The sequence below is a fragment of the Erinaceus europaeus genome, chromosome 7, assembly GCF_950295315.1.
Source record: "Erinaceus europaeus chromosome 7, mEriEur2.1, whole genome shotgun sequence".
In the NCBI taxonomy this organism is placed as follows: Eukaryota; Metazoa; Chordata; class Mammalia; order Eulipotyphla; family Erinaceidae; genus Erinaceus; species Erinaceus europaeus.
Window position 1 is genome coordinate 68,016,826 of NC_080168.1, and position 288,358 is coordinate 68,305,183.

At 43.1% G+C, this 288,358-nt stretch overlaps 3 protein-coding genes, 2 long non-coding RNA genes, 5 other non-coding genes and 1 pseudogene across 17 annotated transcripts; 1 reads left to right on the forward strand and 10 right to left on the reverse strand.

The window, feature by feature from the left end:
- Positions 1 to 6,216: 6,216 nt before the first annotated feature.
- MTRF1 (mitochondrial translation release factor 1) lies at positions 6,217 to 109,314 on the reverse strand. 7 transcript variants are annotated; one of them, XM_060194700.1, is made up of 12 exons: positions 47,177 to 47,416; positions 46,555 to 46,748; positions 41,754 to 41,869; positions 41,447 to 41,669; positions 34,996 to 35,087; positions 32,690 to 32,771; positions 31,234 to 31,341; positions 27,771 to 27,943; positions 15,957 to 16,074; positions 12,692 to 12,828; positions 8,766 to 8,864; positions 6,217 to 6,355 (listed from the first exon to the last, which is right to left on the reverse strand). In XM_060194700.1, exons 3-12 carry the CDS (start codon positions 41,859 to 41,861, stop codon positions 6,242 to 6,244), a joined length of 1,254 nt encoding a protein of 417 aa, XP_060050683.1. In that variant the 5' UTR covers positions 41,862 to 41,869; positions 46,555 to 46,748; positions 47,177 to 47,416; the 3' UTR covers positions 6,217 to 6,241. The 7 variants fall into 7 exon arrangements, with proteins under 7 accessions (XP_060050683.1, XP_060050681.1, XP_060050682.1 ...); XM_060194698.1 differs by lacking the exon at positions 47,177 to 47,416 and adding an exon at positions 109,209 to 109,314 and having other exon boundaries at positions 41,447 to 41,869; XM_060194699.1 differs by lacking the exon at positions 47,177 to 47,416 and adding an exon at positions 51,077 to 52,469 and having other exon boundaries at positions 41,447 to 41,869.
- LOC132539613 (U6 spliceosomal RNA) lies at positions 14,743 to 14,849 on the reverse strand. The gene has a single exon (XR_009550951.1). It is a non-coding gene; the product is annotated as a U6 spliceosomal RNA (small nuclear RNA).
- LOC132539346 (uncharacterized) lies at positions 84,356 to 96,098 on the reverse strand. The gene is made up of 7 exons (XM_060193511.1): positions 95,971 to 96,098; positions 94,823 to 94,984; positions 93,817 to 93,966; positions 93,503 to 93,544; positions 92,687 to 92,771; positions 86,428 to 86,518; positions 84,356 to 84,702 (listed from the first exon to the last, which is right to left on the reverse strand). Exons 1-7 carry the CDS (start codon positions 96,096 to 96,098, stop codon positions 84,356 to 84,358), a joined length of 1,005 nt encoding a protein of 334 aa, XP_060049494.1.
- On the reverse strand, positions 107,329 to 107,435 carry LOC132539607 (U6 spliceosomal RNA). Its single transcript, XR_009550947.1, has one exon. It is a non-coding gene; the product is annotated as a U6 spliceosomal RNA (small nuclear RNA).
- A 12,534-nt stretch (positions 109,315 to 121,848) lies between the features above and the next one.
- Positions 121,849 to 121,955, reverse strand: LOC132539615 (U6 spliceosomal RNA). Its single transcript, XR_009550953.1, has one exon. It is a non-coding gene; the product is annotated as a U6 spliceosomal RNA (small nuclear RNA).
- A 4,344-nt stretch (positions 121,956 to 126,299) lies between these two features.
- Positions 126,300 to 174,928, reverse strand: LOC132539442 (uncharacterized). 2 transcript variants are annotated; one of them, XR_009550731.1, is made up of 6 exons: positions 174,049 to 174,928; positions 172,000 to 172,331; positions 170,063 to 170,126; positions 165,924 to 166,061; positions 130,849 to 131,279; positions 126,300 to 126,420 (listed from the first exon to the last, which is right to left on the reverse strand). XR_009550731.1 is itself a non-coding variant. In XM_060194709.1 (5 exons), the coding sequence occupies exons 1-5, from the start codon at positions 174,221 to 174,223 to the stop codon at positions 131,113 to 131,115; spliced, it is 876 nt and encodes a 291-aa protein (XP_060050692.1). In that variant the 5' UTR covers positions 174,224 to 174,928; the 3' UTR covers positions 129,686 to 131,112. The 2 variants fall into 2 exon arrangements, 1 of the variants encoding a protein (XP_060050692.1); XM_060194709.1 differs by lacking the exon at positions 126,300 to 126,420 and having other exon boundaries at positions 129,686 to 131,279.
- A 4,922-nt stretch (positions 174,929 to 179,850) lies between these two features.
- LOC132539287 (uncharacterized) lies at positions 179,851 to 181,935 on the reverse strand. The gene is made up of 3 exons (XR_009550546.1): positions 180,978 to 181,935; positions 180,664 to 180,705; positions 179,851 to 179,931 (listed from the first exon to the last, which is right to left on the reverse strand). It is a non-coding gene; the product is annotated as an uncharacterized LOC132539287 (long non-coding RNA).
- An 11,448-nt stretch (positions 181,936 to 193,383) lies between these two features.
- Positions 193,384 to 193,490, reverse strand: LOC132539608 (U6 spliceosomal RNA). Its single transcript, XR_009550948.1, has one exon. It is a non-coding gene; the product is annotated as a U6 spliceosomal RNA (small nuclear RNA).
- A 38,214-nt stretch (positions 193,491 to 231,704) lies between these two features.
- Positions 231,705 to 264,935, reverse strand: LOC132539443 (uncharacterized). The gene is made up of 3 exons (XR_009550732.1): positions 264,897 to 264,935; positions 258,766 to 258,856; positions 231,705 to 232,304 (listed from the first exon to the last, which is right to left on the reverse strand). It is a non-coding gene; the product is annotated as an uncharacterized LOC132539443 (long non-coding RNA).
- On the reverse strand, positions 243,575 to 243,680 carry LOC132539616 (U6 spliceosomal RNA). Its single transcript, XR_009550954.1, has one exon. It is a non-coding gene; the product is annotated as a U6 spliceosomal RNA (small nuclear RNA).
- On the forward strand, positions 252,553 to 255,940 carry LOC103123057 (ubiquitin-conjugating enzyme E2 N-like; annotated as a pseudogene).
- Positions 264,936 to 288,358: the final 23,423 nt, after the last annotated feature.

The following is a 288,358-nucleotide window of genomic DNA, read 5'->3' on the forward strand; positions in this document are numbered from 1 at the left end:
CTCAGATCAGCCATGAGTTTCTGGTCATCTCTCACCCGCCTGTGAAGCCAGCCTGGCAAAAATGACATATGGCGCACCAACGTGGGACCTGCCCTGCCCATTCCCCAGATAAGTGAAGACTTTGGCTACCTATCCACTATGGGCTGCTTTTCTGCTTGTGAAGAGGTTTCCAAAGGCCTCTGCCCTTTCTTCATGACACTGTTTCTCTGTTTCTGTAATATTTTGCTCTGGGCCACACTCTGGTTTCCGCCTGCCAGCAGGAGCTGGCTCGCTGCTGCATGGGATCTAACTACTTTTTTCTATGTGATTTGGTCTCTAAATGCCTCCATTTTGTCTGTAAAATGGGCTGAACATGTCACCCTTCACAAAGTGCTGTGGCAGGAGCTGACATTGGTGCTTTCTGGAAAATGCAACTCAGTGTCTCTATAGGGCCTCTTAAGGAGAGGAGGCAAGAAGTAACAGAGGAGAGGTCGGGTGTGCATTGCCAGCCTTAGTCCCTTCTCCTGATCTCTGCAGACAGGCTCCTGGTGCTGCCAACTAGAAAGGGAGCCCTATGCATGGGGCTTTGAGAGTGCCTCATCTCATTCTCCAGTGGCCTCTCAGAAAGAAATGACAGGCCTCCAACCAATCCCTCCTTCTTCCTGAGCCAGAAGTAGCTCTGGTATGAGAAGCCTTGTGAAAGGAAGAAAACTCAATACCCAGTGCCTGAAAATTTACCACATTCCCTTTTGTTTTCTGAAATGTGTTTTAAGGCATGGGAAGAAATCACATTGATGGATGGATTTAAAGACTGGAACCTTCTTTTCAACACTCCTGATGACCTTCTTGTATCATACTTACTCCCACATAATACATGGGAATGAAGTGAAATGTACAACAGAAGACCATTTTTATTCTCTGATTTACACAGGATTTCCAATAACGTCTATAAAGTTTCCTCTTTGAGACCCACTCCCTTTGAGAACCAGTTATCCCAAGAAGCATCTGAGCCTGTTATATTATGAGCAGGGAAAGGGTTGCAAAGGTAGTGGCCTCCTGATATTACCATTTACTCTGTGAAGCTTGGGGTGAGTCATGCCCTCTTCTTGGGCCTCTGCTTCAACATCTGAAAAGCAAATTGTTGCAAACTCTGTGAGTTTGCAAGAGGTCACCTGCAAGTGAGTGAGGCTGGATCTCCTAGAGGTGTGGTTGTTCAATGGGTACAGAGGACACAATCTGGACATTCACTCCAACTATCCACCATTCCACCTGCATCACTGCATTGGACTTCATGCATTTCCATCAACTCCCTTCCCTTGGGTCATCTAGATGGCACAGGTGCTACCTCATTACACTGTGATCTTGAACAGTTCATCTTCCCAAACTAAGTTTCCTCACCTAGAACAACTCTCACATCATTGGGTAGTTGGAGGGATATGGAGATTGGGTGGTGGGAATTGTGTGGAGTTGTACCCCTCCTACACTATGGTTTTGTTAATTTATCCTTTCTTAAATAAATAAAATAAAATAAAATGACATGTCTTCATAACAAGTTTTTCTCTTTGTGTATTGAAGACCATGTTTATGTGTGTGTTTGAAGTTTGGTAAACATTAACTTTAAGGTTAAAAATGTAACTTTAAGGCTACATTCTTACCAAGCAAAGTTAAATGAAAAGGGTTTTCAACATAATTCTCATAAAGGTAAAATTAACTTAAAGTCTGAGGTAAAAATTAGTTAAAAATCACTATTATTAACTAAGTTGGTCTAAAAAACTTGTGCACACCTATGGTGTGTCTCCATCTTGAATGGGTGTAACGAAATGTTAAATAAGATGTTATTGATATGTAAAGCTCTCAAATACCTTCTCAATCAGGAACGTTACATTGCACAATGGTTATGCTAATGATTTTATGTCTGACGCAGTTTTTCCATGGTTCTTCTGTTTACCTTTCCACATTTTATTGTTTAAACTTTAAACAACCTTAAAATCATACTACAAAAGACTTCCAACAATTGTAATAGAGTTATCAATTGTGGTAAACTTCTAACCTGCTTCAAGTTTTGTTTCATAAGTAAGTGAATTGCAGCTGTCAAGTTCTCTACAGAAAAGCGAAATTCCAGTGGCTGACCTTCCTCATGCAACAGTTCATCCCCTTGGCATTTCTCCTGTAGACATCTGCTGTGGACTGGCACTTCTATCAAGACTCACTGTTACACCTCTTGGACACTTTGCACAAAACTAGCAGCTTCCCTTTATGCTGCTGGGTTTCTCAAAGACTGACAGCAGCCTGCTGCCTTGGGACTCTATAGGAAATACCCCTTTCCTCCTAGCTAGGTAATGCCCACAGAGGCAGGAAACGCCCATCAAGGCAAGAAAAGCCCACAGAGGCAAGAAACGGCCCCCTCAGGGCTTCCCTTGGCAGCACACTGGCTCTTGTTGCTCGGTTACTTGTTGCTCCAAGTTTGTGCCAGTTTTTTTTTTTAAATGCCTGTACGATATAGGTTTCTGTTCACCCCACACTCCAGATACTATGGTCAATTAGTTAAAAAGAAAAGGGGGAATTGTTGGTATGCTTCTAGTTCTGCTTCTGGGATCTAGTTCTGCTTGTTACATTGTTTGACATTGTGGTCTATTTACACGGTCTTTTCTGTTACATTGGTTTGGTCTCACTCCTCCACCTCTGGGAGATTTGGTTTAGCCCTTGCTAGTTTCGCGCTTCTCCCTTCTCCCCGCCCCCATCCTACATACTTCCTGAGTTACTGATGCTGCCGCTGAAGGAGAAAGATGGGAGGAACACATTGTGTGGTGATTAGGTGTTGGACTGTTTGCCCGCTGGTGAATAAAGATTAAACTGCATTCTCAGCTCAGCCACGAATTTCTGGTCATCTGTTACCCACCCGTGAAGGCAGCCTGGCAAAAATGACACCCACCACCAGTTCTCTATATCTCATCCCCTCCCCTGATACCCTTTCTATTCTTTATCCCTCTGGGAGTATGGACCCAAGGTCATTTTGGGTTGCAGAAGGTGGAAGGTCTGGCTTCTGTGTTTGCTTCCCCGCTGAACATGGGTGTTGACTGGTCGATCCATACTCCCAACCTGCCTCTCTCGTACCCTAGTAGGGTAGATCTCTGGGGAAGCGGAGATCCAGGACACACTGATAGGGTCATCTGTCCAGGGAAGTCTGGTAGGGATCCTGCTGGCATCTGGATCCTGGTGGCTGAAAAGAGAGTTAACATACAAAGCCAAACAAATTGTTGAACAGTCATGAACCTAAAGGCTGGAATAGTGCAGATAAATGGCTGGGGGGTACTCACTGCAGAGTATTATGTACTTTTGCTTTCAGGTATATATTTTTTCCTAGGTTATAGATACATGTGAACATATTCTCTATCTCAGGGGACCTGGTCTATATCTAGGTTTTGGGACTTTGTTAGGAAGTGAACCACCTGGAGAGTAATTAGAGAATACTATGAAAGGAACGGTCTCACCTGAGTAATGAAGCTGTGGTTGTCATTCCACACCTGAAGTCTGTGAACACAGTCTGAAGTGAAGCATGCTGAGGTGACACTCGTTGCATTGATTAGGTTGTGATCGGCGGATGCAATATTCTTTGATATGAATTGAGAGAAGCATGAAGGAAAGTTTGCCCCACCCTAAGGTTCCAGGACTGGGGGAAATATAGGCTCTATAGTGGAAATGTGAGGTTCCTGCTGTCTTAGGGTTCAAGAAGACAATGGATAGTTATTGTTATCATCACATTATTTGGTAATTGGGTTAACTTTGAAACATCCCTTTGTTAGGATTCGCTGTACAATAATCAACATCTTGTATATAGCTGTGCCTCTGTTCTCCCTTGTCTAGGCTTTTGAGAGTCAACATATCAAAGACTCAGCCTATGTATTAAAAAGACTCAGTCTGTGTTTTAAAAACTTTAAGACAATTTTTCCCCTCTCATATTAGTGATTTATATGACTACCATTTAATAGGAGTGTACATAGACACTGTTCTCACCACCAAAAGACTGTGTCCTCTCCCACCCATCCACCCCTGACCCCCGGGAAGCTGAATGTCCACCCTCCCCCTCATTACAGGGTTTTACTTTGGTGCCCTACTCTAGATTTAGTCAGATCCTGCTTTTAGTTTCCCTTTCTGTTCTTCTTTCTCAACTTCTGTTGATGAGTGAAATCATCCCATACTCATCTTTATCTTTCTGACTTAGCTCACTTAAGTCCTTCTAGCTCCATCCAAGATGGTTCAGAGAAGGTGGGTTCATTGTTCTTAATAGCTGCGTAGTATTCCATTGTGTATATATACCACAGATTTCTCAATAACTAATCTGTTGTTGGGCACCTGGGCTGCTTCCTGGTTTTAGCTATTACGAATTGTGCTGCTATTAACATAGGTGTACACATATCTTTTTGGTTGGGTGTTATGGAATCCTTGCGGTGTATATCCAGGAGAGGAAATACTGGGTCATATGGAAGGTCCATGTCTAGCCTTGTGAGAGTTCTCCAGACAGCTCTCCACAGAGGCTGGACCAATTTACATTCCCACCAGCAGTGCAGAAGGGTTCCTCTGTCTCCACAGCCTCTCCAGCATTTGTAGCTGCTGTCCTGTTTGATGTATGCCATACTCACAGGAGTGAGGCGGTATCGCCATGTTGTCTTTATTTGCATCTCTCTGACAATCAGTGACCTGGAGCAGTTTTTCATATGTTTGCCTTTTGGATCTCCTCTGAAGTGAATGTTTTGTTCATATCCTCTGCCCATTTTTGGACGGGATCACTTGCTTTTTTGGTGCTAAGTTTGCTGAGCTCTTTGTATATTTTAGTGATTAGTCTCGTCTAATGTATGGCATGTGAAGATCTCGCATTCTGTGAGAGGTCTCTTTGTTTTATAGTTTCTTTGGCTGTGCAGAAGCTTCCAGATTCTTTAGCTAGTGGCATATAGTTGTTTATAGGTTTGCTTAATTTTTTTGATTTCTGTGGTGTCTGTTGTGCTATCTCCTCTATCATTTACAATTCTATATCTCTGTGTCTTTTAGCCCACCCCCCCTTTCTCTAGTGAGTCTAAGGGCTTGACAATTTTTGTGTAATTATTCAAAGAACCAACATTTGGCTTCATTGATCTTTTGTATGGTTCTCTTATTTTCCATGCTGTTTATTTCAGCTCTAATTTTTGCCATTTCAGTACCTCTGGATGCTTTAGGGTTCCTTTGCTCTTCTTCTAAGTCTTTAAGGCATGCAGTATAGTCCTTTACTTGAGCTTTTTCTTGTTCTGTAATGAGTGCTAGTATAGCTATGAGTTTCCCTCTAAGTACTGCTTTAGCTGTGTACCAAATATGTTGGTAGCCCATGTCTTCATTTTCATTTGTTTCTAGAAACATTTGAATTTCTTGCTTGAGTTCCTCTTTGACCCAGTGGTTACACAGCAGTATGTTGTTGAGTTTCCAAATTTTGTGATTTTTAGTAATTTTCTGTTTGGTGTTTAGTGTTAGCTTTACTCCACTGTGGTCTGAGAAGATGCTTGGGATGATTTTAGTGCTCTTGAATTTGTTGATACTGTCTTTGTAGCCTAACACGTGGTCTATCCTGAAGGATGTGCTCTGTGGATTTGAAAAGAATGTGTATTCCAGTTTCTTGGGGTAAAGAACTCTGAGCTGGAAGGTGACTCATCCAGTGAGCATCCAGGTTACCAGGTTTGAAACTTCAGCCACCATGAGTGCCTGCAGGGTGGAAGCTTCTAGAGCAGTGATACTGTCTCCCTTACTTTCTATTTCACTTTATCTGTCACCCTCTATCAAAAAGAAAGAAAACAACAACAAAAAGTGCTGGGAGCAGTGAAGTCATGTAGACACCGAGCTCCAGTGATAACCCTGATGGCTGTGTATTTTAAGTTATGTTTCAAAAGCTTTCAAAGATTTCCATAACATCACAAGACAATTCTGGGCCTGGAATAGAGCTCAGTGTAGAGAGCATGCTTTGCCCAAAACTGCCTCCAAAACAAACAAACAACCCCCCCCCCAAAAAAAAAGCAAAATAAAAAAGCAGACTATTCCCTTGTGTCAATCTATTCTTTTTTTACTTTTTAGATTTATTTTGCTTTAAGAGAGAAAACCAGAATAAGGGACCAGAGCAATGCTCCTGAATATGAGGTGCTGACCCATTTCCCTGACCCCTTGGTCTGCTTCTTAACAAAGATCCATTTCACATATTGGATAGATAACAAACATTACCATAATGTCAATAATGAGTCATCATTCATTTGGCAGATTTAAAGTTTTCTTCCAAAAATGCAGTAATGGCTTCTTCATCTGCTGATTGGAGCAGCTTCTGAATTAGTTGATCCAGGCACTTCTCCCCACATAAAAAATCCTAGAATAAAAGAGAACTATGACACAAATCCAATTGCTGGGAGTAAAGGAGAAACCAAGAAAAGAGTTAAGTGTATACTCATTTTGCTTCTTTAAAGACATGAGTTCATATCAAAAAAGGATTGTTATTAATGTAGTTACCCAATATAGCAAATAGTCACTAAAGTGGGACTCTCAGTGTACTGGCTTTTAATATAAATAGAGCAAGCTCACATTGCTATGAGGAGCACTGGGGACAACGGGGGAGCTCCATGGATGGTAGAGTGGTACTGTGGTCTCTTTCCTCTTTCTGCTTTTCCCTCTGTGCCCCCAAGTATCAACAGAATAAGAAAATTGACTAGGAGAGGGTTGCTGAGTGGTGAGATCATATAGGTGAGAGACCCCTAAGCCACACAGAAGTAAGTAAATAGGTGAGTATCCAGAGAATAGGCTAGTAGGCAGCTGGCGGGCAGATATACACTTCACTACAAGCACCAAGGGACTCTCTGGCTGGAGGAATGATATTCTTGTGTTTTCCCACTGTTTTTCCTTCTCTATTTACCTCTGTATTTATTCAATCAGGATACAGAGTGGAAAATAATAGGGTGGGTGGGGTGCTCAGTAGTATTGTACATGTGTAAGGTCCTTGGTTAATTCCTCAGTTCAGCACAATAAATAAATAGATAATGCAAACAATATTCTTCATAAGAATGCAGCTGTCTCAGGGAAAAGCCAGCTTATTGGGGACCCTGAGACTTATAATGTCTGATCACTTATGTGATCCATTTCTTTCTTACTGGCAGGTATGTAGTAAAAGCAGTTATGTTAGAAACTCTTTGTCATTTTTGTAGTTCTGTTTCCAGCTTCCTCAGTGTTTTGACCACATCAGGGTAAACTCAGGGCCCTTTAGGCTAAAAGTAAGCCTGTTTTATTTGATACCCCTGAATTATGCCTACATCCTTGGCATAAGGTTAGAATTTGAAAAGTAAACAGATATTCTGATATAATCACTAAAATGGAGATAACAAGTCTGATATAGAACAGTTTAGAGACAAGTGACATCATTCTATTGTGTATGCCCTTAAGATGTTTATAGTTGACATAGCTACATGCATACACAGCCAGTATGTCAGGAAAAGAGCTGCCAGTGCAGAATCTATTTTATTTTTTTGTCTCCAGGGTTATTGCTGGGCTCAGTGCCTACACTACGAATCCATTGCTCCTGGAGGCTATTTTTTCCCTTTTGTTGCCCTAGTTGTTTATCATTGTTGTTACTGCTGTCATTGTTGTTGGATAGGACAAAGAGAAATGGAGAGAGGAGGGGAAGACAGAGACAGGGAGAGAAAGACAGACACCTGCAGACCTGCTTCACTGCCTGTGAAGTGACCCCCCTGGAGGTGGGGAGCTGGGGGCTAGAACCAGGATCCTTGCTTGGGTCCTTCTGCTTTGAGCCATGTGCGCTTAAACAGAGCAGAATCTTGTTGTAAGAGGTACACCATGTGCTAGACTTTTGAGAATGAAGTCTTAAATTCATTCCCCAGCACTGAATATACAGAACGATGCTGGGCTGTGGTGTACCTGGTTATGCACATATATAACTATGTGCAAAGTTTTGGGTTCAAGGTCCTGCTCTACACCTACAAGAGGGACACTTCACAAGCAGTGAAGCAGGTCTTTCTCCCTCTTTCTCAATTTCTCTTTCTGATTCAATCAAATAGAAAGAAAAAAAGTAAATCTAACAAAACAAAACAATGTGTCTAAATGGCCATGCTAAATTATTGCTAGGCCATTAAATTTTTTCAATTTTTTATATCTATTTATTTTCCCTTTTCTTGCCCTTGCTTTTTATTATTGTTGTAGCAATTATTTTCTAATTGATGTTGTCATTGTTAGATAGGACAGAGAGAAATGAAGAAAGGAGGGGAAGACAAAGGCGGGGGAGAGAAAGATAGACATCTGTAGAACTGCTTCACCACTAGTGAAGTGACTCCCCTGCAGGTGGGGAGCTGGGAGTTCAAACCGGGATCGTTACACTGGTCCTTGCGCTTTGCACTAACCCACTGTGCCACCGCTCAACTCCTGAAACATAAATCTTTAAAAATAAACAAACAAAACTAAAAACAGAAGTGAGGAAAAAGCACAAACTGGAGCTCACTTGGTAGAGCACAAGTCTTGCTTTTGTTGCCCTTGCTTTTCATTGTTGTTGTTATTGATGCTGTAGTTGTTAGATAAGACAGAGAGAAATGGAGAGAGGAAGGGAAGACAAAGAGGGAGAGAGAAAGATAAGACACCTGCAGACCTGCTTCACCTCCTGTGAATCAACCCCCTACAAGTGGGAAGATAGGGGCTCCAACCCATTGTGCTACCACCCGGCCCTGAAATTTGATTTCTAAATAAATCAAAGACACATTAAGCACATCCAGTAATATTACCTTAATATCTCGGACTTCATATCCTACCCTGTGGTCAGTGACTCTATTCTGGGTGAAATTGTAGGTCCGAATTCTTTCTGACTGGGCTCTTGTTCCAACCTGTGCAGTGACAGAAAGGAATTCACATTTTAACATAATCACTATCTTTACTAAAATGGAAAAGGCACTCGTTAATTTTTTTCTAAGAATTTGTATTTATGAAGGTCAGACACATACAATTGACAAGGAGCAACAGTAGAAGGAACTTAATTGTTTAATACTCTTGTTGCGTAAACACTGGCATAAGTATCCCGGTTCGAGCCCCGGGTTCAAGGCCCCAGCTCCCCACCTGCAGGGGAGTCCCTTCAAAAGCGGTGAAACAGGTCTGCAGGTGTCTATCTTTCTCTCTTCTCTGTCTTCCCCTCCTCTCTCCATTTCTCTCTGTCTTATCAACAACAATGACATCAATAACAAGAACAACAATAATTACAACAATAAAAAATAAATAAAGACTCTTGTTATCTCAGGTTTACTTACAGAGTAAGAGTGTTTTTTTTTGCCTCCTACACTACAACTCCACTCCTCCTAAAGGCCATCTCCCCCTTTTGTTGCCTTTTTTCTTTATCATTGCTGCTGGATAGGACAGAGAAATTGAGGGTAGGGGGGAGACAAAGAGTGGTAGAGAAAGACAGACACCTGCAGACCTGCTTCACCACTTGTGAAATGACATCCCTGCAGGTGGGGAGCTCAAACCAGGATCCCAACACCCATCCTTGAGCTTTGTGCCATGTGCGCTTAAGATGCTGCTCTACCACCTGGCCTCCAAGAGTGCTTCTTCAGTAGTTCAAATTCCAATCAAAGCCAAATTATCAGTGGTCTGGGAGGAAGAGGCAGAGTGGATAAAGTACAGGATTCTCAGGTATGTGGTCCCCAGTTCAATCCCCAGTGATCCTCCCTGCTTGTATCTCTCTCATTAATGAATAAATAAGATCTTTAGAACAAAACAAAACTATCTCTGAAGATGGGTAGGTTCCATCATAGAAGAAATTAGAGCTTCTAAATTTTAGGTCCTGAGTCCAATCCCAAGCACTGCATACGCTAGTGCTGCTTCTGTGCCCCTCTACCCCTTCTGTAGTTCATGAAATAAAAATAATTAAAAAACTATATTTTTACCCATATCAATCCTTTCTCCAGCAAGTTTACAAATGTGTTAACTCAAACTTCTTTCTCAAGCTGTATCTATTCAGCATTTGTACTTTAAATGTCTAATGAAAAAATTGGTTTAAAGGTAATTTTTATGGATTTTTTTATGGAAATTAAGATACTTTCAAGTTTTAAAATAAAAACTATTATTACAAAAATTTATTATAATGCCCTGTGCGTTCAGAAATAAATAGCTCTGCAAAAACCATACTGTAGTAATTTCTACTGATAGAGTCTAAGGACAAAGGGCAGTAAGAATTTTTCCCCATACTACCCTTTTCTATATTTCCTAGATTTTGAATTACATATGTATGTGGTGTTATTCAAATATGTAAGTTCTACTAAAGTGTATGTACCATTTAAATAAGCAAAGTATGTATACTCTTGTTCTCTTCAGATTGTATAAATCTTTTGCCTCTTAAGTAACCAAAGTATCATAATATTTTAAATTATAAAAAAATAAAGGCGGCCACTGTCTGGGAGGTTGTGCAGTGGATAAAGCTTTGAGGTTCTTATGTGTGAGGTCTCAAGTTTGATCTCTGGCATTGGATGTGTCAGAGTGATGCTGTGGTTCTCCTTCTTCCTCTCCCCTATTTCTCTCACTAATAAATAAATCTTTTTTTTTTTTCTTAAAGTAAAGCCTGAGTGGGGTTGAAAGAGAATGTGGAAGCCCATTTGCAGTAAACCTTGTAGCATTTTAGGAAAAATGGGTTGCATAGCAGTAAGCATTAGAATAACTGTCACTAGACACATTTATTTAGATATCTTAGTTTCCCCCTAGTTTTGTTCTTTCCACTTTCCTTACCCTTCTTTTAGCCTGCAGTACTGTAAGTGACAGTGCAAATGATATATTAATCCCTGGTCTGCGATGGTCTCAGATTGCAGAGGAGCATCAGTAGGTAGACTTGAAGCTAGGAATTTGCATTTCCAAACCACTACTTCTTAGCAAACCCCTTCTGGCACAGACACAGAGAGCCTAAACATTCAAGTTATTTCTTATTCACAACAGAGTATATTTTCTCTATGTCCTGAGATATTTTTACTTGGTCAAGAATAATGAAAAAATATTTTTAATATAAAGTAACCTTTTACAATTTTTTTTTTCTTTTTACTTGGTAAGAGAGAAAGAAATGGAGATGGAAAGGGGAGATGAGAGTGGAAAAAGAAAGTGAGTCACATTAAGATGCTGTTTCACTGCTTGTGAAGCTTCCCCCTGCAAGTGGGGATCAGGGACTTGAGCCCTGATCCTCTCACACTATAACATGTGCACTCACAAAGTGACCTTTAAAAAATATTAATATATTGATGTATTTTAGTGCACCTGTTTCATACTCACATAATTCTACTGTTACCAATAGATGCTTTCTCTTTTTAAATTAAAATGAAAAAATGGGGTCTAGGATGTGATGAAACCAGTGGAGTGCACATGTTACAATGCACAAGGACTAAGGTTCAAGCCCAAGATCCAACCATCTGAGGAGAAGCTTCACAAGTGGTGAGGCAAGCTGCAGGTGTCTCTCTGTGTCTTCCCCTCTACATCTTCTGTTCCCTCTCAATTTGTATCCAGAAAATAATAAATGAATAAAATATACAGGGGGCCAGCAGCGGTGTATCTGGTTAAGCACACAAATTACAGTGCATAAGGAACCAGGTTCAAGCCCTTGGTCCCCAGCTGCAGGGGGAAGGGGAAGCTTCACAAGTGGTAAAGCAAGGCTGTAGGTGTTTCTTTGTATCTCTCCTTTTCTATCTCCTCCTCCTCTCCTAATTTCTGTCTCTGTCCAATAATAAATAAATATATTAATATATATAAAGGAAAATTGACTTTAAAAATTGAAAAATGAAATAGAAGAAGTGGGAGAAAGAGCATGTAAGAAACATCACAGTACCTGCCATCATGCCTGGTGCTCCCATGTTGTGTTAGGGCTCAACACCAGGTCTGCAAGCATGGTGATGTGATGTGCACTCTACTGGGGGAGCAAGCTCTGGACCCCTTCGTTTATTTATTTTTATGGATAGAGCACCACTCAGAACTTCTGTATGCTGGGGATCAAACTTGGGGCCTGATGCATGTGCAGTATGCAATTTACCACTAAGCTACCTCTCAGTTCAATGCTTATGATTTTGAGATAGAGACCTAGGCACAGCTCTACCATCCATGGAACTTCGCTTGCTGTGTCTGTGTTATTGTTCAGTGGTGCCAGGAATCAAGCCCAGGGACTGCCACATGTAAGGCATGTGCAGAGTGACTCTTCGAACAGTTAAGTGATTCTACTAAATAAATATTATCTGTGGTGTCCTGAGAGGTGGTACAGGGAATAAGACATTGGACTCTCAAGCATGAAGTTCTCAGTTTAATCTCTGGCATTGCATAGGTCACAGTGATGCTCTGGTTCTTCCCTCACTCCTTCTCATTAATAAATCTTTTTTTTCCTTTCCCTTTTGTTGCCCTTGTTTTATTGTTGTTGTGGTTATTATTATTATTGTTATTTATGTCATTGTTGTTGGATAGGACAGAGAGAAATCGAGAGAGGAGGGAAAAATAGAGAGGGGGAGAGAAAGATAGGACATCTGCAGACCTGCTTCACCACTTATGAAGAGACAACCTGCAGGTGGGGAGCCAGGGGCTCAACCCAGGATCCTTACACCAGTCCTTGTGATTTGCACCATCTACGCTTAACCTGCTGTACTACCACCTGACCCCCACCTTTCTTTCTTTCTTTTTTTTTTAAATGTATATATATTACCTGCAGTCTTCTGGCATTTTGCTGTTGACACCTGTCTTTCTCAATAATCTTCTGGTAAAGCCTAGCTTGAAGCACACGCAGAGCGATTTCTTTGTTTTTTATCTGGGAGCGTTCTTGCTGGCATTCAACTACAAGCCCTGGAAAATTATGAAGATCAGAGACAGATGGGAGTTCCCACAAGGCAAACTAAAACAGAACCAAGATGTTTAAGACAAGGAAACGTAAATCAGGAAATTATTACAAAAGGTTAAGAACATTTTAGATTTAACAGGCTTTAGAAATGATATCTAAGGGAGTCAGACGGTAGTGCAGTGGGCTAAGCGCATATGGCACAAAGAACAAGGACCAGTTAGGATCCTGGTTCGAGCCCCGGGCTCCCCACCTGCAGGGGAGTCACTCACAGGCAGTGAAGCAGGTCTGCAGGTGTCTATCTGTCTCTTCCTCTCTATCTCCCCTTTCTCTCATAATTTCTCTCTGTCTCTATCCAATAACAACAACAAAAAAAGAAATTATACATAAATTGCTATATGGAAAACGGAATTTTTATACATGTACAAACAATTGTATTTACTGTGGAATGTAAAATATTAATTCCCCAATAAAGAAATTAAAGAAGAAAAAAAAGAAATGGTACCTAGCTTAAGATGATAATAACTGTAGACTCACCTGCAAAAAGGAAGCTTCACAAGCGGCTAAGCAGTGCTGTAGGTGTCTTTCTCTCTACCTCCCCCTACCATCTGTTTCTCTGTCTTTATTCAATAAACATGTAAAGTAAAATAAATCTTGAAAAAATACTTGTAATTGGATGCTCTGATACTGATATCTTGAGGTGTTTCCTATGTGAAGGCTGAATGTAGCAACACCTATGGATGACGATGATTCTTTCCCCAAGTTCTGCCTCCCCATTCCATCCCAGCATATTCATTTACTTTCAAAGATCAACATACAGCAGGGTATTGTGACCCAAATGTAGATACACACATTGTCTGGCTCAAGGAGAACTAAGTCAGCTTGACCCACTTCAATCATAAATACAGAGATGTTGAAAATAACTTTATATAGAGAGACTAATGCAAAGAAGCTACTCAGTGATGCATTGGATCGACCTTCCCGTGGTGCATCCCATGAGTACCCATTCATTGGGGAAATTGACGATCCTTCCTAGCCGACTGAATCCACATGGATCCCAGTCACTTTCAAAGCCATTAACTGGCTATGGAAGAAGGGCAAATGCTAGAAGAAGAAGTGTCTTAATAAAAAGACTGTAGTGACTATTCTCCTCTTTGCCTTGGTTCTAAATTTGTTGATTCTGGATTTTAAATGGGCCTGGCCTACTGTTGAGTCCAGTTACCAGCCTAAATCTAGGTGCAGGTTGTCTGTTTCTTAAAAAGAAAACATAACATAAGTTTCTTAAAAGCATAAGATAACATAACATAACATAACATAACATAACATAACATAACATAACATAACATAACATAACATAACATTTTTACCCATGAGAGAGAATGAGAGGATCATTCTGGTATATGCAATGCCAGGGATCAAACTCAGGACCAGAAGGGAGTAAAGCACATACATTATATAGCATGTGGCTGGGGGTCTGATCCTCCACACTGCAAGTGAACACCACAGGCAGGCAATGGGAGGGACTCCGTGCATAGAGGAGCAGTGCTTTGCAAAAGCCAATCTGCAGCCCTGGAGGCTGGCACAGTGGTTAGAGTTTTGGACTCAAGCATGAGGTCCTGAATTCTACCTCCAGCATCACATGTTCCAGACTGATGCTATAGTGTTTCTCCTCTCTCTCTATCCTCCCTTTCTCCCTCACTGATTAATAAATCTTTTAAAAGAGCTCCAGCATATGTAGAACCAGAGTTTAGACAGACCTAGGATCCCACACATGCAAATCCAGACCTCTTGACACTGAACCACCTCCCAGCTGGCTCTTCAAAAGATTATAATTATTAAAAAAAACTTTTAAAAGAACTGGCTCTTTAAAAGATTATAATTATTTATATGTGTGTACATATATTATATAATCTTTTTTTTTAAGAAATATGGTACGCTTCATTAATTTGTGTGTAATCCTTGAGCTGGGGCCATGCTAATCTTCTCTGTATCATGCCAATTTTAGTATATGTGCTACCGAAGCTAGAACTATATTATAATCTTATTTAAAAAGTGTTAAAAGAGGGAGACAGTTGGAGTTGGGTGGTGGCACAGCTGGTTAAGTGCACATGGTGCAAAGCGCAAGGACTGGCAGAAAGATCGCGGTTTGAGCCCCTGGCTCCTCACCTGCAGGGGAGTCCCTTCACAGGTGGTGAAGCAGGTCTGCAGGTGTCTGTCTTTCTCTCCCCCTCTCTGTCTTCCCCTCCTCTCGCCATTTCTCTCTGTCCTATCCAACAACAATCACATTAATAAGCACAACAATGTTAAGCAACAAGGGCAACAACAAGGAAAAATAAATAAATATTAAAAAGAATGGAAAAAAAAGAGAGGGAGACAGTGAGACCTTGGTGACAAGAACAACAAAAAAATGAAATAACCTATTTATACTCTAGAATTGCAGAATGGCTAGGGCAATGGATCTCTAGGCATTAAGTCCTGAATTCGATCCCCAGCATTGCATGACATAGTCATGCTCTGCTTCTCTTTTTTGTACTAACAAATAACATTTTTTCCCTTTTTATTACATTTTTAAATTTAAAATAACATTTAATTTTTTTTCTTTATTGGGGAATGAATGTTTTACATTCAACAGTAAATACAATAGTTTGTACACACATAACATTTCCCAGTATTCATATAACTATACAACTCCCACTAGGTCCTCTATCATCCTTTTTGGACCTGTACTCTTCCCCCCCCCCCACCCCAGAAACTTTTACTTTGGTGCAATATAATAAATAACATCTTAAAATAATTCATTTGTTTATTTATTATGAAAGAACAAAAGACGAAGAAAAGAGGAAGACTACAGTACTGCTTAACTCTGACATAAGATGGTACTGAGGGTTGAAGTTGTGACCTCTTACAAAAATTAATAAAAATGGGAGACCCACAAAACCATCCACAGGTATAGTATGCCTGCTTTATTATGCACAGGATCCAGGTTGAAGTCTCACCCACACAGAACTGGAGGACGATTTTGTGCTGAAAAAAAAAATCAGCTTGGACAGTGAAGCCCTGATGGAGACAATAAATACAAACGAGAAAAAAAATCTTTTAATTAAGTAAATAGCACAAGGCAAAGGAACTTGCTCACCTGTGGGGACATGCACAAGCCTGACTGCGCTGTCTGTAGTGTTCACATGCTGTCCTCCAGCTCCTTTGGCTCGAAATGTGTCCACTCGCAGATCGTTAGGGTCCACTTTCACATCTACCTGGGAAAAAAGGCTCAGTGTATGTACATGACACATTTCAATCCCAAACCTATTCTAAGCATTTTCAAATAAACTAATGTTTTCTATTAAGATATGTCACAGCCATTAAATTAAGAGGTGAAATCACTTGTACCAAGGGACCATATTGGAAAAGGGGTTTTGACACATGTAATACTATGTAATCTTCTTGAACTATTGAATAGGCCTTAAATGAGGGAGGTGTTTTTTTGTTTTACCAGAACACTGCTCAGTTCAGGCTTCTGGTAGTGGTAGTGGGGACTGCACTGGGGACCTAGGAGCTTCAGGCATGAAAGATTTTTTGCATAACCACTAACAATTTTATCTCCCCAATCCAAAGCATTGGATTTCTTTCTTTCGTTCTTTTATTTATAAAAAGGAAACACTGAAAAAACCATAGGATAAGAGGGGTACAACTCCATACAATTCCCACCACCAGATCTCCATATCTCATCCCCTCCCGATAGTTTTCCTTAAAGAATAGCTTAAAATAGCTTTCTTATTCTTTAACCCTCTGGGAGTATGGAGCCAAGGTCATTGTGGATACAGAAGGTGGAAGGTCTGGCTTTTGTAATTGCTTCCCCACTGAACATGGGCGTTGACAGGCTGATCCATACTCCCAGCCTGTCTCATTCTTTCCCTAGTAGGGTAGGGCTCTGGGGGAGCAGAGCTCCAGGACAACCTGGTGGCTGAAAAGAGAATTAACATACAAAGCCAAACAAATTGTTGAACCATCATGTATCTAAAGGCTGCAATAGTGCAGATGAAGAATTGGGGGGGGGAGGGCTCCTCCATATTGTAGATAGCTAGTAGGCATATTTTAGTTATATTCAAAAGGGCCTGTGGCTATACTAGTTATTAGTTTTTTCCCCCGACCCTGAAATATGCGGGTGGACCCAAGTTATTGTCTGGGGAGATGATGTCATGGCTGGAAAAGGAACAGAAAACTGGATTAGAGAAGAGAGTAGCTCCCTAATATGGGAGTGTGGTATAGATATTATTGACTGTAAACCCCATCAATTTGATTTGGTCTGGGGCCCATATTCAGCTTAGGAGCCGATGTGACCTCTGCATCCCTGTAGATCTGAGCTCACATTCTGTGGTCATGACATTCCAAGCTGCCCCAATATATCGACCCATCTTCCTCAGGTGTAGCATAGAGTATGTTGTCCATCCTCCCTTTGGAGGAAGGAACATTCTCTTCCATTGTTGATCCAAGTTGAGGGTAAGGTCCTATGGCAGGACCAAAAAGGGGTCTATTTTGTTATTCCTGATAGAGATGAACAATAACAATGGAGAGAGGGATTTATTTGAGGTCTAGGCCCATCATGTCTGTTTGGGAATCTCAGAACTCCCCAAATAGGGCCCTAGAGGATGGGGTGGCCTGATAGTGACTAAAGAGTCATCATTAAAGTACGCCAGTCTCTTGCCCTTATTCAGCAAACTTTTAGTTTTCTGAAGGAGGCGCTAGGATTGAGGAGGTGCACTGGAAGAGGTGAAGGCCAGAGTCCCCAGGCTTCCAGTCTTGTCACCCACCTAGAGGACTTCTGAAACAATCACAAGTGGGAAGAAGAAAAGATTTTATTCAATACTAAAAGTAGAGCTTGTCCCTTATATAAAGTGCAGAAATGTAGAGCTGTCATTACCCTCTGTGGCATCATGCAGGAGGCCACTTGTGCATATTTCCCAGTATCTACTTTTATTAGTATTCATGCTCAGCATGGACCTGAACAGAACAGAACATTATTTTATCTCATTTTATCTCATTTTTAGATAGAGACAGAGCAGACAGAGGGAGAGAATGAAATGAAGACACCACAGCACCCAAAGAGACCACTCACTAAAAGGAGAATATCTTCACATGCCATACATCATACAAAAGGTTAATAACTAAAATATACTAAGAACACACCAAATTTAGCAACAAAAAAGCAAATGATCCCTTACAAAAATGGACAGAGGATATGAACAGAATATTCATTACAGAAGAGATACAAAAGGCTAACAAACACATGAAAAATTGTTCCAGGTCACTGAATGTCTCAGAAATGCAAATAAAGACAACACTGAGATACCACCTCATCCCTGGGAGAATGTCATACATCAAAAATAACAGCAGCAACAAATGCTGGAGAGGTTTTAGGGACAAAGAAACCCTTTTGCACTGCTGGTGGGAATATAAATTGGTCCAACCAGTGTGGAGAGCAGTCTGGGGGAACTTCACAAGGCTAGACATGGACCTTCCATATAAGCCAGTCATTCCTCTCCTAGGGATATATCCCAAGGACTCCATAACACTCAACCAAAAAGATACGTGTACACCTATGTTCATAGCAGTACAATTTATAATAGTTAAAACCTGGAAACAACCCAGGTGCCCAACAACAGATGAGTGGCTGAGAAACTGTGGTATATTTATATAATGGAACACTACATAGCTATTAAGAACAATGAACCCACCTTCTCGGACCCATTTTGTCGGGAGCTAGAAGGAATTATGTAAAGTGAGGTAAGTCAGAAAGACTAATATGTAACGATCCCATTCATAAACAGAAGTTGAGAAAGAAGAACAGAAAGGGAAACTCAAAGCAGAATCTGACTGAATTGGGAGTATGGCACCCAAATAAAATCTCTGGATGGAGGGGGAGGCTTTACCACTGTTAATACTTTTCTAATAATGACTGGTTGTTTGAAATATTAAATCTCCTAGAAGCCTAGACCAGGGAGAACAGAAGCAATTGGTGGTGTTCTATTACTATAAGATACAAATATATGTAAATAGCATAAAAGGACATAAATTATGGTGAGGTCTTGTATGCCACAGCAATTCTTAACAATGGGATTTTCAAAATGAACCCAAATGCCAAATAATTTGGGTATAGCTTTAACTAATTATTGTCTTCTTAAACCCTGAGACAGCAGGAACCTTCCCCTTTCTCTATAAAGCCATTATTTCTCCCAGTCCTGAAACCTTTAGGGTGAGACTCTCTTTTCTGCATGCTTCTCCCAATGAATATCAAGTGATAGTGCACCTGCTGATACCAACTCAATCAATGCAACCAGTACCACCTCAGCATGTTTCACTTCAGACTGCATCCATGTTGTGTAACATAATTGGCTGGAGATGGCGCCAGCCTGATGGAACTTGCAAGTGGCCAGAAGTATGGCCTTCTCTGCCTAAGTGCAAGTAGTGACTGGATGCTGGCAGAGGAGGGTATGGAGTGCCTGGCGCTGTACTCGGGACAGAGAGATGGCGTGGAGGATGGCTCTATTCCAAGACTTGGACGTATGTGAATTGTAACCTTGCTTATTACCTTTCTCATGATCTGGCCAACTCTTACCCCTGATTTCCTGGCACTTTCTGTGGGACATGATGACTCCAGCTAAGGCTTCCCAGGACTGTTCAGACTTCAACAATGAATGTGGGGGCTGAACTTCTGGTAACTGATTCACGCACTTTCTCAGCCTAGCCTGTTCCCAACCCCAGCTGGTAACTGCTTATTTTGTAGTACTTAAGATATTTGTTCTTTACCCCTTCATTGCCCTAATAAAGACTTGAGTTGTTTAAACCTGCTCCCAGTGCTCCACAATCAGTTTCTTATGCGCCATGCCGTAGCAAGTCCATTTGTTTTAGTTATAATATGTCCAGAGGTGTCAGGCACAGAATGTCAGTTCCTTGGCCTCATTTCTCGGGTAAGACTTTTCCTTTCTCATAGACTCCACTCTCTCAACTTGACAGATCATCAAGGAAAATAATTAATGAAGAAACAAGGGAAATTAATGAAGAGAGAGATAAACTAGAACTACTGGACATTTTCAGGGACATTCACCCTAGGAAATTAGAATACATTCTATTCCAGTCTACACAGGACATTCTCAATGATACATTAGGCCACAAACACAGTGTCAATAAATTCAAGAGCAAAAAAAAAAAATTCAAGAACACTGAAATCTTCCCAATCATATTCTCATATCACAGTAGAAATAAATTAACATTTACCAAGAAAAAAATAATTAGTACAAGTCCCAAAATATGGAAAATCAACAGCACTACATAACAACTATTACATCAAACAGGAAATTAAAGAAGAATTAGAATGTTCAAAGAGACCAGTGAAAATGAAGACATGGAGGCAGGGGTAAAAAGCAGCAGCAGCTGTGTTTCTCTTCTCTCCTCTCCTCTTCTGGGTCAACTAATAATACAAAGGAGACCACCTGGGACCACAACAAGACAGGACTATAACGACTTTGGGAACCCACCAAGTCACCAGTGAGTACAAACACGTGTGGCTCGTGGACAGATAGGAGCCTAAGGAGAGATTGAGCAGCTTGTAACAGTCCAGAAGTTTACCAGTTGAGGCACCACCTCCACTCTATTTTACCAACAAAAAGACTGCTTATGGGAGGAGAGGACTCCACTAAGACTCACCAAATCCAACTGTGAGTCTCCATTGCTACTGCCCTCAAGAGGCTGGAACAGCAGGGGAAGGCCCTGTATTGACATCAGGGAACAGGGAACTGACCTGGAAACTCAGGAGAAGATCTACACCTTGGTGGCCTAACAGTTAGGTTATATAGTGGGAACCTTTCTATGTTGTTCTCCTGTTGAGAACATGGTGAATAATTGCCTCAGAATCTACAGACTATAAACAGGACTTGTTTAGAAACTCATAGGGTCTAGCAGTGCTACCCGGCTTGGCAGAGGAGCTGAATTGAGCCTGCAGCTTTGGATCCTTGGGGTGTGAGAGTCTCTTTCCATAAGCACTGAATCATATCTCCCCCACCCTGATTTCTCTCTTGGTCAGGAGTCACTGATTAAGCTAAGAAGCCTACTTATAGTTTAAAAGCTCTCAGGCTCCCATAGCCTACAGGGAAGGAAAAGCACAAAAGAGGCTTTAACAATCACTGTGCTCCAACTCTGGGACTGAAATAATATTGAAACAACTGTCAATTTCCACAACTGTGAACTCTTTAAGTACCTTACTTAGATGCAAGTCAATCCAGGCAAGAGTGATCAGTAACGTGAAAAGTACTGAGACATGGGCCTCATAACATAACAAGAATGGTTAAACCAACAAGAAGAAATATTAGAGAAATAAACCAGGACAAAAGTCCAGCTAAAAGCCCTCCAATGGTATATGAGAATAATGAGGTCAACATACAAATGCTAGTTAAGGAAATAGTCACAGAAGTGAGTAAAGAGTTTGACTAAATTGTCATCAGAAATGTGGAAACAACAAATAAGACTCTGGAAGAAAACACTAATTATCAGGGAGTCCAGTGATAGCACTGCAGCTTTTGCACTAAGTGCAAAGACTGGCGTAAGGAACCCGGTTCAAGCCCTGGCTCCCCACCTGCAGAGGAGTTGCTTCACAGGCAGTGAAGCAGGTCTGCAGGTGTCTATCTTTCTTTCCCCCTCTGTCTTCCCCTTCTCTATCGAATACTCTCTATCCCATCTAACAATGACAGCAACAATAATAATCACACAACAATAAAGCAACAAGAGCAACCAAAGGGAAAATCAATGAATATAAAGAAAAAGAAAACACTAAATATCTCAAGGTTATTAGAGAACTGAAATCTGAAATAGATGTGCTAAGAACACAACTAGCTGAACAAGCTAAAACAGTTAAGGACAGGATAATAAAATAGATGAACTACAGAAAATAGTAGAGGGGAGAGAGAATAGAACAAATGAGGCTGAAAACAGAATTAGTAAGATCAAGGACAAACTAGAGAAAACTAAAAAAGAAGTAAGAGATCTCAAAAAGAGATTAAGAGGTACTGAAAACAACAACAGAGATACATGGGATGACTTCAAGAGATAATATATGCATTATTGGCTTAACAGAGCAGAAAGAGAGGGAGGGGAAGAAAGCATTCTAGAGGACATAATAGCTGAAAACTTCACTAGTCTAGACAATATAAAAGACATAAAGGTTCAAGAAGCCCAGAGGGTCCCAAACAGAATTAACCCAAACTTAAAAGATACCAAGACACATTATATTTTGAAAGGAAAGGAATTAGGATAAAGAAAGGATGCTGAAGGCTGCAAGAAAATTCCTCAAGAGAGTGGAGTTTGTATAAGGCAAATCTCCAGCCAACATCATACTCAATGTTGAAAAACTAGAAGCATTTCCCTTCACATCAGGTACTAGACAGGGCTACCCACTATCACCATTACTGTTGAAAGTTCTTGCCATAGCAATCAGGCAAGAACAAGGAATTAAAGGCATACAGATTGGAAGAGAAGAAGTCAAACTCTCCCTATTTGCAGATGACATGATAATATAATATACAAAGAAAAACCTAAAGAATCCAGCAAGAAGCTTTTGGAAATCATCAGGCAATACAGTAAGGGGTCAGGCTACAAAATTAACACTCAAAAGTCAGGGGCATTCCTCTATGCAAACACTAAGTTAGAAGAAGATGAAATCCAGAAATCACTTTCTTTTGCTAAGAAACAATAAACCATAAAATATCTAGGAATAAACCTAACCAAAGAAGTGAAAGACGTATACTGAAAATTATGAGTTACTACTCAAGGAAATTGAAAAAGACACAAAGAAGGAGAATGATATTCCGTGTTCAGGTGTTGGAAGAATTAACACCATTAAAATGAATATATTACCCAGAGCCATGTACAAATTGAATGCTATCCCCATCAAGATCCCAAGCACACTTTTTAGGAGAATACAACAAATGCTACACATGTTTATCTGGAACCAGAAAAGACCTAGAATTGCCAAAAACATCTTGAGAAGAAAGAACAGAACTGGAGGCATCACACTCCCAGATCTCAAATTCTATGATAGGGCCGTTGTCATCAAAACTACTTGGTACTGGAACATGAATAGACACACTGACCAGTGGAACAGAACTGAGAGCCCAGAAGTAAGCCCCAACACCTATGGACATCTAATCTTTGACAAAGGTACCCAGACTATCAAATGGGGAAAGCAGTCTCTTCAACAAATAGTGTTGGAAAAAATGGGTTGGAACATGCAGAAGGATGAAAGTGAACCACTATATTTCACCAAATACAAAAGTGAATTCCAAGTGGATCAGGGACTTGGATATTAGACCAGAAACTATCAGATACTTAGAGGAAAATTTTGGCAGAACTTTTTTTTTAAATTTATTTTTTATTTAAGAAAGGATAAATTAACAAAACCATAGGGTAGGAGGAGTACAACTCCACACAATTCCCACCACCCAATCTCCATATCCCATCCCCTCCCCTGATAGCTTTCCCATTCTCTATCCCTCTATCATGGACCCAGGGTCGTTGTGGGTTGCAGAAGGTGGAAGGTCTGGCTTCTGTAATTGCTTCCCCACTGAACATGGACGTTGACTGGTCAGTCCATACTCCCAGTGGCAGAACTCTTTTCTGCATAAATACTAAAGACATCTTCAATGATGTCTTTGAATCCATTTACTAACAAGACTAAGGCAAGTAGAAACCTATGGGACTACAGCAAATTAAAAAGCTTCTGCACAGCAAAAGAACCCAATACCCAAACAGAGAGACCCATCACAGAATGAGAGAAGATCTTTACATGCCATACATCAGACAAGAGTTTAATAGCGAAAATATATAAAGAGCCTGCCAAACTCAAGAACAAGAAATCAAATAACTCTATCCAAAAATGGGGAGAGGACATGGACAGAATATTCACTACCTAAGAGATCCAAAAGGCTGAGAAACACATGATAAATGTTCCAAGTCTTTGTCAGAGAAATGCAAATAAAGAGAACAATGAGATTATCACTTCACTCCTGTGAGAATATCATACATCAGAAAAATTAGCAGCGGTACCAGGTGGTGGTGGACCTGGTTAAGTGCACATATTACAGTGCACAAGGACCCGGGTTCAAGCCCCTGGTCCCCACCTGCAGGGGGAAAGCTTCATGAGTGGTGAAGTAGGGCTGCAGGTATCTGTCTCTCCCTCTCTATCTTTCATTCCCTTCTCAATTTCTGTCTCTAATAAATAAGTAAAATTTAAAAACAAAAAAAAAGAAAAGAAAAGGTAGCAGCAACAAATGCTGGAGAGATTGTGGGGACAAAGGAACCCTCCTGCACTGCTGTTAGGAATTTAGATTGGTCCAACCTCTGTGGAGAGCAGTCTGGAGAACTGTCAGAAATGGAGGCTAGAAATGGACCTACCCTGGGGGCTGGGCAGCAGGTTAAGCGCACTTAATGCAAGACTTAAGGACCAGCGCAAGTTTCCTTGTTTGAACTCCCAGCTCCCCACTTGCAAGGGGGTCTTTTCACAGGTGGTGAAGTAGGTCTGCAGGTGTCTGTCTTTCTCTCCCCCCTCTGTCTTCCCTTCTTCTCTCCATTTCTCTCTGTCCTATCCAACAACAACGACAGAAATAATAATAACGACGATAAACAACAAGAGCAACAAAAGGGAAAAAAAACCCTCCAGGAGCAGTGGATTTGTAGTGCAGGAATTGAGCCCCAGCGATAACCCTGGAGGCAAAAAAAAAAAAAAAAAGAAAGAAAGAAAGAAAGAAAGAAAAATTAAAAAAGTAAGAGAAAAAAAATTGGACCTACCCTATGATCCTGAAATTCCTCTCTTGGGGATATATCCTAAGGAACACAACACACCCATCCAAAAAGATCTGTGTATACCTATGTTCATAGCAGCACAATTTGTAATAACCAAAACCTGGAAGCAACCCAGGTGTACAACAACAGGTGAGTGGCTGAGCAAGTTGTGGTATATATATCACAATGGAATACTACTCAACTCTTAAAAATGAATATGGAATGATCTCACTCCCAGGCAGAAGATGAAAAACAAGATCAGAAAAGAAAACACAAGTAGAACCTGAACTGGAGTTGGTGTATTGCAGCAAAGGGGTATGTGTGTGTGTGTGTGGGGGGGGGGATTTAGGTCCTGGAATAGGATGACAGAGGACCTATTGGGGGTTGTATTGTTATGTGGAAAGCTGAGATATGTTATGCATGTACTAACTATTGTATTTACTGTTGACTGTAAAATATTAATTCCACAATAAAGAAATAAAAAAGCGCTAAAAAAAAAAAAGGAAGAAAAGAAAACGAAAAAAGAAAATGAAGACACAAGCTATCAAAATATTTTGGATACAATAAAGGAGGGAAGTTCATAGCCATACAAGCACATATTGGGAAACACAAAAAAGCTCAAGTAAACAACCTTACTATACACTTAAAGACTTAGAAGAAGGGAAGCAAAGAAACCCTAAAGCAAGAGAAAAACTGAAATCACTAAGGCAGAGGTAAGTAGCAATGAAACTAAGAGAACCATACAAAAGATCAATGAAACTAAATGTTGGTTCTTCAAAAGAGTAAACAAAATTGACAAACCATAGACACACTCATTAAAATATAAATAAATATAAATAAATAGAATTGTAAAGGAAAGAAGAAATGTCACAACAGACACCACAGAAATCCAAAGTATGAAGCAAGGCTTCCATGAATAATTACATGCCATCAAGTTAGAGAACCGGAAATAAATGAATAAGTCTTAGATACATACAAACTTCCAAAATTAAACAGAGTTAATAGAAAATATGAACAGGCCAATCACAGCCAAAGTAATTGAAACAGTTATCAAGAACCTTACGAATAGCAAAAGTCCTGGACAGGGTGATTTTACAAAAGAATTCTACAAAACTTTCAGGAAACAGTTAATACCTCTACTTTGAAAGCTCTTTCAAAAGATTTAAGACACCTTCTATGAAGCCAGCATCACCCTGATACCAAAAGCAGATAGGGAAACAAAAAAAAGACAACTACAGACCACTATCTCTGATCAATACAGATGCTGAAAGTACTAAACAAAATTCTAGCCAACAAGATATAGCAGTATATTAAGAAGATTGTTCATCATGACCAAGTGAGATTTATCCCAGGAATGCAAGGCTGGTTCAATATAGGTGAATTAATTAATGTGATTTACTACATCAATAACATCATGCATGTTTGACCAGAAACTATCAGATACTTAGAGGAAAATATTAGCAGAACTCTTTTCCATATAAATTTTAAAGACACCTTCAACAAAATGAATCCAATTACAAAGAAGACTAAGACAAGTATAAACCAATGGGACATCAAATTAAAAAGTTTCTGCACAGCAAAAGAAACCACCACCCAAACAAAGAAAATTCCCACAGAGTAGGAGAAGATCTTTACATGCCAAACATCAGAGAAGAGGCTAACAGCCTATATAGATAATAAGAGCTCACCAAATGCAACAATAAGAAAACAAACACCACCCCAAAATGAGGAAACAATATGAATAGAATATTCACTAAAGAGATCCAAAAGGCCAACATACATGTGAAAAATTGCTCCAGCTCACTGATTATCAGAGAAATGCAAATAAAGAAGAGCTACCACTTCATTTCTTTGAGAATGTCATACATCAGAAAAGAAAGCAGCAACAAATGCTAGAGAGGTTGTGGGGACAAAGGAAGCCTACTGTACTGCTGGTGGGAATGTAAATGGGTCCAAGCTCTGTGGAGAGCAGTCTGGAGAACTCTCAGAAGGCTAGAAGTGAACCTACCCTATGACCCTACAATTCCTCTCCTGGGGCCATATCCTAAGGAAGCAAACACACCCATCCCCCCAAAATTTGTTTATATCTATGTTCATAGCAGCACAGCTTCTAGTAGCCCAAATATAGAAGCAATCCAGGTACCGAACATCAGATGATTGTCTGAGAAAGTTGTGATATATGGGTATATACACAATGGAGTACTACTCAGCTATTAAAAATGATGAATTCACCTTTTGCACCTCATCTTGGATGAAGCTTGAAGGAATCATCTTAAGTGAGATATGCCAGAAAAAGAATGGTGAATATAGGTTGATCCCACTCACAGAAGTTGTAAAATAAAACAGAGAGGAAAACAGGACCAAGTGGTGGTGTACCTAGTTGAGCATACATGTTATAGTGTACATGAACCCAGATTCGAGCCCCCAGTTCCAACCTGCAAGAAGACAGCTTTCCAAGTGGTGAAGCAGTGTTGCAGGTGTCTCTTAGTCTCTATCCTTCTCTGTATCCCCTTTCCCTCTCAATTTCTGGATGTCCATCCAATAAATAAATACAGATAATAGAATATTTTTTAAAAAGGAAAACAGAAAGCAGATCTTGAACTGGAATTGGTGTTTTGCGCCAGTGTAAAAAGAGTCAGGTCCAAGAACATGATGTCAGAGGAGGAGCTAGAGGGGGTTGAATTGTTATGTGGAAAACAGAAATGTTACACATGTATAAACTACTGTATTTTACTATCAACTGTAAACCTCAATAAAGGCAAAAAAAAAAAAAAAAGAAAAGAGAATATGGAGTTGCCCTTGTGGTTTGGGAGGTGGCATAGTGGAGAAAGGCTAGACTCAAACATGAGCTCTCAAGTTCAGTCCCTCACAGAGTGATGCTCTGGAATCCATCCTTCCTTCCTGCCCTTTCTCTCTTCATTCCTACCTCTCTCTCTCTCTCCATTTCCCCTCTCATTAAAAAATTTCTAAGTACATCTTTAGAAATAAAAGCAAGTGATCTTATGTTTATGTCAAAACAAAATAGGGAAAAAGAATTAAGGACTTCTCGTGAGAGACTAATTTGAGAATCACAGATGTTCTCCACTGAAATGGTGAGTCCCCCGTGCCTCCTGGTGAGATTTACCTCATCTGGCTGGGGAAGGACAATGACTGACATTGTCCCTGTGTGAATCCTCTGCATCCGTGAGGACAGGCCCACCTCTGGGATACGCTGTACTCGATGGATCCCACCTTCATACTTCAAATGCTTGTAGACGTTGTTGCCTGAAATCCGGGCAGCTGCATGGTGCAGCCCACCTGCAGAAAGTGCCCAGAAATAGTTAGGAATTCTGTTTTGAACACGATCAGAATCCAAAGGCCTGTATGTGATGAGAACAGAAAATAGAAACAAAAATATTTTTTTCCAGTGACCGGGGAGGTGGTGTAGGGACAAATTGTTAGACTCTCAAGTATGAGTCCTAGGTTCCATTCCTGGCATTGCTTGTGCCAGAGTGATGCTTTGGTTCTCTCTTTCCTCCTCACTCTTACAAATAAATCTTTTAAGAAACATTATATTCTCAATGTTGGTTTATCCAAATATTAAGCATCCATATATATGGGAAACAGAAGAACAGAAACTGCCTTTTCTCCCTTCCTACCTTTCTTCTGATTTCCTTCTTCCTTCCTTCTTTCCAACTAGAGCCCTGCTCAGATATGGTTTATGGTAGTTAACAGGGGACTGAACCGGGGACCTTGGAGCCTCAGGCATGAGACTGTTTGCATAACCTTTATGCTATCTATCTCCCCATCCAAGAACAGATTTTTTTTATTGTGTTCTTTGTTGTTGTTGCCCTTTTTTTGTTCCTAAATTTTCTGAAATAAGTTTTATTTACAACAATAATAATGAAGTAGAGGGGCTAGGCAGTTGAACACATGTTACTGTGCACAAGGACTCGGAGTTCAAGTCCTTGGTCCCCACCTACAGGAAAGAAAGCTTCATGACTGGTGGAGCAATGCTTCTCTCTTTCTCTCTCTCTCTTTCTCCCTCTCCCTCTCCCTCCCTACTCCCTGTCAATTTTGCTCTGCACTATTAAATAAAATAATATTAGAGTGAGGGAGACAGCCCAGGAGGGCATGTGGGTACACCTGGGAGCCACTCCCTGGCCTTCTCCACTACTATTGCCACCTGGCCCTGCTTTCCCCAGACTCTCATTGCTTAGCCCTCTCTGCACCAGGTGCTTCAACATCCTTCTATGCCCTGTGATCACACTCATCCACTTCAACTGCCCCATCATATGTTCTATCACCTGTCTAGTAGTTGCTGTCTAGTAGGGCAACAAAAGGGAAAAAATAAGTATTAAAAAGTTTTTTAAAAATATTTTCTGCTATATCTTGCAGGCACACTATCAAGGTGAGCTATCTTGCAGCTGCCAACCCCTTTTAACATATATTTATTGGGCCAGAAAAATAACTCATTTTTATAGCTCACCTGCTTTGCTATGAGTATGGCCCAGGTGTTAGCCTGGACCCCATCACATTAAAGGAAGCTCTCTTTCTGCCTCTCTATAATTCCTTTAAAAATTATTTATGAGAGAAAGAAAACCAGAGCATCATTCTGGCATATGCAGTACCAGGGGTTGAACTCAATACCTCATGCTTCAGAGTTCAGTACTTTATCCTGCTTTACCTCCTGGGCTACATGGCCCAACTTTTGTTTTATATTATTATTATTATTATTAGTAGTAGTAGTAGTAGTAGTAGTAGTAGTAGTAGTAGTAATATTTAAACCAGAGTACTGCTCAGCTCTGGCTTATGGTAGTGCAGGGGACTGAACCTACAAACTTTTAAAATTTTTAAAGACTTATTTTACTGGGGCTGGTAGTGGCCTACCTTATTGAATGCACACATTACAGTATGCAAGGACCTCACTTCAAGCTCCCAGACCCCACCTACAGGGGGAAAGTTTCACAAGAGGTGAAGCAGAGCTGCAGGTGTCTCTGTCTCTCTCCCTCTCTATATCCTCCTTCCCTCTCAATTCCTCTCTGTCTTTATCAAAAATAAATAAATAAATGATTTATTTTTACATGATTCAAGAGTGAGAGACATAAATGTTATTACTCTGGCATTTATAAAACTTGGGACCTATAACTTATAGGAAAAATAATTGATTTTTTTTGTGTTCCCATAAATATTGACTATAGCTTTAGTCACTTGGTTTAGCTGATTGTAAAACATATATGATAGCTCTTTAAAGTAAAAACCCTAATATCTGTGATTTGCGTAATAAACAGCAATGATTTCAAAGCAACACTCTCTCTAATACAGACATTCCTTCCAAAGGCCTCCCTTCTACACTCTTCTCATAGTTAAGAACTGCTGGGACCAGTTGCTGTCATACCCACTGGAACACACATGTTATCATGTACAAACCTGGTCCTAGTTCCTGTCTACAGGTAGGAAGCTTCATGAGTGGTGAAGCAGTGCTGCAGGTGCCTCTCTTTCTCCCTCTTTATCTCTTTTACTTTTCATTTTGTCTCTGTCAATAAATAAAGAAACATAAAATATATATATTTTTTAAATGAAGAGCTCTGCTACAGTGGTCTGGAAGGTAGTACTGGACTCTGAGGCATGAGGTCTTGAGTTCAATGCCCGAGGTCACATATTGTTGGGGTCTCTGGCGGGGTGATCTCCAGGGAAAGGTAACGGACCAGTTCTTTCTCGCTCGCGACAGTGGATGACACAAAGTAAAAGACACCAGGGATACCTGAAGCATGCTCAGATCTCAGATCTTGTTTATTAGCAGGTGGACATGAGTTAAATAGAAAACCAAACAAAGGGAATTATTGAAATATGTCAGAAATTACAGGTTTCTGAAAGATCAGCTTGCCCTTATGGTAGGGGGCTGGTATGACAGGAATTGATGAGATACAAGACAGTTATTCTCCATGACGTAAGCAACTTAATTATCCAAAGGTATCTGAGAGAAGCATAGGTGTTAAACCAGTAGGGTGAGACAGAAAGAAGATGGATATCGAAAAGCCATATAATTTGGAATTTCTCTTGTCTGGGGTCTGAGGTGTATGATGGATTGTGTGATAAGGTGTGTTCTTCTGTGATCAGAAAGTAAGGTGACTTTGAGTAAGTGAATCTTAAAGTAGACGGCCATGTGGCTTGCAGTTAATGGGGAGAAGTACTGGGGTTTCTGTGGGCCTGAGAGTCAAGAAGGAAAGAACTACGTCTGAGCTTCTCTCCTTTGCTCACCTCGGTTGAGAGAGACTAACCAAGAGGGTTCTTCTCAGACATCCATCCAAGGATGGGGGTAGTCCTCCCTAAGCTCTATCAGGTGTACACATAGTCCCAACAACATATGCCAGAGCAATGCTCTGTCTCTCTCTACTTCTCCCTCACTTTCCCTTCCTCCCATTAATTAAAAAATCTTAATAAGAAAAAAATGTGACTACAGTAAGTCATTATGGCTGATGGCTGTGCATCACTATTTACCAGACTCCAAAAAGAGTGTTTTTCAATGGTTCCAATAGTTCTAAGCAAGATCATAGGTAAAATGATTTTCAGTATCATTGATGGACAAAACCATTAAACATGCCTACCATATTCAGCTGGTGCATAATTGACAAGTTCAAATTTCCAGTGTTTATAATTTGAATAATTCTGGTACATGTTGAATATCTCCCGAGTAAACTGCTGGCAGATATCACCTAAAGGAAAATAAAGAAAATATTTAGATAGCATATACTTCCCCTGCTTCTTTCTCCTCTTTCTGCTCCTCTTCCATCCTCCTTTTTTTTTTATCTCCTACTTATTATTATTATTTTTTTTTTACATAGAAACAGAAAGGAAGAGGAAGGAGGGAGGAAAGGAGGGAGAATACACAGAAGCTCACAACACCAAAGTTCCTTCAATGTGATGGGGGCTGGGCTTGAGCCTGGGTTGCTCACATAACAAAGCAGTGCACTATCCAGGTGACATATTTTGCTGGCCCTAGACAGCTTAAATTCTGAGAGCCATCCCTGGAAATTAAAGCCCTTAGATAATGAGGAGTAACTATTTCAGTGGGAAACACATTTAACAGATTTTTAGTGATATTGTATCAATACTGACCTCTCTCAACTTCTCTCTCAGAAAATAAATATATCCTTTAAAAAAAATGTTATAGTGCATCAAGGCTAAACTGAAGTCAATTTTTTTTTTTTTTTAAGATTTATCTTATTTACTACAGGAGAGAGAGAAGGGGGGCAGGAGAGAATACCAGAGTATGGTGCTCTCTGGTACATATAATGCTGGGGACTGAACAAAAGCTAGAAAGTCCAGTGTCCTACCCATTGTGCCACCTCACAGGCTACCAAAATGTGTCTTTTAAGAAATTTATTTAAAAAATAAAAAATAACAATAAGACCATAGGATAAGAGGGATACAATTGGGAAATTGGATGGCAGCACAGCGGGTTAAGCACACGTGGTGCAAACCTCAAGGACCAGCGTAAGGATCCCACTTTGAGCCCTGGCTACCCACCTGCTGGGGAGTCGCTTCACAAGCGGTGAAGCAGGTCTGCAGGTGTCTATCTTTCTCTCCCCTTCCTCTCTCCATTTCTCTCTGTCCTATCCAACAACGACAACATCAAGAACAACAATAACTACAATAAAACAACAAGGGCAACAAAAGGGAAAAAATAAATAAATCTTTAAAAAAAGAGAGAGGGACACAATTCCACATAATTCCCACCATCAGAGTTCCATATCCCATCCCATTCCTTGAAAGCTTTCCTATTCTATCTCTCTGGGAGCACAGACCCAGGATCATTATGGGGTACAGAACGTGTAATGTCTGGCTTCTCCACTGAACAAGGGCACTGGCAGGTCAATGCATACTCCCAATCTATTTCTATCTTTCCTTAGTAGGGCAGGGCTGTGGAGAGGAAGAGTTTCAGGATACACAGGTGAGGTCATCTGCCCAGGGAAGTCAGGTTGGCGTCATGGTATCATCTGCAACTTGGTGTCTAAAAAATGTAAGTGTATTTTAAGATCATGTATAATAAGATTATCTTACCTCCAGTGGTTCTCCCAGATGTCACCTCTAAAATAACATCATTTTTGTCATGTTTTTCCTTTGGTATTAGATTCTGGGAGAGCTGCAAAAGGAAAAATATCAGCTTTAGTTTATGTATATTCTATATTATGCTATTATGAACTGACTTAGATAAAAGACCCATAAATACTGAAAAATTAGTAGTCAACATAATAATATAGCATTGAAGTGAAGTCTGAATAATGGTTTTAAAATACTATAATGGGGGGAAGCTATAATAGGCCTAGTTAGGTCTAAAATAAATGATTGACTAATGTTAACAATGAAGTTAGTTGTCAAATGAATGTCAATCTGTTAACCAGCACATCCCCTCTAGCACATTCGGTGCTGGGGCTTGAAATCAGGACCAATGTTTGAGAATCCAGTGCATTATTTACTGTGTTGCCTCCCAGAACACTACTAGATAATCTTAATTTCTAAAACGTGGAAGTTCAAAAGTCTTTTTTTAAAAAAGCATTTATTTATTTATTCATGAGAAAGATAGGAGAAAGATCAAACTCAGGACATCATACTTGAGAGTCTAGTACCTTAGCCACTGGGCCACCTCCTGGACCACCAGATCAGTCTTAAGTGTGTCCCAGTTTGTCTTCTTTGGATTCTGCCTCTTATTAGTTCTAAACAATAGCTTTTTGTTCAAGTTTCCTAATCCCAGATTTCTTGAAGTTTGTTAGGAGTTCTATTGATTTTACCTAACCCTTCCCTGTTTACCTAACCCTTCCCAGTCCCCACCTGCAAGGAGCTTTGTGAGTGAAGCTGTGCTGCAGATGTCTCTCTGTCTCTCTCCCTCTCTACCACCCCTTTTCTTTTTGATTTCTGGCTGTCTCTATGCAATAAATAAAGATTAAAAGGGTGAAGGGTAGATAGCATAATGGTTATGCAATCACTCTAATGCCTGAGGCTCCAATGTCCCAGGTTCAATCCCCTGCCCAACTATAAGCCAGAGATGAACAGTACTCTGGTAAAAATTAAATAAATAAAAAGGCAAATTCACCACTGAAAATATAATAAATATATTTTTTTAATTTTTTTTAAATGCATTTATCTGTAACTCTGATATTTGACTCCTTCCCTGAAGGGTTTGGGGTTTGTGCATAAAGTGACCTAAGAATAAACAAATATTTCTTGGGGCATCAAAGAAGTGCATATTCAGAGAAGACTATCATAATTAAGGCCAACACATCCTTGATGTCTCCCCTACCTTGAAAGTAATTTGTACCTTCATAATTGTTCCTGAAGTATGTTCAATTAAAAATATCTTTGATCTTCTTGTTCCTTTACATGTGGTTTTATCCATAAAATCTTTGCTGGAGTTCTGATCAGTGACACACCTGATAGTCTCCCATCTTGAGGTATCTGGGAACATCCCTCCAGACTTCCTCAGACTAGCTATATGGATGGGTGGGATCTCAGGGTCCTGGCATATGACTAAAGTTCTCCATCTGAGTAGTAGCCATTGCTTCTTGCATTTAATAAGCAAAGTAAAGCTTTGAAAGTCTGTGTTTGCATGGGACTACCTAGTTCCATTCCAGATGGCACATATTCTAACAAAATTACAGATATTTAATACAGGCAAGGGCCTACATGTACCTAGTATAAGCAAGGGACAATTATATACCTCAAAATAAAAGTGCTTAATAGCCCTTTATGATTAGACTTAGATAGCATAAGCCTGGTATTCTAGTAGAATGTCCTAAAGAAGGCATCATAAATTCTCTAATCACATATTTGTTATTTAGGCTTATACACGCTCCTCTCATACCCCTTACTTCGTTTCTCTCAATCACTCACTCTTTCTACTCAATTAATTCAAAAAGAATTTAAGTAAGATATATTCTTCCATCTTTTTAAATCTCTTCTGAAAGAGCATCAGCATTATTGTTACCCTTAGGTTAATTTTAGAAGAGACACTATACAACTGGTCAAGAGATACACTGGCAAAAACTATATATCAAGTAAAGGACAAGTACTGTTCTATGACAAACTTTATTAGAATCATTAAACAAGGGGGCGAGTAGATAGCATAATAGTTATGCAATCACTCTCATGCCTGAGTCTCTAATGTCTCAAGTTCAACCCCCCCCCCATACCGCATCGCATATTCCAGAGCGGTACTCTCTGGTTCTCTCTCCCTCTCCTCCTCACTAATAAATATGTACATACATTTTAGTGGTGTTTGGAAAGTATTTTAAACACCAAAGTATAGTCTATCAAGTATGGTATTATTTTATAGTAACACAATTGAGTTTAGTTCACCTCTCAACACATACCTCATTGTATAACATGCTAATTTTTTGAATGATTGTTTCCTTTTCTTCTACAGCAAGTTCTTGTAACTGCTTTTCATCTTCTTTATTCAGACCTACAAACCATCAACAGAAATAATGGTAAAAGCTTTAAAATACAAAATGACTTTTAAAAAGCTGCCTAGTTATATAGAAGTACTTTTAAAGTGTTTACTTGATATGAACATATCAAGATTTTTAAATTTGAAGAGTGCTTACAACTTCTCTTAGGAAAAAAAGGAGATTGTAGACATGCTAGATTATTCATAGTGTGCTAAGAAATGTTTGCTATTCGGGGTGGAGTCAAGATGATGGCTTGAGGACAACACCTGGCATACTCCCCAGTAAAGAAGCTGCTTTAAACCTGGGAATTCCAAGTGACAGTAGGATTTCCAGGCCAGGAGGAAACTATACAACAAGGGACAAAGAGGAATCACAGGCATATAACCAATCTATAAACTGGCGATGGGCCACTAAAAAGGACAGAGGAAACCTGGAGCTGGCCCTGTGAATTTTTATCTTTTCCTCTGCACCACCTTCCACCCCACCCCCCACCAACCATCACTTCAGAGGTGGCTTATTCTGCTAAGGTACCAGCTACAAAGAGGCTCTCCTGTAGAGTTAAGCTCATTAAGCCAGATTCCATATTCACTGGGGAGTCATTTGAAGGAAAATGGAATTTACTCACTGGACTACAGAAAGCCACTTTTTCTTTTTTTGAAGGGGGCAGGAGCTTTCTGCTTGGTTGATTTCCATGACCAATCCCTGACTCTGCTGGTGCTGTACATATTAAGGGTGGGTTGTATGGGAATAGTTTGATTTTGCTTAGTTTACTTATCTATTTTCTTTCTTTCCTCTATCTCTGGAGTTTCTATTTGATAGTTAATTTCTGTAATAGTCTTTGTTTAGAAGGGGGGGCAAGTTTTGTATAGGTTAATCTGCAGACTGTTAAGATTTTTTTTCCTTGATGTTTTGCTTGTTTTCCTTTCTCTCTGGATTGACCACAATCAGCTGCTATTATTGTTGCATTAACTGATGACTGGCTGTGCTCTCAATCTTGGAAGGAACATGTATTTTTGTTGTTGTTGTTGCCCTTGTTGTTTTTATGTTTGTGTTTTTATTGTTGAATCAGGTGGGATTCCTGTAGATAGCATATGGTTGGGTTGTATTTTCTGATCCATCCTGTTATTCTGACTGTTAATGGGTAAATATAAGCCATTGACATGTATTGATATTAAGGGTTTAAGTGCCATCATTCAACACTTTTTAAAAATGTTTTAATTATTTATTTTTAATATTTATTCCTTTTTGATGCCTTTGCTTTTTTATTGTTGTATTTATTATTGTTGTTGTCATTGCTGGATAGGACAGAGAGAAATGGAGAGAGGAGGGGAAGACAGAGAAAGGGAGAGAAAGATAGACACCTGCAGACCTGCTTCACCACTTATGAAGTGACTCCCCTGCAGGTGGGGAGCCGGGGCTCAAACCGGGATCCTTATGCTGGTCATTGTTCTTTGCACCACCTGCGCTTAACCTGATGCACTACAGCCCAACTCCCTATTCAACACTTATTTGAGTGTTCTGATATATGGCACGTGTTTGTTTTTGAGGGGTGTTGTTGTTAATGTGTACTGGAGGCCTTTTACAACCTCTTTCTGGGTAGGTTTGATGATAGTTGCCTCCTTTAACTGCTGATTGCCTGAGGTTTTTATCCCTCTGTCTAGTCTGCATGACAGTCTAGCAGGTTATACTATTTTTGGTTGAATCCCTCTTTCATTGAGAGTTCTGTAGATATCCTGCCATTCTCTTCTGGCTTTTAGAATTTGAGAGAAGTTTGCTGATAGTCTAAAGGGTTTTCCTCTATATTTGAATTTTTGTTTCTCTCTTACAACCTTCAGGATCCTTTTTTTATCCTTATTTCTTCCCATTGTAACTATGATGTATCTTGGTGCCTTCAGGTCTGGGTTCATTCTGTTTAGGACTCTCTGGGATTCTTGTACCTTAATATCCTTTTTGTTGTTTATTATGGGAAAGTTTTCTTCTATTGTTTCTTCTTGGATGCTATCTTCCCCTATCTGTCTTGCTCTGGTAGGCCAATTATGTGTGTGTTGCCTTTTTTGAGGTCATCCAATATGTCTCTCTTATTGTTTTCGGTGGCTCCCTATCTCTTTTAGCTCTTTTAATTCTTAGTTTTCACTAATCCTTGGTCTGGCTAATTCTGTTTTCTGCTACTATTATTTTGCTTTCCCTTCCCTCAGCTTCTTTCTTCAGTTAACCCCCTTTTTTTTTTTTTTAAACCTTGCTCAGTTACAGCATTAGCTTGTTCTGCTAGTTGGACTTTTAGCTCAGCTATTTCAGCTTTCAGTTCTCTAATTACCTTGCGATAGCTCATGTTTTCTTTCAGGGTCTCAATGGTTATTTCCCTATTTCTGTATAAGTACCGCACGCTAACCCATTGTGTCACTGGAACTCCAATTTCCCTATTACTGATGGTATTTTCCTCAAAAGCTTTTCTCATTCATGTGTTTAATGCATCATTTAATGTTTGGATATTTTCTTCTATTTTGGTTGCTTCTAGCTTACTTGGAGTTTGTTCTGGGCTCCTGTCGATTTACTGCTGTAGCTGATTTATTTGTTTTTGATTTAACCATTTTTGGGGGGTGTGTTTTGTGGTTTTGTGTCGTGGATATTCATTCATTCTGTTTTTTGAGGAAAAGCCACAAGAATCCAAAGTCCTCTCACAAATGAAATCACAAACCTCAGCATAAACAACATCAACAAAAGTGTATATTAGTGCTATTCAAACAAAACCAGTAAGCCAAGCAAAATTCTTCCTCAAAAAAAAAAAAAAAAAGAATAGACAATCACAAAAACCAGCTATCAAGCATAAATTTAAGAGAGAGTGGGAAAGAAGAGGAAAAAAAAATATACAGGGGCGGGCAGTAGTGCAGCAGATTAAAAGCACATGGCGCAAGGACAGTGGAAGGATCCTGGTTAGAGCCCTTGGCTCCCTACCTGCAGGGGAGTCACTTCACAGGTGGTAAAGCAGGTCTGCAAGTGTCTATCCTTCTCTCCCCATCTCTGTCTTCCCCTCCTCTCTCAATTTCTCTCTGTCCTATCCAACAACAAGGACAACAATAATAGTAACTACAACACTAATAAAAACAACAAGGGCAACAAAAGGGGAAAAATGGCCTCCAGTAGATTCGTAGTGCAGGCACCGAGCCCCAATGAGGAGCCATCTAAATACATCAAACACATTGAAAGAAATACAGAGAATACATCTATAGTAACACAGTGGCAGTAGGAGACTTCAACACACCACTCTCACACTTAAAACGATCATCTAGGCAGAGAATGAACAAAGAAACAAGAGAATTAATTGAAGAGAGAGACAGACTAGACCTTCTGGATATTTTTAGAGTTATTTACTCCAAAAACTAGGAATTCATTTTCTTTCTGAATCCACACAGGACATCCTCAAGGACAGACCATATCCTTAGGACACAAAGACAGTATCAACAAACTCAAGAGCATTGAAATCATCCAAGCACCTTCCCAGACCACAGTGGAATTAAACTAACACTTAACAACAAACAGAAAATCAGTAAAAGTCACAAAATATGGACACTAAACAACACACTGCTTAACACACTGAGGAACTCAAGGAAGAAATTCAAAGGTTCCTAGAAACAAATGAAAACGAAGGCACAAGATATCAAAATTTTAGGACACGGGGTTGGGCAGTGGCGCAGCAGGTTAAGCTCAAGTGGCGCAAGGACCAACTTAGGGATCCCGGTTTGGGCCACAGGCTCTCCACCTGTAGAGGTGGAGATGCAGGTTTGCAGATGGCTTTCTCTCCCTCTCTCTGTCTTCCCCTCCTCTCTCAGTTTCTCTCTGTCCTATACAACAAAGAAAGAAAACAATGGTAATAACTGCAACAACGGGGCAACGGGGGGGGGGGGGGGGGGGGCAGATGGCCTCCGGGAGCAATGAATTCATGGTGCAGGCACTGACCCCAGCAATAACCCTAGAGGCAAAAAAATTTAGGCACTACTTTTAAATTTTAAAGCACTACTTTGAGGGAAACTCATAGCCATACAAGCACATATCAGGGAACCAAAAAATAAATAAATAAAATAAGCTCCAGTAAACAACCTGACAACATGATTTAAAGACTGAGAAAAAGAAGAGAAAGAAGCACTAAAGCAACCAGAAACAGCTAAACTTAAGGCAGAAATAAGAGAGCCAAACAAAAGATCAGTGAAGCCAAATGTTGGTTCTTTGAAAAATTAAACAGCCTGACTCACAAAAAAAAGAGAAAAGACTCAAATAAATAGAATTGTAAATGATAGGGAAGACATCATGACAACCACCACAGATATTCAAAAATTCATGTGAAGCTTATATAAACAACTATATGCCAACAACCTATAGAGAACCTGAAAGAATTCCTATAAACATATACCCTTCCAAAACTGAACCAGGAAAAACCTAAATGGACCAGTCACAGACAAAGAAATCAAAACACTTATTAAAAATCTTCCCAACAACAAAAGTCCAGGACCATATAGCTTTACAAAACCTTCAGGAAACAGTTAATAGCTATATTTTTAAAGCTCTCCCAAAAGTCTGAAGACAAAGGAGTACTACCTTCCACCTTCTATGAAGTCAACATCACCCTGATATCAAAAGCAGATAGGGACACAACAAAAAGGAAAACTACATACCAATATCTCTGATGAACATAGACGCTAAAATATTAAACAAGATTCTGGCCCACCAGATACCACAGTATATTAAAAAGACTGTTCATTATGACCAAGTGGGATTTATCCCAGGAATGCAAAGCTGGTTCAATAAGTAATTTTTTTCTATTGTTTTAAATCATATTTATTTATTTATTTTCCTTTTTTGTTGCCCTTGATTCTATCGTTGTTGTGGTTATCATTATTGTTGTTATTGATGTTGTTGCTGCTACATAGGACAGAGAGAAATGGAGAAAGGAGGGAAGACAGAGAGGGGGCGAGAAAGAGAGATACCTGAAGACCTGCTTCACCACTTGTGAAGCAACCCCCCTACATGTGGGGAGCCCAGGGCTCGAACTGGGATCCTTCTGCTGGTCCTCGATTTTCCGCACCACCTTAGCCCACTGTGCTACAGCTTGACCCCCAATACAGGTAAATTAATCATTGTGATTCACCATATCAATTAAAGCAAAACCACAGCCACATGATTATCTCAACAAATGCAGAGAAAAGTTTTGACGAAATCCAACATCCTTTCATGATCAAAACGCTACAAAAAATGGGGATAGAAAATTCCTAAAGATAGTGGAGTCTATATATAGCAAACCTACATTCAACATCATATTTAATGGGGAAAGATGAAAGCATCCCACCTCAGATCAGGCACTAGACAGGGCAGTCCATTATCACCATTACTCTTCAACATAGTATTGGAAATTATCTCACAGCAATCAGTGAACAGAACAGAATCAAAGGAATACGTTGGAAAGGAAGAAGTCAAACTCTCCCTATTTGCAGATAACATGATAGTATTCATAGAAAAAAACAAAGAATCCAGCAGAAACCTCCTGGAAATTATTAGGCAACATAGCAAGGTGTCAGGCTATAAAATTAACATACAAAAATCAGTGACATTCCTTTATACAAATACTAAATCAGAAGAAGATATCCAGAAATGACTCCCATTCACTATAGCAGCAAAAGTAAATAAAATATCTAAGAATAAACCTAACCAAAGAAGTGAAAGACTTGTATAGGATACAGAGAAGTGGATATCCCATGCTCATGGACTGAATTAACACCATCAAAATTAATATTCTACCCAGAGACATACACAAATTTAATGTGATATCCATCAAGGTTCCACCAAAATTAAGAGAACAAAAATTGCAATCACTTATCTGGAACCAGAAAACACCTAAAATCCCAAAATAATCTTGAGAAAAAGAAACAGAAATGGAAGCATCACACTCCAAGATATCAAACTATATTGTAAGGCCATCATCATCAAAACAGCCTGGCACTGGAACAAAAATAGATATACATACCAATGGAACAGAATTGACAGCCTGGCACTGGAACAAAAATAGATATACATACCAATGGAACAGAATTGAAAGAACAGTAATAAACCCCCAAACCTACAGACATCTAATTTTTGATAAGGGGGACCCAAACCATTAAATAGAGGAAGGAGGGTCTCTTCAACAAATGGTGTTTAGAAAACTGGATTGAATGTGCAAAAGAATAAAACTGAACCACTTTATCTCACCAGAAAAAAAGTCAACTCCAAATGTATTAAGGACCTGGATGTTAGAAACTATCAAATACTTAGAGGAAACTATTGCTGGAAATCTTTCATTGATTGCAAAGCTGTTCAGTTTAGAAAAACAACACATTTCATTTACCTGCACACATTGAGTCTAGCTCCTCTATGGCTCGCTCAGCCTCTTGGATTTCCTGGAAGATGGCTACCAGTGGTGCCAACTGGGCATGCCTCCGCTTCACAGACCTCCAGTCCCCTTCATGCACAGAAGCATTCTGCAAGCACTGATCCAAAGTCTGATACTCCTTGTTCATGTTCCCCATGTACTTCTGTAGTGCCTTCTGCCTCCAAAGCATCCTGGTATCCTGATGACACTGTCTCTTGAGCCAAATCTTACCTAACAGATGACGAATATTATTCCCATTGTGTCTGAAAACACATGCCCTCACATCATAATGTGTCTGTACAAGCAGATGAGAATGGAGGTAGATGTGGATCTGGTGGTGACCAACAAGAGACAGGTTTCTGAACAAGCAAATGTACAGGTGATGGCTCATCTCAGCACCTGAAATACAATAAATGCATTCAGAAATTAAAAAATATATATATAAGAAAAAAGTCACCACTGCATATATAATAAAGCTGAAGAAAATTAAAGAACTTAGTTCACTGCCCCAAGACAGCTCTAAATACAGTTCTCACATTTCAGGACACTCCCCACCCCAATAATTCTTTCAAACTTTTGAATTATTTTCTCTTTGTCAGCATTATTATTGAAACTCACACATATGATACTGCTCCCTAAAGACTATTCTTTTTTTTTTTTTAAGAGTTACTTATTTACTAATGAGATAAAGAACTAGAGCATCACTTTGGCACATGGCATATCAAGAATTGAACTCTGAACCTCAAACTTGAGAATACAATGCTTTATCCACTGTGCTCCTATTTTATTTTCAGACATCTCCTGGGAGAAGCAAGACACCATAGCACTGCACTATTTATGAAGATTCTCTCTGCCTGTCATCACTCCCATGAAAGTGTTCCTATGGGGTTACCAGGGATTTAACACAGATCCTCGTGCATGGTGAAGTGTGCACTCTACCCAGTGACTTAGCACTTGGCCTCCTAAATATAACATATGTAAATAAAGACAGCACTGTTTATTCTACCCACCCAATATATTTGATTAACTAACATGAAAAAATAGCAAAATTAATAATCAATGGTCCAGGTTAAATTAGTGATTTTCCATGGTGAGGTCAAGTATGGTATGGTAAATACCAACCATAATACTTTCCTTTGCTTTTAATATTTTATTTATTAATGAGAATGATAGGAGGAGAGAGAGAAAGAAACAGACACCACACCAGCACATATGCTGCCGGTGGTTGAACTCAGGACCTCATGCTTCAGAGTTCAGTGCCTTATCCATTGAGCCATCTCCCAGATCACCCATGGTATTTTTCTATCAACTAAGCTCCCAGGTAACTTTGTTAAAATAATAACAATTATCTATTGCCTTCTTAAACTCTAAGACTGCAAAGTACCTTCCCCATTCTCATTCAAATCTGTATTTCTACCAAACCTGGAGCCATGCCACATTATGCTACCACTGCCTTTCCACTTAGGATTGTATCCAGAGAGACCAACCTACAGAATGTCAACCTTCCAACTCCAAATCTGCCACCACGTTGCAAATACTACTATGGTTCCCTCCTGATTTCCCTCGGCAAACAACCCAACTAGGTGTCCATGTCTGGTGGAGAAGCAATTACAGAAGCCAGAATTCCCACCTTCTGAACCCCATAAATAATTTTGATTCATACTCTCAGAGGGGAAGAAATGTTAGGAGAAGATAACCAGAGGGCTCTGGACTCCAATTCCACCAGGACCCAGAGAGAGAGAAGAGGAAAAAAAGAAGGACATTTGAAAGTAGTGATAGGTGTAGGTGTGAGTTAGAAAGGAAGAAAACGCAGGGCCACAGGAAAAATAGGTAAATGTATGTAAATGCAGGTAGTTATAGAAATAATAGTTGGGAGTTGGGCAGTAGCGCAGAGGGGTAAGCACATGTGGTGCAAAGTCCAAGGACTGACATAGGATCCCGGTTCAAGCCCCCGGCTCTCGAGCTGCAGGGGAGTCGCTTCACAAGCATGTCTGCAGGTGTCTTCTCTCCCCGTCTTCCCCTCCTCTCTCCATTTCTATCTGTCCTATCCAACAACAACAACAATAACAAATACAACAATAAAACAAGGGCAACAAAAAGGAATATTTAAAAAAATTTTTTTAAAAATTACAAATTAAAAGCAAATGACCCCATCCAAAAATGGGCAGAGGATATGAACAAAACATTCACCTCAGAGGAGATCCAAAGGCTAACAAACACATGAAAAACTGCTCTAGGTCACTGATTGTCAGAGAAATGCAAATTAAGACAACACTAAGATACCACCTCACTCCTGTAAGAATGGCATACATCAAAAAGGACAGCAGCAACAAATGCTGGAGAGGCTGTGGGGACAGAGGAACCCTTTTACATTGCTGGTGGGAATGTAAATTGGTACAGCCTCTGTGGAGAGCAGTCTGGAAAGCTCTCAGAAGGCTAGACATGGACCTTCCATATAATCTAGTAATTCCTCTCCTGGGGTTATACCCCAAGGACTCCATAACAACCAACCAAAAAGAGGTGTGTACTCCTATGTTCACAGCAGCACAATTCATAATAGCTAAAACCTGGAAGCAGCCCAGGTGCCCAACAACAGATGAGTGGCTGAGAAAGCTGTGGTATATATACACAATGGAATACTATGCAGCTATCAAGAACAATGAACCCACCTTCTCTGACCCATTTTGGACAGAGCTAGAAGGAATTATGTTAAGTGAGCTTAAGTCAGAAAGATCAAGATGAGTATGGGATGATCCCACTCATCAACAGAAGTTGAGTAAGAAGATCTGAAAGGGAAACTAAAAGCAGGACCTGACTAAATTGTAAGTAGGGCACCAAAGTAAAAACCCTGTGGTGAAGGGTAGACATGCAGCTTCCTGGGCCAGTGAGGGGTGGGAGGGGGTGGGAGGGATGGGTCACAGTCTTTTGGTGGTGGGAATGGTGTTTATGTACACTCCTAGTAAAATACAGTCATATAAATCACTAGTTAATTAATATGAGGGGGGAAATTAATTGTATGTCTCGAAGTTTTTTAAAACACAGACTAAGTCTTTTTAATATATAGGCTGTGTATTTGATATGCAGACTCTCTCAAAAGCCTAGACCAAGTAGATCAGAAGCAACCAATAGCACAGCTAATATACAAGATACTGGGTACTGTACAGCAAACCCTAACAAAAGGACTTTTCAAAGTTAACCCAATTACCAAATAATGTGATGATTACATTAACTATCCATTGTCTTTTTGAACCCTAAGACAGCAGGAACCTCACATCTCCACAAATAGAGCCTCTACTCCCCCCAGTCCTGGAACCCTTGGATAGGGCCCACTTTCCCGTATGCGTCTCCCAATCCATATCAAATAATATTGCATCTGCTGATCACAACCTAACCAACACAACGATTGCCACCTCAACATGCTTCACTTCAGACTGTGTCCAGAGACTTCACGTGTGGAATGACAACCCTTCAGCTTCATTACTCGGGTGAGACCTTTCCTTTCATAGTATACTCTAATTCCATCTCAGGTGGTTCACTTTTTAACAAAGTCCCAAAACCTAGATATACATCAGTTTTGTGAGAGAGAGCATATGTTCACACGTATCCATAAACTACTGCAAAATATATACCTGAAAGCAGAAGTACACTAGAGTTTGCAGTGAGCATCGCCCTAACACTTCCTCTCCACTATTCCAAGCTTTGGGTCCATGATTGCTCAACAATTTGTCTGGCTTTGTATGTTAACTCTCTTTTCAGTCACCAGGTTCCAGATGTCATCAGGATGCTGGCCAGGCTTCCCTGGACTGAAGACCCCACCAATGTGTCCTGGAGTTCTGCTTCCCCAAAGACACACCCTACTAGGGAAAGAGAGAGGCAGACTGGGAGTATGGACCGACCAGTCAATGCCCATGTTCAGCGGGGAAGCAATTACAGAAGCCAGACCTTCCACCTTCTACAACCCACAATGACCCTGGGTCCATGCTCCCAGAGGGATAGAGAGTGGGAAAGCTATCAGGGGAGTGGGTGGGATATGGAGATTGGGTGGTGGGAATTGTGTGGAGTTGTACCCCCCCACCCTATGGTTTTGTTAATTTATCCTTTCTTAAATAAAAAAAAAAAAAATTACAAGTTAGATAAAATGGCCGTGTATAATACTATTTATTCTCCCCCAACCCCAACAGAGATGATCAAGAGTTAACAAAGGTTCATAATAGTTTTATCCAATTAGAAAGGGGGGTGGGAGGGGATATGTGTTCTAAGAAAAACACTTCGCCTGTTACATCCTGAGGTTTAAAGCTGAAGCAAAGGGTACAATGGATCAGAATCAGCCTTTATTAAAGTTTGCTGCTTCTACTGTGTGAGGTGCAATAGTATATTATTTCACTTTATCACAATCAGCCTGTGCCGGTATTCTCGCAAGTAATAAAATACACAGAATGACCTCCAAAAATATTCAAGCCTGCATAATTTTACTAGTGAATTTCGTGTCTTCTTTCTTACTAGAGCAGTACTCAGTTCTAGCTGATGGTGGTGACAGGGACTGAACCTGGGAACTAGGAGCCTCAAGCTAAGAAAATCTTATACATAACTATTCTACTATCTCCCAGGTCCTTAATAAAGTTTAACATTTTTAATAGTATCTGGAAAAGGCTGTAGAAGAATGCACCAGTAGTTACCAGAAATGCCAATCAGAAGTGAGTCCAGGGAGTCGGGCTGTAGCACAGCGGGTTAAGCACAGGTGGCGCAAAGCACAAGGACCAGCATAAGGATCCCGGTTAGAACCCCGGCTCCCCACCTGCAGGGGAGTCGCTTCACAGGCGGTGAAGCAGGTCTGCAGGTGTCTATCTTTCTCTCCTTCTCTCTGTCTTCCCCTCCTCTCTCCATTTCTCTCTGTCCTATCCAACAACGACAACAACAACAATAAAACAACAAGGGCAACAAAAGGGAATAAAATAAATTAAAAAATTAAATAATTAAATAAAATAAATTAAATTAAAAAAAGAAGTGAGTCCATTTAAAAAACCTGTCAAATAAAAGAATGGCAAGTAGATTTTTGTTAGAACACTTCCAAGTAAAATTCCTACCTTAGCACAGCAGGAACCTCAATGTAAATGGAGTGGAGTTGTAAAACGAAGATGCTGGGCTCCCGGGGTTCTTATACCCCGAAACCCACCTCAGGAGAGTCACTGTAACTTCTGGGGACAGTGCTCAGCCTGGACACAGTCAGAAGTGACTTTGCAGGAAAAGCTCAGCTCAGGCAGCGATGCAGGAAGACCACCTGCAAACAGAAAAGGATGTTAAGATGGGGATACAGGGGCAAGGTGGTGGCGTACCTGGTTAAGTGCACATGTTACAATGCGCAAGGACCCAGGTTCTAGTCCCTGGTCCCCACTTGCAGGGGGGAAAGCTTCACAAGTGGTGAATCAGGGTTGCAGGTGTCTGTCTCTCTCCCTATCTCCTCCTTCCCTCTCAATTTCTGGCTGTCTCTATCGAATTAATTGAAGATAATTAAAAAATTTAAAGAAAAATTTTTTTAAAAAGATGGGGAGGCAGAGGGGCTGGGGTGGCGCCTCTGGCTGAGTGCACAAATTACCATGCTTAAGGGATGGAATTTGGGGACTGGGTGGGAGCGCAGCGGGTTAAGCATACATGGAGCAAAGTGCAAGAACCAGCATAAGGGCTGGAGTTCAAAACCCGGGCCCCCACCTGCAAGGGGAAGTTTCATTGCAGGAAGTACGGTGGGTGTCTTGCTCTCCCCTTCCCTCTTGATTTCTGTCCTACTATGAAAGAAAGAAAGAAAGAAAGAAAGAAAGAAAGAAAGAAAGAAAGAAAGAAAGAAAGAAAGAGAGAGAGAAAGAAAGAAAAAGAAAGGAAGGAAGAAAGAAAGAAAAAAAGAAAGAAAGAAAGAAAGAAAGAAAGAAAGAAAGAAAGAAAGAAAGAAAGAAAGAAAGAAAGAAAGAAAGAAAGAAACCGTCTGGAAAGAGAGATTAAGGGAGAGTATGAAGGAAAGATCACCAGGACTTGAACTGCTCGGAGCTGAGAAACTGGAGCTACACGCGACAAGGCGCGCTAGATTAGCGTCACTTCCGGGCGCGCCTCTTCGTTACTTCTGGATGCAGTTTCCTAGGGCTCTGGCTCCGCCCCGACTCCCACTTCACCGGAGGCGGCGACTCTGACCCCGCTGAGACCAGCAGCTGCTCTACAGAAGAGAAGCAGGTATCTTAGAATCAGGAGCCCGCCTGAGGAAGTCTGGATCCTGGAGCTGCTGTGCAGGTAGAGGGCAAAATGACAGAAACTACAACTCTGGAGACTCCCAGGAACTCTGGGGACTGTAGTTCATCCACGCAGGCGCCTTTCCCTCAGGCTTCTCCAAGCTTCCTGGTCCCCACACCCTTCACCTCCACCTGCTCCCAAGGTCAGGGGTGAAGCTTGCTCATCAGTTTTGGGCAAACCCAAGAGATTATTTATTTATCAATTAACAAAGCACTGCTCAGTTCTGCTTTATGGTGGTGCCGGGGATGGAATCTGAGATCATGTGCTTCAAATGGGAAAGTCTTTTTGCATTAACATCATGCTGTGTCTCTCCCCAGCTCTAAATTCTGATTGAGAGACTGAGAATTGGGGAGTGCGGGGGAGTATAAGTTAGAGTTGAGCAGTGCTCTGGCAAAACAAACAAAAACACACCAATAATCACTGTATATGTAGACCAGAAGGTGGGGCAGTTAAAAAGAGCATTGGACCCTCAAGCATGACATTTTGAATTTGATCCCTGGTATTGTGTGCGCTGAAATGATGCTCTGGCTCTTTCTTTGCCTTTTTTTTTTTTCTCTTTTCACTAATTCATAAACAAATCCTTAAAAACCAAGTCACAATAAATCCCACACAAATAAAATTATTTGTCTACAAAATACAGCTAGCACCAAGCTTTTTCCTCTTACTTTATTCAGTTAGCCTTTATTATTTATTGTATAATAACACAGACCTTTGTATATGTTCAATATCACCCCATTGTATTGACTTCCTAAGATACCTTTAAAAAAATTTTTAGTCTGGGGCCGAAGAACTACCACCTTCTTCACCCCATAAAAATCTTTGGTCCATACTTCCAGAGGGATAGAGATTAGGGAACTTTCCAGTGGATCAGATGGGATACAGAACTCTGGTGGTGGAAATTGTATGGAATTGTACCCCTCATATCCCACAATCTTCTTGATCATTATTAAATCACTAATTAAAAAAAATTTAGGCTGTTAGAAACCTTGAAAATATCCATTTTTTTTCCTCTGGAATACTGAATTAATAGTGATTTATAAAATTGTAAATTAGTAAGAGTACAGTTTTATACCACCTCTCACCCCAACCCCCTATACAGTCAACCTAAAGGCCCCCCTACCCCCCACCAGAGTCCTTTACTTGGGTGCAATACACCAAACTTTGTCCAGATACTGCATTTTTCCCCTTCTCTTTATTTCAGTGTTGGATTTATGGAAATTATCTAACTTGAAGGAAAAAAGAAACATGTATGCAGGCTTGTTAAATTTTGCCTCTCTGTTCTGGTGAACTTCTCTGAAACATGTGACTGGAAACTCAAGAGTTTAGGAACCTCTGAGATCATCTAATCTGAGAGTTTTTAGACTATGCTCTATAGTATTCACAGATACTGTGAATAAATTTAGTCTTTTATCTATTCCATCATTCCGCACTTCCATCTGAGCATCTCCTTTCCCTTTGTGCATGATGTCATTGTATGTATTATACATGCTATTGAATAAAAACAATTCTACTGATGCTTAAAGATTTCAATCTAACATTAGAATCTAACAGGAAAAAATGCAACCTACTTATGTTTGTTTTGACTTTCTTTTTAAAAAAATTTTATTATCTTTATATATTTATAGGATAGAGACAGTCTGAAATTGAGAAGGGAGGAAGTGATAGAGAGGGATAGAGACAGAGACACCTGCAACACTGCTTCACCACTCACAAAACTTTCCATATGCAGGTGGGGACTGGGGGCTCAAACCTGGGTCTTAGAGCTTTGTAACATGTGCTCAACCAGCTGTGCCACCACTTGCCCATTTTTATTTTCTTTTTTAACCATACTTTGCTTTAAAAATATACATATTGAATTCAAAATTTGATACATAATTTATTACTGTGCCACCTCCTAACTCAAATTTTATTTTTTGTGAGAACTGAGTAAAGCATAGGCTTGAGCCCTGGACACCATATAGGAGCTACCACAGTTCCAGGAAAACTAGTTGCACCAACAGCACACCCCTCAATACATCTTTTTAAAAATGAAATTACTGCTGGTGGGTGGGAGTGCACTTGATAAAGCATATACATTACCATGTGTGAGGTCCTGGGTTTGAGCCCCATCTCCCCATTGGGGTGGATACTTCATGAGTGATGAGGCAGGTCTGCAGATGTCTGTCTCTCTCCCTCTTTCTCTCTCTTTCCATTTTCAATTTCTCTGTCCTGTCAAAAATAGAAATAAAAATTAAATGAAAAAATGGCCAAAGAGAGCACTGGATTCATAATGCCAGCACTGATCCCCAGTGATAACCCTGGTGACAACTGAAAGAAAAGAAGAGAAAAAAGAAAGAGAAAGGATGGAAGGAAGAAAAAAGAAAGGAAGGAAGAAAACTAGGGCTGGGGAGACGAAGAGATTTGCTTTCTTCTCTGTGACTCAGGAAGCAGTCATTTCACTCCTTGAAATCTCAATTTCCTCTTTAGTAAAGTTTCCATTTTCCCTGCCCTGGATCTCAAAAGACCCTGAAACCTGTGGAGGCTTCAATGGGCTGAGAGATGAGACCTGCCCCCTGGCCACAACCAGGAGGCCACCCCAGCTCTGCTGTATGTGGGGTTGCTTCTGTCGCAGATAACAGCATTCTTCCACCAACCAGACAGCCGGCCACTCAGTTTCATGCTGTTTCATGGGAGACTATAGGAAACCGAGTTCATGGTTCTTTTCATTATGTTTCTGGGGTGAAGCCTTGCTGGTTTCACTTAAAGTGCAATTTGTCAAGGCTAGGTGGGCAGCAATGGTTCAGCAGGGGGGATTGTCCAGAGAGTGCTGCGGAAGTAGGTGGCTGTGCCGTGGGTCACTAACCTCTCTGGAAATTGAGGGTTTCTGCCTCCTGGTCACTCATGCTTTGCTACCTTTTCCACCCTGGACCTCAAGATTTCAGCCTCTGGGACTAACTGGCTGAGTGACCCTGCCTGTGGGACCGTTGCAGTTCCAGTTTCCTCCCTGTCTGTCCTATCCAACAATGACGACAACAATAATAACTACAATAATAAAAAGGGCAACAAAAGGGAATAAATATTTTTTTAAAAAAGGAAACACTGACAAAAACCATAGGATAAGAGAAGTACAACTCCACAAAATTCCCACCACCAGAACTCCTTATCCCATCCCATCCCCATTAGCTTTCCTGTTTATTATTATTTTTTCTATTTATTTATTCTCCCTTTCATTGCCCTTGTTTTTTATTGTTGTAGCTATTATTGTTTTGTTATTGATGTCATCATTGTTAGACAGGACAGAGAGAAATGGAAAGAGGAGGGGAAGACAGAGAGGGGGAGAGACAGTTAAGACACCTGCAGATTTGCTGATCACCACCTGTGAAGTGACTCCACTGCAGGTGGGGAGCTGGGGGCTCAAACCAGGATCCTTAGGCTGGTCCTTGCACTTGACACCACACGCACTTAACCTGCTGCGCTACTGCCAGACTCATTATGGGGTGCAGAAGGTGGAAGGTATGGCTTCTGTAAGTGCTTCGCCACTGAACATGGGCGTTGACTGGTTGATCCATACTCCCAGCCCATCTCTTTCTTTCCCTAGTGGGGCAGGGCTCTGGGGAAGCAGAGCTCCAGGACACATTGGTGGGGTCATCTGCCCAGGGAAGTCTGTTTGGCATCATGGTAGCATCTGGAACCTGGTGACTGAAAAAGAGTTAACATACAAAGCCAAACAAATTGTTGACTAATCATGAAACTAAAGGTTGTAATATTGCAGATGAAGATTTGGGGGGTCTCTGTTTTGTAGATACTTAGTAGGCCTATTTTAGTTATATTCCAAAGGGCCCATGGCTATACTAGTTTTTTTTTTTTTTTTTTTTTCCTCTGAGCCTGACATCTATTATGCAGGTGGACCTAAGTTATTGTCTGGGGAGATGATGTCATGGCTCGAAAAAGGGCTAGAAAGCTGGATCATGGAAGAGAGTAGCTCCCAAACATGGGAAAGGTCTGTGAATACTGTTGACTGTAAACCCCATCCATTAGATCTAGGGCATGCTTGTCTCAATTCGTACCAAATTACATTGCATCTCCTAATCCCAACCTAATCAATGCAACCAGTACCACCTTGGTATGCTTCACTTCGGACTGTGTCCAGAGATATGAGGAATGAAGTGTCAACACATCAGCCTCATTACTCGGGTGAGACCTTTCCTTTCTCAGGATTGTTTTTTAAAATTTCGTTATTGAGGGTTTAATGTATTACAGTTGACAGTAAAATACAATAGTTTCTACATGCATAACATTTTCCAGTTTTCCACATAACAATACAACCCCAACTCCCCCCCCCCCAGGGAGAAATTGACCAAGATTTCCACCATCAGGTGAACCCAGTCATGTCTATTTTTCAAGATGTCTTGATTGCATAGGAGAGTTGCACTGAAGAGAGAAACCAGAGCATCACATCCACACATGCATGACCTGGGGAATCAAACCCAGAACCCCCAGCATGTGAGCCTGATCCTATGGGCCATTTGCTCTGCCACATTCAGGAGAATGTAAAAAAGCAATTCTCTGCCAGGGAGGCCTGAGCAAAACCTCCACAAAGACCCAGTATGGAGTACCACCACCAAGCCTCTGCACTATGCAGGCCTCCTGCAGGGGGTTTTCCAAGCCAGGCAGAGGCTCAGAAATCCAGCCTGGTCCTCACAAGAGAGGGGGAGGGGATGCAGAGACCAGCAGCTGCCCCCACACACACCTGCCCAAATCCCCTGGAGAAGGCATCTGGGTCTGCCCCTCACTGGAAGTCAAGACCAGTCTGCTTTCTCCAAGAAGCCAGTGCTCATTTCCACCTCCAGCTCCAAGCCACAGAGGAGGGAAACGCAGAGCTGGACGGGGTGAGGGGGGCTTGGATGGGGGAACCAAACCCACACACAGCCCCCACCCCACCCAAGAGAGGCCGCGGGTGAAAGTGTCAGGAGCTGGGGGGAAAGGCTAGGCTGGCCTGGCCGCTCTGTGCAGGAAGAGTGACCTCTGTAGGCCCTGGGCTGCTGCAGGCGGCTCCTAGCAAGGCTCCTGCCTGGCTCCGCCCAGCTCCTAGCGCGGGTTCTGCCTGTTTCCAAGGGCAGCTCTTGCCTGGCTCCTGGCGTGGCTCCTGCCAGGTTCCTACCCAGCTCCAAGATCGGCTCCTACCTGGCTCTGCCCTGGCTCCTAGCGCACCTCCCACCCGCCAGCGCCCTTGCAGTCCCATTGTGCGCACAGGCTGACCGCAGTCCCCTCCAGGACTGTCCCGGCAGACATAGAGCCCCAGGCGCCCCCCGCGCACCCCCCACCGAGCACCGAGCCCAGCCAGGCCCAGGCCACCGGGAAGGGGTGGCGGTGTGGGTGGAAGGGGGCGCTCAGAGTGGCCTCCCCGGACCAGCAGGTTGCAAAGTGCCAGACCCTCAGCCCAGACCGGATCCACAGCCCGGGCGCGCTGCTGGGCACGGGTTCGAGCCAGCGGGCTGGGGCACCCCTCTGAAATGCAGGTCTCTTCCGAGAGAGAGAGACAGAGAGACAGAGAGACAGAGAGGGACAGAGGAAACACTCCAGTTCTAGAAGTGCGAGGGGACCCCCAACCTGGACCCACACCCCACGCCCCAGCATTCACCCTAGTCTGAGAGCCCGTCTCTCCATGTTGCCCCAGGCCAAACTCGGGGTTCACGATTCCGAACAGCCGCCCCTGAGGACCTCGTCGTGGGCCACACCGAGAGGAAGGACAGCGGGCGCACATTTTGGGTGGGCGGGCGTGCGGAAAGTTCTCCAGGCCTGGCCGCTCCGGAAGCCCCCGCAGGCCGTTGGGTTCCGGGGTCCCCTCTTGCCCGGGTGCAGAGGTGTGGAGGGTTGGGGTGGGCGGGGGGCACAATGCCCGACCTCCAGCTGCGCGTGCGGGTCCTCACCCTGGGGGCGCTCGGAGCCACCAGCACGGACACGCTGGGCGAGTCCCGGGGACCGAGGACCCCTCTCCCGGCAGGGAGGGAAGGAAAGGCCGGCCGTCCCCAGGGTCGCCGCCCCCCCCCCCGCCCCCCCCCCCCCCCCCCCGCTCATGTTCGCGGAAGCCGAAAGCAGCGGGATCTGGGGGCGCACAGCCACTCTTCCAGGGTGTCCCTGCGGGGGATTCGGGGTCTGGGTGCTCGCGCACACCTCTCAGATCGCCACTGCCAGGGGTGCGCACGGCCGCGACACTGAGGAGCGCCCCGCCAATAGGCGCCCGGCCAAGGCCACTGGATCCTGGGGGTGCGGGTGGGGGTGGGGGGCGCGCAGCCACCTCTCCGGGGTGCGCCAGGCCTGGGGCGCGGGGTCTGGGAGCGCCCGGCCACTTTCTCTCTCAGCCAGGGGCGCGGGCGCGGCCCCTCTGTGGCTGCACCCCGACTTCGCCCCTCCCCCAACCCAGCACTTTCCGGGCGACACCCGAGCCGCAGTGGGCGCGGCCCGGGGACCACTTACTTGGAAATGGAGGAATCCCAGCAGATGGGCTCCAGCACGATGGACCTGGCCACGGCTGTCCGGCACAGCACAGTTGCGAATCCCCAGCAGTACTTCTACGGCGGGGGCCCCTCTTCACGGCCATGGCCAGGCGCTCGGGGCGCGGGGGTCGGGGCCCCAGCGCTGGGGCCTCTGGGTGAGGCGCGACAGGGTGCGGGGTTGGCCAGGCCTCTGGGCGCTGGCCGAGGGGCTCCAAGACTGCGCCAGACGCAGCTGGGACGGTCAATCCCTGCGGCTCCAGGGTGTCGGGCGGGGGGTCCAGGGGGGTCCGGGTGGGCACGGGCACTACAGAACCAGGGGCGCAAGCGACCGCGGGGAGGCGCGGGGTCCCATGTCCCACCAGGGTCCCATGTCCAGTGCAGGGTTCCGAGTTCCGGTTGGCTGCGAAGGAGGCGGGGGGCGGGCCATTGTGTGAGGGCTCTGGCGCTACATGGCTTCTGCTCCCAGCCTGAATCCCCTCCAAGGAGTCCCCAAAGATACTATTTTTTAAATTAAAACAATGTTATCACCACTTTGCTATATTTTAATGCACATAGTAAAACTGTAGGATAAAATGACTAAACGCGCATGACAAAGTTGTGTCTTGACAAGCAAGCAGAGCTGCACATGTCTTTCTCTCTCCATTATCTCCCCTCGTATGAATTGCCTTGTTCTATCAAATCAAAATTTAATTGTAAATATAAATTCCTTAAAAATAATTTAAAGGGAGTCCGGCGATAGCACAGCAGGTTAAGCGCACATGGTGCAAAGTGCAAGGACCTGTATAAGGATCCTAGTTCTAGCCCCCGGCTCCCCACCTGCAGGGGAGTCGCTTCACAAGCAGTGAAGCAGGTCTGCAGGTGTCTTTCTCTCCCCCTCCTCTCTCCATTTCTCTGTTCTATCCAATAACAACACCAATAACAACAGTAACTACAATAATAAAGCAACAAGGGCAACAAAGGGAATAAATGAATATTAAAAATTTGATAGTAAAAAAATGGAGAAAATCTCCTTAAGAAAAAAAATTATCAAAAATAGTAATATCTCCAAATCATAAGTTAGATGTAGCTCCTATAGGACTGAGAAGAAAGCCTAGAGAAAGAAATCATCCAGGAAAGTATCTACATGGCCATGCACAACACCAAGCTTCCAGGTCTGGCAACATATGGGAGATGCTAGGTCCCAGTGCAAGCTTCAGAGCAAAGCTCTCTCCCTCTCAGTGTCTTCGCATCTGAAAACAAGAAAAGTGACCAAAGGCCCGAGAGCTACAATGGCTAGAACATTCAGCTGAAATCCCTAATGTGCCAAGTTTGATGCACCCTGTCACATGTGCCAGACTGATTCTCTAGTTCTCTCTCTCTCTTTCTTGTACAAACACACTCATACTCTTTACCCCACTCCACGAACCCCTCTCATTTATATGCAGACATTTCAAAGAGTCTAAGAGCAGTGAACAGACATATATGAGGCCCCAGTTCCTCCACATGCACACAGAATACCATGCATAACATTTTGGTTTCAAGCCGAGGGTCAGAAGATGGCTCACAGTGTAAAGTCCACATCATACAATGTGTGAGGTTACAGCACAGAGCCACATCCCCCTCACACATGGACACACAGCAGCCTCTGTGTCAAGAAGCCTCAAGATTTCAGGAGCAGTTGATGTTGTCTGTTACTCTCTTACCGCCCTCCTTCCCACTTCACTGTCACACACCTCTATAAAATAAAGACAATCCAGAAGGGGCATTTATAATCATGTAGGCACAGGGCCAGTGTGGTTACCCTGATGAATAATTTAAATGAAGCAAGCAAGCACACACAATGTAGGTATTAGAAATGAAAGCACAAGTTCCGTCTTTCAATCCTTGGAATCATATTCACATGGAATGTGCTGGAATGATGCTCTGGCTCTCTCCTCCCCTTAGTCACTTAGTAAATAAACACACCTTACAAAATAAGAAAATCCTTCTGCTCTTCTGTATGTGCTCTGCCTTTTATCTCTCTCTCTCTTAACTTTTCTAGTATCCTCACTCTCCCCATATATGTATGTGTGTGCTCTGTTCTTTCTCCCCCCTATATGTGTCACATACACGCTAAAATAAGAACGTCTCAAGCAATAAATTCATGTGAAAGATAAACCTTGCTGCAATGAAATGCCTGTCAGTGTAGTTTCATATGATGTGTGAAGGTAGCAGCAGGTCATACTCCAAGATATGGCTCACAGCATAAGGAGTATAAGCTACAGACCATTTTTATTGTGCTTTGCCTGGTAATGCTTCATAACTGGCTACCCAAACCCCAGCAAGCTCCTCCCATTTGCCATTGTAGCTTCATTTAGGTGATTTCTTAGGAGCTTGAGGATGTTACTCATTGAAGAAGCTCATAATTTTTCAGTTGCTTGGTGTTTGACTCCTACCCACTGCTACAGCACACACATCCACTTTCAAAGCCACTGTCACCTATTAGTAAGCAGGATAAAAATATAAATCACAACTATAGCACAGACCATATCCATGTTCTAATAATAGCCATTACACCTCATGTCAACAGCATCTAGAAGGAATCCACATGCCTCTAACTAAACCTCTAAATCTACCTCTTCAGCTCTTACCCTGTAACGATGGCAAAATGAAGCCCTAACAATTTAAACAAATTAAAATTCCAATTTAAACAAATTAAAATTCCAATCCAGTAAAACCACATGCAATACATCATGAAATGATTTAAGACAACAAATCCATATCCCTTCTGTATTAATCCCACAAAGTTTAACATTAAAACAATATTGATGGGCTTATGCACCAAAAGGAAGTACCTTTCCTCCACAAAGGTAAAAAAAAAAAAGTGTTCAATATATATAAAAACAAGCAATGTATTGAAAGACATTCATTGTGAACAAGAAATATATTGATAGCAACATGATGTGGAAAAAATATAAAGCACATTCCAAGGCCACTTTAAGGTCTAATAGCTGTACAAAGAGGTCGATGCACTAAGACACCCCAAGTAGCAAAGGCTTAGGTCTGAGATATCAGGCTCATTCCTGCAGCCAGGAGCAAGCATGCTGACATCCCAGGTGGTAAAAAAGCTCAGGTGGGCAGTGTGCTGCTTTGTCATGTGTGTGATCCAGGTTTGGCCAGGTCCCCACCATATTGGAGAAGTCCTGGCTGCTGAGGTCTCTTTCACTATGAATCTCCAGCTCTAAATAATAATTCTGGGGCCAGGTGGTGGTGCACCTGGGTAACTGCACAGGTTCCCATGCACAAGGACCTAAGCTCATAACCCCACACCCCACCTGCAAGGGGGCAAGCTTCATGATTGGTAAATCAGATCTTCAGATGTCTCTCTCCATCTCTTTCTTCCCTCTCAATTCCTGGCTGTCTCTATCCAATAAATAAATGAGAATTTTTTTAATATTTATTTATTCCCTTTTGTTGCCCTTGTTTTATTGTTGTAGTTGTTGGATAGGACAGAGAGAAATGGAGAGAGATGGGGAAGACAGAGATGGGGAGAGAAAGACACCTGCAGACCTGCTTCACAGCTTGTGAAGTGACTCCCCTGAAGGTGGGGAGCCAGTGGTCAAACTGGGATCCTAATGCCAGTCCTTGTTGTTAAAATTTCGGAGGCTCTTGCCGGGCTGGCTTGCTTCATGGCGGGTAACATAGACGCGGAGACAACGGCTGGGCAGGGAAGCTGTATTTCTTTATTCAGGAACAACGATTCACAAACTAAGACAAACTAATCACCAAACAGAACTCCTCGGCTGTCTCTTTGCGGCGGCACAAGCACTCCCTCTTACTCTGTAACTCGGGAACTCTCCAACTCTGGAACTCTGGAACTCTAGTACTGGGGAACCCTCTGAAACTCTGGCACTCTGGAATTCTGGCGGGTTTCCTAGGGGCGGGGCCAAGCGGGCGGCGAAATTAACAGGACTGATGCAATTCTCTTGGCGGGGGAGAACTAGAACCCAATGTAAAGCATACAACAAGTCCTTGCACTTTGAACCATGTGCACTTAACCCACTGCACTACCGCCCTATTCCTCCAAGATAATATTTTTTGGGGGGATGGGCCAACCATTTTATTTTGGCAAAAACATCATGCTTGGAAAAAAATTGCTCAGGCTGAAATGCTAATTAAAAATGGAAGCTAGGTTTTTGTTCTGAGTTAAAAAGGGAAAAAACAATAAAATAGCTACACCATCTGAACAGTTACAAGTCAACCAAGCTTCTCTCAGTAGACAGACAGACACACACATCTCACCAGGTAGCTGATGAAAACCATCTGTCCAGGTAGAGAGAGAGTGGGGTTTCCCCCTTCCTACAGAAACTCCCTGAGTGGCCAGCAGGGTGAGTGAAAGATCTTGGTTGTACAGGGTGGAATCTGACAAAGGACCCAGGCTCCTCTGTCCTCCCTCCACCTATCCAAAGAACTCAGCCCTCAGAAAACCAGTCCTAGGAGCTATAGCTGAATCCCCCACACACCCTGTGTCCTAGGTTCCTGGAATGGTGTTCTGGAAGCCCTGGACCTTCTTGCCATCTCTCTTGGCTGCCAGGAACTTTTCCCCAGAAAGGAACTGAGTAAAGGAGTCAACTGCCCCCCCACTTCCACCCCAGATGCCTTCCTGAAGTTTCTCTCCTCTTCAAATTAGAAAGGGAAAGAAAAGAGAAGAGAAAACAAAAGTAGAAAAAAAAAAAGATTTCACAGCCTTTTTCTCAGGGAGATAACTGCCTGATTCCAGTCTGAGGAGCAACCCAGATTCTATTGGGTAAGCTTTCTTCTTTTTTTTCCCCTTAGAGAGAAATTAACCAAGTCTTCCACCATCAGGTGAACCCAGTCATGTCTATTTTTTAAGATGTTTTGATTTCATAGGAGAGTTGCACTGGAGAGAGAAACCAGAGCATCACATCCACACATGCAGGACCAGGGGAATCAAACCCGGAACCCCTGGCATGTGAGCCTGATCCTATGGGCCATTTGCTCTGCCACATTCAGGAGAATGTAAAAAAGCAATTCTCTGCCAGGGAGGCCTGAGCAAAACCTCCACAAAGACCCAGTATGGAGTACCACCACCAAGCCTCTGCACTATGCAGGCCTCCTGCAGGGGGTTTTCCAAGCCAGGCAAAGGCTCAGAAACCCAGCCTGGTCCTCACAAGAGAGGGGGAGGGGATGCAGAGACCAGCAGCCTTCCCCCACCACCACCACCCCACCTGCCCAACTCCCCTGGAGAAGCATCTGGGTCTGACCCCTCGCTGGAAGTCAAGACCAGTCTGCTTTCTCCAAGAAGCCAGGGCTCACTTCCACCTCCAGCTCCAAACTGCAGAGAAGGGAAATGCAGAGCTGGACTGGGTGAGGGGAGCTTGGATGGGGGAACCAAACCCACACACAGCCCCCACCCCACCCAAGAGAGGCCGCCGCGGGTGGGTGAAAGTGTCAGGAGCTGAGGGAAAAGGCTGGGCAGGCCTGGCCACTCCAGGTCCTGCCTGTTTCCAAGGGCAGCTCTTGCCTGGCTCCTGGCGTGGCTCCTGCCGGGTTCCTACCCAGCTCCAAGATCGGCTCCTCCCTGGCTCTGCCTGGACTCTTAATGCAGCTCCCACCCGCCAGTGCCCAGGCCGCCCATTGTGAGTGCAGGCTGACCACAGTCCCCCTCAGGACAGTCTCTGCAGACCCCAGGCACACACCCCGCCTACCCCCCACGGCACACGGAGCCCACCCAGGCCCAGGCCACCAGGAAAGGGTGGGGGTGGGGGGAGCTGGGAGTGGCCTCCCAGGACCAGCAGGTTGCAAAGTGCCAGACCCTCAGCCCAGACCAGATCCACAGCCCAGGCGTGTGGCTAGGCAAGGGTGAGCCAGCCGGCACCGCTTTGAAATGCTGTGGCAGGGCGTTCTTGGTGTGCGGGGGTCGGCTCCCCAAGCGCTAGGGCCTCTGTGTGCGATGAGATGCGTCACAATGCCGCGTGGGGGCAATGGGGCCTCAGGGCGCGGGCCTCGGGGCTCCTTGGCGCTGCGCCAGATGTAGCTGGGAGGAAGGGAAAAAGAGAAGGGAAGACTGGGAGAGAAAGACACCTGCCAACCTGCTTCACCACCTGTGAAGCCAGGCCCCTGCAGGTGGGGAGCAGTGGGTTAGAACCAGTATCCTTATGCTGTGCCACGTGCACTAAACCCGCTGCGCTACCACTGAAGTCCCTTTTTAAAGTTTTTTATTTATAAAAAGGAAACTTTGAGTATACCATAGGATAAGAGGGGTACAACTCCACACAATTCCCACCACCAGAACTCTGTATCCCATTCCCTCCCCTGATAGCTTTCTTATTCTTTAACCCTGGGAGTATGGCCCCAAGGTCATTGTGGGATGCAGAAGGTGGAAGGTCTGGCTTCTGTAATTGCTTCCCCACTGAACATGGGCATTGACTGGTTGATCCATACAGGGAGTATTCCCAGCCTGTCTCTCCCTTTCCCTAGTGGGGAAGGACTCTGGGGAAGCAGAGCTCCAGGACACATTGGTGGGGTTGTCTGTCCAGGGAAGTCTGGTCAGCATCATACTAGCATCTGGAACCTGGTGGTTGAAAAGAGTTAACATACAAAGCCAATCAAATTGTTGACCAATCATGGACCTAAAGGCTGGAATAGTGCAAATGAAGAGTTGAGGGGATTCTTAAGAAATTCTTTAATAATTTTATAATAGGCACGGGTGGTGGTGATCTCAGTTGAGCATGCACATAACCATGACTAAGGACCCAGGTTCAAGGCCCCAGTGCCTACCTGTACATTCTGCACATCATAATGTCCCTGAGTCCATACTCCCAGAGGGATAAAGAATAGGAAAGCTATCTGGAGGGGATGGCATGCGGAGTTCTGGTGGTGGGAATTGTACCCCTCTTATCCTATGGCCTTGTCAATGTTTCCATTTTATAAATAAAACTTTAAAAAAGAATAGCATATATATAGAGTTGTATGCAAAAAAATCAGTGGGAGCTTCTTTAAAAGACAAAAAAAACAAGGGGGCAGGTGGTGGTGCACCTGGTTAAGTGCATACATCATAGTGCACAAGGACCTGGGTTCAAGCCCCTGGGTTTTCCTGCAGGTGGAAAACTTCACAAGTGGTGAAATATAGCTACAGGTGTCTCTATCTCTTTCCCTTTCTATAGGATCCTCCCTTCTCAATTTCTCTGTTTCTATCCAATCAATCAGTCAATCCATATACATAGATAATTAAAAAAAAAACAAATAGGCATCACATGCAGAGAAACTCCCCTCTCCCTCTGAGCTGAGGGGGGACATTTGCAGAACTTCTTCTGGCCTAAACAAAGTGCTGGGTGAAGATTTTGCCTCTGATTTTGTATTTCCTCTCACCTATAAAGGAATGCAAATGGGAGGGTGGGGTAGATGAAGGTGCACTGGGTTTAGTGCATATAGTATAAAAACACAAAGACCCATGCAAGGATCTTGGTTGGAGGCCCTGGCTCCTCACCTGCAGAGGGACACTTCACAAGCAGAGAAACAGGTCTCTAAACCTCTCTATATACCCCTCCCCTCTCAGTTTCTCTCTGTCTTAGCTAAAAAAAAAAAAAAAAAAAAATTAAATGGCTGCCAGGACCAGTGGATTCATAGTGCTGGCCCTGAAACCTGGTGATAAGTCCAAAAGCAAAAAGAGAAAGAAAGAAAAGAAAAATAAAGAAAGAAAATCCAAGAGAAAAAAGGGGGGAGTCAGGCAGTGGTATACTTGGTTAAACACACAACAATGCACAGGAACCTGGGTTCAAGCCCCTGATCCTCCCTGCAGGAGGAAAGCTTCAAAAGTGACTAAGCAGGGCTGCAGGTGTCTCTATGTCTTTCCCTCCCTCTCTCTCCCCCTTCCATCTCAAGTTCTGGCTTTCTCTATCCAATAAATATAGTTTAAAAAGAAAAGAAAATTAAAGAAAGGAAAAAGTTAAGCTACTGGAAACAAGGCTTTCCAGAGGCAGTTTGTTTCCACTCATGTGCTCAGTAACAGGGGACCTCAAAAAAAAGCTTTGTTATTTCAAATGCCAATTTGATGTAGACTTCTATCATGTAAATTTATTTTTCTATTATTATCTTTATTTATTTAATGGATAGAAACAGCCAGAAATTGAGAGGGAAGGTGGGTGATAGGGAGAGAGACAGAGACACCTGCTACATGGCTTCACCACTCAAAAAGATTTTCCCTTGCAGATGGGGGCCAGGGGCTTGAACTTGGATCCTTGTGCACTGTAACATGTGTGCTCAACCAGGTGTACCACAATCAGGACCCCAGGACTATTTAAAATAGTATCTTTCCAAAAAGCAATTAGCAATCACACTCCAGGGAGACTGTTCTGGCATCAGGAGACACTTATAAATACCCCCACACACACACGCGCGTGCACACACACACAGAGAGAGGCTCCAGGGGTCAGAGGAAGCCAGTCTGACCTGGGAGTGAAGTGGGCAGGACATACACGTGGCCCTGGGTCCTTCCACCTCAGTGGGCCCCCTCCCCTCCTCTGTTCAGCCTTCTCAGTTCCGATGACAGATTTACAAGCAAGATAAGGGAACCAAGACAAGAAGGAAAGGAAGATAATAGAATATTAACAGGAGTTGGGCCGTATAGTGCAGCAGGTTAAGCACATGTGGCGCAAAGCACAAGGACTGGCCTAAGGATCCCGGTTCGAGCCCCCAGCTCCCCACCTGCAGGGGAGTTGCTTCACAATCGGTGAAGCAGGTCTACAGGTGTCTGCCTTTTTCTCCCCCCCTCTATCTTCCCCTCCTCTCTCCATTTCTCTCTGTCCTATCCAACAGTGATGACATCAACAACAATAATAACTACAACAATAAAACAATAAGGACAACAAAAGGGAATAAATAAATACTTTTTTAAAATAGAATATTAACATTTGGTTGGAACTATGTGTCACAATTCTGATTCTATAATTAACAGGAATTCACAACAGAATGACACCCACAGGAGACAAAGGGCATGCTATATAAAGTCTTTCACTAGAGTAGGATTAGAGCTTTCAATGAGCAGACTTTACATATCTCTATATATCAAATAAATCAGTTTTACTCAGTTCAAGGGCCAGAGCCCAGGGCTGGTGGAGGGTGTGTGCCCCGTTTCACAGGGTCCTCATATAGCCCCTGCGCCACAGGGGAGCACCAGGCAACCGGGTCAATTCAGTTCCTGTGCTGCCCCTCTCGGTCTCTATCTAGAGGAAAAGAGTTAGAAAGGTGGCACAGGAGCCATGAAGTCACCCATATGTGAGGCTCTGGTGTTGCATTAAATGAACCATTACCACGGTTCTCACATTAACTTTGCCGAGTCGCCTGTAGAATGGTATTATATCAAGTTTTTGAATCAGTAGAATTGAGGGCAATGTGTTGTAAAAGGCATCCAATGAAAAATCTGTGTCAAGTCAAAAGATAAGGAGTTGAATTAAGGCGTTTATTCTTTGCAAAAGGGCATGCAGCCAACAGTGGCCCTCAGGCAGCAGCGATCCTCCTCTCACTCTTCTCCCATCTTTTAAAAAAAATTTTTATATATGTATTTATTTTCCCTTTTGTTGCCCTTGTTGTTTTTCATTGTTGTTGTAGTCATTATTGTTGTTGTTGTTGTTGTTGTTGGATAGTACAGAGAGAGGCAGACTGGGAGTATGGACCGACCAGTCAACGCCCATGTTCAGCGGGGAAGCAATTACAGAAGACAGACCTTCTACCTTCTACCTTCTGCAACCCTCAATGACCCTGTGTCCATGCTCTCAGAGGGATAGAGAATGGGAAAGCTATCAGGGGAGGGGGTGGGTTATGGAGATTGGGTGGTGGGAATTGTGTGGAGTTTTTCATTTCAGGTATGACAAGAAGACAGCCTGCATATTCCTATCCGGGATAGTGACACCTCCAGAAAGGCTCAGTGATGGACCATCTCTGGCCTCTCTAATAGGATCCAGAGAGCCCCCTACCTACAACCTGCTCTGCTGATAAGGGCTCAGGGCTCCACTCAGCACCTTGCTGGGGGCTCCCCCGGCAAATCTGCAATCAGTGAGGCCACCAGGGTGTCTGCTGGAATGCCTACAGCCAGCTTCCCCTTTGTAGAACTGACTTTTTCTTTTCCCTGTTAGTTTATGATATCCAACTGACAACAATTATTCTCTTAATCCTTTGCAGGATTTTGAGTTAGTCCTCAGTCCTGCCATCTATGTGAAAACTTGCTGGTGGAAGACATGAAGCCCTCTGACTAACACAGTTCTTTTAAACTTTTTGTCTAGTGGGGTCACAATGAAAAATGTCAACATTCCACATCCAGCTCATTTCATTTGAGTCATCTTCCCTTATCCCTTCTTACATCCTGGTTTGAAGGTCTTTTCACAGAAATCTCTTATTCCTTTCACTGTATGTATGTAGTTATAGAGTCTTCTACTGTATTTTCTTGTTGATTGTATTGCTATAATAAATATCACTCCCTGACTCTGTGCCTTATATGACCCCTCTCTTTGCTCAGGGCTCAGATGAAACCTTGGTGGGCTCCACTGGGCAGCTCTGCATTAGCTGAGGTCCCATGTGTCTGCAGGCAGCTAGCAGCTCAATTGGATCTACTTTCTGTGTGTTGCCTGTTCCCCAAGCCTCCACAGGGTGGCACCTAGCTTCTTCAGTGCCAGAAGAAGGGTTCCCATACCATGGCCAGACATCACTGAGGTCTCTGCCTGCTTCCCATTTGTCCATGTTCCATGGGCCAGAGCAAGGACATGGCTGAGTCTGCAGTCAGCCAGGAGGAGAGTGTAGCAGAGAGTAAAGATGGCGCATTTCCGACTTCTGCATGGCTGATACTGTGATCAGCACATTTCACTGCAAAGTTCAAGGTGACATCTGTACTACCATAGGGCCTCAGCTACTAGCCTTTTACTCCTTAGCCCAGCACTTCCCAGACAGTTGCCAAGTGTGGGGACAAATGGTCATGGAATAGCCACTCATTATGCTGACACTGGCATCTGTGCACCACGTGCAGGTCAGAAGATCACAGGTCAAAACTGGCATCCTGGGGAAATGAAGGTCACTTTCTAACCTGACTGCCCTTTCTCTTTTTAGGAAAACTTAGTACTACACTGCCTACTAAGAACTTTAGAAAATATAACACCCAACGTCCTTTCAAAGAGAAGTGACATTTTTAAACAAGCAAGTCCACATTTTCCAAAATAAAAAGCACAAATTTTCTAAAATATCAGAGTATGCTTTTGTCAAAATTAAAAAAAATGAAAATCTTTGTACACTATGACCACACCTGAAAATTATAAAAGTTTAAGGTCAAGAGACGGGCAGTAGCACGGCGGGTAAAGCATAGGTGGCACTAAGCAGAAGGACCAGGGTAAGGATCCCAATTAGAGCCACCAGCTCCCCACCTGCAGGGGAATTGATTCACAAGTAGTGAAGCAGGTCTGCAGATGTCTATCTTCCCTTCCCATCTCTGTCTTCCCCTCCTCTCTCCATTTCTCTCTATCCTATCCAACAACGTCAACAACAATAATAACTACAATAACTAAACAAGGGCAATAAGGGGAATAAATAAATTTTAAAAAGTTTAAACTCTCTAAAAGGCAACACAAAAAATAGTAACAGGGAGTTGGGCAGTAGCACAACGGGTTAAGGGCACATGTTGTGAAATGCAAGGACTGGCATAAGGACCCTGGTTCTATACCCCAGATCCTCACCTGCAGTGGAGTCACCTCACAGGTGGTGAAGCAAGTCTGCAGGTGTCTTTCTGTCCCCCTCTGTCTTCCCCTCCTCTCTCCTTTTCTCTCTATCCTATCTAACAATGACGACAACAACAATAAAAACAATAAGGGCAAAAAAAGGGAAATAAATATATAAATACAATTTTAAAAATGCACCATAAAAATATTTTATTTAAACAAAGATGGAAACAATGATTTCAGTCAGTTCCAAATGACTGAGCACGGGAGTTTTCTTTTATATTTTTCAATAGTGACCCACATTTTTTGATACTACTTATAAATACAATCAACATTATTATAGTTTCTTTTGCACCTTCCTGATAGTAACTGAACAAGTGTTATATTTTTATGTATTTATTGACTACCTGTACTCTTTCTGTACCATATTCATAATATTTGGAAAACTCTAAAGGCCCATGTGTCATTTACTTCTTGATGTTTCATTGTTAATTTATGGCTTCTGCTCATTAGCTATAGGACTCTATCATCATTATCAGCTGTCTTAATTTAATTTAATTTTTATTTATTTTATTCATATACAATAAATATATTATTTATGTTATTTTTATTATTAGCTACAGGACTCTAACATCATCATCAGCTGTGTTTATTTTATTTATTCATTTTGAATGTATGTAAAGACAAAGATGAAGAACTGAGGTGCTGTTCTACTATTTCTAGAACTGTTCTACTATTTCTAGAACTTTCCCCCCTCCCCACCTCGCAGGTGGGGACTGGAGTTGGAACCCGGGTCACCAACACGGCAACTTAAGTGCTCTACTGGGTGACACACAAACTGCCCACTTTTCTCAGTTTTTAAGAACTTCCCATAGTTTTGAATACTCAGATTGTCTCCAGGCATGTCACTCATCTGACTTCCTTATCTTCCACTGTCCCTGCTGGGGAGCCAGCATAATGGTTCTGTATGTCAAAGGCTTCCATGCCTGAGGCTCTGAAGTCCCAGGATCAATTTTCAGCTCCACTATAACCTGAAGCTGAGCAGTGCTCTGATTTTTCTCTTTTTGTATCTCTCTCATTAAAAATATAAAAAATTGGGAGTCAGGTGGTAGCACATCGGGCTAAGTACACGTGGTGCAAAGCACAAGGACCTGCATCTGGATCCTGGTTCGAGCCCCCAGCTCCCCACCTGCAGGGGGTTTGCTTCACAGGCGGTGAATCAGGTCTGCAGGTGTCTATCTTTCTCCCCCCACTCTGTCTTCCCCTCCTCTCTCCATTTTTCTCTGTTCTGTCCAACAACGACTACATCAGTAATAACTACAGCAATAAAACAACAAGGGCACAAAAGGGAATAAAGAAATATTTTAAAAATCTTTTAAAAATATATAAAAATACAGATTTTTTATTGTCCGGGCAGTGACACACCTGGTTGAGTGCACGTTACAGCAGACAATGACCCAGTTTCAAACCTCTGATCTCTGCCTGAGGTGGAGAAAGCTTCAAGAGTGGTGAAGCAGGGCTGCAGGTACCTCTCTGTCTCTCAGCTTCACCACCTCCCCCTCCCTTCTAAATTTCTCTCTGCCCTGTCCAATAATAATCTGTTAAAAACATATATATGTACTTTAATTTCTTATATTTAATTGTATGCTAGTCCCAAGACATACGCACAGCTAAGTTTATATAGCTATATATTTGGTAAGTCAAAATATGGTTGCAACCTAAACACAGACAACTAGATAACCATGTCAGAATGGGCATGGCTGGTGATGCACACAGCTGAGACTGCTCTTACCATACACAGAGACCTGGGTAAAAGCCCCTGCTCCCCAGCAGCAGGGAGGATGTTTAATGAGTGGTGAAGTAGGTTTAAAAGTCCCTCTCTCTCTTTTTTCTTTTTTTAATTTAATCCCCCCAGGGTAATTGCTGGGGATCAGTGCCTATACTACAAATCCACTGCTCCTGGAGGCTATTTTTTCCTTTTGTTGCCCTTGTTGTTTATCTTTGTTGTAGTTATTATTGATTGTTATTTCTGTCATTGTTGTTGGACAGGACAGAGAGAAATTGAGAGGAGGGGAAGACAGAGGGGGAAGAAAAAGATAAGACACCTGCAGACCTGCTTCATCTCCTTGTAAAGTGATCCCTCTACAGGTGGGGAGTATGAGGCCCCAGCATGGATTCCTACACTGGTCCATGAACTTCCTGCCATGTGTTCTTAACCCACTACACAGTCCCCCTCCTTTTTTTCTTCCCACTTGCCTCTTAATTTCCTCTGTGTTCTAACACATAAAACAGAAAAAAAAGACCATTACTCATACTACCACACCAGTGATAAACTTGTTGGTAATAATAATAATAATAATTTCAGGTATATACTTAATAGGAAAATATTTTGTAATTTAAAAAAGATAATACCATGTCCTTTTGGACAAGGAATATAGAAAATTGAAACAAATGAACTTGGAAAAAAGTGAAAGAAACAGCAGCAGCCAAGCTGATCTCTAAGATTTTGTGAAAACTATGGTGGTTCCTCTTGTGAACAGCAGTACAGAAATTTGGCAATGGGATTGGTGTGGAATTATGTCTGTGAATCTTATAATCTTATAAAACATTACTAAATCCCTAATAAAAATCTTAAAAAAGATATTTAGTTATAACTGTCATTTTCCCCCGTTATGCCTCTGATCTTTTAAAAACAGTTTTATCAGTTTTAACTCAGGAAGACTAAGTGCCATTGCAAAGCAGAATAAATATAAACCTGTAAGTTATAAAAATAAAAACAACAAAAAATAACTACATATCATACTCAATCAGAAAATCCCTTGGGAAGGAAAAAAGACATGCACAGAGCCAGAGCGCTTTTTATACTAATATAATCTCTTTTTATACTAATATAAAAACACAAAAGAGAAGTGAGAAAAGTTGTTTGTGGCTACTGGTGATTTAACAACTGCATAGCATGGGACACAACTTAGGCTCTGAGAGAGGAAAGAAAGCACACGTCTTCTGCCCACCAGAAGTTCACAATTCAGGGGTAAGCAAGCATAATGTTAGCAACAACCAAGTGATTCAAAAGAGTTAGTGATGGGCTTCAAACCAATGAAAGTCATGATGCTGACAGTACAATGGAGAGAAGAATTCTAGTGGGTCTGAAAAGAGAAGAGGACCAAGCCTCCTTTAAAGAACACTTAGACTTTGATCAAAGCATAATAAAGGGAGGAAAAGCACAGGTGTCACAATGAGTTCCATGAAGCTTTCTTGGCACAGTAAACTGACCTCCACACCCAGCTTCAGCTCACAACACCTGCATGGCATCACTCAGGGCTGCTCCTGGCTCCTTCAGGTCCAGGCACCAAACCTTGGTGCTACAGATCCATTTTGCAAACACAACTGCAGCAACTGGGAGGCAGCATAGTGGTTATACAAAAGGTTTTCATGCCAGAGGCTCTGGAGTCCCAGTGGAACCTCTGGCACCACCACAAGCAGAGCTTGGAAGTGCTCTAGTTGTTTGTTTTAAAAGCAGAATTACTATAACCCAGGAGGGAGCTCAGAATTCAGAAAACAGGACCTGCAAGCAGAGGATCCTTAATTTGGTCCCAGCACTGAATGTGCCAGAATGATGCTCTGGTCTCTTGAGAAGAATTTGACACAAAGAAGTCACTGTTCCAGCAGGTGTAGAGAGCATAATGGTTCTGCAAAAGGACTCTCATACCTGAAACTCCAAAGTCCCAGGCTCAACGCCTCACACCACCATAAGCCAGAATTGAGCAGTGCTCTGGTAAAATAAACAAACAGATACAGAGAGACAGAGAGAAAGAGGGAAAAATAATAAAGAAAGAAAACAGAAGGTATAATAGAGAAAAGCAATGTCCAAGTTCTGGAAAACTGAATTTTCACTAACTTGCAAAGAGCAGCTATGCCTGTGACTGGCATCTAAAGTCAACCTATCCTCAATTCAAGACACTGTTTTGCAAATTCTACCTGTTAAAAACAATTTAAAATAATGAGGAAAATGAACACTTTAACACAGAATGTTCACCAAGTAGAGCAGGCTGCCCAGAATTGGGCCCTGTCCTACATGGGAAGAGAATGGACCAGGTTAAGTTTCAATGCAGTCAGTACTCCATCTGTCTCTCTTCACCTCTCTTGTCCCTCTGTCTGAATAAAAAAGCAGCTTAGAAGTGGTGAAATCAAACATACGCAAGGTCCTAGGTCAACATGGTGAGTAATGCTTGAAGTATAAATGCAGTTCAATTCCACTTAACTAGAGAGGGACATTCACTGATGGAATGAACAACCATAAACGTAAATAAAGCCCTTACACTTCAGGATTATGCAGTACATAAAACAATATAAATGTTTCTTACAACACTGAGTTCCTTAGTGTAAACTTCTCACACAACTATGTGTATATGTATATATACAGATACACATTTCCTTACATTCTGAGATTCATTCTTAATCATGGATGGTTTTTGTATTGTTATAGCATTTGAATATTTCCTATGACTAATAGCACTAAGTTAATACTTGAAATTGTTGGAGCTAAAAAATTCTAGCAGAGACACCAGATGTACTGCAAAACCTTTCTAGAAGGGATTTCAGAAGAGTTTTAATCCTTAGTGTGTTAGGCTGTTCATAATACAGACTAAATGGAGTGTTCCCATGTGTACCTGGAATGGTATTCTCAACTTTAGGAGAAAGGAAACAATAGTAATTGACTCCCTGGCCTACGTTGGAAAAAGTTGTCACCCACTAGATGATGAGACAATGACCGTCAGAGTAATTGAATTCCAGCCAAAGCCAAATGGGCAAAATCTAAAACACATGAGGTATCTGTAAAATTAAGAACAACAGATTTGGGGAAATAAAAATAAATGACTGATTGGCTATTACTATGCACTATATACTGATCTAAAAACTGTATTCTACATAACTTCAGTTTAATCCTAACAATACATAAGTAAGCCACCTGAATTAGGAAAGTGACTTCTGTCCATAAAATCTAGTTTAAATTAAGGACAGTAGAACTTCTTTGTGTGGAAAACTAGAGTTTAGTGCTTAGACCCCAGAGTCTGCAGATGGGGTGTAGAGGGTTCAGTGGACTTTGGAAGATAAGGTGTTGCAACACATTTTGAAAAAGTGAAGACGTCAATTTCTGAAACACTGGTTTATGAATCTACTTGAACTCAAAACAGCCTATTGTTAATTTTCAAAATAACTTTGTTGGTTTTTTTTAATTCTACTTGGGAAAGAAGGATTTAATAATAGTAGTTATTATGTGGGCACAACTTCTCTTCTTCCCTAACAGGTACCTGCACACTGACCCCACAGCCATCTTAGCCTTTCTGCCACCCAGGGGCATTGTGTCTCTAGCACCCACTTTGCCTCTTTCTGTGTCCAGCCCCCCCAAGGCCTGGTCTTGATGCAACAGGCCAGGACCAGTCTAAATGTCACCATGTAATTTCACTGGCTTATATTCCTAATTTTTTTTTAAATGAACGGTGAGTGCATTAAAAAATATTTATTTTTTTATTCCCTTGTAATGCACTTATTCTTTTATTGTTGTAGTTAATATTGATGCTGTTGGATATGACAGAGATAAATGGAGAGAGGAGGGGAAGACTGAGGGGGGAGAGAAAGATAGACAACTGCAGAATTGCTTCACTGCCTGTGAAGAGACTCCCCAGCAAGTGGGGAGCCCGGGGATTGAACCTCTTCCTTATTTCTTAAGTTCCATCTGTAAGAGAGATCACCAAGTACTCATCATTCTCCTTCCAGCTGATGGTACTAAACAGGACCACCTGAAGTTCCATCCAGCAGGAGGCAAGGGTATGATTTCTCCATCTTCAATGGGTGAGTAGACTTCACTTTTGTATATGGACCACAACCATCTGAAACACTCCTCTGTTAACCTTCGGGGTTGCTCCGGTAGTTGGACCCACCTGTGCACAGATCACTTTGGAGACCTATTTGTCTCCTTTTGCATGGCTGTGTTTTTTAATTCCTCTGCTTATTTCCATTCTGTGTGTGCCTAAGTTGGGTGTGTGTGTGTGTGTGTGTGTGTGTGTGTGTGTGTGTGTGTGTGTGTGTTTATTTCCCACAGCTAGAAGGAATTCCTGTCTCAAGTTACCTGACACCCACATTTCATTTAAATGCTTCTAATGTAACATTGGCTCTGAGTGGCCCGCTATGGGCTCCCAATGTGGGAAAGGGCCCCCAGTCCCTCTGTGACACTGTGTATGTCTGTCTGCAATCACTAGGCCAGCACTGTGACCTGGTCTCTCTTTGGTGGGAATCAGTCGGATTCCTCCCTTTGAAATAAAATGGGCCAGATAGTTCCTTAGTTCTCTTTTCTTTTGTTTTCTTTTCACTTTCCTTCTCTTCCCTCCTCCATTTCTCCATTTCTCTCTCTCTCTCTCTCTGTCTCTCTTTCTCTCTATCTCTTTGTAAACTGCCACATGTTTATGCCCAGAAAGCCCCTCATCAATACCCTTTGCTACCTTGTGTGAGTTGAGTAGCTGTTGCAAAGTTACCAGTCACCAGCAGACTCTCGCAAGTGTTCTACAAGACTGGTCACCAGAAGCAATGCAGACTGGTTACCTATAGTGACTTCTCAACTGAAATTGAACAGCCAAGGTTTTAACACAATGGCTCCCTTAATATTCTATGATGTCTGAACTTGATCCACTGTGGGAGCCTGGCCTTGTTGGTTCTAGCTACAGCCTGAGCCTTTTGGGAACAGGAGGTGATGAACACCTTGCTGCTTTCAGAAATTCCAGAAGGGACCAGGGTGAATCTGGGATAACAGAGAGCACATCTTCCCCAGCATGAAGGCCAAGTACAAAGCCTGGGCCCCTTTACAAGGGGAAGTGTGAGGATTTATGATATGTATACATTACACTCTCTTTCACTCTATGTGTTGCAGTCTCACATATTGAAGACAAAAAAAAAAGAAACTGAAAAAATATTTCAACCTGGGATGCAGGAGACTTGCATGCAAAAAGCACCAGCAATAACCTAGGTGGCAAAAAAAATGCATAGAACTTAGAGATGATTATAGTGAAGACCTCAAAAAAATGGGGAGAATACAGCCTTGTGTAAAATAAAAAAGTGTGTTTAGATCTGTTGATTGTGGCATTATATATGGTTATACAGAGTCAGGAAAATGCAAATACAAATCCTAGCAGAATGAACATGGGAATTGTTCCCATCTACAAAGAACTTCTATGCATAAACAGAGCTTATATTTCACCATGGACTCTCAAAGCACAGGTAATACAAGGATACAGTGTGACACCGGGGGCCCAAAGACAGCTCACTCAGGAGTTGTCTACTCTGCCATGTGCACAGCCCAGGTCTGAGACCCCAGTCCAGCCCAGGGAGTGTTGTGGCTCTTGAGGAAGGGTCTGTGCTGTGAGCCTCTCCCTCTCTCCAGCTCTGACCTCTCTGTGTCTGTCTGCAAAAGCTGATCTGGAGAGGAGAACCAAAGAATAATAAAATTGTTGAATATAGAAATAAAATGTGAGTTATATCCAAGATTCCATCACCAAGTGAAAAGAGTTGAGAAAGGTGTTAACCACACCCTGCACAGCCCTGTGGATTCCAGTGGGTGTCTTTAATAACAGTAGAGGTGGACGCTAATAACAAGAAATGAGTACTGGCTAACATTCAGCCGCGGGGATTCATCCCCTGTGCAGGTTGTCAAGTTAAACAATCAAGACAAGGAACACACAGGGGGTGGTTTAACTCATAAAATGTTCAAAGCCAGGGGATGACAGAGTACCATGAGCAAACATGGCTGCCTGCCCCCTGTTCCTACCTGTACCAATAAGACTTATGAGTGGTGAAGATCTGCTGCAGTGTCCATCTCTCTCTTCTTCTCTGCCTACCTCTTCCCTCTCAATTTCTGTCCTATTAAATAAAAGTTTTTTTAAAAATGGTACAAAGAAGGCCACAGGAGTTGGGGATTCCTTGTGCAAGCACTGAAGCCCCACTGCTAACTCTGCAGGTATGGTAGTAAGACAATCCAAAAGCAGACAACATCAGATAATGGCAGGAGCACATGCTTAGGCATTATGATTTTAATGGCAGTAGGATCATAGAGTCACCACAGTGGTGACATTGCAAGAGAAAATGATCATTGGGCTGAGACATATGCGGACTTCTCAGATTTGTGCGACTTCAGCATTTGTGACCTGGATGACGGTTTGTGAGATTTAATTTCATCTCTATCAATCAGATTGTGTATTTCTATAACATGTTCTTTCTTCTCCAGTGCTATGATACAGCATGATTAGATGTTGATAACTGTGATAGGAATGAGCTCACCCAGAAGACTGATTATGTCTTGATAGTAAGATAAAAGTTGTTTTTAATTGGGAGCTAGAGTTTTACTTACTTATTTATTCCCTTTTGTTGCCCTTCTTTTATTGTTGTAGTTATTGTTGTTGTTACTGATATCATCATTGTTGGACAGGACAGAGAGAAACGGAGAGAGGAGGGGGAAGACAGAGGGGGTGAGAAAGATTGACACCTGCAGACCTGTTTAACCGCCTGTGAAGCAACTCATCTACAGGTGGAGAGCCAGGGGCTCCAACAGGAATCCTTACTGCTTTGCACCACAAGCATTTAACCCACTGCACTACTGCCCAGCTCCCCACCCCTTTTTTTAATGAAAGAGAAAAACAGATGGAGCCCAGCCTGTGACACAGTTCTGGGTTTCGGTGGTGTTAAATCTAGGCGCTCTTGGGTTCAGCCCTGATATCTGGAGCACATACCACTGTGCAAACCCTCTTACCCAATAGCTGTTTTTCTTCTTCTTTAAATTTAACACCCTGAGTCAGGCGGTAGAGCAGCTGGTTAAGCACACGTGGTGCAAAGCGCAAGGATAGGCATAAGGATCTGGGTTTGAGCCCCTGGCTCCCCACCTGCAGGGGAGTCACTCCACAGGCAGGGAAGCAGGTATGCAGATGTGTTTCTCTCACCTTCTCTGTCTTCCCCTCCTCTCTCCATTTCTCTCTGTCCTATATAACAATGGCAACATCAATAACAACAATAATAACTACAACAACAATTAAAACAAGGGCAAAAGGAAAATAAACAAATAAAAAATTAACACCCAAGACATGCTGCCACCTAGTGTATATGAGTCAGCAGCAAATAAAATAATCAGCTAAGGGCTGAGTAAATTGTAGTCTATGTAAACAATGGAATACTATTCAGCTATTAAAAATAGTGATTTCGGGGGTCGGGCGGTGGAGCAGTGGGTTAAGCGCATGTGGCGCAAAGTGCAGGGACCAGCGTAAGGATCCTGGTTCGAGCACCCGGATCCCCACCTGCAGGGGAGTCGCTTCATGGGCGGTGAAGCAAGTCTGCAGGTGTCTATCTTTCTCTCCCCTTCTCCGTTTTCCCCTCCTCTCTCCATTTCTCTATGTCCTATCCAACAACGAATTGCATCAACAAGGGCAATAATAGCCACAACGAAGCTACAACAAGGGCAACAAAAGGGGGAAAAAATGGCCTCCAGGAGAGGTGGATTCATGGTGCAGGCACCGAGTCCAGCAATAACCCTGGAGGAGGAAAAAAAATAGTGATTTCACCTTCTTCACCTCATCCTGCATGCAGCTTTAAGGAATCATGTAAAGTAAGAGAAGTCAGAAAGAGAAGGATGAATATGGGATGATCTCACTCACAGGCAGAAGTTGAAAAACAAGATCAGAAGGGAAAACATTAAGCAGAACTTGGACTGGAGTTGGTGTATTTCACCAAAGTAAAAGACTCTGGGCAGGGTGTGGGTTCTGGTCCTAGAATATGATAGCAGAGGAGGACCTAGTGGGGGTTGAATTGTTCTGTAGAAAACTGGAAAATGTTACGCATGTAGAAAAGCTTGTGTTTTGCTGTCAACTGTGAACCATTCATTACCCAATAAAGAATTTTTTAAAAAGTAGTCCTCTAAGGTATAGAGCTACAAAGTATTTATTATACTAATATATATGCTATCAGATACTATGAATAATATATGTAATATACTATTTAAGGGTAGAAGAACTATCTGGGAGAGATGCAGGAGGTCATAGTGATGACCTTTTTTACAAGGATGCTTTGTAAATAATCTATCACATCCATTACCTGCACCTTCTGGTGGAAGATGGTTCGGTGCATGTTAAAAGTGTATAGGGACAGGCTGGGGGTGGCCCTGTCCCCACAGACACGCAGAGTCTCAGTCTCCTCTGAGGCATGGAGGGCCAGCAAGGCCAATGCTCTGGGAACCTTGGGAGCCCCATGGATGTGGGGGGAGCACCAGCAGATATCTTCTCTGCTATATAGAGTAGAGAAGATGTTCTCCTTGTACCGCCAATGCAACGCCATCTTAGCGCCCTGGTAAGGGGAGCACTTGATAATGTGGGGTGGTGCGGGCCAGGTGGCTGCTCCAACTGCAGAGACTCCTGTGAAAGAGACAATCCGTGAATTTGATGCAAAGGATGTGGAACAGAGGAAGTGAGAGGATGGAGACATTTCAGAGAGGGATGCTACAGAGAGCTCACTTTCTAAGGAGCCACTTTAGAAAGGCAAAATATAGACAGAACATATTCTGAACAGCTCAGGGGGTTCCAGTGTATCAACAGGGATAGCTTTTAAGTGAGCTGACTGAGGCATTCTGGTTTCCCTGATTTTTGCTAATTTGAAGTTTTTAAACTAGAACTTGTTATTCAGCTTTCGTAGAAAGAAGAATCACTTCATCCAGAGTTCTGCATTCCTTGATGAAGAATTCTCTCTTTCTGCAAAACTCTGTATATGTGTGTGTGTGTGTGTGTGTGTGTTTCCCCTCTCTCTCACTTCCGTCTCTATCCAGTAAACATATAATATATATATATTAGAGGGCTTGGCAGTAGCACACCTGGTTAAGTAAACACAGTACAGTACCCAAGTATCTGAGTGCAAACACCCATTTTCCACTTGCAAGGGGATCCTTCAGGAGCAGTCAAACAGGTCTGCAGGTGTCTTTCTCTCTCCCTCTCAAGCTGCACCTCAGCTCTCAATTTTTCTCTTCCAATCAAACAAGACAAAATGGAGGAATGGGTACCAGAGTTATGGGTTCCTCGTTCAGGCTCTTAGCTGCAGCAATAACCCTAATGGCAAAAGAAAGAAAGAAAGAAAGAAAGAAAGAAAGAAAGAAAGAAAGAAAGAAAGAAAGAAAGAAGGAAAGAAAGAAAAGAAAAGGGGAAAAAAAGAGCAGAAAATGGCTTCCAGGAGTGGTGGATTTATATTGCAGGGACTGAGCCACAGTGACAACCTGACATAATATATAAGTTTTATATATAAAACTATATATTATGATTCCTCCAAACAAAATATATACAAGAGTTCGTTTCATCTTTTCTGAGTGAAATGCATACCAATTCAACATTTTCCTCTATAGTAGTAATATCAACGGTAAAACATTTTAGAATGGAAGGCAGAAAACATCAAGAAGGAACCCCACACACACACACACACCCTGCCTTCCTACGCACAGACATTCATATCAAGCTACACCTGGGAATTGTGGGAGTGAGGTTGCTTGTGGTGGGATAGAGAGCTCCATTCTACCTGGAACTCCAAGATCACTTCACTCCAAGCTCTGCAAAGAGTCTAATTCATTCCAGTAACTCAGTACAGGCATCATCAGACCCAGCACTCCCAGTGGGGGTGAGCCAGGCAGCCAGGGCATCAGTTCCTGGGAATGTGGGATATGGGACAAGCCCTGGGATGGAGAAGGTGTGTTCCCAGGTCCTGGAAGGTCCTGGTCTAGTAACAGTCACAGTGCACACAGACAGAGTCCTGTGTGGGAGAAGCTCCAGAGACACAGAGAAGGAGCCACTGCCTACCTATAGCCACTGAAAAATAAGCGCCCTCCCTAGCAGTGAGCCAAGTCTGATTTCACAACAGGAAGTATCCCCAGGTTGGATGGTGGGTGGGTCTTGGGCCCTGCCTGTACCATCCCTCACCCCCTGCAGGTGGCTTTAAATGTCAGGAGCCACATCAGGAGGGCAGTCATGGGCACAGAGGGGACACCTGCAGGATGGCTGTGGTTCACCAGTGCTTCCTCCTAGTTCCACTCAGTGTCTGGGCCTGAGGACACACTGACCTGGGGTCTCCTCAGAGGTCTGCTCCAGATCATAGGGCTCTGTGATGATGAAGACAGAAGTGGAGTCTTGTGGTCTCTGGGACAGCAGCTCAGTGGTTGGCAGCTCACCCATTTCCTGTCCACAGTCTTGCTGGTGCCCTACAGGGAGGACAGTCAACATGCAGACTCAGGCTGATGAATGGTCCCCATCAGGCCAACTCACCCCAGCTAGTGCCCACATGGTGCCCGTGGTCCTCCTTCTGGGTCTCAGGATGGAGCCACTGTGTCTGTGGGAGCATCACTGCACTCAGGCAGGGAGACCCTACAGAAAGCAGGTGCCCAGGCACAGAAAGTGCTGAGTCAGTTGGGAGCAGGCTTCCCAGGTTCCCTTGCTTAGAATGCAGACATCCCTTGGTACAGAGTACAATGGGGACTTTTTATTCCATGATGTCTTGGGTTACATTGCACTGGGCTGGCCTTTTTTCCAGTAGTGGAGGGAGATAGATCAAAAATAACAACAAGGGGCCAGGTGGTGGGGCACCAGGCTGAGTGTACACATGACCACATACAAGGATCTGGGTTTGAGCCCCAACTCCCAACATGCTGGGGATAGTTTCTAGTGTGAGGAAACACACTGCAGGTGTCTATCATTCTCTCTTCTGTCTTTCCCCTCCAATTTCTCTCTATCAAATAAAACAGAAGAAAAAAACAAAAGGAAAATGATTTGACAGGACCAGTGAATTCATAGTGCCAGTAACCAGCTCCAATGAATTACAGAATAGCAGAGAGAGAGAGACGGAGAGGGAGAGACAGAAAGGCAGTAACACAGCACTGACACTTATTTCCATCATGTGATGAGGACTGAGCTTGAACCTGGATCTGGCACAGGAAAAGCAGGCGATTATCCAGTGTGAGGGCTCTTCTGCTGGGCCCATTAGTAACTTCTGCTAGGATCCTGTCTGAGAACACTCCTGCTCATTCATGCCCAATACCATTGAGATCTTTATTTCTCTGGCAGATTATTTGACAATTCTGACTCTAAATGTGCCCTCTTTAGATAACACTTGATTTACTTTTTTTAATTAAGGGAAGAGATATTGAGAGGAGGGGGGGTAGAGAGATAGACAGGAGCCTGTAGCTCTGCTTCACTGTTCATCAAGATTCCCAGTTTCAGGTGGGGGCAGGGGACTTGAACCTGGAGGCTTGTGCACTGTAATCTGTGCGCTCTAACAGATATGCCACCACCTGTGCTCTGACATTGTCCTTCTAAACTGTGCCTTTACAGAGGTCTGTGATGGCTGCTGTGATTAAATAACTGCAATGGATTGTGTGGAATTGCTCTGCTCACTATACTGACACATGAGGTCAGTCTAATAGACTTTAAATGTTTCTTTTTTAGTATTTACTTAACTGCTATGGCCTTTTGACCCACTAGTTCCAGAATATCTTTTCTTTTGAATCCTTTAAAAAGAGACGAGGTGGCTGGGTGGTAGTGCAGCAGGTTAAGCGCACATGGTGTGAAGCTCTAGGAATGGCCTAAGGGTCCCTGTTCCAGCCCCTGGCTCCGTAAGTGGAGAAGCAGGTCTGTAGGTGTCTGTATTTCTCTGCCCTCTCTCTCCTCCTCTCCTCTCTCAATTTCTCTGTCTTGTCTAACAACAATGAGAGCAATAACAAAAACAATTCTAATAACAATAAAGAATAAGGGCAACAAAAGGGGATAATAGCCTCCAGGAGCACTGGATTAATAGTGCAGGCACCGAGCCCCAGCAACAACCCTGGAGGTAGAGAGAGAGACACACAGGTTGAGAGATAGAGATCCAGGCTCACTGCACCCCTCCACTGCTCATGAAGTCTCCCCTCTGTGCTGTTTCAGCTGATCTGATGTGCATCAGTGGTGTGAACCCGGGGCTTCCTACACAATAAAATGAACTTTGCTGTGGGAGCTCTGTGCCAGTCCTAGAATGTCCTTCTCCTCTGTCAGGGCTACTCAGGAAACTCAGGCACCTTGCTCTATGCTCCCATCCTGCTGCTCCTCCCAGCCCACGGAGTCACCAAAGAGAAGACTCAGGGGACTGAAAACCCAGAAGGCAAGTACAAAGCCAGAGCCTACACATGGAGTAACTGTGCATAAAACAGTGGCTAGTACTTCATGCTTAGGATTGCTTCCCCTTGCCCTTCCCAAATTAGAGAAAGACAGTTTGCTGTAATGTGGATTTGAGTTTCAAAAATAAGGTTCATTTCCTTTTATTTCTTTTTCTAAAATGTTTTTTTAATGATTTTTAAAGAATATTTATTTATTTCTGTTTTGATTCCCTTGTTGTTTTTATTGTTGTTGTAGTCATTGTTGTTGATGTATTCATTGGTAGATAGGACAGAGAAATGGAGAGAGGAGGGGAAGACAAAGAGGGGGAGAGAAAGATAGATACCTGTAGACCTGCTTCACCACCTAAGAAGTGGCTCCCCTGCAGGTGGGAAGGATCATTTCTTAATACAAGAGAAAGAGGGAGAGAAGAGGAGGAAAGGAGGAACAGGGTGTCACTCTGGATGGGCACTGAGGATGCTGCACTAAGCAGCTCACAGTCGCCTGACAGTGCTCTGGACACTAGCTCGCAGTCTGGGAAATGGAGCAAATTTCTGAGGTATAGAGAGCACAGTCTCCTTCCAGTCTGATCTGTTTGAGAATTTAACTTGGACTGTAACTGCACATCACTAAGAGGACTGGGAACTCAGTCTGAGAAACACCAAGTGCTGTGGTCAGCATGTGAATACTGGAGCCTGGACACAAGCCTCTCACTATGGTAAGACGCTGAGGACATTCTGCCATGGAGCCGGAGTTCAAAAATACTTCTGTGTGGGCTCACAGGTGTGACCTCATTTGAAAGGAGTTTCAGAAATACAAGGGGCTCATTTGTAAGGAAATACACTAGCAGAATCCCATACTGAAAATAAAAAGGTGTGAGGAAAAGAGAGTCTAAACTGTATTTCTTTCAACATATTGAGAGAAAGAAATGATTAGTGAAATAAATGAATAAATAAATTAACAGATTTTTCCTTTTCCTGTTTTTTTTTTTTTTTTTTTTTTGCCTCCAGGGTTATTTATTGCTGGGGCTCAATAAAATTCCATTTTTCATGGTGTCCTATTTTTTCATTTTATTGGATAATACAGAAATTGAGAGGGGAGTGCGAGGGAGATAGACACACACTTACAGACCTGCTTCAACTCTTGTGAAGTGACCTGCCTGAACGTGGGGAATGGGGTTTGAACCTGGATCATTGTATGGACCCTTGTGCTGAGTACTATGTGTGCTTAACGGGTGCACAACCAGTCCCTTCAACATGTATATATATATTTAAAATTTTTATTATATTTATTTATTTATTTATGGGATAGAGACAGCCCAAAATTGAGGGGGAAGGGGGTGATAGGGAGGGAGACACCTGCAACACAGCTTCACCACTCATGAAGCTTCCCCCCTATAGGTCAGGACCAGGGGCTTGAACCTGTGTCCTTTAGCATTGTAACATGTGCTCTCAACCAGGTGCATCACCACCCAGCCTCTCCCTCAAAACATTTTTTTCAAGACAGCACTTCTTGACGAAAAAAAAAAAATAGAACAATTCACCTCCCTGGCTAGAAACACCATCAAGCATGGTTAGAGGCACAGGCCTGAGGTTTTTTTTTTTTTTTTTTTTTTTTTTTTTTTTTTTTTGGCTAAGAACATGCAGCTGAAAATGTGGAAAGGGGATGAAAAAGACACTGGGAACAGGTGAATTTGGGACAGGGGTATTGATGCCTTTACATTGTACAATGGCTGTTTTTTATTTTCATTATTTTAATAAAGCATTTTACCTAAAACAAATTATACTGTGATGACAAAACAAATAGAAAGACCCAGCAACTATATTGTTCCACAGATGTACAAATTAATAGCTCCTTCAATGTATTAAAGAAAATTTTTAGGAAGACAGGTCTGAGTTTGTGCCACAGTTTTGGGCTGGTCAGGATGGATGAAATGTGTGAAGACAATTAAGCTTAATACTAAGCAGCTGCTATTTTTTTTATTAAATTTTTTTATATTTATTTATTCCCTTTTGTTGCCCTTGTTGTTTTGTTGTTGTAGTTATTAATGTTGTTGTCGTTGTTGGATAGGACAGAGAGAAATGGAGAGAGGAGGGGAAGACAGAGAGGGGAGAGAAAGATAGACACCTGCAGACCTGCTTCACCACTTGTGAAGGCGACTCCCCTGCAGGTGGGGAGCCGGGGTTCGAACCGGGATCCTTATGCCGGTCCTTGTGCTTTGCGCCACCTGCGCTTAACCCGCTGCGTTACAGCCCGACTCCCACAGCTGCTATTAAGAGAGTTTTGATCTGCTTTTTTAAATCCAACCATCCCAACTTAGAATATCTTGACACTCACGCATCACTGTGTCTGGGGTCTCATTATCCTTAGAAGTCAGACACATCTCATGTTGTGCAAGAACCTTGAATTAAGAAAAAAAAACTGGGGTTACAACCCACCTTTCACAGGGTCTACTTGAAGAAAACTTGTCTTTAGCTTTCCTAAGATTCACAAAAAATGAATCAAGTAAAAATATAAATTCTCTTAGCTCCACAGACTTGACTATGGTTTGAGAGCAAACATTGTTGATTTCAGTAACTCTGACTGAGTGCGCATAAGAACAATATATGTTTAAAACACTAATGCCAACACTTGTATTTCTTCTTGCACAGTGACTATTTCCTTGTAAATGAGAAATATATATTCTAGCAAATTCATCTCTTTGTAAATCAAGTTTAAATACAGATCATAGTTTCAAATACTTTCTTGCAAGGAAATGTTTTTATCCACATAGTAGTTAAAGTGCTCCTTAATGTAGGGGGGAGGAGTAAACACCTTGAAAGTGTGAACAACTTTTAAGAGTAGAGAGCAACTCTCAAATGATCAAAAATTCATGTTAACTAGGCAAAAAGCAGAGGTAGGTAGCAATTACTAGGCAGAGGGTCCCTGGACAGGCAGGGAGTAGGGACGAGGACGTCTCCTTGGATGCAGAGAGGGCAGAGAGTTTAGGGGATCATCCCAGCCAGATGGGTGCTGGGTATGCTGTCCCTCTGTCTCTCTGTTCCTACCTCTATCTCTGTCTCCATATATTAAAAATCTGGAATTTCATTAAAAATATTTAAAAAGTGAAATATAGCTCTGAACATGACCTAAAGAAATGCTTTCCTGAAAAGACTGATCAAAGTATAATTCTGGGTCGATATGAGAAATATTCTCATTATTAGCAAGATACGACGAAGTCATTAATGGCAAATACCAGGGGCTGGGCGGTACACAGCGGGTAAATCACACATGGTTCAACGTATTAGGACGGGCATAAAGATCCCAGTTTGAGCCCCCAGCTCCTCATCTGGGAGTGGGGGTCGCTTCACAAGCAGTGAAGCAGGTCTGCAGGTTTCTTTCCCTGTCCCTCTCTGTCTTCCTGTCCTCTCACGGTATCTCACTGTCCTATCCAACAACAACAACAGTTATAACAACAATAACAATAACAACAAGGGCAACAAAATGTAAAAAACAGCCTCCAGAAGCAGTGGATTCAGAGTGTTGGCACGGAGCCCCAATGTTAACTTTGGAGGCAAAAGAAAAGACAAATACCCATAGGGTATACATGACCTTCAGAGACAAGTACATACTCAGTGCATATAGAAAGGGAAAAGAGAGAAATTGGGTGGCAGCACAGCGGGTTAAGCGCCCATGGAGCAAAGCACAAGGTTTGGGGTAATGATCCCAGTTCGAGCCCCTGGATTTCCACCTGTAGAGGAGTTGCTTCACAAGCAGTGAAGCAGGTCTGTAGGTGTCTACCTTTCTCTCCCCTCTCTGTCTTTCCCTCTGCTCTCCATATCTCTCTGTCCTATCCAACAACAATGATATCAGTAACAACAACAATAATAACTACAACAATAAAACAAGAGTAACAAAATGGAATAAATGAATAAATAAATTTTAAAAAAGAGAGTGAAAAAGGGAGCCAGGCAGTAGCGCACCACATTAAGCCACGTGGCACAAAGCACAAGCACCTGCTGAAGGATCCCAGTTCGAGCCTCCAGCTCCCTGTCTGTAGGGGAGTCCCTGCACAGGCGGTGAAGAAGATCTCCAGGTGTCCATCTTTCTCTCCCCGTCTGTCTTCCCCTCCTCTCTCTATTTCTATCTGTCCTGTCTAACAATGACAATATCAATACTAATAACTACAATAACAATAAAAAATCAAGGGCAACAAAAGGAAAACATCAAAAATTAATAAAAACCAAAGGGAAAAGAATGAAATGCCCAACAGCATATGGCTAGCAGGTGTCTCTAGGGGATACTGACACATATTATGGGGCCAGTCACTCCAGTGAAGATGTTGTAACTGGAACAACGCAGGACCGTGCTGCTGCTATCCTGTGGTCTACTGCAGGCTCCCCGGCCCCTATGGACCCGCACAGATGGGGGGCACTGAGCTGAGCTCAGGGCCAGCATCGATGGGCCCCGCAGTATCACCGGAGCCACGCGCATCTGCATGAACAGGGACTGCTGCCAGGTGGCTTCTTGCTGATACATGATGGAGAAGGAGTGCTCATCCAACAGGGTTCCCAGGGGCTGGGAGTTCCTGGTGATGCCCCGGAATCCCATCTTGGAGCCTCTCCCATCAGCAAGGACACCTGTAAATAAGACATTGAGCTTTGGGAGGAGCAGAGGAGGAGTTCCCTGGTTGCTTAGTAGAGTATTGGAGAACAGAGGACTGCTAAATACAAGGCCTGGGGCAGGTCCACTTCCTACTGAGGCTCAGTAGGACAGACAGGAAGGGACAGCAAACACCTATTTAATACAGCAGGGGATTCTCCTACATCACCATGGGAATGTTTGTTTATAGATGACTTGATACATGCATCCTGGTTTTCCTACCGGAGATCCATTAGAAGACTTCTAAAATGGAACCCAAATATAGTCCCTTGCAAAGGCTTTTAGCAAGAATGCTCTATTCCTTGATGGAATAGAGCCTTTGTGTAATCTTGCAGTAGTGACTCCAGGACACAGACAGACAGAAAAGGAGTCTCATCCCGAGAAGGACTGTCAGGCTCAGCTCTCCTGTTAATCACAGATAGATATGCCCTGGTGGAGACTCTGTATTTCTGTGACTGATCACAATACATGGTCTATTTTATTTTAGACAGGCAGATGGACATGATTAAAGAAGTTAACTTAATGCAACTTCATCTTTCTCCATCTGTTAAGGCCAAGATTCAAGTACAGTTTCCTCAGGTTTCAGTGAAGGAAGAATATTATTCACAACAACAACAACAACAACAACAACAACAAAAGGTGAACTAGATATTTATAAAGTAAGAGTCATCCTGCTAAAAGGTATATTATGCGATTTTCATTCTTGGTGCAAAATCCTTCTACTTAAGATAGAGACAGAAAAACAGAGGAGAAAAGAGACAGAAAAGTAGACAGGGAGGGGGAGAGAGAGAGAGAGATAGTACCAAAGCTTTTTTCAACATGGAGGGTCTGGGCTTGAGGTTTCGTCATACAAAAGCAATGCAGTGCACTAAGACAGTCTTTTGCCCTTCCTCTGATGCAAATCTCATCAAATCATATTTTTTCTGTAGTAGGAATATTAGAAGCATAACATGTAAGCATGGGAGAATAGGAAGCTGGATAATTAAAAAAAAAATTAAGCCCTGACCATCAACTTCCAGTCAGTATGTGGGAAGTAAGTTAGAGTGGGGTGAGGTCAGAGCCACATTCTAGCCTAGTCAAGGCCACTTCAGCCCAGGCTCTGCTCAGATTCCCTTTCACCCCCCAATACTCTCTCTGCATCAGAGTCCCCACTACAAGTATGGATTGACAGGCCTGGCAGTACATCTGCTCCCAGGGTGGCCAGGATACTGGACACATACTTGAGGTGGGGAAGGCCTCTTCCCAGGTCCTAAAGGTCCTGCTCTGAGAGAACAATGCACCTACAGAGAAGCTCATGGAGACAGACTCTGGGCATCCGGAATAGGAGCCACTGTCAACATAGACAGGTGAGGACCTCCAGCCTGTGGGCAACATGAGACCCAAGGAGTCATTTTATTTGGGAATCAGAGTCGGCACATAGCATTCAGTGCTCATGTTCAAGTTGATAATTTTGTAGGGCCTGCAAATTATCTCTTAAATATCCATGTCAACCCTGGCAGAAAAAGGGTTGCCCACCCTGACCTAGAGCAATTCACAAACTAAAATAACTTTCTAGAAATGACTGGGGGTGAGTACTGGGTCCCTGCCTGTAGCCTTCCCTGAACCCTCCCAACCCCCACAGTGCGAATGGTCCTCAGTGTCATGATCCTGCTTCAGAAAGGGAGACAGCCCAGAGGAGGCACTTTCAGAGGGTTGGTGCTCACCTCTCCCCTTCTGGCTCCTTCTCTGCTGCCTGGGATTAGGGACCAGCTGCCTTGAGGTCTCTGAAGTCATCTGCTCCAGGTGGAAGGTCTCCTTGAGGGTAGGAAAAGACCACGAAATGGTGAGTCCAGGTAAAGCACTTGAGGGGATTCTGAATGACCCTTTTACATTTACCATTTTTTTCTAGGTTACATTTACCTCAGTAAATCATAAGAGACAGTGACCTATGAAAACACTGAAACCACCATTTGTAAGGATGACGATTAATTGGAGGAAATTGTTGTTTATGCTGAGGATTTTTTTTTTGCCCCCAAGGTTATTGCTGGACTTGGTGCCTGCACTATGAATTCATTGTTCCTGGAGGCCATTTTGCCCATTGATGTAGTTGTTATAGTGGCTGTTTTTAAATAGGACAGAGAGAAATCCAGAGAGGAGGGGAATCCAGAGGGGGAGAGTAAGACAGACAGATACCTATAGACCTGCTTCACTGCCTGTGAAGGGAGTCCCCTGCAGGTGGGGAGCCTGCAGCTCAAACCTGGATCCTTAACCTGGTCCTTGTGCTTCATACCATGTTCGCTTAACCTGCTGTGCTACCGCTTGGCCCCCAGGAATGATGTTTTGCAAGACTGTAGTCATCTGATGGGTTCACATTTGTATCTCCCTAAACTATATGTAGAAACTCTCACTCTCAGCCATCCATATGGTATCTCACTTGAACACAGGGCTTTGGGCCTTTCCCCTGCTTTTGGAAAATTTATTTGATTCTTGTAGGAGTTTCCAGTTAGTAAACATCAGCCCCTTTATTTGAAAATATATATTATTCAATAGAGGGAAATTGAGAGGGGAGGGGAGATAGAGAAGGAGAGAGCCACAGACATTAGCAGCCCTGCTTCACCACTCCTAAAGCTTGAACAGGGGCTTGAACCTGTGTCCTTGTGCACTGTAATGGGTGTGCTTAACCAGGTACACCGCCACCTGGCCCTCAAACTCACTTCCTTACAAGAAGTTATGATGATTGATATCAAGAAGAGCCAGATCAACATTATGGAATTTAATAAACAACATTATTTCTATATTTAGGCTGTAGAGTCACTAAGAATTCCTTTTGCTTTCTATGCATTTACAGTTTCACATAAAAATAAATGTCTGTACTTTCCCTAGTAAACCCACTGTAGAGAATGGAGGTGGTATACCCAGTAGAGTGCAAATGTTAGCAAGAGCAAGGACCTGGGTTCAGCTCCCTGCTCTGGGGAAGCTTCAAGGGCTATAAAGTAGTGCTACAGATGTCTGGCTCTCTTCCTCTTCACTTTTCTTACCTTTCAATTTTTCTCTATTTTTATAAAAATAAAACAATTAAAACAGTCTGAGAAAAGTGATCCACATTTTGATTATATACTTTCTCTCACATGTAAATTCTCAATACTGTATTTTCTACATCCCATTCTGTGTGGTAATCTGATTACCCTCTTAAAAGTAAACACTTGAGACTTCAGGAGGTGGGGCTACAAGCAGCAGCAGATGTGCCCCTCTCCCTCTCCCTCCCCCTCCCCCTGTTGTTCTCCCTCTCCCTCTCCTCTCCTGGATCTAGGAATACTGAAGGAGACCACCTGGGACCATAACAGGACAGGACTAGAATGACTTCAGGAACCCACCAGATCATCAATGAGTGCAAACAGGTGTGGGCTGGTGGACAAAAAGGAGCCTAGGGAGAGATTGGGTGGCTGGTAAGAGTCAGGCAGTTTATCAGTTGAGACACCAACTTCAGTCTGTTTCACCAACAAGGGGACCACTGAGGGGAGGAGAGAACTCCCCTGGGACTCACCAAGTGCAACTCTGAGTCTCCATTGCTACTGCCCTCAGAGTCTGGAGCAGCAGCATGGAGGCCATGTGCTGACACCAGGGGTCAGAGAACTAAGCAAGAAACTCAGGAGAAGATCTATATCTCGGTGGCATAGCAGTGGGGCATCAGCAAATTCCAGCGACTGAACTCATCCCAAGCATCTCCTCAGAGGACAGAGGAATTAAAATAACACTTAACAATCAACAAAGATTACTAAGAGTCCCAAAATGTGGGAGCTCAACAGTACACACCTTAACAACTACTGGGTCAAAGAGGAAATAAAAGAAGAAATCAAAATGTCTCAGGAGTTCAGTGAAAATGAAGACACAAGCTATGAAAATATTTGGGACACAGCTAAGGCAGTACTGAGGGGGAAGTTCATAGCCATAGAAGCACACATTAGGAAACAAGAAAAAGCACAAATAAGCAGCCTGACTGCACACCCTAAAGACCTAGTAGAAGAAAAAAAGAACCCTAAGGCAACTAGAAGGACAGAAATCACTAAAGTTAGGGCAGAAATCAGTAACATTGAAAATAAGAAAACCATACAAAAGATCAATTAAAGTAAATGTTGGTTTTTCCAAAGAGTGAACAAAATCGACAATCTTTAGCCAGACTCACAAAACAAAAAAGGGAGAAGACCCAAATAAATTGGATAGTCAATGAAACAGGAGATATCACAACAGACACTGCAGAAATTCAACATATCATGTGAGGCTTCTGTGAACAACTGCCGGATAGCCTGAGGGTACTTCTTCCCGAGCTAGTGCTCTCTGGGTTGGAGAGAACTCAACTGGAGCTGATCTAGGCTGCTGTGTGGGAGAGGGATCAGGAACTCCTGCTGCACCAACTTCCGCAGGAGATACACTCTGGAACTCTCGGAGCCGGAAAGTAATTTCCAAGTGTCTTTAATCAGAAGAGCAGCTGTTTTTATACTCTCCAAGTAGGGTGGAAACAGGATGTGATATAGAGAGGGTGGAGAGAAAAGTGACTGGTGAAAATCAGAGTGTGACAAAGAAGGGATCAGTGTGTGACAAGGAGGGGGTGGAGCAGGAGAGAATCCTATCATAGAACCACCAATGCCCTGGAGTGCTTTATGTAAAAGTGATTTATGTAAATAGACCAAAGCTTTGGATCAGTAAAATCCCTATATAGGCATATGGTTAAGCAGAAGCCAGGGGGAGATGGCAACTACCCAACAAACAACTATATGCCACCAAGCTAGAGAACCTGGAAGAAATGGATGATTTCCTAGATACCTACCAACTTCCAAAACTAAGTAAAGAGGAAGTGGATAACATGAACAGGCCCATCACAGCTAATGAAATTGAAACAGTTATCAAAAATCTTCCCAAAAATAAAAGTCCTGGACCAGATGATTTTACAAATGAATTCTACAAAACTTTCAAAGATGAACTTATAGCTCTACCTTTAAATGTCTTCCAGAAGATTGAAGACACTGGAATACTCCCTTCCAGCTTCTATGAAGCAAACATCACTTTGATCCCAAAAGCAGACAGGGACACAACCAAAAAATAAAATTACAGACCAATATCTCTGATGAACATAGATGCTAAAGTATTGAACAAAATTCTAGCCAACTGGCTACAGCAGTAGATTAAAAAGATTGTTCATCATGACCAAGTGGGGTTTATCCCAGGCATGCAAGGTTGGGTTAATATACGTAAATCAGTCGGTGGGATCCACCACATCAATAAAAGCAAGACCAAAAACCACATGATCATATCAATAGATGCAGAGAAAGCCTTTGACAAAATGCAACATCCCTTTATGATCAAAACACTACAAAAAATGGGAATAGATGGAAAATTCCTGAAGATAGTGGAGTCTCTATAGAGTAAACCTACAGCCAACATCATACTCAATGGTGAAAAACTGGAAGCATTTCCCCTCAGATCAGGTACTAGACAGGGCTGCCCACTATCACCATTACGATACAAGATAGTGTTGGAAGTTCCTGCCACAGCAATCAGGCAGAAGAGCAAGGAATTAAAGGCATACAGCTTGGAAGAAAAGAAATCAAACTCGGTGTTCTCTGATCACATCTTCTGGAAACGGTTCCAGATGCCACCAGGATGCTGGCCAGACTTCCCTGGATTGAAGACCCCACCAATGTGTCCTGGAGCTCAGCTTCTCCAGAGACACACCTTACTAGGGAAAGAGAGAGACAGACTGGGAGTATGAACCGACCAGACAACGTCCATGTTCAGCAGGGAAGCAATTACAGTAGCCAGACCTTCTACCTTCTGCAAACCCCAATGACCCTGGGTCCATGCTCCCAGAGGGCTAGAGAATGGGAAAGCTATCATGGGAGGGGTTGGGTTATGGGGATTGGGTGGTGGGAATTGTGTAGAGTTGTACCCCTCCTACCTTATGTTTTAGTTCATTAATCCTTTCTTAAATAAAAAATAAAAAAAAAGAAAAGAAGAAAAGAAGTCAAACTCTCCCTAATTGCAGATGACATGATAATCTACATAGAAAACCTAATGAATCCATCAACTATGTTTTGGATATCATCAGGCAATACAGTAAGGTGTCAGGCTACAAAATTAACACTCAAAAGTCAGTGGCATTCCTCTATGCAAACACTAACTTAGAAGAAGTTGAAATTCAGAAATCAACTCCTTTTACTATAGCAACAAAAACTGTAAAATATCTAAGAATAAACCTAACCAAAGAAGTGAAAGACTTGTATACTGAAAATTGTAAGTCACTACTCAAGGAAATTGCAAAAGACACAAAGAAGTGGAAAGATATTCCATGTTCATGGGTTGGAAGAATTAACACCATTAAAATGAATATACTACCCAGAGCCATATACAAACTTAATGCTATTCCTATCAATATCACAAAGACATTTTTTAGGAGAAAAGAACAAATGCTACAAATGTAGCATCTGGAACCAGAAAAGAACTAGAATTGCCAAAACAATCTTGAGAAGAACAGAACCGGAGGCATCACATTCCCAGATCTCAAATTGTATTATAGGGCCCTTGTCATCAAAACTGCTAGGTACTGGAACATGAATAGACACACTAACCAGTGGAATAGAACTGAGAGCCCAGAAGTAATCCCCCTCGCCTATGGACAATTAATCTTTGACAAAGGTGCCAGACTATTAAATGGGGAAAGCAAAGACTATTCAACAAATGGTGTTGGAAACAATGAGTTGAAACATGCAAAAGAATGAAACTGAATCACTATATTTCACCAAATACAAAAGTAAATTGCAGGTGGATGAAGGACTTGGATGTTAGACCAGAAACTAAAAGATACTTAGAGGAAAATATTGGCAGAACTCATTTCCGCATAAATTTTAAAGACATCTTCAATGAAACGAATCCAATTAAAAAGAAGACTAAAGCAAGTATAAACCTATGAGACTACATCAAATTAAAAAGCTTCTGCACAGCTAAAGAAACTACTACCCAAACCAAGAGACACCTGACAGAATGGGAGAAGATCTTTACATGCCATACCTCAACAAGAGGCTAATAACCAAAATATATAAAGAACTTGCAAATCTAAACAGCAAGAAAACAAATAACCCCTTCCAAAAATGAGGGGACGACATGGACAGAATATTCACCACAGAAGAGATCCAAAAGGCCTAGAAACAGGAAAAAAATGCTCCAAGTCTCTGATTGTCAGAGAAATGCAAGTAAAGACAACAATGAGATACCACTTCACTCCTCTAAGAATGTCATAGGTCAGAAAAGGCAATAGCAGCAAATGCTGGAGAAGCCGTGGGGTCAAAGGAACCCTCCTACACTGCTGGTGGGAATGTCAACTGGTCCAGCTTCTATGGAAAACAGTCTGGAGAACTCTCAGAAGGCTAGAAATGGACCTACCCTATGATCCTTCAATTCTTCTCATGGGGATATATCCTAAGGAACCCAACACACCCATCCAAAATGATCTGTGTATACATAAGTTCTTGGCAGCACAATTTGTAATAGCCAAAATCAATAACAGATGAGTGGCTGAGAAAGTAGTGGTATATATATGAATATAACTCCGTTATAAAAATGGTGACTTTACCATTTTCAGCCGATCTTGCACGATCTTGGATGGACCTTGAAAAATTCATGTTAAGTGAAATAAGTCAGAAACAGAAGGATGAATATGGGATGATCTCACTGTCAGGCAGGAGTTGAAAACAAGATCAGAAAGGAAAACACAGGTAGCACCTGAACTGGGATTGGCATATTGCACCAAAATAAAAGACTCTGGGGTGGGTGGGTGGAGAGAATCTAAGAAAGATGACAGAGGACCTAGTAGGGGTTGTATTGTTATATGGAACACTGGAAAATGTTAATGCATGTACAAACGATTGTATTTACTATTGAATGTAGAACATTAATTCCCCAATAAAGAAATTAAAAAAAAAAAACACTTACGCATGCCCCATCCTCCCTCTGTACAGGAAGGGTGTCCTGGGGAGTCATTCCAGGCTGGTCCCTGTCGTTAGCAAGAACCATGCAGCTAATCAAATCCAACAGGGACCCAAAAGAGAGGAGAAAGGATGAGCTGTTAGTCTGTTTTTCCCCCAAGTCAGTATTTGTTGCTACTATGTTTAATATCCTGTGCTACTTTTCAAAACAAATGAACATTCTTATGAAGTCAAGTCTAAATCTGGGGAAAGTAAGGAGTTTTATTTCAGGCAAGTGAGAGGAGCCCTGGAAAGTATGACATGGTCTGTGAGACTGGAGCTCTGGATCTGCAACTTCTCACAGATGAGAACCCATGGCCTAGGGCTCTGTGGAGGGAGGGAAGGAAACTTGTTTTGAGAATCATGCAAAGGGGAAACCTGGGCCTATTGATTCACCCAACAACAGTGTGTATGGGGGGGGTGTGCAGGATTAAGGGTGATGGTTTATGGTCTAGTTCTCACTTGGGTAAAATTTCCCATCTCACCATGATAAGTGTCTACAGTTTATGGAATTTCAATTCACCTTTTGAAAATAGATGTTGTCTCCAATCACAAGTTAAAAGGAAGAGAAAATAAAGAGTGCTGACCACAAGTCCCTCAGAAATCAATAATGGAGTATGATACATATGTGAAGGAGGGACCAACACCTGCCTGAGTGGCAGGTGGCTCTAAACCAGAACTCACCACCATGGGGCAGGGCAGGAGAGAGGGCCACACTGCTGTGCTGAGATCTGCATTATTTCATTACACATGAAAGATAGAAAATATGTACTGGCAAACATACCTCTCCAGACAGGAATGCCACTCCTGCTTTTGCTGAACAGACCTGCAGTGCAAGAAATTGGGAAGAAATAAGTTCAACTCCACAGAACACTGATATCCATATTTCCTGTCTCTGTCTGCTGGGCCTCCCGTGCATGATTACACTGTCCCAGTTGACCCATGATTTCTTTTGTTTTTCCCTTTTAACGTTCAGAAGAGAACGAGAGAGAAAAACAAAGACTTCATGCTTGAGCAATTGGCTTTACAAACAACAAGATGAAAATGTTTTAGATGTAAAAGTCATGACCACATGGAAAACCAAGATGGAGGTCTTACGAGAAAGTGACCACGAAGCTGTTCCTGGCCCAGCCTAGAACCAGTGACCTCCAGTCTCTGCTGGTGGCTCTCCTGGACCTCTCCAAGTAGGCAGACACCCACAGGCTACGCAGGGGCACCGAGTGCTTGATGGTGAAGTTGCTTTCAAACCTGGAGGGACAGCAAGAAGACCTCTGTCACTCTGCCCTGTACTCTCAGCCGAGCCCATGAAGACCTGCTCCTGCAGCTGTCCTCATCTGGCAGCTCAGCAAGGGTGGGGAGAGGGGCCTGAGCACTGTGTGTGCTGACTGACCCTGGAGACAACTCACCAAAGGCAGGAAGCAGCTAGCCCTCAGAGCTGAGGCTCCAGTGTGGCCGCACTCTGTACTTCAGTGTTTACAAATGCCACTCAGCAAACAATGAGTGTCCTTTCCTGTTGCTGAAATTCTGATACTTATATTTTGTTACATTTAATTGTATATACTATATAATTAAACCTCACACATTAATAGAAATCATGCACTTTTTAGTTCAGACCTTCTAGTTTATTTCAGGCCTTCATACAAAAGAACACAATTGGAAAAAAATTCAATTCCTTTTCATAAAGGAATTTAAAAAATATTTCCATTTATTTTTTTCAAGAATTTATTTAGGATGAGAGGAATAGATCACCAGGTAGCCTAATTTAAAAATCCATTTGGTGACTGATGAGAGAGACAGAGATAGAATGACACATGACACAAGCATATGCAGTGCCACAGAACAGACCTGAGATTTGTACTGCTGAGTTGTTTCTACCCAGTGCCAGAAACTTCTCCAGTCACAGTGTCACTCTCCTTCTCGCCCCCCCATGTATGTACTTTTTTTTTTTTTGCACTGCTGGGGCCTTGCACATGCATAACGTAACCACTATAGCCAACTAGCCCAGGAGGTGGCACCAGGAGGCAGCATTCAGTGCTGCTTTGGCCCACATGGCCTGCACTGTCCCCACCCCCAGGTCATATATGGAGATGGAGCATCTACATACTTTGAGCTAGAGATGAGCAAGACGTTGGCGTATAGGTGCAGCTGTCGCGCCTGCCTCCTGCGGCCCCTTTTGACCGTGGCTGTGGTGGCCAGCAGCAGCCTGCCACAGGGTCCCTCCCAAGCATCCTCTCCTTCAGAAGCAGCTGTGTCCTCAGAAGATCCTCTGGAACACATCAACCACAGCCACTCAGGGCTCAAATAGACAGCAGGTTTGCATGCTTAACATCCTCAGTGACAAGACAAGCTAGTCATTTATTTTAATCCCCCAAAGAGAAACCCAGACTTCCAGTCAGGAGTCCCTGGGTTATAGAAAGCCCGTGTGAGAGATGAGGTTGCTTGGGGACTGATGGAGATGGGAGCAGTTTGAAGTGAGGACATTGGGCCTCGCCATCTTAGACGTGAGGGAGAGAGGAAGCAGCTAGGCCGCTCAGAGCTGCTAGGAAGAAAAAAAGCAAATAGACAAAGGGAGAGAGAAATAAAAAAATGTCCAACACAACAAGCAGGTTCTCTGGGAACTATAAGAGGCTACATTAAATGGCATGTAGAGCTGTGGAGAGGTGAGGGCAATGTGGCTGCAGGAGAGTCTAAAAATTTAGGTAACAGGAATCTGGAAAACTGACTCCAATCTTGTCTAAAGTGATTAATACATTTTGGGAAAAAATTATCAGAATCAGCAAATAATACTAAAAAGATCCAAATATCTCTAACTGCAAGGAAGTGGCTAGATAATACTGAACTATGGGTGGACTTCACTAGGACTGTCCAGTCTTAACAGCTATGATAATTCAATAGAACATGAAAGTTCTGGACAAACATGGCAGATTATTTTACTCATTTCATTATTTATACAGAAAACCCTCCCATGGACCCTGAGAAGTGTCTGCCTAAGAAGGTCTAACCTGCTTTCTCATATTCCACAGGACTGAGTGCCAGGAACAGGACTCTCTCTTCATGAAACCAGAGCTGAAGACCAACAGAGTCCTTTCCCATGTTTCAGAGGGAATGAAGCAGACCACTTCCCATCACTGCCCTGCTCCCCTGACAACCATACCCAGCACAGGGAGAGCCTACCTCAAGCAGGTGAGCCAGCCAAGGCACCCTGAAAGCCTGGAGGGCTTTCGGGTGGAAGCAGACATCCTTCACTCTTACTCCTTGACTTTGAAGAGAAAGTAAGAGTACAATACCCCGAGTACTGCCAACTTCGTCCGCAAGTCTGAAAATTCTGCAGTAGCCTTGGCCACTGGAGCTGTGATGTCACATTCTAAGGCTCTTGACATCACTGACACACTGCTGAACTGCCTCCTGGGGCCAGCAGTGCCCCCAGCTGTTGATCTTTAAAGACTAGTATTTCAGTTACGAGATGAAGGCAGCCTCACATGCAGGTGTAAGAAAGGACTTTTAGCTCTACTGACCCAGTGGTAGTACTTGCCTAGATTATAGTATCATGGTCAGGATGTTCACAAGGACAGAGTCAGACAAATATATTCATCTGCTCATGTTCCCTTTAAATTCATCTAGGCTTTTTTCCCACCTCTATCACTACTTTCAAATTTCAAAAATGTTTTACTGAATTCCTCCTTCATCTCTTTTCTTTCTTTTTTCCCCCCTCATTTAGGAGTACAGTTTCTCACTGCTCCCATTACCAAAGGTCTGCATCCCCACCTCACCCCCCTGGTAACCATTATAGTTCTCCCACATTCTTAGATAAAGCTGCACATCTTTTTTTTTTCACATTTGTGTGTTTAATTCTCTACATTTTGAATGTGAGTGAAACCATTCTGTCGCTGTCCCTTACCTCCTTACTGTCCCATAACTTTATGTCCCATAACTTTTTTATCCAGTCATCTGTCGAAGGGCATTTGGGCTGTTTCCAAATGGGGGCTATGTAGTAGCTAAACTGGAGAAATGTGGGCTGTGTTTTTCCTAGTTGTTCAGGAAGCTTGAGGAACGCCTGTCTTTTATTTACCACTAGACACACAACCACCTCAACATTCTGCCTCTGCCAGGTATCATTAATAGTTCTGGATGAGACCTAGGTTTGCAGGACTGTATGTTTCAGACATGTCCATGCAGCTTCCAAGGAATGTTTTCAGCCCTGTCCAGGTCCTGGACCCCAAGGTGCTAATGACTGTCCACCACAAGTGGCTACTAATGATTTCTTATCTGCATCTACATATTGGCCTACATATTTAAGTTATTTTCCTGAGGAAATGAAATAGTGTCCTATAGTGAGAACTAAAAAAAAAAAGAAAAAGAAAAAAGGCCCAATTCTTATGCGACCAACTTTTGAATGGGGAACAGAAATTCAACAGAAGAGACCACCAATCACAGTGTGATTCTAGACTCCTGGAAATATTACCCAGAAAAAAAACAAAGAGGGAAGTGAGGGAGTAAAGGTGGAACGTGAAACCTGACTGACACTGTGGAGAGGACAAACAAGGAAGCCTCCTTGGAAGAGCTCATTTGAAAGGAGACTTATTATTATTTTTTTTTAGAGCACTGCTCAGCTCTGGCTTATGGTGGTGGCAGAATTTGAACCTAGGACTCTGGCGCCTCTGACATGAATGTCATTTGCATAAGCATTATGGTCTCTCCCTGGCTCTTGATTTATGTTAATCATTGCAGGGAATAATCCTGGCCCTGTCATCTGCACAGTGCCACTGAGTGGCCCCAATGCCCAACTGTATAATATTAAAATAATTTTTCAGAGAGAGAGAGAAAGAGAGAGCAATGGAGAAAGAGAGACCTAGTCATCATAGCATCTGCAACATCCATGAAGGCACTGAGGCCATGTATGGTGCTGATGCTCCAATGCAGGGACTCAAACACGGGAGGCATGCACTCTAACAGCTGAGCTATCTCCAGTCACCAAAATGTAATAAACACACTTTGAATTCATCTAAAATACCACTGTGAATAACTGCAGGATAATATAAAATTGGGGGGGATTACAATTCTCACTGGCATTTTTAGCTAAAATTAGTTGAAGACCTGTTTCTAGACATCAACATTGTTAAAAATATTGTATTTATTCATTCCTTTTTGTTGCCCTTCTTTTGTTTTTTTTTTCTTTGTTAGTTTGTTTCTGCTATTATTGTTGTTCTTACTGATGTGCTCATTGTTGGATAGGACAGAGAGAAATGGAGAGAGGAGGGGAAAAAAGAGAGTGGGAGAGAGACATAGGCACCTGCAGACCTGCTTCATTGCTTGTGAAGCGACTCCACTGCAAGAGGGGAGTCGGGGTTTGAACCGGGATCCCTACTCCAGCCCTTGTGCTTTGCACCACCGGTGAGTGACCACCTGTGCTACCGCCAGACTCCCTGACATCAACATGTTTATGTCCACAGTGTCAGTGAGACAATCCCCCCTCTCTCTCATTTAGACATGGGTCAAAGTCAGTCATATCAGTTCCTGTTTTCAAAGGAAAAATGGAAAGACTCTAAGTTACAGAACAGCCTGACATGTGCTTCCAAAGAACATGAGCTGCTTAGAAGGGTCCCCAGAACAGCAATCCACACACTGTTACTGTGGTGCCGATCTCTGCATCTAGGCTTCCTCAGCAGCCCACACACCACCACTGGCAATGCTCTTTCTTATTCTTATCTTCACATTCTCTGAGCACGCTCTTGACAAACCAGACATGTGTGGTCACTCACAGGACTAACCAAGGCTGCTTCTCAAAATTGATGTCAATGTCCCTGGAGCCCCACGGTGGTCCCTCTAAATGTGCAGCACAGGGAGTTTCACCTGGAGCTATTCAGCACTGAGATCAGCCCCCCAGAGGAAGACCATCCTATGACAGAACAGAATCTCTGGGGTCTAAAAACTCCTCAGTTGGTGCCCACCTGCAGCCAGACTTCATGTCTGCACACTGATGTGCTAAGAACGCTATGCTCTGAATGAAACTGTGCCTCCTCACTTCAATAATAGTAACTCACTGAGCTTCCTTCAGAAGTATGTTTAAATTCCAATATGCAGTTCATTCCAGTGGAAGAGAACTTCTAACAACTGGTGGGAAAATGCAAGTGCATCTACATTTATCTGGATGCTGAATCCCAAGCCCCAGACTGTTCAGTTATTTTCCTAACGTGTTCAGTCCTGGCTATGCTGTGTCATGTTCATAGTTGCGCAAGACCTGTAGGACTCCAAAGTCAGAAGCTAACACAGTAAGAATCAAAAGGTTTGGGCTGTGTGTGTCCATGTCCACATCACTGCCCCTGGCAAGTGTGGTGAGAGGGCTCAGGGCAAAGGCCAGGGCTTAGGTGCTGGCTCACCTGATAGAGAGCACATGTTACCATAGTAGAGGACCTGGGTTCAAGTCCTTGGTGGTCCCCTCCTCAAAGGGGAAGAACTCAGAAGCAGATGAATAGTGCTGCATGTGATCGAATTTTCTCTTTATTTTTCATAGAGAAAATGAAAGAGGAAAGACAGACATACAGAAAGGGAGAGAGACACCTGCTGCTCTGCTTAACTGCTCTGTGAAGCCTCCTTTCCCCTGGGTTGAGGGCCTAGGTCTTGAACCTGGGTCCTTGTACATTATTGTAGCTGTGCTCTATAGTGTGTGCCACCGTCTCCCCCATCCATCTGCGTGCTCCATCAAAAGAAAAATGGGAAAAAGAAGAAGATAAAGCATGGCCTCTAGGAATGGTGGAGTTGGGCAGGTGTGGAGCCCCAGGTCTGGTGGGACAAAATGAAGCACAGAGTAAAGGCCGTCTCACATTAAACATTTCAGTGAACGTTCAAAGGTTCATTGTTCACCTCACTGTTGCCTTCCATCTTTTGCTGTTTGTCTGTTTTCCTTTTGCCATCATCTTAATGGGGGCTTCCAGGTTTATGGGACAGAGTTGACATATGGGCACAATCCCAACCGCTGTCTCTTAACCTCTAGAGACACTCGGGTCTCCTGCCCTCAGACAGCAGGAGCGCCTTTGAAGAAGCTTCTGGAAGCTCCAGGTGGGAAGCAGTGACGTCAAGGACATGGCCATGTGGCTGAAGTCTAAGACTCCCTGAGCGCACCCATTCTATCTCCAGCAAGACTGAGATTCCCCTGTGCACTGTGACTCCTGGTGGACTCAAGGTGTGGTCTCCAAAGTGGGGGTCCTGGTGCCTCCTCAGAGCAGAAGTGCAGACCCATGTGGACCCAGGAAATCAGGCAGGAGCTGGAGTGGAAGCAGGAGCAGGACACAGAAGCTCAGGGCATAGAGAGAGCAGGGAGGAGTATTTCCTGGATGAGTCATGGTGTTGAGGGAGAGAAGGCACCACCCAGAAAGGGGAGTGGTTACAGCTGTAACTTTTGGCTATAAAAGTAGTGAACCTTTGGAGTTTCTTCCCTTTCTTTGATTCCTTTCCATTGCCTTATTGCTGTGGAGAGAACTTCCAATACTATGTTGAAGAGTTATGGTGATAATGGACAGCCCAGTCTAGTCCCTGATCTGAACGGGAATGTTTTCAATTTCTGTCCATTCAGTATGATGTTGGCTGTAGGTTTGCTATATATGAATTCCACTATCTTGACAAATTCCCCATCTACTCCTGTTTTTTGTAGAGTTTTGAGCATGACTGGGTGTTGGATTTTATCAAAGGCTTTCTCTCCATCTATTGATAATCATGTGGTTTTTGGTTTTGCTTTTATTAATGTGGTGAATGGTGTTGATTGACTTATGCATATTGAACTAGGCTTGAATTCCAGGAGTAAATCCCACCCTGTTGTGATGAACAATCATTTTGTTATACTGCTGTATCTGGTTGACTAGGATCTTGTTCAATGATTTAGCATCTATGTTCATCAGAGATATTCTCTTGAGCTTTCCTTTTTTTGTTGTGTCCCCATCTGCTTTTGGAGTAGGGTGATGCTGGCTCACAGAAGGTGGAAGGATATGTTCCTGTTTCTTCGATCTTTCAGAAGAGCTTTAAAAGTATAGGTATTAACTATATCCTAAAGGTTTTGTAGAATTCATTTGTAAACCATTTGGTCCTGGACTTTTGTTGTTGGGAAGCTCTAATAACTGTTTTGATTTCTTTGTCTGTAACTGATGAATTTAAGTTTTGTAGTTCTTCCTTGTTCAGTTTTGGAAGGGTGTATGTTTCTAGGAATATTCTGTTTTTCTGGATTCTTTTTTAAAATTTATTATTTATTTATTCATTCATTTCACCAGAGCACTGTTCAGCTCTGACTAATGGTGGTACGGGGGATTGAACCTGGGAATTTAAAGCCTCAGGCATGAGAGTCTGTTTGCATAACCATTATGCTACCTCTACCCTCAGTCCTTCTTCCAGATTTTTTTGCTAGTGGCATGTAGTTGTTTGTAGAACGTTCGCTTAATTTTTTTGGATTTCTGTGGTGTCTTGTTGGGCTTAACTTTGCGAGTGGGAGACAGATGACCAGGGACTCATGGCTGAGTTGTACATAATATCTCTTTATTTATGCAGAATGTAGCACAATCTAAACCATCTAAATACTAAACTAAACTACCTGTCCATATATATATATATATATATATATATATATATATATATATATATATATACTGGCCAAGTAGGATGTAAACAGGATATGACATAGAAAGGGTGAGGCAAAAAAGATATTGGTGGAGATTAGGGTGTACTAGGAGAGGGAGTGGAGCAAAAAGACATCATGAACCAGTGGGGATTAAACCAATGCCCTGGAGACAGGATGGTGCTTAGTTAACAGTGGTTATGTAAATAGAATACAGTGCTAATCAGGGGGGGATTAAACCAATGAAACAGAAGGTGTTTTTAGAAGCAGAATTAGAAGCATACCAACAATTCCCCCTTACTTTTTAACTAATGGCCATAGTATCAGGAGTGTGGGGTGAACAGAAACCTATATGGCACAGGAATTTTCAAAAGAACTGGCACATGACATGGAGGAACAAAATAGGAGAGAAGCAAGAACCAGTGTGATGCCAAGGGGAGGACTGGGGAGGGGGCGTTTCCTGAATCAAAGGGCAGTGCCGAGCAGGCGAAAGGGCATTTCTTGCCTCTTGTGGCATCTGTTGCCTCAAAGGGTGTTTCCTGCCTCTGTGGGCATCTCGTGCCTCAAAGGGTGTTTCCTGCCTCTGTGGGCATAAACTAGTAAGGAGGGTGGTATCTCCTCTATTATTTACAGTTCTATATATTTGTATCCTCTATCCCACCCCCCTTTTTCTAGTAAGTCTGACTAAGGGTTTGACAATTTTGAGAACTTGTTTGGAGGTTCAAGCAGGGGAGCGCAGCTATTTGTATACCCTCGACCGAAGACCGGTCCATCTCTATTTGGGGAAGGCTGTCCTCTTCGAAGGAGTGATGCACGTGGAGCGGTGAGGGAGGTGAGGGAGGAGGGGACACCTGCCCAGCCAGCCAGATAGGCTGAATCAACCCTGGCAATCAATGGGATGACAGATGTCACAGCCAGATTGTCCTCACATCCAAGTGTTTGACAATTTTAATTTTTCACAGAACCAACATTTTGCTTCACTAATCTTTTGTATGGTTTCTTATTTTCCATGTTGTTTAATTCAGCTCAAATTTTTGCCATTTCAGTCCCTCTGGATGCTTTAGGGTTCCTTTGTTCTTCTTCTTCTAAGTCTTTAAGGCGTGCAGTAAAGTTGTTTACTTCAGCTTTTTCTTGTTCTGTAATGAGTGCTAGTATAGCTATGAGTTTCCCAGTAAGTATTGCTTTAGCTGTGCACCAAATATTTTGGTAGCCTGTGTCTTCATTTTCATTTGTTTCTAGAAACATTTGAATTTCTTGCTTGAGTTCCTCTTTGATCCAGTGGTTATTCAGCAGTATGTTGCTGAGTTTCCAAATTTTGTGATTTTTAAGTAATTTTCTGTTTGTTGTTGAGTGTTAGCTTTAATCCACTGTGGTTTGAGAAGATGCTTGGGATGATTTTCGTGCTCTTGAATTTGTTGATACTGTCTTTGTGGCCTAACATGTGGTCTATCCTGGAGGATGTACTGTGTGGATTTGAAGAGAATGTGTATTCCACTTTCTTGGGGTGAAGAACTCTGAATATGTCCAGGAGGCCTAGTCAGTGCATCTCTTTGATCAATTCTCATTTCTTTACTGTTTCTCTACTTAGTTGATTTAAGTGTGAGAGTGGGGTGTTGAAGTGTCTTACTATTACTGTTATTACCATTGATGTATTTTTATACCTCTTTCTGTGATGTATTTAGATGGGCCCTCATTGGGTGCTTAGATGTTAATAATTGTTAAATCTTTTTGGTTGATTGATTCTCTGATCATTATGAAATGACTGTGACTATCTTTTATTACCTTATTTAATTTAAACTTTACTGTGTCAGAGATTATAATGATAGTTCCTGCCTTTTTTGTAGCCCATTAGCCTGTATGATAGTTTTCTATCCTTTCACTTTAAGTCTGTGTTTGTTTTGTTGTGTCAGGTGTGATTCTTGTGAGCCACATATGGTTGGGTTGTTTTTTCTGATCCATCTTCCCACTCTGTGCCTTTTAATGGAGGTATTTAAGCCATCAACATTTATTGATATTATGGATTTAAGATTTTGCAGTGCCATTATTCAACAATTTTTTATTTGCTGCTGCTACCTTTTCTGATGTATAACATCTTCTCCTGAGTTTCCTGGTTAGTTCTCTGTCCCCTGGTGTCAGCACGGGGCCTCCCCACCACTGCTCCAGTTTCTGAGGGCAGTAACAATGGAGTCTCACAGTTGTATTTGGTGAGTCTTAGGGGAGTCCTCTCCTCCCTTCAGCTGTCTTTTGGTAGTTGAAACAGACTGGAGGTGGTATCTCAACTGGTAAAATACTGGACTGTGATCAGCCACTTCATCTCTCCCTAGGCTCCTCTCTCTGTCCACAAGCCACACGGGTTTGCACTCAACAGTGATTTGGTGGGTTCCTGAAGTCCTTCTAGCCCTGTGTTGTTGTAGTCCAAGATGGTCTCTTTTGGTATTCATAGTTGACCTGGGAGAGGGGAGGAGAGCAGAAGAGAGGAGAGCAGAAGAGAGGTGAGGTGAGGTGAGGTGAGGTGAGGTGAGGTGAGGTGAGGAGAGGAGAGGAGAGGAGAAAACACTGCTGCTGCTGCTCCATAGCCACAAATCCCTGCCTACTTCTTTCAATTCATACCAAATGATACTGCATCTGCTGATCCCAACCTAATCAATGCAACCAGCACCATCTCAGCTTGCTTCACTTTGGACTGTGTCCAGAGGCAACAAGTGTGAAATGTCAACCCTTCAGCATCATTACCCTGGTGAGACCTTTCCTTTCTCATAGGATTCTCTAATTCCATTTAATGTGGTGCACTTCCTAACAAAGTCCCAGAACCTAGGTATAGACCAGGTCCTATGATATAGGGCATATGTACACATCTCCATAAATTAGGGCAAAATGTATACCTGAACGCAAAAGTACACAATAGTTTGCAGTGAGTCAATAAATGAAACAAGCAAGTAGAAAGACCTAAAAAGACACCATAAAGTACCTAATGAAACAGTTTCTACTTAGACCTAGATACCCTCCTCACCTACTTCCTATTACATTTCCCTCAGTCACTCCAAAATTAACCTTATCAAAGTAAGGACTACAAAAGCTGAATAAGGCCAGGAGACTGGTATACTTTAATGATGACTTTCTAGTCACTATCAGTCCATCCCATCACCTGAAGCCCTGTTGGTGGCAATTGTGAAATTGTACCCCTCTTATCCTATGGTCTTGTCAGTGTTTCCATTTTATAAAATAAATAAAGAGAATCGCAGAGCTTTAAGTCTAGAGCTGCTTGGGAAGACACTGCTTGTCACTCCTTTGAGAGCGGGCTTTCCCAAGCCTCTCTTGCTGGATGGAGTGGCACTTGGATGTTCATTTGGCAATGTCACCTGAACTGCGGGCTCCCAACCACGCTGCCATCTGAGTAGTAGCCCTGTCAGTGGGTAGCGAGGTGCCACACAGTGTAGACACTGCCCTCCCAAGCCAATTCACTCATCTAGTGGAGCTCTGTTCTCAGGCCTAGTGAGGAAAGGGGAGGTGCTTTATCGCCCTTAAGTGAGCAGGCACAAACATCTGCAGGTGGAGAGCCAGAGGCTCAACCCAGGATCCTTACACCAGCCCCTGTGATTTGCACCACCTGCGCTTAACCTGTTGCACTACCACCTGACCCCCTACCTTTCTTTCTTTTTTTTTAAATGTATATATATTACCTGCAGTCTGCTGGCATTTTGCTGTTGACACCTGTCTTTCTCAATATTCTGGTAAAGCCTAGCTCAAAGCACACACAGGGCGATTTCTTTGTTTTTTATCTGGGAGCCTTCTTGCTGGCATTTAACTACAAGCCCTGGAAAATTACCAAAATCAGAGACAGATGGGAGTTCCCACAAGGCAAACTAAAACAGAACCAAGATGTTTAAGACAAGGAAACATGAATCAGGAAATTATTACAAAAGGTTAAGAACATTTTATATTTAACATGCTTTAGAAATGATACCTAAGGGAGTTAGACGGTAGCTCGGTGGGCTAAGCACACATGGCACAAAGAGCAAGGACCGGTTAGGATCCTGGTTTGAGCCCGTGGCTCCCACCTGCAGGGGAGTTGCTTCACAGGTAGTAAAGCAGGTCTGCAAGTGCCTCTCTGTCTCTCTTCCTCTCTATCTCCCTCTTCTCTCTCAATTTCTCTCTGTCTCTATCCAATAACAAAAAAAAGAAAGAAAGAAAGAAAAGAAATGATACATAGATTGCTATATGGAAAACTGGGAATTCTTATGCATCTACAAACAATTGTATTTACTGTGGAATGTAAAACATTAGTTCCCCAATAAAGCAATTAAAAAGAGAAAGAGAGAAAGAAAGAAATGATACCTAGCTTAAGATGGTAATAACTGTAGACTCACCTACAAAGAAGGAAGCTTCAGAAGCGGTTAAGCTGTGCTGCAGGTGTCTTTCTCTCTACCTCCCCCTACCATCTCAGTTTCTCTGTCTTTATTCAATAAACATGTAAAGTAAAATAAATCTTGAAAAAATACTTGTAAATGGTTGCTCTGATACTGATATCTTGAGGTGTTTCCTATGTGAAGGCTGAATGTAGCAACACCTATGGATGACCATGATTCTTTCTCCAAGTTCTGCCTCCCCATCCCATCCCAGCACATTCATTTACTTTCAAAGATCAACATACAGCAGGGTATTGTGACCCAAATGTAGATACACACATTGTCTGGCTCAGGGAGAACTAAGTCAGCTTGACCCACTTCAATCATAAATAGAGATGTTGAAAATAACTTTAGAGACCAGTGCAAACAAGCTACCCAGTGTCTTAATAAAAAGACAGTAGTGACTGTTCTCTCCTTTGCCTTGGTTCTAAATTTGTTGATTCTGGATTTTAAATGGGCCTGGCCTACTGTTGAGTCCAGTTACCATCCTAAATCTAGGTGCAGGTTGTCTGTTTCTTAAAAAGAAAACACAACATGTTTCTTACAAACATAACATAACATAAATAACACACATAACATAACTTTTTTATTCATGAGAGAGAATGAGAGCAACATTCTGGTACATGCAATGCCAGGAATCAAACTGAGAATCAGAAGGCGGCTCAGGGGGTAAAGCACATGCTTTATATAGCATGTGGCTGGGGGTCTGATCCTCGACACTGCAAGTGAACACCACAGGCAGGCAATGGAGGGACTCTGTGCATAGAGGAGCAGGGCTTTGCATGTCTCTCTCTCTTAAAGGATACAGGATGGAGACTGGCAGGGAGGCTTCTCAGCTGTCCCATGCCGGTTCAAGGTTCTGGGTGGGATTGATCCCCAGACACAATATTTGAGAAAAAAAATTTAAAAAGTCTTTGTATTACTTAAAAGATGTACAATTAAGAGAACAATACTACCATGATTTTATTTTTTTTAAATATTTATTTTATTTATTTATTCCCTTTTGTTGCCCTTGTTGTTTTATTGTTGTAGTTATTATACTTGCTGTCATTGTTGGATAGGACAGAGAGAAATGGAGAGAGGAGGGGAAGACAGAGAGGAGGAGAGAAAGACAGACACCTGCAGACCTGCTTCACCTCCTGTGAAGTGACTCCCCTGCAGGTGGGGAGCCGGGGTTCGAACCGGGATCCTTATGCTGGTCGTTGTGCTTTGCGCCACCTGCGCTTAACCCGCTGCGCTACAGCCCGACTCCCCATGATTTTATTTTTTAAAAAGCCAATCTGCAGCCCTTGAGGCTGGCACAGTGATTGGAGTTCTGAACTCAAGCATGAGGTCCTAAATTCTACCTCCAGCAACAGTTGTTCCAGATGCTATAGTGTTTCTCCTCTCTCTCCCTCTCTCTCTCTCATCCCTTTCTCCCTCACTGATTAATAAATCTTTTAAAAGAGCTCCAGCATATGTAGAACAAAAGTTCAGACAGACCTAGGATCCCATATATGCAAATCCAGACCTCTTTCCACTGAACCACCTCCCAGCTTGCATTAACTGGCTCTTTAAAAGATTATAATTATTTATATGTGTGTACATATATTTTATATTTTTAAAAAAAATATGGTAGGATTCATGAATTTGTGTGTAATCCTTGAGCAGGGGCCATGCTAATCTTCTCTGTATCATGCCAATTTTAGTATATGTGCTACCAAAGCTAGGACTATATTATAATCTTATTTATAAAGTGTTAAGAGATGGAGATATTTGGATTCGGGTGGTGGCACAGCCAGTTAAGCACACATGGTACAAAGCTCAGGGACAGGCCCCTGTCTTTCCAACTGCAGGGGAGTCCTTTCACAGGTGTTGAAGCAGGTCTGCAGGTGTCTTTCTTTCTCTCCCCCTCTCTGTCTTCCCCTCCTCTCTCCATTTCTCTCTGTCCTATCCAACAACAACGACATTAATAGCCACAACAATGTTAAGCAACAAGGTCAACAAACAGGAAAATAAAAAATAAAAAAAAGAGTAGAAAAGAAAAAAAACGAGAGGGAGACAATGAGACCTTGGTGACAACAACAACAAAAATAAAATAACCTACTTATACTCTACAATTGCAGAATGGCTAGGGCAATAAATCTGTAGGCATTAAGTCCTGAATTCAATCCCTAGCATTGCATGTGCCATAGTCATGCTCTGCTTCTCTTTTTTGTATTAATAAGTAACATTTTTTTTCCTTTTTTAAATTTCCTTTTTTTTAAAAAACCGCGGTTCCTGCCCGGTTCCTACCCAGCTCCAAGATTGGCTCCTGCCTGGCTCTGCCCAGCTCCTAGTGCAGCTCCCACCTGCCAGTGCCCTGGCCTCCCCGTTGTGCCCTCAGTCAGACTGCAGTCCCTCCAGGACTGTCCCCACAGACACAAGTGCTCCAGGCGATCCCCACCCACTCCCCACTGCACACTGAGCCCAGCCAGGCCCAGGCCTCCTGGAAGGGATCAGGGGTGGGAGCGGGCTCAGAGTGGCCTTCCAGGACCAGCAGGTTGCAAAATGCCAGACCCTCAGCCCAGACCAGATCCACAGCCTGGGTGCACGGTTCGGCAAGGGTTCCAGCCAGCCGGTCAGGGGCACCGCTCTGAAATCCATGTCTATTCCGAGAGAGAGAGACAGAGACAGAGACAGAGACAGAAAAAACACTTCAGTTCTAGAAGTGCGAGGGGACCCCCAACCTGGACCCACACCCAGTGCCCCAGCCTTCACCCTAGTCTGGGAGCCCGGCTCGCCATGTTGCCCCAGGCCAAACTCGAGGTTCATGATTCCAAACAGACGTCCCCCAGGGACCTCGTCGTGGGCCACACCGAGAAGAAGGACAGAGGGCTCTATTTCAGATGGGCTGCTGCGCGGAAAGTTCTCTGGGCCTGGTCGCTCCGGAAGCCAAGGCAGGCCGGTGGGTCTGGGTCCCCTCCTGCCTGGGCGGTTGGGGTGGGCAGGAGGCGCACTGCCCGGCTTCCAGCTGCGCAGGCGGGTCCTCCCCCTCGGGGCGCTTGGAGCTGCCGGCATGGACACGCTGGGCGAGGCCTTGGGACCCAAGGACCCCTCTCCTGGCAGGAAGGAAAGGGAAGGCCAGCCACCTGGACTCTCTGGCTTGGTCCCCGTGCTCTTGCTCACTGAAGCCGAAAACAGCGGGATCTGGAGGCGCGCAGCCACCCTTCCAGGGTGTCCCTGCAGGTTCGGGGTCTAGGGGCTTGTGCACATCTCTCAGGGTGCACCCCTGCCAGTGCGCATGGCCGATTTCCCGGGGAGCGCCCTGCCCAAGGCCGCTGGGTCCTGGGGGTTGGGGAGGCTCACAGCCCCCTCTCCAGGTGCACCTGGCCTGGGGTACTGGGTCTGGGGTCGCTGGCCACTCTGTGGCTGACCCCGACTTCGCCCCTCCCCCCACCCAGCACCTTCATGGGCGGGCGCAATACCCAAGCCATCCAGGGCGCTGGGCCCCAGGGGCCACTTACTTGGAACTGGAAGAATCCCAGTAGATGGGCTCAAGCACGATGGACCTGGCCAAGGCGGTCCAGCACAGCACCGTCGTGAATCCCCAGCAGTACTTACACGCGGGGGGGGGGGGCTCCGCAGGGTTGTGACCAGGCCCTTCCCAGCGCTGGGGCCTATGGGTGCAACGCACGTGACATGACGCAATGCAGCGTGGGGGCGACGGGGCCTCAGGGCGCGGGCTGGATGGACCCAACTGGGACAAATGGAATAAAAGAAGAAGGGAAGACAGGGGGAGAGAAAGATAGACACCTGCAGACCTGCTTCACTGCTCTGGGGAAGTGGGGCTCCAGACACACTTGTGGAGTCGTCTGTCCAGGGAAGTCTGGTCAGCATCATGCTAGCATCTGGAACCTAGTGGCTGAAAAGAGTTTACATACAAAGCCAAACAAATTGTTGACCAATCATGGACTTAAAGGCTGGAATAGTACAGATGAAGAGTTGAGAGGATACTTAAGAAATTCTTTGATAATTTTAAAATAGGCACAGGTGATGGTGATCTCAGTTGAGCATGCACATAACCATGACTAAGGACCCAGGTTCAAGGCCTAGTGCCTACCTGCTAGGGGGTGGGGGAAAGCTTGACAAGCAAGCAGAGCTGCACATGTCTTTCTCTCTCTCTCCATTATCTCCCCTCCTTGTATGAATTGTCTAGTTCTATCAAATAAAAATTAAATTGCAAATATAAATTCCTTAAAAATAATCTCTGTCTTCCCCTCCTCTCTCCATTTCTCTCTGTCCTATCCAACTACAAGGACATCAATAACAACAATAATAACTACAACAATAAAACAATAAGGGCAACAAAAGGGAAAATAAATATTTTAAAGATTAAAAAATAATAATTTAGAAATATTTTTATTATCTTTATTTATTGGATAGTAACAGCAGAAATCAAAAGGGAAAGGGGAAGTAGGGAGCAGATGGAGAGAGACCTGCAGCACTGCTTCACCATTCACAAAGCTTTTCCTCTGCAGGTGTGGTGGGGACTCAAATCCAAAATAAATTTTAAGACTCTAACTCAACTCATTTTGTGTTGATGGTGTTAGGGTTTAGAGACAGACTTAAGTTTGAATAAAATCTAGAGACAGGATGTAAAGTTCAAAATTTCAGAGCCATAAAAAGAAATAGGGCTTTTCCCAGACCCACCCCTGCTACCTGCAGGATGAGACTGGCTGAGAGGAGGACAAAGCAGTAGGAATATAATATCCCTTTGGAATATATATCCCTTTGGAATAGAACTAAAATAGGCCTACTAGCTATCTTCAAAATGGAGACCCCAAATCTTCATCTGCAATATTCCAGCCTTTAAGGTTCATGATTGGTCAACAGTTTGTTTGGCTTTATATGTTAACTCTTTTTTCAGCCACCAGGTTTCAGATGCTACCAAGATGCCTACCAGACTTCCCTGGACAGACCACTCCACCAGTGTGTCTGGAGCCCCACTTCCCCAGAGCTCTGTGCCACTAGGGAAAGAGAAAGACAGGCTGAGAGTCTGGATCCACCTGTAAACACCCATGTTCAGCATGGAAGCAGTTACAGAAGCCAGACCTTCTACATTCTGCACATCATAATGTCCCTGAGTCTATACTCCCAGAGGAATAACGAATAGGAAAGCTATCGGGAGGGGATGGCACGTGGAGTTCTGGTGGCAGGAATTGTACCCCATTTATCCTATGGCCTTGTTAATGTTTCCATTTTATAAATAAAATTTTTAAAAAGAATAGCATATATAGAGAGTTGTATGCAAAAAAATCAGTGGGACCTTCTTTAAAAGACAAAAAAAACAAGGGGGCAGGTGGTGGTGCACCTGGTTAAGTGCATACATCATAGTGCACAAGGACTTGGGTTCAAGCCCCTGGGCCCCCACCTGCAGGTGGAAAACTTCACAAGTGGTGAAATATAGCTACAGGTGTCTCCATCTCTTTCCCTTTCTATATGCTCCTCCCTTCTCAATTTCTCTGTTTCTATCCAATCAATCAGTCAATCCATACATAGATAATTAAAAAACAACAGGCATCGCATGCAGAGAAACTCCCCTCTCCCTCTGAGCTGAGGGGGGACATTTGCAGAGTTCTTCTGGCCTAAACAAAGTGCTGGGTGAAGTTTTGCCTCTGATTTTGTATTTCCTCTCACCTATAAAGGAATGCAAATGGGAGGGTGGGGTAGGTGGGGGTGCACTGGGTTTAGTGCACATAGTATAAAAGCACAGACTCACGCATGGATCTTGGTTGGAGGCCCTGGCTCCTCACCTGCAGAGGAACACTTCACAATCCGAGAAACAGGTCTCTATCCCTCTCTATGTACCCCTCCCCTCTCAGTTTCTCTCAGTCTTAGCCTAAAATAAATAAAGACATGGAAGCACTTGTTCTCAAAAGAAATCTGAGCCCAGGGGCCAGGCGGTATTGCAGCAGGTTAACTGCACATGGCAGCACAAGGATCCTGGCTTGAGCCCCAGCCTGCTGCTCCCCACATGCAGGGAGGGGTCGCTTCACTAGGGGTGAAGCAGGTCTGCCAGTCTCTGTCTTCCTCTCCCCCCTCTCTCTCTTCCACCTCCTCTCTCAATTTCTCTTTGTCCTATCCAACAACAGCGATGCAACAATGGCAACAAAGTGGGAAAAATGGCCTCCAGGAGCAGTGGATTTGTAGTGCAGGCACCCAGCCCCATAGATAACCCTGGAGGCAAACAATCTTGTTTTTCAACTTTGGCCTGAGAGTGAGATCATCCCATATTCATCCTTCAGTTTCTGACTTATTTCACTCAACATGATTTTTTCAAGGTCCATCCAAGATCGGTTGAAAATGGTGAAGTCACCATTTTTTACAGCTGAGTAGTATTCCATTGTGTATATATACCACAACTTGCTCAGCCACTCATCTGTTGTTGGACACCTGGGTTGCTTCCAGGTTTTGGCTATTACAAATTGTGCTGCCAAGAACATATGTGTACACAGATCTTTTTGGATGGATGTGTTGGGTTCCTTAGGATATATGTAGAAAACACATATATCTACATATATGTGTTTTCTACATATCTACATATGTAGATATGTAGAAAACACAAGTCGAACCTGAAATGGAATTGGAGTATTACACCAAAGTAAAAGACTCTGGGGTGGGTGGGTTGGTGGGGAGAATACAGGTCCATGAAAGATGATGAATGACATAGTGGGGGTTGTATTGTTAAATGGGAATCTGGGGAATGTTATGCATGTACAAACTATTGTATTTACTGTTGAATGTAAAGCATTAATTCCCCAATAAAGAAATAAATTATTTAAAAAAAAAGGTATCTGAGCCCCATGTTTTTAGCTGCACTACTTACAGTAGCCAAACAGGAAAGCAAACTAATAGCCAATAACAGATCATTGAATAAGAAGTTATGGGAATAGGTATTAATCATTCCTTGAAAGTTCTCTAGAATTAAATGAATCTGTTTTTAATGGAAACGATGAATAGTGTTGCTTACAGTCATTAATGTAGGGACACAAGCAGAGTGATTTCTTCTGGTCGACTGGGTTATCAAGCAAACTTACCAACATTGAGCACCGATGTCTAATAGTGAAATCTGACCTAATAGTGAAAATATCTAACAGTGAAATCGGGTATCAACTGCTTTTTTCTTTTTTTTTCCTTTAGTTTTTAAAATTTATTTTCCCTTTTTATTGCCCTTGTTCTAGTTGTTGTTATTGATGTCATCATTGTTGGATAGGATAGAGAGTAATGCAGAGAGGAGGGGAAGACAGAGAGTGGCAGAGAAAGATACACACCTGCAGACCTGCTTCAAATCTTGTGAAGGGACTCCCCTGCAGGTGGAACTGGGGAGGGTGTGTGTGTGTCAAAGCAGGATCCTTATGCAGGTCCTTGTGCTTCATGCCACCTGTACTTAACCCACTGCACTATACCACCCAACTCCCATCCATTGTTTTCTTCCAATCCTCTTTTATGGTTAAAGTCATGAGTAACTCCAAATAAACACTGGGACACATAGCTTTTTAGTATATTCTTGTGAGAGTTTGCTCCCTACCTTGTGGTTCATTACTCAATTTCTCTCTGGTAGTACACAAATGGGCAGAGCAGTAGAGAAATAACTGCATTTGTATGTATAGATAGAGACATGTAGAAATAGGGAACGTTAAATCAATACTATGTAGTTATTTATCTACTAGGAAAACGTATTTCAGAGACTTTATCTCTTGTACTTTCGATAACTTCTTGAACTAAAATTTTAGACACTTCTGCTTTACTCTAAGGAACCTGAGGATCAGCAGAATTGCTGTGACTTGAACTACAGCTCTTTCCCATCTGCATTTTTCCTCCTTATTTTCATGAAGGTTATGGAAGCTTTACTGTTGGTTACCAAAGAAAGAACATGCAGAGAAAAAGTTGATCAACTGTGAGAGATGGCTAGGTCTTCTCTTCAAAAGAACACAAACAGAACAACTGTTTAGTACAAACATTCTTTTATAAATTGTTATCTATGACCACCTGTGGCCAGTAGTTTTGTATTCTTTAGGTCAGCTGCCTGCAGTGCCTCCCCATCCTCCAGCAGAGACCCTCATTCTCCCTTCCTCCTTTCCTTCTTTAGACAATGGGGAGACTGTGAGCTCTGAAGCCCAGCCCAGGGGTGGAGGAGACAGCTCTGCTTCAGGTATAAAAGATGGGAGAAGGCTGAGGGGGACATGCTGCTGCCTGAAGGCCACTGTTGGTGGCATGCCCTTTTGCAAAAGAACAAATAAATGCCTTGCTTCAATTCCTTATTTTTTTACCTTGACAAGTATTTTTAATTGGACATCATTTCCAACACTAGGAACCCAGGGATGCTGATGGCTCACCCCACTCCTGCCACCTAACAATGTCCCAATGGTTCTTTCTCTCTGATTTTAAAGTCTACTGAGAAATTGAGAGGAAGGGGAGAGAGAGAGAGATGTGGAAAGAGACCCCCACAGACCTGCCTCACCTCACAACAAAGAATTATTATGGTTATTCTGGGAAATGGCATAATTCAGAAATAGGATTGACTCATTGCTCAGAATCCTTCAAACAAGATGCCAGAATCAGAGATGGGTGAGCTTATAGCAGTAGCGGAGTGGACTCTGTCTATGTCTCTATCTCCCTGTGCCTCTTTCCCCTTCCTTCACTCTCCCTTCCCACTATCTCTAGAATTTATAGTTGATGGCTGATTTTTGTAATAGTCTATTCTTGCCTTTCCATTTTTCTTTCTATTTTTCTCTTCTTTTCATTAATGTCTGTTGTTGTTTTTACGGTTGTGGTGTTGTCTGGCTAACTGATTTTGATTGAACTGCATCAATCTCTGCTTCAGCTGCTATTGTACACTCTGGGGTTTGCGACTTCACCTGAGAAAAGACTCTAGTGTGGCCTTATACTCACACAAACAACAACTTAAGAATGACAGGACAGAAAACTATAAACCACATTAATGAAAAATAAAGAAGGTTAAATTGAGAGCAAATAAAACTGCTAGAACAATGAATCAGGACAAGACCCCAGAACAAAGTCCAGATAAATCAGAAGTAATTATATATAAGTATGCAAACACTAATAGATCTGATGATCACAGAAAAAAAGACAACTATGGAGGACAGGGCTATCAGAAATAGGGAAACAACAGAGGAGACCCTCAAGGAAAATACCAGCTACCTCAAGGTAATTAGAGAACTGAAAGCTGAAAGAACTGAGGTAAAAGGCCAACTAGCAGAACAAGTTACTGAACTGAAGAAGGAAGGTGAAGGAAGGGAACGAAGATTAACAGAAGCAGAAAACAGAATTAGCCAGACAGAAGATGAGCTAGAGAAAAGTAAGAAGGATGTAAAAGAGCTAAAAAGGAGATTGAGAGACACTGAAAACAGTAACAGAGACATATGGGATGATCTCAAGAGAAGTAAAATTTCATAATTGGCCGGCCAGAGGAAGAAAGAGAGGAAGGGGAAGAAAACATCCTAGAGGAAATAATAGAGAAAAACTTCCTAGCTCTCAACAACAGAAAGGACATTAAGATTACAGAGGCCAGGAGAGTCCCAAACAGGATCAACCCAGACCTGAAGACACCATGACATATCATAGTTACAATGAAACAAAGTAAGGATAAAGAAAGAATCCTGTGTGCTGAGCAGCTGCACAGACAGTTAAGTGCACATAACCTGAAGGACAAGGACAAGCATAAGGATCTGGGTATGCGCCCCTACAGGGAGTTGCTTCACAGATGGTAAAACAGGTCTGCAGGTGTCTATCTGTTCTCCCACTCTATCTTCCCCTCCTCTCACCATTTCTGGCTGTCCTATCCAACAAAAATACTACTAACAACAATAATGATAATATTGCATTTGCCAATCCCAACCTAATCAATGTAACGAGTACTACCTCAGCATGCTTCACTTCAGACTGTGTCAAGAGACTTCAGGTGTGGAATGACAACCTTCAGCTTATTACTCGGGTGAGGCCTTTCCTTCCATAGTATTCTCTAATTCCATCCCAGGAGGTTCACTCCCAACACCTAGATATAGGCCAGGTCCCATGAGATAGAGCATATGTTCACATGCATCCATAAACTAGGACAAAATATATACCTGAAAGCATATGTACACAATAGTCTTCAGTGAGTCAGTATAAAGTTCCTAATGAAATAGTATCTAATTAGACTTAGATACCCTCCTCACCTCCTTCCTATTACAGTTCTCTCACTCACTCCAAAGCTAACCTTAACAAAGCAAGGACTGCAAACCTGAAAAGGACAAGAGGCTGGCGTACGTTAATGATGACTCTTTCCTCACTATCAGGCCACCCTATCAGCTGGGGCCCTATTCGCAGAGTCCTGAGATTCCCAAACAGACATGATGGGCCTAGACCTCAAATAATTCCCTCTCTCCATTGTTACCGGTCATCTCTATAAAAAACAACCCTATATGGGCCCCCAGAGGACCTTGTCCTCAGCTAGGATCAACAATGGTAGAGAATGTCCCATCCTCCAAAGGGAGGATGGACAACATAAGCTATGCTACACCTAAGGAAGATGGGTCCTGATATTGAGGCAGCTTGGAATGCTCCTACTCATGACCACAGCCTGTGAGCTCAGATCTACAGGGATGCAGAATTCACATAGATCCTAAGTTGAATATTGGTCCCAGTCCATATCAAATTGATAGGGTTTATAGTCAACAATATTTATATCCCTTTCCCATAATAGGGAGCTACTCTCTTCCCTGATCCAGCTTTCTGTCCCTTTTCCAGCCATGACATCACCTCCCCAGACAATACTGGGATCCACTTGCATATCAGATTTCAGGCTCAGAGGAAAAATAAAAAACAAACTAGTATAGCTACAGGACCTTTGAAATATAACTAAAATATGCCTACTAGCTATCTCCAAAATGGAGGGTCCCCCTCCCCAACACGCCATCTGCACTATTCCAGCCTTTAGGTCCATGATTGTCAACAATTTGTTTGGCTTTGTATTTTAATTCTCTTTTCAGCCACCAGGTTCCAGATGTCAGCATGATGCTGACCAGACTTCCCTGGACAGACAACCCCACCAATGTGTCCTGGATCTCTGCTTCCCCAGAGCTCCACCCCACTAGGGAAAGAGAGAAGCAGGCTGGGAGTATAGATCGACCATTCAATGCCTATGTTCAGTGGGGAAGCAATTACAGAAGACAGACCTTCCACCTTCTGCATCCCACAGTGACCTTCGGTCCATACTCCCAGAGGAATAAGGAATAGGAAAGCTGTCAGGGGAGGGGATGGGATATGGAGTACTGGTGGTAGGAAATGTGTGGAGTTGTAACTCTCTTATCCTATGGTTTTGTTAATGTTACTTTTTAAATAAATTAAATTAAGAAGGTGAAGAAATTTAAAAAATTTTTTTGAAAATTACCTCCCTGCAGTTATCTCTTTTTTTTTTTGGCTTCCAGGGTAACTTCTAGGTCTCAGTGCCTACACTACAAATCCCCACTGTGGATGTGCCGAGGTGAGAAAGGAGTAAGAGGCCCAGAGGTAGTGTGAGCACTAACTACTGTGCCAGGACTGTGGCACTGCTCACCCTTTCACCATGAAATTTAAACAATATATTGCATGGCCCGGCTGTCACACACAAAGTGCATACACTATAGTGCCTAAGGATACCAGCGAGTAAGCCCCGTGACCTTGCCTGCAGGGGGGAAAGCTTCACAGGTACTAAAGCAGGGCTATGGGGGTCTCTGTCTCCCTCTTCTCAATTTCCTTCTCTAGAAAAACAAATATTAAATAACAAAATAAGCACTAAGGTGCAGAGCTTACCCTGCAGTCCTTAGAGGCTGGCTTCTGGTAATTGAAATATGGGAATAGGAGAAGGTGATTCCAGGGTTTAGAACAAGCCTTTCCAAGTATAACTGACTTCGAGAGAAAGAATTCCATAACACTTTGGAGGATTGAGTTAATGGGATGACAGAAAGGCAGGAAGATAACTGAAGGGAAGGTTAGAATATCCCCAGTAGTCACAAGCAAGGTCCCATCAGTGTAAATCAATCTGAGAAAGTCCAGAAAGACCTTTGAAGAATAGACTCTGTGGAGTTGTAGACCTCAAAAATATTGTAATTCTATCTCTTTGAGTAAAAAACAGTTAAGAAACCCGTGATTTTTCTACTTAGCTTTCACGGATAGAGGCCTACCTACCAGTTTAGAGAAACAAATACATGAGCAATACACTGGGTGTTTTGAAAGGAGGCGCTGGTGATCTGTTTATATATCCTCTGTGCAGCTCCACTTTCAGGCCAGTATCTGAAGAGAGAAAATCCTGCAGGCAAAGAGCTGCAAGGAGGTGGCAGGTGCCTGCACTGCTAGTGACAGAGAACCACTAGCTCTAGGAGATTTGATTTCACTTTGTTTAAAGCCCCCTCATGGCTACCTCTACAGAGTATTATTTAAGTTAGTTTTTGTTTGTTTGCTTGCTTTTTTGTTGTTTTTGTTTTGAACAGAGCAATGATCAGCCATGGCTTACTGGGAATTAAACTTGGGGCCTCATGTATCTTGGGACTGAATGTTTGGAGCTTTAATTCTAGGACCATCTCCCCAGCCCAACACACTCTCTATTCTTTTGAAATTACCTTCTGAATATTTCTGAATGAATCCTGTTATGGCTGGATTTTATACCACAGCCTCTGTTCAGATGCTTAAATATCTATGTTCAGCTAAACCCATCCATGTCGTTTTCTCCGGGGCTGGCTTCATGGGCAGGTCACAGATGACCAGAAACTCGTGGCTGAGCTGAGAACGCAGTTTAATCTTTATTCACGAGCGGGCAAACAATGTAATCACCACACCATGTGCCCTCCATCTTTCTCCTCCCGGCAGCAGAGAGGAACTCAGGAAGTACATAGGGTAGGGGGCTATGGACTTGTCCTTCATAATTAAATGATAAAAAGGAAGAAATATATAACATTGTGATTCACAGCTACAACATCCTTCTTATCTTACACACCTTCCAATGGCCTCAAGCTCCCTGAATTACAGTTCATTTATAAAACTCTGTTTTCCAGTTTTAAGCACTTACTTAAGGAGAAAGACATCCTTTGGCAAAGCATCACTCATCTCTCACACAAGCCATGCTGGTCCAGAAGACAAGATCTCACACATCCAAGTTCAGTGTCACAAAGGCAAACCTAGGGTTCTTCCTGCTGAGTTACTTTTCAGGCACAAAGACAACCCCACCATAACCTCCTATCAGCTGACCCCTTCACACTGTACTAGGGTGTCAGTTGTCTCTTCTCACACCATCCAGTTTCATGTTGTGCTGCCTCTGCATCTGCTGCCTGTGACTTCTGAAGGATAGTTCTTGCTCAACTGCCCAAATCCATCTCAGTCCTCAACCATCCAGTTCAGTCTTCCTGTCGCCAAAAAGAAACCTGCTGCCAGCAGCTTCTTTCCTCAAGAACTAATCCTTCTACTTTTCACAACACCTCAGTCAGTGCCCATCTGCCACACAGCTGAGCAGCTTCTTCCCCTAGCAGACTGAGGTCCTGCATTCCTGGGGTCACCTCTGGCAAAACACCAGTCCCTGCAGGGTTCCAGCAGGTTCACTAAACTCAATGGTCACAGGCAGGAATACTTAGAGGAGACAGCATTGAATGGTGGTGCAGTGAATAAGACATTGGACTCTAAAGCATGAATTCTGAGTCTTATCTCTGGCATTCCATAGGTCACAGTGATGCTCTGGTTCTTCCCTCACACCTTCTCATTAATAAATAAATCATTTTTTCCTTTCCATTTTGTTGCCCTTGTTTTATCATTATTATGTTTATTATTATTATTGTTATTGATGTCATTGTGGATAGGACAGAGAGATATAGAGAGAGGAGGGGAGGACAGAGGGGGGAGAGAAAGATAAGACATCTGCAAACCTGCTTCACCACTTATGAAGAGACAACCTGCAGGTGGGGAGCCAGGGGCTCAACCCAGGTTCCTTACACCAGTCCTTGTGATTTGCACCACCTGCACTCAAACTGCTGCACTACCACCTGACCCCCACCTTTCTTTCTGTCTTTCTTTTATTTAAATGTATATATATTACCTGCAGTCTTCTGGCATTTTGCTGTTGACACCTGTCTTTCTCTATAATCTTCTGGTAAAGCCTACCTCGAAGCACATGCAGAGCGATTTCTTTGGTTTTTATCTGGGAGCGTTCTTGCTGGCATTCAACTACAAGCCCTGGAAAATTATCAAGACCAAAGACAGATGGGAGTTCCCACAAGGCAAACTAAAACAGAACCAAGATGTTTAAGACAAGGAAACATGAATCAGGAAATTACTACAAAAGGTTAAGAACATTTTAGATTTAACAGGCGTTAGAAATGATACCTAAGGGAACCAGACAGTAGCACAGTGGGCTAATCCCACATGGCACAAAGAGCAAGGACCATTTAGTATCCTAGTTCAAGCTCCCGCTCCCCACCTGCAGGGGTGTCCCTTCACAGGTAGTAAAGCAGGTCTGCAGGTGTCTCTCTGTCTCCTTTCATCTCTACCTCCCCCTTCTCTCCCAATTTCTCTTTGTCGCTATCCAATAACAAAAAAAAAAAAAAAGAAGAAAGAAAGAAAAGAAATGATACATAGATTGCTATATGGAAAATGGGGAATTGTTATGCAAGTACCAACTATTATGTTTACTGTGGAATGTAAAGCATTAATTCCCCAATAAAGAAATTAAAAAGAAAAAGAAAGAAATAAAGAAAGAAAGGAAGAAATGATACCTAGCTTAAGATGGTAATAACTGTAGACTCACCTGCAAAGACGGAAGCTTCACAAGCAGTTAAGCTGTGCTGCAGGTGTCTTTCTCTCTACCTCCCCCTACCATCTCAGTTTCTCTGTCTTTATTCAATAAACATGTAAAGTAAAATAAATCATGAAAACATACTTGTAAATGGTTGCTCTGATACTGATATCTTGAGGTGTTTCCTATGTGAAGGCAGAATATAGCAACATCTATGGATGACCATGATTCTTTCTCCAAGTTCTGCCTCCCAATCCCATCCCAGCACATTCATTTACTTTCAAAGATCAACCTATAGCAGTGTATTGTGACCCAAATGTAGATACACATGTTGTCTGGCTCAAGGAGAACTAAGTAAGCTTGACCCACTTCAATCATAAATACAGAGATGTTGAAAATAACTTTATATATAGAGACCAATGCAAAGAAGCTACCCAGTGTCTTCAAAAAAAGATTGTAGTGACTGTTCTCTCCTTTGCTGTGGTTCTAAATTTGTTGATACTGGATTTTAAATGGGCCTGGCCTACTGCTGAGTCCAGTTACCAGCCTAAATTTAGGTGCAGGTTGTCTGTTTCTTAAAAAGAAAACACAACATAACATACGTTAATTAAAAACATAACATAAATAACATACATAACTTTTTTATTCATGAGAGAGAATGAGAGCATCATTCTGGTACATGCAATGCCAGAAATCAAACTGAGGATCCAGAAGGTGGCTCAGGGGGTAAAGCACATGCTTTATATAGCACGTGGCTGGGGGTCTGATCCTCAACACTGCAAGTGAACACCACAGGCAGGCAATGGGAGGGACTCCGTGCAGAGAGGAGCAGGGCTTTTCATGTCTCCCTCTCTTAAAGGATACAGAATGGAGACTGGCAGGGAGGTTTCTCAGCTGTCCCATGCAGGTGCAAGGTTCTGGGTGGGATTGAGCCCCAGGCACAATATTTGAGAAAAGTATTTAAAAGTTTTTGTATTACTTAAAAGATGTACAGTTAAGAGAACAATATTACCATGATTTTATTCAAAAAAGCCAATCTGCAGCCCTGGAGGCTGGCACAGTGGTTGAAGTTTTGGACTCAAGCATGAGGTCCTGAATTCTACCTCCAGCATCACATGTTCCAGACTGATGCTATAGTGGTTTTCCTCTCTCTCTCCTCCCTTTCTCCCTCACTGATTAATAAATCTTTTAAAAGAGCTTCAGCATATGTAGAACCAGAGTTCAGACAGACCTGGGATCCCACACATACAAATCAACTTAGCCACCTGCCAGCTTGCATTAACTGGCTCTTTAAAGATTATAATTATTTATATCTGTGTACATATATTTTATAATACTTTTTTTGAAAAAATATGGTATGCCTCATGACTCTCTGTGTAATCCTTGAGCAGGGGCCATGCTAATCTTTTCTGTATCATGCCAATTTTAGTATATGTGCTACCAAGGCTAGGACTATTTTATAATCTTATTTAAAAAGTGTTAAGAGGGCTACCCACTCTTTTTGGCTGGCGGCTCCACGGGCCCTCGTGCCTGTTTACCTGTCACCGCCACCACATTCTGCCCCGGTAGTGGTGGTGGTTGGGCGCTCACATAGGGCCTCCTTGGGCATATATGAATTTCCTGCAACCTTCCAACTCTGCTCTGTCTGGATCCCGACGGCCTCTCCTCCTTTGGATGAGAATCTCCACGCCCCTGCAGCTGGGCTCAGCCTCTCTCCCCTTTGCTCTCAGCCCGCCTTCCTCCTCCAGCTGATCATCTCTGGCTACCTCTGGCCTCTGTCATTTCTGCAGCCCTGACTGTGTTTACCCTTTGGAAAAGACAGGGTGACTAGGCATCCCCGCTCTCGCCTTCCCCCTCTTTCTTCCAGCTCCTCTCTGCGCCTCTGCCTCACATGCATGCCTCCCTCTTCTTCCTTTCTGGCAAACGGAGGCTCCTTGGCAGATGCTTTTATCCGGTCTTTTCATGGGAACCGGTCTTCTTGCTACTGGCACCAGCAATGCCTTAGCCTCCACCCAAAGGCTAACTTTGTCTCCAGATTCACTACCCACGTGTCTCACGGGTACCCAAAGCTCAGGGTGTGCCCACACACTCATTAAGCTGCAAACTCATTTATTTACTGTTCTATTTGTTTATAGAACTAAAGCACCACCCAGACACATGTGATGTGAGGGAACAAGTCGAAACTCATGTCACCTTACCTGCTTGAGTCACCTTCTGGGCCATTATGTGCTTTTTTTTTTTTTTTCTTTTTCCCCTGCCTCCAGGGTTATCGCTAGGGCTTGGTGCCTGCATTATTTATTTATTAATTTAATTAAATTTTTTTTTTTGGTGCTGGGGACAGAACCGGGAACTTTGGAGCCTCAGGTATGAGTGTTTCTTTGCATAACCAATATACTATCTATCCCTGCCCCACGCTTATTTATATATGGGGAGGAAGGACTGAGTAAACAGCATAATAGTTATGCAAAAATACTTTAATGGGGCCGGGTGGTAGCTCACCTGGTTGAGCGCACATGTTACAATGTGCAAGGACCCAGGTTCGAGCTCCTTGTCCCCACCTGCAGGGGGAAAACTTGATAGGTGGTGAAGCAGGGCTGCAGGTGTCTCTCTCCCTATTTCTCCTCCCCTCTTGATTTCTGATTTTCTCTATCCAACAAATAAATAAAGATAATTAAAGAAAAAAATACTTTCATGCCTGAGGTATCAGGATCAGTCCGTATTCTCACCGTAAATCAGAGCTAATCTGATCAGATTCCCTAGTCTTTCTCTGTATCTTTCACTCTGCTTCCCTTTTATGGAGGAAAAAAAATGGGCAAAAACTTTTCATGACTTTCCACCACAAGCCAGAGCTGAACTATGCTCTTGTTAAAAAAAAAAAAGTAAAACAAGTGGGCAGGCATCTCGAGAAAACAGAAATAGCAAGCAAGCTTTAACGTTTTAATAGTTGTTATAGTTTAAAGAGAGGGAAAGAACTCTCGAGGTGTACTATCGCCCTCATGTGGTTCAGTGGTGAAAACACATGAGATTCTCGGGCCTGGGAAGATTTGGAGGATTCAAAAGATTGACAAAATGCTACTTTTAAAAAATATATATTTACTCATTCCCTTTTGTTGCCATTGTTGTTTTATTGTTGTAGTTATTATTGTTGTTGTTATTGATGTTGTCCTTGTTGGATAGGACACAGAGAAATGGAGAGAGGAGGGGAAGACAGAGGAGGGAGAGAAAGACACCTGCAGACCTGCTTTTCCACTTGTGATGCGACTCCCCTGCAGGTGGAGAGCTGGGGGATCGAACCAGGATCTTTAAGCTGGTCCTTGCACTTGGTGCCACCTGCACTTAACCTGCTGCGCTACAGCCTGACTCCCCAAAATGCTACTTTTACAGGTGTCCTTCTTAGCTAACCAGGTTTCCTATGGGTCTGGGCTGTTACATGTGGAGAAAAAAAGCATTTAATCATGTATATGTATGTGTGTGTGTGTGTGTGTGTGTGTGTGTGTGTGCATATGTATATATATGGAATAGGACAACAGAAGAGAGGGAGAACCAAAGCATCCATTCATCCATTCAGCACATGAAATGCTGGGGCTCAGTCTGCCACAGCTGCCCAGCCCCATGCCCCAGGTCCCAGGGGACAGAATCCTACTGGGTTGAGGGCATTGTCAGTGCCAATTCAGGACCCTCCAGAGAAGCGAAGTCAGGCATGCATGAGATGCCGGCACATCAGAAAAAATAAAATCTTTAAAGTGAGATGGTCATACCCATAAGGCACAGAGGCTGGCTCAGGGGCAGGCAGAGTTTAGGGACCAGGAGTGGAGAAGTGTTTGTGTGTGTAGGAGAAGGAGGAAAAGCTAGAAAAAAAAAGTGTTAAGAGATGGAGACAGTAGGAGTCAGGCAGTGGCACAGCGGGTTAAAGCGCACATGGCGCAAAGCTCACGGACCGGCGGAAAGATCCCAGTTCGAGCCCCTGGCTCCCCACCTGCAGGGGAGTCCCTTCACAGGTGGTGAAGCAGGTCTGCCGGTGTCTATCTTTCCCTCCCCATCTCTGTCTTCCCCTCCTCTCTCCATTTCTCTCCGTCCTATCCAACAACAACGACATTAATAACCACAACAATGTTAAGCAACAAGGGCAACAAAAAGGAAAAATAAATAAAAATTAAAAGAGTGGAAAAGAATAGAAAAGAAAAAAAGGGGGGGCAATGAGACCTTGGTGACAACAACAACAACAAAAATAAAATAACCTATTTATACTTTAGAATTGCAGATTGGCTAGGGCAATGGATCTGTAGGCATTAAGTCCTGAATTCAATCCCCAGATTTGCATGTCCAATAGTCATGCTCTGCTTCTCTTTTTTGTATTAATAAGTAACAATGTTTTTCCTTTTTGTAATTTCTTTTTTAAAAAAAACAGCGGTTCCTGCCCGTTTCCTACCCAGCTCCAAGATTGGCTCCTGCCGGGCTCTGCAGGGCTCTGAGTGCAGCTCCCACCTGCCAGCACCCTGGCCGCCCCATGTGTGCGCAGGCAGACTGCAGTCTCCCCAGGACTGTCCCCGCAGACACAAGAACCCCAGGCGACCCCTGCCCTGCCAGGCCCAGGCCTCCTGGATGAGGGGGTTTGGGGTGGGCGCTAGGAGTGGCCTCCCAGGACCAGCAGGTTGCAAAGTGCCAGACCCTCAGCCCAGACCCAATCCACAGCCCGGGCCCAGGGCTCAACAAGGGTTGGAGCCAGCAGGCCTGGGGCACCGCTCTGAAATGCATGTCTCTTCCGAGAGAGACAGAGGCAGAGAAAACACTGCAGATCTAGTAGTGCGAGGAGACCCCCAACCTGGACCCGCACCCCGCGCCCCAGCCTCCTTCACCCTAGTCTGGGAGCTTGGCTCGCCATGTTGCCCCAGGCCAAACTCGAAGTTCAGGATTCCAAACAGCAGTCCCCCAGGACCTCGTCAAGGGCCACACACCAAGAGGAAGGACAGCGGGCGCACATTTCGGGTGGGCGGGCGCGCGAAAAGTTCTCTGGGCCTGGCTGCTCCGGAAGCCATGGCAGGCTGGTGGGTTCTGGGGTCCCCTCCTGCCCAGGTGGTTGGGGTGGGCGGGAGGCACACTGCCCGGCCTCCAGCTGTAAGGGAGAGTCCTCACCCTCTGGGCTCTGGGAGCCTCCAGCAGGGACAAGCTTGCCACGGACAAGGGACCCGAGTACACCTCTCCCTGCAAGAAGGAAAGGGAAGGCCAGCCGCACCAACTCTCTGGCAGGGTCCCTGAGTTCGCGCTCCAGGAAGCCGAAAGCAGCGGGATCTGGGGGCACGCAGACACCGTTCCAGGGTGTCCCTACCGGGGGTGCGGGGTCTGGGGGCTCGCAGACACCTCCCCTGGGTGCGCCCCTGCCAGGGGTGCGCATGGCCGCGATCCCCGGGAGCACCCTGCTCAAGGCCTCTGGCTCCTGGGGGCTGGGGGGGGGGGCGCAGCCACCTCTCCGGGATGCGCCTGGCCCGGGGTACGAGTCCGGGGGCGCTGGCCCCTCTGTGGCTGCACCCCGACATACCCCCTCCCCCCACCCAGCACCTTCCCAGGCAGCGCGACACCCCAGCCTTCGAGGGCACGGGAACCAGGGGCCACTTACTTGGAATTGGAGGAATCTCACTAGATGGGCTCAAGCACGATGGACCTGACCACTGGCTGCTTTCTGGCACAGCACCTTCAGGAATCCCCAGCAGTACTTCCACACGGGGGGCCTCCGCACAGTCCTGGCTGGGCGCTCAGGGCGCGGGGTCGGGCGCCAGCGCTGGGGCCTATGGGTGAGACGTGACGCGAAGTGACTCAATGCGGCGTGGGGCTGACGCGAAGCGATGCTACGCAATGCAACATGGGGCGACAGGGCCTCAGGGTGCGGGCCGCAGGGCTCCATGGCGCTGCTGTGGATGCAGCTGGGACAAAGGGAAGAAGAGAAGAAGGGAAGACGGGGAGAGAAAGATAGACACCTGCGGACCTGCTTCACCTGCAGGTGGGGAGCTGGTGGCTCAAACCAGGATCCTTATGCTGAGCCACGTGCACTAAACCCGCTGGGCTACCTCCGAACTCCCTTTTAAAAATTTTTATTTATAAAAAGGAAAGTCGGGGGGGGGGGTCGGGCGGTGGCACAGTGGGTTAAGCGCATGTGGCGCAAAGCGCAGGGACCAGCGTAAGGATCCCAGTTCGAGCCTCCGGCTCCCCAACTGCAGGGGAGTCGCTTCACAAATGGTGAAGCAGGTCTGCAGGTGTCTTTCTCTGCCCCCTCTGTCTTCCCCTCCTTTCTCCATTTCTGTCTGTCTGCCCAGGGACCCAACGACCCCCTCTCCAGGCAGGAAGGAAAGGGAAGGCCGGCCGCACCAACTCTCTGGCAGGGTCCCTGAGCTCGTGCTCCAGGAAGCCAAAAGCAGCAGGATCTGGGGGCGCAGCCACCCTTCCAGGGTGTCCCTGCGGGGGTGCGGGGTCTGGGGGCTCGCGGACACCTCCCCTGGGAGCGCCCCACTCAAGGCCGCTGGGTCCTGGTGGTTGGGGGGCGCGCAGCCACCTCTCCAGGGTGCGCCTAACCCAGGGCTTGGGGTCCAGGGGCGCTGGCCCCTCTGCGGCTGCACCCCAACTACGCCCTTCCCCCCACCCAGCACCTTCCCAGGCAGCGCGACAACCCAGCCTTCAAGGGCCTGGGAACCGGGGCCACTTACTTGGAATTGGAGGAATCTCACTAGATGGGCTCAAGCACGATGGACCTGGCCACTGGCTGCTGTCTGGCACAGCATCTTCGGGAGTCCCCAGCAGTACTTCCACACGGGGGGCCTCCACACAGTCCTGACGGGGCGCTCAGGGCGCTGGGTCCAGCGCCAGCGTTGGGACCTATGGGTGAGACGTGACGGGACTCTACTCAATGCAGCATGGGGGCGACCGGGCCTCAGGGCTCCATGGAGCTGTTGTGGATGCAGCTGGGACAAAGGGAAGAAGAGAAGAAGGGAAGACAGGGGGAGAGAAAGACACCCGCAGACCTGCTTCACCGCCTGTGAAGCCAGGCCCCTTCAGGCTCGAACCAGGATCCTTATACTGTGCCACCTGCGCTAAACCCGCTGTGCTAACTCCAAACTCCCTTTTTAAATTTTTTTATTTATAAAAAGGAAACACTGAGTAAACCATAGGATAAGAGGGGTACTACTCCGCACAATTCCCACCACCAGAACACTGTATCCCATCCCCTACCCTGATAGCTTTCTTATTCTTTAACCCTGGGAGTATGGACCCAAGGTCATTGTGGGATGCAGAAGATGGAAGGTCTGGCTTCTGCAATTGCATCCAGGCTGAACATGGGCGTTGACTGGTTGATCCATACTCCCAGCCTGTCTCTCCCTTTCCCTAGTGGGGAAGGGCTCTGGGGAAGCAGAGCTCCAGGACACACTGCTGGGATTGTCTGTCCAGGGAAGTTTGGTCAGCATCATGCTAGCATCTGGAACCTGGTGGTTGACAAGAGTTAACACACAAAGCCAAACAAATTGTTGACCAATCATGGACCTAAAGGCTGGAATAGTGCAGATGAAAAGTTGACAGGATTCTTAAGAAATTCTTTAATAATTTTATAATAGGCACAGGTGGTGGTCATCTCAGTTGAGCATGCACATAACCATGACTAAGGACCCAGGTTCAAGGCCCCAGTGCCTACCTGCTAGGGGGTGGGGGAAAGCCTGACAAGCAAGCAGAGCTGCACATGTGTTTGTCTCTCTCATCATCTCCCTTCCTTGTATAAATTGCCTTGTTCTATCAAATCAAAATTAAATTGTAAATATAAATTCCTTAAAAATAATCTAAAGGAAGTCAGGCGGTAGCACAGTAGGTTAAGTACTCTGTCTCTCAACCTGCAGGGGGTTTGCTTCACAAGTAGTGAAGCAGGTCTCCAGGTGTCTATCTTTCCCTCCCCCTCTCTGTCTTCCCCTCCTCTCTCCATTTCTCTCTGTCCTATCCAACTACAAGGACATCAATAACAACAATAATAACTACAACAATAAGACAACAAGGGCAAGAAAAGGGAAAATAAATATTTTAAAAATAAAAAATAAAAATATTTTATTATCTTTATTTATTGGACAGTAACAGCAGAAATAAAAAGGGAAAGGGGAAGTAGAGAGGGAGAAGAGAGAAAGAGAAACCTGCAGCACTGCTTCACCATTCACAAAGCTTTTCCTCTGCAGGTGTGGTGGGGACTCAAATCCAAAATAAATTTTAAGACTTTAACTCAACTCATTTTGTTTTGATGGTGTTAGTGTTTAGAGAAAGACTTAAGTTTGAATAAAATCTAGAGACAGGATGTAAAGTTCAAAATCTCAGAGCCAGAAAAAGAAATAGGGCTTTTCCCAGACCCACCCCTGCTACCTGCAGGATGAGACTGCCTGAGAGGAGGACAAAGCAGTAGGAAAATAATATCCCTTTGGAATATATATCCCTTGCAATATAATATCCTTTTGGAATATATATCCCTTTGGAATATAATATCCCATTGGAATATATATCCCTTTGGAATAGAACTAAAATAGGCCTACTAGCTATCTTCAAAATGGAGACCCCAAATCTTCATCTGCAATATTCCAGCCTTTAGGTTCATGATTGGTCAACAATTTGTCTGGCTTTATATGTTAACTCTTTTTTCAGACACCAGGTTTCAGATGCTACCAAGATGCTTACCAGACTTCCCTGGACAGACGATTCCACCAATGTGTCCTGGAGCCCCACTTCCCCAGAACTCTGCCCCACTAGGGAAAGAGAAAGACAGGCTGAGAGTATGGATCCACCCGTAAACATCCATGTTCAGCATGGAAGCAGTTACAGAATCCAGACCTTCTACATTCTGCACACCATAATGTCCCTAAGTCCATACTCCCAGAAGGATAAAGAATAGGAAAGAAGTCAGAAATAATAAGTCATAAACAGAAGGATGAATATGGGATGATCTCACTCTCAGGCAGAAGTTGAAAAACAAGATCAGAAAAGAAAACACAAGTAGAACATGAAATGGAATTGGCGTATCAAACCAAAGTAAAAGACTCTGGGGTGGGTGGGTGGGTGGGGAGAATACAGGTCCAAGAAGGATTCAGAGGACCTAGTGGGGGTTGTATTATTATATGGGTAACTGAGGAATGTTTTGCATGTACAAACTATTGTACTTATTGTTGAATGTGTAACATTAATTCCCCAATAAAAAAAAGAAATAATAATAATATAAAAGAAGAAAAAATGTTTGCCATTATACTTTCAGTTATAAGCAAAAAGTATCATTACACTAAAGAACAGTTAGAATCATTAAAATTTTCAATTAATAAGTATGTCCTCTTGTATGAAAAAAAATAATCTTAACCCCCAAAAGGTTATGATTTAAATGTCTGTAAGTAATTACAGAAACTGGTAATTAATCAACACATTGAGAAAGGAGGTGCCTAAATAAATATCAACCCAAATAAGTTAAGTTTTGAAATTAATTGGGATTTTCTCTACTTATGTATATATGGCAAACATCAGTAGGAGATAGCATATGGTTAAGTAAGACTTTCATGCCTGAAGTTCCTTGGCCCCAGGTTCAATCCCTGGCATCACCACAAACGAGAGCACCACTGTCCTAGAATAAAAAAGCAAACTATTGTTCTAGAACTCTGTCGTTTACAATCAAATAAAAGTGCTTTGTGTTCTATTTACCGAAGTATAAAATCCAACGTCATGTAATTTCTTGATATTGATACAACCACAAAATGCTAAAGTCTATGATAAAGCCTATTTTCACTACCACATGAGGTATAAAAATTACAAAATATGGCGCTCTTGTTAAAGGAGAAGGGGAGGAGGTTAAGGACCAGAACAGAGCACAGGGGGATTGTGGAGAAAGCATATTGGATATACAAAAAGACATCCATACCTGAGGCTCCAAGATCCTAGGCTCAAACCCCAACATCACAAACCAGAGCTAACCAGTGTGCATGCTCTCTCACTAAATAATTATTTAAAAAGAGAAAACTGAGGAGGGTAACCATATTGAAGGAGACTGAAGACAATGAGGTCAGAGTGCTTTGGGGGAGCTGATTGAACAATGCCTAGATTATTTAAACCCTCTAACTGGTACCACTGTAGGTGGTGACATGTAGGACCAAGCTCAACAAACGTCTGTACAATAAACCCAAGCATTACAAAACCTTGGACTCTAGTGATAGATTTCTAGTAGTTGGAATACTTAAAACAATTAAGAGTTGAGTCCTGTCTTTTCCAAGTATACAGCTTATGACTTATCAGGTCCTTAAAAGACTGAATCCAGCAAAGCTGTTCAGTTTAGAAAACCAACACATTTCATTTACCTGCACACATCGAGGCTAGCTCCTCTATAGCTCACTCAGCCTCTTGGATTTCCTGGAAGATGGCTACCAGTAGTGCCAACTGGGCATGCCTCCACTTCACAGACCTCCAGTCCCCTTCATGCACAGAAGGATGCTGCAAGCACTGATCCAGAGTCTGGTGATGCATGAACTCCTTGTTCATGTCCCCTATGTACTTCTGTAGTGCCTTCTGCCTCGAAAGCATCCTAGTATCCTTATAACAATGTCTCTTGGGCCAAATCTTACCTAACAGATGACAATATTATTCCCATTGTGTCTGAAAACACACGCCCTCACATCATAATGTGTCTGTACAAGCAAATGAGAACAGAGGTTGATGTGGATGTGGTGGTGACCAACAAGAGACAAGTTTCTGAACAAGCAAATGAACAGGTGATGACTCATCTCAGCACCTGAAATACAATAAATGCACTTGAAATTAAAAAGAAAAAAACAAGAAAAAAATTCAGCACAGCATATATAATAAAGCTGAAGAAAATTAAAGAACTTAGTTCACTGCCCCAAGACAGCTCTAAATACAGTTCCCAGTTTCCAGAACACCCATACTGTTGGGTAATTGTGCAGATACCCTCAGGGTATCACCCATTCCCGCTAGAGCTGAAACCATAACTTCCCAGAATGCCTTGTTTTTTCCACCCCCATTTTTCTAGCCAATCCCGTAAGGACTTTCCAGTTACTGAATTTCTCCCATAAAAGCCCTCACACTTCCTCCCTTCTCTCTCTTGCCTTTTCCCTCACTTCAGCAACCGACTCAGAGAAGGGTTGCTGCACATAGCAGTAGGCGGCCATCTTGCTAGCTCCATGTGGCCCGAAGTGCTGTGCTCTCACCCAACTCTGAGGCGTCTGCCTGAATAAATATTTGTGTTCCCTCTCTCTCCTGCAACATAAACCAACACCCCACCCCAATAATTCTTTCAAACTTTTAAACTGTTTTCTTTTTGTCGGGTTATTGTGGAAAGTCACACCTGTATGATACTGCTCCCTGAAGACTATTCTTTCTTTCTTTCTTTTTTAAGATTTACTTATTTATTAATCAAATAAAGAACTAGAGCATCACTTTGGCAATTGGCATGTCAAGAATTGAACTCGACCTCAAAAGTTGACAGTCCAATGCTTTACATACTGTACTCCTATTCTATGTTTAGACATCTCCTAAGAGAGGTAAGACACCATAACACTGCACTATTTGTGAAGATTCTCTCTGCCTGTCACCACCCCCATGCAAGTGTTCCTATGGGGATACCAGGGCTTGAACACAGGTCCTCATGCATGGTGAAGTGTACACTCTACCCAGTTACTTAGCACCTGCCCCCCTTAATATAAAACATTTAAATAAATAAAGACAGCATTGTTTCCTCTACCCATCCAATATATTTGATTAACTAACATGAAAAATAGCAGCAAAATTAATAATCAATGTTACAGGTTAAATTAGTGATTTTTCCATGGTGAGGTTAAATATGGCATCGGATTTCCTATCCATGGTATTTTTCTTTTCTCTTTTTTAAATATTTTATTTATTAATGAGAATGATAAGAGGAGGAGAGAGGGAAAGAACCAGACATCACACTGGTACTCGCGCTGTCACCGGGGGTTGAACTCAGGACCTCATGCTTGAGATGAGTGCTTTATCCATTAAGCCACCTCCCAAATCACCCATGGTATTTTTCTAACTAAACTCCTAAGTAACTCTGTTATAATATTATTATTGTTATTATTATTATTATAATTATCTATTGCTTTCTTAAACTGTAAGACTGGAAAGTACCTACCCCATTCTCATTAAATCTGTATTTCTCCCAGTCCTGGAACCTTTGGGATTTTGCTTGTTATTTTTTGATGCCTCTCCTCTAGATCTCCTAGTCTGCTATACTGCGTTTGCAGACTTCAACTAAATCAATGCCACCAATGCCAGTGCCACCATGCCACATAATGCCACCACTGCCTTTTCACTTAGGATTGTATCCAGAGAGACCAAGCTATAGATGTCAACCTTCCAACTCCAATAATCTGCCACCAAGTTGCAAATGCTACTATGGTTCCATCCTGATTTCCCTGGGCAAACAACCCAGCCAGGTGTCCATGTCTGGTGGAGAAGCAATTACAGAAGCCAGAATTCCCACCTTCTGCACCCCATAAGTAATTTTGATTCATACTCTCAGAGGGGAAGAAATGTTAGGAGAAGATAACCAGAGGGCTCTGGACTCCAATTCCACCAGGACCCAGAGAGAGAGAAGAGGAAAAAAAGAAGAACATTTGAAAGTAGTGATAGGTGTAGGTGTGAGTTAGAAAGGAGAAAAGGCAGGGCCACAGGAAAAATAGGTAAATGTATGTAAATGCAGGTAGTTATAGAAATAATAGTTGGGAGTCAGGCGGTAGTGCAGTGGGTTAAGTGCATGTGTTGCAAAGTGGAAGGACTGGCATAAGGATCCCAGTTCGAGCCTCCAGTTCGCCACCTGCAGGGGAGTCGATTCACAAGTGGGGAAGCAAGTCTGCAGGTGTCTTTCTCTCCCCGTCTTCCCCCTCTCCATTTCTCTCTTTCCTAACCAACAACAACAATAACAACTACAAAAATAGAACAAACGCAACAAAAGGGATTCAATAAATATTAAAAAATTATTTTAAAAAATTAATGTTAGATATAATGGCTGTGGGTAGTACTATTTGTTCTCCCCCAACACCAACACAGATGATCAAGAGTTAACAAAGGTACATAATAGTTTTATCCAATTAGAAAGGGGATGGGGGTGGGATATGTGTTCTAAGAAAAGCACTCTGCCTATTACATCCTGAGGTTTAAAGCTGGAGCAAAGGGCACAATGGATCAGAATCAGCCTTTATGAAAGTCTGTTGCTTCTACTGTGTGAGGTGCAATAGTATATTATTTCACTTTATCACTATCAGCCTGTGCCGGCATTCTTGCAAGTAATAAAATACACAGAATGACCTCCAAAAATATTCAAACCTGCATAATTTTACTAGTGAATTTCATGTTTTCTTTCTCCCCAGCACAGTGCTCAGTTCCAGCCGATGGTGGTGACAGGGATGGAACCTGGGAACTAGAAGCCTCAGGCTAAGAAAATCTTATACATAACTATTCTATCTCCCAGACCATAGTGAAATTTAACATTTTAAATAGTATTTGGAAAAGGCTGTAGAAGAATGCACCAGTAGTTACCAGAAATGACAATCAGCAGTGAGTCCTTTTGAAAAAAATGGTCAGAATAAAAGAATGGTAAATAGATTTTTGTTAGAACACTTCCAGGTAAAATTCCTACCTCAGCACAGCAGGAACCTCAATGTAACTGGAGTGGAGTTGGAAAAGCAAGATGCTGAGCTCCTGGGGTTGTTATACCCAGAAACCCACCTCAGGAGAGTCACTGTGACCCCTGGGGACAGTGCTCATCCTGGACACAGTCAGAAGTGACGTCGCAGGAAAAGCTCCACTCAGGCGGCGATGCAGGAAGACCACCTGCAGACAGAAAAGGATGTTAAGATGGGGAGACAGGGGCCATGCGGTGGCGCACCTGATTGACCTCACATGTTACAATGTGCAAGGACCAAGGTTTGAGTCCCTGGTCCACACTTGCAGGGGGAAGCTTCTCAAGTGTTGAATCAGGGCTGCAGGTGTCTGTCCCTCTCCCTGTCTTCTCCTTCCCTCTCAATGTCTGGCTGTCTCTGTCCAATAAGTAAATAAAGGTAATTTTAAAAAATTAAAAGGAAAAATATTAAAAAAAGAGATGTGGAGGCAGAGGAGGCAGGGGTAGTGTCCCTGCCTGAGTGCACACATCACCATGCTTAAGGGCTGTAGTTCAGGGACTGGGTAGAGCGCAGCAGTTTAAAAGTACATGGCACAAAGAGCAAGGACGAGCGTAAGGGCTGGAGTTCAAAACCTGGGCCCCCACCTGCAAGAGGAAGCTTCACTGCAGGAAGTACAGAGGGTGTCTTGCTCTCCCCTTCCCTCTCGATTTCTCTCTGTCCTACTAAAAAAAACAACCTCTATAAAGAGAGCACAATGGAGAGTACCGCATGAAAGATCACCAGGACTTGAACTACTCAGAGCTGTGAAACCAGACCTAGAGGCGACAAGGCACACTAGACTAGAGTCACTTGCCAGTGTGCCTCTTTGACACTTCCAGATGTAGTTTCCTAGGGTTCAGGGCTCCGCCCTGGCTACCACTTCCTCAGAGGCACTTCTGATCCCATTGCGACCAGCAGCCACTGAAAAGAAGAGAAGCAGAGATCTCAGAGTCAGGAGCCCGCCTGAGGGAGCCTGGATCCTGAGGCTGTTGTACAGGTAGACGGCAAAGTGACAGAAACTATAGCTCTGGAACTTGGATCAACAATGGTACAGAATGTTCCATCCTCCTAAGGGATAGTGGAAGATAGTGAAAACTATATATAGCAAACCTACAGCCAACATCATACTCAATGGACAGAAGCTAAAAGCATTCCCCCTCAGATCAGGGGCTAAACAGGGCTGTCCACCTACTCTTCAAAATAGTATTGAAAGCTCTTGCCATAGAAATCAGGCAAGAGAAAGAAATCAAAGGAATACAGATTGGAAGGGAAGAAGTCAAGCTCTCACTATTTGCAGATGATATGATAGCATACATAGAAAAACCTAAAGAATCCAGCAGGAAACTACTGGAAGTTATTAGGCAATATAGCAAGGTTCAGGTTACAAAATCAATGTACAAAAATCAGTGGCGTTTCTTTATGCAAACACTAAGTCTCAAGAAGAAGACATCCAGAAATCACTCCCATTTACTGTTTCAGCAAAATCAATCAAATACCTAGGAATAAAGCTGACCAAAGAAGTGAAAGACTTGTATACTGAAAACTATGAGTCGCTACTCAAGGAAATAGAAACTGATACCAAGAAATGGAAAGATATCCCATGCTCATGGATTGGAAGAATAAATATCATCAAAATGAATATTCTCCCCAGAGCCATATACAAATTTAATGCAATACCCATCAAAGTTCCACCAAGCTTCTTTAAGAGAATAGAAAAACACTACAATCATTTATCTGGAACCTGAAAACACCTAGAATTGCCAAAACCATCTTGAGGAAAAGAAACAGAAATGGAGGCATCACACTCCCAGACCTTAAACTATATTATAAAGCCATCATCATCAAAACAGCATGGTACTGGAACAAAAATAGGCACACAGACCAATGGAACAAAATTGAAAGCCCAGAAATAAATCCCCACACCTATGGACATCTAATCTTTGGTAAGGAGGTGCAAAGGATTAAATGGATGAAGGACACTCTCTTCAATAAATGGTGCTGGGATAATAAATGTTACAACTGGGTTGTAACATGCAGAAGAATGGAATTGAACCACTTTATCTCACCAGAAGCAAAAATCAACTCCAAATGGATCAAAGACCTGGATGTCAGACCAGAATCAATCAAATACTTAGAGGAAAACATTGGTAAAACACTTTCCCACCTACACCTCAAGGACATCTTTGATGAATCAAACCCAATTGCAAGAAGACTAAAGCAGAAACAAACCAATGGGACTATATCAAATTGAAAAGCTTCTGCACATCCAAAGAAACTATTAAACAAATAAAGAGACCCCTCAAAGAATGGGAGAAGACCTTCACATGCCATACATCAGACAAGAAACTAATCACCAAAACATATAAAGAGCTCAGCAAACTTAGCACCAATATAGCAAATGACCCCATCCACAAATGGGCAGAGGATATGAACAAAACATTCACCTCAGAGGATCCAAAAGGCTAACAAACATATGAAAAACTGCTCTAGGTCACTGATTGTCAGAGAAATGGAAATTAAGACAACACTAAGATACCACCTCACTCCTGTAAGAATGGCATACATCAAAAAGGACAGCAGCAACAAATGCTGGAGAGGCTGTGGGGACAGAGGAACCCTTTTGCATTGCTGGTGGGAATGTAAATTGGTACAGCCTCTGTGGAGAGAAGTCTGGAAAACTCTCACAAGGCTAGACATGCACCTTGCATATGATCCAGTAATTCCTCTCCTGGGATTATACCCCAAGGACTCCATAACACCCAACCAAAAAGAGGTGTGTACTCCTATTTTCATAGCAGCACAATACATATTAGCTAAAACCTAGAAGCAACCCAGGTGCCCAACAACAGATGAGTGGCTGAGAAAGCTGTGGTATATGTACACAATGGAATACTATGCAGCGGTCAAGAACAATAAACCCACCTTCTCTGACCCATCTTGGACAGAGCTAGAATGAATTATGTTAAGTGAGCTAGGTCCGAAAGCGAAAGATGAGTATGGGATGATTCCACTCATCAACAGAAGTTGAGTAAGAAGATCTGAAAGGGAAACTAAAATTGGACCTGACTAAATTGTAAGTAGGGCACCAAAGTAAAAACCCTGTGGTGAGGGGTAGCCATGCAGCTTCCTAGGCCAGTGGGGGGTGGGAGTGTGTAGGAGGGATGGGTCACAGTCTTTTGGTAGTGGGAATGGTGTTTATGTACACTCCTAGTAATGTGTAGTCATATAAATCACTAGTTAATATGAGAGGGGGAAAGTTAATTGTATGTCTCAAAGTTTTTAAAACACAGACTGAGTCTTTTTAATATATAGGCTGTGTATTTGAATGCAGACTCTCTCAAAAGCCTAGACCAAGTAGATCATAAGCAACCAATAGCACAGCTATATACAAGATACTGGGTACTGTACAGCAAATACTAACAAAAGGATTTTTCAAAGTTAACCCAATTACCAAATAATGTGATGTTAACATTAACTATCCATTGTCTTTTTGAACCCTAAAACAGCAGGAACCTCACATCTCCACTATAGAGCCTCTACCCCCCCCCCCCAGTCCTGATACCTTTGGATAGGGCCCACTTTCCCGTATGCCTCTCCCAATCTGTATCAAATTATATTGCATCTGCTGATCGCAACCTAATCAACACAATGATTGCCACCTCAACATGCTTCACCTCAGACTGTGTCCAGAGACTTCACGTGTGGAATGACAACCCTTCAGCTTCATTACTCGGGTGAGACCTTATCTTTCATAGTATTCTTTAATTCCATCTAAGGTGGTTCACTTTCTAACAAAGTCCCAAAACCTAGATATACACCAGTTTCGGTGAGAGAGAGCTTATGTGCACACGTATCCATAAACTACTGCAAAATATATACCTAAAAGCAGAAGTACTCTAGAGTTTGCAGTGAGTACCCCCCTTACACTTCCTCTTCTCTATTCTAAGCTTTGGGTCCATGATTGCTCAACAATTTGTTTGGCTTTGTTTGTTAACCCTCTTTTCAGTCACCAGGTTCCAGATGCCATCAGGATGCCAGCCAGGTTTCCCTGGACTAAGACCCCACCAATGTGTCCTGGAGCTCTGCTTTCCCAGAGACGCACCCTACTAGGGAAAGAGAGAGGCAGACTTGGAGTATGGACTGTCCAGTCAACACCTATGTCTGCAACCCACAACAACTGTGGGTCCATGCTCCCAGAGGGATAGAGAGTGGGAAAGCTATCAGGGGAGGGGGTGGGATATGGAGATTGAGTGGTGGGAATTGTGTGGAGTTGTACCCCTCCTACCCTATGGATTTGTTAATTTATCCTTTCTTAAATAAAAAAAAGAAAAGAAAAAGCAAAGGAAAAAAATTAACTAGTCATATCAATTACTTTGACACTAAATGCACACCTAAATGACACCTAATGCACACAAAAAAAATCATGGGTGTCTAGAATTTAAATAATAGTACCATGTAAAAATGATAATGTACACTACATACCTTTACTTCCTGGAGAAACTGAAATAACCCTTTTTAGTGAATCTAATACATTGTCTGTGTAATGACTTGTAATATTACTTGTTTCTAAATGTATAGAGATTGTTCATGTAGTACACACAAAAGTGTTTTATATAGAGGGATATAAGTTGATCTGTAAGTTTTTGTACATATGTTTTCATTCATTTATATTATTACTATCTTAGTATATATTGAGGAAGACTGAGAGCCTAAGGGAAGGAAGAAGAGAGTGGCAAGAAAAAGGAGAGAAAATCCTGGAAGACCAACCTAAAAGGAAGACTCAAAGTGTTTACAGTGATGCTGGATCTGTGTTGATGGATGGATAGGGAATGTTTTAGATTTCTCTAGTGTCTCAGGCAATCCAGGATGTGACACAGTGAGTGTCTGGATTAGGCATGGAGTCTATTCTGAGACTGGGAGGTGGTAGGATTGGGATTCCCATTAGAAAGAAACTCTAATTCATCCCACAGTGTCTCACCATCCATATCTGCCTCAGAGCCAGGTTATGTTGAAAGAAGACAGGGATGTTTTTGAGCAGTATTTTTAAATTTCTATTTATTTATTTATTTTAAAAAGGAGATGTTAACAAAATTGTAGGATAGGAGAGGTACAACTTCACACAATTCCTACCACCAGATCTCTATATCCCATCCCCTCCCCTTAAGGAAGATAGGAATGTGTATTAGCAGTTTTTAAAAAATTTCGTAGGAGCATTTCCTCCATATCATTCTAATACTCTCCCATCAATAATTATATATTGAAAAAAATGTATTGGCTTGCTTTGTAGTATGACGAGACTAGGATGACTAATTAAATAAAATTTTTATTATGACTTTTTTTTTTTTTTTTTACTACCAGGATTATTGCTGGGACTCTTGCCTGCATGATGACACCATTGCTCTCCACAGTCAATTTTTCCTTTTCTAATTTTCCACACCAGAGAGATATAGAGATGGGGTGAGAAGGATAAAGGCAGACATCAGCACCACTGCTCCCCCACTTGGGAGGTGTTCTCCTCTCCCTCCCCCACACCCAGGAATAGGGTCCAGGGACTTAAAACAAGGTCCTGCCCCTGGCGCCTGTGTGTGCACAACCAGGTGCACCACTGCCAGGCCTTGGTGACTCTTGCAACAGATAGTGTCCATTCAAAAGGCAGAAGCCAGACAACAGTATGTGACAAGACTCAGTGCCCTCTCTGCTTTCTGTCTTTGCTCATAGAGCTGTCTTTGGAGGTAGGACTGTATGTCAAGGGACAGGGCGTTCTTTCTATAGGCATTCTCCCTGTGAAAGATGAATAACACAATATATCTGGATTCCACCTACGAAATCTTAAATCCTGTTAGAAGTAGAGAAGTCAAATCTCATACATCAGCCCATGCACAAACATTTCCATGGTGAGGTACATCATTCTCCTGGACTTTAGACTGATTGGACTTTCTTCCTTCTCTCCTTCTATAATGCTCTCAACTAGAAAGTGGGCCTGGTGGCCACCTGGCTCTCCACCTCCTCTCAGCACACAGAGTGGCCACTGGAGCTCATCATTACACACACTGCTATGGCACAGGTCTATTTGCTCGGGGAGGGTGGGTTATCCCTGGCCCTTCTACAATCTGTCCTCAGACACCATCCATCACAGCTTCGTGGTGGCAGTGGACCAGAACAGTGACATAATCACCACCATCAATGATATGGAAACTTAGCTGCAAGCACTCCACCATATACCACACGCCCATGGCCCCACTTGGCCAAATCTACTCCTCCTCAGTGCCTTGAGCTCACCCCTGAATCTGTGATGGCCTCTGGGGACAGGGCCGCCCCAAACTGCTCCTGTACAATAGCTATTATCCAGGAGACCCCCATCTTCCCTGAGAATATAGTGGTGGAGGACATAAGCTGTTTCATTCTGGTTCTAGAGAAGTTGAAGGCCACCAGCACATCCTTAACCTTCGACTGTCTACCTTCAAATGTGGGGGACATTCAGATAAGATGTCCTAGAGTTTAGGATTGCTGTCTAAGCCAGTACCTGAAAGACTGTTTCCTGTAAGCTAGCTGACTATTTCTCACACATAACTGTAAAAATGCAGAGCCACAGGGCAGCCAGTGTTCCTGGACATTAACTGTCTTTTTGTTTTTTTAATATTTACTTATACCCTTTTGTTGCCCTTCTTTTATTGTTGTAGTTATTACTGTTGTTGCTGTTGATGACCTTGTTGTTGGATAGGACAGAAAGAAATGGAGAGAGGAGAAGAAGACAGAGGGGGGAGAGAAAGATAGACACCTGCAGACCTGCTTCACCAATTGTGAAGTGACTCCCCTGTAGGTGGGGAGCCGGAGGCTCGAACCAGGATCCTTAAGCCAGTCCTTGTACTTCCTGCAATGTGTGCTTAACCTGCTGCACTATTGCCCAACTCCAGACTCCCAGATATTTACTGTCTTAACCTTTTATATGTTCCTTGGGCATGAAAACATGTGCTCTCATCAGGGTGAGCCAACACCCAGCACCCCTGTGGAGTTTCTCTGTGGTTGGCTATCAGGAGCTGACCACCCCCTGGGGATCAATCTTGAAACTTGAGGCCAGAAAAGCTACCTCCTGCTGCATCCTTTCCCTCTTTCTCATCTGCAGAATCTCCTTTGCAGACAGAACTATGTAAAGAAAAATGAATGTTCCAATCATGGCCCCAAATGTATGAGACAAGTTATTACTCAATGGCTATATGAATGACATATTAATATGTAAAAGAGCCCTTACTGGTGTTTCTCTATCCTGTAGAGTAAAAAGCTGTGCATTTAATCGCTTCATTATGGGGCTGGCGGTAGTGCACCCAGATAAGCACACACAGTACATGATCAAGGGCCCAGCTTCCAGTTCCTGCTCATCCCTGCAGCAAGGAGGCTTCACAAGTGGAGTAGCAGGTCTGTAGGTCTCTCTCTCCTTCTATCCATATATATATATATATATATATATATATATTATATTCCTCCGCCCTTCTCTTCTGAATTTCTTTCTGTCCTATCCAACAAAATAGGGAAGAAGTAAAAAAAAAAAAAAGGTAAAAAATGGCAACCAGGAGTAGTGGATTCCTAGTGCCTGCAATGAGCCCCCAGAGGTTATAACCTGGACACAAAGAAGAGAATTGACCCCAAATGTCCTAAGGAAACTCAAACTATTATTGTGGTAGTTAATGCTGGACACATAAAAAGTGTTGTGTAGGGAGTCAGGCGAGAGCACACTGGGTTAAGCTCATGTGGCACAAAGCTCAAGGACTGGCTAAGGATCCCAGTTCAAGCCCCAGCTCCTCACTGCTGGAGACACTTCACAGGCTGTGAAACAGGTCTGCAGGTGTCTATCTTTCTTCTCCCCTCTCTGTCTTCCTCTCCTCTATACATTTCTCTCTGTACTATCTAACAACAACAACATCAATAACAACAATAATAATAACTACAACAACAATAAAAAACAAGTGCAAGAGAAAATAAATAAATATAAAAAAAAATTTTTGTAAATTTAGATCCAGATGCATCTCTAAAGTATGGAATGGAATCATTCCAATGTTCTGAAAAGCATAATCCATAGAAAAAATCATTTTACAAAATATTGCGGACTGCCTCCAGTTGACAGTTAATATCAATCTACATGTATGTTGAATTTCTGATTCTTATTAAACATTATGCACTGTTATAAGTTGATCATTCACAATTAAAATATGTGAATGGATCTATTGGAAGAATCTCCTAAGTACTTGAAGAAAACTGTGAGTTTTGTTCATTTTGCTGCCCTGTGTAGAGGATGAGTGCCCTCAGGTGGCTGAATTCCAAAACTGCAGCTAAAGCAAATCTGCCTGAACCTTTTAGAGGTGAAGTTACAATGAGTCTGACAGACAAGGGAAGTGAATGACATCATGGCCACCTGACTGTGCTTTACCTGTGTGCCAGCAGCATGAGGGAAATCTAGTATATGGGATCCATTGCCTCCTTAATCTTTTTATCATTCCTTATGGCAAAGACTAACATCTGTCTCATTTTTCCTGGATTGAGTGAGGAAAAGCATTGTTCAAGCATGACATCATTAGTATGAACGTCATATTTTCCTTCAAATAGTTTATAAGACCTTAAGGGAAGGTAAGAAAGAAAGAAAAGTCTGAGGAACCACTCAGCCTGGTCATGCACTCAGACCATGCAGCAGGACAGTGAGAACAGGCTTGTCCCCACCTCTCTCCCACACAAGCAGACACAGACACAAACACACTGTCTGGTGCTCATCCTACAGAGCTGTTTAAGACAAGAAGTGGTGGAAGGCTGTGGTGCACCTGGCTCAGAACATTAGTTACAAGCTGCTGGGCTCAAGACACGTGTCCCCCCTAGAATGGAAGAGCTTAACAAGCAGTTGAAGCAGTGCTATAGGTTTCTCTCCACTCTCCCTCCATCTCCTTCACTCTACTTTTTCTGTAGCTGTCCAGTGAACTATGAATAAAATAATAAAAAAAAGAAGTGAAAGACTTTCATGTGTGAGGATCTGGGGTCCTTTCCAGGTTCAATCCCACTGCCAAAGGCCAGAGCTGAGCAGGGCTCTTATCTTTCTCATTAAGAGAAATAACTTAATTAATAAAAGATAAAACACACCAAGAAGCTAAGACATCTATTCTAGGCTACATCAAGTCCTCCAATGGTTTCTCGAATGTGTGTCTTTTACACTAGAGTTGAAGGACATCAAAGAATGTCCACAACTCATTTGCCAATGGATTCATTCTTTCAAAAATGGTTTTATGAGGATAACATTGCCTTGTTTGTGTATGTACACACACACACACAAACACACACACACACACACTAATGCTCCTGGAAATACTGTGTCTGTGACAGCATCCATGTGAATATCCTACTGTGATATTTACTCTGTTTAGAATTATAAAATTAGATGACCACTGCATGAGATAGGGGCTAGGCTTGTAGCATCTCTATTATTTCCAATAAAAGCCTGGAAGTCTATAGTCATCTCAAAAGGAAAAGATTAAAAGACTCAAAGCTATAGGTGCAACTGGCTTTAGAGGGGCACTCTGTCAGCTGTCAGTTATGATGCTGACCTTTGACCACTGACATCACAGCCCAGGGGCCCAGGCTATAGCAGAATCTTCAGTCTTGGAGACTGAGCTGAACAGTGCACACAGTGCTGTGTCCAGCTCTCTCTTTCGTGTCAAGGAGTGAAGAGTCGAGGATGTCTGCATCTACCAGAAAGTCTTTGAGGCTTTCAGCATGTCTGCGCTGGCTGCCCTGCTTAAGGTAGAGTCTGTTCACATGCCCTGTATGACCAGCAGAGGAGGAGGAGGGTGGTCCCAGGAGGTGCTCTGTGTGATTCCCACTGACAGAATCCTCAGCTTCAGCCTGGTCTCATCAACAGTTACTTGTGCTCATGAGATTCCCTTCTGCTGATGCCAGAGAGCAGGCATGACCCATTAGCATCAGAGTCTTGTGGGCTTACTCAGGGCACAGCCAAGGAATACCTAAGTACTTCCTTGAGTTGAGAAACATTTGAATGTTTGGTTTATTCTCAGCTGATCATGGGATTCCTGGCCCCCTCAACCCCAAAGTGATGACTGACTTAAAGAAGATTAGAGTCAGTTTTCCAGAATCCTGTTATCTAAGTGTCTATGTTAACCCGAGAACAAAATGGAATGACTTCTTCACACTCTTGGATCTATGCAATCTGACCCCTATAGGTCACACACAGATCTGTTTAAAATTACTTTTATGAGAGAGGAAGAGTGAGAATAAAAAAGAGGAGAAAAGTAGAAAGAGGAAAGAAGGGGAGAGGAATGGGTAGGGAAAGAAGCAGAGTCACAGAGGCTAAAACTGGGGGTTGATTATGCTCCGACAATGCTCTAGACACTGTGCTGCCTTCAGGCCTAGGCCCAGTGTCCCTGAGTTGGTTCTATGAAACATTTCTCATCCTCTCTCCTTTGACCTCTTAGTGTCCCCTTACATTTTTTTATCCTTATATTTTGAAGTGTTAATTCACTACAGTGTGATTTGCTGACACAGGGTGTCTGCACAATACTCTCACCCCAACTCAGGTCCTCTCCCAGCACCAAGCACCAGGGCCCCAATACCCTCACTCCCCCTCACTCCCTCTCAGTGTCTCCTTTCTACCAGGTCCTTAGACTCTGCTACTTCCTTGTCCCCTGACACTGAAATGACAGGCCCTGTGCCCTGTCCTTTAAGCAGCCCTCCATTACCACCAGCCCTGAGTGACCTCAACTCTCACAGGAGCTCTGTCTAGCTCAAGACTCCTTAATTGGGCTGCTGAGCCCTTCTGGGGCACTGAGACTCCTCTGTAATGCTCTGTGAGTGCTGACATCAACATGAGCCCTTGTGTCCCACCTGCCAGTGACAAACTGCCCTGTGGGTCTGCTGTGTTGCAGCTCTTCTATGGAGGAGGGTAGTCTGGAAGAGAACATCCTAGTGTTGCATTATGGCCATATCCAGTTCATGGGCACTGGCAAATTCCAGAAGGGTCGGAGGTGGCAGAAAAGGCAACTGATCTTACGTGCTGCTCATCTCCAACACAAAGTAGGTACCTGCCCCCTCGGGAGTTCCTGTAATGCACCAAAGTAAAAGACTCTGGGGTGGAGGAGTGAGGGGTGGGGGGAGTACAGACCCTGGAAAAGGATGACAGAGGACCTAGTGGGGGTTGTATTGTTATGTGGAAAACTCTCAGGGAAAACTGAGAAATGTTATGCATGTACAAACTATTGTAGTTACTGTCGACTGTAAAACATTAATTCCCCAATAAAAAAATTAAAGAAAGAAACACATCCACCATCTCATCTCCTCAGGAGAAACCCAGCTGCTCCCAGATCTCTGGGATACAAGCTAACAGCGCTGTGCTCTATTTCCTCTCCAGGTACAAGAGTCACTTACAAATCAAGTACTTGGCACCCCTGATGGACATGTGGGTGGAAACCAACATGAGGAAAGCCACGAGAGCCCGCACATCACTGGTCTTGGGATGAACTGACCGCAGCTTCATGGTCTCTTTTCAGTAAGACTGCAGGCAGGCCCTGCCTGTCTCCTCACGACTCTGAGGGGGAGCACAGCTCCATCTGGGGGTCTATTAGCCACAGGTGCTCTGACCCCCACAAGGACAGCTCTGAGCTCTCCATTGGCTCCCAATGGCTCTGATACAGGCAAACACATGTAGCTGATAAGCCCCTTGCAGGTGGTGACCAAGGGCTTGAACCCGGGTCCTTGTGCATGGTAGCATGTGCAGTGAACCACCAGCACCACCAACTGGCCCTAAACCCAATTTCTCCTCCATTTAGAAGATTTCCCTGCAACCCAGCAAACTGTCAAAGAGCAGGACCCCTCAGCACCCAGGGACCAGGACAGGCCCCCTGGATCACACAGTCCCACCAATAACAATCAGTGATGCTGTTTACACAACCCAGCACTCATAATATGTTTGTGTGAATGTGCATTTTAATTTTTTTCTCCCCTTCTCTTGGATTTCAGATCAGTTGAGAAGATGGAGCAATGGTACAATGAGCTTTCTGAGTATGTCCTTATTTCATGTATTTCAAATCTTCAAGTTCTCAGAATGTAGAGTCCTAGCAGTCAATGTCCCTCCCTCTTGTCCTCCTTCTCTTCACACTGTGATGGGAGCTAACATCACCCTGCACCATGTATTAAATGGCCCTGACTTAAGGGCAGGTTTCTCCATGGGCTGGCTCTCAAAGCAAATAAACCTGCCAGAGCTACAGCCCAAGGAGGTTCTGGCCTGGACTCCAGGCAGGCCTGGAGGATGCGATGTTCAGCCCTGGTCTCAGAGACCTGACACCACAGACATGTTTTCTGGGATCTGTCTCATTTTTCAGAAATACATTTGCATGTTGTTGTTCTCATTACATCTTGCACATATCTTCAAAAACTTGATATCTTGAAAAAGCATTGAAAAATGTTGAAATGATTAGCCAAAATGCAAGTTCATTTGATAATAGTCCAACAGCTCATTTCTCCTTCTCTCTTTTGGGTCACCGTGGAATCCATTAAAAAAATTTATACCGCCATTCTCAACTACCTGGATATCAACCAAAAGGAGGCAGAATGCACCTGTGTGAGTGTTTCTAAGGCTAGAACTTACATCCCAAGTTCTTGCTTTACACAGAAAGTGGTCTAGAGATAAGGGAAGAATTCAGCACATACTACCCAGAAGGATGCATTTTCCTATTTACACACACATATCTATAGACACAAAAAAGGGAACCGATACTGTATGCAACCCTCACTTGCATATACAGAGTTTGCATTGCTCCCTGTGGATTATTTCCTCCTAGAATGGGTGACTCTACTAATTAAAGAAAAAATAACAACCTCACTTTTCTTTATGCTACTGGACCAAAAGCAAGCTAGGAGGGACCAGGCAGTGGTGTACCTGGTAGAGTGCACATGTTACCATGCAAGAGGACCTGGGTTCAAGTCCCTGAGTCCTACTTGGCGCAGGGGAGCTTCATGAGTGGTGAGGCAGTACTGCAGGTGTCTCTCTCTTTCTCTGCCCCTTTCTCCCCCTCTATCAAAGAAAACAAAAAAAGAACAATGGCAACCAGAAGCTGTGGAGTCATGAGGCAGCCACCAAGCCCTTCTAGAAAAAAAAAAAGATCTATTCATATCATTTGTTTTATGGAATTGCAGTACAATAGATTTTTACCATGGAGAACTAAGACATTCTCTTAACCATATTTTCAGTAGTGACTGAATAATGGTTAATAAGCTTATCCAACTATAGGGGTAGAGTTCCATGCTCGCCCCACTCCAAAGCCCTGTGTCTCCTCTAAGAGATAATTTCATAGTTCTCACAAACCTTGAGATACATTTGTGCACCATCTGGGGGGAGGGACTGGAGCCGATTATGCTTAATGAATTGAGGAGGTGAGAGCTATGAGGTGGTTTCACACATTTATAGAATATAAATAACTGAGTCATGTGAACTTGAACGAAGTAATTCTGAGTATCTTCGCCAATTTGGAAATGTACTTGTTTCATTAAGTTAGAATCTTTCAGTCATGTGACCTCGGATATCTTTTCTTTCCCATCTTAAATCTTTTCCCATTTTCAGATATGGGACACCATCTAATTCCCTTGGAGTTTGTTTGTGTTTGTTTTACTATTTTTACTATGGATAGATACAGAAAGAAACTGAGAGGGGAGGGGAGATAGAGAAGGAAAGAGACAGAGTCACCTACAGCACTGCTTAACCACTCATGAAGCTATCCCCCTACAGGTGGGGCCCCCAGCTAGAACATGAGTCCTTGTCCATGATAATGTGTGCACTTAACTAGGTGTACTGCCTTGCCTGGCCCTGAGGAGGGTTCCTTCTTTCTTTCTTTCTTTCTTTCTTTCTTTCTTTCTTTCTTTCTTTCTTTCTTTTCCCAGAGCACTGCTCAGCTTTGCCTTATAGTTTATGGGGGGAGGGGTGGTTGACCTGGGATTTGGAGCCTCAGGCATGACAGTCTCTTTCCATAACCATTATGCTTGGAGATCCCACTATGCTATTCTCATAAGATCCCACTTACAGATATACTAGACCTAGGGATACTGTCTGCATGTCCCTTGTACACTGTGTGCTCTTTTTACAATTCTTTACTGCATTAGAATGGAATCATTTTTAATGACTTATCACAAACCAATTCCTCCTTAATTTCTCATCTTCATTATCAGCTTAGTATGTCAATAAGAAGGCTTTCTGAAGGGTAGTGGCACCCAATCCCGGGTTCTTGCACTTGGTAAGGTGTGTGCCTAACCAGCTGCAACACCCCTAGCCCTCTCTTTTTTTCTTATTTCTTCTTTTGCATAATTTGAACATCTGCATCATGTCAGGGTTGGCCTTCACTCTGCAGCATTGATGCCAGTTTCCGGCTTCAACATATACCAGGCAATTCTTCTCCTCTAGTGGAGTGGGGGATACATTTTTTAAAAAGTATTTGATTAGATAGATGACATTTTAAATTACAAATTACTTACTCAACTGAGAACTACCTGTGTGCATTATCCTGAGACTAGAGAGCAAGAAGGAAGAAATTCAAATAACCTTGTCAACACACTGCTAATCATACACTGAAAATCCAGGTACTAACTAAAATCTGCAGTGGCAACTCTAAATCACAGTCACCCCCAAGAGTCAAGTAGCTTTGATACTGGATACAGGGCTCTCTCTCTCTCTCTCTCTCTCTCTTCCTTTCTCTCTCTTTCTCCCACCCTCTCTCTTTCTCTCTCTCTCTCTGGGTAAACAGAGCTGGTGGAAAATGTGTTCTTCCACTGCTCACTCCAAAGGCTTATTGTGACCCTGACTTCTTTCTCTCCCAGGAGTCTGAGGAACCTGATCAGGGGTCTGTGAGTTCCAGGATGGAAGAAACCAAAGAGTCACCTGCAGGTGAGTGTCAGGGCAGTCTAAGAAGAGACTGACTGGAGTGAGACATTAACTGTAAAGGCTCAGGGAAAATGGTTTCCAGCTTAGCTTCAATACCTTCTGACAGGGAAAAGAGCAGGCAAAAGGCCTCCGTGCACTCAGCAGACACTGACCAACACACTGCTCTGTAACAGGCTCTAATGACAGTCCTTGCGTCTCTACTTCTCTGTGGCAGACAGGGCTGCTATATAAAGCTTCTCCTCATAAGGAATTCATTGCATTCCAGGCACAGGAATGTATGAGACCATCTTCCTCTTTATTTTGTCAACTCTTTTCTTGGGCACATGCTAGGGCAGGGTCTCCTGTCAGATTCATGGACACAGAGACACAGAGACACAGCCTTCTTTGCACAGAAGGTCCAGGAGAAGGCCCATGTGTCATCTTCTACAGTGAGGTGGGTCTCTTCATGGTCAGCCTGGACCTAGATTGCAGTTTCTCTACATGTAGGTGTCAAACATCTGCATAAACATGAAGGGTCAAATGCCAGCCACTGAGGGGCTTCCACTAGAAGTAGATGACTACCACAGCCTCGCATGTGGAGACCAGCAGGGTTCCTGTACATGCCTCCTCCCACGTGATATTTCCTTTCTGAAACAAACTCATGACACTGAAAGTCAATCCCAAGGTGGGGGCAGGATTGGCAGGGACCCAGTAGCCCCACAGAAAACCATGCACATCTCCAAGGAAGCCACAGCTCCCTTGCCATGCTCTAGCTACATCCTGTGGTCACGATGGCTCATCACAACCATTTCAGCCTGAACCTATGTTTGGATTTCTCTCCATACAGACAGTGAATATCACCATGAATATGGAATGGCTCCACTACAGGTGACTGAGGAGCAGTCACAGGAACAGGAAATCACTGGCTTGGCTTCCAGTTGCCAGGAGTCCTTCCTTTTGGAGCAGCTATTTGAGGACACTCCAGGTTAGTTCCTCCTCAAGCACAGACCCCAGGTCAGGGCCAGCAGAGGAGAGGGAAACTGACCACTCTGATGCAAGTTCCACCTCTCTGGACATTTTTCCCCTCTTGAAAACAAGCTCATGACACTGAAAACCAGCCTCACTGGGGAAATGGGACCAGAATACACACCAGAACTAATAGTGACGCAGCATGATAACTTCTACTTCCAAGTTTCTAGAAACCTCTTAAGTTCTGCAATATAAAGCCAAGGGCAGATATAAACTTTCATATTCAATCAAACGTAGGGAGTCCAGGTCTCCTTTCACAAATCCTCAAATATTTTCCTGCCTATATGCAGGAATCATCTCCTACACTTATAACTGGGTTTGCTAACTCCATCTGTTCCTCTACAAAGGTTTCAGTTAGAAAGTGGACGCTCGACCTTTTGGTTTTCCATGTCCTTCAACCTCTCACAGCCTCTGCTCTGCTCCCTAGGGCTCCTACTTTGTCCATTGCTAATCCCACTACTATGTTCACAGGTCTCTGCACTGGGGGTGACTCTACCTGTTCCCTGGGCAGCTCCGTTGACATGGGCCACCACAAGAGCATCTTGGTGGCTTTGGACCAGAGGGATGACACTGACACCACCCTCCATGATGTGGAAAGTATCAGGCAGAGCTCCGTGTTCAACAGTCTGCACGGGGCCCCCTCATGGCTGCCTCTGCTGGACCTCACTGCCTCTGAGCTAACTCCTGAATACCTGATGGGTTGTAGGGACAGGGCCACCCACAAGCTGTCACTCTACAACTATGCCCTGAGCCACCCCATCATCCCCGTGAACCTGGCAGTGGAGGACATCATGGACTGTGTCTATGTGCTCCTCCAGAAGGAGAAGGCCACCAGCACTCAGTTCTCCTGCATCATGGCCATGCTGTGCACCAGCAACCACACATTGCTTAAAAAGGAAGACAGGGAGGAGTGAGGCCCTCCATTTGGTTCCCTGTTCCTGCTAGAGGTAGGTGCCTCCTTCTTTACTGATGCTAGCGGTACAAAGGTGACCGGTCACTAGGACACACCTCATCTACAACGTGAGTCTGGGTGAGCCTAGGCCATGTGACATTAATTGGAGCAACTAGTCTGTGTGAGACAAAGGTTTCTGGCTGATTAAAACAGGACAAGAGAATCACATCCCAACAATGGTAGGACTTTACTCATTCTCCTGGTGACACACAGTCTAGGTGGAGGCTGCAGAATTTGGCTGTGTTGACAGGAAATGTTGAGTAGGTTTTAATCTATTTAACTCTTTTGATAATAATTCACTTTAACTAATTGCTAGAGATACAAATTAAGATGGTAGGGAGAGACAGTGGGGAAGAAATTAAGAGATACCGACAGCTTTGCTTTTCAGCTCCTGAAGCTTCCCCCCTGCAGGTGGGGATAGGGGCAAATACCTAGGTCCTTGTTCACTGTGGCATGTGTGCTCACCAGGTGGGCACCACTTAGCCCTTTCACGTATTTATCTCCATGGAGAAATTCTTTCTTTGGCTTAACTTATTTCTTCAGGAATCAAGAGGAAGCTAGTATATGACAATGTGATTTAACTAAGACAGCTCTCTGTTTTTCATTTCAGGCATGACAAGAAGACAGCCTGCATATTCCTATCCGGGAGAGTGACACCTCCAGAAAGGCTCAGTGATGGACCATTGTCGTATGCTTTACTTTGGTTTGTTCTAGCCCTCCCCCGCCAAGAGAATTGGATCAGTCCAGTTAATTTCACGGGCCCGTTTGGCCCCGCCCGAAGGAACCCCGAGAGAGGGTTCCTGAGTCCGAGAGTTCCTGAGTTCCTGAGTTCGAGAGTTTCAGGGTTACAGAGTAAGAGAGAGTTCCAGTGTGCCAGACTTTCAGAGGGTTCCCCAGTACAAGAGTTCCAGAGTGAGAGAGTAAGAGAGTTCCTAAGTTCGAGAGTGCCAGAGTTTTCAGGGGGTTCCCCAGTCCGAGAGTTCCTGAGTTCCTGAGTTCGAGAGTAAGGGAGAGAGTTCCTGAGTTCGAGAGTTTGAGAAGGTTCCCCAGTACAAGAGTTCCAGAGTTCCAGAGTTGGAGAGTTCCTGAGTTCGAGAGTAAAAGAAAGAGTGCTTGCGCCGCCGCAAAGAGACAGCAGAGTTCTGTTTGGTGATTAGTTTGTCTTAGTTTATGAATCGTTCCTGAATAAAGAAATACAGCTGCCCTGCCCAGCCGTTGTCTCCGCGTCTCTGTTACCCGCCGTGAACCTACTCGGCCAGCAAGAGCTTACGAATTTTAACAACAGACCATATCAGTCCTCTCTAATGGGATTCAGAGAGCCCCCTACCTACAACCTGCTCTGCTGATAAGGGCTCAGGGCTCCACTCAGAACCTTGCTGGGGGCTCCCCTGGCAAATCTGCAATCACTGAGGCCACCTGGGTGTCCGCTGGAATGCCTACAGCCAGCTTCCCCTTTGTAGAACTGACCCTTTCTTTTCCCTGTTAGTTTATGATATCCAACTGACAACAATTATTCTCTTAATCCTTTGCAGGATTTTGAGTTAGTCCTCAGTCCTGCCATCTATGTGAAAACTTCCTGGTGGAAGACATGAAGCCCTCTGACTAACGTAGTTCTTTTAAACTTTTTGTTTAATGGGGCCACAATGAAAAATGTCAACATTCCACATCCAGTTCATTTCATTTGAGGCATCTTCCCTGATCCCTTCTTACATCCTGGTTTGAAGGTCTTTTCACAGAAATCTCTCTCTTATTCCTTTCACTGTATGTATGTAGTTATAGAGTCTTTTACTGTATTTTCTTGTTGATTCTATTGCTATAATAAATATCACTCCTTGACTCTGTGCCTTATATGACCCCTCTCTTTTCTCACGGCTCAGATGAAACCTTGGTGGGCTCCACTGGGCAGCTCTGCATTAGCTGAGGTCCCATGTGTCTGCAGGCAGCTAGCAGCTCAATTGGATCTACTTTCTGTGTGTTGCCTGTTCCCCAAGCCTCCACAGGGTGGCACCTAGCTTCTTCAGTGCCAGAAGAAGGGCTCCCATACCATGGCCAGACAATCACTGAGGTCTCTGCCTGCTTCCCATTTGTCCATGTTCCATGGGTCAGAGCAAGAACATAGCTGAGTCTGCAGTCAGCCAGGAGGAGACAGTAGCAGAGAGTAAAGATGGCGCATTTCCGACTTCTGCATGGCTGATACTGTGATCAGCACATTTCATGGCAAAGTTCAAGGTGACATCTGTACTAACATAGGGACTCAGCTACTAGCCTTTTATTCCTTAGCCCAGCACTTCCCAGACAGTTTCCAAGTGTGGGGACAAATGGTCATGTAATAGCCACTCATTATGCTGACACTGGCATCTGTGCACCACGTGCAGGTCAGAAGGTCACAGGTCAAAACTGGCATCCTGGGGAAATGAAGGTCACTGTCCAACCTGACTGCCCTTTCTCTTTTTAGGAAAACTTAGTAATACACTGCCTACTAAGAACTTTAGAAAATATAACACCCAACGTTCTTTCAAAGAGAAGTGACATTTTTAAACAAGCAAGTCCACATTTTCCAAAATAAAAAGCACAAATTTTCTAATATATCAGAGTCTGCTTTTGTCAAAATTAAAAAAAAAATGAAAATCTTTGTACACTACGACCACACCTGAAAATTATAAAAGTTTAAAGTCAAGAGACGGGCAGTAGCACGGCGGGTAAAGCATAGGTGGCACTAAGCAGAAGGACCAGGGTAAGGATTCCAATTAGAGCCACCAGCTCCCCACCTGCAGGGGAATCGATTCACAAGTAGTGAAGCAGGTCTGCAGGTGTCTATCTTCCCTTCCCGTCTCTGTCTTCCCCTCCTCTCTCCATTTCTCTCTATCCTATCCAACAACGTCAACAACAAAAATAACTACAATAACTAAACAAGGGCAATAGGGGGAATAAATAAATTTTAAAAAGTTTAAACTCTCTAAAAGGCAGTAAAAAAATAGTAACAGGGAGTTGGGCAGTAGCGCAATGGGTTAAGGGCACATGTTGTGAAATGCAAGGACTGGCATAAGGACCCTGGTTCTATACCCCAGATCCTCACCTGCAGTGGAGTCACCTCACAGGTGGTGAAGCAAGTCTGCAGGTGTCTTTCTGTCCCCCTCTCTGTCTTCCCCTCCTCTCTCTGTCTTCCCTTCCTCTCTCCTTTTTCTCTCTATCCTATCTAATAATGAGGACAACAATAATTACAACAATAAACACAATAAGGGCAACAAAAGGGATATAAATATGTAAATAAAATTTTTTAAATGCACCATAAAATATATTTTTAAACAAACATGGAAACAATTATTTCAGTCAGTTCCAGTCACTGAGCATGGGAGTTTTCTTTTATATTTTTCAATAGTGACCCACATTTTTTGATGCTGCTTATGAATACAATCAACATTATTATAGTTTCTTTTGCACCTTCCTGATAGTATCTGAACAGGTGTAATATTTTTATGTATTTATTGACTACCTGTACTCTTTCTGTACCCTATTCATAATACTTGAAATCCTCTAAAGGCCAACGTGTCATTTTCTTCTTGATGTTTCATTGTTGTTGTTAAAGCCATGGCTTCTGCTCATTAGCTATAGGACTCTATCATCATTATCAGCTGTCTTCATTTAATTTAATTTTTATTTTATTCATATACAATAAATATATTATTTATGTTATTTTTATTATTAACTACAGGACTCTAACATCATCATCAGCTGTCTTTATTTTATTTATTCATTTTGATTGTATGTAGAGACAAAGATAAAGAATCGAGGTGCAGAAGTGTTCTACTATTTCTAAAACTTCCCCCCCTCCCCACCTTGTGGGTGGGGACTGGAGTTGGAACCTGGGTCACCAACACGGCAACTTAAGTGCTCTACTGGGTGACACACAAACTGCCCACTTTTCTCAATTTTTAAGAACTTCCCATAGTCTTGAATACTCAGATTGTCTCCAGGCATGTCACTCATCTGACTTCCTTATCTTCTACTGTCCCTGCTGGGGAGCCAGCATAATGGTTCCGTATTTCAAAGGCTTCCATTCCTGAGGTTCTGAAGTCCCAGGATCAATTTTCAGCTTCACCATAACCCAGAGCTGAGCAGTGCTCTGATCTTTCTCTTTTTGTATCTCTCTCATTAAAAATATAAAAATTGGGAGTCGGGTGGTAGCATCTCGGGCTAAGTGCACGTGGCGCAAAGCACAAGGACCTGCATCTGGATACCGGTTTGAGCCCCGGCTCCCCACCTGCAGGGGGTTTGCTTCACAGGCGGTGAAGCAGGTCTGCAGGTGTCTATCTTTTTCCCCCTACTCTATCTTCCCCTCCTCTCTCCATTTCTCTCTGTTCTGTCCAACAACGACTACATCAGTAATACTACAGCAATAAAACAACAAGGGCAACAAAAAGGAATATATAATTTTAATAAAAATCTTTAAAAAACATATAAAAATATAGATTTTTTTTAGGGTCCAGGCAGTGACACACCTGGTTGAGCGCACATGTTACAGCACACAATGACCCAGTTTCAAGCCTCTGATCTCCGCCTAAGGTGGAGAAAGCTTCAAGAGTGCTGAAGCAGGGCTGCAGGTACTTCTCTGTCTCTCACCTTCACCACCTGCCCCTCCCTTCTAAATTTCTCTCTGCCCTGTCCAATAATAATCTGTTAAAAACATATATATGTACTTTAATTTCTAATATTTAATTGTATGCTAGTCCCAAGACATATGCACAGCTAAGTTTATATAGCTATATATTTGGTAAGTCAAAATATGGTTGCAACCTAAACACAGACAACTAGATAACCATGTCAGAATGGGCATGGCTGGTGATGCACACAGCTGAGACTGCTCTTATCATACACAGAGACCTGGGTAAAAGCCCCTGCTCCCCAGCAGCAGGGAGGATGTTTAATGAGTGGTGAAGTAGGTTTAAAAGTCCCTCTCTCTCTTTTTTCCTTTTTTTTTAATTTAATCCCCCCCCAGAGTAATTGCTGGGGCTCAGTGCCTATACCACAAATCCACTGCTCCTGGAGGCTATTTTTTCCTTTTGTTGCCCTTGTTGTTTATCTTTGTTGTAGTTATTATTGATTGTTATTTCTGTCATTGTTGTTGGACAGGACAGAGAGAAATTGAGAGGAGGGGAAGACAGAGGGGGGAGAAAAAGATAAGACACCTTCAGACCTGCTTCATCTCCTTGTAAAGTGACCCGTCTGCAGGTGGGGAGTATGTGGCTCCAACATGGATTCCTACACTGGTCCATGAACTTCCTGCCATGTACTCTTAACCCACTACACAGTCCCCCTCCCTTTTTTCTTGCCACTTGCCTCTTAATTTCCTCTGTGTTCTAACACATAAAACAGAAAAAGATGACCATTACTCATACTACCACACCAGTGATAAACTTGTTGGTAATAATAATAATAATAATTATTATTATTATTATTTCAGGTATATACTTAATAGTAAAATATTTTGTAATTTAAAAAAGATAATACCATGTCCTTTTGGACAAGGAATATAGAAAATTGAAACAAATGAACTTGGAAAAAAGTGAAAGAAACAGCAGCAGCCAAGCTGACTTCTAAGATTTTGTGAAAACTATGGTGGTTCCTCTTGTGAACAGCAGTACAGAAATTTGGCAATGGGATTGGTGTGGAATTACAGCTGTGCATCTTATAATCCTATAAAACATTACTAAATCCCTAATAAAATATTTTAAGAAGATATTTAGTTATAACTGTCATATTCCGCCTTTATGCCTCTGATCTTTTAAAAACAGTTTTAGCAGTTTTAACTCAGGAAGAATAAGTGCCATTGCAAAGCAGAATAAATATAAACCTGTAAGTTATAAAAATAAAAACAACAAAAAATAACTACATATCATACTCAATCAGCAAATTCCTTGGGAAGGAAAAAAGACATGCACAGAGCCAGAGCAATCTCTATTTATACTAATATAAAAACACAAAAGAGAAGTGAGAAAAGTTGTTTGTGGCCACTGGTGATTTAACAACTGCATAGCATGGGACACAACTTAGGCTCTGAGAGAGGAAAGAAAGCACACGTCTTCTGCCCACCAGAAGTTCACAATTCAGGGGTAAGCAAGCATAATGTTAGCAACATCCAAGCAGCAGTGATTCTAACGAGTTAGTGATGGGCTTCAAACCAATGAAAGTCATGATGCTGACAGTACAATGGAGAAAAAAATTCTAGTGGGTCTGAAAAGTGAAGAGCACCAAGCCTCCTTTAAAGAACACTTAGACTTTGATCAAAGCATAATAAAGGGAGGAAAAGCACAGGTGTCATAAAGAGTTCCATGAAGCTTTCTTGGCACAGTAAACTGACCTCCAAACCCAGCTTCAGCTCACAACACCTGCATGGCACCACTCAGGGCTGGGGCTGCTCCTGGCTCCTTCAGGTCCCTGCAACAAACCTTGGTGCTACAAGTCCATTTTGCAAACACAACTGCAGCGACTGGGAGGCAGCATAGTGGTTATACAAAAGTTTTTCATGCGTAAGGCTCTGGAGTCCCAGTGGAACCTCTGGCACCACCACAAGCAGAGCTTGGAAGTGCTCTGGTTGTTTGTTTTTAAAAGCAGAATTACTATAACCCAGGAGGGAGCTCAGAATTCAGAAAACAGGACCTGCAAGCATAGGATCCTTAATTTGATCCCAGCACTGAATGTACCAGAATGATGCTCTGGTATGTTCTCTTGAGAAGAATTTGATACAAAGAAGTCACTGTTCCAGCAGGTGTTGAGAGCATAATGGTTCTGCAAAAGGACTCTCATACCTGACACTCCAAATTCCCAGGCTCAACGCCTCACACCACCATAAGCCAGAATTGAGCAGTGCTCTGGTAAAATAAATAAACACATAAATACAGAGAGACAGAGACAAAGAGGGAAAAATAATAAAGAAAACAGAAGTTCTAATAGAGAAAAGCAATGTCCAAGTTCTGGAAAACTGAATTTTCACTAACTTGCAAAGAGTACCTATGCCTGTAACTGGCATCTTAAGTCAACCTATCCTCATTCCAAGACACTGTTTTGCAAATGCTACCTGTGAAAAACAGTTTAAAATGTGGAAAATGAACACTTTAACACAGATAGTTCACCAAGTAGAGCAGGCTGCCCAGAATTGGGCCCTGGCCTACATGGGAAGAGAATGGACCAGAAGTTTCAATGCAGTCACTACTCCATCTGTCTCTCTTCACCTCTCTTGTCCCTCTGTCTGAATGAAAAAGCAGCCTAGAAGAGGTGCAATTCATCATATGCAAGGCCCTAGGTCCACATGGTCAATAATGCTTGAAGTATAAATGCAGTTCAATTCCACTTAGAGAGGGACATTCACTGTTGGAATGAACAACCATGAAAGTAAATAAAGCCCTTACACTTCAGGATTATGCAGTACATAAAACAATACAAACATTTCTTACAACACTGAGTTCCTTAGTGTAAACTTCTCACACAACTATGTGCATATGTATATATACAGATACACATTTCCTTACATGCTGAGATTCATTCTTAATCAAGAATGGTTTTTGTATTGCTATAGCATTTGAATACTTCCTATGACTAATAGCGCTAAGTTAATACTTGAAATTGTTGGAGCTAAAAAATTCTAGCAGAGACACCAGATGTACTGCAAAACCTTTCTAGAAGGGATTTCAGAAGAGTTTTAATCCTTAGTGTGTTAGGCTGTTCATAATACAGACTAAATGGAGTGTTCCCATGTGTGCCTGGAATGGTATTCTCAACTTTAGGAGAAAGGAAACAATAGTACTTGACTCCCTGGCCTACATTGGAAAAAGTTGTGACCCACTAGATGATGAGACAAGGACCGGCAGAGTAATTGAATTCCAGCCACAGCCAAATGGGCAAAATCTAAAACACATGAGGTATTTGTAAAATTAAGAACAATAGATTTGGGGAAATAAAAATAAATGACTGATTGGCTATTACTATGTTCTATATACTGATCTAAAAACTGTATTCTACAGAACTTCAGTTTAATCCTAACAATATATAAGTTAGTGAGCCACCTGAATTAGGAAAGTGACTTCTGTCCATAAAATCTAGTTTAAATCAAGGACAGCAGAACTTCTTTGTGTGGAAAACTAGAGTTTAGTGCTTAGACCCCAGAGTCTGCAGATGGGGTGCAGAGGGTTCAGTGGACTTTGGAAGATACAGTGTTGCAACACATTTTGAAAAAGTGAAGACGTCAATTTCTGAAACACTGGTTTATGAATCTACCTGAACTCAAAAAAGCGTATTGAAATTTTCAAAATGACTTTCAATTTTTTTTTGTTCTACTTGGGAAAGAATGTTTTAATAATAGTAGTTATGTGGGCACAACTTCTCTCCTTCCCTAACAGGCACCAGCACACTGACCCCCACAGCCATCTTAGCCTTTCTGCCACCCAGGGGCATTGTGTCTCTAGCACCCACTCTGACTCCTCCTGCGCCCAGCCCCTCCAAGGCCTGGTCTTGATGCAACAGGCCAGGACCAGTCTAAATGTCACAATGTAATTTCACTGGCTTTTCTTCCTAATTTTTTTTAAATGAAGGGTGAGGGCATTAAAAAATTATTTATTTATTCCCTTGTAATTCCCTTGTTGTTTTATTGTTGTAGTTAATATTGATGTTGTTTGGATATTACAGAGAGAAATGGAGAGAGGAGGGGAAGACTGAGAGGGGGGAAGAAAGACAGACACCTGCAGAATTGCTTCACTACCTGTGAAGAGACTCCCCTGCAGATGGGGAGCCAGGGTCTTGAACCTCTTCCTTATTTCTTAAGTTCCATCTGTAAGAGAGATCATCAAGTACTCATCATTCTCCTTCTAGCTGATGGTACTAAACAGGACCACCTGAAGTTCCATACAGCAGGAGGCAAGGGGATGATTTCTCCATCTTCAATGGGTGAGTAGACTTCACTTTTGTATATGGACCACAACCATCTGAAACACTCCTCTGTTAACCTTCGGGGTTGCTGCGGTAGTTGGACCCACCTATGCACAGATCACTTTGGAGCCCTATTTGTCTCCTTTTGCATGACTGTGTTTTTTAATTCCTCTGCTTATTTCCATTCTGTGTGTGCCTAATTGGACGCACACGCGCATGTGCGTGTGCGTGTGCGTGTGCGTGTGTGTGTGTGTGTGTGTGTGTGTGTGTGTATTTTCCACAGCTAGAAGGCATTCCTGTCTCAAGTTACCAGACACCAACATTTCATTTAAATGCTTCTAATGTAACATTGGCTCTGAGTGGCCCGCTATGAGCTCCCAATGTGGGAAAGGGCCCCCAGTCCCTCTGTGACACTGTGTATGTCTGTCTGCAATCACTAGGCCAGCACTGCGACCTGGTCTCTCTTTGGTGGGAATCAGTTGGATTCCTCCCTTTGAAATAAAATGGGCCAGATAGTTCCTTAGTTCTCATTTCTTTTGTTTTCTTTTCACTTTCCTTCTCTTCCCTCCTCCATTTCTCCATTTCTCTCTCTCTCTCTCTCTTTCTCTCTATCTCTTTGTAAACTGCCACATGTTTATGCTCAGAAAGCCCCTCATCAATACCCTTTGCTACCTTGTGTGATTTGAGTAACTGTTGCAAAGTTACCAGTCACCAGCAGACTCTCACAAGTGTTCTACAAGACTGGTCAGCACAGGCAATGCAGACTGGTTACCTATAGTGACTTCTCAACTGAAATTGAACAGCCAAGGTTTTAACACAATGGCTCCCTTAATATTCTATGAGTTCTGAACTTGGTCCACTGTTGGAGCCTGGCCTTGTTGGTCCTCTAGCTATAGCCTGAACCTTTGGGAACAGGAGGTGATGAACACCTTGCTGCTTTCAGATATTCCAAAAGGGACCAGGGTGAATCTGGGATAACAGAGAGCACATCTTCTCCAGCATGAAAACCAAGTAGAAATCTCTGTGCCCCTTTACAAGGGGAAGTGTGAGGATTTATGATATGTATACACTTGACTCTCTTTCACTCTATGTGTTGCAGTCTCACATATTGCATACGAAAAAAAAAAGAAACTGAAAATATATTTCAACCTGGGATGCAAGAGACTTGCATGCAAAAAGCACCAGCAATAACCTAGGTAGCAAAAAATGCATAGAACTTAGAGACGATTATAGTGAAGACTTCAAAAAAATGGGGAGAAAACAGCCTTGTGTAAAATAAAAAAGTGTGTTTAGATCTGTTGATTGTGGCATTATATATGGTTATACAGAGTCAGAAAAATGCAAATGCAAATCCTAGCAGAATGAACATGGGAATTGTTCCCATCTACAAAGAACTTCTATGCATAAACAGAGCTTATATTTCACCATGGACTCTCACAGCAGAGGTAATATAAGGATACAGTGTGACACCGGGGGCCCAAAGACAGCTCACTCAGGAGCTGTCTACTCTGCCATGTACACAGCCCAGGTCTGAGCCCCCAGTCCAGCCCAGGGAGCGCTGTGGCTCCTGAGGAAGGGTCTGTGCTGTGAGCCTCTCCCTCTCTCTACAGCTCTGTCTTCTCTCTGTCTGTCTGCAAACACTGATCTGGAGAGGAGAACCAAAGAATAATAAAATTGTTGAATATGGAAATAAAATGTAAGTTATATCCAAGATTCCATCACCACGTGAAAAGAGTTGAGAAAGGTGTTAACCACACCCTGCACAGCCCTGTGGATTCCAGTGAGTGTCTTTAGTAACAGTAGAAGTACACGCTAATAACAAGAAATGAGTACTGGCTAACATTCAGCCACAGAGATTCATCCCCTGTACAGGTTGTCAAGTTAAACAATCAAGACAAGGAACAAATAGGGGGTGGTTTAACTCATAAAATGTTCAAAGCCAGGGGCTGACAGAGTACCATGAGAAAACATGGCTGCCAGCCCCCTGTCCTTACCTGTACCAATAAGACTTATGAGTGGTGAAGATCTGCTGCAGTGTCCATCTCTCTCTTCTTCTCTGCCTACCTCTTCCCTCTCAATTTCTGTCCTATTAAATACATTTTTTTAATGGTACACAGAAGGCCACAGGAGTTGGGGATTCCTTGTGCAAGCACTAAGCCCCACTGCTAACTCTGCAGGTATGATGTCCAAAAGCAGACATCATCAGATAATGTCAGGAGCACATGCTTAGGCATTATGATTTTAATGGCAGTAGGATCACAGAGTCACCACAGTGGTGACATTGCAAGAGAAAATGATCACTGGGCTGAGACATAAGGGGACTTCTCAGATTTGGGCAACTTCAGCATTTGTGACCTGGATGACGGTTTGTGAGATTTAATTTCATCTCTACCAATCAGATTGTGTATTTCTGTAACATGTTCTTTCTTCTCCAATGCTATGATATAGCATGATTAGATGTTGATAACTGTGATAGAATTGAGCTCACCCAGAAGACTGATTATGTCTTGATAGTAAGATAAAAGTTGTTTTTAATTGGGAACTAGAGTTTTATTTACTTAATTATTTATTCCCTTTTGTTGCCCTTGTTTTATTGTTGTAGTTATTGTTGTTGTTACTGATATCATCGTTGTCGGATAGGACAGAGAGAAATGGAGAGAAGAGGGGGAAGACAGAGAAGGGGTGAGAAAGACTGACACCTGCAGACCTGTTTCACCATCTGTGAAGTGACTCACCTGCAGGTGGAGAGCCAGGGGCTCCAACAGGAATCCTTACTGCTTTGCGCCACAAGCGTTTAACCCACTGCACTACGGGCCAGCTCCCCCCCTTTTTTTAATGAAAGAGAAAAACGGATGGAGCCCAGTCTGTGACACAGTTCTGGGTTTTGGTAGTGTTAAATCTAGGTGCTCTTGGGTTCAGCCCTGATATCTGGAGCACCTACCACTGTGCAAAACCTCTTACCCAATAGTTGGTTTTCTTCTTCTTTAAATTTAACACACTGAGTCAGGTAGTAGAGCAGCGGGTTAAGCACATGTGGCACAAAGTGCAAGGATAGGCGTAAGAATCTGGGTTCGAGCCCCTGGCTCCCCACCTGCAGGGGAGTCACTCCACAGGCAGGGAAACAGGTCTGCAGATGTCTTTCTCTCACCTTCTCTGTCTTCCCCTCCTCTCTCCATTTCTCTCTGTCCTATCTAACAATGGCAACATCAATAACAACAATAACTACAACAACAATAAAAACAAGGGCAACAAAAACGAAAATAAATAAACAAATAAAAAATTAACACCCAAGACACACTGCCACCTATGTGTATATGAGTCAGCAGCAAATAAAATAATCAGCTAAGGGCTGAGTAAATTGTAGTCTATGTAAACAATGGAATACTATTCAGATATTAAAAATAGTGATTTCAACTTCTTCACCCCATCCTGCATGCAGCTTTAAGGAATCATGTAAAGTAAGAGAAGTCAGAAAGAGAAGGATGAATATGGGATGATCTCACTCACAGGCAGAAGTTGAAAAACAAGATCAGAAGGGAAAACATTAAGCAGAACTTGGACTGGGGTTGGTGTATTACACCAAAGTAAAAGACTCTGGGCAGGGTGTGGGTCCAGGTCCTAGAATGTGATAGCAGAGGAGGACCTAGTGGGGGTTGAATTGTTCTGTAGAAAGCTGGGAAATGTTACGCATGTAGAAAAGCTTGTGCTTTGCTGTCAACTGTGAACCATTCATTACCCAATAAAGAATTTTTTAAAAAGTAGTCCTCTAAGGTATAGAGCTACAAAGTATTTATTATACTAATATATATGCTATCAGATACTATGAATAATATATGTAATATACTATTTAAGGGTAGAAGAACTATCTGGGGGAGATGCAGGAGGTCATAGTGATGACCTTTTTTACAAGGATGCTTTGTAAATAATCTATCACATCCATTACCTGCACCTTCTGGTGGAAGATGGTTCGGTGCATGTTAAAAGTGTATAGGGACAGGCTGGGGGTGGCCCTGTCCCCACAGATACGCAGAGTCTCAGTCTCCTCTGAGGCATGGAGGGCCAGCAAGGCTAATGCTCTGGGAACCTTGGGAGCCCCATGGATGTGGGGGGAGTACCCGCAGATATCTTCTCTGCTATATAGAGTAGAGAAGATGTTCTTGTACCGCCAATGCAACGCCATCTTAGCGCCCTGGTAAGGGGAGCACTTGATAATGTGGGGTGGTGCGGGCCCGGTAGCTGCTCCACCTTCAGAGACTCCTGTGAAAGAGACAATCTGTGAATTTGATGCAATGGATGTGGAACAGAGGAAATCGGAGGATGGAGACATTTTAGAGAGGGGTGCTACAGAGAGCTCACTTTCTAAGGAGCCACTTTAGAAAGGCAAAATAGAGACAGAACATATTCTGAACAGCGCATGGGGTTCCAGTGTATCAACAGGGATAGCTTTTAAGTGAGCTGACTTAGGCATCCTGGTTTCCCTGATTTTTGCTAATTTGAAGTTTTCAAACTAGAACTTGTTATTCAGCTTTTGTAGAAAGAAGAATCACTTCATCTAGAGTTCTGCATTCCTTGATGAAGAATTCTCTCTTTCTGCAAAACTCTGTATATCTGTGTGTGTGTGTGTGTGTGTGTTTCCCCTCTCTCTTACTTCCTTGTCTCTATTCAGTAAACATATTATTTATATATATATATATATATATATATATATATATATATATATATATATATTTGAGGGCTTGGCAGTAGCACACCTGGTTAAGTAAACACAGTACAATACACAAGGATCTGAGTGCAAATACCCATTCTCCACTTGCAAGGGGATCCTTCAGGAGCAAACAGGTCTGCAGGTGTCTATCTTTCTCTCTCCCTCTCAATCTGCACCTTACCTTTCAATTATTCTCTTCCAATCAAATAAGACAAAATGTAAATAAATGGAGGAATGGGTTACCAGAGTTATGGGTTCCTAGTTCAGGCACTTATCTGCAGCAATAACCCTAATGGCAATAAAAAGAAAGAAAGATGGACAGAAAGAAAAGGGGAAAAAAAAGAGCAGAAAATGGCTTCCAGGAGTAGTGGATTCATATTGCAGGGACTGAGCCACAGTGTTAACCTGACATAATCTGTAAGTTTTATATATAAAACTATATATTATGATTCCTCCTAACAAATTATATACAAGTGTTTGTTTAATCTTTTCTGCGTGAAATGCATACCAATTCAACATTTTCCTCTATAGTAGTAATATCAATGGTAAAATATTTTAGAATGGAAGGCAGAAAACATCAAGAAGGAACCCCCCACACACACCCCCTGCCTTCCTACGCATAGACATTCATATCAAGCTACACCTGGGAATTGTGGGAGTGAGGTTACTTGTGGTGGGATGGAAAGCTCCATTCTACCTGGAACTCCAAGATCACTTCACTCCAAGCTCTGCAAAGAGTCTAATTCATTCCAGTAACTCAGTACAGGCATCATCAGACCCAGCACTCCCAGTGGGGGTGATCCAGGCAGCCAGGCCATCAGTTCCTGGGAATGTGCGATATGGGACAAGCCCTGGGATGGAGAAGGTGTGTTCCCAGGTCCTGGAAGGTCCTGGTCTAGTAAGAGTCACAGTGCACACAGACAGAGTCCTGTGTGGGAGAAGCTCCAGAGACACAGAGAAGGAGCCACTGCCTACCTATAGCCACTGAAAAATAAGCGCCTTCCCTAGCAGTGAGCAGGGTCTGATTTCACAACAGGAAGTATCCCCAGGTTGGATGGTGGGTGGGTCTTGGGCCCTGCCTGTACCATCCCTCACCCCCTGCAGGTGGCTTTCAATGTCAGGAGCCACTTCAGGAGGGCAGTCATGGGCACAGAGGGGACACCTGCAGGATGGCTGGGGTTCACCAGTGCTCCCTCCTAGTTCCACTCAGTGTCTGGGCCTGAGGACACACTGACCTGGGGTCTCCTCAGAGGTCTGCTCCAGATCATAGGGCTCTGTGATGATGAAGACAGAAGTGGAGTCTTGTGGTCTCTGGGACAGCAGCTCAGTGGTTGGCAGCTCACCCATTTCCTGTCCACAGTCTTGTTGGTGCCCTACAGGGAGGACAGTCAACATGCAGACTCAGGCTGATGAATGGTCCCCATCAGGCCAACTCACCTTGAGCTAGTGCCCACATGGTGCCCGTGGTCCTCCTTCTGGGTCTCAGGATGGAGCCAATGTGTCTGTGGGAGCATCCCTGCACTCAGGCAGGGAGACCCTACAGAAAGCAGGTGCCCAGGCACAGAAAGTGCTGAGTCATTTGGGAGCAGGCTTCCCAGGTTCCCTTGCTTAGAATGCAGACATCCCTTGGTACAGAGTGCAATGGGGACTTTGTATTCCATGATGTCTTGGGTTACATTGCACTGGGCTGGCCTTCTTTCCAGTAGAGGAGGGAGATAGATCAAAAATAACAACAAGGGGCCAGGTGGTGGGGCACCAGGCTGAGTGTACACATGACCACATACAAGGATCTGGGTTTGAGCCCGAGCTCCCAACATGCTGGGGATAGTTTCTAGTGTGAGGAAACACACTGCAGGCGTCTATCATTCTCTCTTCTGTCTTTCCCCTCCAATTTCTCTCTATCAAATAAAATAGAAGAAAAAAAACACAAAAGGAAAATGACTTGACAGGACCAGTGAATTCATAGTGCCAGTAACCAGCTCCAATGAATTACAGAATAGCAGAGAGAGAGAGACGGAGAGGGAGAGACAGAAAGGCAGTAACACAGCACTGACACTTATTTCCATCATGTGATGAGGACTGAGCTTGAACCTGGATCTGGCACAGGAAAAGCAGGCGATTATCCAGTGTGAGGGCTCTTCTGCTGGGCCCATTACTAACTTCTGCTAGGATCCTGTCTGAGAACACTCCTGCTCATTCATGCCCAATACCATTGAGATCTTTATTTCTCTGGCAGATTATTTGTCAATTCTGACTCTAATTGTGCCCTCTTTAGAAAACACTTGATTTATTTTTTTTTTTTAGTAAAGATAAGAGATATTGAGAGGAGAGGGGGGGTAGAGAGATAGACCGGAGCCTGTAGCTCTGCTTCACTGTTCATCAAGATTCCCTGTTGCAGGTGGGGGCTGGGGACTTGAACCTGGATGCTTGTGCACTGTAATCTGTGCGCTCTAACCGATATGCCACAACCTGTGCCCTGACATTGCCCTTCTAAACTGTGCCTTTACAGAGGTCTGTTAAGGAGTCAAACAAATGAAGGTAGGAACACTGATGGCGGCTGTGATTAAATAACTGCAATAGATTGTGTGGAATTGCTCTGCTCATTATACTGACATATGAGGTCAGCCTAATAAACTTTAAATGTTTCTTTTTATTAGTTACTTAACTGCTATGGTCTTGTGACCCACTAGTTCAAGAAGATCTTTTCTTTTGAATCCTTTAAAAAGAGACAAGGTGGCTGGATGGTAGTGCAGCAGGTTAAGCACACATGGTGTGAAGCTCTAGGACTGGCCTAAGGGTCCCTGTTCCAGCCCCTGGCGCCATAAGTGGAGAATCAGGTCTGTAGGTGTCTGTATTTCTCTGCCCTCTCTCTCCTCCTCTCCTCTCTCAATTTCTCTGTCTTGTCCAACAACAATGACAGCAATAACAAAAACAATTCTAATAACAATAAAGAACAAGGGCAACAATAGGGGGAAAATAGCCTCCAGGAGCAGTGGATTAATAGTGCAGGCACAGAGCCCCAGCAACAACCCTGGAGGCAGAGAGACACACAGGTTGAGAGATAGAGATCCAGGCTCACTGCACCCCTCCACTGCTCATGAAGTCTCCCCTCTGTGCTGTGTGAGCTGAGCTGATGTGCATCAGTGGTGTGAACCAGGGGATTCCTACACAATAAAATGAACTTTGCTGTGGGAGCTCTGTGCCAGTCCTAGAATGTCCTTCTCCTCTGTCAGGGCTACTCAGGAAACTCAGGCACCTTGCTCTATGCTCCCATCCCACAGCTCCTCCCAGCCCACCAAGTCACCAAAGAGAGGACTCAGGGGACTGAAAACCCAGAAGGCAAGTACAAAGCCAGAGCCTACACAGGGAGTAACTGTGCATAAAAACAGTGGCTAGTACTTCATGCTTAGGATTGCTTTCCCTTGCCCTTCCCAAATAAGAGAAAGACAGTTTGCTGTGGTGTGGATTTGAGTTTCAAAAATAAGGTTCATTTCTTTTGATTTCTTTTTCTAAAATGTTTTTTTTAAGATTTTTAAAGAATATTTATTTATTTCTGTTTTGATTCCCTTGTTGTTTTTATTGTTGTTGTAGTTACTGTTGTTGATGTCTTCATTGGTAGTTAGGACAGAGAAATGGAGAGAGGAGGGGAACACAAAGAGGGGGAGAGAAAGATAAGATACCTGCAGACCTGCTTCACCACCTAAGAAGTGGCTCCCCTGCAGGTGGGAAGGATCATTTCTTAATACAAGAGAAAGAGGGAGAGAAGAGGAGGAAAGGAGGAGCAGAGTGTCACTCTGGATGGGCACTGAGGATGCTGCACTAAGCAGCTCACAGTCGCCTGACAGTGCTCTGGACACTAGCTCGCAGTCTGGGAAATGGAGCAAATTTCTGAGGTAAAGAGAGCAAAGTCTCCTTCCACTCTGATCTGTTTGAGAATTTAACTTGGACTGTGACTGCACATCACTAAGAGGGCTGGGAACTCAGTCTGAGAAACACCAAGTGCTGTGGTCAGCATGTGAACACTGGAGCCTGGATACAAGCCTCTCACTATGGTAAGACTCTGAGGACATTCTGCCATGGAGCCGGAGTTCAAAAATACTTCTGTGTAGACTCACAGGTGTGACCTCATTTGAAAGGAGTCTCAGAAATATAAGGGGCTCGTTTTTAAGGAAATACACTAGCAGAATCCCATACTGAAAATAAAAAGGTGTGAGGAAAAGAGAGTCTAAAATGTATTTCTTTCAACATATAGAGAGAAAGAAATGATTAGTGAAATAAATGAATAAATAAATTAACAGATTTCTCCTTTTCCTGTTTTTTTTTTTTTTTTTGCCTCCAGGGTTATTTATTGCTGGGGCTCAATAAGATTCCATTTTTCATGGTGTCCTATTTTTTTCATTTTATTGGATAGTACAGAAATTGAGAGGGGAGTGCGAGGGAGATAGATACACACTTACAGACCTGCTTCAGCTCTTGTGAAGTGACTTGCCTGAATGTGAGGAATGGGGTTTGAACCTGGATCATTGTATGGAACCTTATGCTGAGTACTATGTGTGCTTAACCGGGTGCACAGCCAGTACCTTCAACATGTATATATATATACTTAAAATTTTTATTATATTTATTTATTTATGGGATAGAGACAGCCCCAAATTGAGGGGGTAGGGGGTGATAGGGAGGGAGACACCTGCAACACAGCTTCACCACTCATGAAGCTTCCCCCCTATAGGTCAGGACCAGGGGCTTGAACCTGTGTCCTTTAGCATTATAACATGTGCTCTCAACCAGGTGCATCACCACCCAGCCTCTCCCTCAAAACATTTTTTTCAAGACAGCACTTCCTGACGAAAAAAAAAAAAAAATAGAAGAATTCACCTCCCTGGCTAGAAACACCATCAAGCATGGTTAGAGGCACAGGCCTGAGGTTTTTTTTTTTTTTTTTTTTTTTTTTTTTTTTTTTTTTTTTGGCTAAGAACATGCAGCTGAAAATGTGGAAAGGGGATGAAAAAGACACTGGGAACAGGTGAATTTGGGACAGGGGTATTGATGCCTTTACATTGTACAATGGCTGTTTTTATTTTCATTATTTTAATAAAGCATTTTACCTAAAACAAATTACACTGTGATGACAAAACAAATAGAAAGACCCAGAAACTATATTTTTCCACAGATGTACAAATTAATAGCTCCTTCAATGTATTAAAGAAAACTTTTAGGAAGACAGGTCTGAGTTTTGTGCCACAGTTTTGGGCTGGTCAGTATGGATGAAATGTGTGAAGACAATTAAGCTTAATACTAAACAGCTGCTATTAATAGAGTTTTGATCTGCTTTTTTAAATCAAACCATCACAACTTAAAATATTTTGACACTCACCCATCACTGTGTCTGGCGTCTCATTTTCCTTAGAAGTCAGACACATCTCATGCTGTGCAAGAACCTTGAATTAAGAAAAAAACTGGGGTTACAACCCACCTTTCACAGGATCTACTTGAAGAAAACTTGTCTTTAGCTTTCCTAAGATTCACAAAAAATGAATCAAGTAAAAATATAAATTCTCTTAGCTCCACAGACTTGACTATGGTTTGAGAGCAAACATTGTTGATTTCAGTAACTCTTTGACTGAGTGCATAAGAACAATATATGTTTAAAACACTAATGCCAACACTTGTATTTCTTCTTGCACAGTGACTATTTCCTTGTAAATGAGAAATATATATTCTAGCAAATTCATCTCTTTGTAAATCAAGTTTAAATACAGATCATAGTTTCAAATACTTCCTTGCAAGGAAATGTATTTTTCCACATAGCAGTTAAAGTGCTCCTTAATGTAGGGGGGAGGAGTAAACACCTTGAAAGTGTGAACAACTTTCAAGAGTAGAGAGCAACTCTCAAATGATCAAAAATTCATGTTAACTAGGCAAAAAGCAGAGGTAGGTAGCAATTACTAGGCAGAGGGTCCCTGGACAGGCAGGGAGTAGGGACGAGGACGTCTCCTTGGATGCAGAGAGGGCAGAGAGTTTAGGGGATCATCCCAGCCAGATGGGTGCTGGGTATGCTGTCTCTCTGTTCCTACCTCTATCTCTGTCTCCATATATTAAAAATCTGGAATTTCATTAAAAATATTTAAAAAGTGAAATATAGCTCTGAACATGACCTAAAGAAATGCTTTCCTGAAAAGACTGATCAAAGTATAATTCTGGGTCTATATGAGAAATATTCTCATTATTAGCAAGATACACCGAAGTCATTAAAGGCAAATACCAGGGGCTGGGCGGTACGCACCGGGTAAAGCACACATGGTTCAAAGTACTAGGACCGGCATAAAGATCCCAGTTTGAGCCCCCAGCTCCTCACCTGGGGGGGGGGGGCATCGCTTCACAAGCAGTGAAGCAGGTATGCAGGTGTCTATCTTTTTCTGCCCCTCTCTGTCTTCCTGTCCTCTCACAGTTTCTCACTGCCTATCCAACAACAACAACAGTTATAACAACAATAACAACAAGGGCAACAAAATGTCAAAAACAGCCTCCAGGAGCAGTGGATTCGTAGTGTTGGCACGGAGCCCCATTGATAACTTTGGAGGCAAAAGAAAAGACAAAAACCCATAGGGTATACATGACCTTCAGACACAAGTACATACTCAGTGCATATAGAAAGGGAAAAGAGAGAAATTGGGTGGCAGCACAGCGGGTTAAGCGCCCATGGAGCAAAGCACAAGGTTTGGGGTAATGATCCCGGTTCGAGGCCCTGGATTTCCACCTGTAGAGGAGTTGCTTCACAAGCAGTGAAGCAGGTCTGTAGGTGTCTACCTTTCTCTCCCCTCTCTGTCTTTCCCTCTGCTCTCCATATCTCTCTGTCCTATCCAACAACAATGATATCAGTAACAACAATAATAACTACAACAATAAAACAAGAGTAACAAAATGGAATAAATGAATAAATAAATTTTAAAAAAGAGAGTGAAAAAGGGAGCCAGGCAGTAGCGCACCACATTAAGCCACGTGGCACAAAGCACAAGCACCTGCTGAAGGATCCCAGTTCGAGCCTCCAGCTCCCTGTCTGTAGGGGAGTCCCTGCACAGGTGGTGAAGAAGATCTCCAGGTGTCCATCTTTCTCTCCCCGTCTGTCTTCCCCTCCTCTCTCTATTTCTATCTGTCCTGTCTAACAATGACAATATCAATACTAATAACTACAATAACAATAAAAAATCAAGGGCAACAAAAGGAAAACATCAAAAATTAATAAAAACCAAAGGGAAAAGAATGAAATGCCCAACAGCATATGGCTAGCAGGTGTCTCTAGGGGATACTGACACATATTATGGGGCCAGTCACTCCAGTGAAGATGCTGTAACTGGAACAATGCAGGACCGTGCTGCTGCTATCCTGTGGTCTACTGCAGGCTCCCCGGCCCCTAGGGACCCGCACAGATGGGGGGCACTGAGCTGAGCTCAGGGCCAGCATGGATGGGCCCCGCAGTATCACCGGAGCCACGCGCATCTGCATGAACAGGGACTGCTGCCAGGTGGCTTCTTGCTGATACATGAAGGAGAAGGTCTGCTCATCCAACAGGGTTCCCAGGGGCTGGGAGTTCCTGGTGATGCCCCGGAATCCCATCCAGGAGCCTCTCCCATCAGCAATGACACCTGTAAACAAGACATTGAGCTTTGGGAGGAGCAGAGGAGGAGTTACCTGGCTGCTTAGTAGAGGCTTGGAGAATGGAGGACAGCTAAATACAAGGCCTGGGGCAGGTCCACTTTCTACTGAGGCTCAGTAGGACAGACAGGAGGGGACAGCAAACTCCTATTTAATACAGTAGGGATTCTCCTACATCACCATGGGAATGTTTATTTATAGATGAGTTGATACATGCATCCCAGTTTTCCTACCCAAAATCCATTAGAAGACTTCTAAAATGGAGCCCAAATATAGTCCCTTGCAAAGGCTTTCAGCAAGAATGCTCTATTCCTTGATGGAATAGAGCCTTTGTGCAATCTTGCAGTAGTGACTCCAGGACACAGACAGACAGAAAAGGAGTCTCACCCCGAGAAGGACTGTCAGGCTTAGCTCTCCTGTTAATCACAGATAGATATGCCCTGGTGGAGACTGTATTTCTGTGACTGATCACAATAGATGGTCTATTTTATTTTAGACAGGCAGATGGACATGATTAAAGAAGTTAACTTAACGCAACGTCATCTTTCTCCATCTGTTAAGGCCAAGATTCAAGTACAGTTTCCTCAGGTTTCAGTGAAGGAAGAATATTACTTACAACAACAACAACAACAACAGAAAGGTGAACTAGATATTTATAAAGTAAGAGTCATCCTGCTAAAAGGTATTTTATGCGATTTCATTCTTGGTGCAAAATCCTTCTTCTTAAGATAGAGACAGAAAAACAGAGGAGCAAAGAGACAGACAAGTAGACAGGGAGGGGGAGAGAGAGAGAGAGAGAGATAGTACCAAAGCTTTTTTCAACATGGAGGGTCTGGGCTTGAGGTTTCGTCATACAAAAGCAATGCAGTGCACTAAGACAGTCTTTTGCCCTTCCTCTGATGCAAATCTTATCAAATCATATTTTTTCTGTAGTTGGAATATTAGAATCATAACATGTAAGCATGGGAGAATAGGAAGTTGGATAATTAAAAAAAAAATTAAGCCCTGACCATCAACTTCCAGTCAGTATGTGGGAAGTAAGTTAGAGTGGGGTGAGGTCAGAGCCACATTCTAGCCTAGTCAAGGCCACTTCAGCCCAGGCTCTGCTCAAAGTCCCTTTCACCCCCCAATACTCTCTGTGCATCAGAGTCCCCACTACAAGTACGGATTGACAGGCCTGGCAGTACATCTGCTCCTGGGGGGGCCAGGATACTGGACACACACTGGGGTGGGGAAGGCCTCTTTCCAGGTCCTAAAGGTCCTGCTCTGAGAGAACAATGCACCTACAGAGAAGCTCATGCAGGACAGGCTCTGGGCATCCGGAATAGGAGCCACTCTCAACATAGACAGGTGAGGACCTCCAGCCTGTGGGCAACATGAGACCCAAGGAGTCATTTTATTTGGGATTCAAAGTTGGCACATAGCATCCAGTGCTCATGTTCAAGTTGATAATTTTGTAGGGCCTGCAAATTATCTCTTAAATATCCATGTCAACCCTGGCAGAAAAAGGGTTGCCCACCCTGACCTAGAGCAATTCACAAACTAAAATAACTTTCTAGAAATGACTGGGGGTGAGTACTGAGTCCCTGCCTGTAGCCTTCCATGAACCCTCCCAACCCCCACAGTGCGAATGGTCCTCAGTGTCATGATCCTGCTCCAGAAAGGGAGACAGCCCAGAGAAGGCACTTTCAGAAGGTTGGGGCTCACCTCTCCCCTGCTGGCTCCTTCTCTGCTGCTTGGGATTGGAGACCCGCTGCCTTGAGGTCTCTGAAGTCATCTGCTCCAGATGGACAGGCTCCTTGAGGGTGGGAAAAGACCATGAAATGGTGAGTCCAGGTAAAGCACCTGAGGGGATTCTCAGTGATGCTTTTACATTTACCATTTTTTTCTAGGTTACATTTACCTCAGTAAATCATAATGGACAGTGACCTATGAAAACACTGAAACCACCATTCATAAGAATGACAATTAATTGGAGGAAATTGTTGTTTATGCTGAGGATTTTTTTTTTTTTTTGCCCCCAAGGTTATTGCTGGACTTGGTGCCTGCACTATGAATTCATTGTTCCTGGAGGCCATTTTGCCCATTGATGTAGTTGTTATAGTGGCTGTTTTTAAATAGGACAGAGAGAAATCCAGAGAGGAAGGGAATCCAGAGGGGGAAAGAAAGAAAGAGAGATACCGGTAGACCTGCTTCACTGCCTGTGAAGGGAGTCCCCTGCAGGTGGGGAGCCTGCAGCTCAAACCTGGATCCTTAACCTGGTCCTTGTGCTTCATACCATGTGCGCTTAACCTGCTGTGCTACCGCTTGGCCCCCAGGAATGATGTTTTGCAAGACTGTAGTCATCTGATGGGTTCACATTCATATCTCCCTAAACTCTATGTAGAAACTCTCACCCTCAGCCATCCATATGCTATCTCCCTTGAACACAGGGCTTTGGGGCTTTCCCCTGCTTTTGAAAATTTATTTGATTCTTGTAGGAGTTTCCAGTTAGTAAACATCAGCCCCTTTATTTGAAAATATATATTATTCAATAGAGACAGAGGGAAATTGAGAGGGGAGGGGAGATAGAGAAGGAGAGAGCCAGAGACATTAGAAGCCCTGCTTCTCCACTCCTAAAGCTTGAACAGGGGCTTTAACCTCTGTCCTTGTGCACTGTAATGGGTGTGCTTAACCAGGTAAACCGCCACCTGGCCCTCAAACTCACTTGCTTACAAGAAGCTATGATGACTGATATCAGGAAGAGCCTGATCAACATTATGGAATTTAATAAACAACATTATTTCTATATTTAGGCTGTAGAGTCACTAAGAATTCCTTTTGCTTTCTATGCATTCACAGATTAATATAAAAATCAATATCTGTACTTTCCCTAGTAAACCAACTGCACAGCATGGAGGTGGTATACACAGTAGAGTGCAAATGTTAGCAAGAGCAAGGACCTGGGTTCAGCTCCCTGCTCTGGGGAAGCTTCAAGGGCTATAAAGTAGTGCTACAGATGTCTGACTCTCTTCCTCTTCACTTTTCTTACCTTTCAATTTTTCTCTATTTTTATAAAAATAAAACAAAACAGTCTGAGTAAAGCAATACACATTTTGATTATATACTTTCTCTTACATGTAAATTCTCAATACTGTATTTTCTACATCCCATTCTGTGCAGTAATCTGATTACCATCTTAAAGTAAACACTTGAGACTTCAGGAGGTGGGGCTACAAGCAGCAGCAGATGTGCCCCTCTCCCTCTCCCTCCTCCTCCCCCTCCAGCTCTTGTTCTCCCTCTCCCTCTCCTCTCCTGGATCAACTAGGAATACTAAAGGAGACCACCTGGGACCATAACAGGACAGGACTAGAATGACTTCAGGAACCCACCAGATCATCAATGAGTGCAAACAGGTGTGGGCTGGTGGACAGAAAGGAGCCTAGGGAGAGATTGGGTGGCTGGTAACAGTCAGGCAGTTTATCAGTTGGGGCACCACCTCCAGTCTGTTTCACCAACAAGGGGACAACTGAGGGGAGGAGAGAACTCCCCTGGGACTCACCAAGTGCAACTCTGAGTCTCCATTGCTACTGCCCTCAGAGTCTGGAGCAGCAGCATGGAGGCCCTGGGATGACACTAGGGGTCAGAGAACTAAGCAGGAAACTCAGAAGAAGATCTATATATACCTCGGTGGCATAGCGGTGGGGCATCAGCAAATTCAAGAGACTGAACTCATCCCAAGCATCTCCTCAGAGGACAGTGGAATTAAACTAACACTTAACAATCAACAAAGATTACTAAGAGTCCCAAAATGTGGGAGCTCAACAGTATACACCTTAACAACTACTGGGTCAAAGAGGAAATAAAAGAAGAAATCAAAATGTCTCAGGAGTTCAGTGAAAATGAAGACACAAGCTATGAAAATATTTGGGACACAGTTAAGGCAGTACTAAGGGGGAAGTTCATTGCCATAGAAGCACACATTAGGAAACAAGAAAAAGCACAAATAAGCAGCCTGATTGCACATCTTAAAGACCTAGTAGAAGAAAAAAAGAACCCTAAGGCAACTAGAAGGACAGAAATCACTAAAGTTAGGGCAGAAATCAGTAACATTGAAAATAAGAAAACCATACAAAAGATCAATTAGAGTAAATGTTGGTTTTTCCAAAGAGTGAAGAAAATCGACAATCTTTAGCCAGACTCACAAAATAAAAAAGGGAGAAGACCCAAATAAATTGGATAGTCAATGAAACAGGAGATATCACAACAGACACTGCAGAAATTCAACATATCATGTGAGGCTTCTGTGAACAACTATATGCCACCAAGCTAGAGAACCTGGAAGAAATGGATGATTTCCTAGATACCTACCAACTTCCAAAACTAAGTAAAGAGGAAGTGGATAACATGAACAGGCCCATCACAGCTAATGAAATTGAAACAGTTATCAAAAATCTTCCCAAAAATAAAAGTCCTGGACCAGATGATTTTACAAATGAATTCTACAAAACTTTCAAAGATGAACTTATAGCTCTACCTTTAAATGTCTTCCAGAAGATTGAAGACACTGGAATACTCCCTTCCAGCTTCTATGAAGCAAACATCACTTTGATCCCAAAAGCAGACAGGGACACAACCAAAAAATAAAATTACAGACCAATATCTCTGATGAACATAGATGCTAAAGTATTGAACAAAATTCTAGCCAACTGGCTACAGCAGTAGATTAAAAAGATTGTTCATCATGACCAAGTGGGGTTTATCCCAGGCATGCAAGGTTGGTTTAATATACGTAAATCAGTCGGTGGGATCCACCACATCAATAAAAGCAAGACCAAAAACCACATGATCATATCAATAGATGCAGAGAAAGCCTTTGACAAAATGCAACATCCCTTTATGATCAAAACACTACAAAAAATGGGAATAGATGGAAAATTCCTGAAGATAGTGGAGTCTCTATAGAGTAAACCTACAGCCAACATCATACTCAATGGTGAAAAACTGGAAGCATTTCCCCTCAGATCAGGTACTAGACAGGGCTGCCCACTATCACCATTACGATACAAGATAGTGTTGGAAGTTCCTGCCATAGCAATCAGGCAGAAGCAAGGAATTAAAGGCATACAGATTGGAAGAAAAGAAGTCAAACTCGGTGTTCTCTGATCACATCTTCTGGAAACGGTTCCAGATGCCACCAGGATGCTGGCCAGGCTTCCCTGGATTGAAGACCCCACCAATGTGTCCTGGAGCTCAGCTTCCCCAGAGACACACCTTACTAGGGAAAGAGAGAGACAGACTGGGAGTATGGACCGACCAGTCAACGCCCATGTTCAGCGGGGAAGCAATTACAGTAGCCAGACCTTCTACCTTCTGCAAACCCCAATGACCCTGGGTCCATGCTCCCAGAGGGCTAGAGAATGGGAAAGCTATCATGGGAGGGGTTGGGTTATGGGGGTTGGGTGGTGGGAATTGTGTGGAGTTGTACCACTCCTACCTTATGTTTTTGTTCATTAATCCTTTCTTAAATAAAAAATAAAAAAAAGAAAAGAAGAAAAGAAGTCAAACTCTCCCTAATTGCAGATGACATGATAATCTACATAGAAAACCTAATGAATCCATCAACTATGTTTTGGATATCATCAGGCAATACAGTAAGGTGTCAGGCTACAAAATTAACACTCAAAAGTCAGTGGCATTCCTCTATGCAAACACTAACTTAGAAGAAGTTGAAATTCAGAAATCAACTCCTTTTACTATAGCAACAAAAACTGTAAAATATCTAAGAATAAACCTAACCAAAGAAGTGAAAGACTTGTATACTGAAAATTATAAGTCACTACTCAAGGAAATTGCAAAAGACACAAAGAAGTGGAAAGATATTCCATGTTCATGGGTTGGAAGAATTAACACCATTAAAATGAATATACTACCCAGAGCCATATACAAACTTAATGCTATTCCTATCAATATCACAAAGACATTTTTTAGGAGAACAGAACAAATGCTACAAATGTAGCATCTGGAACCAGAAAAGAACTAGAATTGCCAAAACAATCTTGAGAAGAACAGAACCGGAGGCATCACACTCCCAGATCTCAAATTGTATTATAGGGCCCTTGTCATCAAAACTGCTAGGTACTGGAACATGAATAGACACACTAACCAGTGGAATAGAACTGAGAGCCCAGAAGTAATCCCCCTCGCCTATGGACAATTAATCTTTGACAAAGGTGCCAGACTACTAAATGGGGAAAGCAAAGACTATTCAACAAATGGTGTTGGAAACAATGAGTTGAAACATGCAGAAGAATGAAACTGAATCACTATATTTCACCAAATACAAAAGTAAATTCCAGGTGGATGAAGGACTTGGATGTTAGACCAGAAACTAAAAGATACTTAGAGGAAAATATTGGCAGAACTCATTTCCGCATAAATTTTAAAGACATCTTCAATGAAACGAATCCAATTAAAAAGAAGACTAAAGAAAGTATAAACCTATGGGACTACATCAAATTAAAAAGCTTCTGCACAGCTAAAGAAACTACTACCCAAACCAAGAGACACCTGACAGAATGGGAGAAGATCTTTACATGCCATACCTCAGACAAGAGGCTAATAACCAAAATATATAAAGAACTTGCAAATCTAAACAGCAAGAAAACAAATAACCCCTTCCAAAAATGAGGGGATGACATGGACAGAATATTCACCACAGAAGAGATCCAAAAGGCCTAGAAACACATGAAAAAAATGCTCCAAGTCTCTGATTGTCAGAGAAATGCAAGTAAAGACAACAATGAGATACCACTTCACTCCTCTAAGAATGTCATACATGAGAAAAGGCAACAGCAACAAATGCTGAAGAGGCTGTGGGGTCAAAGGAACCCTCCTACACTGCTGGTGGGAATGTCAACTGGTCCAGTTTCTATGGAGAACAGTCTGGAGAACTCTCAGAAGGCTAGAAATGGACCTACCCTATGATCCTTCAATTCTTCTCATGGGCATATATCCTAAGGAACGCAACACACCCATCCAAAATGATCTGTGTATACATAAGTTCTTGGCAGCACAATTTGTAATAGCCAAAATCAACAACAGATGAGTGGCTGAGAAAGTAGTGGTATATGAATATAACTCCATTATAAAAATGGTGACTTTACCATTTTCAGCCGATCTTGCGCGATCTTGGATGGACCTTGAAAAATTCATGTTAAGTGAAATAAGTCAGAAACAGAAGGATGAATATGGGATGATCTCACTGTCAGGCAGGAGTTGAAAAACAAGATCAGAAAGGAAAACACAGGTAGCACCTGAACTGGGATTGGTATATTGCACCAAAATAAAAGACTCTGGGGTGGGTGGGTGGAGAGAATCTAAGAAAGATGACAGAGGACCTAGTAGGGGTTGTATTGTTATATGGAACACTGGAAAATGTTAATGCATGTACAAACGATTGTATTTACTATTGAATGTAGAACATTAATTCCCCAATAAGGAAATTAAAAAAAAAAAACACTTACGCATGCCCCATCCTCCCTCTGTACAGGAAGGATGTCCTGGGGAGTCATTCCAGGCTGGTCCCTGTCGTTAGCAAGAACCATGCAGCTAATCAAATCCAACAGGGACCCAAAAGAGAGGAGAAAGGATGAGCTGTTAGTCTGTTTTTCCCCCAAGTCAGTATTTGTTGCTACTATGTTTAATATCCTGTGCTACTTTTCAAAACAAATGAACATTCTTATGAAGTCAAGTCTAAATCTGGGGAAAGTAAGGAGTTTTATTTCAGGCAAGTGAGAGGAGCCCTGCAAAAGTATGACATGGTCTGTGAGACTGGAGCTCTGGATCTGCAACTTCTCACAGCTGAGAACCCATGGCCTAGGGCTCTGTGGAGGGAGGGAAGGAAACTTGTTTTGAGAATCATGCAAAGGGGAAACCTGGGCCTATTGATTCACCCAACAACAGTGTGTATGGGGGGTGTGTGCAGGATTAAGGGTGATGGTTTATGGTCTAGTTCTCACTTGGGTAAAATTTCCCATCTCACCATGATAAGTGTCTACAGTTTATGGAATTTCAATTCACCTTTTGAAAATAGATGTTGTCTCCAATCACAAGTTAAAAGGAAGAGAAAATAAAGAGTGCTGACCACAAGTCCCTCAGAAATCAATAATGGAGTATGATACATATGTGAAGGAGGGACCAACACCTGCCTGAGTGGCAGGTGGCTCTAAACCAGAACTCACCACCCTGGGGCAGGGCAGGAGAGAGGGCCACACTGCTGTGCTGAGATCTGCATTATTTCATTACACATGAAAGATAGAAAATATGTACTGGCAAACATACCTCTCCAGACAGGAATGCCACTCCTGCTTTTGCTGAACAGACCTGCAGTGCAAGAAATTGGGAAGAAATAAGTTCAACTCCACAGAACACTGATATCCATATTTCCTGTCTCTGTCTGCTGGGCCTCCTGTGCATGATTACACTGTCCCAGATGACCCATGATTTCTTTTGTTTTTCCCTTTTAACATTCAGAAGAGAACGAGAGAGAAAAACAAAGACTTCATGCTTGAGCAATTGGCTTTACAAACAACAAGATGAAAATGTTTTAGATGTAAAAGTCATGACCACATGGAAAACCAAGATGGAGGTCTTACGAGAAAGTGACCACGAAGCTGTTCCTGGGCCAGCCTAGAACCAGTGACCTCCGGTCTCTGCTGGTGGCTCTCCGGGACCTCTCCAAGTAGGCAGACACCCACAGGCTACGCAGGGGCACCGAGTGCTTGATGGCGAAGTTGCTTTCAAACCTGGAGGGACAGCAAGAAGACCTCTGTCACTCTGCCCTGTACTCTCAGCCGAGCCCATGAAGACCTGCTCCTGCAGCTGTCCTCATCTGGCAGCTCAGCAAGGGTGGGGAGAGGGGCCTGAGCACTGTGTGTGCTGACTGACCCTGGAGACATCTCACCAAAGGCAGGAAGCAGCTAGCCCTCAGAGCTGAGGCTCCAGTGTGGCCGCACTCTGTACTTCAGTGTTTACAAATGCCACTCAGCGAACAGTGAGTGTCCTTTCCTGTTGCTGAAATTCTGATACTTATATTTTGTTACATTTAATTGTATATACTATATAATTAAACCTCACACATTAATAGAAATCATGCACTTTTTAGTTCAGACCTTCTAGTTTATTTCAGGCCTTCATACAAAAGAACACAATTGGAAAAAAATTCAATTCCTTTTCATAAAGGAATTTAAAAAAATATTTCCATTTATTTTTTCAAGAATTTATTTAGGATGAGAGGAATAGATCACCAGGTAGCCTAATTTAAAAATCCATTTGGTGACTGATGAGAGAGACAGAGATAGAATGACACATGACACAAGCATATGCAGTGCCACAGAACAGACCTGAGATTTGTACTGCTGAGTTGTTTCTACCCAGTGCCAGAAACTTCTCCAGTCACAGTGTCACTCTCCTTCTCCCCCCCCCCATGTATGTACTTTTTTTTTTTTGCACTGCTGGGGCCTTGCACATGCATAACGTAACCACTATAGCCAACCAGCCCAGGAGGTGGCACCAGGAGGCAGCATTCAGTGCTGCTTTGGCCCACATGGCCTGCACTGTCCCCACCCCCAGGTGATACATGGAGATGGAGCATCTACATACTTTGAGCTAGAGATTAGCAAGACGTTGGCATATAGGTGCAGCTGTCGCGACTGCCTCCTGTGGCCCCTTTTGACCGTGGCTGTGGTGGCCAGCAGCAGCCTGCCACAGGGTCCCTCCCAAGCATCCTCTCCTTCAGAAGCAGCTGTGTCCTCAGAAGATCCTCTGGAACACATCAACCACAGCCACTCAGGGCTCAAGTAGACAGCAGGTTTGCATGCTTAACATCCTTAGTGACATGACAGGCTAGTCATTTATTTTAATCCCCCAAAGAGAAACCCAGACTTCCAGTCAGGAGTCCCTGGGTTATAGAAAGCCCCTGTGAGAGATGAGGTTGCTCGGGGACTGATGGAGATGGGAGCAGTTTGAAGTGAGGACACTGGGCCTCGCCATCTTAGACTTGAGGGAGAGAGGAAGCAGCTAGGCCGCTCAGAGCTGCTAGGAAGAAAAAAAGCAAATAGACAAAGGGAGAGAGAAATAAAAAAATGTCCAACACAACAAGCAGGTTCTCTGGGAACTATAAGAGGCTACATTAAATGGCATGTAGAGCTGTGGAGAGGTGAGGGCAATGTGGCTGCAGGAGAGTCTAAAAATTTAGGTAACAGGAATCTGGAAAACTGACTCCAATCTTGTCTAAAGTGATTAATACATTTCGGGGAAAAATTATCAGAATCAGCAAATAATACTAAAAAGATCCAAATATCTCTAACTGCAAGGAAGTGGCTAGATAATACTGAACTATGGGTGGACTTCACTAGGACTGTCCAGTCTTAACAGCTATGACAACTCAATTCAATAGAACATGAAAGTTCTGGACAAACATGGCAGATTATTTTACTCATTTCATTATTTATACAGAAAACCCTCCCATGGACCCTGAGAAGTGTCTGCCTAAGAAGGTCTAACCTTTATCTCATATTCTGCAGGACTGAGTGCCAGGAACGGGACTCTCTCTTCATGAAACCAGAGCTGAAGACCAACAGAGTCCTTTCCCATGTTTCAGAGGGAATGAAGCAGAGCACTTCCCATCACTGCCCTGCTCCCCTGACAACCATACCCAGCACAGGGAGAGCCTACCTCAAGCAGGAGAGCCAGCCAAGGCACCCTGAAAGCCTGGAGGGCTTTCGGGTGGAAGCAGACATCCTTCACTCTTACTCCTTGACTTTGAAGAGAAAGTAAGAGTACAATACCCCGAGTACTGCCAACTTCGTCCGCAAGTCTGAAAATTCTGCAGTAGCCTTGGCCACTGGAGCTGTGATGTCACATTCTAAGGCTCTTGACATCACTGACACACTGCTGAACTGCCTTCTGGGGCCAGCAGTCCCCCCAGCTGTTGATCTTTAAAGACTAGTATTTCAGTTACGAGATGAAGGCAGCCTCACATGCAGGTTTAAGAAAGGACTTTTAGCTCTACTGACCCAGTGGTAGTACTTGCCTAGATTATAGTATCATGATCAGGATGTTCACAAGGACAGAGTCAGACAAATATATTTATCTGCTCATGTTCCCTTTAAATTCATCTAGGCTTTTTTCCCACCTCTATCACTACTTTCAAATTTCAAAAATGTTTTACTGAATTCCTCCTTCATCTCTTTTCTTTCTTTTTTCCCCCTCATTTAGGAGTACAGTTTCTCACTGCTCCCATTACCAAAGGTCTGCCTCCCCACCTCACCCCCCTGGTAACCATTATAGTTCTCCCACATTCTTAGATAAAGCTGCACATCTTTTTTTTTCACATTTGTGTGTTTAATTCTCTACATTCTGAATGTGAGTGAAACCATTCTGTCGCTGTCCCTTACCTCCTTACTGTCCCATAACTTTATGTCCCATAACTTTTTTATCCAGTCATCTGTCGAAGGGCATTTGGGCTGTTTCCAAATGGGGGCTATGTAGTAGTTAAACTGGAGAAATGTGGGCTGTGGTTTTCCTAGTTGTTCAGGAAGCTTGAGGAACGCCTGTCTTTTATTTACCACTAGACACACAACCACCTCAACATTCTGCCTCTGCCAGGTATCATTAATAGTTCTGGATGAGACCTAGGTTTGCAGGACTGTATGTTTCAGACATGTCCATGCAGCTTCCAAGGAAAGTTTTCAGCCCTGTCCAGGTCCTGGACCACAAGGTGCTAATGACTGTCCACCACAAGTGGCTACTAATGATTTCTTATCTGCATCTACATATTGGCCTACATATTTAAGTTATTTTCCTGAGGAAATGAAATAGTGTCCTATAGTGAGAACTAAAAAAAAAAGAAAAAGAAAAAAGGCCCAATTCTTATGCGACCAACTTTTGAATGGGGAACAGAAATTCAACAGAAGAGACCACCAATCACAGTGTGATTCTAGACTCCTGGAAATATTACCCAGAAAAAAACAAAGAGGGAAGTGAGGGAGTAAAGGTGGAACGTGAAACCTGACTGACACTGTGGAGAGGACAAACAAGGAAGCCTCCTTGGAAGAGCTCATTTGAAAGGAGACTTATTATTATTTTTTTTTAGAGCACTGCTCAGCTCTGGCTTATGGTGGTGGCAGAATTTGAACCTAGGACTCTGGCACCTCTGACATGAATGTCATTTGCATAAGCATTATGGTCTCTCCCTGGCTCTTGATTTATGTTAATCATTGCAGGGAATAATCCTGGCCCTGTCATCTGCACAGTGCCACTGAGTGGCCCCAATGCCCAACTGTATAATATTAAAATAATTTTTCAGAGAGAGAGAGAGAGAGCAGTGGAGAGAGACCTAGTCATCATAGCATCTGCAACATCCATGAAGGCACTGAGGCCATGTATGGTGCTGATGCTCCAATGCAGGGACTCAAACACGGGAGGCATGCACTCTAACAGCTGAGCTATCTCCAGTCACCAAAATGTAATAAACACACTTTGAATTCATCTAAAATACCACTGTGAATAACTGCAGGATAATATAAAATGGGGGGGGATTACAATTCTCACTGGCATTTTTAGCTAAAATTAGTTGAAGACCTGTTTCTAGACATCAACATTGTTAAAAATATTGTATTTATTCATTCCTTTTTGTTGCCCTTCTTTTGTTTTTTTTTCTTTGTTAGTTTGTTTCGGCTATTATTGTTGTTCTTATTGATGTGGTCATTGTTGGATAGGACAGAGAGAAATGGAGAGAGGAGGGGAAAAAAGAGAGTGGGAGAGAGACATAGGCACCTGCAGACCTGCTTCATTGCTTGTGAAGCGACTCCACTGCAAGAGGGGAGTCGGGGTTTGAACCGGGATCCCTACTCCAGCCCTTGTGCTTTGCACCACCGGTGAGTGACCACCTGTGCTACCGCCAGACTCCCTGACATCAACATGTTTATGTCCACAGTGTCAGTGAGACAAGCCCCCACTCCCTCATTTAGACATGGGTCAAAGTCAGTCATATCAGTTCCTGTTTTTAAAGGAAAAATGGAAAGACTCTAAGTTACAGAACAGCCTGACATGTGCTTCCAAAGAACATGAGCTGCTTAGAAGGGTCCCCAGAACAGCAATCCACACACTGTTACTGTGGTGCCGATCTCTGCATCTAGGCTTCCTCAGCAGCCCACACACCACCACTGGCAACGCTCTGTCTTCTTATCTTCACATTCTCTGAGCACGCTCTTGACAAACCAGACATGTGTGGTCACTCACAGGACTAACCAAGGCTGCTTCTCAAAATTGATGTCAATGTCCCTGGAGCCCCACGGTGGTCCCTCCAAATGTGCAGCACAGGGAGTTTCACCTGGAGCTATTCAGCACTGAGATCAGCCCCCCAGAGGAAGTCCATCCTATGACAGAACAGAATCTCTGGGGTCTAAAAACTCCTCAGTTGGTGCCCACCTGCAGCCAGACTTCATGTCTGCACACTGATGTGCTAAGAACGCTGTGCTCTGAATGAAACTGTGCCTCCTCACTTCAATAATAGTAACTCACTGAACTTCCTTCAGAAGTATGTTTAAATTCCAATATGCAGTTCATTCCAGTGGTAGAGAACTTCTAACAACTGGTGGGAAAATGCAAGTGCATCTACATTTATCTGGATGCTGAATCCCAAGCCCCAGAATGTTCAGTTATTTTCCTAATGTGTTCAGTCCTGGCTATGCTGTGTCATGTTCATAGTTGCGCAAGACCTGTAGGACTCCAAAGTCAGAAGCTAACACAGTAAGAATCAAAAGGTTTGGGCTGTGTGTGTCCATGTCCACATCACTGCCCCTGGCAAGTGTGATGAGAGGGCTCAGGGCAAAGGCCAGGGCTTAGGTGCTGGCTCACCTGATAGAGAGCACATGTTACCATAGTAGAGGACCTGGGTTCAAGTCCCTGGTGGTCCCCTCCTCAAGGGGGAAGAACTCAGAAGCAGATGAATAGTGCTGCATGTGATCGATTTTTCTCTTTATTTTTAATAGAGAAAATGAAAGAGGAAAGACAGACATACAGAAAGGGAGAGAGACACCTGCTGCTCTGCTTAACTGCTCTGTGAAGCCTCCTTTCCCCTGGGTTGAGGGCCTAGGTCTTGAACCTGGGTCCTTGTACATTATTGTAGCTGTGCTCTATAGTGTGTGCCACCGTCTCCCCCATCCATCTGGGTGCTCCATCAAAAGAAAAATGGGAAAAAGAAGAAGATAAAGCATGGCCTCTAGGATGGTGGAGTTGGGCAGGTGTGGAGCCCCAGGTCTGGTGGGACAAAATGAAGCACAGAGTAAAGGCCGTCTCACATTAAACATTTCAGTGAACGTTCAAAGGTTCATTGTTCACCTCACTGTTGCCTTCCATCTTTTGCTGTTTGTCTGTTTTCCTTTTGCCATCATCTTAATGGGGGCTTCCAGGTTTATGGGACAGAGTTGACATATGGGCACAATCCCAACCGCTGTCTCTTAACCTCTAGAGACACTCGGGTCTCCTGCCCTCAGACAGCAGGAGCGCCTTTGAAGAAGCTTCTGGAAGCTCCAGGTGGGAAGCAGTGACGTCAAGGACATGGCCATGTGGCTGAAGTCTAAGACCCCCTGAGTGCACCCATTCTATCTCCAGCAAGACTGAGATTCCCCTGTGCACTGTGACTCCTGGTGGACTCAAGGTGTGGTCTCCAAAGTGGGGGTCCTGGTGCCTCCTCAGAGCAGAAGTGCAGACCCATGTGGACCCAGGAAATCAGACAGGAGCTGGAGTGGAAGCAGGAGCAGGAGGCAGAAGCTCAGGGCATAGAGAGAGCAGGGAGGAGTATTTCCTGGATGAGTCATGGTGTTGAGGGAGAGAAGGCACCACCCAGAAAGGGGAGTGGTTACAGCTGTAACTTTTGGCTATAAAAGTGGTGAACCTTTGGAGTTTCTTCCCTTTCTCTGATTCCTTTCCATTGCCTTATTGCTGTGGAGAGAACTTCCAATACTATGTTGAAGAGTTATGGTGATAATGGACAGCCCGGTCTAGTCCCTGATCTGAACGGGAATGTTTTCAATTTCTGTCCATTCAGTATGATGTTGGCTGTAGGTTTGCTATATATGAATTCCACTATCTTGACAAATTCCCCATCTACTCCTGTTTTTTTGTAGAGTTTTGAGCATGACTGGGTGTTGGATTTTATCAAAGGCTTTCTCTCCATCTATTGATAATCATGTGGTTTTTGGTTTTGCTTTTATTAATGTGGTGAATGGTGTTGATTGACTTATGCATATTGAACTAGGCTTGAATTCCAGGAGTAAATCCCACCCTGTCGTGATGAACAATCATTTTGTTATACTGCTGTATCTGGTTGACTAGGATCTTGTTCAATGATTTAGCATCTATGTTCATCAGAGATATTGTCTTGAGCTTTCCTTTTTTTGTTGTGTCCCCATCTGCTTTTGGAGTAGGGTGATGCTGGCTCACAGAAGGTGGAAGGATATGTTCCTGTTTCTTCGATCTTTCAGAAGAGCTTTAAAAGTATAGGTATTAACTATTTCCTAAAGGTTTTGTAGAATTCATTTGTAAACCATTTGGTCCTGGACTTTTGTTGTTGGGAAGCTCTAATAACTGTTTTGATTTCTTTGTCTGTAACTGATGAATTTAAGTTTTGTAGTTCTTCCTTGTTCAGTTTTGGAAGGGTGTATGTTTCTAGGAATATTCTGTTTTTCTGGATTCTTTTTTAAAATTTATTATTTATTATTTATTTATTCATTCATTTCACCAGAGCACTGTTCAGCTCTGACTAATGGTGGTACGGGGGATTGAACCTGGGAATTTAAAGCCTCAGGCATGAGAGTCTGTTTGCATAACCATTATGCTACCTCTACCCTCAGCCCTTCTTCCAGATTTTTTTGTTAGTGGCATGTAGTTGTTTGTAGAACGTTCGCTTAATTTTTTTTGGATTTCTGTGGTGTCTTGTTGGGCTTAGCTTTGCGAGTGGGAGACAGATGACCAGGGACTCATGGCTGAGTTGTACATAATATCTCTTTATTTATGCAGAATGTAGCACAATCTAAACCATCTAAATACTAAACTAAACTACCTGTCCATATATATATATATATATATATATATATATATATATATATACTGGCCAAGTAGGATGTAAACATGATATGACATAGAAAGGGTGAGGCAAAAAGATATTGGTGGAAATTAGGGTGTACTAGGAGAGGGAGTGGAGCAAAAAGACATCATGAACCAGTGGGGATTAAACCAATGCCCTGGAGACAGGATGGTGCTTAGTTAACAGTGGTTATGTAAATAGAATACAGTGTTAATCAGGGGGGGATTAAACCAATGAAACAGAAGGAGTTTTTAGAAGCAGAATTAGAAGCATACCAACAATTCCCCCTTACTTTTTAACTAATGGCCATAGTATCAGGAGTGTGGGGTGAACAGAAACCTATATGGCACAGGAATTTTCAAAAGAACTGGCACATGACATGGAGGAACAAAATAGGAGAGAAGCAAGAACCAGTGTGATGCCAAGGGGAGGACTGGGGGGGGGGCGTTTCCTGACTCAAAAGGCAGTTTCCTGACTCAAAGGGCAGTGCCGAGCAGTCGAAAGGGCATTTCTTGCCTCTGGGGGCATCCTCTCTCTGTCCACAAGCCACACGGGTTTGCACTCAACAGTGATTTGGTGGGTTCCTGAAGTCCTTCTAGTCCTGTGTTGTTGTAGTCCAAGATGGTCTCTTTTGGTATTCATAGTTGACCTGGGAGAGGGGAGGAGAGGAGAGGAGAGGAGAGGAGAGGTGAGGTGAGGTGAGGAGAGGAGAGGAGAGGAGAGGAGAGGAGAGGAGAGGAGAGGCGAGGCGAGGAGAGGAGAAGAGAGGAGAGGAGAAAACACTGCTGCAGCTGCTCCATAGCAACAACTCCCTGCCTACTTCTTTCAATTCATACCAAATGATACTGCATCTGCTGATCCCAACCTAATCAATGCAACCAGCACCATCTCAGCTTGCTTCACTTTGGACTGTGTCCAGAGGCAACAAGTGTGGAATGTCAACCCTTCAGCATCATGACTCCGGTGAGACCTTTCCTTTCTCATAGGATTCTCTAATTCGATTTAACATGGTGCACTTCCTAACAAAGTCCCAGAACCTAGGTATAGACCAGGTCCTATGATATAGGGCATATGTACACATCTCCATAAATTAGGGCAAAATGTATACCTGAACGCAAAAGTACACAATAGTTTGCAGTGAGTCAATAAATGAAACAAGCAAGTAGAAAGACCTAAAAAGACACCATAAAGTACCTAATGAAACAGTTTCTACTTAGACCTAGATACCCTCCTCACCTACTTCCTATTACATTTCCCTCAGTCACTCCAAAATTAACCTTATCAAAGTAAGGACTACAAAAGCTGAATAAGGCCAGGAGACTGGTAAACTTTAATGATGAATCTCTAGTCACTATCAGTCCACCCCATCACCTGAAGCCCTGTTGGTGGCAATTGTGAAATTGTACCCCTCTTATCCTATGGTCTTGTCAGTGTTTCCATTTTATAAAATAAATAAAGAGAATCGCAGAGCTTTAAGTCTAGAGCTGCTTGGGAAGACACTGCTTGTCACTCCTTTGAGAGCGGGCTTTCCCAAGCCTCTCTTGCTGGATGGAGTGGCACTTGGATGTTCATTTGGCAATGTCACCTGAACTGCGGGCTCCCAACCACGCTGCCATCTGAGTAGTAGCCCTGTCAGTGGGTAGCGAGGTGCCACACAGTGTAGACACTGCCCTCCCAAGCCAATTCACTCATCTAGTGGAGCTCTGTTCTCAGGCCTAGTGAGGAAAGGGGAGGGGCTTTATCGCCCTTAAGTGAGCAGGCACAAACATCTGCAGGTGGGGAGCCAGAGGCTCAACCCAGGATCCTTACACCAGCCCCTGTGATTTGCACCACCTGCGCTTAACCTGTTGCACTACCACCTGACCCCTACCTTTCTTTCTTTTTTTTAAATGTATATATATTACCTAGAGTCTTCTGGCATTTTGCAGTTGACACCTGTCTTTCTCAATATTCTGGTAAAGCCTAGCTCAAAGCACACACAGGGCGATTTCTTTGTTTTTTATCTGGGAGCCTTCTTGCTGGCATTTAACTACAAGCCCTGGAAAATTACCAAAATCAGAGACAGATGGGAGTTCCCACAAGGCAAACTAAAACAGAACCAATATGTTTAAGACAAGGAAACATGAATCAGGAAATTATTACAAAAGGTTAAGAACATTTTACATTTAACAGGCTTTAGAAATGATACCTAAGGGAGTTAGACGGTAGCTCGGTGGGCTAAGCACACATGGCACAAAGAGCAAGGACCGGTTAGGATCCTGGTTTGAGCCCGTGGCTCCCACCTGCAGGGGAGTTGCTTCACAGGTAGTAAAGCAGGTCTGCAAGTGTCTCTCTGTCTCTCTTCCTCTCTATCTCCCTCTTCTCTCTCAATTTCTCTCTGTCTCTATCCAATAACAAAAAAAAAAGAAAGAAAGAAAAGAAATGATACATAGATTGCTATATGGAAAACTAAAACTGGGAATTCTTATGCATCTACAAACTATTGTATTTACTGTGGAATGTAAAACATTAGTTCCCCAATAAAGCAATTAAAAAGAGAAAGAGAGAAAGAAAGAAATGATACCTAGCTTAAGATGGTAATAACTGTAGACTCACCTACAAAGAAGGAAGCTTCAGAAGCGGTTAAGCTGTGCTGCAGGTGTCTTTCTCTCTACCTCCCCCTACCATCTCAGTTTCTCTGTCTTTATTCAATAAACATGTAAAGTAAAATAAATCTTGAAAAAATACTTGTAAATGATTGCTCTGATACTGATATCTTGAGGTGTTTCCTATGTGAAGGCTGAATGTAGCAACACCTATGGATGACCATGATTCTGTCTCCAATTTCTGCCTCCCCATCCCATCCCAGCACATTCATTTACTTTCAAAGATCAACATACAGCAGGGTATTGTGACCCAAATGTAGATACACACATTGTCTGGCTCAGGGAGAACTAAGTCAGCTTGACCCACTTCAATCATAAATAGAGATGTTGAAAATAACTTTAGAGACCAGTGCAAAGAAGCTACCCAGTGTCTTAATAAAAAGACAGTAGTGAAAAATGAAAAATGAAAAATGATGAATGAAATAGTGGGGGTTGTATTGTTAAATGGGAATCTGGGGAATGTTATGCATGTAAAAAAAAAAAAAGAAGTAGAAACGCAAAGCAGAAATTGACTGAGTTTGGAGTATGGCACCAAAGTAAGAAAGCAGAAGTACACTAGAGTTTGCAGTGAGTACCTCCCTAATACTTCCTCTCCACTTTTCCAAGCTTTGGGTCCATGATTGCTCAACAATTTGTTTGGCTTTGTATGTTAACTCTCTTTTCAGTCAGCAGGTTCCAGGTGTCATCAGGATGCCGGCCAGACTTCCCTGGATTGAAGACCCCACCAATGTGTCCTGGAGCTCAGCTTCCCCAGAGACCCACCCTACCAGGGAAAGAGAGAGGCAGACTGGGAGTATGGACCGACCAGTCAACGCCCATGTTCAGCGGGGAAGCAATTACAGAAGCCAGACCTTCTACCTTCTGCAACCCACAATGACCCTGGGTCCATGCTCCCAGAGGGATAGAGAATGGGAAAGCTATTGGGGGAGGGGGTGGGATATGGAGATTGGGCGGTGGGAATTGTGTGGGGTTGTACCCCTCCTACCCGATGGTTTTGTTAATTAACCCTTTCTTAAATAAAAAAGAAAAAAAAAGAAAAAAATTAAAAAAAAAAAGACAGTAGTGACTGTTCTCTCCTTTGTCTTGGTTCTAAATTTGTTGATTCTGGATTTTAAATGGGCCTGGCCTACTGTTGAGTCCAGTTACCAGCCTAAATCTAGGTGCAGGTTGTCTGTTTCTTAAAAAGAAAACACAACATGTTTCTTAAAAACATAACATAACATAAATAACATACATAACATAACATTTTTATTCATGAGAGAGAATGCATCATTCTGGTACATGCAACGCCAGGAATCAAACTGAGAATCAGAAGGCAGCTCAGGCGGTAAAGCACATGCTTTATATAGCATGTGGCTGGGGGTCTGATCCTCCACACTGCAAGTGAACACCACAGGCAGGCAATGGAGGGACTCCGTGCATAGAGGAGCAGGGCTTTGCATGTCTCTCTCTCTTAAAGGATACAGAATGGAGACTGGCAGGGAGGCTTCTCAGCTGTCCCATGCCGGTTCAAGGTTCTGGGTGGGATTGATCCCCAGACACAATATTTGAGAAAAAAAAATTAAAAAGTCTTTGTATTACTTAAAAGATGTACAATAAAGAGAACAATACTACCATGATTTTATTTTTTTTAAATATTTATTTTATTTATTTATTCCCTTTTGTTGCCCTTGTTGTTTTATTGTTGTAGTTATTATACTTGCTGTCGTTGTTGGATAGGACAGAGAGAAATGGAGAGAGGAGGGGAAGACAGAGAGGAGGAGAGAAAGACAGACACCTGCCGACCTCCTTCACCGCCTGTGAAGCGACTCCCCTGCAGGTGGGGAGCCGGGGTTCCAACCGGGATCCTTATGCCGGTCCTTGTGCTTTGCGCCACCTGCGCTTAACCCGCTGCGCTACAGCCCGACTCCCCATGATTTTATTTTTTAAAAAGCCAATCTGCAGCCCTTGAGGCTGGCACAGTGATTGGAGTTCTGAACTCAAGCATGAGGTCCTAAATTCTACCTCCAGCAACAGTTGTGCCAGATGCTATAGTGTTTCTCCTCTCTCTCCCTCTCTCTCTCTCTCATCCCTTTCTCCCTCACTGATTAATAAATCTTTTAAAAGAGCTCCAGCATATGTAGAACAAAAGTTCAGACAGACCTAGGATCCCATATATGCATATCCAGACCTCTTTCCACTGAACCACCTCCCAGCTTGCATTAACTGGCTCTTTAAAAGATTATAATTATTTATATGTGTGTACATATATTTTATATATTTTTTGAAAATATGGTATGATTCATGAATTTGTGTGTAATCCTTGAGCAGGGGCCATGCTAATCTTCTCTGTATCATGCCAATTTTAGTATATGTGCTACCAAAGCTAGGACTATATTATAATCTTATTTATAAAGTGTTAAGAGATGGAGACATTTGGAGTCGGGTGGTGGCACAGCCAGTTAAGCACACATGGTACAAAGCTCAGGGACAGGCCCCTGTCTTTCCACCTGCAGGGGAGTCCTTTCACAGGTGTTGAAGCAGGTCTGCAGGTGTCTTTCTTTCTCTCCCCCTCTCTGTCTTCCCCTCCTCTCTCCATTTCTCTCTGTCCTATCCAACAACAACGACATTAATAGCCACAACAATGTTAAGCAACAAGGTCAACAAACAGGAAAATAAAAAATAAAAAAAAGAGTAGAAAAGAAAAAAAACGAGAGGGAGACAATGAGACCTTGGTGACAACAACAACAACAAAAATAAAATAACCTACTTATACTCTACAATTGCAGAATGGCTAGGGCAATAAATCTGTAGGCATTAAGTCCTAAATTCAATCCCTAGCATTGCATGTGCCACAGTCATGCTCTGCTTCTCTTTTTTGTATTAATAAGTAACATTTTTTTTCCTTTTTTAAATTTCCTTTTTTTAAAAAAACCGCGGTTCCTGCCCGGTTCCTACCCAGCTCCAAGATTGGCTCCTGCCTGGCTCTGCCCAGCTCCTAGTGCAGCTCCCACCTGCCAGTGCCCTGGCCTCCCCGTTGTGCCCTCAGTCAGACTGCAGTCCCTCCAGGACTGTCCCCACAGACACAAGTGCTCCAGGCAATCCCCACCCACTCCCCACCGCACACTGAGCCCAGCCAGGCCCAGGCCTCCTGGAAGGGATCAGGGGTGGGAGCGGGCTCAGAGTGGCCTTCCAGGACCAGCAGGTTGCAAAATGCCGGACCCTCAGCCCAGACCAGATCCACAGCCTGGGTGCACGGTTCGGCAAGGGTTCCAGCCAGCCGGTCAGGGGCACCGCTCTGAAATCCATGTCTATTCCGAGAGAGAGAGACAGAGACAGAGACAGAGACAGAAAAAACACTTCAGTTCTAGAAGTGCGAGGGGACCCCCAACCTGGACCCACACCCAGTGCCCCAGCCTTCACCCTAGTCTGGGAGCCCGGCTCGCCATGTTGCCCCAGGCCAAACTCGAGGTTCATGATTCCAAACAGCCGTCCCCCACGGACATCGTCGTGGGCCACACCGAGGACAGAGGGCTCTATTTCGGATGGGCTGCTGCGCGGAAAGTTCTCTGGGCCTGGTCGCTCCGGAAGCCAAGGCAGGCCGGTGGGTCTGGGTCCCCTCCTGCCTGGGCGGTTGGGGTGGGCAGGAGGCGCACTGCCCGGCTTCCAGCTGCGCAGGCGGGTCCTCCCCCTCGGGGCGCTTGGAGCTGCTGGCATGGACACGCTGGGCGAGGCCGTGGGACCCAAGGACCCCTCTCCTGGCAGGAAGGAAAGGGAAGGCCAGCCACCTGGACTCTCTGGCTTGGTCCCCGTGCTCGTGCTCACTGAAGCCGAAAACAGCGGGATCTGGAGGCGCGCAGCCACCCTTCCAGGGTGTCCCTGCAGGGGGTGCGGGGTCGAGGGGCTTGTGCACATCTCTCAGGGTGCACCCCTGCCAGTGCGCATGGCCGATTTCCCGGGGAGCGCCCCGCCCAAGGCCGCTGGGTCCTGGGGGTTGGGGAGGCTCGCAGCCCCCTCTCCAGGTGCACCTGGCCTGGGGTACTCGGTCTGGGGTCGCTGGCCCCTCTGTGGCTGACCCCGACTTCGCCCCTCCCCCCACCCAGCACCTTCATGGGCGGGCGCAATACCCGAGCCATCCAGGGCGCTGGGCCCCAGGGGCCACTTACTTGGAACTTGAAGAATCCCAGTAGATGGGCTCGAGCACGATGGACCTGGCCAAGGCGGTCCAGCACAGCACCGTCGTGAATCCCCAGCAGTACTTACACGCGGGGGGGGGGGGGGGGGGGGGGGGGGGGGGGGGGGGGCTCCGCAAGGTTGTGACCAGGCCCTTAGGGGGCGGGGTAGGGGCCCCAGCGCTGGGGCCTATGGGTGCAATGCATGTGACATGACGCAATGCAGCGTGGGGGCGACGGGGCCTCAGGGCGCGGGCTGGATGGACCCAACTGGGACAAATGGAATAAAAGAAGAAGGGAAGACTGGGAGAGAAAGATAGATACCTGCAGACCTGCTTCACTGCCTGTGAAGCCACGCCCCTGCAGGTGGGCAGCTGGGGGCTACAACCAGGATCCTTAAGCAGTGCCATGTGTGCTAAACCCGCTGTGCTACCTCCGAACTCCCTTTTAAAAAATATTTTATTTATAAAAAGGAATCATTGAGTAAACCATAGGATAAGAGGGGTACAACACCACACAATTCCCACCACCTGAACTCTGTATCCCATCCCCTCCCCTGATAGCTTTCTTATTCATTATCCCTCTGGGAGTATGGACCCAAGGTTATTGTGGGATGCAGAAGATGGAAGGTCTGGCTTCTGCAATTGCTTCCTGGGTGAACATGGGCGTTGACTGGTTGATCCATACTCCCAGCCTGCCTCTCCCTTTCCCTAGTGGGGAAGGGCTCTGGGGAAGCAGAGCTCCAGGACATATTGGTGGGGTTGTCTGTCCAGGGAAGTCTGGTCAGCATCATGCTAGCATCTGGAACCTAGTGGCTGAAAAGAGTTTACATACAAAGCCAAACAAATTGTTGACCAATCATGGACCTAAAGGCTGGAATAGTACAGATGAAGAGTTGAGAGGATACTTAAGAAATTCTTTAATAATTTTAAAATAGGCACAGGTGATGGTGATCTCAGTTGAGCATGCACATAACCATGACTAAGGACCCAGGTTCAAGGCCTAGTGCCTGCCTGCTAGGGGGTGGGGAAAGCTTGACAAGCAAGCAGAGCTGCACATGTCTTTCTCTCTCTCTCCATTATCTCCCCTCCTTGTATGAATTGTCTAGTTCTATCAAATAAAAATTAAATTGCAAATATAAATTCCTTAAAAATAATCTCTGTCTTCCCCTCCTCTCTCCATTTCTCTTTGTCCTATCCAACTACAAGGACATCAATAACAACAATAATAACTACAACAATAAAACAATAAGGGCAACAAAAGGGAAAATAAATATTTTAAAGATTAAAAAATAATAATTTAGAAATATTTTTATTATCTTTATTTATTGGATAGTAACAGCAGAAATCAAAAGGGAAAGGGGAAGTAGGGAGCAGAGAGAGAGAGACCTGCAGCACTGCTTCACCATTCACAAAGCTTTTCCTCTGCAGGTGTGGTGGGGACTCAAATCCAAAATAAATTTTAAGACTCTAACTCAACTCATTTTGTGTTGATGGTGTTAGGGTTTAGAGACAGACTTAAGTTTGAATAAAATCTAGAGACAGGATGTAAAGTTCAAAATTTCAGAGCCATAAAAAGAAATAGGGCTTTTCCCAGACCCACCCCTGCTACCTGCAGGATGAGACTGGCTGAGAGGAGGACAAAGCAGTAGGAATATAATATCCCTTTGGAATATATATCCCTTTGGAATATAATATCCCATTGGATTATATATCCCTTTGGAATAGAACTAAAATAGGCCTACTAGCTATCTTCAAAATGGAGACCCCAAATCTTCATCTGCAATATTCCAGCCTTTAAGGTTCATGATTGGTCAACAGTTTGTTTGGCTTTATATGTTAACTCTTTTTTCAGCCACCAGGTTTCAGATGCTACCAAGATGCCTACCAGACTTCCCTGGACAGACGACTCCACAAGTGTGTCTGGAGCCCCACTTCCCCAGAGCTCTGCGCCACTAGGGAAAGAGAAAGACAGGCTGAGTCTGGATCCACCTGTAAACACCATGTTCAGCATGGAAGCAGTTACAGAAGCCAGACCTTCTACATTCTGCACATCATAATGTCCCTGAGTCTATACTCCCAGAGGAATAAAGTATAGGAAAGCTATCAGGATGGGATGACACGTGGAGTTCTGGTGGTGGGAATTGTACCCCTCTTATCCTATGGGCTTGTGAATGTTTCCATTTTATAAATAAAATTTTTAAAAAGAATAGCATACATATAGAGTTGTATGCAAAAAAAATCAGTGGGAGCTTCTTTAAAAGACAAAAAAACAAGGGGGCAGGTGGTGGTGCACCTGGTTAAGTGCATACATCATAGTGCACAAGGACCTGGGTTCTAGCCCCTGGGCCCCCACCTGCAGGTGGAAAACTTCACAAGTGGTGAAATATAGCTATAGGTGTCTCCATCTCTTTCCCTTTCTATATGCTCCTCCCTTCTCAATTTCTCTGTTTCTATCCAATCAATCAGTCAATCCATACATAGATAATTAAAAAACAACAGGCATCACATGCAGAGAAACTCCCCTCTCCCTCTGAGCTGAGGGGGGACATTTGCAGAGTTCTTCTGGCCTAAACAAAGTGCTGGGTGAAGATTTTGCCTCTGATTTTGTATTTCCTCTCACCTATAAAGGAGTGCAAATGGGAGGGTGGGGTAGGTGGGGGTGCACTGGGTTTAGTGCACATAGTATAAAAGCACAGACTCATGCAAGGATCTTGGTTGGAGGCCCTGGCTCCTCACCTGCAGAGGAACACTTCACAGTCCGAGAAACAGGTCTCTATCCCTCTCTATGTCCCCCTCCCCTCTCAGTTTCTCTCTGTCTTAGCCTAAAATAAATAAAGACATGGAAGCACTTGTTCTCAAAAGAAATCTGAGCCCAGGGCCAGGCGGTATTGCAGCAGGTTAACTGCACATGGCAACACAAGGATCCTGGCTTGAGCCCCACCCCCCTGCTCCCCACATGCAGGGTGTGATCACTTCACTGGGGGTGAAGCAGGTCTGCTGGTCTCTGTCTTCCTCTCCCCCCTCTCTTTCTTCTACCTCCTCTCTCAATTTCTCTTTGTCCTATCCAATAACAGCAATGCAACAATGGCAACAAAGTGGGAAAAACGGCCTCCAGGAGCTATTGATTTGTAGTGCAGGCACCCAGCCCCATAGATAACCCTAGAGGCAAACACATTAAAAAAAAAAAAAAGGTATTTGAGCCCCATGTTTTCGGCTGCACTACTTACAGTAGCCAAACAGGAAAGCAAACTAATAGCCAATAACAGATCATTGAATAAGAAGTTATGGGAATAGGTATTAATCATTCCTTGAAAGTTCTGTAGAATTAAATGAATCTGTTTTTAATGGAAACGATGAATAGTGTTGTTTACAGTCATTAATGTAGGAACACAAGCAGAGTGATTTCTCCTGGTCGACTGGGTTATCAAGCAAACTTACCAACATTGAGCACCGATGTCTAATAGTGAAATCTGGCCTAATAGTGAAAATATCTAACAGTGAAATCGAGTATCAATTGCTTTTTTCTTTTTTTTTTCCTTTAGTTTTTAAAAATTATTTTCCCTTTTTATTGACCTTGTTCTAGTTGTTGTTATTGATGTCATCATTGTTGGATAGGATTGAGAGTAATGGAGAGAGGAGGGGAAGACAGAGTGGCAGAGAAAGATACACACCTGCAGACCTGTTTCAAATCTTGTGAAGGGACTCCCCTGCAGGTGGGGAACTGGGGAGGGTGTGTGTGTCAAAGCAGGATCCTCATGCAGGTCCTTGTGCTTCATGCCACCTGTACTTAACCCACTGCACTATACCACCCAACTCCCATCCATTGTTTTTTTCCAATCCTCTTTGATGGTTAAAGTCATGAATAATTCCAAATAAACACTGTGACACATAACTTTTTAGTATATTCTTGTGAGAGTTTGCTCCCTACCTTGTGGTTCATTACTCAATTTCTCTCTGGTAGTACACAAATGGGCAGAGCAGTAGAGAAATAACTGCATTTGTATGTATAGATAGAGACATGTAGAAATAGGGAACGTTAAATCAATACTATGTAGTTATTTATCTACTAGGAAAACGTATTTCAGAGACTTTATCTCTTGTACTTTCGATAACTTCTTGAACTAAAATTTTAGACACTTCTGCTTTACTCTAAGGAACCTGAGGATCAGCAGAATTGCTGTGACTTGAACTACAGCTCTTTCCCATCTGCATTTTTCCCTCTTTATTTTCATGAAGGTTATGGAAGCTTTACTGTTGGTTACCAAAGAAAGAACATGCAGAGAAAAAGTTGATCAACTGTGAGAGATGGCTAGGTCTTCTCTTCAAAAGAACACAAATAGAACAACTGTTTAGTACAAACATTCTTTTATAAATTGTTATCTATGACCACCTGTGGCCAGTAGTTTTGTATTCTTTAGGTCAGCTGCCTGCAGTGCCTCCCCATCCTCCAGCAGAGACCCTCATTCTCCCTTCCTCCTTTCCTTCTTTAGACAATGGGGAGACTGTGAGCTCTGAAGCCCAGCCCAGGGGTGGAGGAGACAGCTCTGCTTCAGGTATAAAAGATGGGAGAAGGCTGAGGAGGACATGCTGCTGCCTGAAGGCCACTGTTGGTGGCATGCCCTTTTGCAAAAGAATAAATAAATGCCTTGCTTCAATTCCTTATTTTTTGTCTTGACAAGTATTTTTAATTGGACATCATTTCCAACACTAGGAACCCAGGGAGGCTGATGGCTCACCCCACTCCTGCCACCTAACAATGTCCCATTTGTTCTTTCTCTCTGATTTTAAAGTCTACTGAGAAATTGAGAGGAAGGGGAGAGAGAAAGATGTGGAGAGAAAGAGACCCCCACAGACCTGCCTCACCTCTCCTCCCCATGCAGGTGGGGAACCAACAGGGCTCCAACCCTGGTCCTTGTGCAGGGAAGTCTGGGAACTCCAGCAGGCTCCTCACAGCCCAGCAGCCCAGCACAGGTGTTCAAATCATTTTTCCAGGAAGGGATTGGAGCAGTGCAAGAAATGGAAGGGGATACACCCATGACACAAACACAGGGGGAGCAAAGGCAGAGCTCCAGGACCCTTCTGTCTCTGTGGCCACCTCACCAGGACAGGGAACCTGGTGCCTAAGCCTCATAAACCTGGTGCCATGCCCAGTGAACCGTCTCTTGCCTCTCTCTAGCTCCTGGGAAGGAAGTTCCCAGGAACAGATCCTGGGAACAGACTGCAGACACCCTGCCCAAAGTAACAACTATTCCAGACCAAGGGGCAGTGCAATGAGAGCAAGGCCAGCCCAGGAGGGGCCCTGCTGTGTTATGTTGCTGCCTTGTGGACACAGAGCAGAATGCACCTTACAGGAACCTAGAGCCAACCAAAGGGCTCCCATATTTCTCCCAAATTTCTCTTTTTTTTTTCCAGACTCAGATCAAGGGAGAAAAACATACAGAGAAACACCAGAACAGTCAGCTCAAGCTCAAGGGGGCACAGGGAAACACTGGGCTCTTAAAGCCACAGGTATGACAGGCTTCAGCAGAACTCCTAAGCACAAGTTCTTATTTTATTTTACTTTATTTTATTTAAAGAACTCACAAAGTTCACACATTCAAATATGGGTCTCACAAGATATGTTTCTTCTTCTCCTTCTCCTTGTCCTTCTACTTCTAATTTTTTTTTTTAACCAGGACACTGATCAGCTCTGGATTATGGTAGTGTTAGGGATTGAACCTGGGACCTTGGAGCCTCAGGCATGAAAGTATTTTTGCATAACCACTATGCTATCTACCCCAACTCTCTTTTATTTTAAATAGTTGTATTTTATTGTATTATATTTAGTTATGGAGAGAGAGAAAGATGTCAAAGCTCTCCCAGTCAAAGGGCTTCTTTGAAAAATATTTTTATTTTCCATTACTTTTTAAAATATCATTAGTAATGAGAGATACGTATAAAGACAGAAGATGATAACTAGGCAGTCACTATTACCCACTTACTACTTTATCACATTTTATTTTATTGTTATGTTTAGTAATGAAAGCTAGAGATATGGAATGAAGCAAAAAGAGGGAGAATGGGCAGGGGTAAATAACATAATGCTAATGGAAAGAGACTCATACCTGAAGCTCTGGGGTTCCTGCCTCACCAAGACGCAGGGCTGAGCAAGGCTCTGGTAAAAAAATAAATAATAAATAAATAAATGTGTGTGTGTGTATTAGAGAGTGAAAGCACAGCACTGCTCAGATCAGACTTATGCTGGAGAGCTGGGGATTCAACCTGAAGCCTTGGAACCTGAAGCATGAAAGCTTTCTACGTAAACTTTAAGTTATCTCCTCAGTCTCCAAATTTAGATGTTATTAGATGGCAAAGATCCTGAACACAATATTAAGAAGGAAAAAAAAGTAAAATCCATTATAGTGGTAACACCATTATGTTAAGAAAAGACATCTGGGGAGTCGGGCCGTCGCACAGTGGGTTAAGCACACATGGCACAAAGCACAAGAACCAGCATAAGGATCCTGTTCCAAGCCCCTAACTTCCCACCTGCAGGGGGTTCGCTTACAGGTGGTGAAGCAGGTTGACAGGTGTCTATCTTTCTCTCCCCCTGTCTTCCCCTCCTCTCTGCATTTCTCTCTGTCCTATCCAGCAACAATAACAACAACAGGGAAAATAAATAAATTAGTTTTTTTAAAAAAAAAAATAGGACTAGGAAAGAACAAACTGTGAGAGACAAAGTACGATTATTTTTTAAATTTGGAGGGTGGATGAATGAGGATTTGTGGTTTTTTTCTAATTTGATCTATAAGTAAGTGGTAAAAAAAAAAACTGAAAGACTGAGGAGATAGCATAATGGTCATGCAAAAGCACCACTATAAGCCATATATCTCTTCTTGTCCTTCCTCTCCTTTTCTGTATTTTCCTTCGCTTTCTTTTCCTTCTTTAGCTGACCACTGCTTAACTCTGGCTTATGCTGTTGGAGACTGAACCTGGAATCTCTGGTGCCTCAAGCACTAAAGTCTTCTGCATGAACTACTAAGTAGTCCCACCAATTTCACTCAGATAGACAGGCGCTCCCTCCTGGTGCTGTGAAACTCATTTTTTAAATAAATGTATTTGATTTAATAGGACTGAGAGAAATTAAGAAGGAAGGAGAAATAGACAGGGGAGAGACAGAAACACACCTATAGCACTGCTTCACCACTCCTAAAGCTTTAACCCCTGCAGGTAGGGGCTGAGGGCTTGAACTAGGGTCCTTACACATGGTAACATATACACTCTACTGGGTGTACCTCTGCCCAGCCCCTGGTGCTATGGTACTCCTACCTATATGGTACCAGGGTTCATCTGGGCCAGGTATGCACCCTACTTCTATCTCTCAGCCCCTAGCAAAGATATTTAAATATTATGTGGAGCAGCGCATGTGGTGGGTGGTGCAGCCAGTTGAGCACACAGGTTACCATGTGCAGTGACCTGGGTTCAAGGCACAGGTCCCCACCTCTGGGCGGAGGTTTCATGAGAGGAGAAGCAGTGTAGCAGGTATATTTCTCTCCCTATCTCCCCTTTCATTTTCAATTTCTCTCTGTCTCTATAAAGAAATAAGAAAGTAAATAAATATTTGTATTTATTTTTTTAGATATTTATTTATTTCCCGTTCTGTTGCCCTTGTAGTTTTGTATTGTTGGTGTACTTATTATTGTTGTTGTTATGGATGCCATCATTGTTAGATAGGACAGAGAGAAGTGGAAAGAGGAGGGGAAGACAGAGAGGGGGAGAAAAAGATAGACACCTGCAGACCTGCTTTACTGCCTGTGAAGTGATTCCCCTGCAGGTGAGGAGCCAGGGCCTCAAAGCGGGATCCTTATGCTGGTCCTTGCACTTTGTCCCACATGCAATTAACCCACTGCACTACTGCCAACTCTCATAAATAAATATTTTTAAAAACCTTTTAAAAACACTGAAAAACAAAGATTTTTCTGGGCAGGTGAAATAGCTCACTTGAATAGTGCATTGCTTTTCCATGTGTGAAATGCAGGTTTGAACCCAGACCCCACTTCACTGAAGCAAGCTTCAGTGCTGTAGTCTGTCTATCTATCTATCTATCTATCTATGTGTCAACTACCTCTATCACAAAAAAAAATTATTATGGTTATTCTGGGAAATGGCATAATTCAGAAATAGGATTGACTCATTGCTCAGAATCCTTCAAACAAGATGCCAGAATCAGAGATGGGTGAGCTTATAGCAGTAGCGGAGTGGACTCTGTCTATGTCTCTATCTCCCTGTGCCTCTTTCCCCTTCCTTCACTCTCCCTTCCCACTATCTCTAGAATTTATAGTTGATGGCTGATTTTTGTAATAGTCTATTCTTGCCTTTCCATTTTTCTTTCTATTTTTCTCTTCTTTTCATTAATGTCTGTTGTTGTTTTTACGGTTGTGGTGTTGTCTGGCTAACTGATTTTGATTGAACTGCATCAATCTCTGCTTCAGCTGCTATTGTACACTCTGGGGTTTGTGACTTCATCTGAGAAAAGACTCTAGTGTGGCCTTATACTCACACACACAACTTAAGAATGACAGGACAGAAAACTATAAACCACATAATGAAAAAATAAAGAAGGTTAAATTGAGAGCAAATACAACTGCTAGCACAATGAATCAGGACAAGACCCCAGAACAAAGTCCTGATAAATCAGAAGTAATTATAGATAAGTATGCAAACACTAATAGATCTGATGATGACAGAAATAAAGACAACTATGGAGGAAAGGGCTATCAGAAATAGGGAAACAACAGAGGAGACCCTCAAGGAAAATACTAGCTACCTCAAGGTAATTAGAGAACTGAAAGCTGAAATAGCTGAGCTAAAAGGCCAACTAGCAGAATAAGTTACTGAACTGAAGAAGGAAGGTGAAGGAAGGGAATGAAGATTAACAGAAGCAGAAAACAGAATTAGCCAGACAGAAGATGAGCTAGAGAAAAGTAAGAAGGATGTGAAAGAGCTAAAAAGGAGATTGAGAGACACTGAAAACAGTAACAGAGACATATGGGATGATCTCAAGAGAAGTAAAATTTCATAATTGGCCTGCCAGAGGAAGAAAGAGAGGAAGGGGAAGAAAACATCCTAGAGGAAATAATAGAGAAAAACTTCCTAGCTCTCAACAACAGAAAGGATATTAAGATTACAGAGGCCAGGAGAGTCCCAAACAGGATCAACCCAGACCTGAAGACACCATGACATATCATAGTTACAATGAAACAAAGTAAGGATAAAGAAAGGATCCTGGGTGCTGAGCAGCAGCACAGGCAGTTAAGCGCACATAACCTGAAGGGCAAGGACAAGCATAAGGATCTGGGTTTGTGCCCCTATAGGGAGTTGCTTCACAGATGGTAAAACAGGTCTGCAGGTGTCTATCTGTTCTCCCACTCTATCTTCCCCTCCTCTCTCCATTTCTGGCTGTCCTATCCAACAACAATACTACTAACAACAATAATGATAATATTGCATTTGCCAATCCCAACCTAATCAATGTAACGAGTACTACCTCAGCATGCTTCACTTCAGACTGTGTCAAGAGACTTCAGGTGTGGAATGACAACCTTCAGCTTATTACTTGGGTGAGGCCTTTCCTTCCATAGTATTCTCTAATTCCATCCCAGGAGGTTCACTCCCAACACCTAGATATAGACCAGGTCCCGTGAGATAGAGCATATGTTCACATGCATCCATAAACTAGGACAAAATATATACCTGAAAGCATATGTACACAATAGTCTTCAGTGAGTCAGTATAAAGTTCCTAATGAAATAGTATCTAATTAGACTTAGATACCCTCCTCACCTCCTTCCTATTACAGTTCTCTCACTCACTCCAAAGCTAACCTTAACAAAGCAAGGACTGCAAACCTGAAAATGACAAGAGGCTGGCGTACGTTAATGATGACTCTTTCCTCACTATAAGGCCACCCCATCAGCTGGGGCCCTATTCGCAGAGTCCTGAGATTCCCAAACAGACATGATGGACCTAGACCTCAAATAATTCCCTCTCTCCATTGTTACCGCTCATCTCTATCAAAAACAACCCGATGTGGGCCCCCCAGAGGACCTTGTCCTCAGGTTGGATCAACAATGGTAGAGAATGTTCCATCCTCCAAAGGGAGGATGGACAACATAAGCTATGCTACACCTAAGGAAGATGGGTCCTGATATTGGGGCAGCTTGGAATGCTCCTACTCATGACCACAGCCTGTGAGCTCAGATCTACAGGAATGCAGAATTCACATAGATCCTAAGTTGAATATTGGCCCCAGTTCATATCAAATTGATGGGGTTTATAGTCAACAATATTTATATCCCTTTCCCATATTAGGGAGCTACTCTCTTCCCTGATCCAGCTTTCTGTCCCTTTTCCAGCCATGACATCACCTCCCCCAGACAATACTGGGATCCACTTGCATATCAGATTTCAGGCTCAGAGGAAAAATAAAAAACAAACTAGTATAGCTACAGAACCTTTGAAATATAACTAAAATATGCCTACTAGCTATCTCCAAAATGGAGGGCTCCCCACCCCAACACGCCATCTGCACTATTCCAGCCTTTCACATGTATCCATAAACTAGGGAAAAATATATACCTGAAAGCAGAAGTACACAAGAGTCTTCAGTGAGTACCCCCCCAACACTTCATCTGCACTATTCCAGCCTTTAGGTCCATGATTGGTCAACAATTTGTTTGGCTTTGTATGTTAATTCTCAGCCACCAGGTTCCAGATGTCAGCATGATGCTGACCAGACTTCCCTGGACAGACAACCCCACCAATGTGTCCTGAATCTCTGCTTCCCCAGAGCTCCACCCCTCTAGGGAAAGAGAGAAGCAGGCTGGGAGTATGGATCGACCATTCAATGCCCATATTCAGCGGGGAAGCAATTACAGAAGACAGACCTTCCACCTTCTGCATCCCACAGTGACCTTCGGTCCATACTCCCAGAGGGATAAGGAATAGGAAAGGTGTCAGGGGAGGGGATGGGACACAGAGTACTGATGGTAGGAACTGTGTGGAGTTATACCCCTCTTATCCTATGGTTTTGTTAATGTTTCCTTTTTTAAATAAATTAAATTAAGGTGAAGAAATTTTAAAAAATTAAAAATTTTAAAATTTGCCTCTCTGTAGTGATTTTTTTTTTTTAGCTTCCAGGGTTATTTCTAGGGCTCAGTGCCTGCTCTACAAATCTTAACTGTGGATGTGCCCTGGTGAGAAAGGAGTAAGAGGCCCAGAGGCAGTGTGAACACTAACTACTGTGCCAGGACTATGAGGCTGCTCACCCTTTCACCATGAAATTTAAACAATACATTGCATGGCCCTGCTGCCACACACAAAGTGCATACACTACAGTGCCTAAGGATACCAGGGAGTAAGTCCCGTGACCTTGCCTGCAGGGGGAAAGCTTCACAGGTACTAAAGCAGGGATATGGGGGTCTCTGTCTCCCTCTTCTCAATTTCTTTCTCTAGAAAAATAAATATTAAATAACAAAATAAGCACTAAGGTGCAGAGCTTACCCTGCAGTCCTTAGAGCCTGGCTTCTGGTAATTTAAATATGGGAATAGGAGAAGGTGATTCCATGGTTTAGAACAAGCCTTTCCAACTATAACTGACTGCTACAGAAAGCATTCCATAACACTTTGGAGGATTTAGTTAATGGGATGACGGAAAGACAGTAAGATAACTGAAGGGAAGATTAGAATGTCCCCCAGTAGTTACAAGCAAGGTCCCATCAGTGTAAATCAATCTGAGAAAGTCCAGAAAGAGCTTTGAAGAATAGACTCTGTGGGGTTGTAGGCCTCAAAAATATTTTCATTCTATCTCTTTGAGTAAAAAACAATTAAGAAACCCGTGATTTTACGATTTAGCTTTCATGGATGCAGGCCTACCGACCAGTTTAGAGAAACAAATACATTAACTGGGTATTTTGAAAGGAGGCACTGGTGATGTGTTTATATATCCTCTGTGCAGCTCCACTTGCAGGCCAGTATCTGAAGAGAGAAAATCCTGCAGGCAAAGAGCTGCAAGGAGGTGGCAGGTGCCTGCACTGCTAGTGACAGAGAACCATTAGCTCTAGGAGATTTGATTTCACTTTGTTTAAAGCCCCCTCATGGCTACCTCTACAGAGTATTATTTAATTTAGTTTTTGTTTGTTTGCTTGCTTTTTTGTTGTTTTTGTTTTGAACAGAGCACTGATCAGCCATGGCTTATTGGGAATTATACTTGGGTCCTCATGCATCTTGGGGCTGAAAGTCTGGAGCTTTAATTCTAGTACCATCTCCCCAGCCCAACACACTCTCTATTCTTTTGAAATTACCTTCTGAATATTTCTAAATGAATCCTGTTATGGCTGGCTTTTATACCACAGCCTCTGTTCAGATGCTTAACATATCTACGTTCAACATTCATAGTGATCTGATAACAGTGCTAAACCCATCCACATTGAGGTGTAAAGATACAACTTACTATGCACAGGCACTACTATATGTATCATTTCATTAAAATGAAATACACATACCATGATGCCAACATAACTTCTCTGGGCAGACAACTCCACCAGTGTGTCCTGGAGCTCCACCTCCCCAGATCCCTGCTCAACTAGGGAAAGAGAGAGACAGGCTGGAAGTATGGTTCCACCTGTCAATGCCCATGTCCAGCAGAGCAGCAATTACAGAAGCCAGACCTTCCACATCCTGCACCCCATAATGATCCCGGGTCCATACTCCAGAGTGTCTGCTGGATTGCCTACAGCCAGCCTTCCCTTTTCTAGAACTGACCCTTTCTTTTCCCTGTTAGTGTATGATATCCAACTGAGAACAATTAGTTTCTTAATCCTTTGCAGGATTTTGAGTTAGTCCTCAATCCTGCCATATATGTGAAAACTTCCTGGTGGAAGACATGAAACCCTCTAAGGCAGTTCTTTTAAACTTTTTGTCTAGTGGGGCCACAATGAAAAATGTCAACATTTCACATCCAGCTCATTTCATTTGAGGCATCTTCCTTGATCCCTTCTTACATCCTGGTTTGAAGGTCTTTTCACAGAAATCTCTTATTCTTTTCACTGTATGTATGTAGTTATAGAGTCTTTTACTGTATTTTCTTGTTGATTGTATTGCTATAATAAATATCACTCCCTGACTCTGTGCCTTATATGACCCCTCTCTTTGCTCAGGGCTCAGATGAAACCTTGGTGGGCTCCACTGGGCAGCTCTGCATTAGCTGAGGTCCCATGTGTCTGCAGGCAGCTAACAGCTCAACTGGATCTCCTTTCTGTGTGTGGCTTGTTCCCAAAGCCTCCATAGGGTGGCACCTAGCTTCTTTTATTTATTTATGTATTTATTTTAATTTATTTCTTTATTGGGGAATTAATGTTTTATATTAAACAGTAAATACAATAGTTTGTACATGCATAACATTCCCCAGTTTCCCATTTAACAATACAACCCCCACTATGTCATTTATCATCCTTCATGGACCTGTATTCTCCCCACCCACCCACCCACCCACCCCAGAGTCTTTTACTTTGGTGCAATATGCCAATTACATTTCAGGTTCTACTTGTGTTTTCGTTTCTCGTCTTGCTTTTCAACTTCTGCCTGAGAGTGAGATCATCCCATATTCATCCTTCTGTTTCTGACTTATTTCACTCAACATGATTTTTTCAAGGTCCATCCAAGATTGGCTGAAAATGGTGAAGTCACCATTTTTTACAGCTGAGTAGTATTCCATTGTATATATATACCACAACTTGCTCAGCCACTCATCTGTTGTTGGACACCTGGGTTGCTTTTAGGTTTTGGCTATTACAAATTGTGCTGCCAAGAACATATGTGTACACAGATCATTTTGTATGGATGTGCTGGGTTCCTTAGGATATATCCCCAGGAGAGGAATTGCAGGGTCATAGGGTAGGTCCATTTCTAGCCTTCTGAGAGTTCTCCAGACTGTTCTCCACAGAGGTTGGACCAATTGACATTCCCATCAGCAGTGTAGGATGGTTCCTTTGACACCACACCCTCTCCAGCATTTGCTGCTGTTACCTTTTCTGATGTATGACATTCTCACAGGAATGAAGTGATATCTCATTATTGTCTTTATTGGCATTTCTCTGACAATCAGAGACTTGGAGCATTTTTCATGTGTTTCTAGGCCTTTTGGATCTCTTCTGTGGTGAATATTCTGTCCAAGTCCTCCCCCCACTTTTGGAAGGGGTTATTTGTTGTCTTGTTGTTGAGTCTGGCAAGCTCTTTATATATGTTGGTTATTAAACTCTTGTCTGATGTATGGCATGTAAAGATCTTCTCCCATTCTGTGAAGCGTCTCTTGGTTTGGGTAGTGGTTTCTTTTGCTGTGAAGAAGCTTTTTAATTTGATGTAGTCCCATAGGTTTATACTTGCCTTAGTCTTCTTTGTAATTGGATTCGTTTCATTGAAAATGTCTTTAAAATTTATGCGGAAAGGAGTTCTGCCAATATTTTCCTCTAAGTATCTGATAGTTTCTGGTCTAACATCCAAGTCCTTAATCCACTTGGAATTTACTTTTGTATTTGATGAAATACAGTGGTTCAGTTTCATTCTTCTGCATGTTTCAACCCATTGTTTCCAACACTATTTGTTGAAGAGACTCTGCTTTCCCCATTGAATAGTCTGGGCACCTTTGTCAAAGATAGATGTCCATAGGTGTAGGGCCTCATTTCTGGGCTCTCAATTCTATTCCACTGGTCAGTGTGTCTATTCATGTTCCAGTACCAAGCAGTTTTGATGACAATGGCCCTATAATACAGTTTGAAATCTGGTAGTGTGATGCCTCTGGTTCTGTTCTTTTTTCTCAAGATTGTTTTGGCACTTCTAGGTCTTTTCTGGTTCCAGATAAACATTTGTAGCATTTGTTCTATTCTCCTAAAAAATGTGCTTGGGATCTTGATGGGGATAGCATTAAATTTGTAGATGGCTCTGGGTAATATATTCATTTTGATGATATTAATTCTTCCAACCCATGAACATGGAATATCTTTCCACTTCTTTGTGTCTTTTGCAATTTCTTTGAGTAGTGACTCATAATTTTCAGTATACAAGTCTTTAACTTCTTTGGTTAGATTTACTCCTAGATATTTTATTGTTTTTGTTGCTATAGTACAAGGAATTGATTTCTGGATTTCAATTTCTTCTAACTTAGTGTTTGCATAGAGGAATGCCACTGACTTTTGAATGTTAATTTTATAGCCTGACACCTTACTGTATTTCCTGATGATTTCCAAAAGCTTCTTGCTGGATTCCTTAGGTTTTTCCATGTATACTAACATGTCATCTGTAAATAAGGAGAGTTTGACTTATTGTCTTCCAATCTGTATCCCTTTAATTCCTTGCTCCTGCCTGATTGCTATGGCAAGAACTTCCAATACTATGTTGAATAGTACTGGTGATAGTGGGCAGCCCTGTCTAGTACCTGATCTGAGTGGAAATTTCCACCATTGAGTATGATGTTGGCTGTAGGTTTGCTATATACAGACTCCACTATCTTCAGGAATTTTCCATCTATTCCCATTTTTTGTAGTGTTTTGATCATAAAGGGATGTTGTATTTTGTCAAAGGCTTTCTTTGCATTTATTGATATGACCATGTGATTTTTGGTCTTGCTTTTGTTGATGTGGTGGATCACATTGATTGATTTATGTATATTAAACCAACCTTGCATGCCTGGGATAAGGCCCACTTGGTCATGATGAACAATCTTTTTGATATACTGCTGTATCTGGTTGACTAGAATTTTGTTCAGTATTTTAGCATCTATGTTCATCAGAGATATTGGTCTGTAGTTTTCTTTTTTGGTTGTGTCCCTGTCTGCTTTTGGTATCAGAGTGATGTTGGCTTCATAGAAGCTGGCAGGGAGTATTCTAGTGTCTTCAATCTTCTGGAAGACTTGTTTTTTTCCTCCAGGGTTATTGCTGGGCTCGGTGCCTGCAGCATGAATCCACCGCTCCTGGAGGGCATTTTTCCCCCTTTTGTTGCCCTTATTGTTGTAGCCTCATTGTGGTTATTATTATTGCCATTGTTGACGCTATTTTTGTTGCCCTTATTGTTGTAACCTCGTTGTAGTTATTATTATTGCCGTTGTTGATGCTATTCGTTGTTGGATAGGACAGAGAGAAATGGAGAGAGGAGGGGAAGATAGAGAGGGGGAGAGAAAGACAGACACCTGCAGACCTGCTTCACCACCTGTGAAGTGACTCCCCTGCAGGTGGGGAGCCGGGGGCTCGAACTGGGATCCTTACGCCGGTCCTTGAGCTTTGCGCCATGTGCACTTAACCCACTGCACCACCGCCTGACCCCCAAGGAAGACTTTTAAAATTAGAGGTATTAGTTCTTCTTTGAAGGTTTTGTAGAATTCATTTGTAAAATCATCTGGTCCAGGACTTTTATTTTGGGGGAGATTTTTGATAACTGTTTCAATTTCATTAGCTGTGATGGGCCTGTTCATGTTATCCACTTCCTCTTTACTTATTTTTGGAAGTTGGTAGGTATCTAGGAAATCGTCCATTTCTTCCAGATTCTCTAGCTTGGTGGCATATAGTTGTTCATAGAAGCCTCGCATGATATGTTGAATTTCTGCGGTGTCTGTTGTGATACCTCCTCTTCCATTTACTATCCGATTTATTTGGGTCTTCTCCCTTTTTTGTTTTGTTGAGTCTGGCTAAAGGTTTGTCGATTTTGTTTACTCTTCTGAAGAACTACCATTTACTTTCATTGATCTTTTGTATGGTTTTCTTATTCTCAATGTTATTTATTTATGCCCTAACTTTAGTGATTTCTGTCCTTCTGGTTGCTTTAGGGTTCCTTTGTTCTCCTTCTTCTAGGTCTATAAGATGTGCTATCAGGGTGTTTATTTGTGCTTTTTCTTGTTTCCTAATGTGTGCTTGTATAGCTATGAACTTCCCTCTTAGGACTGCTTTAGCTGTGTCCCAAATATTTTGATAGCTTGTGTCTTCATTTTCATTGAAGTCTCGAAACATTTTGATTTCTTCCTTTATTTCCTCTTTGACCCAGACGTTGTTAAGAAGTGTACTATTGAGCTTCCACATTTTGGCACTGTTACTAATCTTTTGTTGATTGTTAAGTGTTAGTTTAATTCCACTGTGGTCTGAGAAGATGCTTGGGATGATTTCAATGCTCTTTAATTGGCTGATGCTGTCTTTGTGGCCAAACATATGGTCTATCCTTGAGAATGACCCATGTGGACTTGAGTAAAATGTGTATTTCAGCTTCTTGGGATGAATCACTCTAAAAATGTCCAATAGTTCTAGTTTATCTATCTCTTCATTTAGCTCCCTTATGTCTTTATTGATTTTCTGTCTGGATTTTCTGTCAAGTTGAGAGAGCGGGGTGTTGAAGTCCCCTACTATGATTGTGTTGCTGTTAATATATTGCTGTAGCTCTTTCAGTAGAAGTTTGATGTATTTAGATGGCTTCTCATTGGGTGCATAGATGTTAATAATTGTTAAATCCTCTTGATTGACTGATCCTCTGAGCATTAAGTAGTGTCCATTCCTATCTTTTTTAATCTTATCTATTTTAAAGTCTATCGTGTCAGATATGAGAATAGCTGTTCCTGCCCTTTTTTGTTGGCCATTGGCTTGTATGACAGTTTTCCATCCTTTCACTTTAAGTCTGTGTTTGTCTTGTTGAGTTAGGTGGGTTTCCTGTAGACAGCATATTGTTGGGTTGTATTTTCTGATCCATATTCCTACTCTGTGCCTTTTAATAGGTGAATTCAGGCCATTGACATTTATTGATATCAAAGATTGAAGATACTTTAATGCCATTCTTGTATAGTTTTAGACTGTTCTGATATATGGCCTATTTATGATGATCTGACTGTTTATAGAAGACCTTTCAGAACTTCTTTCAGGGCAGGCTTGGTGATAGTTGATTCCTTCAATTGTTGCTTGTCTGAGAAGATTTTGATGCCTCCATCTAGTCTGAATGACAGTCTAGCAGGATATAGTATTCTTGGTTGAAAGCCTTTCTCACTGAGCACTCGATAGATATCTTGTCATTCTCTTCTGGCCTGTAGTGTTTGTATGGAGAAGTCTGCTGCTAATCTTATGGGTTTTCCTTTGTAGGTGACTCCTTGTTTTTCTCTTGCAGCCTTCAGGATTCTTTATCCTTATTCCTTTCCATTCTAAGTATGATATGTCTTAGTGTCCTTAGGTCTGGGTTAATTCTGTTTGGGACCCTCTGGGCTTCTTGAATCTTTATGTCTTTGATGTTGTCTTGACTAGAGAAGTTTTCAGCTATTATGGCCTGGAAAATGCTTTCTTCCTCTCCTTCTCTTTCTTCCTCTGGTATGCCAATAATGAGTATATTGTTTCTTTTGAAGTCATCCCATAGGACTCTGTTGTTGTTTTCAGCATCTCTTAATCTCTTTTTGAGATCTCTTACTTCTTTTTTAATTGTCTTTAATTCATCCTCAATCTTGCTAATTCTGTCTTCAGCCTCATTGATTCTATTCTGCCCTCTACTGTTTTCTGGAGTTCATCTATTTTGTTGCCCTGTTATGATACTGTTTTAGCTTGTTCAACTAGTTGCATTCTTAGCTCAGTGATTTCAGCTTTCAGCTCTCTAATAACCATGAGATAATTAGTATTTTCTTCCATATTCTCATTTGTTGTTCCTGTATTTCTGATTACAATATTTTCAAATTCTTTACTCACTCCTCTTATTATTTCCTTAGCTAATGTTTGGATGTTGAACTCGTTATTTTGTTCTTCACCCTCTGAAGGACTTTTAGCTGGACTCTTGTCCTGGTTCGATTCTCCAATATTTCTTCTTGTTATTTTAACCATTTTATATATTATGTTATGAGTTCCCTTTATCAGTACTTTTCAAATTACTGATCACTATTTCCTGGATTGACTTGTGTTTAAGTAAGTTAATTAAAGAGTTCACAGTGGTGGAAGTTAGCAGTTGTTTCAATAGTATTTTAATCCCTGAGTTGGAGCTCAGTGGTTTAAAAGCCTCTTTTTTTTCCTTCCCTGTAGGCTATGGGAGCCTGAGGGCTTTTAAACTATCAATAGGCTTCAGCTTAATCACTGACTCCTGACCAAGAGATAAAGCAGGGTGTGGCAGAGATAATCCAGTGGTTATGCAAAGAGACTTTCACAGCCCCTCAGCTATGCCACAGAGGTACAGGTCTTCTCCTGAGTTTCCTGGTTAGATCTCTGTCCCCTCGTGTCCCTCCCTGTCGCAGTTCCAGATTCTAAGGGCAGTAGCAATGGAGACTCAGAGTTGCACTTAGTGAGTCTCCGGGGAGTCCTCTCCTCCCTTCAGCTGTCCCCTTCTTGGTGGGGCAGACTGGAGGTGGTGTCTCAACTGATAAACTGCTGGACTGTTAGCAGTCACTTAATCTCAACCTTATGCTCCTCTCTCCTGTCACCAGCCACACGTGTTTGTATTCACCGATGATTTAGTGGGTTCCTGTGGTCATTCTATTCCTGTCTTGCTTCAGTCCCAGGTGGTCTCCTTTGGTATTCCTAGTTGATCCAGGAGAGGAGAGGAGAGGAGAGGAGAGGAGAGGAGAGGAGAGGAGAGGAGAGGAGAGGAGAGGAGAGGAGAGGAGAGAAGTGATCTGCTGCTGCTCATAGCTCCGCCTCTGGAAGTCTCTCACCTAGCTTCTTCAGTGCTGGAAGAAGGGCTCCCACAGCCAGACAGCCACTGAGGTCTCTGCCTGCTTCCCATTTGTCCTTGTTCCATGGGCCAGAGCAAGGACATGGCTGAGTCTGCAGTCAGCCCAGGAGGAGACAGTAGCAGAGACTAAAGATGGCACACTTCTGACTTCTGTATGGCTGTTACTGTGATGAGCACATTTCACTGCAAAGTTCAAGGTGACACCTCTACTGCCATAGGCCCTTAGCTACTAGCCTTTTACTCCTTAGCCCAGCACTTCCCAGACAGTCGCCAAGTGCGGGGACAAATGGTCATGGAATAGACACTCATTATGCTGACACTGGCATCTGTGCACCACATGCAGGTCACAGGTCAAAACCGGCTTCCTTGGGAAATGAAGATCACTGTTCAACCTGACTGCCCTTTCTCTTTTTAGGAAAACTTAGGACTACACTGTCTACTAAAAACTTTAGAAAATATAATACCCAACGTTCTTTCAAAGAGAAGTGACATTTTTAAACAAGCAAGAACACATTTTCCAAAATAAAAAGCACAAATTTTCTAAAATATCAGAGTATGTTTTGTCAAAATTAAAAAAATGAAAATCTGTGTACACTACTACTACATCTGAAAATTATAAGTTTAAGGTCAGGAGGTCAGGAGTTTGGCAGTAGCACAGCTGGTAAAGGACAGGTGGCACAAAGCAGAAGGACACCAGGGTAAGGATCCTGGTTAGAGCCGCCAGCTCCCCACATGCAGGGGAGTTGATTCACAAGTGGTGAAGCAGGTCTGCAGGTGTCTATCTTTCTCTTCCAGTCTCTGTCTCCCCCTCTCTCCCCATTTTTCTCTATCCTATTCAACAACGTCAACAACAATGATACCTACAACAACTAAACAAGGGCAATAATGGGAATAAATTTTAAAAAGTTTAAACTCTCTGAAAGGCAATAAAAAAAAGATAGAAACGGAGTTGGGCAGTAGAGCAACGGGTTAAGGGCATGGGGTGTGAAATGCAAGGAGTGGCATTAAGGATCCTGGTTCTAGACCCCAGCTCCCCACCTGCAGGGGAGTCACTTCACAAGTGGTGAAGCAAGTCTGCAGGTGTCTGTCTTTGTCTCCTCCTCTCTGTCTTCCCCTCCTCTCTCCTTTTCTCTCTATCCTATCTAACAAGGACAACAACAATAATTACACCTACAATAAAAACAATAAGGGCAACAAAAGGGAAATAAATATATAAATACAATTTTAAATGCATCATAAAAATCTTTTTTAAAAAAAAAGATGGAAACAATTATTTCAGTCAATTCCAAATCACTGAGCACAGTTTTCTTTTATATTTTTCAATAGTGAACCACATTTTTGATGCTACTTATAAATACAATCAACATTATAGTTTTCTTTTGCACCTCCTGATAGTAACTGAACAAGTGTAATATTTTTATGTATTTATTGACTACCTGTACTTTTTCTGTACCCTATTCATAATATTTGAAATCTCTAAAGTCCATCGTTTCATTTTCTTCTTGATGTTTCATTGTTGTTGTTAATGCTATGGCTTCTGCTCATTAGCTATAGGACTCTATCATCATCAGCTGTCTTAATTTAACTTTTATTTATTTTATTCATATATAATAAATATATCGTTTATGTTATTTTTATTATTAGCTACAGGACTCTAACATCATGATCAGCTGTCTTTATTTTATTTATTCATTTTGAATGTATTTAGAGACAAAGATGAAGAACCGAGGTGCAGAACTGTTCTACTATTTCTAAAACCTCCCCCCTCCCCACCTTGTGGGTGGGGACTGGGGTTGGAACCAAGGTAACCAACATGCCAACTTAAGTGCTCTACTGGGTGACACACAAACTGCCCACTTTTCTCAATTTTTAAGAACTTCCCATAGTCTTGAATACTCAATTGTCTCCGAATACTCAATACTCAATTGTCTTGAATACTCAGGCATGTCACTCATCTAACTTCCTTATCTTCCACTGTCCCTGCTGGGGAGCCAGCATAATGGTTCTGTATGTCAAAGGCTTTTCCATGCATGAAGCTCTGAAGTCCCAGGATCAATTTTCAGCTCCACCGTAACCCGGAGCTGAGCAGTGCTCTGATCTTTCTCTTTTTGTATCTCTCTCATTAAAAATATAAAAAATTGGGAGTCGGGTGGTAGCGCATCGGGCTAAGTGCACGTGGTGCAAAGCACAAGGACCGGCATCTGGATCCTAGTTTGAGCCCCTGGCTCCCCACCTGCAGGGGGTTCGCTTCACAGGCGGTGAAGCAGGTCTGCAGGTGTCTATCTTTCTCCCCCCACTCTGTCTTCCCCTCCTCTCTTCATTTCTCGCTGTTCTGTCCAACAACAACTACATCATTAATAACTACAGCAATAAAACAAGGGCAACAAAAGGGAATTAAGAAATATTAATAAAAAATCTTTTATAATATATATATATATGTAATATATATATATATATTTTTTTTTAGGTTCCAGGCAGTGACACACCTGGTTGAGCACACATGTTACAATGCACAATGACCCAAGTTCAAACTTCTAATCTCCACCTGAGGTGGAGAAATCTTCAAGAGTGGTGAAGCAGGGCTACAGTTGCATCTCTGTCTCTCGCCTTCTCCACCTCCCCCTCCTTTCTGAATTTCTGTTTTGTCCAATAATAATAGTCTGTTAAAAACATATATATGTACTTTAATTTCTAATATTTAGTTGTATGCTAGTCCCAAGACATATGCACAGCTATGTTTCTATAGCTATATAGTTGGTAAGTCAAAATATAGAAGCAACCTAAACACAGACAACTAGATAACCATGTTAGAATGGGGCATGGCTGGTGATGCACACAGCTGAAACTGCTCTTAACATACACAGAGACCTGGGTTTGAGCCCCTGTTCCCCAGCAGCAGGGAGGATGTTTAATGAGTGGTGAAGTAGGTTTAAAAGTCCCCCTCTCTCTTTTTTCTTTTTTTATTTAATTCACCTCCACTCCCCAGGATAACTGCTGCGGCTCAGTGCCTATGCTACAAATCCACTGCTCCTGGAGGCTGTTTTTTTCCTTTTGTTGCCCTTGTTGTTTATCTTTGTTGTAGTTATTATTTATTGTTATTTCTCATTGTTGTTGGACAGGACATAGAGAAATTGAGAGGAGGGGAAGACAGAAGGGGGAGATAAGATAGACACCGGCAGACCTGCTTCATCCCCTTGTAAAGTGACCCTTCTGCAGGTGGAGAGTATCTGGCTCCAACGTGGATTCCTACACTGGTCCATGAACTTCCTGCCATGTACTCTTAACCCACTACACCTATCCCCATCCCTTTTTTCTTCCCACTCACCTCTTAATTTCCTCTGTGTTCTAACACATAAAACAGAAAAAAATGACCATTACTCATATCACGCCAGTGATAAATTTGTTCGTAATAATAATAATAATTTCAGGTATATAATTAACAGAAAATAATTTGTAATTTAAAAAATATATAATACCATGTCCTTTTAGAAAATTGAAACAAATGAGCTTGGAAAAATGCAAAAGAAACAGAAGCAGCCAAGTTGACTTCTAAGATTTTGTGAAAACTATGGTGGTTCCTCTTCTGAACAGCAGTACAGAACTTTGGCAATGGGTTTGGTGTGGAATTACAGCTGTGCATCTTACAATCTTAGAAAGCATTACTAAATTCCTAATAAAAATGTTTTAAAAAAGATATTTAGTTATAACTATCATTTTGCCCCTTTATGCCTCTGGTCTTTTAAAAAATAGTTTTAGCAGTTTTAACTCAGGAAGACTAAGTGCCATTGCAAAGCAGAATAAATATAAAACTGTAAGTTATAAAAATAAAAACAACAAAAAATAACAGCATATCATACTCAATCAGCAAATCCCTTGGAAAGGAAAAAAGACATGCACAAACCCAGAGCAATCTCTATTTATATTAATATGAAAACAGAAAAGAGAAGCTAGAAAAGTTGTTCATGGGTACTGGTGATTTAACAACTGCATAGCATGGGACATGACTTAGACTCTGAGAAAGGAAAGAAAGCACACGTCTTCTGCCCACCAGATGTTCACAATTCAGATGTATACAAGCATAATGTTAGCAACATCCAAGCAGCAGTGATTCTAAAGAGTTAGTGATAGGCTTCAAACCAATGAAAGTCATGATGCTGACAGTACAATGGAGAAAAGAATTCTAGTGGGTCTGAAAAGAGAAGAGCACCAAGCCTCCTTTAAAGAGCACTTAGACTTTGATCAAAGCATAATAAAGGGAGAAAAAGCACAGGTGCCACAATGAGTTCCATGAAGCTTTCTTGACACAGTAAACTGACCTCCAAACCCAGCTTCAGCTCACAATACCTGCATGGCAGCACTCAGGGCTGCTCCTGGCTCCTTCAGGTCCCTGCACCAAACCTTGGTGCTACAAGTCCATTTGCAAACACAACTGCAGCGACTGTGAGGCAGCATAGCAGTATACAAAAGGTTTTCATGCCTGAGGCTCTGGAGTCCCAGTGGAACCTCTGGCACCACCACAAGCAGAGCTCGGAAGTGCTCTGGTTGTTTCTTTTTAAAAGCAGAATTACTACCACCCAGGAAGGAGCTCAGAAGTCAAAGCAGGACCTGTAAGCATAGGATCCTGAATTTGGTCCCAGCACTGAATGTGCCAGAATGATGCTCTGGTATTTTCTCTTGAGAGAATTTGACACAAAGAAGTCACTGTTTCAGCAGGTGTAGAGAGCATAATGGTTCTGCAAAAAAACTCTCATACCTGACACTCCAAAGTCCCAGGCTCAATGCCTTATACCACCATAAGCCAGAATTGAGCAGTGCTCTGGTAAAATAAATAAATAAATACAGAGAGACAGATAGAAGGAAAAATAATAAAGAAAGAAAACAGAAGTTCTAATAGAGAAAAGCAATGCCCAAGTTCTGGAAAACTGAATTTTCACTAATTTGCAAAGAGCAGCTATGCCTGTAACTGGCATCTAAAGTCAACCTATCCTCATTCCAAGACACTGTTTTGCAAATGCTACCTATGAAAAACAGTTTAAAATAATGTGGAAAATGAACCCTTTAACACAGATAGTTCACCAAGTAGAGCAGGCTGCCCAGAATTGGGCCGTGGCCCTACATGGGAAGAGAATGGACCAGGAGAAGTTTCAATGCAGTCAGTACTCCATCTGTCTCTCTTCACCACTCTTGTCCCTCTGTCTGAATGAAAAAGCAGCCTATAAGTGGTGAAATCAAACATACACAAGGCCCTAGGTCCACAAGGTCAACACATGAGGTATTTGTAAAATTAAGAATAATACATTTGGGAAAATAAAAATAAATGACTGAGAGGCTATTACTATGCACTATATACTGATCTAAAAACTGTATTCTAGGGAGTCGGATGGTAGCACAGCAGGTTAAGCGCAGGTGGCGCAAAGTGCAAGGACCAGAGTAAGGATCCTGGTTCGAGCCCCCGGCTCCCCACCTGCAGGGGAGTCGCTTCACAGGTGGTGAAGCAGGTCTGCAGGTGTCTGTCTTTCTCTCCCCCTCTCTGTCTTCCCCTCCTCTCTTGATTTCTCTCTGTCCTATCCAACAACGATGACACCAATAACTACAACAATAAAACAAAGAGGGCAACAAAAGGGAATAAATAAATAAATAAAATTTAAAAAAAAACTGTATTCTACAGAACTTCAGTTTAATCCTAACAATACATAAGTGAGCCACCTGAATTAGGAAAGTGACTTCTGTCCATAAAATCTAGTTTAAATTAAGGATAGCAGAACTTCTATCTGTGGAAAACTAGAGTTTAGTGCTTAGACCCCAGAGTCTGCAAATGGGGTGCAGGGGGTTCAGTGGACTCTGGTGGAAGATAAGTTGTTGCAACACATTTTAAAGAGGTGAAGACATCAACTTCTGAAACACTGGTTTATGAATCTATCTTAACTCAAAACAGCATATTGTTAATCATCAATATTCCTTTCAGTTTTTTTTTCTACTTGGGAAAGAAGGATTTACAAGATAGTTGTTATCATGTGGGCACAATTTCTCCCCGTCACTGACAGGCACCTGCACAATGACCCTACAGCCATCTTAGCATTTCTGCCACCCTTGGGCAATGTGGGTGTCTCTAGCACCCACTCTGCCTCCTCCTGCTACCCCCCAAGGCCTAGTCTTGTTGCAACAGGCCAAGCCCAGTCGAAATTTCACCATGTATATGGCTTTTTATTCCTAATTTTTTTAAAATAATGGTAAAGGTCATTTAAAAAATATTTATTTATTTATTCCCTTTTGTTGCCCTTGTTGTTCTATTGCTGTAGTTAATGTTGACCTTGTTGTTGGATAGGACAGAGAGAAATGGAAAGAGGAGGGAAAGACAGAGTAGGGGAGAGAAAGATAGACACCTGCAGACCTGCTTCACTGCCTGTAAAGAGACTCCCCTGCAGGTGGGGAGCCAGGGGGTTGAACCTCTTCCTTATTTCTTAAGTTCCATCTGTAAGTGAGACCACCAGGTACTCATCTTTCTCCTTCTAGCTGATGCTACTAAACATGACCACCTGAAGTTCCATACAGCAGGAGGCAGGAGGATAATTTCTCCATCTTCAATAGGTGAGTAGACTTCCCTTGCGCATATGGACCACAACCATCTAAAACACTCTGTTAACCTTCAGGGTTGCTCCCAGGTTTGGACACACCTGTGCAAAGGTTGTGCTGGAGACCTATTTGTCTCCTTTTGCATGGCTGTTTTTAATTCCTCTGCTTATTTCCTTTCTCTGTGTGCCTAAGTTGTGTGTGTATGTGTGTGTGTGTGTGTGTGTGTATTTCCCACAGCTAGAAGGCATTGCTGTCTCAACATACCTGACACCAACATTTCATTCAAATGCTTGTAATGTAACATTGGCTCTGACTGGCCTGCAATGGGTTCCCAATGTGGGAAAGGGCCCACAGTCCCTCTGTGACACTGTGTCTGTCTGTCTGCAATCACAAGGCCAGCACTGCCACCTGGTCTCTCTTTGGTGGGGATCAGTCAGATTCCTCTCTTTGACATCAAATGGACCAGACTGTTCCTTAGTTTTCATTTCTTTTGTTTTCTTTACACTTTCCTGCTCTTCCCTCCTCCATTTCTCTCTCTCCATATATATATATATATATATATATATATATGTGTGTGTGTGTGTGTGTGTGTATATATATATATGTCTTTGTAAACTGCCACATGCATTTACGACCAGAAAGCACCTCATCAATATCCTTTGCTACCTGGTGTGAGTTGAGTAACTGTTGCAAAGTTACCAGTCACCAGCAGACTCTAACAAGTGTTCTAGAAGACTGGTCAGCACAGGCAATGCAGACAGGTTACTTATAGTGACTTCTCAACGGAATATGAACAGCCAAGGTTTTAACACAATGGCTCCCTTAATATTCTATGATGTCTGAACTTGATCTACTGTGGGAGCCTAGCTTTGTCGGTCGTCTAGCTATAGCCTGAGCCTTTTGCGAACAGGAGGTGAAGAACACTGTGCTGCTTTCAGAAATTCCAAAAGCAGCAGGGTGAATCTGGGATAACAGAGAGCAGATGTCCCCTGGCATGAAGACTGAGTACAAATCCTTGGGCCCTTTACAAGGACACTGCTCCAATTTATGATATGTATACATTTCACTTTCTTTCACTCTATGGGTCGCAGTCTCACATATTCCATAAAAAAAAGAAACTGAAAAATATTTCAACTTGGGATGAAGGAGAATTGTGTGCAACAAGCACCAGCAATAACCTGGGTGGCAAAAAAAATGCATAGAACTTAGAGATGATTATAGTGAAGACTTCAAAAAAACGGGGAGAATACAGCCTTGTGTAAAAAAAATGTGTATAGAACTGTTGATTGTGGCATTATATATAGTTACACAGAGTCAGAAAATTGCAAATACAAATCCTAGCAGAATGAAAATGGGAATTGTTGTTCCCATCTACAAAGAACTTCTATGCATAAACAGAGCTTATATTTCTCCATGGACTCTCACATCACAGGTAATACAAGAACAGTTTTACACCAGGGGCCCAAAGACAGCTCACTCAGGAGTTGTCTACTCTGCCATGTACACAGCCCAGGTCTGAGCCCCCAGTGCAGCCCAGGGAGTGCTGTGGCTCCTGAAGAAGGGTCTGTGCTGTGAACCTGTCCTTCTCTCTCCAGCTCTGTCCTCTCTGTGTCTGTCTGCAAAAGCTGACCTGGAGAGGAGAACCAAAGAATAATAAAATTGTTGAATATGGAAATAAAATGTGAATTATATCCACGATTCCATCACCAAATGAAAAGAGTTGAGAAAGGTGTTAACTACACCCTGCACAGCCCTGTGGATTGCAGTGGGTGTCTTTAATAACAGTAGAGATAGACACTAATAACAAGAAATGAATCTGGCTAACAATCAGCCATAGGGATTCATCATCCTGTGTAGGTTGTCAAGTAAAACAATCAAGATAGGGAGCACACGGGGGGTGGTTTAACTCATAAAATGTTCAAACCCTGGGGCTGGGCTGCTGAGCACACACAGTACCATGAGCAAATGTGGCTGCCAGACCCCTGTCCCTACCTGCACCAATAAGACTTATGAGTGGTGAAGATTTGCTGCAGTGTCCATCTCTCTCTTCTTCTCTGCCTACCTCTTCCCTCTCAATTTCTGTCCTAATAGTTTTTTTTTTTTTTTTTTTTTTTTAAAAAGGAACAAAGAAGGCCACAGGCGTTGGGGATTCCTTGTGCAAGCACTGGAGCCCCAATGCTAACTCTGGTGGTATTAAAACAATCCCAAAACAGACCACATCAGATAATGTCAGGAGCACCTGTTAGGCATTATGATTTTAATGGCAGTAGGATCACAGAGTCACCATGATGGTGACATTGCAAGAGAAAATGATCATTGGGCTGAGACATATGGGGACTTCTCAGGTAAGGGCAACTTTATCATTTGTGACCTGGATGACAGTTTGTGAGATTTAACTTCATCTCTATTAATCAGACTGTCTATTTCTATAACATGTTCTTTTTTCTTGAGGGCTATGATATAGCATGATTAGATGTTGATAACTCTGATAGGAATGAGCTCACCCAGAAGACTGATTATGTCTTGATAGTAAGATAAAAGTTGTTTTTAATTGGGAGCTAGAGTTTTATTTATTTATTCCTTTTTGTCACCCTTGTTTTATCGTTGTAGTTATTGTTGTTGTTACTGATATCGACATTGTTAGAGAGGACAGAGAGAAATGGAGAGAGGAGGGGAAGACAGAGATGGGGAGAGAAAAATAGACACCTGCAGACCTGTTTCACTGCCTGTGAAGCGACTCCCCTGCAGGTGGGGAGCCGAGGGCTCCAACTGGAATCCTTACTGCTTTGCACCACATGCTTTTAACCCACTGCTCTACAGCCCGATTCCCTTTCTTTCTTTTTTTTTTTTTTTAATGAAAGAGAAAAACAGATGGAGCCCAGTCTGCGACACAGTTCTGGTTTTTGGTGGTGTCAGGATTAAATCTAGGCACTCTTGGGTTCAGCCCTGATGTCTGGAGCACATACCACTGTGCAATCCCCCTTACCCAATAGCTGTTTTTCTTCTTTAAACTTAACACCCTGAGTTGGGTGGTAGAGCAGTGGTTAAGAGCACATGGTGCAAAATGCAAAGACCAACGTAAGGATCTAGGTTCGAGCCCCCGGCTGCCCACATGCAGGGGTGTCACTCTACAGGCAGTGAAGCAGGTCTGCAGGTGTCTATTTTTCTCTCACCTTCTCTGTCTTCCCCTCCTCTCTTCATTTCTCTCTGTCCTATCTAACAGTGGCAACATCAATAACAACAATAATAACTACAACAATAAAAAGACAACAAGGGCAACAAAAAGGAAAATAAATAAATAAAATAAATAAATAAATAAATAATTTAACACCCAAGCCAAGCTGCCACCTCTATGTATATGATCCAGGAGCAAATAAAATCGTCATCTAATGGCTGAGTAAGTTGTAGTCTATGTGCACAATGGAATTCTACTCAGCTATTAAAAACGGTGATTTCACCTTCTTCACCCCATTCTGCATGCAGCTTGAAGGAATCATGTTAAATGACAGAAGTTAGAAAGAGAAGGATGAATATGGGATGATCTCACTCACAGGCAGAAGGTGAAAAACAAGATCAGAAGGGAAAACATTAAGCAGAACATGGACTGGAGTTGGTGTATTTCACCAAAGTAAAAGACTCTGGGCAGGGTGTGGGTTCGGGTCCTGGAATATGATACCAGAGGAGGACCTAGTGGGGGTTGAATTGTTCTGTAGAAAGCTGGGAAATGTTACGCATGTAGAAAAGCTTGTGTTTTGCTGTCAACTGTGAACCATTCATTACCCAATAAAGAAATTTTAAAAAGTAGTCATCTAAGGTGTAGAGCTACAACGTATTTATTATACTAATATATATGCTATCAGATAATATGAATAACATATGTAATATACTATTTAAGGTTAGAAGAACTATCTGGGAGAGATGCAGGAGGGCATGGTGATGACCTTTTTTTACAAGGATGCTTTGTAAATAATCCATCACATCCATTACTTGCACCTTCTGGTGGAAAATGGATCTGTGCATGTTAAAAGTGTATAGGGACAGGCTGGGGGTGGCTTTTTCGCCAAAGATCCACAGGGTCTTGGTCTCCTCTGAGGCATGGAGGGCCAGCAGGGCTAATGCTCTGGGAACCTTGGGGGCCCCATGCATGTTTGGGGAGCACTGCAGATATTTTCCCTGCTATACAGAGTAGAGAAGATGTTCTCCTTGTAGCACCCATGCACCATCATCTTGGTACCCTGGTAAGGGGAGCCCCTGATAATGTGGTGTGGTGTGGGACAGGTGGCTGCTCTACCTGCAGAGACTCCTGTGAAAGAGACAATCTGTGAATGTGATGCAAAGGATGTGGAACAGAGGAAGTGAGAGAATGGAGACATTTCAGAGCAGGGTGCTACAGAGAGCTCACTTTCTAAGGAGCCACTTTAGAAAGGCAAAATAGAGACAGAACATATTCTGAACAGCACAAGGTGTTCCAGTGTATCAAAAGGGATAGCTTTTAAGTGAGCTGACTTAGGTATCCTGGTTTCCATGACTTTTGCTAATTTGAAGTTTTTTAACTAGAACTTGTTATTCAGCTTTTGTAGAAAGAATGTCTTCATCTAGAGATCTGCATTCCTTGATGATGAATTCTCTCTTTCTGCAGAACTGTGTACCTGTGTGTGTATATGTGTGTGTGTGCGTTTGTGTGTGTGTGTTTCCCCTCTCTCTCACTTCCTTCTATCTCTATCCAGTAAACATATAAAATATATATAGAGAGAGGGCTTGGCAGTAGCACACCTGGTTAAGTAAACACAGTACAATACACAAGGCTCTGAATGCAAAAACCTATTCTCCACTTGAAAGCGGATGCCTCAGGAGCAGTGAAACAGGTCTGCAGGTGTCTATCTTTCTCTCTCCCTCTCTATCTGCACCTCCCCTCTCAATTTTCCTCTTCCAATCAAACAAAACAAAATGTAAATAAAGGGGGAACTGGTTCCCAGAGTTATGGGTTCCTAGTTCAGGCACTTAGCTGCAGCAATAACCCTAATGGCAATAGAAAGAAAGAAAGAAAGAAAGAAAGAAAGAAAGAAAGAAAGAAAGAAAGAAAGGAAGGGAAAAGAAAAGAAAAGAAAAGCAGGAATAAAAGATCACAAAATTGCTTGCAGGAGTGGTGTATTCATATTGCAGGCACTGAGCCACAGTGAAAACCTGACATAATATATAAGTTTTATATATAAAACTATATATTATGATTCCTCCTAACAAAATATATAAAAGTTTGTTTTCTCTTTTCTGTGTGAAATTCATACCAATTCAACTATTTCCACTATAGGAGTAATATCAATGGTAAACTATTTTAGAATGGAAGGCAGGAAACATCGAGAAGGAACCGGCCCACCACCCCACCCCCTCCACCTGGCCTCCCTAGGCACAGACATTCACATCAAGCTACACCTGGGAATTGTGGGAGTGAGGTTGCTTGTGGTGGGTGGGATGGAGAGCTCCATTCTACCTGGAACTCCATGATCACTTCACTCCAAGCTCTGCAAAGAGTCTAATTCATTCCAGTAACTCAGTGCAGGCATCATGGAGTCCTAGCACTCCCAGTGGGGGTGATCCAGGCAGCCAGGGCATCAGTTCCTGGGATGGCCTGATATGGGGCGAACCCTGGGGTGGATAAGACATGTTCCCAAGTCCTGAAAGGCCCTGCTCTAGTAAGAGTCACAGTGCACACAGACAGAGTCCCATGTGGCAAAGGCTCCAGAGACACAGAGAAAGAGCCACTGTCTATCTACTGCCACTGTAAAATAAGCGCCCTCCCTAACAGTGAGCTGGGTTTGATTTCACAACACAGAAGTGTCCCCAGGTTGGATTGTGGGTGGGTCTTAAGCCCTGCCTGTACCACCCCCTCACTTCCTGCAGGTGGCTTTCAATGTCAGGAGCCACATCAGGAGGGCAGTCAAGGGCCCAGAGGCGACACTTGCAGGATGGCTGGGGTTCACCTGTGCTCCCTGCTGTTCCTACTCAGTGTCTGGGCCTACGGACACAATGACCTGAGGTCTCCTCAGAGGTCTGCTCCAGGTGGCAGGGATCTCTGATGATGGAGACAGAAGTGGAGTCTTGTCTCTGGGACAGCAGCTCAGTGGTTGGCAGCTCACCCATTTCCTGCCCACAGTCTTGTTGGTGCCCTACAGGGAGAACAGTCAACATGCAGACTCAGGTTGATGAATGGTCCCCATCAGGCCAACTCACCTTGAGGTTATGCCCAAATGGTGCCTGCAGTCCTCCTTCTGGGTCTCAGGATGGAGACACTGTGTCTGTGGGAGCATCACTGCACTCAGGCAGGGAGACCCTACAGAAAGCAGGTGCCCAGGCACAGAAAGTGCTGAGTCAGTTGGGAGCAGGGTTCCCACGTTCCATTGCTTAGAATGCAGACATCCCTTGGTACAGGGTGCAATGGGGACTTTCTATTCCATGATGTCTGGGGTTACACTGCACTGGGCTGGACTTTTTTTCCAGTAGAGGGAGATAGATTAAAAAAAAAAACAAGGGGCTGGGTTGTGGGGCACCAGGCTGAGTGCACACACGACCATATACAAGGATCTGGGTTTGAGACCGAGCTCCCAAACTGCTTGGGGATAGTTTCTAGTGCGGCTGTCTATCATTCTCTCTTCTCTCTTTCCCCCTCCAATTTCTCTCTATCCAATAAAATAGAAGGAAAAAAACACAAAAGGAACATGACTGACAGGACTAGTGAATTCATAGTGCCAGTAGCAGCTCTAGTGAATTACAGAATAGCAGAGAAAGAGAAGGAGAGAGAGAAAGAGGGAGAGGGAGAGGGAGTGTGAGAGGGAGAGGGACATGGAGAGGGAAAGAAAGAAAGGCAGCAACACAGTACTAACACTTATTTCCATCATGTGGTGAGGACTGAGCTTGAACCTGGATCTGGCACAGTAAGAGCAGGGGACTTTGCAGTGTGAGGGCTCTTCTGCTGGGCCCATTAGTAACTTTGGCTAGGATCCTGTCTGAAAACACTCGTGCTCATTCACACCCAATACCATTGAGATCTTTATTTCTCTGGCAAATTATTTGTCAATTCTGACTCCAAATGTGTCCTTCTTTAGAAAATATTTTATTTATTATTTTTTGTGAATAAAGATAAGAGATATTGAGAGGAGAAGGGGGTATAGAGATAGACAGGACCCTGTAGCTCTGCTTCACTGTTCATCAAGATTCCCTGTTGCAGGTGGGGCTGGGGACTTGAACTTGGATGCTTGTGCACTGTAATCTGTGCACTCTACCAGATATGCCACCGCCTGTGCCCTGACATTGCCCTTCTAAACTGTGCCTTTACATAGATCTCTTAAGGAGTCAAACACATGAAGGTAGGAACACTGATGGCTGCTGTGATTAACTGCAATGGACTGTGTGGAATTGCTCTGCTCACTATACTGACACATGAGGTCAGTCTAATAGACTTTAAATGTTTCTTTTTTTATTATTTACTTAACTGCTATGGTCTTGTGACCCATTAGTTCCAGAAGATCTTTTCTTTTGAATCCTTTAAAAAGAGACAAGGTGGGTGGCTGGGCGGTAGTGCAGCAGGTTAAGCACACATGGTGTGAAGCTCTAGGACTGGCCTAAGGGTCCCGGTTCGAGCCCCTGGCTGCATAAGTGGAGAAGCAGGTCTGTAGGTGTCTCTTTCTCTGCCCTCTCTCTCTTCCTCTCCTCACTCGATTTCTCTCTGTCCTGTCCAACAACAAGGATAGCAATAACAAAAACAATTATAATGACAATGAAGAACAAGGGCAACGAAAGGGGAAAATATCCTCCAGGAGTAGTGGATTAATAGTGCAGGCGGAGAGCCCCAGCAACAACCCTGGAGGGAGAGAGAGAGAGAGGCTGAGAGATAGAGATCCAGGCTCACTGCACCCCTCCACTGCTAATGGAGTCTCCCCTCTGCTGTGTGAGCTGATCTGATGCGCGTCCCGGGTGTGAACCTGGGGCTTCCTACAAAGTAACATGAGCTTTGCTGTGTGAGCTCTGTGCCAGTCCTAGAATGTCCTTCTCCTCTGTCAGGGCTACAAAGGAACAGTGGTCAGCTTACTCTACGCTCCCATCCCACTGCTCTTCCCAGCCCAGGCAGTCACCAAAGAGAGGACGCAGGGGACTGAAAACTCAGAAGCAAAATACAAAGCCAGAGCTGACACAGGAAGTAACTGTGCATCAAAACAGAGGCTAGTACTTCATGCTTAGGATTGCTTTCCCTTGCCCTTCCCAAATTACAAAAAGAGAGTTTGCTGTGGTGTGGATTCGAGTTTTAAAAATGTGGTTCATTTCTTTTTCTTTTTTTCTAAAATGTTTTTTAATATTTTTTTAAAAAATATTTATTTCCTTTTTGTTGTCCCTGTTGTTTTTATTGTTGTTCTAGTTGTTATTGTTGATGTTGTCGTTCTTGGATAGGACAGAGAAATGGAGAGAGATGGGGAAGACAGAGAGGGGGAGAGAAAGATAGACACCTGCAGACCTGCTTCACTGCCTGTGAAGTGAGTCCCTTGCAGGTGGGAAGGTTCATTTCTTAATGAGAGAGAGGGGAAGAGAGGGAGAGAGAGAGAGAGTGAGAGAGAGAGAGAGGGAGAGAGGGAGAGAGGGAGAGAGAGAGAGAGAGAGAGAGAGAGAGAGAGAGAGAGAGAAGAGTGTTCCTGAGGAGTTATTCTGATGCAGTCTCCGCCCCCAGGTTTTACTACGGGGGCAAAACCCTAGCATTGCCCCCTTCAACCAATCCTGGCCCTACACGTCACCCCTGGTTGTCGCCCAATAAAAAGCCTCCTCACCCCCCTCCCCTCTCTGGGCTCTCAGCTCTCGCTCTCTGAGGTCTCGCCCCTTGCTCTCCCCCCCCCACCCCCCCCCGTGGTCAGGTAGTGGGGACAGCCATTGCCGGCTGGCTCCACGTGGTCTGAACCAAACCCCCCATCCTATAATAAAGATTTGTGTACCCCTTTGCTCTGGATGTCCGCTCTCTTCTCCGAGGTGCAGCCTGACACCAGACCACCACAACAACAGAAGAGAAAGCAGGAGAAGAAGGAAAGAGAGGAGCAGAGTGTCACTCAGGATGGGCACTGAGGATGCTGCACTAAGCAGCTCACAGTCGCCTGACAGTGCTCTAGACACTAGCTCACAGTCTGGGAAATGGAGCTCATTTCTGAGGTATAGAGAGGAAAGTCTCCTTTCATCCTGATCTGTTTGAGAATTTAACTTGGACTGTAACTGCACATCACTTAGAGGGCTGGGAACTCAGTCTGAGAAACACCAAGTGCAGGTGGTCAGCATGTGAATACCTGAGCCTGGACACAAGCCTCTCACTATGTTCAGATGCCGAGGATGTTCTGCCATGGAGCCGGGATTCAGGAAATACTTCTGTGTGGACTCAGAGGTGTGACCTCATTTGAAAGGAATTTCAGAAATACAAGGGCCTTTTTTGTAAAGAAATACACTAGCAAGGGCAACAAAAAGGAATAAATAAATAAATAAATAGAATCCCATACTGAAAATAAAAAGGTATGAGGAGAAGAGAGTTTAATCTCTATTTCCTTAAACATCAAGAAAGAAAGACATGATTAGTGAAGTAAATGAATAAATCAATTAACAGATTTTTCCTTTTCTTGTTTTTTTTTTTTTTTGCCTCCAGGGTTATTTATTGCTCAATAAGAATCCACTTTTCCTGGTGGCCTATTTTTTCATTTTATTAAATACAGAAATTGAGATAATACAGAAATTGAGAGGTGATAGGGAGGGAGAACGATGGACACACTAGCAGACCTGCTTCGACTCTTTTGAAGAGACCCCCCTGAAGGTGGGGAGTGGGGTTTGAAACTTGATCCTTGCATGGGTCCTTGTTCTGAGTACTATGTGTGCTTAACCAGGTATACCGCCAGCCCCTTCAATATACATATTTAAAAAATATTTTATTATCTTTATATATTTATTGATGGGACAGCCAAAAACTGAGAGGGAATGGGGGTGATAGGGAGGGAGACACCTGCAGCATAGCTTCACCACTGATGAAACTTTCCCCCTGTAGGTGGGGAACAGGGGCTTGAACCTATGTCCTTTAGCATTGTAACATGTGCTCTCAACTAGGTGCACCTGCACCACCACCCAGCCACTCTTTCAAAACATTTTTTTCAAGACAGCACTTCTTGGAGAAAAAAAATAGAGAGGAGACTTCACCTCTCTGGCTAACAACACCATCAAGCATGGTTAGAGGTGCAGAGGTGCAGGTCTGAGGTTTGTTTTTTTTTTTTTTCCTGAGAACATGTAGCTGAAAACGTGGAAAATGGGATGAAAAAGACACTGGGAACAGGTGAATTTGGGACAGGGGTATTGATGCCTTTACATTGTACAATGGCTGTTTTTATTTTCATTATTTTAATAAAGCATTTCACCTAAAACAAATTATACTGTGATGACAAAACAAATAGAAAGACCCAGCAACTATATTGTTCCACAGATGTACAAATTAATATATTCTTTAGTGTATTAAAGAAAACTTTTAGGAAGGCAGGTCTGAGTTTTGTGCCACAGTAAGGGCTGGTCAGGATGGATGAAATGTGTGAAGACAATTAAGCTTAATACTAAACAGCTGCTACTGAGAGAGTTTTGAACTGCTATTTTAAATCCAACCATCCCAACTTAGAATATCTTAACACTCACCCATCACTGTGTCTGGAGTCTCATTTTCCTTAGAAGTCAGACACATCTGATGCTGTGCAGGAACCTTGAATAATAATAAAAAAACTGGGGTTACAACCCACCTTTCACAGGATCTACTTGAAGAAAACTTGTCTTTAGCTTCCCTAAGGTTCACAAAGAATGAATGAATCAAGTAAAAATATAAATTATCTTAGCTCCATGGATTTGACTACGGTTTGAGAGTAAATATTGCTGATTTCAGTAACTCTCTGAGTGCATAAGAACAATATATATTTGAAACACTATTGTCAACACTGTATTTCTTCTTGCACAGTTACTACTTCCTTGTAAATGAGAGATATACATTCTAGCAAATTCAGCACTTTGTAAATCAACTTTAAATACAGATCATAGTTTCAAATATTTTCTTGCAAGGAAATGTATTTTATCCACATAGCAGTTAAAGTGCTCCTTAATGTAGGAGGGAGAAGGGAAACACCTTAAAAGTGTGAGCAACTTTCAAGAGTAGAGACCAACTATCAAATAATCAGAAAATCAAATTAACTAGGCAAAAAACAGAGGTAGCAATTACTAGGAAGAGGGTCTCAAGACAGGCTGGGAGTAGGGATGAGAACATCTCCTGAGATGGAGGGAGTGCCAGATTAGGTGATCATTCCAGCCAGATAGGCTCTGTATATGTCAGGACGTTGTCTCTCTGTCCCTGCCTTTGCCTCTATCTCTGTCTCCATATATATAAAATCAGGCATGTCATGAAAAATATTTAAAAAGAGAAATATAACTCTGAACATGATCTAAAGAAATGCTTCCTGAAAAGACCAATCAAAGTATTATTCTGAGTCTATGTGAGAAATAGTCTCATTATTAGTAAGGTACACCAAAGTCATTAAAGGCAAATACCGGGGGCTGGGCCATACACAGCGGGTAAAGCACACATGGCTCAAAGCACTAGGACGGGCATAAAGATCCCAGTTTGAGCCCCCACTTCCTCACTTGTGTGGAGGAGGTCGCTTCACTAGCAGTGAAGCAGGTCTGCTGGTATCTGTGTTTCTCTCCCCCTCTCTGTCTTCCTGTCCTCTCTCGGTTTCTCTCTGTCCTATCCAACAACAACAGCTGTAACAACAACAAGGGCAATGAAATGGTAAAAACAGCCTCCAGGAGCAGTGGATTTGTAGTGTTGCCATCAAGCCCAATGATAACTTTGGAGGCAAAAAAAAAATACTAAAACTTATAGGCTATACATGACCTTCAGAGACAAGCACATACTCAGTGCATATATACTCATGACATCTGTGCAGCTTGGTGATACAAGAATCCGGCATGAAGCCCAGCCAGTCTATCTTGGCGTTACTCTCTATCGCACTCTGTCATTTCACGAACATCTCATAAAAACTTCAGCAAAAGTGGGCGCGAGGAATAACATCATTGCAAGACTGGCCAGCTCCTCATGGGGCGCGAGCGCTTCCACACTACGATCATCATCTCTGGCATTATGCTATTCCACTGCAGAATACTGTGCCCCAGTATGGTTCCGTAGCCCCCATGTCCACCTGGTCGATTCCAAATTATATTCCTCCATGAGGATAATTTCTGGAACCATCCATTCCACTCCGGTTCCATGGCTGCCAGTTCTAGGCAACATCGCCCCGCCAGATATTCGTCGGGATGCGGCATCATCTAAGTTCATTTCCCACATCTACACTCGACCGGACCTGCCAATATACGCGGATATCTTCGCCCACCCTGTCCAACGCTTGACGTCTCGTCACCCAATCTGGTCCCCTACGCCTACACTGAACTTCTCTGTTCCAGACTCTTGGAAACAGAGTTGGCAGTCAGCTGAGGTAAAGAACAAACACCTCATCACAGACCCCTACAAGCGTCAACCCGGCTTTGACCTAGCATGTTATGATTGGGCCCTCCTCAATCGCTATCGAACAGGCTATGGCCGGTGTGCCGCTATGTTCCATCGCTGGGGAGCCAGAGATGACCCGAACTGCCCCTGCGGCTACAGACAGACTATGACCCACATAGTCAACGACTGCCACCTCTCCAGATTCAAAGGAGGTCTCGAAACTTTACATCAGGCTCAATCTGACGCTGTTGACTGGCTACGGAAGAAGGGCAAACGCTAGAAGAAGAAGTGCATATAGAAAGGGAAAAGAAGAGACTTAGGTGGTAGCACAACTGATTAAGCGCCCATGGCACAAAGTGCAAGGATGGGGGTAATGATCCCGGTTGGAGCCCCTGGCTTCCCACCTGTAGGGGAGTTGCTTCAGAAGCAGTGAAGCGGGTCTGTAGGTGTCTATCTTTCTCTCCCCTCTCTGTCTTCCCCTCCTCTCCTCATTTCTCTCTGTCCTATCCAACAATGATGACATCAGTAACAACAACAACTACAACAGGGGATTCGGGCGGTAGCACAGTAGATTAAGTACAACTGCACAAGCAGAAGGATTACCGTGTGGATCCTGGTTTCAGCCCCCGGCTCCCCACCTGCAGGGGAGTTGCTTCACAGGCAGTGAAGCAGGTCTGCAGGTGTCTATCTTTCTCACCCCCTCTCTGTCTTCCCCTCCTCTCTCCATTTCTCTCTGACCCATCCAACAAAACAACAATAACTACAACAACAACGAAAAAAAGGACAACAAAACCGAATAGATATTTAAAAATAAAATAATTACAACAATAAAACAAAGGCAACAAAAGGGAATAAATAAATCTTTTTTTTTTTCAAAAAAAAAGGGGTAAAAAGGGAACTGAGCAGTAGAGCAGCCAGTCAAGCCAAGTGGGGCAAAAACGCAAGGACCTACTGAAGGATCGCAGTTCGAGCCCCCAGCTCCCTGCTTGTAGGGGAGTTGCTTCACAGGCAGTGAGGCAGATCTACAGTTGTCTTTCTCTCCCCGTCTGTCTTCCCCTCCTTTCTCAATTTTTCTCTGTCCTAACAAGGAAGACATCAATACTAATAACTACAACAACAATAAAAAAGGCAACAAAAGAGAATACATAAAAAATAATAAAAAAGGGAAAAGAAACACTGAAATACCCAGCAGCATATGGCTAGCAGGCATCAATAGGGGATAGCGACACATATAATGGAGTCAGTCACACCAGTGAAGATGTTGTAACTAGGGTGACGCAGGGGCCTTGCTGCTGTCCTGTGGTCCACTGTGGGCGCCCCGGCCCCTAAGGACTGCACAGATGGGGGGGGGCACTGAGTTGCGCCCAGAGCCAGCATGGATGGGCCCTGCAATATCACCAGGGCCACGAGCATCTGCATGAACTGGGACTGTTGCCAGGTGGCTTCTTGGTGATATATGATGGAGAAGATCTGTTCATCCAACAGAGCTCTCAGGGGTGACACCATGGAATCCCGTCCAGGGGCCTCTCCCACCAGCAAGGACACCTGTGAACAAGACATTGAGCTTTGGGAGGAGCAGAGGAGGAGGTTCCTGGCTGCTCAGTAGAGGCTTGGAGAGGATGGAGGACAGCTAATACGGGGCAGGTCCACTTCCTACTGAGGCTCAGTAGGACAGACAGGAGGGGACAGCAAACTCTTATTTAATACAGCAGGGAATTCTCCTACATCAACATGGAAATATATGTTTATAGATGAGTTGATACATGCATCCTGGTTTTCCTACCTGAGACCCATTTGAACACTTCTAAAATGGAACCCAAATGTAGTCCTTTACAAACAATATTCTTCATAAGAACGCAGCTATCTCACGGAAGAGCCAGCTTGTTGGGGACACTGAGACTTATAATGTCTCATCACTTATGTGACCCATTTCTTTCTTACTGGCAGCTATGTATTAAAACTAGTTATGACAGAAATTCTTTGTCATCTTTGTAGTTCTGTTTCCAGCTTTCACAGTGTTTTGGCCACATCAGGGTAAACAGGGCCCTTTAGGCTAAAAGTAAGCCTGTCTTATTTGATACCCTTGAATTATGCCTACATCCTTGGCATAAGGTCAGAATTTGAAAAGTAAACAGAGAATCTGCTATAGTCACTAAAATGGAGACAACAAGTCTGATATACAGCAGTGTACAGACAAGGAGAGAGATCATTCTACTGTGTATGCCCTTAAGATGTTTATACTTGACATAGCTACATGCATACACAGCCAGTATGTCAGGAAAAGAGCTGCCAGTGCAGGACACACACAGGGCAGATCTTTTTTTTTTTTTTTGTCTCCAGGGTTATTGCTGGGTTCAGTCCCTACACTATGAATCCACTGCTCCTGAAGGCTATTTTTTCCCTTTTGTTGCCCTTATTGTTATTGCTGCCATTGTTGTTGGCTAGGACAGAGAGAAACGGAGAGAGGAGATGAAGGCAGAGACAGGGAGAGAAAGACAAACACCTACAGACCTGCTTCACTGCCTGTGAAATGACCCCCCACCCGGAGGTGGGAAGCCAGGGTCTAGAACCAGGATCCTTACTCGGTCCTTGCGCTTTGCGCCACTTGCACTTAAACAGGGCAGAATCTTGTTGTAAGAGGTACACCATGTGCCTGCCAATCTTCATAATGGAGCTCAGGGTCCTGGCATCTGGTCCTTAAACCCAACACTATTCTACAACACCAGCTACTATTGAGGCATAGGAATAATTAGAACAATGTGAGCAAGAAAACTGGGATATGGTGCAGTGGAATAAGTGCTAGACTCTTGAGAATGAAGTCCTAAATTCAATCCCCAGCACTGCATATACAGAACGATGCTCCAGTTCTCTCTCTTCTTCATATTAACAAATAAGTAAATTTTGGGGACTGGGCTGTGGTGCACCAGGTTATGCACATATATAACCATGTGCAAGGTTCTGGGTTCAAACCCCTGCTCTACACCTACAAGAGGGACACTTCCCAAGCAGTGAACCAGGTCTTTCTCCCTCTTTCTCTCCATCTTTCTCAATTTCTCTTTCCTATTCAACCAAATAGAAAGAAAAGTAAATCTAACAAAACAAAACAATGTGTCTAAATGGTCATGCTAAATTATTGCTAGGCAATTAAATTTTTAAAATTTTTTATACTTATTTATTTTCCCTTTTCTTGCCCTTGTTTTTTATTGTTGTTCTAGTTATTATTGTTGTCATAATTGATGTCAGCTTTGTTATATAGGACAGAGAGAAATGGAGAAAGGAAGGGAAGACAGAGAGAGGGAGAGAAAGATAGACACCTGTAGACCTGCTTCACCGCCTATTAAGCAACCCCCTGCAGGTGGGGACCCAGGGGCTCCAACCAGGATCCTTACACTAGTCCTTGCACTTTGCGCCATGTGCGCTTAACCCGTTGTGCTACCACCAGGCCCCGAAATTTGATTCCTTAATAAATCAAAGATACAGTAAGCACATTCAGTAATATTACCTTAATATCTTGGACTTCATATCCTACCCTGTGGTCAGTGACTCTATTCTGGGTGAAATTGTAGGTCCGAATTCTTTCTGACTGGGCTCTTGTTCCAACCTGTGCAGAGATAGAAAGGAATTCACATTTTAACATAATCACTATCTTTACTACAATGGAAAAGGCACTTGTAATTTTTTTTCTAAGGATTTCTATTTCTGAAGGTCAGGCACATACAATTGACAAGGAGCAAGAGTGGAAAGGAACTTAATTGTTTAAGACTCTTGTTATCTCAGGTTTACTTATGGAGTAAGAGTGTTCCTTTTTTTTTTTTTCCTCCTGCACTACAAATCCACTGCTCCTGGGGCCATCCCCCACCCCCACCTTTTGTTGTTCTTTTTGTTTATCATTGTTGCTGGATATGACAGAGAAATTGAGGGTGAGGGGGGAGACAAGGAGTTGGAGAGAAAGACAGACACCTGCAGACCTGCTTCACCGCTTGTGAAGTGACATCCCTGCAGGTGGGGAGCTCAAACCTGGATCCCAACTCCCATCCTTGCGCTTCATGCCATGTGTGGTTAACCCGCTGCACTACCACACAACCCCCAAGAGTGCTTCTTCAGTAGTTCCAATTCCAATCAAAGCCAAATTATCAGTGGTCTGAGAGGAGGAGGCAGAGTGGATAAGCTACAGGATTCTCAGGCATGAGGGACCAAGTTCAGTCCCTAGTGCCACATATACCAGAGTAACGTGCTGATCCTCCCTGCTCCTCTCTCTCTCATTAATGAATAAATAAGATCTTTAGAACAAAACAAAACTATCTCTGAAGATGGGTAGGTTGCACCATGGAAGAAATTAGAGCTTCTAAATTTTAGGTCCTGAGTCCAATCCCAAGCATGGCATATGCTAGAGTGCTGCTTCTGTGCCCCTCTACCCCCTTCTGTAGTTCATGAAATTAAAATAATTAAAAAAACTATATTTTACCCACATCAGTCCATTCTCCAGCAAGTTTACTAATGTGTTAACTTAAACTTCTTCCTCAAGCTGTTTCTGTTCAGGATTTGTATCATAACGGTCTAAAGAGAAAATTGGTTTAAAGGTCATTTTTATGGAATTTATTACGGAAATTAAGATACTTTCAAGTTTTAAAATAAAACATATTATTACAAAAATTTATTACAACTCCCTGTGGGTTCAGAAATAAATAGCTCTGCCAAAACCATACTGCAAAGCGCAAGGACCAGCAGAAGGATCCTGGTTCTGGCCCCCAGTTCCCCACCTGCAGGAAAGTCACTTCACAAGCAGTGAAGCAGGTCTGTAAGTATCTGTCTTACTCTCCCCCTCTGTCTTCCCCTCCTCTCTCCATTTCTCTCTGTCCTATCCAACAACAACAACATCAAAAACTACAACAATGTTAAACAAGGGCAACAAAAAAGGGAAAATAAATTAATTCATTAAAAAAAAATACTGTAATATTTTCTACTGATAGAGTCTAAGGTCAAGGGGCAGGAAAGGGTTTTTTCCCCCACTACCTTTTACTATATTTGCTAGATTTTGAATTACATATGTATGTAGTGTTATTCAAATATGTAAGTTCTACTAAAGTGTATGTACCATTTAAATAAGCAAAGTATGTATATTCTTGTTCTCTTCAGATTGTATAAATATTTTGCCTCTTAAGCAAAGTATCATAATATTTTAAATTATAAAAAAATAAAGGCTGCCACTGTCTGGGAGGTTGTGCAATGGACAAAGCTTTGGGGTTCTTATGTGTGAGGTCTCAAGTTTGATCTCCGGCATCAGATGTGTCAGAGTGATGCTGTGGTTCTCCTTCTTCCTCTCCCCTATTTCTCTCACTAATAAATAAATCTTTTTTTTTAAATATTTATTTATTCCCTTTTGTTGCCCTTGTTGTTTTATTGTTGTATTTATTATTGTTAGCTATTGATGTCGTCGTCGTGGTTGGATAGGACAGAGAGAAATGGAGAGAGGAGAGGTAGACAGAGGGGGAGAGAAAGACAGACACCTGCAGACCTGCTTCACCGCCTGGGAAGCGACTCCCCTGCAGGTGGGGAGCCGGGGGCTCGAACCGGGATCCTTACGCAGGTCCTGGCGATTTGCGCCACGTGCGCTTAACCCGCTGCGCCACCGCCTGACTCCCTAATAAATAAATCTTAAAAAAAAAAAAGTGAAACCTGAATGTGGTTGAAAGAAAATGTGGAAGCCCCAAATAGCCATGTTTTTGAGTTATTTGCAGTAAACCCTGTAGCATTTTTGGAAAAGTGGGTTGCATAACAGTAAGCATTATAACTGTCACTAGTCACTTTTATTTAGATATCTTAGTTTTCCCTACTTTTGTCCTTTCCACTTTCCTTACACTTGTTTTAGCCTGCAGTAGTGTAAGTGACAGTGCAAATGATATATTAATCCCTTGTCTGCGATGGTCTCAGATTGCAGAGGAGCATCAGTAGGTAGAATTGAAGCTAGGAATTCGCATTTCCAAACCACCTACTTCTTAGCAAACCCCTTCCGGCACAGACACAGAGAGCCTAAATATTCAAGTTATTTCTTATTCACAACAGAGTGTATTTTCTATATGTCCTGAGATATTTTTACTTGGTCAAGAATAATGAAAAAAAATTTTAATATAAAGTAACCTTTTAAAAAGTTTTCTTTTTGCTTGGTAAGAAAGAAAGGAATAGAGATGGAAAGGGGAGATAGAGTGGAAAAAGAAAAGTGAAACACATTAAGAGACTGTTTCACTGCTTGTGAAGCTTCTGCCTGCAAGTGGGGATCAGGGGCTTGAATCTTGGTCCTCTCACACTATAACATGTGCACTCACAAAGTGACCTTAAAAAAAGATGAATATATTGATGTATATTAGTGCACCTGTTTCATAATTCTACTGTTACCAATAGATGCTTTCTCCTTTTAAATTTAAAATGAAAAAATGGGGTCCGGGAGGTGGTTTAACCAGTGGAGTGCACGTTACAATGCCCAAGGACTAAGGTTCAAGCCCAAGATCCATCCAGCTGAGGAGAAGCTTCACAAGTGGTGAGGCAGCGCTGCAGGTGTCTCTCTGTGTCTCCCCCTCTACATCTTCTGTTCCCTCTCAATTCTATCCAGGAAATAATAAATGAATAAAATATACAGGGGGCCAGCAGAGGTGCATCTGGTTAAGCACACAAATTACAGTGCATAAGGAACCAGGTTCAAGTCACTGGTCCCCAGCTGCAGGGGTTAGGGGAAGCTTCACAAGTGGTAAAGCAAGGCTGTAGGTGTTTCTCTGTCTCTCTCCTTTTCTATCTCCCCCTCCCCTCCCAAATTCTCTGTCTCTGTCCAATAATAAATAAATATATTAATATATATAAAAGAAAATTGACTTTAAAATTTAAAAAAAATGAAATAGAAAAAGTGGGAGAAAGAGCATGTGAGAAACATCACAGTACCTGCCATCATGCCTGGTGCTCCCATGCTGGGTTAGGGCTAAAGACCAGGTCTGCAAGCATGGTGATGTGATGTGCACTCTACTGGGGAAGCAAGCTCTGGACCCCTTCGTTTATTTATTTTTATGGATACAGCACCACTCAGAACTTTTGTATGCTGGGGATCAAAGTTGGGGCCTCATGCATGTGCAGTATGCAGTTTACCACTAAGCTACTTCTCAGTTCAATGCTTATGATTTTGAGATAGAGACCTAAGCACTACTCTACCATCCACTGAACTTGGCTTGCTATGTCAGTGTTACTGTTCAGTGGTGCCAGGAATCAAGCCCAGAGACACCCATATGTAAGGCATGTGCAGAGTGACTCTTGGAACAGTTGTTAAGTGATTCTACTAAATAAATCTTATCTGCAGTGTCCTGAGAGGTGGTACAGTGAATAAGACATTGGACTGTAAAGCATGAAGTTCTCAGTTTAATATCTGGCATTGCATAGGTCACAATGATGCTCTGGTTCTTCCCTCACTCCTCATTAATAAATAAATCTTTTTTTTTTCCTTTCCATTTTGTTGCCCTTTTGTTTTATCATTATTGTGGTTATTATTATTATTGTTATTGATGTCACTGTTTGTGGATAGGACAGACAGAAATCGAGATAGGAGGGGAAGATAGAGAGGGGGAGAGAAAGATAAGATATCTGCAGACCTGCTTCACCACTTATGAAGCGACCCCCTGCAGGTGGGGAACCAGGGGCTCAACTCAGGATCCTTATACCAGTCCTTGTGATTTGCACCACCTGCACTCAACCTGCTGCACTACAACCTGACCCCCACCTTTCTTTCTTTCTTTTATTTAAATGTATATATATTACCTGCAGTCTTTTGACATTTTGCTGTTGACATATGTCTCAATAATCTTCTGGTATAGCCTAGCTCGAAGCACTCACAGAGTGATTTCTTTGTTTTTTTATCTGGGAGCGTTCTTGCTGGCATTCAACTATAAGCCCTGGAAAATTACCAAGATCAAAGACAGATGGGAGTTCCCACAAGGCAAATTTAAACAGAACCAAGATGTTTAAGACAAGGAAACGTGAATCAGGAAATTACTACAAAAGGTTAAGAACATTTCAGATTTAACAGGCTTTAGAATTGATACCTAAGGGAGCCAGACAGTAGCACAGTGGGCTAAGCACACATGGCACAAAGAGCAAGGACCGTTTAGGATCCTGGTTCAAGCTCCCGGCTCCCCACCTGCAGGGGAGTCGCTTCATACTTAGTAAAGCAGGTCTGCAGGTGTCTCTCAGTCTCTCTTCCTCTCTATCTCCCCCTTCTCTCTCAATTTCTCTCTGTCTCCTATGTGTTTCCTATGTGAAGGCTGAATGAGCAACACCTATGGATGACGATGATTCTTCCTCCAAGTTCTGCCTCCCCATCCCATCCCAGCATATTCATTTACTTTCAAAGATCAACATATAGCAGGGTATTGTGACCCAAATGTAGATACACGCGTTGTCTGGCTCAAGGAGAACTAAGTCAGCTTGACCCACTTCAATCATAAATACAGAGATGTTGAAAATAATTTTATATAGAGAGACCAATGCAAAGAAGCTACCCAGTGTCTTTAAAAAAAAAAAGACTGTAGTGACTGTTCTCTCCTTTGCCTTGGTTCTAAATTTGTTGATTCTGTATTTTAAATGGGCCTGGCCTACTGTTGAGTCCAGTTACCAGCCTAAATCTAGGTGCAGGTTGTCTGTTTCTTAAAAAGAAAACACAACATGTTTCTTAAAAACATAACATAACATAAATAACATACATAACATAACTTTTTTATTCATGAGAGAGAATGAGAGCATCATTCTGGTACATGCAATGCCAGGAATCAAACTCAGGATCAGAAGGCGGCTCAGGGGGGTAAAGCACATGCTTTATATAGCATGTGGCTGGGGGTCTGATCCTCCACACTGCAAGTGAACACCACAGCCAGGCAATGAGAGGGACTCCGTGCAGAGGAGCAGGGCTTTGCATGTCTCCCTCTCTTAAAGGATACAGAATGGAGACTGGCAGGGAGGCTTCTCAGCTGTCCCATACAGGTGCAAGGTTCTGGGTGGGATTGATCCCCAGGCACAGTCTTTGAGAAAAAAATTTAAAATTGTATTACTTAAAAGATGTACAGTTAAGAGAACAATATTACCATGATTTTTTTCAAAAAAGCCAATCTGCAGCCCTGGAGGCTGGCACAGTGGTTGGAGTTTTGGACTCAAGCATGAAGTCCTGAATTCTACCTCCAGCATCACATGTTCCAGACTGATGCTATAGTGTTTCTCCTCTCTTCCTCTCTCTCCCTCTTTCTCTCTCTCCTCCCTTTCTCCCTCACTGATTAATAAATCTTTTAAAAGAGCTCCAGCATATGTAGAACCAGAGCTCAGACAGACCTAGGATCCCACACATGCAAATCCAGACCTCTTGCCACTGAACCACCTCCCAGCTTGCATTAACTGGCTCTTTAAAAGATTATAATTATTTATATGTGTGTACATATATTTTATAATCTTTTTTTTGAAAAAATATGGTAGGCTTCATGAATTTGTGTGTAATCCTTGAGCAGGGGCCATGCTAATCTTCTCTGTATCATGCCAATTTAGTATATGTACTACTGAAGCTAGGACTATATTATAATCTTATTTAAAAAGTGTTAAGAGATGGAGACAGTTGGGAGTCGGGTGGTGGCACAGCGGGTTAAGCGCACATGGTGCAAAGCTCAAGGACCAGAGGAAAGATCGAGGTTACAGCCCCTGGCTCCCCACCTGCCAGGGAGTTCCTTCACAGGTGGTGAAGGAGGTCTGCAGGTGTCTTTCTCTCCCCCTCTCTGTCTTCCCCTCCTCTCTCCATTTCTCTCTATTCTATCCAACAACAACAACATTAATAACCACAACAATGTTAAGCAACAAGGGCAACAAAAAGGAAAAATAAATAAAAATAAAAAAGAGTGGAAAAGAATAGAAAAGAAAAAAGAAAGGAAGGGAGACAATGAGACCTTGGTGACAACAATAACAAAAAAATTAAATAACCTATTTATACTCTAGAATTGCAAAATGGCTCGGGCAATGGATCTGTAGGCATTAAGTCCTGAATTCAATCCCCAACATTGCATATGCCATAGTCATGCTCTGCTTCTCTTTTTTTGTATTAATAGGTAACATTTTTTCTTTTTTTTATTTCCTTTAAAAAAAAAAAAAAAACCGCGGTTGCTGCCGGGTTCCTACCCAGCTCCAAGATTGGCTTCTGCCTGGCTCTGCACAACTCCTAGTGCAGCTCCCACCTGCCAGCGCCCTGGCCGCCCCGTTGTGCCCGCAGGTGGACTGCAGTTCCCCCAAGACTGTCCCTGCAGACACAGGAGCCCCAGGCGCCCCCCCCCGCCCCCCCCACAGCACACGGAGCCCAGCCAGGCCCAGGCCGCACCAGAAGGGGTGGGGGGGTGGGGGGGCGCTCGGAGTGGCCTCCCGGGACCAGCAGGTTGCAAAGTGCCAGACCCTCAGCCCAGACCCAATCCACAGCCCAGGCCCAGGGCTCGACAAGGGTTTAAGCTAGCCGGCCTGGGGCACCGCTCTGAAATGCATGTCTCTTCCAAGAGAGAGACAGAGGCAGAGAAAACACTCCAGTTCTAGAAGTGCGAGGAGACCCCCCCCCCCAACCGGGACCCGCATCCCACGCCGCAGCCTTCACCCTAGTCTGGGACCCAGCTCGCCATGTTGCCCCAGGCCAAACTCGAAGTTCACAATTCCAAACAGCCTTCCCCCAAGGACCTCTTCCTGGGCCACACGGAGCACATTTCGGGTGGGCGGGCGCGCGGAAAGTTCTCTGGGCATGGCCGCTACCGAAGCCACAGCAGGCCGGTGGGTTCCAGGGACCCTCCTGCCTGGGCGGTTGGGGTGGGCGGGAGGCGCACTGCCGGGCCTCCAGCTGAGTGGGCAGGTCCTCACCCTCGGGGCGCTCGGAGCCTCCAGCACAGACACGCTGGGCAAGGCCCAGGGACCCGAGGACCCCTCTCCCGGCAGGAAGGAAAGGGAAGGCCGGCCGCCCTGACTCTCTGGCGGGGTCCCTGCGCTCCCGAAAGCCGAAAGCAGCGGGATCTGTGGGCGCGCAGCCACCTTTCCAGGGTGTCCCTGCCGGGGGTGCGGGGTCTGGGGGATCGCGCACACCTCCCCCCCGTAGTGCGCCCCTGCCTGGGGTGCGCATGGCCACGATCCCGGGGAGCGCCCCGCTCAAGGCAGCTGGGTCCTGGGGGTTTGGGGGGGCGCGCAGCCACCTCTCCGGGTGCGCCCGGCCCGGGGTATGGGGTCTGGGGGCGCTGGCCCCTCTGCGGCTGCACCCCGACTTCGCCCCTCCCCCCCCCCAGTACCTTCCCGGGCGGGCTCAACACCTGAGCCTTCGAGGGCGGGGGGGGGGGGGGGGGGATGGGTTAGGGATCACTTACTTGGAATTGGAGGAATCCCAGTAGATGGGCTCCAGCATGATGGACCTGGCCTCGGCTGTCCGGCACAGCACCATCGCGAATCCCCAGCAGTACTTCCACGCAGGGGGCCTCCGCACAGTCGTGGCCTGGCGCTCAGGGCGCAGGGTTCCGGCCCCAGCGCTGGAGCCTATGGGTGCGACGCTACATGACTCAAAGCTACGCAATGCGGCGTGGGGGCGATGTGGCCTCAAGGCGCAGGCCACAGGGCTCCATGGCGCTGCGCTGGTCACAGCTGGGGCAAAGGGAAGAAGAGAAGGGAAGACAGGGAGAGAGAAATCTAGACACCTGCAGACCTGCTTCACCGCCTGTGAAGCCAGGCCCCTGCAGGTGGGGAGCTGGGGGCTACAACCAGGATCCTTATTCTGTGCCATGTGCGCTAAACCAGCTGCGCTACCTCCGAACTCCCTTTTTTAAATTTTTTATTTATAAAAAGGAAACATTGAGTAAACCATAGGATAAGAGGGGTACAACTCCACAGGATTCCCACCACCAGAACTCTGTATCCCATCCCATCCCCTGATAGCTTTCCTGTTCTTTAACCCTGGGAGTATGGACCCAAGGTCATTGTGGGATGCAGAAGGTGGAAGGTATGGCTTCTGCAATTGCTTCCCCGCTGAACATGGGCATTGACTGGTTGATTCATACTCCCAGCCTGCCTCTCCCTTTCCCTAGTGGGGAAAGGCTCTGGGGAAGCAGAGCTCCAGGACACACTGCTGGGGTTGTCTGTCCAGGGAAGTCTGGTCAGCATCATGCTAGCATCTGGAACCTGGTGGTTGAAAAGAGTTATCACACAAAGCCAAACAAATTGTTGACCAATCATGGACCTAAGCTGGAATAGTGCAGATGAAGAGTTGAGGGGATTCTTAAGAAATTTTTTAATAATTTTAAGATAGGCACAAGTGGTGGTGATCTCAGTTGAGCATGCACATAACCATGAATAAGGACCCAGGTTCAAGGCCCCAGTGCCTACCTGCTAGGGGGTGGGGGAAAGCTTGACAAGCAAGCAGAGCTGCACATGTCTTTCTCTCTCTCTCCATTATCTCCCTTTCTTGTATGAACTGCCTTGTTCTATCAAATCAAAATTTAATTGTAAATATAAATTGCTTAAAAATAATCTTAACGAAGTCAGGCAGTAGCACAGTGGGTTAAGTACACCTGCTCTCAAACTGCAGGGGGTTTGCTTCACAGGCAGTGAAGCAGGTCTGCAGGTTTCTTTCTCTCCCCCTCTCTGTCTTCCCCTCCTCTCTCCATTTCTCTCTGTCCTATCCAACAACAGGGACATCAATAACAACAATAATAACTACAACAATAAAACAACAAGGACAACAAAAGAGAAAATAAATATTTTAAAAATTAAAAATAATTTTAAAATATTTTTAGTATCTTTATTTATTGGATAATAACAGCAGAAATCAAAAGGGAAAGGGGAAGTAAAGAGGAAGAAGAGAGAGAGAGAAAGAGACCTGCAGCACTGCTTCACCATTCACAAAGCTTTTCCTCTGCAGGTGTAGTAGGGACTCAAATCCAAAATAAATTTTAAGAATCTAACTCAACTCATTTTGTTTTGATGGTGTTAGGGTTTAGAGACAGACTTAAGTTTGAATAAAATCTAGAGACAGGATGTAAAGTTCAAAATCTCAGAGCCAGAAAGAGAAATAGGGCTTTGCCCAGACCCACCCCTGCTACCTGCAGAATGAGACTGGCTGAGAGGAGGACAAAGCAGTAGGAATATAATATCCCTTTGGAATATATATCCCTTTGGAATATATGTCCCTTTGGAATATAACATTTTTAAAATAGGCCTACTAGCTATCTTCAAAACAGAGACCCGAAATCTTCATCTGCAATATTCCAGCCTTTAGGTTCAGCCACCAGGCTTCAGATGCTACCAAGATGCCTACCGGACTTCCCTGGACAGACGACTCCACCAATGTGTCCTGGAGCCCCACTTCCCCAGAGCTCTGCTCCACTAGGGAAAGAGAAAGACAGACTGAGAGTATGGATCCACCTGTAAACAACCATGTTCAGCGTGGAAGCAGTTACAGAAGCCAGACCTTCTACCTTCTGCACACCATAATGTCCCTGAGTCCATACTCCCAGAGGGATAAATAGGAAAGCTATTGAGAGGGGATGGGATACGAAGTTCTGGTCGTGGGAATTATACCCCTCTTATCCTATGGCCTTGTCAATGTTTCCATTTTATAAATAAAACTTAAAAAAAGAATAGCATATATATAGAGTTGTATGCAAAATATCAGTGGGAGCTTCTTTAAAAACAAAAAAACGGGGGCAGGTGGTGGTGCACCTGGTTAAGTGCATACATCATAATGCACAAGGACCTGGGTTCAAGCCACTGGCCCCCCACCTGCAGGGGGAAAACTTCACAAGTGGTGAAATATAGAGACAGGTGTCTCCATTTCTTTCCCTTTCTATAGGCTCCTCCCTTCTCAATTTCTCCATTTCTATCCAATCAATCAGTCAATCCATACATAGATAATAAAAAAAAAAAAGAGGCATCACATGCAGAGAAACTTCCCTCTCCCTCTGAGCTGAGGGGGGACATTCGCAGAGCTTCTTCTGGCCTAAACAAAGTACTGGGTGAAGATTTTGCCTGTTATTTTGTATTTCCTCTCACCTGTAAAGGAATGCAAATGGGAGTGTAGGGTAGGTGGGGGTGCACTGGGTTTAGTGCACATAGTATAAAAGCACAGACTCATGCAAGGATCTTGGTAGGAGGCCCTGGCTCCTCACCTGCAGAGGGACACTTCACAAGCCGAGAAACAGGTCTCTATCCCTCTCTGTATACCCCTCCCCTCTCAGTTTCTCTCAGTCTTAGCCAAAATAAATAAATAAATGAATTTAAAAAATATGGCTGCCAGAACCAGTGGATTCATAGTGCTGGCCCTGAAACCTGGTGATAAGCCCAAAAGCAAAAAAAAAAGGAATGAAAGAAAGAAATGAAAAATAAAGAAAGGCCAAGAGAAAAAAGGGGGGAGTCAGGCAGTGGTACACTTGGTTAAACACACAACAATGCACAGTGAAGATCAAGCCCCTAATCTTCACTGCAGGAGGAAAGCTTCAAAAGTGACTAAGCAGGGCTGCAGGTGTCTCTATGTCTCTCCCTCCCTCTCTCTAACTCTTCCATCTCAAGTTCTGGCTGTCTCTATTCAATAAATAAAGATAGTTTAAAAAGAAGAGGAAATTAAAGAAAGGAAAAAGTTAAGCTAGTGAAAACAAGGCTTTCCAGAAGCAGTTTCTTTCCACTCATGTGCTCTGTAACAGGGGACCTCAAAACAGAGCTTTGTTATTTCAAATGCCAATTTTATGTAGACTTCTATCATGTAAATTAATTTTTCTATTATTACATTTATTTATTTAATGGATAGAAACAGCCAGAAATTGAAAGGGAAGGCAGGTAATAGGGAGAGAGACAGAGACACCTGCAACATGGCTTCACCACTCAAAAAGATTTTCCCTTGCAGATGGGGGCCAGAGGCTTGAACTTGGATCCTTGTGCACTGTAATATGTGTGCTCAACCAGGTGTACCACAATCAGGCCCCCAGGACTATTTAAAATAGTATCTTGCCAAAAAGCAGTTAGCAATCACACTCCAGGGAGACTGTTCTGGCATCAGGAGACACTTGTAAACACCCCCCCCCACACACACACACACAGAGACAGGCTCCAGGGGGCAGAGGAAGCCAGTCTGACATGGGAGTGAAGTGGGCAGGGCATACATGTGGCCCTGGGTCCTTCCACTTCAGTGGGCCCCCTCCCCTCCTCTGTTCAGCCTTGTCAGTTCCGATGACAGATTTACAAGCAAGATAAAGGAACTAAGCCAAGAAGGAAAGGAAGATAATAGAATATTAACAGGAGTTGGGCTGTAGCACAGCAGGTTAAGCACAGGTGGCATAAAGCACAAGGATAGGCCTAAGGATCCCGGTTCGAGCCCCCAGCTCCCCACCAGCAGGGGAGTCGCTTCACAATTGGTGAAGCAGGTCTGCAGGTGTCTGCCTTTTTCTCCCCCTCTCTATCTTCCCCTCCTCTCTCCATTTCTCTCTATCCTATCCAACAATGATGACATCAACAACAATAATAACTACAACAATAAAACAACAAGGGCAACAAAAGGGAATAAATATTTTTTAAAAATAGAATATTAACATTTGGTTGGAACTACGTGTCACAATTCTGATTCTAGAATTAACAAGAATTCACAACAGAATGACACCCACAGGAGACAGAGGGCATGATATATAAACAGTCTTTCACCAGAGTAGGATTAGGATTAGAGCTTTCACTGAGCAGACTTTACATATCTCTATATATCAAATAAATCAATTTTACTCAGTTCAAGAGCCAGAGCCCAGGGCTGGTGGAGGGTGTGTGCCCCGTTTCACAGGGTCCTCATATAGCCCCTGCGCCACAGGGGAGCACCAGGCAACCGGGTCAATTCAGTTCCTGTGCTGCCCCTCTCGGTCTCTATCTAGAGGAAAAGAGTTAGAAAGGTGGCACAGGAGCCATGAAGTCACCCATGTGTGAGGCTCTGGTGTTGCATTAAATGAACCATTACCACGGTTCTCACATTAACTTTGCCGAGTCACCTGTAGAATGGTATTATAACAAGTTTTTGAATCAGTAGAATTGAGGGCAATGTGTTGTAAAAGGCATCCAATGAAAAATCTGTGTCAAGTCAAAAGATAAGGAGTTGAATTAAGGCGTTTATTCTTTGCAAAAGGGCATGCAGCCAACAGTGGCCCTCAGGCAGCAGCAAGCCTCCTCTCACTCTTCTCCCATCTTTTTAAAAAAATTTTTATATATGCATTTATTTTCCGTTTTGTTGCCCTTGTTGTTTTTCATTGTTGTTGTAGTTATTATTGTTGTTGTTATTGTTGTCGTTGTTGTTGCATAGGACAGAGAGAAATGGAGAGAAATGTTTAGGGATCCTTATGCCAGTCCTTGACTTCTCCCATCTTTTATATCTGATGCAGAACTGTCTCCTCCACCTTTGGACTGGGCCTCAGAACTCACAATAATCTCCCTGTTGTCTAAACAAGAAAAGGAAGAAAATCTGAGGGTCTCTACTGGAAGGTTAGCAAGGACTGCAAGTAAATATTATCTGACCTAAACAATACAGAACTAGAGGGCTGGGTGGTAGTGCCGCAGGTTAAGTGCACATACTCCAAGCTCAAGGGCTGGATTAAGGATCCTGGTTCAAGACCCTGGCTCCCACCTGCACAGGTCTGCAGGTGTCTTTCTCTCTTCCTCTCCTCTCTCAATTTCTCTCTGTCCTATCCAACAACCATAATAGCAATAATAATAACAACAACAATGATAAACAACAAGGGTAACAAAAGGAAAAATAGCCTCCTGGAGCAGTGATTCATACTGCAGGCACTGAGCCCCTAAAGGCAAAAAAAAAAAAAAAAAAGGAATACAGAACTAGTGAGCGTAAGTGGTTACAGATAACAATTTACATAAAAACACTTTCTGTACTGAACAATTGTTCTGTTAATGTTCCTTTAAAGAGACCACCTACCTAGTGATAAATAAAAATATTTGTTAAGTAAAAAAGGGAAATGCAGCTATGTTAGAACTAGTGAGCATAAGTAGACCAACACATGAATGAAATTGTACAATGCTACCGTGAAATAAAGAAAAAAATAAAATAACATCAAAACACAGGCCACCCTCCTGAGATAATCCTCAAGGCATCCATACAGGACCCCTGCCCTTTCAAGTCTTCCTAGTTCCTTTCTCCACTTTCTGTCTGGGCCACATTGGCTCCTGCTAACCTTGCTGACCTCTCCGGTGATGGCCACCCATCCCTCCCCAGACCACTGAGCCACCGGGTGCAGGGTTCAGTCAGTAAAATGTGAATTTTACTCATCTTAATTTCTTTGGCACATCATTTTTAGGATTTTGCTGACTATTTTGATGTTCTGTGATATTTATGTAAAAAGCTTTATGAAGGGGGCTATGCTATGACACACCTGGCTAAGTGCACACATTCAAGCCCCCGGTCCCCAGCCGCAGGGGGGAAGCTTCGTGAGTGATAGAGCAGGGTCTCTGTGGGTTGATGTGTGCTTGAGCATGGATGGCTGACCCCCTGGAAGCTCATCTATCAGTCTTCCCTTGGCATGCCAGCCTTGTGGTTGAGAGACATCTGCAGACCTGCTTCATCACTGACAATCTTTCCCACTGCAGGTGGGGACCAGACGCTCAAACCTCAGTCCTTGCACACTGTAGCATGTGTGCTCAACCAGGTGTAGCCCACTTGGTCCCTGACCAATTCATATTACTATAAAAATAAATGCTTGTGAATTTTCCTTGCAGGTTGATATTTATTTGTCAGATCCAGCCAATCAGAGAACAAAATACATGACAGTGAGGATTTATTTTGAGTGACAGGCAGGCTTTTGAATTTCCTCACTGGTGAGTGACTATCCCTGTCATTCAGCTGTCAAATCCACAGTGGATGGTCAGGCTGTGTCAGCTCTTTGTGGCAGCCTGGGTGGGAGCCCCCTGACAGTGGTCTACGCAGGAGCAGGACGTGACATGCCTGTATGGATAGGGGGCCAAGCTGCCATCCGCACACTCCAGCATTAGTTCTCGGTTCTCTGGCTGACAGCACCGGCAGGAGTTCTCTAACTGGAAGATCTCATAGTTGTATCTAAAACAAAAGAAAGGGCAGGGATAAACACTTTTGAAGCATCTTCTGAAATGATACAGGGACATCCTCCTCAAATTCTTCTATATTTATTGGATAGGGACACCCAGAAATTGAGAGGAGTGGAGAGACAGAGAGAGACATCTGCAGCCCTGCTTCACCACTCATATAGCTTTCCCCCTGCATGTGGGGACTTGGAACTGGAACCTGGGTCCTCGTGCACTGTAATGTGTGCACTCAACCAGGTGCACCCCTGCCTGCCCCCTCCATGTATTGTTTGAAAGCTCAGTTCCCTTCACAGTAATGCACAGAACTCACCTGTAAGTCCGTTTACATTCCCCCAAGCATCTAGCCATGGACACGTTCTTCTTGCAGCCATTGTATTTCACAACCCCATTCAGGAGTGAGGACCTGCAGCTGGGCTTACCTGCAACACAGAGGAGGCACAAGGCAGGGATAGGCTGCAGCCTTAACAGGCTGTGGCTATACCTGCTCAACTCTGAGAGCCATCACAGCCACTGTGTGTGCTGGAGGAACAGTGTCTGCAGCCACACGGCTTTAACAGCACCCTAAAAAACTGCTGTCTTACTCATGTTACAGGGGAAGGGGAAGAGAAAGGACCAAAGCAACAGGGGAGAAGAGGGAAGGAGGAAGAGGGGAGAGCAGATTGGAGGGAAAGTGTGTCCCTGACTTTAATTTTCTTTTTTTAATCTTGTATTTATTTATTACTGGATAGAGACAGAGAGATATTGGGAGGGGAGGGGGAGGTAGAGAGCAAGACAGAAAGGCACCTGCAGCCCTGCTTCACCACTCATGAAGCTTTCCCTCTGCAGGTGGGGACCAGAACTTGAACCCAGGTTCTAGTACACTGTAATGTATGCACTTAACCAGGTGCACCACCACCTGGACCCCCTGACTTCACTGTGTCATTGCAGGTTACCCTAGGATCTAGGAAGCCACGTCTGAACATGACCTGCTGTTGTTAAGAAAACCAACTAGATTTCCTCCACAAAGGTTCACAAAGAATGAATCAAGTAAAAATATAAATTCTCTTAGCTCCACAGACTTGACTATGGTTGGAGAGTAAACATTGCTAATTTCAGTAACTCTTTGATTGAGTGCATAAGAACAATATATATTTGGGAATTGGGTGGTAGCAAACGGGTTAAGTGCACGTGGCGCCAAGGGCAAGGACCAGCTTAAGGATCCTGGTAGGGGAATCGCTTCACAGGTGGTGAAGCAGGTCTGCAGGTGTCTATCTATCTTTCCTCCTCTCTGCCTTCACCTTCCTCTCTCCAGTTCTCTCTGTCCTATCTAACTACGACATCTGTAACAACAACAATAATAACTACAACAATAAAAAACAGCAAGGGCAACAAAAGAGGAAATAAATATAAAAAAATAAAATACTATTGTCAACACTTGTATTTCTTCTTGCACAGTGACTGTTTCCTTGAAAATGAGAGATAAATATTCTAGCAAGTTCAGATCTTTGTAAATCAACTTTAAATACAGATCATAGTTTCCAATTTTTTCTTGCAAGGAAATGTATTTTATCTACATAGCAGTTAAAGTGCTCCTTAATGTAGGTGGGAGGAGGGAATCACCTTGAAAGTGTGATCAACTTTCAAGAGCAGAAACCAACTCTCAAATGATCAAAAATTCATGGTAACTAGGCAAAAAACAGAGGTAGCAATTACTAGGTAGAGGGTCCCAGGACAGGCAGGGAGTAGGAATGAGAACATCTCCTGGGATGGAGAGAGGGCAGAGAGATTAGGGGATCATCCCAGGCAGATGGGTGCTGTCTATGCTGGGATGCTGTCTCCCTGTCTCTCTGTCCCTGCCTTTGCCTCTGTCTCTGTCTCCATATATATAAAATCTAGCATGTCATGAAAAATATTTAAAAAGAGAAATATAGTTCTGAACATGATCTAAAGAAATGCTTCCTGAAAAGACTGATCAAAGTATTATTATTCAGGGTCTATATGAGAAATAGCCTCACTATTAGTAAGGTACACCAAAGTCATTAAAGGCAAATACCGGGGTCTGGGCGGTATGCAGCGGGTAAAGCACACATGGCTCAAAGCACTAGGACGGGCATAAAGATCCCAGTTTGAGCCCCCAGCTCCTCATGTGTGTGTGTGGGGGGGGTCGCTTCACAAGCAGTGAGGCAGATCTGCAGGTGTCTATCTTTCTCTCCCCCTCTCTGTCTTCCTGTCCTCTCGGTTTCTCTCTGTCCTATCCAACAACAACAACAACAGCTATAAAAACAATAACAACAACAACAAGGGTAATGAAATGGGAAAAATAGCCTCCAGGAGCAGTGGATTCGTAGTGCTGCCACCAAGCCCCAATGATAACTTTGGAGGCAAAAAGAAAAAGACAAAAACCCATAGGGTATACATGACCTTCAGAGACAAGCACATACTCAGTGTATATAGAAAGGGAAAAGAGGAGAGCTGGGTGGTAGCACAGCGGGATAAGCGCCCACAAGTGTCAGGATGGGGGTAATGATCCCGGCTGGAGCCCCAAGCTTCCCACCTATAGGGGAGTTGCTTCACAATCAGTGAGCAGGTCTGTAGGTGTCTTTCTTTCCCCTCTCTGTCTTCTCCTCCTCTACCCATTTCTCTCTGTCCCATCCAACAACAACAATAACAATAATAACTACAACAATAAAAAAGCGCAACAAAAGGGAATAGATATTTAAAAAATAGTAACTACAACAAAAAAGCGCAACAAAAGGGAATATTTAAAAAATAGTAACTACAACAATAAAACAACAATGGCAACAAAAGGGAATAAATATATATTTTAAAAAAGGGGGGGAAAGGGAGCGGGGCAGTAGTGCAGCAGGTTAAGCAACGTGGTGCAAAACGCAAGGACCTGCTGAAGGATCGCAGTTCGAGCCCCCAGCTCCCTGCCTGTAGGGGAGTGGCTTCACAGGCAGTGAGGCAGATCTGTGTCTTTCTTTCCTCTGTCTGTCTTCCCCTCCTCTCTCTAGTTCTCTCTGTCCTGTCTAACAAGGATGACATCAATACTAATAACTACAATAACAATTTAAAAAAGGGCAACAAAAGGGAAAATATAAAAAATTAATTAAAAAAGGGGGGCCGAGAAGTGGAGCCCAGGCGGCTGGGCCTTGGCTCTTTTTTTTTTTTTTTTTTTTTGCTTCTAGGCCACCAGGCGGGACTGCCTTGGGAGGCCCCTGGCGGCAGAGAGGGTCCCCTGGTGGTGGCGGCATGGGAAGCCAGGCACGCGGGGTTGGGGTGGGGGGGCGGGGGTGGCGGCTCTGCAGAGACTTCCAGTGGCGGCCTGGAAACCCAGAGTTAGCTGGCAGAACCTGTTCCTGGTATTAAAAGCAGAACCAGATGAGAGCAACCCCCGTTATTTTCATGCGGGCATTGTTGGCCTTCAGGATTCCCCCTTTGAAGGAGTCACTTTTAAACTTGAACTATTCCTTCCAGATGATTACCCAGTGGCAGACCCTAAAGTACGTTCCATGACCAGAATTTATCATCCTAATATAGACAATTTGGGAAGAATATGTTTAGATATTTTGAAAGATAAATGGTCCCCAGCTCTGCAGATCCGCATAGTTCTGCTATTGATCCAGGCTTTGTTAAGTGCTCCCAGTCCAGAGATCCATTAGTAAATGATGTAGGGGAGCAGTGGAAGACCAATGAAGCTCAAGCCATAGACAGCTAGAGCATCGACTAGGCTATATGCCACGAATAATATTTAAATGGATCTGATGATCAAATGTGCATCACATCTCCTGTTCTTCCAAGACTTCTTCCTTTTTTTTTTTTTTTTGCATTTAATGGACAGTCTTAGATTACAAAATAAAAAATCCCAGATATCTTCAGTCCTTTGGTGATTAAATACACATTAGCAAATCTGTGTCTTGTCCTGACTCACTGTTAAGCATGAACAGAGGCTGGAAGCATCATCTGGATTGTTGTGAAACGTTTAAGAGCAGTGGTCCCTCCCTGCTTTTACTCATTTCTCCATCATGGTTTAAGTATAAGGCACTGTGAATGAAGGTAGTCATCAGGGTTAGCTGCAGGGGGTGTTTTTCTTTATTTTATTATTGTTGGGTTTTTTTGAGGAGGGACATTTTATATTTTACAGGTTCCTTCCCCCCATTTTATAGTGATCTAATTGCATTGGTTGAAACAGCTACCCAGTTCTTTACAATATGCTCTCTAGCCAAGTCTAACTTTTATTTAGACACTGTAGATGGACAAGCTTTATTGTTTGAGCCAAAATGGGAACATAAAGCAAACATCACAGCCCTCACTAATAACATTGTGACTTTGCTGTCAAGTGTCGAATCCTCCCTTCCAGAAAAAGCTTGTTACCATTTGGTATGGCTTGTCTGGAAACTTCTGTAAATCTTTTAAATTTTAGTAAAATATTTTTTTGTTATTCTAAAAAAAAAAAAGAAAGAAAAGAAAGGGAAAAGAAACACAAATGCCCAGCAGCATATGGCTAGCGGGCGTCTACTGGGGATACTGACACATACCATGGGGCCAGTCACTCCAGTGAAGATGTTGTAACTGGGGCGATGCAGAGCTGTGCTGCTATCCTGTGGTGCACTGCAACCACCCTGGCCCCTACTGACCCGCACAGATGGGGGGCACTGAGCTGCACCCAGGGCCAGCGTGGACAGGCCCCGCAGTATCACCAGAGCCACGCGTATCTGCAAGAACAGGGACTGCTGCCAGATGGCTTCTCACTGGTACAGGATGGAGAAGGTCTGCTTATCCAACAGGGCTCCCAGGGGCTGGGAGTTCCTGATGACTCCTTGGAATCCCATCCAGGGGCCTTTCCCATCAGTAAGGACACCTGTGAACAAGACATTGAGCTTTGGGAGGAGCAGAGGAGGTGTTTCCTGGCTGCTCAGTAAAGGCTAGGAGAGGATGGAGGACAGCTAAATAAAGAGCCTGGGGCAGGTCCACTTCCTACTGAGGCTCAGTAGGACAGACACCTATTTAATACAGCAGGGAACTTTTCTACATCAGCATGAGAATGTTTATAGATGAGTTGATACATGTATCCTGGTTTTCCTACCTGAGACCCATTTGAAGACTTCTAAAATGGAACCCAAATATAGTCCCTTACAAAGGCTTTTGGCAAAAACGCTCCTTTCCTTGATGGAATAGAGCCTTTGTGCAATCTTACAGTAGTGACTCCAGGCCACAGACATTCAGAAGAGGAGTCCCAAGAAGGACTTCATCCCAAGAAGGACTGTCAGGCTCAGCTCTCCTGTTAATCACAGATAGATATGCCCTGCTGGAGACTCTGATTCTGTGACTCATCACATAGATGGTCTATTTTATTATTTTTTTTGGGGGGGGGAACAAATGGAGATGATTAAACAAGTTAATGCAACTTCACCTTTCTCCATCTATTAAGGCAAGATTCAGTTACAGTTTCCTCAGGTTTCAGTGAAGTAAGAATATTATTGACAACAACAACAACAACAAAAAAAGGGTAAACTAGGTATTTATAAAGTAAGAGTCATCCTGCTAAAAGGTATTTTATGCAATTTTCATTCTTGGTGCGAAATCTTTCTTCTTAAGATAGAGACAGAAAAATAGAGGGGAAAGAGACAGACAAATAGACGGGGGGACAGAGAGAGAGAGAGAGAGAGAGAGAGAGAGAGATGGTGCCAAAGCTTTTTTCAACGTGGAGGGTCTGGGCTTGAGGCTTTGTCATACAAAAGCAATGCAGTGCACTATCTAAGAGATCCTTTTGCCCTTCCTATGATGCAAAATCTTATCAAATCATTTTTTTCTGTAGTAGGCATATTAGAAGCATAATATGTAAGTATGGGGGAATAGGAAGCTGGAGAATTAAAAAAAAAATTAGCACTGACCATCAACATCCAGTGGGAAGTAAGTCAGAGTGGAGTGAGGTTAGAGCCACATTCTAGCTGAGTCAAGGCCAGTTCAGCCCAGGCTGTACTCAGAGTCCCTTTCACCCCCCAATACTCTCTGTGCATGGAAGTCCCCACTACATGTATGGATTGAAAGGCCTGGCAGTGCATCTGCTCCTGAGGTGGCCAGGATACTGGACACACCCTGGGGTGGGGAAGGCCTCTTCCCAGATCCTAAAGGCGCTGCTCAAATGAGAGAAGAATGCACCTACAGAGAAGCTCATGCCTCTGAGCACCCAGCATAGGAACCACTGTCATCATACACAGGTGGGGACCTCCAGCCAGCAGGCAACAGGAGAGCCAGGGAGTCATTTATCTGGGAATCAAAGTTGGCACATAGCATCCAGTGCTCATGTTCAAGTTGATAATTTTGTAGGGCCTGCAAATTATCTCTTGAATATCCATGTCACCCCTGGCAGAAAAAGTGTTGCCCACCCTGACCTAGAGCGATTCACAAAATTAAATACCTTTCTAGAAATGACTTGGGGTGAGTATTGGGTCCCTGCCTATAGCCTTTCTGGATACACACACACACCCCACCCCATGTGGGTGGTCCAAAGTGTCATGATCCTGCTTCAGAAAAGGAGACAGCCAAGAGGAGTCACTTCCAGAAGTTTGGGGCTCACCTCTTCCCTGCTGGCTCCTTCTCTGCTGCCTGGGATTGGGGACCAGCTGCCTTGGGGTCTCTGAAGTCATCTGTTCCAGATGGAAGGGCTCCTTGAGTGTGGGAAAAGACCATGAAATGGCGAGTCCAGGTAAAGCACCTGAGGGAATTCTCAGTGATGCTTTTACATTTACCATTTTTTTCCAGGTTACATTTACCTCAGTAAATCATAAGGGACAGGGACCTGTGAAAACACTGAAACCACCTTTTATAAGGGTGACAATTAACTGGGGAAAATTATTTGTTTATGCTGAGAAACTTTTTTTTTGCCCCCAGGATTATTGCTGGGCCTTGGTGCCTACACTATGAATCCATTGTTCCTGGAGGCCATTTTCCCCATTGTTGTAGTTATTATAGCTACTGTAGTTGGATAGGACAGAGAGAAATCCAGAGAGGAGGGGAAGACAGAGGGGGAGAGAAAGAAAGACACACACCTGAAGACCTGCTTCACTGCATGTGAAGGGAGGCCACAGCAGGTGGGGAGCCTGCAGCTAAACCTGGATCCTTATGCTGATCCTTGCATTTCATACCATTTGGCTTAACCTGCTGTGCTACCACTTGGACCCCAGGAATGATGTTTTGCAAGACTGTAGTTATCTGATGGGTTCACATTCATATCTCCCTAAAATACATGTAGGAATTCTCACCCTCAGCCATATGCTATCTCTCTCTAACACAGGGCTTTGAGCCTCACCCTTGCTTTTAGAAAATTTATTTGATTCTTGTAGGAGTTTCCAGTTAGTTAAAAATCACTCCCTTTTTAAAAATATATATATGTATAATTGTATAGAGACATAAAGAACTTGAGAGTGGAAGGGAGATAGAGAAGGAGAGAGGAAGAGACATTTGCAGCCCTGCTTCACCACTCGTGAAGCTTGAACAGGGGCTTGAACCTGTGTCCTTGTGCACTGTAATGTGTGTGCTTAACCAGGTACACTGCTACCTGGCCCTCAAACTCACTTCCTTACAAGAAGCTATGATGACTGATATCAGGAAGAGCCTGATCAACATTATGGAATTTAATAAGCAACATTATTTCTATGTTTAGGCTGTAGAGCCACTCAGAATTCCTTTGGCTTACTATGCATTCACAGTTTCACATAAAAATAAATATCTGTCTCCCCAACAACAAAAGTCCTGGACCAGATGGCTTCACAAATGAATTCTACAAAACTTTCAGGAAACAGTTAATACCCATACTTCTTAAGCTATTCCATAAGATTGAAGAAACAGGAATACTCCCTTCCACCTTTTATGAAGCCAACATCACCCTGATACCAAAAGCTGATAGGGACACAACAAAAAAGGAAAACTACAGACCAATATCTCTGATGAACATAGATGCCAAAATATTAAACAAGATCTTGGCCAACCGGATACAGCAACACATCAAAAAGATTGTTCATCATGACCAAGTGGGATTCATACCAGGAATGCAAGGCTGGTTCAACATCCGTAAATCAATCAATGTCATTCATCACATCAATAAAAGCAAAGCCAAAAACCACATGATTATCTCAATAGATTCAGAGAAAGCCTTTGACAAAATCCAACACCCATTCATGCTCAAAACTCTACAGAAAATGGGAATAGATGGGAAATTCCTCAAGATAGTGGAGTCTATATATAGCAAACCTACAGCCAACATCATACTCAATGGAGAGAAGCTGAAAGCATTCCCCGTCAGATCGGGGACTAGACAGGGCTGTCCACTGTCACCGTTACTCTTCAACATAGTATTGGAAGTTCTTGCCATAGCAATCAGGCAAGAGAAAGAAATCAAAGGGATACAGATTGGAAGGGAAGAAGTCAAGCTCTCACTATTTGCAGATGATATGATAGTATACATAGAAAGACCTAAAGAATCCAATAGAAAATTACTGGAAGTTGTTAGGCAATATAGCAAGGTATCAGGCTACAAAATCAATGTACAAAAATCAGTGGCATTTCTTTATGCAAACACTAAATCTGAAGAAGAAGTCATCCAGAAATCACTCCCATTTACTGTTTCAGCAAAATCAATCAAATACCTAGGAATAAAGTTGACCAAAGAAGTGAAAGACTTGTATACTGAAAACTATGAGTCGCTACTCAAGGAGATAGAAACTGATACCAAGAAATGAAAAGATATCCCATGCTCATGGATTGGAAGAATAAATATCATCAAAATGAATATTCTCCCCAGAGCCATATACAAATTTAATGCAATACCCATCAAAGTTCCACCAGGCTTCTTTAAGAGAATAGAACAAACACTACAATCATTTATCTGGAACCTGAAAACACCTAGAATTGCCAAAACCATCTTAAGGAAAAGAAACAGAAATGGCGGCATCACACTCCCAGACCTTAAACTATATTATAAAGCCATCATCATCAAAACAGCATGGTACTGGAACAAAAATAGGCATACAGACCAGTGGAACAGAATTGAAAGCCCAGAAGTAAATCCCAACACCTATGGGCATCTAATCTTTGATAAGGGGGCCCAAAGGATTAAATGGAAAAAGGAGGCTCTCTTTAATAAATGGTGCTGGGAAAACTGGGTTGAAACATGCAGAAGAATGAAATTGAACCACTTTATCTCACCAGAAACAAAAATCAACTCCAAATGGATCAAAGACCTAGATGTCAGACCAGAAACAATCAAATACTTAGAGGAAAACATTGGTAAAACACTTTCCCACATACACCTCAAGGACATCTTTGATGAATCAAACCCAATTGCAAGGAAGACCAAAGCAGAAACAAACCAATGGGACTACATCAAATTGAAAAGCTTCTGCACATCCAAAGAAACTATTAAACAAACAGAGAGACCCCTCACAGAGGGAGAAGATGGGAGAAGATGTTCACATGCCAGACATCAGACAAGAAACTAATCACCAAAATATATAAAGAGCTCAGCAAACTTAGCCGCAAAAAAGCAAATGACCCCATCCAAAAATGGGCAGAGGAAATGAACAAAACATTCACCACAGAGGAGATCCAAAAGGCTAACAAACATATGAAAAACTGCTCTAGGTCACTGATTATCAGAGAAATGCAAATCAAGACAACACTAAGATACCACCTCACTCCTGTAAGAATGGCATACATCAAAAAGGACAGCAGCAACAAATGCTGGAGAGGCTGTGGGGACAGAGGAACCCTTTTACATTGCTGGTGGGAATGTAAATTGGTCCAGCCTCTGTGGAGAGCAGTCTGGAAAACTCTCAGAAGGCTAGACATGGACCTTCCATATGACCCAATAATTCCTCTCCTGGGGTTATACCCCAAGGACTCCATAACACCCAACCAAAAAGAGGTGTGTACTCCTATGTTCATAGCAGCACAATTCATAATAGCTAAAACCTGGAAGCAACCCAGGTGCCCAACACCAGATGAGTGGCTGAGAAAGATGTGGTATATATACACAATGGAATACTATGCAGCTATCAAGAACAATGAACCCACCTTCTCTGACCCACCTTGGACAGAGCTAGAAGGAATTATGTTAAGTGAACTAGGTCAGAAAGATAAAGATGAGTATGGGATGATCCCACTCATAACAGAAGTTGAGTAAGAAGATCTGAAAGGGAAACTAAAAGCAGGACCTGATCAAATTGTAAGTAGGGCACCAAAGTAAAAACCCAGTGGTGAGGGGTAGGCATGTAGCTTCCTGGGCCAGTGGGGGGTGGGAGTGGGCGGGAGGGATGGGTCACAGTCCTTTGGTGGTGGGAATGGTTTTTATGTACACTCCTAGCAAAATGTAGACATATAAATCAGTAGCTAATTAATATGAGAGGGGGAAATCAATTGTATGTCTCAAAGTTTCTCAAAAGACAAACTGAATCTTTTTAATATATAGGCTATGTATTTGACATGCAGACTCTCTCAAAAGCCTAGACCAAGTATATTAGAAGCTTCCAATAGCACAGCTATATACAAGATACTGGGTACTGTACAGCAAACCATAACAAAGGGACTTTTCAAAGTTAACCCAATTAACAAATAATGTGATGATAATATTAACTATTGATTGTCTTTTTGAACCCTAAGACAGCAGGAATCTCACATCTTCACTATAGAGCCCCTACTTCCCCCAGTCCTGGAACCCTTGGATAGGGCCCACTTTCCCGTATGCATCTCCCAATCCAAACCAAATAACATTGCATCTGCCGATCACAACCTAACCAAAGCAACGATTGCTACCTCAACATGCTTCACCTCAGAATGTATCCAGAGACTTCACGTGTGGAATGACAACCCTTCAGCTTCATTACTCGGGTGAGACCTTTCCTTTAATAGTACACTCTAATTTCATCTCAGGTAGTTCACTTTCTAACAAAGTCCCATAACCTAGATATACACCAGTTTCTGTGAGAGAGAGCCTATGTGCACACGTATCCATAAACTACTGAAAAATATATACCTGAAAGCAGGACTACACTAGAGTTTGCAGTGAGTACCTCCCTAACACTTCCTCTCCACTATTCCAAGCTTGGGATCCATGATTGCTCAACAAATTGTTTGGCTTCATATGTTAACTCTCTTTTCAATCACCAGGTTCCAGATGCCACCAGGATGCTGGCTAGGCTTCCCTGGATTGAAGACCCCACCAATGTGTCCTGGAGCTCAGCTTCCCCAGAGTCACACCCTACTAGGGAAAGAGAGAGGCAGACTGGGAGTATGGACTGACCAGTCAACGCCCATGTTCAGCGGGGAAGCAATTACAGAAGCCAGACCTTCTACCTTCTGCAACCCTCAACGACCCTGGGTCCATGCTCCCAGAGGGATAGAGAATGGGAAAGCTACCATGGGAGGGGGTGGGTTATGGGGATTGGGTGTTGGGAATTGTGTGGAGTTGTACCCCTCCTACCTTATGCTTTTGTTCACTAATCCTTTCTTAAATAAAAAATTAAAAAAATAAAAAATAAATAAATAAATATCTGTAGTTTCTCTAGTAAACCAACTGCACAGCATGGAGGTGGTATACCCATTAGAGTGCAGCTGTTAGCAAGAGCAAGGACCTGGGTTCAACTCCCTACTTCCACCTGCTCTGGGGAAGCTTCACGGGCTATAAAGCAGTGCTATAGGTGTCTGACTCTCTTTATCTCCACCCTTATTCCTCTCAATTTTTTCTCTATCTTTATAAAAATAAAACAATTAAAACAGTCTGCAAAAAGGAATACACATTTTGATTATATGCTTTCTCCCACACATAAATTCTGAATACTCTTATTTTCTACATCCCATTATGTGTAGCAATATGATTACCCTCTTAAAAAACACTTCGGCATGCCCTGTCCTCCCTCTGTACAGGGAGGGTGTCCTGGTAGTCATTACAGACTGTTCCCTGTTCTTAGCAAGAGAGATGCAGCTAATCAAATCCAACAGGGACCCAAAAGAGAGGAGAAAGGATGAGCTGTTAGGTTTTTTTTCCCCAAGTCAATATTTGTTGCTAATGTTTTTAATATCCTTTGCTATTTTTCCAAACAGATGAACATTCTCATGAAGTTAGATCTATATCTGGGGAAAGTAAAGAGTTTTATTTCAGGCAAGTGAGAGGAGCCCTGGAAGTATGACATGGTCTGTGAGACTGGAGCTCCAGATCTGCAGCTTCAGGCTGAGAACCCATGGCCCAGGGCTCCGGGAAGGGAGGGAGGGAAACTTGTTTTGAGAATAATGTAAAAGGGAAACCTGGGCCTATTGATTCACCCAGCAACAGTGTGTGTGTGTGTGTGGTGCAGGGGGGTTAAGGGGAGTGGTTTATGGTCTAGTTGTTCTCACATGGGTAAAATTTACCATCTCACCATGATAGGTGTCTACAGTTTATGGAATTTCAATTCACCTTTTGAAAATAGCCGTTGGCTCCTATCACAAGTTGGAAGAAAGGGAAATAAAGAGTGCTGACCACAAGTCCCTCAGAAATCAATAATGGAGTATGATACATATGTGAAGGAGGGACCAACATCTGCCTGAGTGGCAGGTGGCTCTAAACCAGAACTCACCACCATGGGGCAGGGCAGGAGAGAGGGCCACACTGCTGTGCTAAGATCTGCATTATTTGATTACACATGAAAGATAGAAAATATGTACTGGCAAACATACCTCTCCAGACAGGAATGCCACTCCTGCTTTTGCTGAACAGACCTGCAGTGCAAGAAATTGGGAAGAAATAAGTTCAACTCCACAGAACACTGATATCCATATTTCCTGTCTCTGTCTGCTGGGCCTCCTGTCATGATTACACTGTCCTAGATGAGCTGTGTTTTCTTTTGTTTTCCCTTTTAATGTTCAGTAGAAAACGAGAGAAAAAAACAAAGACTAAAGCTTCATGCTTGAGCCATTGGCTTTACAGACAACTAGATGAAAATGTTTTAGATGTAAAAGTCATGACCACATAGAAAACCAAGATGGAGGTCTTACGAGAAAGTAACCACAAAGCTGTTGCTGGGCCAGCCTAGAACCAGCGACCTCTTGTCTCCGTTAGTGGCTCTCCCGGACCTCTCCAAGTAGGCAGACACCCACAGGCTATGCAGGGACACAGAGTGCTTGATCCTGAAGTTGCATTCAAACCTGGAGAGACAGCAAGAAGCACTCTGTCACTCTGCCCTGTGCTCTAAGCTAAGCCCATGAAGACCTGCTCCTGCAGTTCTGTCCTCATTTGGCAGCTCAGTAAAGGGCAGGAGAGGGGCCTGAGCACTGTGTGTGATGACTGATCCTGGAGACACTGCACCAAAGGCAAGAAGCAGCCAGCCCTCAGAGCTGAGGCTCCAGTGTGGCCGCACTCTGCACTTCAGGGTTTACAAATGCCACTCAGAGAACACTGAGCATGTCTTTCCTATTGCTAATTCCCAATATTTATATTTTGTTAAATTTAATTGTATATACTATATAATTAAACCTCATACATTAATAGAAGTAATGCACTTTTTAATTTGGGCCTTCTAAATTATTTCGTGGCTTCATAGAAAAGAACACATGATTAGAAAAAAATATTTTAATACCTTTTTCATAAAAGAATAAAATATAAATTTATTTAGAGTTTTTTCAAGTATTTATTTAGAATGAGAGGACTACATCACCAGGTAGCCTAATTTAAAAATCCATTTGTTGATTGATGAGAAAGGCAGAGATAGAGAGAATGACACATGACACAAGCATATGCAGTGCCACAGACCAGACCTGAGATTCATGCTGCTGAGTTGTTTCTACCCAGTGCCAAAAACTTCTCCAGTCACAGTGTCACTCTCCTTCTCCCTCCCCCCTCTCCTCACTCACAGGACTAATCAATCTCCTGGTCATTCACAGGACTAACTGACCCCACTTCTCAAAGTTGATGTCAATGTCCCTGGAGCCCCAAGGCTGTCCCTCCAAATGTGCAGCACAGGGAGTTTCACCTGGAGCTATTCAGCACTGAGCTTGGGCCCCAGAGGAAGTCCACCCTGTGACAGAACAGAATCTCTGGGGTCTAAAAACTCCTCCATGGTGCCCATCTGCAGCCAGGCTTCATTTCTGCACACGCAGCCTTCTAGGGCCTAGCCAGAGCTGAGTCTGGCTGAGACTTTCCAACTGTGTCCACTTCTACAACTTTCCTCAAGTGTGAAAATAGAGAGAGGGAGAAAAGTTTACAGGTGGCTTGAAGTAGCCTCAGCTTACCTCCAATGTTCTCCATTTTACTTCCTCACTCTTAAGTTGTTGGAGGTCTGGGAGACCCTTCCGACCGGCCGGATTTTCTGTCAGAGAATGTGTTGGTCTCCAATATTCTTCTTTCTTCTTTTGGGGGGGTGGTATTAGTCCCACATTGGGTGCCAGATGCTGGCACTTATGTGGGTGGCCTCTCAACCTGAGATAAGCTGCTGGCCTTCCCGTCCAGGGTTCAAGGGACCAAGGATTTTGAAAGAAGCACCAGGATTGATTCAACTTCTACTTTATTTAGAATAAGTACAGGTTTTATAGCAAACAGAACAAAGGACATTTTTCAGTGGAGTCATGTAGACACTGAGCCCTAGTGATAACCCTGATGGCTATGTAATTTAAGTTATGTTTCAAAAACTTTCAAAGATTTCCATAACATCACAAGACAATTCTGGACCTGGAATAGACCTCAGTGTAAAGAGCATGCTTTGCCCAAACCCCCCTCCAAAACAAACAAACAACCCCCCCTAAAAAAAAGCAAAATAAAAAGCAGAATATTTCCATGTGTCAATCTATTCTTTTTTACTTTTTAGGTTTATTTTTCTATAAGAGAGAAAACCAGAATAAGCGACCAGAGTAATGTTCCTGAGGTGCTGAGCCAGGCTGAGTGGTTCTCAGATTTTTCTTTCTTTCTTACCTTCTCTTAATATCTTATAAACTATTTGAAGGAAAATATGACATTCTTACTAATGATGTCACGCTTGAACAATGCTTTTCCTCACTCAATCCAGGAAAAAGGAGACAGATGTTTGTCTTTGCCATAAGGAACGATGAAAAGATTAAGGAGGCAATGGATCACATATATTAGATTTCCCTCGTGCTGCTGGCACAAGGGTAAAGCACAATCAGGTGGCCATGATGTCATTCATTTCCCTTATCTGTCAGAGACTCATTGGAACTTCACTTCTAAAAGGTTCAGGCAGATTTGCTTTAGCTGAAGTTTTAGGATTCAGCCACTTGAGGGCACTCATCCCCTACACAGGGCAGCAAAATGAACAAAACTCACTCAGTTTTCTTCAAGTACTTAGGAGATTTTTCTAATAGATCCATTCACATATTTTAATTGTGAATGATCAACTTATAACAGTGCATAATGTTGAATAAGAATCAGAAATTCAACATACATGTAGATTGATATTAACTGTCAGCTGGAGGCAATCCGCAATATTTTGTAAAATGATTCTTTCTACGAATTATGCTTTTCAGAACTTTGGAATTATTCCATTCCATATTTCAGAGATGCGTCTGGATCTAAATTTATACAACTTTTTAAATTGTTTTATATATTTTTTATTTTCTCTTGTTTTTTAATGTTGTTGTAGTTATTACTGTTGTTGTTATTGATGCTGTTGTTGTTAGATAGGACAGAGAGAAATGTATAGAGGAGAGGAAGACAGAGAGGGGGGAAGAAAGATAGACACCTGCAGACCTGCTTCACTGCCTGTGAAGAGTCTCCAGCAGTGGGGAGCTGAGGCTTGAACTAGGATCCTTAGCCAGTCCTTGTGCTTTGCACCACATGAGCTTAAGCCGCTGTGCTCTCGCCTGACTCCCTACACAACACTTTTTATGTATCCAGAATTAACTACCACAATAATAGTTTGAGTTTCCTTAGGACATTTGGGATTAATTCTCTTCTTTGTCCAGGGTTATAACCGCTGGGGCTCAGTATAGGCACTAGGAATTCACTGCTGCTGGTTGCCATTTCTTTACCTTTTTTTTTTTTTTTCTTATTCCCTATTTTGTTGGATAGTACAGAAAGAAATTCAGAAGAGAAGGGAGGGAGGGATATATATATATATATGTATATATATATATGTATATATATATATATATAGAGAGAGAGAGAGAGAGACCTACAGACCTGCTTCTCTACTTGTGAAGCCTACTTGCTGCAGGGATGAGCAGGAACTGGAAGCTGGGCCCTTGACCATGTACTGTGTGTGCTTATCTGGGTGCACTACCACCCAGCCCCATAATGAAGCGATTAAATGGACAGCTTTTTACCCTACAGCCTAGAGAAACACCAATAAGTGCTCTTTTACATCTTAATATGTCATCCATATAGTCATTGACTAATAACTTTGTCTCATACATTTGGGGCCAAGATTGGAACATGCATTTTTCTTTACATAGTTCTGTCTGCAAAGGAGATTCTGCAGATGAGAAAGAGGGAAAGGATCCAGCAGGAGGCATCCTTTTCTGGCCTCAAGTTTCAAGATTTAGCCCCAGGGGGTGGTCAGCTCCTGACAGCCAACCACAGAGAAACTCCACAGGGGTGCTGGGTGGTGGCTCACCCTGATGAGAGCACATGTTTTCATGCCCAAGGCACCTATAAAAGGTTGAGACAGTAAATGTTCAGGAGTACTGGCTGCCTTTTGGCTCTGGTTTTTTACTCAGTTATGTGTGAGAAATAGATAGCTTACTGGAAACAGAGTCTTTCAGGTACTGGCTTACATAGCAATCCTAAACTCTAGGACATCTGATGTGAATGTCTCCCAAGTTTGAAGGTAGACAGTCTACAGGGCATGATAGAAGGTTAAGGATGTGCTTAACTTCTCTAGAACCAGAATGAAACAGCTTATGTCCTCCACTGCTTTGTTCACAGATGCGATGGGGTCTCCTGGATAACAGTTATTGTACAGGAGCAGTTTGGGGTGGCCCTGTCCCCAGAGGCCATCACAGATTCAGGGGTGAGCTCAAGGCACTCTGAGGAGGAGTAGATTTGGCCATGTTGGAGCCAGGGGTTTGTGGTATATGGTGGAGTGCTTCCAGTTAAGTTTCCATATCATTGATGGTGGTGATGATGTCACTGTTCAGGTCCACTGCCACCAGAAGCTGTGATGGATGGTGTCTGATGACAGATTGTACAAGGGCCAGCGATAACCCATCCTCCCCCAGCAAATAGACCTGTGACATAGCAGTGTGTTTAATCATGAGCTCAAGTGGCCACTCTGTGTGCTGAGAGGAGGTGGAGAGCCAGGAGGCCACAAGGCCCACTTTCTAGTTGAGAGCATTATAGAAGGAGAGAAGGTAGAAAGCCCAACCAGTCTTAAGTCCAGGAGGAGAATTATTTAGGTCACCATGGAAATGTTTGTGCATGGGCTGATTTATGCAATTTGACTTCTCTACTTTTAACAGAATTTAAAATTTCTAAGGTAGAATCCAGACATATTCTGTTATTCAGCTTTCACAGGGAGAATGCCTATAGGAAGAATGCCCTGTCCCTTGACATACAGTTCTACATCTAAGGACACCTCTATGAGCAAAGACAGAAAGCAGAGAGGGCCCTGAGTCTTGTCACATATTGTCTGCCAGGCTTCTGCCATTTGAATGGACAGTATTTGTTGCAAGAGTTCATCCTCCCCTGTGACCAATCAAAGTAGATGCTTTAGCCATGGGGAATGTGTTGTGAAGACTAAACAAGTTCATTTGCAGAAGCCTAGTTTTTATTTAATATTCTGACAAGATTTCTGTTACAGACTTCTCAGAGTTGAGATGGAGTGTCATACTAAGTAGGAAAATGTATGTTAATGCTTGTATAATAAGACTCATCAGGGATTGATGGTCATTCACCTGGTGCAGCACACACAGGAGCTGGGATAAGACCTGGTGTTAAGTCCCTGGACCCTACTCCTGGGGTGAGGGGAGGGAGAGGAGAACATCTCCCAAGTGGGGGAGCAGTGGTGCTGATGTCTGCCTTTTCTCCCCATCTCTATATCTCTTTGGTGTGGAAAATTAGAAAAGGAAAAAAATGACTGTGGAGAGCAATGGAGTCATCATGCAGGCATGAGCTCCAGCAATAACCCTGGTGGTAAAAAAAAAAAAGTCATAATAATAAAATTATTTAATTAGACATCCTAGTCTGGTCATACTACATAGCAAGCTAATACACTTTTTCAATATGTAATTATTGATGGGAGAGTATTAGAATAGTATGGAAAAAATGGCTCCTAAGACATAAAAAAAAATACTGGTCAAAAACATCCCTGTCTTCTTTCAAATACCTGGCTCTGAGGCAGGTATGGATGGTGAGACACTGTGGGATGAAATAGTGAGTTTCTTTCTAATGGAAATCCCAATCCTACCTCATCCCAGTCTCAGAATTGAGTCCATGCCTAATCCAGACACTCACTGCATCACTTCCTGGATTGCCTGACACACTAGAGAAATCTAAATCATCAACACAGATCCAGCATCACTGTAAACAGTTTGAGTCTTCTTTTTAGGTCAGTCTTCCAGGATTTTCTCTCCTTTTTCTTGCCACTTCTTTTTCCTTCCCCTAGGCTCTCAGTCTTTCTCAATATATACTAATATAGTAATAATATAAATAAATGAAAACAAATGTACAAAAGCTTGCACATCTACTTGTATCCCTCTATATAACACACTTTTGTGTGTACTACATGAACAATCTCTATACATTTAGAAATAAGATTACAAGTCATTACCAAGACAATATATTAGATTCACTAAAAAGGGTTATTTAAGTTTTTCTTGGAGGGAAAGGTATCTCACATACATTGCCTTTTTGTTTATATGGTACTATTATTTAAATTCTAGACGCCCCTGATTTTTTTGTGTGTGCATTAAGAATCTGAGTGTCAGAGTAATTGAAAGGAAAATTTATACCCCTTTGCCTTTCATTATTTTTTTCTTCTCTTTCCTTTAAAAGGAACCTTTTCCTTTAAGCAAGATGTACTCTTATGGAGGGAGCAAATTCGCGCTTGGGAAGTGTGAGGCTGAGGTTGAGCATGGTGCTTGGAGGTACAGTCACCCACCAGGGGTCGAGCAGGTGGTCTCTGTCTTCAGGATTCTGTTCCCCTGTCAGTCTCCCCACCACACAAAGACCCCCCTTTCTTTCTCTCTCTGTGTGGTTGCTGATTATCTCACCCCCTCATTCCCAAACTAGGGCTAGGGCTAACTGTAAAGCAGGAGCCCTGGACTAAACTGAAGCTATTTTTCCTTACATTGATAAATTAAAGACCTATTGGCTATATTGGATATGCACAAATAATACCTGGGGACAATAAAAGGAGATCCCTGGGGGAAGTACATTGTGACAACAATTAATGGCAGTGAGTGTAACAAGACTAAAATGGCCTGGGGGGAGAGGTAGGTAGGATAATGGTTATGCAAAGAGACTCTCAAGCCAGAGGCTCCAAATTCCCAGGTTCAATCCCCTGCACCACCATACAGAGCTGAGCAGTGCTCTGGTAAAAAAAAAAAAAAAAAAAAAAAAAAAAAAAAAAAAAAAAAAAGGCCTAAATGTACCCATTTAAAGGCTTTCAGAAAAGTAGCTGCTTATCACCACTACAGTTTCTCAATCTGCTGGACTCAGACCAAAAGCCAGAATTATGGGTGGCTTATAGTGTGGTCTTTATTTGGTTATAAAAGACTGTATTGCTTACCCTCACCCACAAACACCCTGATTCCACTTATAGCCATCCATAATGAGAATTAGGTTGTGTAGTTAGTTAATGTTAGGATATATGGGTAGAAGTAAGTAAACTTTCATTAGCTAAAAGTTAGTGAATTTTCATATATGCAAAGGTTGACCAGAAGAGAGCCCTCATTGTGTGTGCTTACTCTACAGCAAAAGATTACTTTAGGTGGACAGCCTACTATAATCTAGTTAGACCCATCCAAATATGGTTTAAGAAGAAAAGCTATTAGATTTAGCTCCAGAGAAAAATGTTTATTCATACAGAAGGTCAGAGCAGGGAGATGGTCAAAACGCAGAGGGAACTTTCAAGGGAAAATTTGGACTACTCCTGACCAAGGAAACTTTCAAGGGTAGATTTAGGCTACCCCAGACCCAGGAAACTTTAAAGGGGAGATCAGGATGCCCCAGACCTAGGGAACTTTCAAAGGAAAACATACCTATAATAATAATGTTTAAGGTTATTCCTGATGTTAATGAAAACATTTATACATGATGTCATCTGTATCCTTGACATTAATGAAAATAATCTTACATGAGGTCAACTATATCTGGGCAAAAAGTGTTTAAATAATAAACTCTGCAGACAGAGGACAGAGTCGCCTTTCTCCTGCACCTGAAACTGCTGATGTGTCTCTTACTTCATTCATCTCGCCGACTTCCCCTTTCCTTCAGGGACCCTTAATTACTTTTGCTGGGAGCCAGCTCCTGGCACTCTTGGTTATCACAAAGATAATAATGAAGAAAATGGATAAATACTATCTGGTCAAAAAAGTCAATACATTTATGCATGGTGTGTGTGTGTGTGTGTGTGTGTGTGTGTGTGTGTGTGTGTGTGTGTGTAATAGAGAGAGGGAGAGAAATTAGGAGAAGGTCTGTGAGTTTCCTGAGTCATAATCATCTCTGGTGATGACGCCTGATGTCCCTGCCCCCAGGGAGGTGGCAGACCTAGCTCTAGAGCCAGTAGAGAGGGATTCATGTCTTGCTGTCCTGGTGTCAGACCAGTTCCTCTATAGGCCTCCAGCTTTATAAAGACAAAACCCTATGCAGAGATTGAAACCATTTTTTCCAATACCTGGCATATATCAAGAGGGCTGCACCCTAGTGTTTGAATTAAAACACCAGCCATAATCCTGTTTCCCAAAGCCAGAGGCCAGAATCAGTTCAGTCCATTTTCTCATAGACAGTCATCTGTGGTGGCTCACTCTTTGCTTCCAGACACAGAGACCAAGAGGCCAACAACTTTCAATCCCACAGACAGTTCTGTCCTAGTTAGTTTCTGGCTCAGAAATGTTCCTTGTGGAAGGAATGGCGACTGGAGCCTCAGAGGCATGTGGCCATCAGTCCCCCCGAGCATTGCTGGGCTCCTGCTTCTCCTCCCATGGGTGTTATGCCTGGACATTTCAGGACCCAGTGGGAGGCCATCTGGGGACAGAGTTGTCTAGCAGCAGGGAAGGAGAGGAAAGGGTTGAATTTGTTCAGTGTGATCATGTCTGAGGTTTCTCAAGTGGTCCTTGTCACAGTGAACATGGAAAGACAAGCTCTCATGAGCAGTGAGGCTGCAGGTCCATGGGCTGCATCACAGCCACCCATCCCAGAGCCCAGCCCCTCCCTGGGCCATGTCCCCCATGACAGCAGAGCTGCGCTGCAGGTCTGTGGACCGAACAAGAGAGAGGATGCTGAGGAACTCTATTAAAAATCAAAATGGGGAGTTGGCCAGTAGTGCAGCGGTTTAAGCACAGGGGGCACAAAGTTTAAGGACTGGCTTAAGGATCCCAGTTCTAGCCTCTGGCTCCCCACCTGCAGGGGAGACTTCAAAAATGGTGAAGCAGGTCTGCAGGTGTCTATCTTTCTCACCACCTCTCAGACTTCCCCTCCTCTCTCCATGTCTCTCTGTCCTATCCAATAACAACGACATCAATAACAACAATAATTACAACAATAAAACAACAATGGCAACAAAAAGGAATAAATAAATATTTAAAAAATCAGGATGACTGAAGCTGAGGTGGGTGGAGGAGGAAAGGAGCCTTTTATTTTTGCTTGTGCCAGGGTCTCAGATCTTTCTCATAAGTCTGGCACAGGACAAAGGGGACAAAGGGGCAGTACAGCTTTATATCAGGGCACAGGCTGGAGAACAAAAGGTGTCATCCCAGAAGCAGAGGCTGTAAGGTTAAGGGGTGGGACTTGGACCCATTGCTCAGGGTCCGTTTGCCTTAGTTACTATTATCTTTCCTGAAAGTTTAGCCTCCACAAAAGAGAACCCACTGGTGGTGAGGGGAGGATGTCTAGGTGGGCAGGAGCTAGTGGGGTTATAGAAATGCCTTCTTAGTCTGTGTCTCCATCCCTACTACCATAGATAACCACTAGAGTGCTCACACAATCTTAGAAATAGGTTCACTTTTTCCCCCCCACACACATATAGACTCAATAGTCCATATTCCAGATAAGAGTGAAACCATTCTGTAGTTGTCCTTACTCCTAACTTGCTTCAATGAGCATCATCTTCTCCAGTTTTAGCCACTTTATCCCAAAGGATGCAATGTCATCCCTTTTGTTTGCTGCATAATACTCTCTTTTTATCTAGGCATCTGTCAAAAGGACATTTTGGTTGTTTCCAGGTCCTTGCTATTGTGACTAAAGCAGCTATGAAGATGGGGGTGCACATATCCTTCTGAACCAGTGCTTTTCTATCTTTTGGGTATATGCCTAGGAGTGGAAATGCTGGGTCATGTGGCATTTCCATTTTTATTTGTTTAATGATTCTCCATACTGTTCTCCAGACTGGGTTTACCAGTTTACATCCCAATGGCAATACAGTAGAGTTCCCCTCTCTCCACTTCCTTTCCAATACTTACCTTCTCTTGTTTTACTGATGGAGCCCATTCTCACAGGTGTGAAGTGGGATCTCAAAGTGATTTTGATTTGCACATCTCTGATGATGAGTGAATTGGAGCATTTCTGCCTATGTCTGTGGGCCATGGATATCTTTAGAGAGCCACCTATTCATATATTATGACCATTTTTTTAATATGTTCTTTTTGTTGAGGTCTCATCTCACCTTCTCAATTTCTCTCTATATATATCCAAAATAAAACAAAAATGACCACTAGTAGGACATCAAAAGTTGCCTAAAAAATAAATATAAAAAAATTAAAAAATAGACCCCTAGCAGCCGTGAATTCATCATTCATGCTGGCACCAAGTCCTGATGGTAATCCTGGTGAAAATAAATAATAAATGCCTTTAGGGAAAATCCTGGAGACTTTGCACTAAAAATATCATTATTCCTACTATGCAGCAAAAGCTCACTTAATAAAATTCAGTGTGCTAGGTGGAGGTGGGCCCTTCTCCATGTGAAGGTGATGGAGGACTGCTGCCCCCATCCCGGCCTGCCCCTCGGTCCCAGAGCAAAGTCACCCTGCCCTTCATGTGGGTCACACTCCCAGCTCATGCTTGTCCTTACCTGGTGACAACCCTTCCCTTAGTCCATAGCTCACAGTGACTATGCCCAGCAACTCAGCGCTGGGGAGACACAAGCCCAGAGAAGAGGCTGCAGACAAGGTAGGCAGACAGGCTTCTCCCTTCCCAGGAGAGCCCACCTGGCTCTGTCCTGTTTGCATATGTGGCAGTGCTCTTTTATGGGTTGAAATGCTGTCTCATAAGTATTGCTTCCTGTGATCGGTGAGGTTAGTGAACCTGCTGGAACCCTGCAAGGACTTGTGTTTTCCAAGATGTGACCCCAGCAAGGCAGGACCTCAGACTGCTAGGAGAGGAAGCCGCTCAGCAACATGGCAGATGGGCACTGAAGTGTTGTGAAAAGTAGAAAGTTTAGTCCTTGAGGAAGCTGCTGACAGCGCGTTCCTTTTTGGCTATAGGAACACTGAGCTGGATGGTTGAAGACTGAGGTGGATTTGGGCAGTTGGGCAAGAACTATCTTTCAGAAGTCACAGGCAACAGATGCAGAGGCAGCACAGCATGAAACTAGATGGTGTGAGAAGCGACAACTGACATCCTGAGGACTATGTCAAGGGGTCAGCTGAAAGGGGGTTATGCTGGGGTTGTCCTTGTGCCTGGGCAGTGACTCAGCAGGAAGAGCCCCAGGGGTTGCCTTTGTGACACTGAACTTGGATGTGTAAGGTCTTGGTTTTTATACCAGCACTGGTTGTGGGAGAGATGAGTGGTGCTTTGCCAGAGGGTGTCTTTCTCCTTAGTAAGTGCTGAAAACTGGAAAACAGTGTTTTTTTAAATGAACTGTAATTTAGGGAGCCTGAGGTCATTGGAAGGTGTGTAAGATAAGAATGATGTTTTAGCTGTGAATATCAATGTCATGTGTATTTTTCTTCTTTGTTTAATGATTTAATTATGAAGCACAAGTCCATTAGATAACAGGGGTACAATTCCACACACAATTCCCAACACCAGATATCTCCATCCTACCCCCTCTATTGGAAGCTTTCCTATTCTTTATTCTTCAGGAGTATGGACCCAGGATCATTATGGGGTGCAGAAGGTGGAAGGTCTGGCTTCTGCAATTGCTTCTCTGCTAGACATGGGCATTGACAAGTGGATCTATACTCCCGGACTGTCTCTCTGTTTACCTAGTGGAGCAGGGATCTGGGGATGTAGGGCTCCAGGACACACTGGTGGAGTGTCTGCCCAGGGAAGTTAGGTTGACATCATGGTATGTGTATTTTTTTTTTAAGGAAATGATACATATAGTAGTGTCTGTGGATAGTAAGATGTATCTTTACACCTCAATGTGGATGGTGTAAAGATACATCTTACACCGTTATCACATCACTATGAATGTTGAACCTAGATATTTTAAGTATCTAAACAGAGGCTGTGGTATAAAAGCCAGCCATAACAGCATTAATTCAAGAAATATTCAGAAGGTAAATTCAAAAGAATAGAGAGTGTTGGGCTGGGGAGATGGTACTAGAATTAAAGCTCCAAACTTTCAGTACCAAGACACATGACGCCCCAGGTTTAATTCCCAATACTAGGACTGATCAGTGCTCTGTCTAAAACAACAACAAATAATCAGACAGATAAACAAAAAAAACTAAATTAAACAATATTCTGTCGAGGTAGCCATAAGGGGGCTTTAAACAAATTGAAATCAAATCTCATAGAGCTAATGGTTTTCTGTCACCTGCCGTCTCCTTGCAACTCTTTGCCTGCATGATTTTCTCTCTTCAGATACTGGCTTGCAAGTGGAGCTGCAAAGCAGATATATAAACAGATCACCTGTGCCTCCGTTCAATATACCCAGTGTAGTGTTCTTGTATTTGTTTCTTTAAACTGGTGGGTAGGCCTATATCCACGAAAGCTAAATAGTAAAATCACGGGTTTCTTAATTGTTTTTTACTAGAAGAGATAGAATGAAAATATTTTTGAGGCCTACAACCCCAAAGAGTCTATTCTTCAAAGCTATTTCTGGACATTCTTGAATTGATTTACACTGATGGGACCCTGCCTGTGACTACTGGGGATATTCTAACCTCCCCTTAAGATATCTTCCTGCGGTTCCCGGAAGATGGCAGACTGAGAAGCTGCTAGTGGCTTGAGCTCTGACCACACCTTCTGGAAACGGTAAGATTTTCAGCCTTTCGTAGGCCAGTCAATAAAGGGTCCTAGCGGTGAGACCAAGGAGGTTACTATAACTTAATTTGGGTTAAAAAATAAAGTAGAAAAAAAAGGGACAAAAATTTTTTTCTTTTAAAATTATTAAGCACACCTCCTCCCCCTCCCCCCCCATAACCAGTCCCTGGGGACCAGCTCCTAACAGGCTCCCCTGCTGACCTTCTTTCTTTACCAAGATTCCTGTCCCACCAGGGAGTATCATTCATTTTAAGTTTATACCCTTCTGAAACCTCTGGCCTTTTTTCTTTCTAAGTATCCAACCACCCCCACATCACCCTGCATAGCTAATTAAATAATTAAAAATAAATAAATAAATAAATAAAACTCTTTCCTTTCACCACTCTTTTATGACTGTTCTTTTTCTTATCTTTTCTTTTTTTCTCTCTCTCTTTTTTTTTCTTTTTCTCATTCTTGTCATCCTTTCTTCTTTAATCCTACAGCTTCCAAAGCCACAGGCCCCAACCCCCACACCACCAAACAGTGTGCTTTTTTGAATTCACTGATACACATTTGAGAATTATTTTAGGGAAGAATTCTGACTCAGAGTAGACTCTCTCTGCGAGTATCTCTACTCAACTTCCCTTCCTCCTTTAGCTACCCCTAGAATATACAGTGGATAGTAGATTTGCATAACTGTCTATTTCAGCTATCCTTGTCTAGTCCTGAGGTTTTTTTTTTTTTCTCATTCTTAACAATCAGCTGCCTCTGATCATGAGGTTTGAGGTAATCTGGGACAGGGTTTTTTTTTACCCTGCTCTATTTTATTATTAATATTATATAAAGGCATATATCTTCCCCCCCCCCTTTAGGTTGATCAGAATTAACTCTTTGGGTATCTTTCATTGCTAGGATAGTGGGAATCTTATCTATTGTGGGAGGAACTTGTCTCATTACTCCTACCTCCTCTACAGACTCTCCCCTCCCTCTTCCTCCTAGCTAATTAAAACAATTAAATTAAATTAAATTAAAAATAAAGTAATTAAAAAAAACCTTCCTTTCACTGCTCTTTAATTACAGCTTGTTGTATGCTTTACATTGGGTTGTTCTAGCTCTCCCCCTGCCAAGAAAATTGGTTCAGTCCTGCTAGTTTTTGCGGGCCCGCTTGTCCCCGCCCCAAGGAACCCCACGAGAGTTCCAGAGTTCCAGAGTTCTAGAGTGCTTGGCGCCGCCGCGGGGGAAAGAGGCAACAGAGTGCTTGGCGCCGCCATGTGAGAAAGAGGCAGGAGAGTTTTGTTTGGTGATTAGTTTGTCTTAGTTTATAAATCGTTGTTCCTGAATAAAGAAATACAGCTTCCCATCCCAGCTGTATGTCTCTGGTCGTCTCTGTTACCCGCCCATGAAGCCCGGCCAGCTGGAGCCTCCGAATTTTAACAACAACAGCTCTCTTTCTTATATTTCTCTTTTCTCTCTCTTGTCTCTTTTTTCTTTTTTTTTCTTTTTTTTTTTATCTTGTCATACACTTCTTCCTTCCTTCTTCTTTGCCTTTATGAATTTGTGAATTATTTTGGGGAAGAAATCTGACTCAGAGTGAACTCTCTATGTGTGTATTTCTGCTCTACTTCCTTTTCCCCTCTATGTGTGTATTTCTGCTCTACTTCCCTTTCCCCTCTTGTTACCTCTAGAATATACAGTGGATAGTAGATTTGCGTAACTGTCTGTTCATACTTTCCCTTCTTTCTTTTCTCTTTCTTCTTCACTGGGATTTGGTTACTATTTTTTCACGGACTGGAGACATTGTTTGGCTAACTGGTAGTGATAAAACTGCTTCAATACTTGCTTCAGTTGTTACTGTAATTCCTGAGGTTGGTGAGTGCAATTGTCATAAAGGTATTTAGTACAGTGTTGCTTGTACTCAAGACATAACAACTGAGGAAAAACAGAGCATAAAAAAGAAACACATAAATCAAAAAATGGGTAGATCAAAAACAAATAAAACTGCTACTCCAATGAATGAAGACAAGAGCCCAGAATAAACCACATATCAGCCAGAAGTAACCACATATAAGAAAAGTATGCAAGCAATAATAAGCTTATTAATCACAGAAATGAAAACAACATAGAAGGAAAGGAATGGCAGATTAGGAAAACCACAGTTGAGACCCCCAAGGAAAATACTGATTATCTTGAGGCAATTAGAGAACTGAAAGCTGAAATAGCTGTAATGAAGAAAGAAGCTGAGGCAAGGGAAAGCAGACTAACAGAAGAAGAAAACAGATCTAGTCAGACAGAGGATGAGTTAGAGAAAACAAAGAAAGAGGTGAAAGAGCTTAAAAAGAGATTGAGAGACACTGAAAACAACAACAGAGACATATGGGATGATCTCAAAAGAAGTAACATTCATATATTGGCCTGCCAGAGGAAGAAAGAGAGGAAGGGGAAGCAAACATTCTAGAGGTAATAATAGAAGAAAACTTCCCAGACCTGAATAACAGAAAGGACATCAAGATTCAAGAGGCCCAGAGAGTACCAAACAGAATCAACCCAGACCTGAAGACACCAAGACACATCATAGTCACAATGAGAAGAAGTAAGGATAAAGAAAGGCTCCTAAAGGCTGCAAGAGAGAAACAAAAAGTCACATACAAGGGAACACCCTTAAGATTATCTGCAGACTTCTCCAGTCAAACTCTAAAAGCCAGAAGGGAATGGAAAGATATCTATCAAGCCCTGAATGAAAAAGGGTTTCAACCAAGGATAATATAACCTGCTAGACTTTCATTCAAACTAGATGGAGGGATCAAAACCTTCTTAGACAAACAACAGTTAAAGAAGGCAACCATCACCAAACCAGCCCTGAAAGAGGTTCTAAAAGACCTCTTATAAACAAGAACATCACTATAATACTTGCAATATATCGGAGCAAACAAAAAAAATTTTTTAAACAATGGCATTACAATATATTAAATCCATAATATCAATAAATGTCAATGGCTTAAACTCACCCATCAAAAGGCAAAGAGTGGGGGGATGGATCAGAAAACATAACCCAACCATATGCTGTTTGCAAGAATCCCACCTATCACAACAAGATAAACACAGACTGTTGGGTAGTATGCCAGCTCCCCCTGGCTTCTGCTTAACCATATGCCTATATAGGGATTGATTTGTTCCCATTCAAAGCTTTGGTCTATTTACATAAATCACCTTTACATTTACATAAAGCACCACACTCCCACCAGGGCATTGGTGGTTTAGTGGTAGAATTCTCACCTGCTCCACCCCCTCTCCTTGTCACACCGTGATCCTCTCCTTGTCACACCCTGATTTTCACCAGTCACTTTTCTCTCCACCATCTCTACATCACATCCTGTTTACACCCTACTTGGAAAGTATGTAAGGACAACATTGTTCATTTTAGTTAGTTGGTAGTTGTGTTAGTTAGCTTAGCTTGGTATAGATTGCGCTGCATTCTGCATGAATAAAGAGATACTGCCTACAGCTCAACCATGAGTCCCTAGTCATCTGTTACCCGCCCGTGAAGCCAGCCCGGCGAAACAACAACAGACTTAAAGTGTAAGGATGGAAACCTATCATACAAGCTAACAGACAACAAAAAAGGGCAGGAACAGCCATTCTCATTGCAGACACGATAGATTTTAAATTAAATAAAGTAATAAAAGATAGGCAAGGGCATTACATAATGATTAGAGGATCAATCAGCCAAGAATACTTAACAATTGTTAACATCTATGCACCCAATGAGGGACCATCTAAATATGTCAAGCACTTACTGAAAGAATTTCAAAAATACATCAATAGTAATACAATAATAGTGGGAGACTTCAATACCCCACTCTCACACTTAGACAGATCAACAAAGCAGAGAACCAACAAAGATACAAGAGAATTGAATGAAGAGATTGACAGACTAGACCTCTTGGACATTTTCAGAGTCCTTCACCCCCCAAAAACTGGAATACACCTTCTTTTCAAATCCACATAACACATACTCACGGATAGACCACATGTTAGGCCACAAAGACAGCATCAATAAATTCAAGGGCATTGAAATCATCCCAAGTATCTTCTCAGACCACAGTGGAGTAAAACTAACATTTAACCACAAACAGACAATTATTAGAAGTCACAGAATTTGGAAACTAAACAACATACTCCTTAAGAACCACTGGGTCAGAGATTCACTCAAGCAGGAAATTCAAATGTTCCTGGAAACAAATGAAAATGAAGACAAAACCTATCAAAATATTTGGGACACAGCTAGAGCAGTACTGAGAGGGAAACTTATAACTATACAATCACATATTAAACACCAAGAAGAAGCTCAAATGAACGACCTTACTGCACACCTCAAGGACTTAGAGGAAGAGGAACAAAGGAACCCTCAAGCAACCAGAAGGACAGAAATCAATAAAGTTAGAGCAGAAATAAACAACATCGAAAATAAGAGAACCATAAAAGATCAATGAAGCCAAATCTTGGTTCTTTGAAAGATTAAACAAAATTGACAAACCCCTAGACAGACTCACCAAAAAAAGAGAGAAGACTCAAATTAATAGAATTGTAAACGATGGGAGAGATATCACAACTGACACCACAGAAATCCAGAGAATCCTGCAAAACTTCTATAAAGAACTCTATGCCACCAAGCTAGAGAATCTGGAAGAAATGGAACAATTCCTAGAAGCATATGCCCGTCCAAAACTGAACCAAGAAGAACTACAAAATCTAAATGCACCAATCACAGACAAAGAAATTGAAACCGTTATTAAGAATCTCCCCAACAACAAAAGACCTGGACCAAATGGTTCACAAACGAATTCTATAAAACTTTTAGGAAACAGTTAGTACCCATACTTATGAAGCTTTTCCATAAGATTGAAGAAATAGGAATACTCCCTTTCACCTTCTATTAAGGCAACATCACCCTGATTCCAAAAGCTGATAGGGACAGAACAAAAAGGGAAAACTACAGACCAATATCTCTGATGAACATAGATGTCAAAATATTTAACAAGATCTTGGCTAACCGGATACAGCAACATATCAAAAAGATTGTTCATCACGACCAAGTGGGGTTCATCCCAGGAATGCAAGGCTGGTTCAACATCCGTAAGTCAATCAATGTCATTTACCTCATCAATAAAAGCAAATCCAAAAAAACACATGATTATCTCAATAGATGCAGAGAAAGTCTTTGACAAAATCCAACACCCATTCATGCTCAAAACTCTACAAAAAATGGGAATAGATGGGAAATTCCTCAAGATAGTGGAGTCTATATATAGCAAACCTACAGCCAACTTCATGATCAATGGACAGAAGCTGAATGCATTCCCCCTCAGTTCAGGGACTAGACAGGGCTGTTCACTGTCACCGTTATACTTCAACATAGTATTAGAAGTTCTTACCATAGCAATCAGGCAAGAGAAAGAAATCAAAGGAATACAGATTGGAAGGCAAGAAGTCAAGCTATCACTATTTGCAGATGATAAGATAGTATACGTAGAAAAACCTAAAATACAGCAGAAAACTACTGGAAGTTATTAGGCAATATAGCAAGGTATCAGGCTACAAAATCAATGTACAAAAATCAGTGGCATTTCTTTATGCAAACACTAAATTGGAAGAAGACATCCCAAAATCACTCCCATATACTGTTTCAGCAAAATGAATCAAATACCTAGGAATAAAGCTGACCAAAGAAGTGAAAGACTTGTATGCTGAAAACTATGAGTCGCTACTCAAGGAAATAGAAACTGATACCAAGAAATGGAAAGATATCCCATGCTCATGGATTGGAAGAATAAATATCATCGAAATGAATATTCTCCCCAGAGCCATATACAAATTTAATGCAATACCCATCAAAGTTCCACCAAGCTCCTTTAAGAGAATAGAACAAACACTACAATCATTCATCTGGAACCTGAAAACACCTATAATTTCCAAAACCATCTTGAGAAAAAGAAAAAGAACTTGAGGCATCACACTCCCAGACCTTAAACTATCTTATAAAGCCATCATCATCAAAACAGCATGGTACTGGGACAAAAATAGGCAAACAGACCAGTGGAACAGAATTGAAAGCCCAGAAATAAATCCTCATACCTATGGACATCTAATCTTTGATAAGGGGGCCCAAAGGATTAAATGGAAAAAGGAGGCTCTCTTCAATAAATGGTGCTGGGAAAACTGGGTTGTAACATGCAGAAGAATGAAATTGAACCACTTTGTCTCACCAGAAACAAAAAACAACTCCAAATGGATCAAAGACCTAGATGTCAGACCAGAAACAATCAAATACTTAGAGGAAAACATTGGTAAAACACTTTCCCACCTACAACTCAAGGACATCTTTGATGAATCAAACCCAATTGCAAGGAAAACTAAAGCAGAAACAAACCAATGGGACTACATCAAATTGAAAAGCTTCTGCACATCCAAAGAACCTATTAAACAAAATGATCCCTCACAGAATGGGAGAAGATCTTCACATGCCATACATCAGACAAGAAACTAATCACCAAAATATATAAAGAGCTCAGCAAACTTAACACCGAAAAAAGCAAATGACCCCATCCAAAAATGGGCACAGGATATGAACAAAACATTCACTACAGAGGAAATCCAAAAGGCTAACAAACATATGAAAAACTGCTCTAGGTCACTGATTGTCAGAGAAATGCAAATTAAGACAACACTAAGATACCACCTCACTCCTGTAAGAATGGCATACATCAAAAAGGACAGCAGCAACAAATGCTGGAGAGGCTGTGGGGACAGAGGAACCCTTTTACATTGCTGGTGGGAATGTAAATTGGTCCAGACTCTGTGGAGAGCAGTCTGGAAAACTCTCAGAAGGCTAGACATGGACCTTCCATATGATACAGTAATTCCTCTCCTGGGGTTATACCCCAAGGACTCCATAACACCCAACCAAAAAGAGGTGTGTACTCCTATGTTCATAGCAGCACAATTCATAATAGCTAAAACCTGGAAGCAACCCAGGTGCCCAATAATAGATGAGTGGCTGAGAAAGATGTGGTATATATACATAATGGAATACTATGCAGCTATCAAGAACAATGAACCCACCTTTTCTGACCCATCTTGGACAGAGATAGAAGGAATTATGTTAAGTGAGCAAAGTCAGAAAGATAAAGATGAGTATGGGATGATCCCACTCATCAACAGAAGTTGAGTAAGAAGATCTGAAAGGGAAACTAAAAGCAGGACATGACCAAATTGTAAGTAGGGCATCAAAGTAAAAACCCGGTGGTGAGGGTTAGACATGCAGCTTTCTGGGCCAGTGGGCAGTGGGAGTGGGTGGGAGGGATGGGTCACAGTCTTTTGGTGGTGGGAATGGTGTTTATGTACACTCCTAGTAAAATGTAGTCATATAAATCACTAGTTAATTAATACACGAGGGGGAAAATTAGTTGCATGTCTCGAAGTTTTTCAAAACACAAACTGAATCTTTTTAATATATAGGCTGTGTAAATGATATGCAGACTCTCTCAAAAGCCTAGACCAAGTAGATCAGAAGCAACCAATAGCACAGCTATATACAAGATACTGGGTACTGTACAGCAAACCCTAACAAAAGGACTTTTCAAAGTTAAACCAATTACCAATTAATGTGATGATAACATTAACTATCGATTGTCTTTTTGAACCCCAAGACAGTAGGAACCTCACATCTCCACTATAGAGCCTCTACTTCCCCCAGTCCTGGAACCCTTGGATAGGGCCTACTTTCCTGCATGCCTCTCCCAATCCATGTCAAATAATATTGCATCTGCCAATCACAACGCAACGATTGCCACCTCAACATGCTTCACTTCAGACTGTGTCCAGTGACTTCACGTGTGAATGACAACCCTTCAGCTTCATTACTCGGGTGAGACCTTTCCTTTCATAGTATACTCTAATTTCATCTCAGGTGGTTCAATTTCTAACAAAGTCCCAAAACCTAGATATACACCAGTTTCTGTGAGAGAGAGCATATGTTCACACATATCTGTCAACTACAGCAAAATATATACCTGAAAGCAGAAGTACACTAGAGTTTGCAGTAAGTACCCCCCTAAACACTTCCTCCCACTACTCCAAGCTTTGGGTCCATGATTGCTCAACAATTTGTTTGGCTTCATATTTTAACTCTCTTTTCAGTCACCAGGTTCCAGATGTCATCAGGATGCCGGCCAGGCTTCCCTGGACTGAAGACCCTGCCAATGTGTCCTGGAGCTCCGCTTCCCCAGAAACCCACCCTACTAGGGAAAGAGATAGGCAGACTGGGAGTATGGACCGACCAGTCAATGCCCATGTTCAGCGGGGAAGCAATTACAAAAGCCAGACCTTCTACCTTCTGCAACCCACAATGACCCTGTGTCCATGCTCCCAGAGGGATAAAGAATGGGAAAGCTATCAGGGGAGTGGGTCGGATATGGAGTTTGGGTGGTGGGAATTGTGTGGAATTGTACCCCTCCTACCCTATGGTTTTGTTAATTAATCCTTTCTTAAATTAAAAAGAAAAAAAATCTATAAAACTCAACCAAATAACTCAGCTTTTTTTTTTAAATGAAGCTAGAACTGTCACCTGCCAATAACATAGATGAGAAAAATCCTTCAATCAATTACCCAATGCCATCTGTTGCAAAAATTCAGCATGACTTTTCAGACAGCATCAATATGTATGCCTATATATTTATGTCTCTCTATATTTTTTAAAAAATAATTTTATTTTAATGAGAGGGGGAGATACAAAGATATACTGAGCTCTGGCTTAAAGTGGTGCTGGGGATTGAACCTGGGAGCTTCAGGTATGAAAGTCTTTTGCATAACCATTATATTGTCACCCTAGCCATACCTATATATGTTCTTTTATTTATTTGTATATTTATTCCCTTTTGATGCCCTTGTTGTCTTATTGTTGTAGTTATTATTGTTGTTGTTATTGATGTTGTCATTTTTGGATAAGACAGAGAGAAATGGAGAGAGGAGGGAAAGACAGAGGGGGAGAGAAAGATAAACACCTGCAGACCTGATTCACCACTTGTGAAGCGACGACCCTGCAGGTGGGGAGCCAGGGGCTCGAACTGGAATCCTTACACTGGTTCTTGCGATTTGTGCCATGTGTGCTTAACCTGATATGCTACCAACCAACTCCCACTTACATATTTTCAACTGTTATATGCCACCCTACATTTGCTACTTAATTAGAAAAACTAAGTAGTTGACTTGTTCTCCTTAATTGATTAGAGTAAACTTCTAACTTTAAAATGTGTTTTCATGTCTTTCCTTTTTTACTTTTTTATTCATAAAATGGAAATATTGACAAGACTATAAGCTAAGAGGGGTACATTTCCAAACAATGCCCACCCCAGAGCTCCATATCCACCCCCCTTCCTTGATAGCTTCCCTATTATTTATCCCTCTGGGAGTATGGACCCAGGATCATTCCGGGGTGCAGAAGGTGGAAGGTGTAGCTTCTGTAATTGCTTATCCACTGAACATGGGCATTGGTAGGTTGATCCATATTCCCAGCCTGCCTCTCTCTTTCCCTAATGGGGCAGGTATCTGGGGATGTGGGACTCCAGAACACTTTGGTGGAGTCATCTGCCCAGGGAAGTCAGGTTGGCATCATGGTAGCATCTGGAACCTGGTGGCTGAAAAAGAGTTAAGATATAAAGTCCAACAAATTGTTACTAATCATGACCCTAAAGGCAAGAAGATAACTGATGAAGATTTGATGTCTCCATTTTGGAAAAAAGCTAGTGGGTCTATTTTAGTCATATTCCAGAGGGCCTATGACTAGATGAAGTTTTTGCCTTCATCTGACATCTAATATGCAGGTGGACCCAGGTTATTGTCTGGGTCAATAGTGTCATAATTGGAAAAAGGACTAGAAACTGTTTTCATTTCTAAGGATTCAGGATATTGTGATATTGTTCAACTATACAGTGATTATAAGCCAAATTAGAAGCAGTAAGGATGATATGACAAAAGGGAGGGGTGGACATAGGTAAAATGGAATCAGCAATGAGGCAAATAACACAGAATAAATGCTATGAAATCATAGTCTATCTGCTTGATAATAGTGAGCTGCTGAGACAACTTCCAGAAAAAACAATGTTACACAACTTAGAACCCAAAAGATCAAACATCAATATTTAGTGGGAATACATGTCTGGATCCATCTCCTGAGATAAAAAAACTATTCCCCTCAATGGTATTTGTGAAAAGAAGGCTGAGCAAATGATTAAAGTCTGCAGAAGTTTGTTTTTCAATAATAAATAGAACTCCTCAATACATACTTATGACTTGTTGACACCAAAGGGTTATTTCATGGAGCCTGAACCGCTAGCAGTATGTCTGAAAAAATGCCTCAAGTAGAGAGAGTTCTTACCTGATCAATCTTTGGCTTCAAGGTAGGCCAATAAACCCCTAAAACTGTGCACAACATTTTATATGTGAATGTGTAATATTCTTGGACTTACATAATGGTTTTATTAGAAAATTAAAACATTCTAACAGAAACTCCATAAAATAAGTTATTTGCTCCATATCATTAGATGTATATTCTCTAATAAAATCTCTTACAGTTTCATTTCTCTCACACTAGCATAATACTGTATGGATATGTCTTTCAGATCACAGACTCTAATACTTTGAGAATACCTTCTCTTATGTTGTAACTTACATGCAGACCATTGTGTTTAAATAGCTACAGGAAGTTAGGCTAGTGCTCTTTAAAATTTGTGGCTCTAGGACATTCCTCCAGCTCAGTCTGAGGTAAATGCAACTAGAAATACATTCCACA

What these genes read in the sequence shown, in the direction of transcription:
- MTRF1 (XM_060194698.1), bottom strand. Translation starts at nt 41,861, where the DNA reads ATGAGCCATCACCTGTACATTTGCTTGTTCAGAAACCTGTCTCTTGTT. An exon ending in TTAGCATGTTATACAATGAG is followed by an intron (nt 32,772 to 34,995) that starts GTATGTGTTGAG and finishes TTCCTTTTGCAG; the next exon opens with CTCTCCCAGAATCTAATACC. An exon ending in ATGAAGTCCGAGATATTAAG is followed by an intron (nt 6,356 to 8,765) that starts GTAATATTACTG and finishes CTTTTATTCTAG; the next exon opens with GATTTTTTATGTGGGGAGAA.
- LOC132539346 (XM_060193511.1), bottom strand. Translation starts at nt 96,098, where the DNA reads ATGTCAAGAGCCTTAGAATGTGACATCACAGCTCCAGTGGCCAAGGCT. An exon ending in TGGCATTCCTGTCTGGAGAG is followed by an intron (nt 92,772 to 93,502) that starts GTATGTTTGCCA and finishes GGATTTGATTAG; the next exon opens with CTGCATGGTTCTTGCTAACG. An exon ending in AAGGAGCCAGAAGGGGAGAG is followed by an intron (nt 84,703 to 86,427) that starts GTGAGCACCAAC and finishes TCTTATTTACAG; the next exon opens with GTGTCCTTGCTGATGGGAGA.
- LOC132539442 (XM_060194709.1), bottom strand. Translation starts at nt 174,223, where the DNA reads ATGGTAAATGTAAAAGCATCACTGAGAATCCCCTCAGGTGCTTTACCT. An exon ending in AAGGAGCCAGCAGGGGAGAG is followed by an intron (nt 172,332 to 174,048) that starts GTGAGCCCCAAC and finishes TCTTGTTTACAG; the next exon opens with GTGTCATTGCTGATGGGAGA. An exon ending in GACCTCTGAGGAGACCCCAG is followed by an intron (nt 131,280 to 165,923) that starts GTCAGTGTGTCC and finishes ATTGTATTTCAG; the next exon opens with GTGCTGAGATGAGTCATCAC.